Source organism: Monodelphis domestica, chromosome 1, assembly GCF_027887165.1.
Source record: "Monodelphis domestica isolate mMonDom1 chromosome 1, mMonDom1.pri, whole genome shotgun sequence".
NCBI classification, from domain to species: Eukaryota; Metazoa; Chordata; class Mammalia; order Didelphimorphia; family Didelphidae; genus Monodelphis; species Monodelphis domestica.
The window spans coordinates 369,196,895-369,485,252 of NC_077227.1; positions in this window are offsets into that span (position 1 = coordinate 369,196,895).

The following is a 288,358-nucleotide window of genomic DNA, read 5'->3' on the forward strand; positions in this document are numbered from 1 at the left end:
AAATTATAGCATTAGCTGTTATTACAAAAATAGAATGTAGAAGAAATTTCTATGTATAATACTTTTTAAAAAATGTTGTTTGAGCCATGAAATCCTGTAAATGTGTTATATGACACTATCCACATGAATTATTCATTACCAAAGGAATTCTGAATCATTTATTGAACTCAGCAGTGGAGCATCTCTGGTGTGCTGAATGAACAATTGTTGTAAGTTTTGGCCAGAAAAGTAAATATATGAGAGTGATTATTTTTCTTTGTCTGTTCCTCTGCATTTATTTAACTATTAAATTAGTGAAATAACTACCTACTATCCAAACTAATGATACAGATGTAAAGAAGGAGAAAGTGGTGCTATTTTATTCAGTTTCACAAATCATTGGCAGATCTAAATGTCATTCCTAAAAAAACAAGAAGTCTTGTTGTAAACGATAGAAAATTCAGAGCTTTACTTGGCTTTCTGGCATAAAACTTTTATGGTAAAATAATAATTGATCCATATACTGTTTTTTCCCATCACTATTCTAAATGCTCCTAAAATGGGGGAAAATATAAAAAGAAATGTAAAAATGGGTCAGTAAAAAGTCTACCTTTTTTTTCCACTAAGCACTTTTCAGAAAGGCTAGAGAATAGACCTGTAATTTCACTGATATAGATAAATTCACTGTGAAAAAAGTTCCTTCAGCAATAAAAGTGTCTTCTCTACAATTTTAGAGCTGTACCTAGAGCACTAATGGGTTACATGACTTGTCCACAGAGTCAAAACAAGTATCTATTAAAGACAAACCGTGAACCAGGATCTTTTTGGTTTCAAGAATCATCTTCTAGCCACTACACCATGCTGCTTAAGAAAGAAATCACCATAACAGAAACATATGATTCAAGTTGGAAAAGAACCCATTTCAATTATGTTGATGTTTTCTCACTTTTGTTTTAGAAGTATTACAGAGTAATTGAATAGTTTTTCTTAAACTAAGTTCCATGAAATGCTAATAATTGTTAAAATGAGAATCCATGAAAAATTTGTTATTATCATTTAGTCATTCTAGTTGTGTCTGACTCTTCATGACCCCATTTGTAGTTTTCTTGGCAAAGACAGTAGAGCAATTTTCCATTTCTTTCTCCAATTCATTTTACAGATGAGGAACTGAAGCAAATTAAAGTTAAGTGACTTGTCCAGGGTCATATATATAGCTGGTAAGTGTCTGAGGTCAGATCTGAATTGAGGAAGAAAAGTCTTTCTGATTTCAAGCCAGATACTCTACTTCATCACCTATCTGCCTGATGAAAAAAATAGAATACTTTAAATATTTTACATAATCTGTTACATGTAAAGATAAAATATGGCTAAAGACAGAACATATTTCTTTCTGCTTTATCAAAAGCATTTTTAGATATTTTATGAAATTTTCTGGAAATGCTGTTAAAATTTAATCCTGTGATTAACAACATATTTTCTAGAGGAAGCATTTGAGATCAAATTTCTTTTGCCCATAATTCAAAGACCTGGGTAAATAGAAGATGGCCTGGGAATTCTTTTCACTTAAACAATGTTAAAAACTCATAAATATACCAATACTTTGAAAGTTTTAAAAATATTTTATTATGATCCTTTAACAAGAAGTTGATTTCATCCATTCTTTCCCTATCTATTTTGTCACTTCAATTGTTCAATCTTTTAACCTAGTCATAAAGAGGGAAAAAATAATAATCTTGAACTAAAAGTTGAACTTGTCATGTGATAATACCAAATTTGAAAAACTCACAATTACATTGTGCTTTACTGTTTATAAAGTATTTGTCCTTTATGAATAACATAGAAATAAGTTTTGAACAATTATACATGTATAACCCAGTTGGAATTGCTTCTCAGCTCCAGGAGGGGGAAGGGAAGAGGGGTGGGAAAAATCATGGGTCACATAACCATGGAAAAATATTCTAAATTAATAAATAATAAAGTATTTGCCTTTCCCCGTATAGTCAGACAGACAGAATGGCATAGGGAATACTGAGACCTAATCATGAGTATCAGCAAGACTTGGGTTCGAACGCAGATTCTCACTAACTATATAACCCTGAGCTACTTACTTAAAATCATAGACCTTCACTTTCTTCATTTACAAAATGGGAATAATCTTAGAACCTATCTCAGAGGGTTGTTGTGAGGAGATGATGATATAAATAAAATATTTTGTGGATCCTAGAGCACTATATAAGAGCAAGTTCTTATCATGAGATAAAAAAGTATTATTTCCATTTTAAAGAGAAATAAACTGAGGTTTTGGTACTTTCAATAATGACAGCTAGAAATTATTAGATCCAGGACCTGAATGCTTATCTCCTGACTCCAGGTTCATTAATTATTGGAAAAGTACTATAACAATCAGACTTCATTATTAGGGCATTATTCAAGGACTTGGAATCAGGAGATCCGAATGTAATTCTAGGACCATGCACCAGGCATGCCACTTAACTTCTGATTTTCCCTTATTGCACTTCATAACTTTTTATTTTGAGCCTTCCTTTAGAGACAGCTCAGAATCCCAGCTATCACTTCACTTACTCCCAGCTGCTCTATTTGTTTTCAACTCCAACATCATTCTAGTGCCCCAGCCCTGTGTTCACTCTGGCACTCCTTCCCTCTTTCAACTCCCTTTTGTGTATTGTCTTCATTTTTTTGAGGATAAGGACTGGCTTCTCTCTTTTTTTTTCTTAACTGTTAACCCAATGCCTGGACCATAGTCAATGCTTAATAAATATTTATCACATTATAGCCTGTCTTGGAAGGAAATTTATTTTATATTGTGTGCTATAGGAGTTTGAGATCATTATAAATTTTACTAATCAATATGTGTCAAAAAAGAGCAATTTTTGATTAATTCATGTTCTTAATAATGTTAGTAGAATTTAATTCAATTTGTTGAAATAGCTTAGAAGAAATGTATCTACCAATTCCTTCTCAGTTGCATGCACTGCACAGTGGCACAGTCTTTATATACTATCCATTTCCCTCCCATAAATTCCATTTTTCCTAATGTGGCTAAAAATAATATTTTCTAAGTTGTTTTTTACATATGTCAACCACTGGGTCAGACTTTCCTTTAACTTCTATCTTTTACCTTAATCATTCTATGAAGCTTTTCTTTTACATCAATATCTTACATTCTCTAGCCTGGAATGCCTTGATGAAGAATAGGTTTCATAAAGAATGTAACATGTGTGAAACATGATGATAATATACAAAATGCCACTGACTCTTGAAATCACATTTAGAATTGTGAGTTACCACCGAACATTGTGGCATAAGTTCCAATAATATAAATTGGAGAAGAATTTCCCTTCACCCTTATCTTCTTCATTTTCTCTCTATGTTTTGAAATTCATTCTCCCAAAGAAAAAGTAACATTGTGATGAAAGGCTAGTCGACTTTAAAACAATATATTTATTAAAATAAGGCACCCTGAAGTAAGTTATGAAGCTTCTAAAAATGTTTTACATTCTACCAAAAGAGAGTTTGTTCACTTTCTTGGTCAAGTTGACACAATATATTTTAGTATATTATTCTGTGTTGTTCAATCATTTCAGGGCCTATAATATGTTGTGCATTTTATTAAGTTTTCATCTTAGTCAAATTAGCTAAAAAGTAATTTGTCCCTGTAAATCATTTTACAAAGCATGGTACTTCGGGCTGTCAGAAGTCAATACAGATGTTTGATATACCAGACTTGCAATCTCCCATTGCTCAGCGTGTTCATTTTTTTCTCTAATGAATTAGGCCCCAATCTTAATTGACATATTGACCTTGAAAACTCAAGAAAATGATCTCTTCTGCCAGCTTCATTATCTATGGCTTTATTAGCCAAGAATTTTGAAAGCAGTCATAATTAATCTGCACACTCATGACATAAATCATACTTCTATCAAATAAATGTAATCAGCAAAATACCTCACACCATACTCAAAAAATATTTTGCTCTCTCTGTTCATAAACCAAAATCAATATCTGTGTATTATAGGTATGTAGGGAATTTAGTAGAAATGTTGAATTCAATGAATAACTGGATTTATATGTATCTTTTTGTTCAGCTCTCTCTATAGGAGGTCATTTTTTCATGAATGCTTGGAATCATCACTATTAGCTAAGAATTTGTCTACATATAATCAATAACCCCTTTTAAAACACAGATGAGGTGATGTCTTCTAGGTGACATATTATTTGAAACCTCAAATGCTAATGCCCTCTGCTTAAACTTCCTTGTATTTAACTTTTTTTGTATTTAATTCTTTTCTTTCACTATGTATTTCTGCTGCTTTTAAAACATAAAAAAACTTTAAAAATCCATATACCTGCATATGTCTATATAAAATGGATATATATATATACATGTTTTATATGCATGTGTATGTTTACATATGTCTCCCTAATTACAGTGTGAATTATTTTGTGTAGGTATTATTTCATTCTTTATATTTGCCTCCCTAAGACTTAGCACAGCAATGACCCCACAATAGATACTCAATCAATGCTTGTTCATTGACTGATAGATTAATTTGAATTGTACTGTTCTCTTTATTAGAGCAGCATAACCATGAATCATCAGTATTTTTCTTATCACTTAGCTCTTTCATTTTTTTTACCCCCCAAAACACTCACTTATATATGTAATAGGGCCCAGCTAGGAGGTCTGTAGTGGATGAAATGTTGGCGTCAGGAAGAACTGATATCAAATTTGATCTCAGACATTTTTTAACTGTGTGACCCTAGACAAGTCAGTTATCCCTATTTATCTCAGTTTGATCATCTTTAAAATGAGTTCAAGGAGGAAATGGCAAACCACTCCATTATCTTTGCCCAGAAAACCCCAAACAACAAACAAACAAATATGCATATATAACCTTGGTACATAAAAATAGAACATGTTTTGTAGAGGTTATAAATAGTATTTCTATTCTAAAATATGTGTCTTTCCTAGTATTTCTTAGCAACATATAGAAATGATGTTGGATTTTGTTTATTTTGTATCCTGATTTTCTGCTGAAGCTATTTCTCTTCTCCATTTTACTGGTTAATTAAATCTCATGTGTGAGCTAGTATGTGTGTGTGTGTGTGTGTGTGTGTGTGTGTGTGTGTGTAAAAACTTGTTACAGATGATGTTGTTATGGTGGTGTTTATCTGGAATTGTGATTTCATACATGAACTCTGACACATTCACCATTGATCTGATTCAGGCAAGAAATTATATGTAACTTGTCAAACACTTGCCCAGAATATTAACAGAATAAAATGCTGTTTTTAGGCAATAAACATATAGGAAAAGAAAGACTTGAACTTTTGTCTTTCTGACTCCCAAAAGTAGTCTTTAGTCACCATACAGCATATTACTTCAATATCTATCAATATTTATTTTGTTGTTTCTAGCTGGCTAGTTTCTAGACATTGCTAGGGCTTGTATTTTTAGAAACATGTTGAGTATTAATAGTGATAACAGGAACTCCTGTTTCATCCCACCCTTTCTTATTAAGATTGATATTTCTCTTTGTATCACAAATACTATGTGTTTACTTTTAGATAAGACGTTTGAAATGGATGTTTCGTGTTACTGAAGGCATTTTGCTTCACCTCTAATAGTTTTGCTTATTAATATTGTATAATTCTAATTGTCCACCTAATGTTGACTGTCTCTTACATTCCTGGGATAAATCTAGCTCAGGAAATGTGTTTCAATAATGGACTTGCCTAGGCAAATCCTTAAATATTACATATATTTTCCTACATTACATATACTATACATATACATTACATATATACATATACATATACATACTTAAATATTACATATATTTCCTATATATTCCTATATAAATATTACATATATATGGTCATATATACATACATGTATATTACTTTCTAGATAGCCCTATACAAAGTTTTCTAACATTTTTTCTCTTTTGATTTCCCATTTCTCAGTTTTAAATTAGGTTTTATCTCTCTAAAAATAAATTAGCTAGTGGTTTAGAAATTTTTGATCTTTAAAAAAAACTTTCCTACTGTAATAAATAATAAGGTACTATATTGATTGGTAATTGATAACTAAAGATCAGGCAGTTATCTTCTAGCATAAAGTTCCTCCAATGGTATACAACTTGTTCTGTGCCCAAATTTCACCTCATCATCATCAAATTGATAAGATTTATGCATTCACCCACTCATGAAGATGATCATATGTAAAGCTTACTTCCACACAGGAAGAACAACTAATGAATTCTGACAAGCGCTCATGAAGAATTCATAGCTTACTTCCATGCACAATGAAAAATTTCAATCTTACATACATGCACATGTAAAAACCTTACACACATGCGTGTTCCTGATTGTTTCAGTATGTTCCTGATTGTTTTAGTATGTTCCTGAATTAAAGAACACAGGACTACAATCAAAATAGACAACAGACAAAATGTGGCATGCAGCACAAATGAAGAGAGACCAAGACACACAGTTTTCTACAATCAACATTAAAAGAAAGGACCATGAAATTTTGGACTTGTGATCATGAGGTTATATAAGAATGTGACATACATGTTAACATCACATATATACATACATATGCTGCACAGAAATATGATGTAGGAAGGAATATGTAATGGGTAAGTATGTAACACATACATAATTGCAAAACACAAAATTCACACTGACATATATACTTTTTTGTGGAAAATTCAAACAGACAAAGAAATTTCTTATCTGCATGAGTTTTCACAGTAATCAAGAACAATGTATTATATTTGTACATATGTGAATCTGTATGCATACATGTCAGGTTTTTTTTTTTCCTGACCTTGTCTTATCAATGAATTGGTGATGCTCATGGGGGCTAAAAAGTTCTGCCAAGAGAAATTCCACATCCTGAAAATTGGGTTAAAAAATCCAGAAAGCACACTTCAGTTTCATCTGAGTTTAATAGGGATCGTCGATAAACTTTGGGAACCTTTTCTTCAGGGAATTTAACTCCTGGGTAATAAATTGCCCATGAACCTTTGAATGCAACATACCAGCAGTGTTTGAAGTCTTGGAAATGTCTTTGAGTGGAGAAATTTTCTCAGCTTCACCATTTGCCTTAGTGTCCTTGTCATTGTCATTGCCCTGTGCAAAAATTGGATTTTGCTTTCTTGGCCTTTCTATCTTTTTCCTTGGGTGCAGTATCTGCCTGACCATTTCCCTTATCCTTAATCTGATCTAGCCCTTTTGCCTTCAGAAATTCTTCAAACATGTTCTTAACAAGAGTCTTCAAGTTTGTATCCACTACCATGATCTGTGCTGTTGTTTTAGGGATCACAAATCTGTAAATGCTTCTAAGGTAGGTCAGTGTCTGTGTTGCAGCCATGGAAATGATGTAGATCTGTGTCAAAATTTTCAGAGAATGGTTTCTTTTTGAAATGGCAACTGGAGTATGAATATAGTGGTATTACTATTGAATCTACTATCATGTTAGTAATTCTGCTGTATAAGATATTATAAATCTAATAGCCTGTAATAGCTGCCAGCACAACTACCCCACAGATCACTTGTTTGAACCTTTGCTTCTAGGAATTGTGAAGTTCAGTCAGTCTGGGTGCCTCCCTTCCTCCCTTTTCCTCCCTCTTCCAGCCTCCCTCTTGCCACTCCCCAACCTTTGGTGATTCTCCTTCTGGTTTCCCTAAATCAACTTAGGGTTGAGTTTATGATGTTTCAAACTAAAATACTGTTTTCTCTTCTTTATCTTAAGTAGGGGGATGATTTGGGGAAGACATGAAAGGATAAGGAATGGAGGTAAGAGGGTTGAGGATGTCCCTAATACTACAATGAGTCTTAGTTTGGAGAATGTTGGAATATAGTTCAAATTGAGAGAAATGACTGATAGGTCTAGAAGTTCAGTCACTATCCTCAACAGAGCAGGTCAGAGAGGTGTCTGGACTTTTGTCCTTCTTTCTTCTGCTTTCAAAGTCACCAGACTTCCTTCAGCTTGAGTCTCCAAAGTCCAAGACAGGAAAAACTAGCCTTTTTCCCTAATACAAGCCACATAGGATCCAGCCAGCAGTTGGTTTTGCCTCCAACTATTTCTCCCGGTAAATTCCAAAGAGAACCCTCTCATTTGACTGACAGGTCATCACTTAGCTACTGCTTCTGCCTTTTTGCATGCTTCCCAATTTCTCACTTCCACACTATTAATTTGTACGTTTTCTTACTTTTATTTTCCAAATGCTTTCCCCCTTCATTTTAAAATATTTTTATCCAGATTACATGTAGATGTAATTTTGATAATTGCTTTATGAAAAATTTGAGATACACATTCTCTCCCTCCCTCTCTCCCTGCCCCCAAGAGATGATAGATAGTATGATTTGGTTGTACATGTTATCATGCAATGAACATTTCTGTGTTTGTCATACTGAGAAACAGGATATATCATTTATACTAGAAAAAAAATTCATGAAGGAAATAAAGTGAAGAATTAATGCTTTAATCTACTTTCAGACCCTATCAGTTCCTTCTTTAGTAGAGGATAACCTTTTTCATCACGAGTCCCTCTAAGTTGTCTTGGTTCTTTACATTGCAGATAATGGTTGTCATTCACAATTCAGATATTTCTCCTATTCTCTATAGTATTCTCCTGGTTCTCCTCATTTCACTTTGCATCATTTCACCTAAGTCTTTTCAGGTTTTTAAAAATTATTATCCTGTTCATCATTTCTTAAGGCACAATATTATTCCATTACAATTATGTACTATAATTTGTTCAACTATTCTTCATCAAAATGCTCTCTTGCACTATTAATAGTCACCTGTTTTAAGTCAGTTGAGGGGAAGAAGAATCCTACCCATCTCTTTTTAAAAATTTTCCTCATTATTACTCTCTTGCTGTTATTGTCTCTAATAATCTTACATGAAAATTCTTTTTTTCTATATGTTTTTTAACAAAATTAGTTTTATTTTTTCATATGATAGCCATTTTCAGGTAAAATATGTTAATTTTGTTTTAATTTTATTACCTGTCATTATAATTTTTAATAATTGTTTTCTGACATTGTACAATCCATGTTCTCTTCCTCACTTGCAACCTTCTCTCCTTCCCTGGACAAAAAGTAATGACACAGGTTGTATCTGTGTTATCATACAATAAATACATATATTCATGTTTGTCATATGAAAAAATATGCATATCTGTTAAACTAGACTAAAATTATTTGAGAAAATAAAGAATGGCTTGTTATAATCTATATTCAGACTCTGTCAGTTCCTTCTGTGGTGGTGTAAAGGCTTTTTCATCAGGAGTCCTTTGAAGTCCTGCTGGATCCTGGCATTGCTGATAATAGTTAAACCAGACACCATTAATTATCATGCATTATTGCTGTTTCTGTGTACAAGATTCTACAGGTTCTGTTCACTTCACTTAGCATCACATCATATATGTTTTTTTCCAGATCTTTTATGACTGTCTTATTTGTGATTTCTTATGGTGTGATAATATCCCCTTATAATCATATACCAATATTTGTTCAACAATTCCCCAATTTATAGAGAACCCTTCTATTTCTAGTTCTTTGCCACTACAAAAAGAGATCCTATAAATGTTTTTGAACACATAGTTTCTTTTCCTCTATCTTTGATTTCTTTGGGATATAGATTTTAAAAAGTGGTATTGCAAGGCCTATCCCTTGTTAATGAAAAATGCTAGTTAAATCAACAACATCTGACAGTGCATACAATACCAAGAAGTGTAAGCCCCTACCAACAGAAAAGAGTGGATTCCTAATTTCTTCCCTAGGCCTAAAATTAGTCAAGGAAATTTACACACTTTCTGTTTCATTCAATTTTTAAAAAGAAATTTCATTATTATTGTCAATGCATATATTGTATGTTGTTTTGTTACATGATTTCACATTGTGTTCCCCTAGTTCTCTGAGAATCATTTCTATAAAAATGAATTAGGTAAAGCAATTATATGACATGTCCATCATATGAAACAAAGATCACATTACTATTCAATTGGCATTTCGATTTATAAGTTCCATTGTTTCTGTAGCTAACTTTTGCTGAGACGTGTTCACTATCTGGACAACTACCTACTTCATTCTCTTAGTTTTAGTTTCCTGCAAGTACAAATATTTGTAGGAAGCAAATTTTTTTTAACTCATCCTCTGAATAGCAAAGTCATAAATTTAGAATTGTAAGGAAACTTAGAAATTATTATACACATGAGGTAATTAAGGCCCAGAGATGTTAAGCAATTGTCCAAGGTCATGATGTTTGTAAAATTCAAATAACTGAGCCAGCTTTTCAACCTAGGCCCACTAACCCCTAACTAACCTCTTACTGTGTTATGTTGTATGTCTCTTTTTTGAAAACTCACTGAAGAATGTTCTTTGTAAGGAAATTTCATTGTCTTAGAAATACACATAAATGCTTTCTTATTACATCTTTTATCTACTACAGAATGTTAGTAAAGAAATGAAAATGAAAATGTCTTCAGTCAGTGCAAGGCAGCCATGTACTTGAATTTAATCTATGGAGGAAAGTGATAACAAATATTAAAAATAAATAAACAAACAAACAAACAAACAAATAAATAAGATAATGTGTTTAGAGGTATTCACTGAAATCATCCTTCATCAAAAAGACCAAGTTTCAGAACAAATTTAGGACAAAATCCATGCAATACTTCAACTCTGGATATTTGTGTCATCTTTCTATTGGATCATTTCTGATAGCAAAGTTATGATAAAATTTTTAAAGCTTTTTTAAGGCTTGAAGATAAACAAAAAATAGGAAAAATATAATTTATTATGTAAGCAGGACATTAGATACTACATAGATGGTCTCATTGTTTTCCAACAGAGTTCTGCCATTTTTTTTCTTTTCTTTTTGAATATATCTTACAATTAAGAAGGAAAAGGTCTATATCTACCAAGTCAGTTCTCTCATTGTTATTCATTGGTCCAAGGAAGCTGAGATGGGCATCTCAGTTTATTTAATCAGTGGTTCTCTGCAAAGAAGGTTAGGAATCATCTCTGTGTATCAGAACTGATATGTAGCAATGCCCGTCAGAAGAGATTAGTAGACCTATGTCAAGGTGGAAGCAGCAGGATAGAATGAAACCTGAAGCTAGGTTAAGTAATTGGGTTCTTGTTCAATGAAAGTGCTTATTTGTGTTGTGTAATGAAAGATCTTTGGTGCAATGGATGTCTGAATCCAAATACCCTCCGGATTTTCTGATGGATAAAGAGATAAGAGTGAAAGGGATTTAATTTAGAACTATTGAAAAACTTTAAAGAGATTAGAGAAATTCGTAAATGTACTTTCTTTTTTTTTATCAGGATGCTTTGTTACTTATCAAGCCTGGGTATTAAAAAATTGACAATGAAAGGTTTGAGGGTTTGGTTTTTTGGCTTCTTTCCATCATTAACTGTCCTCTAAGGCTCAGGTGAAGAGGAGATAATAGAGAAACTTATCTTCCTGCTCATGTACCCTAACCTGAATTTAGGAAGTAGCATTGCCATTGGGAGTCTTTGGAGTGTCTCATCAAACCCCCAGGAAGGAGATTGGCAAGTAGAACAAACTGCATGTCTTGCTTCAAGTGATAAGCTCTTTCTCTAATAATCACTAGTCTATTTCCAAGCTTCATTGAAAAGAGTTCAGTTTTGAAAGAAATTTTCTTGTCACTGTTCTGTGGGGAGAAAAAAGAAAAAAAAAACTTCTGGTATAGGAATGATTCACTCAGGTCAACTAGAGGGGAACATATAAATTAAATGAAAAAATTTCAGGAATAAAATAATTATTTAAATATTTTTTTACATTTTCATCTGTGCTGTTACTTCTACATTTTTTTCAGTATTACCCTACCTAATTTGTTAAGTGTTCAAGTGAACTAAAATTTTATTTTATATCAGAAAGAAGTTTCATAACACTGTTTAAAATATAGAATTAAACTAGCATGAGCTCTTTCCCTTTTCTAATCCTACTGAAGTTATTTCACAAATGTGGTGTGTAAGGGGGAAAAGGGAGTTTATATAAAAAGATTGGACTGGATTATTTTAAAATGGGGTCACCAGGAATTTAATTAATTCCAAAGAGATTTATTTATAATTTATTTACAAAATATAGAAAGAGTGAAGTTAGAAAATCAGAGAGAGGATAGGGTAAAATATCTAGCTTAAGCACTAAGTATTTTGCTTCAACCCCTGGCTCAAAAACAGACAGGGAAGTTTAGTCCTTAACCAGAGAGGCCTCAGCCCCTGTAGCTGAGGACCAGGGAATTCATGGAGCCTCTCTCAAGAGGATAGGTCTCTCCTGAGGCGAGTCTCTTCAAGAAAATCCAGGAAAAAGAGTCAGCTCTTTTCATTCACCATGTGTCAGTCCAAAGGGGAGAGATTCAAGGACAGTCTCACCATGTACAGGATATCAGATCCAGTCAGCAGATTCTTCACCAGCCTCCAACTCGAACTCAGAACTCCAGAAGAAGACTAACTCTCTGAATCTCTCACAGGAAGTTGTAACTCCCTTTTGAAGATACTTTCTTTTGCACCACTTCCTGTGCCTTCCTCCACTTTCACATCTACCAGTTACTGTTGAGGCTTTGCTTTAGGACCGCCCAGGGAGAAGTCAGTTTGATTCTGATTCTTCACCCACTATTGCACACATGGGTCACAAATCTTCCCCACTCAAGTGTAAATGAGGTGTTTACACTTCTGGTGATTAAATCTAGAAATGAGAAGGGGAGTTAATTTCATTTTTACATACAGGGGAGAGATTTAATTTAATCTTCATAGATGAATGTGGAACCAAAGATAGTAATATGCTCTTAGGATTTAGAAGCATCATCATCATTATCATCATCTTTGGCTTTCAGATGTATTCAATTTCTTAATGAAGTCTAGTAGAAAATGGTAAAGAAGTTCCCTACCCACTTCATTTTAAATTTCCTTTTTATTCATTGTGTGGTTGTGTATCTAATGGCCTAACATGAAAAATTCTTTCTTTCATATTACTTACTTCTTCACTCGTCTCTTATCATCATGACTCAGTGTTCATAAAAAAATAAAAAACAAAACTAGGTGCCTGCTAAAATCAGATGTTCTATAGAAATATATGTGTAATATAAAATATGTACTATTATATATATATATATATATATATATATCCATATTATCCCCTTTATGATATGTGACTTGAGAATTTGTTTTCTGTTTAGAAGGTACTCAATAAACCCTTGAATAGAATTGATTGTAGATAAAGAAGTCAGGTTAAGGGAAGGTGAAGTATGATTGGGTTTTAAGAATCTGTGGCACAGTGAAATAGCACTGAGCATAGGACCTGAGTTGAAATCTCATCTCTGCCACTTCCATCTGTGACTTCAGACAAATCATTTCACATCTGAGGGCCTGGGATTCTTCATGAAAAACATTTAGGTTTAGGTTGGATGACCTATCTCTATGGTTCCTCCCAACACTAATTCCTAAAATTTTTAATTATGGAACCTCTGATTGATTTAGAGGATTATTTTTTCAGTAAAGGATTTGCAGGCATCTAATAATGCATAACATTTTGAGTTTAGGAATAAATATATTATATATATATATATACATATATATACATATATATATATATGCACCTATACACATATATACTCTCCTCTCTCTTCCCCCCTTCCTCCTTTCCTCTCCCTTCCTTCCTCCTTCTCTCTCCCACTTCTCTCTCCCCATATATACGATGATCTCTCTCTCTCTCTCTCTCTCTCTCTCTCTCTCTCTCTCTCTCTCTCTCTCTCTCTCTCTCTCTTTCTTTCTCTCTCTCTCCATATATATATATATATATAAATATAAATATATATATATATATATATATATATATATATATATATATATATATACATATCCAATAAACAAAATAGGCTGGCCACAAGGACCTCTTGCTACAATGGTTACACTCTAATAAAATCATTAAATAAAACATTTATTATAGAATGTGAACTCTTATTTTCCTTTCAAAGAACCTTCCATTGTATAGAATAGAAAATGGTAGCAAAGTAATGTTGCCCCTTAGGTTGGCAGAATAATAGATCTAAATAGAATTCAGTAACATAAGAAACATTAAGGACAAATAAAAATATAACAAAACAGGAAGAATATGATTAATCTATAAAATAAACAAAAAATGTAGAGAGTAATGTGTTGTCTGAACCTGTACTGACTTCATGTTATTTGTAATTATGGTAGGATGTGGTGTGCTTGTTCATATACTCATGATTTTGGTCCTGAAAGGGACTTGAGGAAAAAGCCAAGCTGCTATTACAAAAACTATTCTCATCTACTTTTATTGGCCTTATTTTTGTTGCCCCATTACTGCAATCATCCTTTTGGGATTTAGAAAGGGTCTTCTCTCTTCCTTTCTTTTCTTTTGCTCTGCCCTACTCCCATTAGATTGACAATTTCCTTGCCTTAATATTGCTGGAGGCAATGTTTAGGAAAAGAAAAGATACTCAACTGACCTAGAAAATAAGGTTCTGAGAGATAATGTCAGAATCATTGGCTTCCTAGATATAAAATATCTGTGTGTTTAATACTCATAAGAGCATTTGTATTAGTACTGAGGTGAGTTTTCAAGTCCTGAACTATTAGCTCAAGTAACTTCAGTCTTGACAAAGCCAGAATTCTGGACTCTTTTCATACACCTTTTCATATGCATGGGAATAATTTTCATTGTCCCCTCCTTTCAATTAAGGTGATTTGGGCAGGAAGGGTCTAGACCTTTGATTTCTTTAATTTCTTCTCTGTCTCTTTGCATATTCATGTATTGCAGGGACTAATTCTAATTCCCTTTCTGATCCATTCTTCTTATTCTTTCTCTTTTTTTTAAAACCTCTGCTTTGTTCTAATCTAAGGGAGGGATTTATTTATTTTATTTGTTTGGGTGTAACAATTTTGGGGAAGAGGACAAATTTAGATTTGTGATTTTACCAGTTCATTACCTCTTGAAGAAACTCTGCCAAGTAGATGAGATATTGAACTACAACTTATAGTTTAGTAGAATTGTCTCAGGAACTAAAAGTTCAATGTTCATGATTACAAAGATATTATATATCAAATAGTATGATTTAATACCATTAAAGTTCATGATTCATTTCACTCATTTTACCTTCATTTCTACAGAATTTTAATCTCCTTCCCAATTTCAAGTGAACTAATAGAGCATCTACTTATATGTAGATAAAAGTGCACTTACCAAATGAAGTTGGAAAAGTGTTACATTAAAATTAAAAAAACATTAAAATTTTGCAGTTGCTTCAACAAGCAAAAAATGCTGACATTAAAGCAAATTAAACAAGCATTTATTAAAATCTTACTATGTTGCAGATGTTGTGTTAACCCATAGAGATACAAAGAAAAGCAAAAGTATCTATCTATATATCTATAAATACATACATACATATATATATGTATATATATATATGTATATATATATATATATATATATATATAATCCCTGCTTTCAAAGAGCTCATGGTCAAATGAAAGAGTGTGTAAATAAGTACCTGTATGCAAGATATAAGTAGGACATGATGAAAATATACCAGCAAAACATCATGAGCCTTAAGAAAGATGAGAAAAGACTGAAAAACATATTTCACATAAATAAAAGATCTAAATACAGAGTGAATCTAAATGCGTGACTGGATTAGAAAAATATAATTTTAATGACAATATTTTTCTAATTTAATGTAGCATCAATCAAATTACCATAGGAAACATTATAGAATTAAATTTACATAGAATTCATTTGTAAAATAAAATAATGAATATTAAGGGATATACAACTTTCTATTAGGCACCTAATAAATATTTGTTGAATTAAATTAAATAGAATTTTAATAAAGGAGAAAAAATGAAAGCTTGAAACTACAAAAGCCGTAAATATAATTTATTAATAATAAAGGCTGTGTACAGGGTTAAAAAAGGAAAGACAGAAAATTATATCATTTTTGTAAATCATATAAGCAAGTCTTAGAAATGAATGTGCAGTAGTATGTTGTTTGATAAACAAGATAAAAATCTAATAGAAAAAATTAATAAGAATGACTACAAAATTGCAAAGTAAATTTACAAAATAATTATATTTCACCTTATCTCATCAATATTCCTAATAGATAAGTTATTAAAATATAAATAGGATTAACATTGAAAAAAGAAAATAATGGAAGATTATACATTTGACAGTTATGAACAAGAGGAAAATTCAAAGTCAAATGCAAGCTTCTCAGGACATATTGGAGTCAATTATACAAGTTAAATAAACAATTTTTGTCAACTCTAAATTCTGTAATCTTAATGAGTGGAATACACTCTTCAGTGATGGAGATCTCAGCCTCTTTAAAGCTGGCAATCCTGAGTGTCCTATTTCTTGTTGATTTCTTCCCTCAAATTTACCACAGAATAAATCCTCAATGGAAAGGAGAATAGAAAACATCATAATCTCTTAAATTTTTTATTGTATGGATCACTCAAATTGTCCATCTTTTATGCCTACTCTTGCTGAATGAATGATTACCCTTTTTCCCAGTAATAAATTTATTTTATAAAATGTTTTATAATACTTTTGCTCAATTCCTTATTTATTATGTGTTATAGCTAGTTCATGCCCACTATGTACCTCTCCTTTAGCCATTGACTAATACTCAATTTGAATTCTATAAAACCTAAACAACTTTCATAATTTAGGGTCATATAACATCACTGAAAGAAAAATAATGTTTGAAAAAATGGAATTTTGTTTCAAGTAAAAGCTTAATATGAATAAGAAAATGCAGTCATTTAAAAAAAAGAAAGTCAGCCAATTCTCTTCTTTTTTATAAAATCTCACTCACTGTAAATTTCAAATATCTGTCCAAGATTCTATCTATGTATCTGCCTATGTATCTATGAATTATAGTATAAGTATATTTTTATCTATCTAATGTACACATGCACTTACAAATTAGGCAATTGATATCACTGACACAACTATTTTTTCTTTTTATAAAATTAAGCAGAATTCAATGTTGTGGAATTTAATGCAATCACTAGGTATTACCTACGTGTGTGTGTGTGTGTATGAGAGAAAGAGAGAGAGAGAGAGAGTCTCACCATCTATAATGAATCCTTCTTTTATTGGGAATCTAATCCAGATATCTTATATCACAGAAGTAAACACAAACATCTTGATTTATTTAAGAAAAAAATGATAAATAGAAATAAGTAAGATATAGATTTATATAAACATATATTTGTTAAATACTACCTTTTCTAATGGGGGATGAAAAGGGAGGGAATTAACCTGGTATTTAAAAGAAACAAATAAATAAATTTTAAAATCAAAACAAAGAATTCACTTGATGCTTACAATCAGGACATCATTGAATGGACTGAGGTGTTGCACCTTTTTGGATAACATTTACGTAAAAGATATTTCATTGGAAGAGAACATTTAAAAATGATTCTATATTTTTCTTTTCAAAATGATATGTAAATACAATTTTTAATCATTTTCTGATGATATGCAATCCATGTTCTCTCCCTCCCTCTCCTCCCCTCTTCTTGAGATGACAGGGAATATGATATAGGTTATACATGTGTTATCCTGCAATATGTATTTCCTTGTTTGTCATATTGTGAAAGAAGATATATTTTTTCAACCAGAAAAAATAAATGTGAAGGACATACAGTGAAAAATGGTATACTTCCATGTGCATTAAGACTCCATTATTTTATTCTGTGGTGTTGCATAGTCTTTTTAATTATGAGACTTTTAGATTTACCTTGGATTCTTGCATTGCTGATACTGGTTATCATTCACAGTTGATCATCATACATTATTTCTGTTCCAGTGTACAATATCCTTCTTGTTCTGCTCGCTTTTCTTTGCATCATGGAGGAGAGCTTTTAAATAAACCTTGTGTTCTACCAATTTAAAGCTGATAAGCAATAAACATCTACATCTTTCAGTCAACTGAGTAATTTTAAAGATTTTATCTTCTGTAGAATATCATTTACAAAAGTCTATCTACTACCTTCTAATATCTTCAGGAAGGATTTCCTTGGTAACTGTGTAGATTCTGCTTATAAAAATAAAAATGTTTATAAATATAGGAAAACAAGTTCATAAATAAGTAATTATCAATATTTTTGACCATCTCATTAACATGTGAAAAATACTCTCAATCACTATTAATTAGAGAAATGCAAACTTCACAACTATCAGAGATTGGTGATTTTGACAAAAAAGTAAAATGACAAAACTTGGAGGGGATGTTGGAAAATTGAAACATTAAAGCATTGTTGGTGAAATTGTGAACTGATTCAATCATTACTAAGAACAATTTAGAACTATTCCAAAAGGGCTATACTATACCCTTTGTTCCAGCAACACCATCATTAGATTTGAATTGCAAAGAGATAAAATAAAAGGGGTGGAGAGAAGCTTTTTTTTCAAAAATATTTAAAATAACTCTTTTTGTGTGGGTAAAGAATTGGAAACTGAAGTGATAACCATCAACTAGAGAACAGTTGAGTGAATGATAGTATATGATTGAAATGAAATACTATTTTATTGTAAGAAATGACAACCAGGAAAAACTCAGAAAAACCTTGAAAGTTTTACATGAACTGAAACAGAATGAAATAAATATAACCAGAAGAACATTGTGCACAATAATAAGAATGTTGCATAAGAAATACCTGTGAATATAGGTTAGCTATTCTCAGCAATATGACTATCTAAATAAATCCCAAAGATCTCATGATAAAAATGCCATTTGCTTCAGGAGAAAATTGATAATGTCTAAATCCAAACCAAAGCAAACTTTTCTTCACATTTTTTCCTATTTTTTTTTGTTTCCTTCCACAAAAGGATTACAAGAGAAAATGTTTTCCATGATGGTATATATAAAATCTATATGAGATTGTTTACCATCTCAAATAGAGGATAGGAATGGTACTCAGAAAAGAGACTCAATATAGTTTAAAAAAATGCTAGAAGCTATTTTTACATGCAATTGGGGAAAACTAAAATAAAATAAAAACAAATGGCCATGCCTTTTAAAATTAATTTTTTTTCATTTAGCTTCTTTACTGGTACTCAGAAATCAAGTCATTATAAATTGATAATGGATGGATAGGTAGGTAGATAGGCAACTATGTAGCAAAATGTACTAGATTACCAAACTTAGAAGCTAAAAAATCTGAGTTAAAATCTAGCTTGAAAAAAACTTTTTTAGCTATTTTTCCAAAGCAAGTCACAAAACCTCTTTCAATCTCAGTTATCTCATGGTAAATTAGGGATAATGAAAAAGTCTGCTTCACAATATCATTGTGAGGAGCATATATATTTATGTATTTAAAACCCTTTGCAAGTCTTAATGTATTATATAAACCATAGGTATTTTTTTATTTTTAGAAATATAATTATGCTACATAAATAAACATATTTTATAATTTCAAACTTCCATTTCCCAAATATAAAATAATTAAATTTTAAAATTTCAATAATAGATTCTGTGATAAGAAAGAATTCATGAGTATGATTGCTTCATAAGACGATGAATATTAGTAGAATAGAAAAGAAATGGTTTTAGAAAGAATATAGAGAAAGAACAACACAGACAGAAGAAAAGCTATGGTTCTACTTTAATTGATTTCTAAATTACATATGTCCCAGGTCTAGGGATTTGTAGGACAGTGAAAAAAAGAACGTCATCCTGGGCTTGTTTTCTCTTTTTCTTCTATATACAACCATATTTTCTTTCTGCAATACATTTCCCATGCCCCACTCTTTCTCATTGTTTTAAAAATTATATGATTTCTTCATGCCCTTTGATCCAGCAATACCACTACTGGGTTTATATCCCCAAAAGATAAAAAAACAAAACAAAAACAATTGGGCAAAGACATGTTTGTACAAAAATATGTATAGCTATGAGGATGTCCCTTGATTGGGGAGTGGTTAAATAAATTGTGCTATCTGATGGTGATGGAATTCTATTGTGCTACAAGAAATGATAAATTGATAACAATTCCTAGGGACTTATGAGAAAGAATGTCATTCACATCTAGAGAAAGAACTGTGGGAGTAGAAATCCAAAAGAAAACATGTAATTTATCATTTGTTTATATGGGTACATGATTTAGAGTTTTGGTTTTAATGGATTATTCTACAAAAATAAATAAAATGAAAATGGGTTTGAATGATTATATATATCTACACATATATGTATAAATGTATAAATGTATTACCCATTGAAATTGCTTTTCAGCTCTAGGAGTGGGGTAGGAATGAGGGAAGTGAGAAAAAATGAATCATGTAACCATGGAAAATTTTTAAATTTAAATTTTAAAAATTAAATTTATATGATTCTTAAATTTTATTTTATATGTAAATATGCTCATCATTTTTGAAATTATGAAATTTAACTGCTACAAATTTGAAGTTTGAGTGTAGTTTTTGTTGAAGTTATTGTTTATTTTTAAAATTTCTTTTCTGGTTGGTAGTAATCTTTCATTTTAGTTGATGAATGCTTTATGTACCAGTAGTTAGATGATCTGGGAGGTTTTTTTGTAGATTTTCTATGATGTATATACATCAAGTGATATATAGAAATGGATAGATAGATAGATAGATAGATGATAGATACATAAAGATAGATCAACCTTTGTATGTGCAAAATAGTAATAATAACTAATAGATAACTTTAAAAGATTTTTAAGGTTAAGAAAATGTTCTCTATATTTTACATATGCATTATAAATATTGTATACATATACAATATTTATGTATTGTATATATATACATACATATATGCATATGTATACATATATATATAATTTTAATTTTTCAATCATGTGAGCTAGGAGCCATTATTATCTCAGTTCTGCATTTGAGTAAAGGAAGGTATGGAGTTAACAATTTTTTATTAAGTACCTGTTATAGACCAGGCACTGTAATGAACACCAGGGATAAGGTTCCCTTCCCAATCCCCAAATAAATAAAAACTAGTTGACATTCTTAAGGAATTAATGGTTGGAGAAGAAGACTATGTTAAAGAACTATAAATAAAACATCGGAGAATAAAGAAATAATGGATGGAGGATAATTGAATGGTTAAGAGTCATATAATTCAGAACCAAATCTTTCTTAATTCTAATTGCTTCAGGATATCATATTCTGGTAAGATCAAATTAACTCTGAAACTCACACCTACTTAGTATTCCTTTCAATTGGGGGTTCTACTTCACTCTGTTTGGAGAAAGCATGGGTTGAACATCAGAGAGTTTCTCCAAGATCTTCTAAGGAGAGATCCAAAAGCAGATACATCAGAATTTCCCTCCTGGTTAAAGAACTTAGTGGTACTCCCACACCAATAACTTTCTCTTACTCTTCTGCCCCAACATTTTACTATTTTCTTTTCAAAGTATTACCTTCTCCTCTTGAAACCTGATTTCCTTGAGTACAGGGAATATAATTCACCTTTCTTTCTATACCCAGCACTAAGCAGAAGTGAACAGCACATAGTAGGCCTTTGATAAAAGTGTATTGTCTAATTCTGTTTAGTACATGACCTTGCAACGTTGATGATTCTAGGTATTGCCTGATGATTTCTAAGGAAAAAATAAAGTGATCTCACTTTCAAGAGAAACATATTTCTTAAGAATGTATTTTTTTTTCCTTTTCCCTATGGAAATATCCTTTTGAAATATACACCTTTTCCCACTTACTAAATGTATACTTCCCTTAGTGAATTATTCTAATAGCCTCCATCTGCAACTCTTAACAGACCTAACTAACTTAAGTCTAGCTGTAAATAACTCAAACACCTTGGTGAGTTTAAAGACAACAAATCAATGCATGATAAACAACAAAGCTGTACTTTTCAACTAAGAAATCAGAAGTTTAAAGGGCATTTCATCATTACAAGAAATGGAAAAGGGAAAGGAAAAGAAAATCTCCATTTTAAAGTATCTATTGAATTCTTGACAATATATATTTTTTATTTTCCTAAAGAAGCAATAAAATTATTTTTAAATAACATGCTTATTTTCTAGCTTTATAATGAAATCAACTTTTAGTCTAGTTATTCCATTTTTATTACCATTTTGTTTTCAATATATTAAAGGACAGTTTTTTCTTCTAAATATTTTTTGAAATAATAGTCTCTGTTTTATTTTTATTTATCAGGCAATTTTTTGAGAATGTTAAATGTTATATAGTATATTACAGTACTATTAAACATTAATCAAATGTAGTGATGTTTAGGCACTAGGTGTACGGAAACAAGAATAATCTATTTAGTATAAAGACTGCTTTCTGTTGAGATTTAGATATTCACTAAACTTATAATGATACTCAAGCATATATGCTCTTTAATTTTTCACTGATGATCAGACTTAACTCTTCTTTTTATTTCTGATTTATTTCTTGTATTTTTATAACTTATTTAGCTCCCCTACCTCCATTATGGCTTCAACATTTTTTCTTCTTCCTTTATTTCACTGTATAATGACCTCTTAGATTCTAATAATTATATAGCAGGTATTCAACATTGATAATCATAGAGCTGAAATAATTTCTTTTATCCATAAGCAAATACATTCATATTTTATGTGATTAAAGACTTTTAAATGTCATCATCAAAGGGAATCCTTGCCCACACCTTTATATATATTTTAAAGTTCTATCTCCCCAAACTCCTTGAAGGGAGTTATCATATCTTCTAATTATTTTCAGTTTCTAATCATGGCATGTAATATAATGCTATTCCTATAGTAAATAATCATTTTTTAAAAATTAATTTAAAAATTAATGATTCCAGTGAGGAAAATCTGTCTTTTATTTAGATATTAGTTATTATAAATTTTGGAAGGGGAGGAAGGAAGGTTATATACAAAGAGTAAAATCACATATAAATAAATTGAATTTATTAACAATGAAATGAAGAATAAGAAAGGAATGAGGGAGATATTTTCAACTAACTATAAGCCCAAGATATTTACTCACTATAATTATTTTCCTAAGCTAACCTGTCTAAATAACTAAACTACAGGTTACTAAGGGGTAAATCCAACAGGGAACCCCAAATCTCACAAACAGAGTCCTTGGCAGGTAGGTAGCAGGAATCTAGTTGTTGAGTCCTCAGATGTCCCAGGGAATAGAGAGAAGGCTCCTCCAACACACTCTGTCCACCAGAGTGTATGGGAAGTCTTCTTAGCCTTGTTGTTTTATTCAGAGGCAGTTGGCTTCCAAGATAATCTTGTCTAGGTAGAGTCCAGGCACACACATCTTTCAGGTTTCACCCTCAGCTCCAGACAGACCATTGGAAAACTGTGTCTTCAACAGCTTAGACCTTTTCCCCTGCCAGCTCTTAGAGAATTTTGAGTCTTGAGGCCCACCAACCAAACTACTGTGCAACTTCTTACACTTTATAACTTCACTCTCTACAATATCCAGTAGCCTAACTGTAACAAGTTAAGTTTGGTCTTGTTATTCAGTCATTTTCAGTCATATCTTATTCTTCATGCCCCCATTTGGTACGTTCTTGTCAAAGAGAGTAGAGTGGTTTGTCATTTCCTTCTCTGGCTCATTTTACCAATGAGGAAACTGAGACAAACAGGGTTACGTGACTTGTCAAGAGTCATAGAGCTAGATAGTATCTAAATTCAGACTTGAACTCAGGGGTTCTTGACTCTAAACCTGGCACTTTATCCATTGTACCACCTAGCTTCCCCTGCCTATATTTATATTCCTATCTATGTTAAAAGCAGGATTTGAATTTTGTCTTCATAATTCCAAGACAACCTGACTCCCCATTATGGCCTACTGGCTCTCAATAAATATTTCTTGAATGAGCGAAAATAGTGAAAAAAAATCTAATACTTCTCAGCAAGTAAAAACACTTACCTGAAACTGTTGTTGTTCAATATTCAACTCTTTGTTACCCCATTTTGGGATTTTCTTGCAAAGATTTCAGAGTGGTTTGCCATTTACTTTTGCAGCTCATTTTATGAATGAGAAACTGAGGCAAACTGCTGGAATGTATATGAGACCAGATCTGAACTATTATCTTCCTCACTCTAGACCTAGTACTCTATCCACTGTGCTATCTAATTACCACCCCCCACTTGGAGTAGGAAAATGATCGGAAAAAAAGAAAAGTTTACATTGCAGTATTTGAATAATAGGAAAAGAAAAAAAGTGGGAAACAAAAAGCTCTATCCTTAATTCTACCAACATAAGATAACATATTTTTCTAATACTGTTCAAAGAAAATTTCAATTTGTGTAATGCCTTAGCTAATAGTAGGCAACAGAGCCTTATAAAATGAATAATAGCAGTTCCATAGATTACAAATCATGCATCAGCAGCTTTACATGGCATTTGGGAAAATGATAGATGAATTATTGGGGAAAAGAAGAATGTATATTTTTTAAACTTTATATATAGAAAATGATTTTTTATGTTTTTGCTTTACTAGAGTAATTTCTGTTCTTTTTAAAAACATTTTTTCTATGAGTTTCTTCTGATTTGTAACTCAATTAATTAAGCAGGAAAAATTGGACTGTATAAAAACTAACCAGGTATATAATGATAGGAGAAAAGTAGGGACATCAGATGAAATTCTCAGCCCACAGGGAAGAATTGGACCAGACTTGCATGTAAACAAAATAAGCCATTCCATTTATGATATATTTTGTGGAATGTCAGCAAGACTCATGGCTCCATCAGCCCTTGAGTGATGACTGAAATTCATTTTTTCATTTAGCAAATGCATGGTATTTTCCCCAAGTACCAAAGAAGGAAAAGGAAAGGAAGAAGGGAGAGAGGGAGGGAAGGAGGAAGGAAAGAAGAAGAGAAGAAGAGAAGGAAGAAAAGGAAGGAAGGAAGGAAGGAAGGAAGGAAGGAAGGAAGGAAGGAAGGAAGGAAGGAAGGAAGGAAGGAAGGAAGGAAGGAAGGAAGGAAGGAAGGAAGGAAGGAGGAGAAAAAAAGTGATACCTTTTCTCTAGGACTTTATAATCTAGCTGAGTAAATAAAATACATTCTTCATATATGCAGAACTTATAAGCATGTCAGAAAATTGAGGTTCATATTTTTAAATTATTTTATATTTGGAAAATACTATAATAGTTAAGACAAGAGGGTACCAATGGAGGCTGAGACTCATGGAATAGATGAGACTTATAATGGACCTTGGAAGAAGAATAAGATTTGAATAGTTCAAAAGAAAAAATGGTACTTTCCACAAGGGGAGAAGGGGAAATGGGATAAACAAAAAATGCTGAAAAGAGAATGAGCATATTTTCTTCAAAGGCTTTCTGAATACTGATTTTGAGGAGTATAGAATTTGTTTTGAAATTTGTTAGACTGTTAAAATGTGGCATACACCTAGAGGCATAAAATATTACTCAGACATTCTGTTAATCACTTATGAACAAGTTTATATATCATTTCCCATATCCACATATAGTAAGAAGAGAAGAGAAACAGGATAAGAGGAATAAAGGGGAAATAAAAAAAGATGATGATGAAGTTTATCCTACACTGGATTAAAGAAGAGTAAGTCTGGAAATAAGAAAGAAAAATGAAATGCCTACTTCAAAATGTTGCTGAGAACTCCTGAACTATTCTATAGTATTTAAGATATATATCTTTTGAATTTTCAATTGATATTGTTTTAGATCCTTGAGGGCAGGATCTCTTTTGCTTTTGCTTTTGGATCATTAGAAGGCATCATAATAACTTACACACTAGGGGGCACTAAATAAATGCTTGGTGATTAATTGATTGATAACATATCTTGTTACTGATTTTACTTTAAAGGATAAGATAATCTAACTGATAAATGTTCCAAGTTGCTGAGGGCAGGGGGATGAAGCAATTCAAACTATCTCTAATCATATAAAAATGTTTTGGATTGTTAACAGCTAAAAAAATGCAAGTTAAAGCAACTCTGAGTTTCTCCTTCATATCCATCAGATTGAAAACTTTTTTAAAATAAAAAAAATTTATTGGTGGCTGATAGAAAACAGGCATATCAATGTACTCTTGTATAACTAAATTCGTGCAGACATTCTTTTGTTGTTGTTCTTTGTTTGTTTTTTTTTGAAAATTTTATTTAATTAGTTAATTTAGAACTTTATTCTTTGGTTACAAGAATCATATTGTTTCCCTCAATTCCCCCACCCCTTCCCGTAGCCAACGTGCATTTTCACTGGGTTTTACATTTGTTCTTGATCAGAACTTATTTCCACGTTGTTGATGTTTGCACTAGGATGATCATTTTCTCTACATCCCCAATCATATCCCCCTCAACCCATGTAATTAAGCAATTGTTTTTCTTCGGTTTCTACTCCCACAATTTTTCCTTTGAATGTGGATAGTGTTCTTTCTGGTAAATCACTCTGAGTTTTTCAGGATCACTGCATTGGTACTAATGGAGAAATCTATTACATCTAATTGTATCACAGTGTATCAGTCTATGTGAACAATGTTCTCCTGGTTCTGCTCCTCTCACTCTGTATCAATTCCTGGAGGTCATTCCAGTTCACATGGAATTCCTCCAGTTCATTGTTACTTTGATCATAAAAGTATTCCATCACCAACATATAGCACAATTTGTTCAGCCATTCCCCAATGGGACGGCATCCCCTCATTTTCCAAGTTTTGCTACCACAAAGAGCACAGCTATGAATATTGTTGTAGGAGACTTTTTATTTATCTCTTTGGGGTATAAACCTGGCAGTGCTATGACTGGATCAACAGGGAGAAAGTATTTTAGCACCCTTTGGGCATAGTTCCAAATTGCCCTCCAGAATGGTTGTATCAATTCACAACTCCACCAGCAATGCATTAATTTCCCAACTTTGCCACATCCCCTCCAGCATTCATTACTTTCCATTGCTGTCATGTTAGTCAATCTGCTAGGTTTGAGGTGATACCTCAGAGTTGTTTGATTTGTATCTCTCTGATTATAAGAGACTTAAAACACTTTTTTCATGTGCTTAATAATAGTTTTGACTTCTTTATCTGAAAATTGCCTATTCATGTCCCTTACCCATTTAACATTTGGAGAATGTTTTTATTTTTTGTACAATTGATTTATTTCTTTCTAAATTTGAGTAATTAGACATTTGTAAGAGGTTTTTGTTCTGAAGATTTTTTCCCTATTTGTTGTTTCCCTTCTAATTTTGGTTGCACTGGTTTTGTATGTACAATTTTTTTTAATTTAATGTAATCAGAATTATTTATCTTACATTTTGTGATTTTTCCTAACTTTTGCTTGGTCTTAAAATCTTTCCTTTCCCAAATATCTGACATGTATACTATTCTGTGTTTACCTAATTTACTTATAGTTCCCTTCTTTATATTCAAGTCATGCACCCATTCTGAGTTTATCTTGGTGTACGGTGTGAGGTGTGGATCCAAACATAATCTCTCCCACACTGTCTTCCAATTTTCCCAGCAGTTTTTATCAAATAGTGGATTTTTTTCCCCAAAAGGTGGGATACTTGGGCTTGTCATAGACTGTCTTGCTGAGGTCACTTACCCCAAGTCTATTCCACTGATACTCCTTTCTATTTCTTAGCCAGTACCATATTGTTCTGATGACCACTGCTTTATAGTATAGTTTGAGATCTGGCTTTGCAAGGTCACCTTCTTTGCATTTTTTTCATTGTTTCCTTGATCTTTTGTTCTTCCAAATGAACTTTGTTATGGTTTTTTTTTTTCTAATTCAATAAAAAAGTTTTTGGTAATTCGATTGGTATGGCACTAAATAAGTAAATAAGTTTGGGTAGGATGGTCATTTTTATTATGTTAGCTCATCCTACCCATGAGCAGTTAATGTTTTTCTAATTGCTTAGATCTAGTTTTAATTGTGTTGAAAGTGTTTTGTAGTTGTGTTCATATAGTTCCTATGTTTGTCATGGCAGATAGATTCCTAAGTATTTTATATTGTCTAGGGTGATTTTAAATGGTATTTCTCTTTCTATTTCTTCCTGCTGAGATGTTTTGTCATTATATAGAAATGCTGAAGACTTATGTGGGTTTATTTTGTATCCTGAAACTTTTCTGAAGTTGTTGATTATTTCAACTAGCCTTTTAGTTGGTTCTCTTGGATTCTTTAAGTAGACCATCATATCATCTGCTTGGTCTCCTCATTGCCTATTTTAATACCTTCAATTTATTTTTCTCCTCTAATTGCTACAGCTAGTGTTTCTAGTACAATGTTAAATAATAGAGGTGATAATGGGCATCTTTGTTTCACTCCTGATCTTATTGGAAATGCATCTAGTTGTTCATCTCCATTGCAGTTGATGTTGGCTGATGGTTTTAGATAAATATTCTTCATTATTTTTAGGAAAGGAATCTTTTATTCCTATAATTTCTAGTGTTTTCAATAGGAATGAGTGTTGAATTTTGTCAAAGACTTTTTCTTCCCATATTGAGATAATCATGTGATTTTTTGTTTGTTTGCTTGTTGATATGGTCAATTATGTGAATGGTCTTCCTAATATTGAACCATCCTTGAATTCCTGGTATAAATACCACCTGATCATAATGAATAACCCTAGTGATCTCTTGCTGCAATCTTTTTAAGATTTTTGCATCTATGATCATTAAGGAGATTGGTCTGTAGTTTTCTTTCTCTGTTTTTGACCTGCCTGGCTTTGGAATCAGTATCATATTTCTGTCATAAAAGTAATTTGGTAGAACTCTTCCTTTGCTTATTCTGTCAAAGAGTTTGTATATCTTTGTGATTAGTTATTTGAATGTTTGATAGACTTCACTTGTGAATCCATCAAGGAGTGGGGATTTTTTCTTAGGGAGTTCTTTGATGGCTTTTTCAATTTCTCTTTCTGATATCAGATTATTTAAAAATTCTATTTCTTCTTCTGTTAATTTAGGCAATTTATATTTTTTTAAATATTCATCCACACCACCTAGATTGTCATATTTATTGCCATATAAATGGGCAAAATAGTTTTTAATGATTGCCTTAATTTCATCTACTTTAGAGGTGAAGTCTCCTTTTTCATCTATGATACTGTTAATTTGGTTTTCTTCTTTCCTTTTTTTATTAGATTGACCAGTACTTTTGTCTATTTTGTTTGCTTTTTTTTCAAAATGCCAGTTTCTAGCTTATTTATTAATTCAATACTTCTTTCACTTTTTATTTTATTTTATGAATTTCTCCCTTAAATTTTAGGATCTCTAATTTAATTTTCATCTGGGGATTTTTAATTTGTTCACAGTGCTATGGCTGGACTAAAGGGCAGTCTTTTATCACCCTTTGGGCATAGTTCCAAATTGCCCTCCAGAATGATTGGATCAGTTCACAAACCCAAAGGCAATGAATTAATGTCCCTACTTTGCCACATCCCCTCCAGCATTCATTACTTTCCTTTGCTATCATGTTAGCCAATCTGCTAGATGTGAGGTGATACCTCAGAGTTGTTTTGATTTGCATCTCTCTGATTATAAGAGATTTAGAACACTTTTTCATCTGCTTATTAATAGTTTTGATTTCTTTATCTGAAAACTGACTATTCATTTCCCTTGCCCATTTATCAATTGGATAATGGCTTGATTTTTTGTACAATAGATTTAGCTCTTTGTAAATTTGAGTAATTAAACCTTTGTCAGAGGTTTTTATGAAGATTGTTTCTAAATTTGTTGCTACCCTGTTGATTTTAGTTACATTAGTTTTGTTTGTACAAAAGCTTTTTAATTTGACATAGTCAAAATTATTTATTTCACATTTTGTGACTCTTTCTAAGTCTTGCTTGGTTTTAAAGCCTTTCCCTTCCCAAATGTCTGACTTGTATACTATTCTGTTTGCCTAATTTACTTATGGTTTCCTTCTTTATGTTCAAGTCATTCACCCATTTTGAATTTATCTTGGTATAGGGTGTGAAGTGTTGATCCAGACCTCATCTCTCCCACACTGTCTTCTAATTTTCCCAGCAGTTTTTATCAAATAATGGATTTTTGTCCCAAAAGCTGGGATTTTTGGGTTTATCATATAATGTCTGGCTGAGGTCACTTGCCCCAAGTCTAATCCACTGATCCTCCTTTCTGTCTCTTGGCCAGTACCAAATAGTTTTGAAAACCACTGCTTTATAATATAGTTTAAGATCTGGGACTGCAAGGGCCCCTTCCTTTGTATTTTTTCCCATTATTTTCATGGATATTCTTGATCCTTTGTCCTTCCAAATGAACTTTGTTATGGTTTTTTTCTAAATCAATAAAGAAATTTTTTGGAATTTCAATGGGTATGGCACTAAATAGATGAATAAGTTTGGGTAGGATATTCATTTGTATTATATTGGCTCGTCCTACCCATGAGCAATTAATGTTTTTCCATTTGCTCAAGTCTAGTTTTAGTTGTGTAGAGAGTGTTTTGTAGTTGTGTTCATATAGTTCCTTTGTTTGTCTCGGGAGATAGATTCCTAGGTATTTTATTTTGTCTAAGGTGATTTTGAATGGGATTTCTCTTTCTAGTTCTTGCTACTGAGCTGTGTTGGAAATATATAGAAATGTTGATGACTTATGCAGGTTTATTTTGTATCCTGCAACTTTGCTATAGTTGTTGATTATTTCAAATAGCTTTTTGGTTGATTCTCTAGGATTCTTTAAGTAGACCATCATGTCATCCGCAAAGAGCAATAACTTGGTCTCCTCCTTGCCTATTTTGATGCCTTCAATTTCTTTTTCTTCTCTAATTGCTACTGCTGGTGTCTCTAGTACAATGTCAAATAATAGAGGTGATAATGGGCATCCTTGTTTCACTCCTGATATTATTGGGAATGCATCTAGTTTATCTCCATTGCAGATGATATTTGCTGATGGTTTTAGATATATACTATTAATTATTTGTAGGAACAGCCCTTCTATTCTTATGTTTTCCAGTGTTTTTAATAGGAATGGGTGTTGTATTTTATCAAAGGCTTTTTCTGCATCTATTGAAATAATCACGTAATTTTTGTTGGTTTGCTTGTTGATATTATGTGGATGGTTTTCCTATTGAACCAGCTCTGCATCCCTGGTATAAATCCTACTTGATCATGGTGAAGGACCCTTCAGATCACTTGCTGGTGTCTTTTTACTGGTATCCTATTTAAGATTTTTACATTTATATACATTAGGCAGTTTGGTCTATAATTTTCTTTCTCTGTTTTTGACCTGCCTGGTTTTGCAATCAGTACCATGTTTGGGTCATAAAAGGAATTTGGTAGAATTCCCTCTTTGCTTATTATGTCAAATAGTTTTTATAGTATTGGGATTAGCTGTTCTTTGAATGTTTGATAGAATTCACTTGTGAATCCATCAGGCACTGGGGATTTTTTCTTAGGGAGTTCTTTGATGGCCTGTTGGATTTTATTTTCTGATATGGGATTATTTAAGAAATCTATTTCTTCTTCTGTTCGTCTAGGCAGTTTGTATTTTTGTATGTATTCATCAATGTCACCTAGATTGGTGTATTTATTGCCATATAATTGGGCAAAGTAATTTTTAATGATTGCCTTAATTTCCTCTTTGTTGGAGGTGATGTCCCCCTTTTCGTCTTTGATGCCCTTAATTTGCTTTTCTTCTTTCCTTTTTTTAATTAGATTGACCAGTATTTTGTCTATTTTGTTTGTTTTTTCAAAGTACCACCTTCTAATCTTATTTATCAGTTCAATAGTTCTATAACTTTTGATTTTATTAATTTCTCCCTTAATTTGTAGGATCTCTAGTTTGGTTATCTTCTGGGGGTTTTTTTAATTTGTTCTCTTTCAAGTTTTTTTATTTGCATTTCCAATTTATTGATCTCTGCCCTCCCTAGTTTGTTAATATATGCACTCAGGGATATGAATTTTCCTCTAAGTACTGCCTTGACTGCATCCCATAAGGTTTGATAGGATGTCTCACCATTGTCATTTTCCTCGATGAAATTATAAATTGTTTCTATGATTTGTTCTCTATCTGATTTTGGAGTATCATATTATTTCATTTCCAATTAATTTTTGATTTGGTTCTCCATGTACCCTTACTGATCATTATTTTTATTGCCTTATTATCTGAAAAGGCTGCATTTATTATTTCTGCTTTTCTGCATTTGTATGACATGTTTCTGTGACCTAGAGTATGGTCAATCTTTGTGAATGTGCCATGTGTTGCTGAGAGGAAGGTTTTTTCCTTTTTGTCCCTATGTATTTTTCTCTATATGTCTATAAACTCTAATTTTTCTAAGATTTCATTCACTTCTTTTACATCTTTCTTATTTATTTTTTGATTTGATTCATCTAAATTTGATAGTGGTTGGTTCAAATCTCCCACTAATATGGTTTTACTGTCTATTCCCTTCTTCCAATTCTCCTAGTTTCTCCATTAGAAATTTGGGTGCTATACTATTTGGTTCATACATGTTGATTAGTGATATTTCCTCATTGTCTATATTCCCTTTTATCAGGATGTATTTACCTTCCCTATCCCTTTTAATCAGGTCTATTTTTGCTTTGGGTTTGTCAGATATCATGATTGCAAGTCCTGCCTTCTTTCTATCAGTTGAGGCCCAGAAGGTCTTACTCCATCCTTTAATTCTGACTTCATGGGTGTCTACCCGCCTCATGTGTGTTTCTTGAAGACAACATATGGTAGGGTTTTGGATTCTAATCCATTCTGCTATTTGTCTACATTTTATGGATGAATTCATCCCATTGATGTTCAAAGTTATGATTGTCACTTGTGGACTCCATGGCATTTTTATATCCTCCCCTAATTCTGACCTTTCTTCTTTAGCTATAACCTTTTTTTTTTTAAAATATATTTTATTTGATCATTTCCAAGCATTATTCGTTAAAGACATAGATCATTTTCTTTTCCTCCCCCCCACCCCCCATAGCCGACGCGTAAGTCCACTGGGCATTAGATGTTTTCTTGATTTGAACCCATTGCTTTGTTGATAGTATTTGCATTAGAGTGTTCATTTAAAGTCTATCCTCTGTCATGTCCCCTCAACCTCTGTATTCAGGCAGTTGCTTTTTCTCGGTGTTTCCACTCCCATAGTTTATCCTTTGCTTATGAATGGTGTTTTTTTTTCTCCTGGATCCCTGAAAGTTGTTCAGGGACATTACACCGCCCCTAATGGAGAAGTCCATTACGTTCGATTATACCACAGTGTATTAGTCTCTGTGTACAATGTTCTCCTGGTTCTGCTCCTCTCGCTCTGCATCACTTCCTGGAGGTTGTTCCAGTCTCCATGGAACTTCTCCACTTTATTATTCCTTTGAGCACAATAGTATTCCATCACCAACATATACCACAGTTTGTTCAGCCATTCCCCAATTGATGGGCATCCCCTCGTTTTCCAGTTTTGGGCCACCACAAAGAGCGCAGCTATGAATATTTTTGTACAAGTCTTTGTGTCCATTATCTCTTTGGGGTACAGACCCAGCAGTGCTATGGCTGGGTCAAAGGGTAGATATTCTTTTGTCGCCCTTTGGGCATAGTTCCAAATTGCCCTCCAGAATGGTTGGATCAGTTCACAACTCCACCAGCAATGAATTAATGTCCCTACTTTGCCACATCCCCTCCAGCATTCATTACTTTCCTTTGCTGTTATGTTAGCCAATCTGCTAGGTGTGAGGTGATACCTCAGAGTTGTTTTGATTTGCATCTCTCTGATTATAAGAGATGTAGAACACTTCTTCATGTGCTTGTTAATAGTTTTGATTTCTTTATCTGAGAACTGCCTATCCATTTCCCTTGCCCATTTAAGCTATAACCTTTTAAGGCAGTGATTTACTTTAAATCAGTCCCCCTTGTCCCCTCCCTTGATATTTTTCCCTTTCTAGCCCCTCACATTTTGTTTCCTTCCCCTCCCCCCTATCTTTCCCTCCCTTTTTGTGTTCCTCCCCCCATCCCCCTTGGTTTTCACTTCTCCCTTACCCTGTTTGATAAGATACAATTCAAGATCCCACTGGATCTAGATGTTCTTCCCTCTCAGAGTTGATTTCACTGAGAGTAAGGTTTAAGTAAAAAATTCTCTTCCTCTCCTTCTTATAGGAGAATTCTTCCCCTCCCCTTCCCATGTGTATCTTTGTGGGAGAAAGATTATTCTATTTAGTTTTTTTTCTATTTCTTGAAGTATATCTTAGTACCATCAATGATTCCCCCCTCCCTCTTTCTTTCTATCTCCCCCCTTTCTCCATATCATCTTGATGCCCCAAACTTTCCCTATGTGTGATTCTTCTTACTACTCTAATGATACATAAACTTTTTGAGAGTTACACATTACATTTCCCCACATATTAATATATATAAATTGATATAAATGTAGTCCTTATAGAAGAGAGTTTGAATTAAAGAAAAAGATAACATTTTTCTCCTTTTCCCTTTCCTTCATATTTACTTTTTCATGTTTCTCTTGCACTTCATGTTTTCTTTTGCTTGAAAGTTTTGGAATTTGGCAATTACGTTCCTGGGAGTTGTATTTTGGGGATTTAGTGTAGAGGGTATTCTGTGAACTCTTTCAATGCCTGTATTGTCCTCTTGTTCTAGAATCTCTGGGCAGTTTTCTTTAATGTTATCATGTATTATGTTATCAAGATTACTGTTTATTTCTGGCTTTTATGGTAGACCAATGATTCTCAGATTGTCTCTCCTTCCTCTGTTTTCCAGGTCTGTCACCTTGTCAGGGAGATAGTTTGTATTGTCTTCTAATTCTTTAGTTTTTTGACTTTGCTTCATTAATTCTTGCTTTTTTGCAAGATCATTGTCTTCCAGTTGCCTGATTCTGAACTTTAAAGCCTGGTTTCCCTTTTCAGTTTGGTCTGACCTGTTTTTTGAGGCTTGAGCTGTTTCTGCATTTGCATATTTTGGTTTCTCAGATTGCTGAGTTCCTTTTGCATTGTTTCCCATTTTTCCTGACACAAGGCTTCCATCTTTTTGATAATTTCCAATTTAAATTCTTCAATAGTTTGTGGAGAATTTCCATTTCCTTTGGAAGGTTTTGGAACATTTTTTTTTGTTTCCTCTTCTATCTCCTCTGCATTTTGTATTTTTGCTCCATTAAATGTGTCCAAAGTCACCCCTTTCTTCTTTCTTTTCTTGGTGTTTGGAGGCTTTTGCACTTCTGTAGTGTTTGCCATCTCTATCTGAGTGTGGAGGCCTGAATCTTAGTGTATCTGTCTGATGGTCTGAGGCTTTAGCCCCTGGCAAATTTTCCATTCTCCACAGCTGTGCTGTCTTCCCAAGGAAGCCCAGGGTCTGCCCTCCCCTGCCTGCCTGTGTTTCGGGTGTTACTGCTCTCAGTTCCCTCCAGTTGCTTCTCTGCTGCCTTACTTCCATGCTCTGAGCCTGGCACAGCACTGTCCACAAGGTATCTCAGTGCCTTTGTTGGCCCTGAGGTTTCTGTCCTTTCAGAGGGCCCTGTACTCTAAGGGGGGGAGGGGTCCTGTCCTCCTTGAGCTTTGAGGGCTCCTGATGGGATTAGGTTCTTAGCTTCCGATGGGTTTTTCTGGATATGCCCCAAAGTGAAAACCTCTGGTGAGACTCTGATGGAAGGACCCAGCCAGGGGGCTACAGGCTTCCCCCATCTCACTCTGCCTCCCTGCCATCTGTGTTGGATATCCCCGAGACTGGCCCAGGTTGCTTTGAAGGTGCACCCTTCAGAACAGCTGGCCCTGAGTTTCCCCCTGCTTCCTTGGGCTCAGCGCTCTTGGTTGGGGGGGGGGAGGGGTATTGGGACCTTCCTTCTGCCTTCCCCTTAGACCCGAGTGATCTAGGATTCTGGCTTTTGGGGGGGGGCATACCTTTTAATCCGAGTCCAGAAGGAGGGTTCCCCAGCACTGTCCTATTGTTAAGTTTGAATTTCAGTCCTCTAGGAGCATTCAGTTTGTGATTGGTAAGGAAGAGTTTTCAGAGGTCTGAACTTTTGCTGCCTTTATGCCGCCATCTTGACCTGAAGCTTGGTTTATTTTCTTTATAAAACTTATGAAATGTTGTGCTTATTGTAATTTTTCAAAAATTTTCTCTAGGTTTGATGTTAATGAATTACAATAGTAGTAGAAAGTTCTGTATTAATTGGTAAGAGTAATATTTATGAGTTTAATGTTTTTCATGAATATTGTTTGTCTTTTGCTTTTGATGTTATTTGTTATGCTTTTGCATATGTTTGATTAGTGTTTGAAATGTGTAATTGTTCATTATCTAAATCCATTTTTCTTTCCTTGATTAAATCCCTAGAATAGGATCATTTTAGATAGGTTAATGTAATTGAGTTTAGGTTGTTTATTATTTTGGGTAGATATTTTAGTTTAAGTAATATATTAGTAAGTTAGTGCACAAATGACAAAATAGTGTTTACAACATTTGGCTTTGTGTAAAGGGAGGACCTTAGCAAGGAAAGGTTCAAAGTAGAGAGCAAGGATTGATTGAAAGCCCTCAAGCCTGGACTCTGTAAAAGAGTTGGCTGGGTCAAGATTCTAAGCTATTGGAGGAACAGCTTTCAAGTGTCTGTCTGAAGCTAGATTTCAACACTGAAGTTGTGAATCTGGGACTCTCCCTGGAAAACCCATCTTTCAAGTTGCCTGTCTTAGATTATCATCAAGAAGAAGTTGAGAGGAAATCTTCATTCATTCTGGTGGACAGAGTGATTTTGGAAGAGAATTTCTCCCTTTCCTGGATCTTCTGAGGATGCTACAACTGGATTACTGCAGTCTGCCCCACCAAGGACTCTGGAGAGAGTGAGATTCTGGTACTCCTGTTTAGACTTTAACTATTATTTAACCGTTAGTTTAGTTTAGTTTAGACAGGTTAAGCTTAGTATATAAGCCATATTGGGTAAAGTATCTGGGTTTTTAATAGTCAGATGTTCCATTAACCCCTTTCTTCCCCATAATTCCCTTCCTTTATTAAAAACATTATTTATATATTTGTGTTTTCCCTTTCCTACACTCTTCCCTCTTCCTTAAATTCCCTATAACAATTGGAACTCCAAACCTATTTTTTTTTGTCTATCACACGTAGACACCTCATATAATCACAAAACAAAATATTTAATTTTATATTATCATTTGAGAAGTGTATATTGAATAAAGGATTTAAAATATATTTTACATTTACATTTAATTTATTTGTAAAATATAAATAAATTGCATTTTCAAAATAAAATTTAAATGCAAATTTAAAAATTATATTATTTGATTTTAAACTCTAGTGAATACGACTTAGACAAATGTGGTTACACATAAACAAATATTTTGTCCTTCAAAACTACCATTTTTTTGGTTTATGAATATCTAAGAATATTAAAATGCTATTAGCATTTAAAAATGGAAATGATGTATCAGTTTAACTATTAAAATGCATAAAGGTTTCCTTTTATACTGGGATTTTAAAAGTTTTTTTTTTTTTAATGGGACTTAGTAAAATATAAACTCATCACTAATATGTTATTATGTCATCAATAGTATTGGATATTTATTTGTGTGTGTGTGTGTGTGTGTGTGTGTGTGTGTGAGTTTGTAAAGAGTAGGAGGAAGCCAGCATTTGTGAAGTGCCCACTAGATGCCATACTCTTCTAACTACTTTACAAAAAAAAAAAAAATCTAATTTGATCCATTGGGAAAACTTTGCGAAGGTAGATTTAATTATTATATTTCCTCCCTCCCATTACAGTTCAGGAAAATGAGGAAGACAGCAATTAATGAATCATCTAGAGTCACATATTTTAGTTTATGTTTCCTCCTCAAAGAGGATCAATGACATCACTATGTTGGTGTCCATGTAGAGTGTATTTGCCTGTACCTAATCAGTCCAACACATGTTTAGAAGGCTTGATCTATCATCCTTACAACATTCAGGAGACAGTGTCTCTAACTTTGACATTTGACATTTCCTTTATGGTCTTATGAATCTGCTTTCTTTATGCATTACAGTGAAATACAGCTCTTTGATGCTGGAGATTCTGAATCTTGAGGCACACAACTAAGGTTTTGAACTCAAGTTTTCTTGAGTCCAGGCATATTACTCCATCCATTGTGTCACTTAGTTACCTCTGATCATTCTTCTCTTTATATTTCTCTTTTAGTAAGGGACTCCCATTTGTCAGCTAGGTATTTTGGGCAGCTAAGTTGCATTGTAGATAGAGTATCTGACCTATAGTCAGGAAGATTAATCTTCTTGAGTTCAAATTTAGGCTCAGACACTAGGCAAGTCACTAAATTCTCTTTGCTTCAGTTTCTTCATCAGTAAATGATCTGGAGAAGACATTGGCAAACCACCCCAGTATTTCTGCCCAGGAAACCCCAATAGTATTCTGAAAAGTCAGACATACTGAAAATGACTTAATAACATGAGGATAAGATGGCAGAAAAACAACTAAAAAAATTAACAATAATGAAGCAGAGAAGGAAACAGCTTGCATACTAATATATTTGTCAAGAAATGCCCAAAAGGGTTATGAAGAGTTGTACAAAACTAAACAACAAAAATGTATAAAACACTTTGCAAAATAATTATATTTCAAATTTTAAGGAAAAAGATAATTTTTCTTCTTAAGGAATGTACATTCTAATGAGAAAAACAACATAAATGATGAGAGGGGTGGTTCTCTAGGAAAATCAAATCACTCTTCCCATTCTCCCTAGATATATGAAGGGATGTTGAGAGAGCTTGATACTCACATAGGAACAATGGTAATGGTGATTTGATTGTGGTTCATGGTTGGGCAGAGAGGAAGTGGCTAGAAGAGGAGGTGCCTATAGAGTAGTGAGACAGTTTGTTAGAATAGATCAGTAAGCATTTTTAAGTGCTTACTCTGTAGCAAGTACTGCTCCCAGGGCTGTCTTCTATCATATTTCATTTTGAGAAAGTAGAGTGACTGTTACTAAACTGATCGCACAACTGCTTCTAATATCAGTGAAGAAATATTTTTGTCTTTGTAACCACAGTCACTTTGGAATCATGGAATAATTAGAACAATTTTTAAAGGCTTAACTGACAATTGGTTACCTTAGTACTTGCCTTGGATTTAAAAAAGTCTTGCTTTTTGTTTATGAATACATTAGATATAAATTACATTGTTGCCTTTAAAAAACAATCTGGGTCTAGTTGTAGAATATAATTAGTTTGTTCAATCAATGATTGTGATAAAATTTTTCTACTCATAAATAATAGCCATCCATGCTATGAAAAATGTAGTAAAAGTGTCCTATGTGTTTTCCTTTTTAACCTTTTTTATTTAAGATTTTCTTCTCAAATAAATGACTGCTTCTGGAGACAGAATTGGATGTATTGTTTTAACCTTTTCTGGTTTCTTTTCTCTCAGTTTATCTTGTGTTTTCCCTGTCAAAAGGAGAGATATAGCAAAGTCCTAGTTGTATTTCTACTCTAACATTTTTGATTTGACAAAGTAAAAGAGGTTAACTGAGGTCAACTGAGGGAAACATGTAGCTGACTGGAGAGTTGAACAGATAACTATTTGGGCTAGCCACTGCACAGATTTTGTGAGATAACCATCAGCACCGATCAATACAGCAAAGCAATACCACAAGAGTTAAGAAATCATACTGAAGCAGCTTAAAAAAAATCAATCATTCTCCCTCCTTCTAACAAACTACTTGCAAGATTATATTTGGGTCCATGTCACTCAGACTTTTTAAATCACTAAGGTTCCTTAAACCTTATATCATAACCATCTATTTCCTCTTTTTTCTCTCTCTTTTGCACACATGAAAGCTAACAATAAATCCTCACAACATTAAGCTCAAGTAGAAGCTAGCAGTTCCTAGAAAATTTTAATTCAAAATGTATATCATTTGGAAAATGAGAGTGGTGAACTTAGATTTCTAAATTTAAAAATATATATTTTGAAGCACACAGGAATACATATATGTACATATTATATTGGACTTGAGATTCCATTGGTATGGAAAACTGTTAGGAAAGATTTCCATCAATGAAAATAGGCAATTGCTTCCCAATTTTGAGTCTTGTGAAGAGTCTTTCGGTAGCACTGAAAGTTTAAGTGACTTATTCTAGGTCACAGACCTTGTACACAAACACATTGGAAGCAATATTTGAACCTAAATTTTCCTGAACTTGAGGCTAGGTTTCAATCTACTAAGGTATATTGTATTTCATGCAAATTATACAGGTGAGGCTTTTCTAGCTCTTGTCTAAATTTCATTTAAACAAATAAGTTTACACATACTAATTAAGACAGTGTGGTATAGCCAACAAAGAGATGATATAGGAATCAACAAAACTTGGGCTGAAGTCTAGCTTCTAACTAACTAACACTTGATGCATGAATCTGAGCAAGTTAGCTAAATTTTCAATGTTCTCAATTATTCATTTCTCTAAAACTGTAAGTTAGCAAAGTGTTAATATGCATTGATAGAGGAATTTTCCTCATCTGGGATTTATTATCTCCATTCCATTCAAACCACAGTTCCATTGCCTCTCTATAATTATAAAGTAAATAATGGTCATTCATGAAAACTTTTATTGGGCTAGGTAACAAGCATAGGAAATATTTTAATAGCATCTTCATGTAGTACTAAGTTAAATTTAACACAAAGTATGCTTGAAAGAAGTAATAGGTATAGACTGTTAGAGAATAGAAAAAGATAATTCATCTTGAATGAAATGATAACATGATCATGAAAAATGAGTAATTTACAGATAATAGCAAACATTATTTTGGCCAATACACAGAATTTATAAATTGATGATACATTTCCTTCTTGCCAAATGCACAGATCTTTTCTCAGCCCTCATTCTCATATGATTTTAATAATTCTCTTTACATAGGTGATTCCAAAACTCATATAAGTCTAAAAAATTTATCCTGAATTCATTACATATTATCAATTATATGTAGAACATTTCCATACAGATATATAATACTTATCTTAAAAATTAAAAATGGAGAAAATGCAACTCATTTTAATCCTCTCTTGAACCCAAATCCCTTTCTAAGCTTCTTTACTGCAGCTGAAAACATCATTTTGTCATAATCTAAGTTCATAACATAGAAATAACTTATAATTTATGCTTTTTAATAAAATATTACAGCCAATTGATTGCTAAATTTTGTGAGTTCTATGCCCACAGTCATCTCTAAACATTTCTTTTGATTATCTACACATGAATAAACTCCATTCATAGTCTGACTATTCATTTCAGTTCTTTTGATGTATTATAATAGTCTTATAGGTAATTGCCTTGATTCTAGTCTTTTTTCTCACTAATGTACTATTCACATTATTCCAAGATTATTATTCCAAAATCATGAGTATGGTCATCTAACATAAAAGTCTTTTGTGGCTCCCTATTGACATTAGGGTAAAATGTCAATTCCCCAGTCAGATATTTAAGGCACTCTGTAATCTTGTTCCCATTTAATGTTTTGGCCACATATAATGTTTTCACATAATTTGATATATTACACATTCCTTTTGAAATGACATATTAACTAAATACATACACATACAACACACATGCACACACAAATTCATATGTTCAGTTCTTTTTTTTTCTGTCACAAGTACCCATAACTGAAATCTACTTTATTGCCACCATATGGAATGTCTTGCTTTTATAAAAGCTCACATCATAGGTTGCCTGTCTTTCTTAGTTATTAGTATTCTTTGCTTTTTAAATTACTTTGTTTATTTAGCACTGTGCATGTGTTATTTCTCCAGGAGAGTTTAATGTCTTTGAGGGAAAGAGACTTTCCAGCAACCAAAACAATGCCTTGTACACATTTAGTTTTTAATAAGTGTTTGGTAATTTGTTGATCATCTTTTCCTTTTTCAAAATAGTTGTTTCTTTTGCCTTAATGCAGTTTCCATATTTTCTTCTCTCTCTTTGACTATATCATTTCTGTTTCTCTTATTAACTTTCCTTCTATGCATTAAATCTGTACATGTTATAAACTTTGTTCTCTGATCCAGTAATTTTCTTCATGTAGTCTTTTCTTAAGAAAACTAATCTATCAGAGTGTGAATAATGTATGACCAAATAAGACATAGAAAACATTACAAGATGTAAAAGAGATAACTTTGACTATAATAAATTTAAAATATTTTGCACAAACAAAACCAATGCAACCAAGATTAGAAGGGAAACAATAAACTGAGGAAAAATTTATAGGAAATATCTCTGACAAAATCCTCATTTCTCAAATATTTAAAAAAAAAAAAACCTTAGTCAAATTCATGAGAATACAAGTCATTGCCCAATTGATAAATAGTAAAAGCATCTGAAAGGACAATTCTTAGATGAAGAAATTAAAACTATCTTTAGTCATATAAAATTCTTAAAATCATTATTACTCAGATAAATGCAAATTAAAATAACTCTGAAATACCACCTCATACTTATAGGATTGACATGACAAAAAAGGAAAATAATAAATGTTGAAAAGCATTTGAGAATATTAGGACACTAATATATTATTGGTAGAGTTGTGAACTGATACAAGAAATCTGGATATCAAATGGAACCATACCCAAAGGGCCCTAAAATCTGTATACCCTTTATCCAGCAATACAACTAGCAATGCTTTATCTCAAAGAGATCAAAGATAGGATTAAAAAACATATCTGTACCAAAATATTTATAGCAGTTCTGTTTGTGCTGGCAAAGAATTGGAAATTTAAAGAATATCCAACAATTAGGGAATGACTGAACAAGTTGTGGCATATAATTGTAATGGAATACTATTGTGCCATAAGAAATGAACAGTATAATCACAGAAAAAGTTGGAAAGTCCTATATGAAATAATGGGATAGCGAGATGAACAGAACCAAGAGAATATTGTGCACACTAACATCAGCATTGTAAGCTGATCAACTGAGAATGACTCGACTATTATCAGCAATGCAAGGGTCTATGCTAAGTACAAGGGATTTAGAAAAAGATTATCCATTGCCATGGAAGGAACTGATAGACTGTGGCTGTAGATTGAAGGATAATATTTTTCACTTGGTTTCCTTCATGAGATTTCCCCTTCTAATATAAATGTGTCTTCTTTCACAATATAAAAAACATGAAAAAATGTATTGCATGATAACATATATAGTATAACCTATATCACTATTTTCCATTATTACACAATCATTAGAATTTTCTACTAATTTTATATTAGAATAGTTTTTTCCTTAAAATTATTAACACTAATTACATTTTCCTTTGATTTAATCACATCATCTATAAATTTTATAACCTTATCATCATTACAATCATTTTAATTTATTCTCAATTCATTATCCTTTGATTCAAAGACAGAACAACTCTGGGTAAACCTTCATAAGGAGCAAGCCCCTTTGTTCTGATCACCCTTAACAACTTGACTGTACTTGAGCCTTGCTCCAGATTTAACCCAGTCCTGCATGGTGTTGAGATCCAGTGCTTGAGCTCCCTGACAACAAGCATTGTGACATGTGTTAACATTATTCCTCCTTTGGTAGTTATTCCAGTTATTATTGTTATAGTTATTTTGTCTATTGAACTCTTCATTTCTATTCAATTGCCTTGAAAATTGACCTCTATATCTGTAGTCCCTGACAAAATGCCCAAATACAATTGCACAAGTAACATTGTTGGGGATCAGATCTTCTTTCCCTAGACTTATAGTGATTATTAGATTGCATGGATTTTAGTGCTGCCACTGCCTTAACTTCTTTAATTTCACTGTTCTTAGCTTTGTTTTCTGCTTCCCTTAGTTTTCTTTTTAGATCTTCTCTATAATAGTATCCCTGTCCTCATACTTGTCCTCATTATCAGTACATAGGTATGTTGCCTTCCTTCCTATATCCTCTAATTCCATTTCCTCCCTATCTGGGTAATTATTATTAAAAATAATTTTATTTTAGGGATAGTATTCCTTATAAAAATTCTTTTCATATGTGCAATTGTTCCCTTTTCTATAACATCCATGTTTAAATATGTTTCAGCAGCTTCTATAATGCAATCAAGGAAGGTAGTAGGTATTTCATTTGCCTTTTGTTTAATTCCCTCAAATTTAAACCATGCATTTGTCCTTTTTGTATATTTTTTTCATAACATCCATTATTGATTGTCTAGCTTCTTTCATTAATTTATATTGTGCTTTGTTGTTCATATCTGAGTCTTGGCAATCTTCTGACCATGGTGTTAATAAGAGGTAACTCCTTGTCTCCTCTCTAAACTTATTCCTTTCCCTCTTACTTAAAATTTCTTTTATTAATAAAGAGAAATCATTATAGTCTGGATCAAAAATATCAATGGCTCTCTGATTTCCCTGATCACCTTGTTTGGTTCTTCCACAAAGGAAGGTATTCTCCTTTTTAATTGACTCTAAGTTCTCTGGGGTAATTCTCTATGGGTTTTCACTTTAAATATCTCATCCTGAGAAACCACTGGGAATTCTCTTAGAGGGAATAAGTTTATCTTTCCTGCAGCCTCTTCTTTTTGCAGCCTATTTAAATTCTTAGGTGTATAATCTTTCTCCTTTAAATAAAAATCATAATCATGATTAATAAACCTTTTTTCCCTCATGCATGTTTCCATTTGATCTAGTTGTTGTTTCATTAAAACATTAATCTGTTTCAGTTCAGAGTCTTTGTTATCCATACTATTATAGCCTTACCTACATGTCCAGTATTAAACACCACAAATCTACACTAATATACAATAAACAGACAAATACACAGTAATGGAACATAGGATAAAACAATTTGTACAGATAAAGACATACAGGGCTTTATCCATTGATAATTTAACAGCACATAACAACATTTGGGAAACAAGGGGAAAAAAAACAATGTAAGGCATGTGTACAACATAATCCTAAAACAGGTATAATAAATTATTTAATATGTCCCCAGACATGTTTACATTCAACATTAGAATGGTATATACAACAGAATCAGTACTATTATACTCCACTGTGAACACTATTTATCCACACACAATTAAAGAACAAGAAAAAATAATGAAGAAAAATTCAACAGCAACAAAATCCAATATGGCTGCCTAGTCCATGTGCCAAGGAGATTTAAAAGTTTAAATGTCTCTTAGAGTTTGGTCAGAGTTCCAGAATTCCGTTGTCCCCATCTTTGGAGTGTACCAACTGCTGAGAGTAAAATGGAACCTTCCCAGCCTCTAACTGCCTTTCCTATACTAGAGCCTATTTTCCTAAGTCCTAACCTATCTAGCTCTGCCAAAACTGTTATATGGAATTTAAGTAAGGGGAAAGAGTGTAGGAAAGGGAAAACACTCAATTATATAAATAAATTTATTAATAAAGGAAGGGAATTATGGGGAAGAAAGGGGTTAATGGAACACCTGACTATAAAAAACCCAAATACTTAACCCAATATAGTTTATATACTAAGCTTAACCTGTCTAAACTAAACTAATGGTTAACTAATTAGTTAAAGTTTAAACAAGAATACCAGAATCTCACTCTTTCCAGAGTCCTTGGTGGGGGCAGACTGCAGTAATCCAGTTGTAGTGTCCTCAGAAGATCCAGGAAAGGGAGAAATTCTCTTCCAAAATCACTCTGTCCACCAGAATGAATGGATATTTCCTTCAGTATTGAAATCTAGCTTCAGACAGACACTTGAAAGCTGTTCCTCCAACAGCTTAGAATGTTGACCCAGCCAACTCTCTTACAGAGCCCAGGTTTGAATGGCTGTCAGTTAATCCTTGCACTCTACTCTGCACCTTCCCTTGCTACACAATATTGACGACATATATTGCTACATTCACCTCAGTCAATCTGAAACTCTTGGTCTTCATATAGAAAATAATGGTGATATCATTTGGACAATCACCCTTACTGGATTTCTATAAAAATTGTTTAAAGAGATGGAACATTCTATAAATATGAGTAATTGTCATTAAAACATGTTACCCCTTTTTAATGTATTTGTGCTATTAAATTATTAACATAATGTCACATTGACATAAATCACACTTTATCTTCAAATCAATGAACTAGAAATATTTTTTACAAAGTATATTTAGCATAATGGACATACTTAATATTTTTCTCCAATTTGTGCAAAGGTAATAAAAAAAGATCCTCTTGTATATATATATATATATGTATATATGTATACATATATATATATATATATATACATATATATATTCAAATACTATTCTGGATTCAAGTGCCATCAAACTCCTTTTAGCCCCTATAGTTGAAATCCCTTAGGAATCATTCATCACAGAAATAGCATTAAATCTTTGTATATGATATCATTTGAGAATAAAAATCATTGGTGACTTTACAGGTGTTGATTTTGGTGCAAAACACAGCCTTTATATACAAATGCTTGAACACATGCATATATGTGCTGCTTTTGTCTGCTGTTTTAAATATTGTCGCAAAAGTACCACATAATGCAAGTCCTATGAAATCAGAAGCAGTTCCAGAAACCACTTACATTTTTATTTCTATCATCCTTACACATTTCTGCAGATTTAGATAATTCTGCAGATATTTCAGATCCAGGAACAAAATAGTATAAGGGTGAAATACTTAATGAACTGAAGTTTTTGGTTTAGGTTATAAGAAAAAGTAAAAGAGAATTGAGTAGGTAATTTTCTACTAAATGCATGTGGAACAATTTTTGTATTCAAGCAGAATTGTAAGACTTTTCAAAAAGATGTAGAAAACAAAATGGAGAGAATTTATAACACATTTTAATCATATGTAGCTTTTGGAGATCATTTTTGATGTGCTATTTAATTGTGTAATTTTTTTGTGCTGTTACCTTTCTAGTTTCCTTAGTTTCCATTAGCCTTTCTTTATCTTTCTTCTATCCCTTTTCTTTTTGACTCAAACTTATGTAATTAAGTAAAGTTTTACTACAAAACCTTCTTTGTGTTTTATTCCAGGTGTTAAACAAAGATCTCATTATTCTCCTACTAAAAAGTGAACTCCTTGAAGGCAATGACAGAGCTTTCTTATATTTTTATTCCCAACACTAGCAATTTGCCCCACACAAAGTTAAGTGCTAATGAATACTTAATAGATTCATGATCTTATTTATATGGATATTCCTTAAACTGATTCAGATTTTTGAACATTGTTGATGCCTCTTTATGGGTGTTGTATTCTTCCATAAATATTCCTTAAAGATTATACCCAACACACTGCAGAAAATTCTCTGGATCTTGTAATATTTTCTGTATATGACCAAAATTTAATCTATTTGGTCCTTTAGTTAATCCACACTTTCATTACATGATTCACCTAACTCCTCCACATACTTTTTTACTTAATGCTTGATTTTTTTAAACTGCAGCTCACATCAAAATATTCTTTCTGATACGCTAGCACCTACAAAAAATACTAATCATAACTAACATTTACATGGCATTTAAAAGTTTATAAAACAATTTACATACATTATCTCATTTGATCTTCAACCTAAACCCTGTGAGATAAATTCTACTATTATTTCCATTTCATCAATGAAGATATAGACTGTAAAAAGTCTTAAGTAACCTTAACACGGGGTTAAATATGGAGAAAATGCATGAAGTAGGAATGATTTCTTGACTTCCTGATTTCAAGGGCAGGACTTTAATCTTTATTCCATGAAGCTCTCACCACTTATGTTTTTCATGTCTGAATCACCTACAATGAGATTCTGCTGAAGTCAGAGTATTTTATGATTTGCCAAAATAAAAAGCTCACCAGAAAAAAAAAATTATTAAACTAAAGTTTTTCTTTAAAAGATTGAGTTCTTTTGAGTACAGGTCCCATCCTGTAAATTGAGTAAAATCATATATAAATAGATGATAATTAACATATAAATCTAATAAAATTATCTCCAGTTATATAATTTAGATTTCAATGTAATGTTGACTCATAACCCAGGAAAAAGTGTATCATTATTGAGAGTCAGGCTTTTAGATAATAAGGTTTCTTTTCCTCTAATGATTTAATATTAAAAACTGGTGAGCTCATTGCAATTAATTGCTTTCAAAAAGCATTGGGAATGTACTATTATTATACTAGTAACTCATGGAGGGATGTTATTGTTAAGAAAACTTAAAAATCTAATTGTCCTATGCTATATACTTCTCTACATCAAAATCATTCTTGCTCCCTATTTCTTTACATTTTACATATAAATTATTATCACCTTATTTATCTCATCAGAACTTTGTACTCTATTTCTGAGCTGCTGGATTGTGATGGATAAGCTTTTCTTGAAAGTTGCTAAGCTTCTACATCATTGTGTAACTATACTGCTTCCTCACTCGCTTTCTAGCTCCTCTTTTTCTGATCTCTTCCTCCATTAGAAGGTAAGCTCCTTAAAGGCAAGAGCTTTCTTGATTGCTAAAAGTTCATTAGCAGAGTGCTAAGCAAATAATAAAAATGTAATATATTCTTTGTAATTTGATATACATTATAATTTTGAAAAAATTATTATGCATTAAAATTAAGTTAAGCCAGATTAGACAAATGGATGAATTTTTAGATAAATAATTTATGTAGGTAAAATGAGTATATTTTTCCAGGTTGTAGAGATATTTCTCTCAAGGGGATACAGAAGGATTCACAGCCATTTGGCTATTACATTAAGTTGCCAAAGAAATGAACAGCATGAGATATCTAGAGAACACTTTTTAACAAGTGACAAATCATTATTGCTTTTTTAGCACTGTGATAACATTCCTCATAATGAGCTATTTTATTATTCAAGTGTATGCTATACCTTATGTCCATAGGTTTTCTCTTGTACTTTAGCAAGATTTATTGTCCACTTAAAATAAGTGTTAATAATTACAAAAGCTATTGAAACAGGACATTTAAAATCATTTTATTGCATCTTGCGTATGGAATTTTTATTTTTTTGTAAAGGAAAACTGAATCTCAAAAAAATGTTCCTGATATTGTTCATTTGGAAAGAAATTAAGATTGTAAAGGTTAAGAAATATAGAAATGACCTTTCTACAAATAATGTCACACCACTGAAAAATGATACCCCCCAAAATGCACTCTATTTTGCTATAGTGTTTTCTGACATATAGAGCAAAGGGTAAAATCAATAAAGGAAGTCAATTGTTTTGTAATATCCTTCCTTTTCCTCAACAGAGAAGAATAAGGCATGCCAACATCAATATTATAAGAATCACCCCACTATTATAAGTATCTTAAGGGATTAATTAGGTTCATATATCTCCAATAACACTAATTTATTTTTAATTTGGAATACAATAGGATATGAGAGCATTAACATAAAATAAAATATTATTGGTTCCATTTTCACAATATAATGGAAACATAGATATTTTTCAGATAAAAGTATAATATGTAAAATTAATGTTATATTTTAAAGCATAAAATTCATAAAATGTCCTTGGAAAAAGTAGAATAAACTTTTAACTTACATATATCAATATTTCTTAAGAATTAGAATCAAGCATAATACCTTTGGTTCCCATCTCAATGTCATTGAAAATATACAACTTAGTCATTATAATTGTAAGAAAACAATTTATTTGAGTTTCATAAAGTAGAAAATAGAGAGTTTTTTAAATTAAATATGTCCAGATATTTTATGTTGATCCTCTAAGTAGGGTATTGTCCTTCGTGAGTGAACTTTAAATATAGTCTTAAAAATCAGTTTTTCCCAAGTTGTATTAATATTATGTGTTAAATAGTTCTTTAATGGTGATAGATACAAAATAAATCAACATAAACCACCATTTCTATATATTATCAACAAAGTCCAAAAGCAAGATTTAGAAAGAGAAATTCCATTTATAATCACCTTAAATAATATAAAATACCTAGAATCTTTTCTTGCCAAGACAAACCCAATAATTATATGAACACAATTAGAAAAGACTTTTTCTCATAAATGAAGTCAGATCTAATCAATTGGAAAAAAATATTAATTGTTAATGGGTAGGCCAAGCTAATATAATAAAAATTATAATTTTCTATCTAGTAACATACCAATTAAACAACCAAATAATTATTTTAAAGATTAAATAAAAAAATTATTTAAAGAACTATAACAAAAGGTCAAGAATATCAAGGGAATTACTGAAATAGATTGGATACACAATAAACAGGGATAAATTACCTTAACAACCTAGTTTTTGAGAAACTGAAAGATCCCAACTCTTGGAATAAGAACTCACTCTTTAAGAAAAATTGTTGGGAAAATTGGAAAACAGTATGGCAGAAGCTAGGTATAGACCAATATCTCACACCCTATATCAGGATACCCGACATATAAATAGAAGAACTATTTCACAATAAAAACTTGATATACAAAGGCCATTCAATAACTAAATCAGATCACCCAAAGTACCACAGTCATATATTTCACTAAGACAAGTCTATCAAAGTAGGAGGTGCCAGGATTCCAATACCAACGTTTCAACATGGGGAGGAATTAGTGATACATTTTATTTCATGTTCAATAAAAAAGATATTGGGTGTTATAGAAATCTATGTAAAGGGGGCAGCTGGGTGGCTCAGTGGATTGAGATTCAGGCCTACAGATGGGAAATCCTGGGTTCAAATCTGGCCTCAGACATCTCCCAGCTGTGTGACCCTGGGCATGTCACTTAACCCCCATTGCCTAGCCCTTACCACTCTTCTGCCTTGGAGCCAATACACAGTATTGACTTCAAGATGGAAGGTAAGGGTTAAAAAAAAAAGAAATCTATGTAAAATGAAATACAAATAAATAAAAGTAGAATGGTGATGGAAGTAGGGTGAATTCAACAGAAAAAAAGAAAGTTAAGTCAACAAATACTTATTTTTAAATTATATTTTTCCCCAATTACATGTAGAAAAAAAATTTTGACATATGTATGCTGACATTTTGTTATCCAAATTCTCTCTCTCTCACTTTTCCTTCTCCCCTCCCCAAGAGAGCAAGTAATCTTGTAGGTTACTCATGTGCTATCATTCAATATATATTTCCATTCTAATCACATTTTAACATGAATTTTATTAAATATCTCCTATGTGTCAGGCATTTTTGAGGAAAGATTAATATAGGGGGAAATATAATTAATTCATTGTTATATATATTGAATGTAAGAACTCAATGTCAATGCAGATAGCACTGGCCAGTAGGCACTTACAGGAATAAAATGATACTTAGAAGAGATATAAGGACTGAATATGGAGACTTGAGAGTCATCCACAAAATAGAAGGTTTCAGAGACTATTATAAGATATGGTAATTCTATGAAGAAAATAACTTGCCAAAGTATTTCTTGAGATACTTTGCTTTATATTTCCAGATATCACCTTTCTCATGTGTATTCCACAGAATCTTTAGATAATTACTCTTTTTTAAATGACTATCTTTACTTTTGTTTCCTTTCTTTTCTTCTATGAGATATACAGTAGATATTTTAAGTATTTAAACAGAAGTCATTTTGTATATTTCAAAAAAAAGTTTTATTGATATATTTTGTCTACAGACAAGCAACATTTCCCATTAAATGGGAAAATCATTCTTTATATAATAAGTGTTCTGCAAAGCTTACCAATATTGGGATAAGAGCATAAAAGATTTTTTTTTTTTCCAAACAGGTACTCCATTGTCTCTACATTAGAGCAGAGGGAATATTTACCTTTCTTATGACTTTTTTTTGAAGGCACACTTGGTCATTATGTTTTTGACTCATCTACTTTATTTTGTTCTTCTTGTGATTCCTTACATTTACAGAGTTGTAGTCCTTGTGTGCATTGTATTCCTATTTCTATTTGCTTCATATTGCATCGATTTATATGTTAAGTATTTTCATGTATCTCATATTCATCATGTTCATTATTTTTCATAGAACATAATATTCCATTATATGCATCTATCACAATTTGTTTATCCATTCTCCATTTGACAGGAAACTACTTCATTTTCAGTTTTTCCTACAAAAAGTGCTGCTAAAAATATTTTGATGTATATTATTTCTCTAATAATATTCAGCTGAGCTACCAATTCAAAAAATTTACAGACCACAGATAAGACTCTTTCTCCTTCCTTGTAATGTTTAACAAGCACTTCACATTTCCCCCAATAATTCAGACTGACATGAATGATTTCCTCAATAGCTCTGTCTATAGTGCCAGTTGGCATTCCTCATATAAAAAATTCATTTAGTTTCAGTTTAAATACTTCACACAAGCACTACAAAGACTTGATATCCATACTCTTCATTTTAGCTTGTTTTGGTAGATATAAAAGAATGCAACAGATATGAATAGTTAAGCACATAAAAGCAAATAAAAGTGCAGAGGCAACAAGAAATTATAATATTAGCATAAAATTAATAGCACCGTGGAACCTCATTCTATTCTTCTCTGCATAAAGAAATTCTCATTAGAGCTAATGAAAACAAGCTGAAATGAGAAAAAGTCTCAAAATTATTAAGAATAAGAATTTCTTGGGAAATTCACAGAATTACAAGAATGTCAATAAATTAGGGAATGGCTGGATAAGTTGTGTATATGATTATGGTGGGATATTACTGTGCCATAAGAAATGACAAGAAGATTAAAAAATCCCTGAAAATATTTACATGAAGTGAGGCAAAGTGATGTAATCAGAACCAGGATAACAATATATAAAATAACAACAATAAAGTATGATGATAAACAGGGAATGACTTACCTATTATTAACAAAGCATGGATTTAGGACAGCTGCCAGGGATTCATGATGACAAAGACTGTCCACTGTCATAGAAAGAGCATGGGGTCTGAATGCAGATGGAAACTGTTTAATCCTTCCTTTATTTCTTCCATGAATTTTTCTCATATGTAAGCAATATGTGTCTTGTTTTACAATATGACAAATAGGGAAATAAGTATTATATAATATGTGTATAATCTGTATCATATTACTGGTCTACTTGGGGAGGGGAATGGGTAGCAGGCAGTAAAAAAGGAATGAAATGATGATTTTTGGATATGGCTAATGAGAGAATTTGTTTTTCTTGGATAAATATATTTATTATGCTTGATTATATATTTATAGCAAATCATTAATGATAATATTATCTTACATATTATTTTATATATAAAAGAAAAAAAATCAAATCATTACATGATATGAAAGCCATGAGAAGAGAGTCAAGAGACAGAAAAAAGAAAAAGATAAAGATGTGGGGGTGGGGGGCAATGATCATTGCCTGAAAGAAACTATGCAATGAAAACTCCAAGAAACAAGAAAGACAAAGTCCAAATATTCTAATTCAAAGAAACTAATACTTCAAGTAGGAAGAAAGAAAAAAGTCACGTATTGGAGAATCATAATCAGACTTAACCAAGATTTGGTATTCACCACTTTAAAGGTTCAGAGATCTTGAAGTATGAAATTTCAAAATGCAAAGAGAGAAAATTACTACAAAGAATAGTTCAGCTAGCAAAACTGAGCATAAACATACAGGGGAAATGGATTTTTAATAGAATAGAGTATTACTAAGCATTACTGATGAGAAGACTGGAATTGGGAAAAAAAAACTATGAAATAAAAGAATTTGTGTCTAGAGAAAAAATAAAAAGGTAAATGGGATCAAGCTACCAGAAGGAACAAAATAAGGATGGTTTGCCTTTTAATAGTGGCAGTGGGTGGGAGGGGGTCATCTCCATCATCAAGTATTCCTTCAGAACCTTAATTTTATCAGATATCATAGAAGAAATGGAATAAGATAGAATTTCTGGGAAAATTTTGTTACATTTTAATAACATTAAAAGAAGAAAGGAAAGAAAAACTAGGGAGGGAAGGGGGAAAGAAAAGGTAGGAGAAATGATTACATACATAAATAACAAACTATTCAGAAAATGATCAAGGAGTAAAGAGGAGGAAGGAAAATGCTTGCTTTCATCTCACCTGGTCAAATGAGTAAAGAATATACATGAATACAAACACAATACTAAAAGAATTAGGCACATAAGTGAAATTGATTTTACTGTTATAGGAGAAAAAGGGATGTGGGGATAAGGGAGATAATAGGGAGGACAAATTCAATTCAATTCAATTCAATTCAATTGCATGTTAATCATGTCCCAATTACTCTGCTAAATGTAAGAGACATTTACATGACCTATAAATATATGCATGGGAGAAAATGGAAGAGGATCATGAAGAGTGGTTTAACAGGGAAGAAAAAAAAAAGGTAATTGTCCCTTCAATCCACATTTAATTGCTAGGCACTATTGATATAGAGTTGATTGATCCTAATCAAAGTTAAATCCTTAAACAAATGTTATAAAGATTGTATGCTTCTAAATATATTCAATTAGACTCTACTACCACTGGAAAGTTCTACTCACCTTTCCTATCACACTTCAGTGACATTTTAACTAGATAGGCATGAACTCACCATATATAGTTTCTTGGTAGAAGATAACAAGCTCAGTTTGAATAAGGAATTTATGACTCTTTTCCAAAATGAGAGATGAATTCATTTTTCTCTGTAGAAAAATCACTATTTAGGAGACTTAGACTCAAATTTCACCATACCCCTAAACAGGCAGGTCCCCAAACCCAAGAGATAAAAGAAACACAATTTGGGTGCCTAAATTAAAATCTTGTGGACAGCAGCTTGGATCCCTCCACAAGGTATATGAATAGGAAGTTGATTCATTCCCCCAATAAACATGCCTATTGGGGGCAGCTGGGTGGCTCAGTAGATTGAGATCCAGGCCTAGAGACAGGAGGTCCTGGGCTCAAATCTGGCCTCAGACACTTCCTAGCTGTGTGAACCTGGGCAAGTCACTTGACCCCCATTGCCTAGCCCTTACCACTCTTCTGCCTTGGAGCCAATACACAGTATTGACTCCAAGATGGAAGATAAGGGTTTTAAAAAAAATAAACATGCCTATTGATGGCTTACATTTGTCCATGGCTTCATCTTTTTACATCATGGATCTACTTTGTGCCAATTCTGCTCAGAAAACATGGTCTTACTATAAGAAAAAGCTGAAGGGAAAAGGAATGGCTTCCAATGGCTATTTTTTCTTCCCTATAAGCCTTTCTTATTTTTTTGTTACTTCCCAATTTTGGATGTTCTAACTCCTTCCTCTTTCCCAGTTTCTTCATGTTTATAAATCCATTAACTCAAATCCAGTTCTACTTTGAAGAATTGTTAGATTTAAATGAATAACACCAGGATCTTATTTTCCATAGAGTTCATTAATTATCACTTGCAATAAAGAAAGCAGATAGGTATAGGTTTAAAATCTATTTTTCTACTCTAATCTGACCATGTGTTGATCCTCCCACACAATTCTCCATCCTCCTCTCATGCTGTGTTCAGGTACTTAGAGAGCCCTAGGGTCACACCCACACCCTTTTATTCATTCATGGACTCAGCACCAGCATGCAAAATATAATGAACCCTGCTGAAGAATCCAGGATGGGAAGGAATGAAATTCCCTTTATACAATCCCCCTGTGATTCTGTTGGGAGATAAGCATGTTAAAATCTTCCAGATTTACATGTCTAGTCTCCCCAATGAATCAATTCACATAACCAGCTTATACCTCTAAAGATTGCTCTGACTAGATGTGCATAATATATTGCAAGTTACAAAGAGGAAATTGCAACAATTTTGGGATAAAAGGGAAATGGAAGGCGAGATTTTTTAACACAAAGTGGAAATGGAACATTGCAAGAAGAAAGAGTAACAGGGGAAAGCAATTGGAATCTTGAGAAGAGAGGCTTCTGGGAAATCACCAACAGACAGAGATTTGCTTCGGAGTCTTGCACTTGAAGCTGCATTTACCCTGATCTCAGGATTTGAGTCCCACTAGTCTCCCTAAACATCTTCCATTTGAACTCAATGCCCAATTTGTCTGTGAACAATTCCTGATTCTTGTCATATCAAGATCTAAGTGGACTGACTGGACATTTCAGCTTGGTCCAAGAGGGATTTTCCCTGGAGGGCGGACTGTGTGTCAGTCCTGAAGACAAGATCATCTTCCTCTGTGTCAGCTTATTTTAAAGACTTATGCTACTACTTTAACATTAGTTCAGGATAGTCAGCATAAGAGATAAGGAAGAATAGGTTTCCGGACTGGTCCTAGATGTTGGCCAAAGCCAGGGGACTCACTTTCATACTAGACTTTTAGCATAGGGACTCCTGTTTAACCACTTACCTAACCCTATCATAATTTCCTATGCCAAATAAAAGGAGTTTGTTTATTCAAAAGCAGTCAGATCTTTTAAGAGAAGAAGGGAGGTTGAAGGGAGGAGGTTTGGGTTTTTTGGGAGTGGGAGATCCCTATTAGAATCAGGTAATGAAAGACCCTGATTTAGTATATTATTGATCTCTCTCCATCTGGAGTTTTAATCAGAGTGGTATTCCCAGAGATTAGGTTTTGCAAAACTTCCTAATCACTAGATATTCTCCATTCCTGTCATATGCCCATCTCTGGTAAAGCCCTCAGCTTACCTTGGTCATCTACATAGTTGAAAGGGAACAGAAGGCATATTTACCACCAGTATAATTAAACTAACCTTAAACCATAATCCCAGGAGTTCTCCTCATTTCCCTTTTAACAGCTGGCTAAACCATCCAGGTTTCTAACCTATTTAATAAATATTTGTGAAGGAAAAGAGAGTGAGTGGTCACAGGAAGGTTAAGGCCTATTCACAACTGAAAAGCCCAGTGTGACAGTGGGAGGTAGCCATTTTTAAACAGTGATTCAAGTCAGAGCTACTCTGCCCAGCAACAACAACAGCCAATAAGAACACACTGCTCTTCTGGAGGGGAGGGGAGGGGGGGTACAGCACTCCGAGCTCTTAAAGGCATAGACTTAAAGACACTTTTTTTTTCCCTTTGGAAAGAGGCTTTTTGAAATCAGTATGTCAAACAAACTAGTAGTAGCCATGGGTTATTTGGCACTTATGGGAAACTTCATATACATGTGGTATTCATTTTTGTTATGATTCCAGAATATCTATCTATCTATCTATCTATCTATCTATCTATCTATCTATCTATCTATCTATATTTAAATCTATGACAGCTTACAATGGTTAAAGACTGGGATGGACAGAGTGATTTTTTACTTGCCTGTGACAATAGGAATACTTATTGCAATGATCAAACTGTACTATTTTCTAAAAAGAGGAGTAGCAATGGTGGTTGGGAAACTAGGCAAGGAAAATGAAATTAAAATAATAATATTAGCCATGGGGGAGGAGCTCACTCAATTAAAACAAATGATTAAAAACTTGAAGAGAGAAAGTAAATAAAAAAGTAAAAAAAAATCGATAGACACATTAACAAAACACCAATTAGGGGGCATTCCCCTTTGGCATAAGAGTTTACATTCAGAATAAGTAAGTTCCCACCACTTCAATTCAATTCATTATATCCCAAAGTTCATTCTGGATCTTTTGATGCAGTATGTGGTTTCCCCAAGCATCCTTATGGCACCTTCTCCAAAAAGATCTGCTTTCTTAATTCAGTTTCTTTTAAAGGCAAGTTTCTTTTCCTGAAATTTCTACAAAAGATTTAACACCTTGGATTTAAGGATAATTATACAATCCCCCCTGAGGAGAGTGTTAACCAATGCCATAATCACTCTGGGATTCATGGCTGACTTATAAGGTATATAAATCAATTGTCAAAAGAAAATCAATAGTCCCCCGAAAAATCCCAAATAAAAGATCAAAAATTAAATTCTGGATAAAAAGTAAAACATCAAATCTTATATATATACAATTATGAATAAAAAAGAATAAAATAAGTAATTTATGTCCCACAAGCCTGTAGGACAATTACAGCAATTTTGTACTTTATTAAATATCACTTAGGGCTACAGAAAAGTGCCATACTATAAAATATAAGGGACTAGATTCTGAGGTAAAAGGGAAGTCTGATTCCGTGGTCCATTTTTATCTTCACTTTCAGGGACTGGGGAGCCAAAATGAAAGCCAAACTAAGGTACTTGCCAGAATCTGGCACAAAGGAGTCCTGTGTCTGAAGTTATCAAACAGCCACCTCCTTGAACCTCAAAACAAGTCCTCTTTCTTGGCACAGATTTTTATCATTCCTACAGAGATTGTTGGTCTCCTTGACCTTTTGCTTCTTGGAACTGTGCAGTGGCTCTTTTTTTGTGATCCTTTCTTCTGAAATCAGACATAATTATTAGTAAAAGTCCCATAATGCTTAACAATCAATGACAGGTTTCCAGAGTCTTAAAGCTATTGGATATGTATTTGTATTGGGGCTAATAGATATTGTAAAAATATCCTTCAAAATTAAAAAAAAAAACATTAATACTGATTCCGTGTACTTCAAGTACAAAAAAAGAAAAAAGAAAAAAGGGAAAAAATAAAATATCCTATTACAAATAAAAAGAAAAACAATAATAATAATAAAATTATAAATTCATAGTTCACATTCCATGTGACAATGTATTAGCTAAGCAGAGGCACAACACAAAGGTTTCTCACTCAAAAATGTGATCTATTTCCCTTTAATCTTGTTCATGATCCACAGTGTGAGTGTACATGATTTTTTCACCAGGTAACAGCTTTTTAAAACAGTAGTACAACAACTAATGCATATTCTAAGACGTACCAAATCCCTCAAATCATGAGAGCCCATTTGATGATGAATGCAAACAAAACATTCCCTGCAGCCATGAGAACTTCCACCAGCTATCATTTGAATTCACATGAGTCTCTATAGACACTTGCTATGTGTCATTTAAAAGCCTTTGAAGCTCATGGATATTTGTCAAAAGTTCTCCAGATCTATTTACATATGAAAAACAAGACTGATTAATAAAGGCACATTTTCCCTATAGCTGTGAGCATGTCAAGGGCCAGCCGACTTTGTAAAACTTTTTGCTAAAAAGTCAATCTGCTGCAATAGGTAAGAGATGGCCTTAGTAGTTTGGGAGATGACTGGAGCTATATCTTGAGTCAATATTTCCACCTCAGCTGAGATATTTCTAATAGAGTCTATTATTGCCATCATTCCAAAATTTGTCAGGAAACCCCAGAAAAATCTCTGAACTGCTGATGAAGATGCTACTGAATTTGTTCTCAATCTCTTGAGTCTAGAATGCCACCAAGAGCCTAGGTTTCTGGCTGTGAATTTGTCCATCCAGTCAATATAGTGATCATGCACAGTGTAGGGGTTAAAATCAGGAGCTTGACAAAAATAGGAGAGCAGTTTACCAAATTTTTGTTTTAATTGAGAAAAAGTAGTAAACTTTGAAAGATAGGAACAAGAGTGAGAGACATTTAACTACTCTAGAACTACCTAAAAACTACCTAAATCTTCTTATATCAACCTATAAACTACCTAAAAACTATTATTTGAGAAAGTCTCACTAATAACTCTTCAGTCTAGCTAATCAGGTCACACCTACACTATATCTATCTATCTATGTATATAAATAGATATTATGTATATATGTATCTATTCTAACTCACTAAACAATAGACAGTTACCAACCCACACACTCTCCTTCAACCAGATTCTACAGCAGCCAACTGTCACCAGGAACTGCCAGAAGAAGCACCCTGCCCTCAGGAAACCTTAGTGCAAAGGACCCTCCTCACACTTCATGCTTGCTTTTATCTCTCACTGTCCAACTCTCATTCTTACATCACTTACTCTCTGAGAGCAGTTTCTATTTCCTTTTAACTGTGGGCTGCACTTCGTGGTAACAGAACCTCTTATCTTTAGGCCTGGCTCTCTGTCCACTGAGCAAGCCAGCTCTTTCCCCTGTTAAATTAGAGCAAGGGATTAAAAATTCCCTTTTATGATGGATACCAGTGGAATAACATAGGCTAAACCACAAGTACCATATCATACTGGTGGAAGGGCAGAGTAAGCTGAAGTGTTATAAATATAGAACTGTCCAATGATCACCAAGCCCCATGGGAAATCTTCCCTCCTCTGGGATGAGATTATAAAATCCTTAAAATGTATGTATTGATATGTTCCATTCATTGCATTTTAAAGCTATAGTCTAGCACAGATAAATGTGGAGATGGGGAATGCAATAGTGCTGTTGCACTTCACTTTGTCTCCCATGTACTTACTACTACTCAATGGACCCTTATCTTTTCTTATACACAAGTCAAAGGTAGGTGAATGATCAGTCAGAGATAGTGGTACTCCTAGATATCTGAAAATCACTTCCAAAGACCCATTAAAATCAATTGAGATTTTTAGCTCATTAAATTCTTTAAAAGTCACTGATACAGGTTGTAGCCATTTTGATGGAGTCCACCCATCTTCATCAATGTGACAATTAACAAAGGCAAAAGGAGCAAAAGGTCATTTAAGCAATATGTGACTTCCTTTTGTTGTAAGCTATGGTAATGTCTCATTCCTGTGGACTGGAATTGTTGCCCATGACAAGACAGATTTCTGATGGATCTGGTGACACACCCAGCATACATAAGGACCTATGACTTTGCCATAGAGAAGAATTTTCCCAACTTGTCTATGGACTTTTATAATAATATTTTCTCCAGTCCAGTCAGAGGGGGGGTACAAATAAAGACAATGTAACAGAACATATAGCTAATAGCCAAAACACAGTAATGGAAAGTGACAGAGTATAATGGAATATTTTGATTTAGATGAATGTGTGGACTCAAAAACACAGTTAAATCTTAAAACAATCAGCAAATACAATGTGACAAGATGTAGTCTCTCAGTGTCAATAGATGGTATCTGTTTTACATGTGAACAATGAATACAAGAGTCCTTTTCTCCAATTTTGATAACTGTTGGAGTGGTGAATAGTACTTGAAACAGGCCTTCCCAAGCTGACTGAGGCCCTCCAGTGTGCTGGAAGGTTTTAATATACACCTTATTTCCTGGGTGTAGGTCATGAACTGAGAAATCAAGAGGTCCCACTTGTATTGGAGCTCTAGATTCATGGAGTTCTCACAATTTGACCTGCAAATTCTGTATATAAGAAGCAATAGAAGTGTCGCATCCTAGTGACAATGTGTATGCAGGAGAAAAAGGCTTAGCCTGAAAGAGGGGAAGTCCAAAAAGCATCTCAAATGGTAATGTGTAGATCTCTCCTAGGTATGCTATGAAGATAAAACAAAGCTAAGCATAGAACCTTAGGCCATTTCAAGTGAGTCTCAGTGCACAACTTTCCACTCATATTTTAAAGATCTTGTTAGAATGGAATTCATATTTCTACCCCGATATATATTTTATAAAGTTTATTAGAAAGGTTAAACAATCATTCCTCTCAATAACCTGATCACAAGGTGCCTAGCCTGCAAGTCTCTTCTTCCTTCCCTCTTACCTGCCTGATCTCTCCCCACTATTGTTCCAAAAAATCCAGAAGACCTGGTCAGTCCCTGCCCCCTCTCTTTTACAGACGTTCACAGATGCTGCATTAGCATTTTAAGAATGTTGACAGAACAGGTCAGCAATCTAGGAGGGGGAGGGTATGAACTTCCTTGACACAATCCCCCTGTGATCCTTTGGGGGCCCAGTCTCCCCAATGGATCATTTAAATATAACTATCTTATTATTCTAAATACCTTCTAGCTAAAAGTACATGCAATATTGCATTTTTCTAAGAAGTTACAATAGAGATGAGAGTAAAATACAAAAAAAAACTGATTGATGTACACATTGACAAAATGCCAATTAGGGGGCAGTCCCCTTTGGCATAAAAGTTTACATTCAGAATAAGTATGTTCAACCCCCTTCAATTCAGTTCATTATATACCAAGGTTCATTCTGGATCTTTTGATGTGGTGCATGGCTTCTTCAGGCATCTTTATAGCACCTTCTCCAAGGATCCACTTTCTTGATTTTGGGTGTTGGCATGTTTTTTTTTCCTGAAATTTCTCCAAAAAATTTTAAACCTTGGATTTTTGGATAATTGCACAACCCCCCACCCCCAACAAAATAAAAGAAAGAGAAAAAATCAAATATTCTATTACAAACATAAAGAAAAAAATAATTTATAAAATCAAATTTCATAGTTCATATTTCATGTGACAATGAGTTAGCCAAGCAGAGGCACAACCCAAAAGGTACTCACTCAGAAATGAAATTTATATCCCTCTTAACTTGGCCAGGATCTACAGTGTGAGTGTACATAATTTTTCACCAGGTAAAAATTGTTTAAAAACAATAGTACAACAAACTATAGGTAAATTAGGCAAACACAGAATAGTATACATGTCAGACCTTTGGGAAGGGAAAGACTTTAAAACCAAGCAAGACTTAGAAAGAGTCATAAAATGTAAAATAAATAATTTTGATTACATCAAATTAAAAAGCTTCTGTAGAAACAAAACCAATGTAACTAAAATCAGAAGGGAAGCAACAAATTGGGAAACAATCTTCATAAAAACCTCTGACAAAGGTTTAATTACTCAAATTTGCAAAGAGCTAAATCAATTGTAAAACAAATCAAGCCATTCTCCAATTGATAAATGGGCAAGGGACATGAATGGGTAGTTTTTAGATAAAGAAATCAAAACTATTAATAAGCACATGAAAAAGTGCTCTAAATCTCTTATAATCAGAAAGATGTAATCAAAACAACTCTGAGGTATCACCTCACACCTAGCAGATTGGCTAGCATGACAGCAAAGGAAAGTAATGAATGCTAGAGGGGATGTGGCAAAGTAGGGACATTAATTCATTGCTGGTGGGGTTGTGAATTGATCCAACCATTCTGGAGGGCAATTTGGAACTATGCCCAAAGGGCGAAAGAAGACTGTCTGCCCTTTGATCCAGCCATAGCATGCTGGGTTTGTACCCCAAAGAGATAATAAGGAAAAAGACTTATACAAGAATATTCATCACTGCACTCTTTTTGGTGGCCAAAAATTGGAAAATGAGGGAATGCCCTTCAATTGGAGAATGGCTGAACAAATTGTGGTATAATTTGGTGATGGAATACTATTGTGCTAAAAGGAATAATAAAGTGGAGGAATTCCATGGAGACTGGAACAACCTCCAGGAAGTGATGCAGAGCGAAAGGAGCAGAACCAGGAACAGAGACTGATACACTGTGGTACAATCGAACGTAATGGACTTCTCCATTAGTGTCAGTGCAATGTCCCTGAACAATCTGCAGGGATCTAGGAGAAAAAACACAATCCACAAGCAGAGGACAAACTGTGGGAGTAAAAACACTGAGGAAAAGCAAGTGCTTGACTATAGGGGTTAAGGGGACATGTTTGAGGAGAGACTCTAAATGAACACTCTAATGCAAATACCAACAACATGGAAATGGGTTGGAATCAAGAACACATGTGAAAGCCAGTGGAATCGTGCATCAGCTATGGGGGGGGGGGGAGGAAAAGAAAATGATCTTTGTCTTCAATGAATAATGTTTTGAAATGACCTAATAAAATATTGTTTAAAAAAACAATAGTACAACAACTAATTCAGATTCTAAAAAGTAGCCAAATCCCCAAAATTATAAGAGTCCATTTAAGTATAATTGCGAACAGACCCTGTATTATTAGGATTCACATGAGTTGCTGTGTAACATCCAAAAGCTTTGAACACATGAATACTTGTCACAAGTTCTATAGACTTAGCCAATTTTTCAACCTTGGATAGGTATTTTTAATAAAGTCTATTATTACCATCATTGCAAAATTTTGTAGGAGAGAAACCCAGAAAAACCTCTGTACAGTTGATGAAGAGTTACAAATATAAGAAATCCATTTCAAAGCTACAAGGCTTCACAGGAAAAATCATTCCCATCTACTGGATGAGATTGTAACACATCACAGGTTAACTAAGCCACTTGGTCACCTCCCTTCCTCTTGGTATGAGACTGTAACAGTGTAACAGAACTGTCTTCAATATATCCTACCCATTTTCATGTGGATCCAAGGACTAAAAAGTGAAAATCACTGCATATATGTCATCTATTACATTTACAATAAATGCAGAGATGAGAAAATACAATGCCATTGTACTCTACTTCATTTTCAAATGGACCCTTACCTCTTGTTACAAACAACTCAGAGGCAAGCAAATAAATGATCAGTCAGATGTAGGGATGCTCCCAGATATCTGAAAATCACTTCTGAAGACTCATGAAAATAAAATTAAGTTATTAGATTATTAAATTTCCAAAACATGTATACAGATTGAAACCAATGTGAATGAGTCCATCCATCAGCTCTGTGTGACAATTAACCAAAACAAAAACAAAAAAAAAATGAACAAAAGACTGTTAATGGGATTATTACAATGATATTCTTCTACAGTACAATCATAATCATAGGGGAGGTACAAATTAAGACTGTAACAGAAAATTCAATTTTGATAACTCATGAAGTGGTTAACATTAAATTACATACATGTTGTATTTAGAATTGTGTTACAGAGACTTCTTCATTCTGGGCAGGGGAACAAACTGAAACAGTTAACATCAATAAGGCAATGAGGTCTGAAAAGGCTTAAAATTTACTCCCAGACTCTTTAAGTCTTTCCTTCCCCTCCCAAGTACCATGATTCATCACAATATCTTTGTCCACATCTATGAGGTCCCCCATACTGAGAGGAATTACCACATTGAGTACAGATGTTTGGGTGTGAGTCTTGATTTGTCTCATTCGAATAACTATTCCTCCTATCAATATTACTATTCTTGAAACTTCTATTCCTATTTTCCTGATTTCTCTTCTTACAATTCATAATTACATGATCCACTTTTCCACAAAAATAGCTTGTTAGTGGTTGTTTATGTATTCATGTAAGGGAGCTATGATCTCTCCTTGCTTTACTTTTCCAACTGTTTCAGTTAATTCTCTTATTTCCTTGAGTTTCTTTATTTTGGGGAGGGGAATGGCCTGACATTAAAACATCAGGATGTGGGAAATCAAAAGTTTCACCCTCTGACTCCAGAGCCCTTTCCCTACCCTTACACCATCAGAATGATACTTGGCTACTTCTCTGGGGTCTCCCACACTGAAGGGAGATTCCCTCAATGAGCACAGATATTTTGGTATGAGTTATGATTTGCTTTAATCAAATTACCATTCCTCCTATTATTGTTATTATACCTCAGGTATCTATTTCTATTTTCCTGATTCCTCTTCTTACCATTCAAACTTACATGACCAGTCTTTCCCCCAAAATAACATGTTTGGTTGCTTAGTGGATTCCTATAAGGGAACTATAACCTCTCACCATTTTACTTTTCCAAATGTTTCCATTAATACTTTTATTTCATTCCTTAATTTTGCCATTAAATCAGTGTTCTCTTTATCTTTCTCTGACTTTTTTCTTTTTCCAACTTTTTCAGTTAAATTCTTTTATTTCCTTCCTTAATGTCTCCATTAAATTAGTGTTCTCTTTTTTCTTTTGTTCATGTCCATCAACAGCATAAACTGCCACTCTTTTTTAATTGTTCCAGGTCCATATTCGGCTAGTTTGAACAGCTAGTCATGAAATACTTCTTAACCAACTTATAACTGTTTTTTTGTTTTGTTTTGTTTTGATTTGTTTTTACAAATTGTATCCTGATTTGTCTAACATCTCTTTTTCTGGAAAGATCCAAGTCTATATATCTGTCTCCCTGTTCAATGAGCCTATCCATAAAATGAGAAGGGTTTTCATTAACTTCCTGCTTTAGATTTTCAAATTTAGTCCATCTACAAAGCCTATCAGAACAATCTCTCATTGCTTTTAGTAATACATCCCTAACCTGGTATAGTTGTAAGTAATGCTCCTCTGAATTGTGGTCCCATTTGGGATCTTCAGTTGGTCAACAAATTGTTCCCTCTCCTGGGCCTGATTAACAATAGTAAGAATCTTATTTCTTTCCCTTTCTGTTAGCAAGACTGGGAGCAAATCTTCCATGTCAATCAATGTGGGATTATAAATGTGGAAATATTTTCAACCTTATTTATAACTACTATAGGTTCATTTTCAAAGGAAGGAGCCTTTTTCTCTGAATCTTTCAATGTCTGTTTGATGTCTAATGTTTACTAAGTCCCCTCGTTTATTATAAGTTGGGAAATTGCTTAGAGAGAATAAGCCTTTGTTTGAATTGTTTGTGATTACAGCTGTTTGCCTTGTAGTGGAGCAGGTGGGAGAAGAGAAATGAGTGAATGATCTGGGAGGGAGGAATTCATCAGGAGGAAAGGGTTTTGGAGGAGAGAAGGAAGGAGATTTGGGTTTGGGCCTGGGAGGAGAGGAGGAGACATGGTCAGGTTGAGGAGGGACTGAGTGGGACAGGGCTGGGGGCAGGGAGGGGATTGACCTCAGGGGCTAGGAGGAGAAGAATAGCAAGGATAGACTGTGTGCGGCTGGGCCAGGAATGGGACCAGGGGTGGGAAGGAGAGGAGGGAACATAGTAAGATGGGTGGAGATGGTAAGGGGAAGGATGGAAGGGAAAGGAATGGCCAAGAGAAGGAGGAGAAAAAAGGTTGGGGTAGGAATAGGGAAGGTGGGTAGGGACAGGGCTGCTGGGAGGAAGAAACTGTCCAGGGTAAGGTAGTGGGATTGAGAGTCAGATGGTAAATGAGGGTAGATGGGTGGGTTGGGAGGAAAAGAGATAGTAGGAAAGGGGGATGAGTGGGGTCTGACAGAAGAAGGGGTCAAAGGGGTCAAGTCCTGGTTTGGATCAGTAGGAAGAGAAACTTCCTGAGAGGCCAGGTGGGAGGATGATAAGGTATTTTTCTTCTTAGATATAATCAAGGATTCAGAAGGAAGAACTGAAGGAGATAAGCCAGGATGCTCTAGATCCAATGAAAGAATTCTCTCCTCACTGAAGGGCAATCAGGGCTTGGTTAATTTATTAAAATGATATGCACACAAGAGCCAATACTTATAGTATTCAGAATTCTTGTTATTAATGGCTAATTTTAAATTTTTTAAGATCTTGAATTCAAAAGAGTCATACTTTGACCAGCTAAAGGACTTATCTGTTCAGGCTTTGTAAAGATTTTTAACTTCTTTTTTTTTTGTCATCCAATCCTCCTTAGGGAGATTAGGATCATTCCAAGAATTCAATAGTTTATGCAGGGTTGAACCTGGAGAAATTTTCTCTGATTTTTTTGAATTTGTTGAAATATTTTACATAGTGTCTAGTCTTTTTGTCTTCATCTGCCTATTTAATCTGGTCTGATTATTATTGAATGGTTAATTTAAACAATTAATGGTTCCTAAAACATAAATAAAAAATTCAAGACACAACTAGAGTGAGGTTAAAAAAGAAGCTAATTCAAGGTATTAAGTAATTGTTACCAGGCAATAGTACCAATAATAAATATATGTTCATCATTATTATTATCACCATTATTATCATTGTTAAATTATTATTCTTGTAATGATGTTTGAAATCAATCACTGAATTAACATATTTAATTAATTATGCATTACATTAGTTTTTTTAATTTATTTTTCTTCAATTTTATCAAATATGTTTTAATTATTTTAATTCAATATTATTGATTTTAATTAATATTTTTATTTTAATTTATTCAATTTGATTCAATTTGGTTTGATGTATTTAATTTAATTTTATTATTAAATTGTTTTTAATTGCCTATAGGTTTTACTTCTTGGCTGTTGGTGCTACACCTGTGTGTAGAGGCTAGGGTCTCTCTGAGGGCTAGAGGGTGATGTGTCCTAAAGATTATGAGGAGAGGAAAAGAAAAAAAAATGGTTTGTGTACAGACACACCCTAGGTTGTTAGCATTTGAATAGAGAGCAAGAGAAGTCTTTGAGGAATATCTGGAGAAAGAAAAAAAAAATTCCTTATAAGAGTTCAGTCCCTTCTGCACTCCATGTGTAAAAAGCCAATGGGTTGGGGGATGGGGGCACTAGCTCTGATGGGTGGTTGGCAGGGAAAGACCTAACTGCCAGTGCCTTGCTCAGGATCACACAACCAGGAAGTGTCTGAGGTCAAATTTGAACCCAGGACCTCCTGTCTCTAGGCCTGGCTTTCAATCCACTGAGCCACAGAGCAGTCCCTACTGGCTGCTATGTTAGGTGGGGTCAGGGTCTAGAGGGTGGCACAGGGGATCCCCATGTGGGCTAATACCTCAGTCCCCACCCTCACAGCCAGGGGCTTGGAAGCTCCTCTGGGTTAGTTTAGGGTCAACTTGGAAGCCAGACAGGAATGGCACCACACTGCACATCCATACTGTGCAGAGGGAGCACTGGTCCTGGGTCCAGAGTCAGCCCTAAACTGGAAATCTATAGCTCCCAGCAACAGGAAGGAGTGTTGGGGGGACTTGAAAGAGGTTAGAGCAGGTAGGAATCAGAACTTCCTTCTGGATTCCAGAGCCAGCTTGAGACCCACCTGGACTGTTGGTGAGGCTGCTGCAGGAGTGCCCAGCAAACCTCACAGCTTGGGGAACAATTTGTACATTTTTCCAATACATCACTGTCATCTAAGCTAAGAGGGGACCAAGTGGGGGAAAGTTCTTACTGAAAATCATCAGAGCAGTAGATTCCAGGGTGGAGGAAGGCTCAGCAAGGACCCCAAGGTAGTGTCTGGCCAAAGGGAGGAGGGATGGATGGGTGGGTGGATGGGTGGACAGCAGTTTCAGCTTATCAACAGAAGCAAGTGGTGGGCAGTTTTGAGGCAGCAAAAAACAAACAAAATATCAAAACAACAACAAAAAATTTAGCTTTGCAAAATTCATCTACTCCCTATTCTATACTCAAAGTCTTGCTTTCTTAAAATTATTTTTTGTCTTAGAATCCTCTTCCCAAAATGGTTGCCATGATATTAGATTTAAATTAATAATGGCAGGTTCTTATTTTCCATAGAGTTTATTAATTACCACTTGCAAAAAAGAAAGCAGACAGGTATAGGTTTAAAATCTATTTTTCTACTCCAAGTCTGACCATGTCTTAATCCTTCTCGATGATTTTCCATCTGCCTCTCATGCCCCATTCAGGGAAATAGAGAGCCCTGGGATCACACCCACACACTTTTGTCCATGTTCCTGGATGTACCACTGGCATGCAAAATGGGATGAACCCTGTGGACAATTGAGGAGGGGGAAGGGATAAAATTCACTCTATGCAGGTTTTTAGGCAGAATAAGGGGGGCATTACATATTGTAGGTATTTAATAATTCTCTATTAAATTGATTTGAACATTCAATTTTAGTCAGGGCAAGATGAGGAGGGAAATAATTTTATTTTGGTAGAAAACAATTAAATAAGTTACTGCTATACACTGTCTTTATAATCTTAATGAAGAATCTAGTCAAAATGACCCTTATAAACCAGAAATAATATAAGAAATAGCTGAAATCTATTTGATCTTAATTTTGGCCTAGTTACAAAATGAACATTCAAAGAACATTGAAAATTATCGCAATTAAAAATTATTTATTTATTTTTCACTAATTGGTAAGAATATATGGAATTGCTGCAAATACTGTCAGCAATAAACAACAAACAAATAAATAAATGAATCAATCAATCAATCAATCAATCAATAAAATAAACTATTTCCAAGAACAAATAAAAATAAGTCATTGGAAAAGAATTTGTTGTTACAGTCATTTCTGGAGGGATTAACTTTTGTGCCGCTATTTGGAGTTTTCTTAGAAAAGATAGTGGAAGTGGTTGGCCATTTTCTTCTCTAATTCAATTTACAAATGAGGATCTGAGGCAAACAGGATTAAATTATTTGCCTATAGTCACACAGATAATGAGTTCTATTTTAACTCATATCTTTCTAACTCCAAGCACTGAACTTTATCCACTGGGCCACCTACCTGCCTCCAAATAATGAGGCAGACAATTTTTGCAAGCAGAAGATGTGTTTTGTTTCTGTAGTAGTAAAATGCATTTTAGTACATGTGTACTCTATTGCTTCCATCTTAGGATGGATCTCGTGAAGTATTTCTTAGTCTGTCTTGGTCTTTTCCTACATGAGTGCATATTCTACATTTTTTCTACTGAAGTATACTTAAGCAATCTAGATGGTCTATATTTCCCTAAAGAAAGAAATTCCAGTTCATAATAACTCATGCCTTTTTTGGATCCAAGATAAATACATGATTCTTATTTATGGTTTATTTTTTCCCATGTCGGGTAAAATAGGTTGAGGGTTAAATAATTATAATTATGTGAAAATTAAAAGAAGTTTTAGTAGTTAAATTGCTCCTTTACAAAAATGTAAACAAAATCTAGATTCTGATCTTACTTGTATTTCTTTTCTTCATTGGATCTATTATCTTCTATTATTCCTAGAATCAGTTTTGTCTCAGTTTTATCTGTGCTAGATGAAAGATCGAGCTCTCCAGCTTTTCTCCTAAATTAGTTTCAGTTCATTTCAGAAAGTTCAGAAAGATTGCTCATGTTTCCATTGCTTTCCAAAATATCCTCCTTAGGCTGTCAGTTGTTAAGCTGTTGTTTAACAGAAACACATCTCTGACTATCCAAGATTTCTTTAATAGATTTTAAAATGGTTACTTCAATTTTAGAGGCAGTTATATGGTTCAGTGGATAAAAGTGCTGTGCTTGGAGAAAGAAAGATGTGAGTTCAAATATGACCTCAGACATGTACTAGCTGTGCAACCCTGGGCAAATCACTTAACCTCTGTTTTCCTTAATCCACTGGAGAAACAAATGGGAAATCAATCCTGTATCTTTGCCAATAAGAGTTCCATGAACAGTATTAGCAAGCTATGGTCCATGGCATTATAAAGAGTCAAACACTACTGAATAACACTGATTTTGAAGTCATTGATGATAGCGTGGCCAGGCTACTTCTCATCTCTTCCATCTTCTGGAAAAAGCATAAAATTTAAATAAACTATGAATTGACAATAAATTTTTGTTTTGGAGTTGATTCACATTCTGACCTTCATCATTAAGCAGTATCAGTGATTTCTCTCCTTTGAAAGGCACAAAAATTCAGATACAGGTAACACATGAACCTGTTATGTTGAGATATTTTTCTTTTACTTTTATTTGGTATTATTATATCATACTTCCTGGAAAATCTGGCTAACTGAAGCCTATTTCCTACTACTAATAACCTTTCCTGGTTAAAACCTGACTCATGGAATGATAGTATTAAGGGAAGAATTGGGAAGTGAATATGGTATCTAATTTTTTAAGGTTTCTAAAATGATTTATCCAACTGTTTGTGGAAGGATTTCTTTGTCTCAAGAAACTTTGACTGTATTTTTGACATATAGATCCTTTACTTTCCATTGACCCATTGTGACATCTTTAAACTATAGCCTTATATTTAAATAGGTAACAATCTGTGTGTTAATTTGTCCTAACTTAGTTTGTTTATTCTTAATTGAAGGTAGCATGAGGTAATGAATCTTTTTGTCAAGTCCTGGATGACCTTTAGGACCTAGGAGGTAATAAAGACTTTTATATATTAATTTTTAAAATCTCTATAACAATTTTTCCCCCTATATAAGTGGCTTGGTTCAAATCCCAACCATAGGTCAAAATTAATTTTCTGAATCCTGAACCTGTGCATAAGCACATTAAACCTAGGTTTTTTCCTCTTAATTTTTGCATTCTTATAGATTTCAGCATTTTCATCAGCAGTTGCCTATCACATGATTTCAATAGAGAAAATAATTTCTCCTATAATAATGATAAGAGGAATGTACAGGGGCACATTTATAAGAAGGTACATATATACAAAGCAACATGCATATAATTTTAATAAAAGAAGTTTAGAAAAAAGACAATAAAGTAATTCAGAATTCAGTGTTGTCAAGGTGGATGATTTCTTTCTTTTTTCTCTCTAATTTCCAGATTACACATAGATAAACATTTCTGACATTTTGTAATCCATGTTATCTCCCTTTCTCCTACCCCTTCATCCTCCCACGAGATGGTGAGGGAGGCCAGAGCAGGAAATGCCCAGCCTTGGAAGATCAGGAAGGCCTGAACAGGGAGCTGCCTAACCTTGGGAGTGTCAGAACCATAAATATGCCAAAGACCCCAGCTGCAGTGGGTACCAGATAAAGGCCAAGAAGACCCCAATAACATAAAATTGTCAAGGTCCCAAGAATAGTATGTAGCAGATAAGGGCTGAGGGGAGCCATACATGCTGGAGAGTTCTTAAGGCCCAGCCTCTCAGAAGCAACTTGGAACTCTGATGGCAGAGGTTCCCACTGGTGAGCTTACCAGTTCCATAATAAACGACCTTTTTTCTTGCCTGATTACATTGTCCTTGGTCTTCCTTAGTGGTGGGTGAAATCCTGGGCCTTAACAATGGAAGGTAATATTATGTAGGTTATACATGTACTATCATGTAATACATATTTCCATGTTCATCCTGTTGTGAAAAAAGACACAAATCACTCACACCAGAAAAAAAATTTATGAAGGAAATAAACTGAAGAATAATATATTTCAATTTTCATTCAGATACCTTCAGTTCCTTTTATGGCAGTGGATAGCATTTATTGTTATGAGTTCCTGTGATGATTTCTTGACTGTAATGACATATTTTCAACACTCATCTTTCTAAATCTTTCTGCTTTATTTGACTTCTTCCTCCTTCAGAATAATCTCTCTCTCCCTCCCCTTCCTCTCTCTCTCTCTCTCTCTGTCTCTCTCTCTCTGTCTCTCTGTCTCTCTCTCTCTCTCTCTGTCTTTCTCTCTCTCATCTCTCTCTCTCTCTCTCTCTCTCTCTCTCTCTCTCTATATATATATATATATATATATATATATGTCTCATCTCTCTCTCATCTATCTCTCTCTCATTTTGATGATATGGTTTTCTCTTAGTTTTCTTCCTCTCTATCTCACTATTCCTTCTCAGTTTCCTTTGTTATACTTCTTGCAAATCAGGCTGACCAATTGTTTGGTCAGACCTATTTATTGTTCCACATTCTTCTCTGCTTTTCAATCAATACCATATCAAATTTATTGCATCAATTCCCATGGGATTATGTTTCTTCATGCAAATAATTATCAAAATAATATATACAAATCTAGACTCAACTCACCACTCACCTCTTGCATATCTAGAACTATATATTCAGTAGATATTTCAAGTTCAATATGTTCAAAACAGAATACATTCCCCCAACATTATCTACTCTTTTAAATTCTTTGTTCCTATTGCCCAGTCACCCAAATTCTCTTCCTAGAGATTATCCTCAACTTTTCATTGACATGAATTCCTATAACCAGTCTTTTACCATATTTTACCCTTTCTGTCTTCAGAACATCTGTCATAGTTAGTCTTTTCTCTATTCATTGAGTGACCACTTTAGTTCAAGCTCTTTTCACCTCTCTTTCAGGTGATTACAATAATGTTCTAATGGGTCTTCCTACCACACTCCATTTAAATCCATCCTCCAGTCAGCAGCCAAGGTAATTTTTCTAAAATGGAAGCTCTAATAACTCCTACATACCACTGTCTTTAAGTAGAAATGTATCTCTTTGACATTTACAGTTCTACATAGCACCCTTTTCACCTGTTTCATGAATCTTAAACTTTACTCTGAAATATGTATTCTATGATCCAGGTATATTGATCTGATTGCTTCTTTTGCCAAACAACAGTCCATATCCATTTTCTGAGCCTTTGTAGTACATTCCATTCCTGAAGTATTCTTCTATACCTCTCATTTTCAGAATGCTGGGCTTTCTTCAAGATTAAATTCAAAACCAATATTTTGCAAGGTCAATTTCCCATTCTTCTCTGTGACTATTGCTGAGATTCCCTTCTGCAATAAATTTGTCTATCAGTCTATCTCAACTCTCTCTTATATATCTACTTACCTGTCATTTAATCATGTATCTATTCATCTATCTCTTATATGTAACTAATTATTTACATGTTGAAAATTAGAACATAATTCCCTTTGGGACAGATAATATTTTCCACTTGCCTTATATATCCTCTGCTTAGCATGGTCCCAGGCTAAATGTTTGTTGACTCACAGTCTCTTAGACAATGAGAGAGGACTTCATGCCATACTCATAAAACTCAAAGAAGAAAGAATGACATGTTAGAGAATAATGTGTGCCACTGATATGTCTTAATCCCATCTCCCTTTGTTGACATTGAAACAAACTCTGAGTGAAAATTGGACCCAAGGTCGTTTGCTTGACAATTGAAAGATGAAGAGGATTTTTTAAGGATGAGAGGCTTTATTGTTTTACATTTCCTTTCAAATAAGATAACATTGGTTTCATATTTTTTATTATATTACCCTGAGTTTATGCAGGAAGGCTGAGACTTTTTTTAAGAGCCAGATTCTGACAGTAGTAGATCATTATGAAGATAAGGGTGTGATTCAGAGATTGGTGAATGAAACCTATCTCTCAAATTGTGTCAGTTTATAGTATCAGAGGATAGGTAGAGCCTAGTTGTCACACTTGAATTTTATTCATCTAAGACATTACTATGATATGAGAGATTCTTGAAATTTGAACCTTTGTCCATAGTGCCCTTAATTTACATTTAGTTAGTGAAAATGTTTTCTAAAGTATTTTTCTTAATAGACAGAAACATAAACAGAAGTCATCATAGACAGATGACAAGAAATAAAATTGGGTCAGTCACTATGATAGAAAGCAGTAAATGTTGGACCATCCACTATTGCCCACTGGAATTGGCCAGGGTCATATTGCTAGGAAACACAAAGTTGTTTTCATGTTGTCTTCCATATAAATCTAGGAACATAATTCTTAGTCTGTGAAACTCTTCCTTCTGTCCTTTAAATTCTATAGAAGGGTTCTCTCTAATGATTTGCATGGTTTTCTTTAAATCCCCTAACATTACATGAGTAATACATACAAACACAATCATACTCACATGGGAAAGCCTTCAAGGCTTTGATAAAACTAACAAGAAATTCCAGGTGAGATACTTAAAATATTCAGGCAAGTTTACTAAAGTGCCTTGAATTCAGAGATCATTCCTTTCTTGGTTCACAGTAATAGTTCCAATGAGTTTCCAAAGTTTTTTTTTATTCAATTTTTTTAAATTTTCAGTTCTTATTTTCACCCACTTAATCTATTCCATCACCCATTGAGAATTCAACAAAACAAATATGTACAGTTTCAAATTATAAATAGGTATATATATATATATGGAAACAAATTACTGCATTAGCAAAGAATGAAAGAGAGGGTGGAGTCAAGATGACAGTTTACAAGTAGAAAATCCTAAACCTCTATGACTATCCTTCCATACCAATCTTTAAAAAACACTTTAAAAACATAGGAGTTCAAACCCATCTAAAAGATGGTTTCATGGGGCTCTTCTGCTGAATACAACTTGAAAGGTAGGCAGAAAGAGTTATTTCCATATGATAACAAGGGTACTGGAAACAAGACTGCTGGCCAAACAAACCCCTACCTACCTACCATGCTGGAATACTTCATTAGAGGTAATCTGACTTTGGGATCCTGCGGCAAGGACTGTAATCATAAAGGAGTACCTCAGACCCTTAGGCTGTGAAACTCTTCCTTCTGTCCTTTAAATTCTACAGAAGGGTTCTCTCTAATGAGTTGCATGGTTTTCTTTAAATCCCCTCACATTACATGAGTAATACATACAAACACAATCATACTCACATGAGGTCCCAGGCTCTGACAACAGCAGACAGGAAGGAATAGGGAGCTATCTAACTGGGCACCTTTGCCTCCCTGGCTGAAGAAAGCAGCAATCAAAAGCTCCTATGGTGATGAAGACCAAAGAACAAAAACAACAGAGGATGACAAGATTCAAAGAACTTCAAGCAAAACCTAAACAAAACAAAAACCTGGAAATTGGACTCATGCACTGGAAGAGCTCAAAAACGAATTAAAAAATAAAATATAACAGGTTGAAGAAAATAGGAAAAAGAAAACTAAAAAAACATAAAAAAAAAACAAAATAGGTCTATTAGAAAAAGAGACATATGAATCAAAGGAAGTAGTAGTAGTGGTAGTTGCTCGGTGACCAAGAATGACAATTGTCTTTGTGCAGTTTCATCTCCGGTGTACCCTCATGTGGCTTTGGAGTCCAAAGACTGAGACACAAAGTTTGTGGCACATGGGGCATGGGACACCAGTTGTTAAGGGAGGTGTGGTTGTGGCCTGGTGTCGGCATTCATGCGCAGCGGCAAGACGTCGAAGTCGCTCATCTTCAAAGGTGGCGGCGGCATGATTAATGTGGGTTCGCCAGCTGCTTCTGACAGAGGCAGCAAGTTCTAGTTGCTTTGGTATCATGCCAGCCCACTTCAAGTTGGACTTTAGCTGATCCTTGAATCTTTTCTTTGGCCGGCCTTGTTTCCTGAGTCCAGCTGACAGTTCACCATAGAATACCTGTCTTGGTATTCGCTGTGGGTCCATGCGGATGACGTGTCCAGACCATCGTAGCTGGATGTTGAGGACCAGGACTTCGATGCTGGTGGAGTTGGCTCTGTCGAGAACTTCCTGGTTGGTGATTTGGTCCTGCCATCGGATCCTCATGATTGACTGGAGAGAGCGTTGGTGGAATTGCTCCAGCTGCTTCATGTGCTTCCAGTACAGTGTCCATGTCTCACAGCCGTACAGGAGCGAGCTGAGGACCTCTGCGTTATACACTTTGAGCTTCTTCACAGTGCTTACACCTCTGTGTTGGAGGACTTTGGAGCGCAGCCGCCCGAGTGCCTGGCTGGCCTTTTGGATCCTGGCTTTGATCTCGTGGTCTAGGGACCCGTCGTTGGCGATGGTGCTGCCCAGGTACTTGAAAGTGTTGACCTTAGAAAGCTGCGTGCTGTCGATTGTAATGCATGGCTGGTTCGTTGGCCTCCCTGATGTAGGTTGAAACAGCACCTCTGTTTTGCTGAGGCTGATAGTCAGGCCAAACAGTTTTGTTGCGGTGGAGAACCTGTCCACAATGGTTTGGAGATGATTTTCTTGGTGGGCCATGAGAGCACAGTCATCTGCGAAGAGAGCTTCCAGGATGAGTCTCTCTGTTGTCTTTGTTTTTGCAGTCATGTGTCAAAGGTTGAATAGTGAGGCATCCAGTCGGTATTTGATGTAGACGCCCAGGTCTAGATCCATCACATCATGTCGTAATACTTGAGTGTAAAATAGGTTGAATAGCACCGGAGCAAGGACACAGCCTTGTTTCACGCCATTGGAGATGTTGAAGCGATCAGAAGTCTCTCCACCAGATAGGACTTCCCCTGTCATGTCGACATGAAAGAGCTGGATCAGTTTGACGAATTTTGCTGGGCAACCGAGCTTGCTGAGGATCACCTACAATGCATCCCTGTTCATTGTGTCAAATGCCTTTGTCAGGTCTATGAAGACAATGTAGAGACTCAGGTTCTGCTCAAGGCATTTTTCCTGCATTTGCCTCACCGTAAAGACCATGTCGATGGTGCTGAGATCTGGTCGGAAGCCACATTGTGATTTAGGCAGGTTCTGCTCTGAAACAGATGACAGGAGTCTGTTGAGTATAACACGGGCGAGGATCTTTCCAGCAGTGGAGAGTAGTGAGATGCCTCTGTAGTTGTCATGGCTGCTCGTGAGCCTTTGTTCTTGTATAGGGCTACGATGGAGGCATCTCTGAGTTCTGGGGGCAAGTCTTCCTCTTCCCATATGCTGGTCAGCACTATGTGGAATGCCTGTAGCGCCTTTCCATTTAAGGCCTTGTACACCTTGGTTGGGATCCCATTGTTACAGGGTGCCTTGCCTGCACTCATTTGTTTAATGGCTTTTTGGATTTCCTCTATTGAAGGAGGGACGTCCAGTTGTTTTCGTCTCAGTTGATTTCGTCCAGGCTCAACAGGATAAGAGCAGAAACCAATGCAATACAGACAAGGATGGAAAAGGCCAGGCCTGTTTAGTCTAATGACAACAGAAGCTAGACATGGACTAGCATAGGAAAAGGTGGGAGAAACTTAGGCCAACATGGTTCAGCTTTGGTGGGATTGGACAAAACCCAACTTGAACCAGGTAAAATGAACATTTACAAATACCCACAAAGCAGAACATCCAAGTAGCCATTTCAAAATGTTCAATCTGAAACCTAAGAACTGAGATGAACCCAGACACAGTACAATCACAGGGAAGTACTCCCTCCATCCCAAGAATGGAGCTAATTTTCAGCATATAGATAAAATCTAAGGAAAAATTAACCCCCAAATAAGCAAAAAACATAGAAAAAGACTAACACTAGAAAAATATTTCAACAAGAGATGATCAAAATACAAGTTCAGAAGAAGACAAAAATGAATATATGTGAAGCCTTAAATGAAAATGTGAAAAGGGGTCAAATGCAAAATTAATTCCTAGAAGAACTCCATCAAAGGATAGAAAAATAAATAACAAGAAACTTAGAAGAAAAATTAAAAGAGAAAATGAGAGGAAAAAATCAACAGCTTAGAACAGAAAATTACTAAAGAAAACAGTTCTCTATAAAAGGAAACACGAATACCTCAAACAGGAAAATAACTGCCTGAGAAAGGAAATACAAAAGCATAAAGAAGAAAGTATCTACCTAAAAATTAAAATTGAACAAATAAATGCAAAGACTTCATGAGGCAAAAAGAAACAATAAAACAATAAAAATAAATTCAAAAGAATGAAAAAAATGGAAGAAATTTTGAAATCTCCCACTGGAAAAAATAACTGACCTGAAATAGATGCAGGAGAGAGAATCTAAGAATCATTGTGTTCTCTGAAACCCATGATAAAAAAAAAAGACCCTGGGCACCCTATATTGCAAGAAATTATCAGGGGGAACTATTCTGATGTTCTTCAAAAGGAGGGGAAAGTAGAAATTGAAAGACTCCATTGATCATCTCCTCAGAGATATACCAAATTTTCAAATCCCAGGACTATTCTAGCCAATTCCAGAACTCCCAAGCTATGGGGAGAATAATAAAAGCATCTAGAAGAAAAATAAAATATTGTAGAACCACAATCAGGATGACAGAGAATATAACAGCTTCTGCATTAAAAGATCAGAAGGCATGAATATGATATTCTACAAGGCAAAGGATCTATGACTACAACCAAAAACCACATGCCCGGTGTTATATTTATTGGGAAAGGAAATTGGATTGGGAAAAATGGGGATAAATGGGAGGTTTCTATGGGGTAAGGAGGAGTTAAAGGGAGAGAGGGAATATTGCTTGGTGGGGCAAGAGAGGGAAATGCTTAGCATCTATGAATAAATATAACAGTTTTTGGCAGAGCCAGCTAGGTTTTCCAACCTATTTTTGTTAAGAATTTGGGAAAAGGAAGCAACTGGAGGTTTCAGAGAAGTTGGGCCTGCATACATTTCAAAAGCCTGTGTGACTGTGAAAAGTAACCATTTTGAGAGCAGTGCTGAGTGCAACTAATCTGCCTAGTGATACCACGCCCAAAAGTAACCACTCCTCCTGAAGGCAGGAGGCAACTCTTAAAGGGCCAGACGTAAAAACATTTTTTTCTGTTGCAAAAGGCTTTTCAAGATACAAGACGGCAAAGAAATTATTACTTGCCATGGGTACTCTAGCCTGGATTACATATTTCTTTTATATGTTTTTTGACTTATTGTTTGTCATGATTCCAGATTTTATTTATTTTCTGCTTAGCATCTATGAAACTTTGCAATGGCTGAATATAAGTATATATCGCTTGATTTCATTCATTCCCACATATGCTGGAGCATTATTCGTAGTAACCAAATTATACTATGCCCTAAAAAAAGGTGTGCATCTAAATTTTGGGAAAAAAGCAAAAGATAATGAAATGGCTGTGACGATTTTAGCCATAAAAGAGGAGATGATGCAACTAAAGGAAATTATTAAGTAACTGAGTGAAGAGAAACAATGTGGCAAAGGTATTAACACACAACAAGACATACCTAAAAATAACAATGTAGTTCAACAAGAAAATACAGATGGGGCTGAAGGTGGAATACCAATATTGCCTCTAAGAGATCAAACAAGCCTACAACCAGATAGCAGCATAATTCATATTAAAACACATAAACCATTTACAACAGCTGACCTTGAAAGTCTGAAAAGACAGATGCCTTCCTGGTTTTCAGAACCAATGAGATGTTTAAAAGAATTTAAAAGAGCAATTAGGCTTTATGATCCAGATTTCCAGGACACTGAAATTCTTCTCTCAGAATTATTTTCAAAAAGGGAAAAACAACAATTCATTGATGAAACTAGAAAAAATCCAAATTTAACATCATGGCCAGAGGAAGGAACAGACTTAGAGTTATCTAATAACGAAAATCTACGTTACCTAAGAAAGGCCAGAGAAGACTTATTAGAGGCAATGAAAAGTTTTTCAAAAAGAACAGATACTTGGGGAAAATATGAGAGATTGAGACAGGAAAGTGGGGAACATCCATCAAAGTTCCTCGATAGAGTTATTGAAGTAGCAGAGGATGTGCTTGGATTTGAAAATTTAACTGAACAAAATCTCCAACACATAAGGAGACAATTTGTGAAAGGCAGTAACACACCTATTAGATCATATTTTAAACTTCAGTGCCCAGATTGGGAAACACTAAGTCTGGAAGATTTAAGAAAAACTGTTATATTTATTGGGAAAGGAAATAGGATTGGGAAAAATGGGGATAAATGGGAGGTTTCTATGGGGTAAGGAGGAGATAAAGGGAGAGAGGGAATATTGCTTGGTGATGTAAGGGAGGGAGATGCCCCCTGCTGAGAGGAAACAGCAGGGGTCCAATAAGGAGGGGTTTGTCTTTGAATGACTGAGACTGAAGTTCAGCTCCCTCTATGACCAGAAAAGATAGTCCACTTATCTGACTGCAAATTCAAATAACATAAAGTTTAATAACTAGTTGGGATTGGAGTTTTTCTCAGCTTCAGACCTGAGGCCAGGCCCCAGAGGCTGGCTGAGAGTTTGTCCCACTCCCGTCTACTCTTGTTGTCAGAATCTTAGCAGTACACAGAAAGCAAACAAGAACAATTCTAACCTTTAGAAGCCTGTGTCTTTGGGCTGAACCAAGAAGAGCATGCCACTCCAGACTGGGCTGAACAAGCTCCACTTTCCTCCAACACCCGGAAGCCTGACTTCACCGGGCCTGAAGCAAGTGCTAGTCCCAAGACCCCACTGCCACTCCCAGTTGGCCCCTTCCCCCACAAACTGTCAGTCTTGTTTCCTTTCCACACCAGTGAAACAGCATAATATACCTAGGGAATAAATGGATATTTAATGAAAAAGAGTAATTCCATGCACTCCTAAGGAAATGGCCAGAGATAAAAAGACAATTTTATGATGACAATCAAAACTAAAAAAAAAAAAAGCATATAAAGGTAAACAGAAAAAAAAAAACTCAAGGGAATTAGTGGGGTTAAATTAATCAAATATGTGCATTGGAAAGTGGTAACTAGAATATTCAAGATTCCTACAGTACAAGAGATATATAAAGTAGTTAATATACTTAAAGCAATCAAGGGAATCAATGGTAATAGACTAATTACATTTCTTGCAAGGGAAAGTGATAACTAGAATACTTAAGATAGTTATGGTATATAAGATATTTAAGATAATTTAAACTAATCAAAGGAAATAATGGAATTTAATAATTACTAGTAAGAAGGGGATAATGAAAGATGTTTTAGATATTTTTATATTTGAAATAGTTAAAATTTCTTAAGTAATTAGGTTACTTAAGGCACTAAAGAATACTTAACTTTATCACTATTAGGGCAATGAACAGGAGTATATTTAGACAGAGAACAGGGAGTAAGTTGGGTATGATGTTTTGATATTCAAAAATAATCAAGGGAAAAGAAAAGTTAGTACACTGAGAGAAAGTTGAGCATAAAATACTTCACACAAGGATGCATTTAAGAATCAATACAGTAGAAGGGAGGATGGAGGGGTAGAGAACAATGCTTGAACCTTACTCTCACTGGAATTGGCATAAAGTGGAACTGACATCCACAATCATGTATAGAAATCTATCTTACTCAATAGGGAAGCAAGAATGGAAGGAGAAAGGAAAAATGGGTAGGTATAGATAAAAATAAAAGGAACTCAGGGAGGTGGATAAACAGAAGCAAAAACAAACAAACAAACCCAACATCAACAAAAAAGCCTAGAAATCATATTACAAGAAATTATCAAAGAAAACTGCCCTGGTATTCCTATATGCCTATATTCTTGAACCAGAGTATAAAATAGAAATTGAAAAAAATCTACTGATCACCTCAAAGTGTTCCTCAAAGGAAAACTCCCATGAATATTATAGCCAGAATTCCCAGTGGAAGGGAAAATACTGTAAACATCCTGAAAGAAACAGTTCAAATATCATGGAGCCAGTCAGTATTAGATAGGATTTAGCAACTTTTACACTTTAAAGAAATAGAAGTCCCAGAATATGATACTCCAGAGAGCAATGGAGCTATGGCTACAGAGCAGTAAGCATGGGGGGAAAGGGCATTTAAAGAAACAGAGGATTTCAAAGCATTCCTGATTGAAAAAAAAAAAACAAACAAATCTGAACAGAAAATTTGATTTTCAAATACAGGCCTCAGGAGAAACATAAAAAGGTTAAAATGAAAGAGGACACTTGAGAAATTCAATGAGGTCAATACTTATAAATTTAAAGAATTTTATCTTTAGAGTAGTTAGAAGGAATATACATGGACAGAGGATTTGGGAATGAATTGACCATGATAACATGTTATCCAAAAAGCAAAATCAAAGGGTGAAAAAGAAGACTGCACCAAGAGAAGAGGAAAAGGAAGAGGCACAACAAGGCTATTAAAGTGAATCAGGGCAGGAGGGGAGGGGAAGGATGAGGGTGATGATGGGCAACTCTTATACCACTCTCATTAGAATTGATTTAAAAAGGGAATGACATCCATACTCAATTGGGTATAGAAATATAATTTTACCCTATAGGGAAAGAGGAAGGAAATAAGAAAAGAATGGTGTGCTAATAGAAAGGAGCATGAATTGAAGGATGCAGTGGTAAGAAGTAAACACTTATGAGGAAAGAAAGATGGAAAAGACTGAGAAAGAGCATGAACAAAAGAAGGAAATAGGAAAGAGAGGAATATACAGTACAAGATATGAAAGAAATAATTTTTATTATATTTCTTTTAAAAATTTTGTGAAAAAAAATGCAACCAAGATTAGAAGGGAAACAGAAAACTAGAAAAAATACAACAAATTTTTCTGATGAAGCCCTCATTTCTCAAACATATAGAGAAATAAATCAAATTTACAAGAATGAAAGTCAATCCCCAATTGAGAAATGATCAGAAGACATGAACAGACAGTTTTCAGTTGAACAAATCAAAGCTAACTATAGTTATATGAAAAGAAAAATTCTAAATCACTCTGACTAAAGAAATGCAAATTATAACAATTCTAAGATACCACCTAATATCTATCAGATTGACTAATGTGACAATGAAGAAAAATGAAGAATATTGTAGGGTATGGGGAAAATTGGGATAATAATGCATTGATGGTGGAGTTGAGAATTGATCTAATCAATCTGGAGGGCAATTTGGAATTATGTCCAAAGAACTATACAAGAATGCATACCTTTTGTTCCAGTAATATCACTACTAGGTCTGATTCCCAAAGAGTTTTTTTTTAAATGAAAAGGCATTATCTGTACAAAAATTTTATAGCATATCCTTTTGTGGCGTCAAAGAATTAGAAATTGAGGGGATAGCCACCAATTGTAAGAACAGCTGGGCAAATTGTGGCATATGATTATGATGGAATACTATGAGGAATTTTGAACCAAATGATGTCAGAAAAACCTGGAAAGACCTGCATGAACTGATGTAAAGAGAAATAAAGAGAAGTAGGAAAACATTGAACATAATAACAGCAGTATTATACAATGATCAACTGTGAAAGATAAGTATTCTGAGCAATAAAATGATCTAAGATAATTCTGAAGGGCTTTTGAATTTGCTATTCACTTCTAGAGAAAGAACTGATAGAGCTTAAATATAGATTCAAGTGTAAAATTTTTCATTTTATTTTTCTGTTTTTTATTTTTATTTTTTATATGAACATTCTCTCACAACAGGACCAATATGAAAATATGTTTTGTAGTATCATACATGTATAACACATACTAAAATGGTTACCATCTCATGGAGAGAGGGAGATCATGCATATATTATAATTTCAGAAAACATATATAAAATATTTTTACATTTAATTGGGAAAATAAAAATATTTTAAAATATATTAGTCATACTTATCTACTAAAGTTTACCATCCCCTCAAATTGATCATGGGTCTTTTCTGCAACTTATGACATTTTTATCATAATTTCTTACAACTTTACATCTATGTGTAATGGATACTTTCTTTCATACACAAAGAAGTCAGTGATCACAGTATATGGCATTCATCAAATAATAAAATAATTTAATTAAAAATCTGAATTGACTTGTTTACCACTAGGTTAATACTTTTATAGGAGAAGTAGCTCTTTTTTTTATAGATGCAGAAATTTGACTTAAGCAAAACAAATTGAAAGAAATAATAAAAAGAAGAAAAAATGATACACAAACAAGACAACTTCACCTTGGCTTATTTTTTTTTAATTGTTGTTGCTTAAAAGACATAAATGCATAAAACAATAAAGAGTAATTCAGATTATCCCTGTCATCATAGTAGTTTAACCAATATAAAATAATCACCAGGATATAAAATTCAAAAAGAACTTTAACTGCCTCTGGCAAAATAAATAAATGTTTAAATGAATAAACAGTATTCTCTTGTGAAGCAAAGTGATATGGCATTTAAGGACAACATTGCTTTAGAAAAAATTGGTGAAATATTACGGAAAAGAATAGCTAGAATTTAGAAAAAAAATGTTCAAATAGAGAAAAAGTAGAAATAAAAATATTATAAAAAAATTTAAGACAAAACAGATCTATATGTCTCAGCCATGTAATAGTATAGACTCTGCAGAATTAGTTTCATTTAAATGAAAAGGTAGTGAAGAAGCAGTAGTCATACAGAAGTAGATTGTACTATTTTGATGATAAAGGAAAAATAATTTAAATGCTTTTTTCAAAGAGATGACAATTAGAAATGAAATTGTCTGGTTATGTCTCAAAAGTGATGGAAAACAGATAAAAATATCAGTAATTCAATATATTCTTGAAAAAAAAACAGCATCCATTTGTCTATGGATTATTATCTCCAATTCTTATGATAAGATAGAGTCACAATTCATATGATAGGATAGAGTCAATCAGTCTCAGCAGAAGATGCTTTCTTCACATGTGAGCAGTGAATCCAAGAGTCTCTTTCTCCAATCTTTATAGATGTTGGAGTAGTTAATAATATTTGGAATGGTCCTTCCCATGAAGGTTGAGTTGCTCCAGTTCGCTTGAAATTCTTGATATAAACTTTATCTCCTGGGTTCAGGTCATGCGGAGAAAAGTCTAATGGTCCAGCTTGTACTGCAGCTCCAGATTCATGAAGTTCACGTAGTTTGTGCTGTAACTCCTGTATATAGGAAGCAATAGTAATATCTCCCCCTAATAGCGATGTATAAGCCGGGGAGAAAGGCTTAGCCTGTATAGGCGGATGTCCAAAAAGCATCTCAAATGGTGAAATATGTAAATCTCCTCTAGGCCTGCTTCTAAGATAAAATAGGGCCAGAGGGAGAATTTCAGGCCATTTTAAATGGGTCTCAGTGCATAATTTGCCAATCATAGTCTTAAGTTCTTTATTCATCCTCTCCACTTGGCCTGAGCTCTGGGGGTGATATGGAACATGGAATTTTGGAGTTATCCCCAAGCAAGAATATATTTGATTTAAGACAGAATCGGTAAAATGACTCCCTGTATCGGAGTCAATATGTGCTGGTAGGCCAAAACGAGGAATAATTTCTTTTAAAAGTATCTTTGCAACAAAATCTGCTGTGGCTCGGGTCGTAGGAAATGCTTCCGGCCATCTGGTTAGTTGATCTACAATTACTAGACAAAATTTATAACGTCCAGCCTTTGGCATTGTTATGAAATCTATCTGTAGATGTTCAAAAGGTGTGTAAGCCAGAGGACGTCCCCCAAAGGCTTTCCCACGATATGCATGTTGGTTATATGCCTGGCAGATAGGACAGGCTGAACATACTTTAGAGGCTATGGTAGTTATCCCAGGGGCTATCCATACTCTCTTGACAGAGTCCACGATGCCCTGGGTGCCAAAATTACCATTTTTATGAATAGATTGGCAAATTTGGTTATAGAAACTTCTAGGGAGCAGGGGTTTTCCTTCAGATGACACCCATACTCCATTAATTTGTTTTGCTTTAAATTTTTGTTTCCATTTTTCCACTTCCTTTTCATTATAGGAAAGTGATAAATTTAAATTATCAGTGGTTGTTAATGTTAAAATTAATCCAGGTCCTTCTATGGCTGCTAGTTTTGCAGCGGCATCTGCTCAGTCATTTCCTCTAGAGACAGGGTCAGAGCCACCTGTATGGGCAGAGCAATGAACTACAGCTAGGGCTTTAGGCAGTTTGAGAGCAGAAAGAACTTCATTAATAATTTCTGCATTAGCTATGGATTTTCCAGCTGAGGTTAAAAATCCTCTTTGGAGCCATAACATCCCGACTGAGTGACAAATGCCGAAAGCATATCTAGAATCCGTATAAATTGTTGCCTTTTTATCCTTGGCAATTATACAAGCTTGTTTTAGAGCTATGAGTTCTGCTCCTTGAGCGCTAATGTTAGAAGGTAGTGAAGCTGACCATTCAGTGGCAAATTCTGAGACTACGGCAGCTCCAGTGTAACATATGCCATCCCTCATAAAAGAGGAACCATCGGTAAATAAAATCAGATCTGCATTGTCTAAGGGAGTGTCCAAGAGATTATCTCGAGGCTTTTCTGCCATGGACACTAATGTTTCACAGTTATGTAATGGTTCTCCTGAAGTAGGTAAATCTGGAAGCAAGGTGGCAGGGTTAAGAGTTGAACAGCGTTTCAAGGTAATATTTTCACTATTTAATAAGGTTATTTCATACCTTGTAATTCTCTGATCCGAGAATGCCTGTGTTCTATGTTTTATCAATAATGCTTCAATCTCATGTGGGCACATTATTGTTAATGGACATCCCAATACTAAATCAATGGTTTTTGTTACTAGTAAGGCTGTAGCAGCTACTCCTCTAAGGCATGGTGGTGCTCCTGCTGCTACTGGGTCTAGTTGGGCAGAATAATAAGCAATTGGGTGCTGAGAAGGTCCCAAAGTCTGAGTTAACACACCAGAGGCTACTCCTCTTCACTCATGCACATATAAAGTAAATGGCTTGTTGTAATCTGGGATGCCTAGAGCAGGGGCAGACATGATAGCCTTTTTTAGATCTGATAGAGCTGACAAGTGTTCAGGCTCTAATTTGAGGGGTTCAGGAACCGAATCCTTTGTTAATGCTATAAGGGGTTTAGTGATTTCCCCATAGAAAGGAATCCATTGTCTACAAAACCCTGTTGCTCCTAAAATTGCTCTCAGCTGTTTCTTAGTGGTAGGAGCACTCAATTTTTGAATGTTCTCAATTCGTTTTGGAGAAATATAACGAGCACCCGCAGTCAAGATGAATCCCAAATATTCTACTTTTTGGAGACACCATTGAACTTTATCCTTAGAGATTTTATGTCCTCTTTTGTGCAATTCCAAAAGAAGGTGTTTGCTATCTTCTTGACATGTTTTTGCACCTGTTGAAGCCAAGAGTAGATCATCTACATATTTGATTAATTTGCTATTTTTAAATGTTATATTGTCTGTGTCTTGGCTCAAAATTTGCTCAAATAAGCTCGGACTTTCGACATAACCCTGTGGCAGCCGACACCAGGTATATTGTGATCCCTTCCAGGTGAAAGCAAAAATATGCCTGGAGTTTTCATGTATTGGTATTATAAAATGTCAAGATAAAAAAAGGTTGATGTCCTTCCATCCATGTGTTGGATGGATTCATTACGGAGGATTGATAGAACATAAACAAGAGAGTAAGGAGATGAAAAAGGCCTTATTAAGTTTCAATCTTTAAAATTTGAAGAAATGTACATAGTGTTAAAGTAATAGTAGCATCATTATTACACTTCTTAAATGTACAAATGACATCAATTAGAGGAAAGTAGTTAATATATTTATTGACAGAATTAGAATCACAAATGTTTGTATAAAGGTGGAATCATCACCTCAACTAACAATGTAATGGTTATTAATAAGAATAATTGTGAAGGTAAATATTTGTGTTCAAAAAATCTATAGAATATTATTTTATAATAGAATGCATAAAAGGAACACAGCAGTATGAACAGAATTAATAAGGAACAGGGAAAGAAAAAGAATAGTCTGGTTATTCTTTTCAACTTTGCTGTATATTTTCTTGTCTGTTGCTAGTTTTTCTCTTATTGTAGTTTTTTTTTTTGATACTTTGAAAATGGCAAATCAATTATTATCAATTTTCTATCATGGTCTTAAACTTTATTTGGGCCTGAAGAGTTTTGAAAGTCCATTGATGAACAATGTAAAGTGTCATATTTAACACTATTTGATTTTTAATATTTAGAATTCAGTTTCAGAATACAAGTACCATTGTAAAGAGACTCCCATGAAGGAGAAAATAAATTGAACTATTTTCATTATGTTATTTACTTCCACGTAGATAAATAAAAACACCTCCCCATATATGCTATTTAGCCTTATTGCCTCAATCATGACAATTTCTTTCCTATTGTTGTCTGCCCTTTTTGCATTAACATGTACTGTACTACAGTATGTACTCTTCATTCAAAATTATCACATTAATAATAGAAATTAGAGATAGATATGATCTGCTCTTTAGGTCATCTACTTCCTGCTTCAAGGACCAGTTCTTTTTGTATATTCTCCAATGTTCCTTTTTTCCCCAGGCTATTTAAAATGACTCAAGGAATGCAGATTCCCCTTCTCTTCTCCCTGTTATGCAACAATTTTCCCTATAGTATTCACTCAATTTTTGATACTTTAACCAGTTGCTAACAAGCAAACCACTTCTTGACAGATGTAAAATTGCACAGGCTTGTAATACCTCAGGCACATTGTGCTCTTTAACACTGTTATTAATATGTTAACAGGTGGAAACTTATTATCGTCTGACTGCTTCAAGTGTGAAATATCTTATACTCATTTCATTTTCAATTCTATGTAGTTTATAGTTACACTTGATTAAAGTTGGTGCTGTGAACATTTTAAGTTGCTTCAATTCGAGACAAAAAATGCCTAGGAACCATTTTAAAAAATGCATTAGCTATTGATTCTGTTGTTTCTTTAGCAATAGTTTAATCTGCATTTAAATTTAAAAAATGTGAAACAGTCTGTAAACAAGGTAGTGCATAACCAAAAAGTAGTAACAATTAGTGAAACTAAGGTGCTTCTTAGGTCCAAAACAGAAAACTATAGATTCAGTCAAGGAAAATATATTAAAAAGAAAATAAAGATAGATCTCTAAAGTAACTTCATAAAAAAATGCCTCATGTTGAAGAGTTTGAACAATTGTATAATGTTTCACGTTATGGTACTCCTATCTTATTCTGATTTTTGCAATCCATCTATTCACAGCAAAATAATTATAGTGAACTACATCAAGAAACCATTTTATTTATGATTTATATTTTTATATTTACTCTTCCAAGGGAGAATAATTCTGTGTCTATTCCTCTCCTTCCCTATTTTGTACAGCTCTTTTTTTCTTACCTTTTCCCTCCTTCTTACTTACCTTTTATTATTCCTCACTCTGCCCTTCTCTCTACCTTTTTTTTTCCTTCCATTTCCCTGGTCCCTCCCACTTCTATCCTTTTTCCTATAACTCCTTCATTTATTTCCTTCCCCCTTTCCATGTCTTTTTCACTTGCTCTCATAAATATTTTGAAATCGTACTAGATTGAGGTATGTTTCCTATGTGGTGTAAAACTATTAGACAAAAGCTCTTAGTTGACAGGATCTGTTACTGTTTTCCTCATTGATTCATGATGGCATTATTTATGACATCTGAATTATGGGTTTCTATTTAGATCCACTGCTTCTTGGTAAATGAGAGAAACTAATGACAGGTATTTTTATGACAGAAGTATATATAGTTTGAATCTGATTTCCTCAATTCTGTGACTAAGACTGCAAGAAAGAATCAAAACAATTGTCATAGTGTTTCTCAAGATATGGGAAATTGTTCTGTCTCTGTGAAAGCATGGAAGTTCTTTGGGATGGTAATCTTGTAGTTTCTTTCATATTCTATCTGATTTTGTTATTGCATAGGCTGGAAGACATGGAGATGAATTCCATCACTTGGCGGAGGATGTACTGCATTATAGTCTGATCATAAACTAGGCTCACAGCAGTACCCCTTTAAGATCTAATAAAGGCAATATCCAGTAAAATTCTTCCAAGCATGACCCTTCTTAAAAGTGAATGCCAGCTCTAAATAAAATACCAATGCTACTAGATCATTGCTTGAAGAATAAAAGATAATTAGTCCTAGAGCTATTCTTGCTATGTGCTATCCTTTATTAGAATGTCCTTGCTTTATCTCTTTGAAATGTTTATATATATATATAAATATTATTATTTTATATTTTTTCCATTAAAATCCTTTTCTGTAATATATTGCTTTCCATATTTGGGCACATATTGACTAGATATAACAAGTTTTTTATTTGTTTGTTTCTTTTGGTTTTTGTTTTTTATAACTCCCTGGTTTTACCTTCTTATAGGAAGAATTTACATATCTTTGTTTTATTCTCAAATTAAGCCTTTGAATACCTATTAGAGATCTTGTAGCCATCAAGTGAGATAAATAGGTGCAAAATAGAAACAGTAAAAAAAAAACATAAAGTAATTTATTACATTCTGTGTCAAAAATTGTATTAAATGACACATGAGTTAAGAACAGAAGGGAAATAAGGTTTTTTATCTAAACATATTATATATAATATTATAAGGACTGTAAATTACAATTTTTTAAAATTGTTCAGTCTCGTGAGACTGTCTTTAAACCTTTATATAGGATTAAAACTGGATTTTCCCCCTCCATTTCTATCTCCTAATTCATATCAGAATCTAAGAGCTGAAAGGTATATCAGCAACCATCCAGGCTATTCTGGAATAGATTAAGATTTGTTTTATAATACTAATGGCAAATAGTCACTGAGTCCTGATTTGAATACTGAAGAACTATGAATTTCCCATGTTACAAGACAACATATTCCACCTGGAAACAAACCAAAATCTTAACAATGTTTTCTTATATCCTACAAAAATATCCCTTTCTGTAACTTCTACACATTGATCTTAGTTCTTCTTATAAATAACAATAGAATCACTTTTTTATTTTAAACATTTGAAGTTCCTGGCTACCCTTTATACATTTATATCCATATATATATGTATATATATATAAATTTAGCAATAATCACATAGTTATCACAAATATGTAGTTATAATCCAATGCAGTGTTTTCCTATTTCCCTCTCTTTTCATTATTCTTTTAAAATCACATATGCATATATCTGTATCTTTATGTGAATATAGATAAATCTATATTATAGAGATAGACATAACATGATTTCCTTTGTTTCCCTAGTACCATCTTTTTAACTAAGAAAGGAAGAAAAAATGCAATACTCCTTTTACAAACATATCTAATCAAGGAAAACAAAATTTTACTTTGTTCATATCCAAAAACATGGCTCATTCTGAAATCTGAGTCCCTCACCTTTCTGTCAGAAAGTAGTTAGCATAATTTATCATGAGACTTGTGGTATCTGAAATTGTGATTGATCTTCAGAGTATTCAAAATTCCCAAGTGCTTTACACTTGTTTGTTTTTAAATTATTGTCATTAAAAATTGTTTTTCTAGTTATGCTCATTTCACTCTATTTTAGTTCATTCAAGTCTTCTCAAGTTTTTTTTTCTCTAAAAACATTTACATTATTTCTTATAGTAAAAATTATTCCATGATACTTAAATATCATAACTTCTTCAGACACTACCTTTAATTTATGAATATTCCATAATTTTCTAAATCTTTGACACCAGAAAAAGAATGGTTATAAATATTTTGTTCATCATTAGAATTCATTTTGCTTAAGAATAATTATTACAAATAATTTATCTTCCCTGTTATGATCTTGTCTCCCTATTTCTCTGTTGATTGAAATGTACTTCTATACCTGACTGTGTGTGTATATTCTTCCCTTTTTCAACTAGTTCGGATGATAAGGTTCATATCAACATCTCTATCTTCTTCCTTATTTGTATAGATTTTATTTTTGCACCCTGATTTTATAAAATATTTTCCCTAAACTTCTTCTACCCCACCTACTCCCAAATCTTTTTATATTTCCTTCTTTTTTATTCTCTTCTATATTTCATTCTTTTTAAATAATCAGTTCATAAAGGCTACTCACAAACCTTCTGTAATTCAACTGCCTCTATGACATATGATTATAATAATAGTGTTCATAAGGGATATATATCCATTTCCTATATTAGAATGTAAGCAATATCTCTTTATTTAGTCCTTACTTGTTATTCATTCATGTTTACCTTTTATATTAACTGATTTCAGCATTTGTACTTCATAGTCTCTAAGAAACTCTAGTCTTTTCATCAGTAGTGCTGGAAAGTCATCTAATTAAAAGTGTATTTTTCCCTAAAATCCCAGAAGAATTATGTTTAGCTGTACTGGGTAAATTATCCTTGATTTTCAGCCAATATCCTTTGCATTCTAGAATATTATGATCAGTTTCAATCTCTGCACTCCTTTATGATGTTGGCTGCTAAAATATTTGAGATTCTATTTCTCCTTGGTACTTTCATTTATTCTGAATTTTTAACAAGAATTTTAATTTGATAGCAAGAATCTAGATTTTAGAATTTTCTTCTACTTTGGAAGTGTTCATTTTAGTGTTTCTTTAATTTTTAATTATCTTTAGTTGTGTTTTTGTGTGTGTGTATTTATTATTGCTAGATCAGGAAACCTAAACTCATCTTCCTGTCCTTTATTCTCTAATTAATTTAATTCATTAATTTCCATTTGCATTTCTTCTTCTATATCTATAGCCTTTGCTTGTATATCCTTGTTATCATCATTATCACCTATTCCACTTCCCCAGGAAAATGTTCATAATGCTCAGTTCTCACCATGCTCTCCCTTCTGTGAGTCCTGCTTCTGGATATTGCTACTGACTACCTGGGAGTATTTGGAATATTTGGGACAATCTCCACTCTTAATGTGATTTTGCATTTTCTTCATGTCTTTTGCTTGGGCAGAGTCCTGGTAATACTTTTTTTTTTCATTCTCATTTAAATAGCGTGGCCTCCTCTTCTGAAATCCAAACTGAAACTTGTCAGGGAACCTACTTCCTCTAAATCCTTGATAGTAGTTGTTGTACCCCTTATCATAACATCTGTTACCACAATAGTAGTTTCCATTTCCCCTGTAAACATCTTCATTTTGTCTTCCCCAGGATCTACATTGCCTCATGAAATGATCAAAGTCATCACAAATGTAGCAATGTAGAGCTTGCTTGCTATAATATTTGTGCTGGTTAAAAAACTGCCTTGGCTGCTTGTTTTCCTTCACTGGTACTATTCTTGCTTGTCATTTTTTTTAGGTTTCATTTCTAAATCTCTAATTTCTTTTCTTAGGTCCTCCTTTAAATCAATTGTATTCTCCTGTTTGTCTTGGTCCACTTGAAAAAATATATGTTGCAACCCACCTGATGTCATCTAGGGTCATTTCTGGCCAGTCTGGATAATTTTGCTGAAAATATTTGCTGAAAAACCTTGCTAAATTTGCTAAAAACCCTTGCATGAGTTTTTCATGGATTGTCTCCTCAATTGCTTAATGTCTTTATCCTTCAAGATGTCCATGGATAAATAACATGCATGAGTTTTTCATGGATTGTCTCCTCAATTGCTTAATGTCTTTATCCTTCAAGATGTCCATGGATAAATAACATCCCCCCATGTCAATTAACTTATCCATGAATTTGGAGGGTGTTTCTCATTCCTGTTTTATCCTTTCAAATTTGGTCTAAGTCCCAGGTCTATTCCAATGTTGTCTCATTGTATTAATAAGTGCCTCTATTACTCTAATTCCTCATGATGTTTGGGAATATTTATGTCCCAATCTGGGGAAAATTATGGCCATTCCTCTGTCTATGAGACAATTTTGCCTTTCTCACATTTGGTAAGTAGTTTGTCCAACAAAATGCCCTTATCATTGTATGTAGAGTAATCCTGTTTTATGATTTTTTTTTTTTTTGGATTGCAGTGATAGGCTCTTCCTCAAATGAAGGTGTGTTTTTTCTTAAAATTATTGAGGTCTGTTCATTTAAAGCTCTCCCTTTGTTTGAGAGTGACCATTTTTTGTTGTTGTTTGTAAGCATGGATACTTCACACAGTGGCAACCCTCCCCCCCCCCCCCCCCGCCCCCAGCATGCTCTAACTCTGCTGTTTCCTCTTCAAGTTTTGTGGCTACTGCTATTGCCTGTTCTACCTCATTGCTCATATTTAACTTCTTTCTCATGTCTTCAATCAATTTGCCTTGGCCTTGTATGACTCCCTCCAAATATTGTACCTTTAGATCTCTCTCATAGTCCCTTATCTGATTTAATTTTATAGAGGTAAATATATTTAGGATGTAATAAATAAATATCCTAAATAAGATCAGTACCCAAAGTCCAAAACTCCCTAATTGAAACCATTGTAACCCATCCAAAAGGGTCAAACTTAGAATTTGGCATATTGGGTCAGATAAAGGTATTCCCCTGATATTACTGGGTATTGCTTGTTCATAATCTGAGTGATATTACCCATGTTCAAATTTTCCAAGCCAAACAACATTTTTCAATTTTTTTTAAACCCTTACCTTCTGTCTTGGAGTCAATACTGTGTATTGACTCCAAGGCAGAAGAGTGGTAAGGGCTAGGCAATGGGGGTCAAGTGACTTGCCCAGGGTCACACAGCTAGGAAGTGGCTGAGGCTGGATTTGAACCTAGAACCTCCCGTCTCTAGGCCTGGTTCTCAATCCACTGAGCTACCCAGCTGCCCCCTACATTTTTCAATTTTTGTAGTCACTGCAGACCCTGCTTCTGTGACAATTGGCACTGGCAGTAGTAGAAACCCTTTGGAACTCTCTCTGGTGCTGAAGGGGAACAGCACCTGAAAATTCTGACAACTGAGGATCCTGTCTGTATCTGACTTTTAAAAAATATAAACAATAATTTTCTTGTTGTTATTAGTTTATTTTTCTTCCCAAAATTGGCTCACCAACCATTGTAAGGGGTTATTATTGATATTGTTATTATCAATGGTTGTTATTTGTGTAGACAGGCTCTTAAGGTTGATCATTGAAGAAAATGGCTGCTCAAGTAACTGAAGGAACCTCCTAGTCAGGCCAGTTATATAAAACTATTTATTTTAACTATAAATAGTTGTATAAAAGGGAAAGTAAAAGGATAATGAGTATTGCTAAGACATTTCCTATTAACTAATAAATCTACATAAATTTCCCACCAACCTTTCCCTCATGGAATTCCCTCATGGGAATGCTTCACAATTACCAACAGGTGATCCTCCTTTTACTATACTATATACCCAAAATATAATTTCTAACTTACTGAATCTAGATCCAAAATTTATAAACTTAACTTATAAAGATTTTCCAAACTTCCTTTCCCTTCAGCCAAAGATCAGTTCTCTTAGTTTGAGACATAAGCTGATCCAGCAGCTTCTATCTGGTGGCCCCTAGAGAAGCTCTAAGGAGCTATTCAGTAGCTCTCCTACTCTCTACTCCAAACAGTTTTCTAACTCTTTCAAATTCAAGATGTTGTAAATCTTTCATGAATCTTCAAGGCTGATCATCAGGAAAGCCAGGAACCACCTGGCTCCAAGGCTCCAACCTCCAAGTCTCTCTCAGAAGAAGAAGTAGGGTGTGGGTTTCTTAACTGCCACCCCCAAGACCTCATCAAGGTTCTATGGCCAATCTTAAAGTACCCCAGGAAGTCTCGATTCACTTTTATAAATTCTTTCATTTAACTACACTCCATTCTTAACTAAGCTACTTACTTCTACATTACAATGATCATTACAGTTTTGGGAGGTGATTACTAGATTCTTTATTCATATGTTTTCCCCTGTTTCTTGTCATTTTTGTTTTCATTATTTGGTATTTAGTGTGTCTTTTTTATTTCCATTATGGTTTTCAAGTAATTCAATGATTCTGATTTTTCCATTATTGCTTTCAAGTAATTAAATGATTCTGATGCTTTCTGAGTTCTATGGTATAAGTCAATTATTTTTTTGTTTGTTTGTTTGTTTATTTGTTTTTTTCAGTGATACCTTTCACTTGATCCTATTTTTTAATACTTTAATTTTTTATTATTGTTTCATGGAGTCATTAGTTTCTATTTGGTTCTTTCTGTTTTTATTGAGCTTATTCCTTAGGTAAGATTTTGTTTTCCTTATCCCTTTCAAAGTCATCTATAGTTTTTACTTCTTAAATAAAAATTTTATTTGTCCTCATTTCCTTCATTAAAATACATTTGAACTCTTTTAGAACATTTTAATCCTTTCTAAAGCTTCTAGCTGAATGTTTACCGAGCTATATTTTTCTTTCAGTCTTTTTTATGTTTAAATTATTCTCTTTTTGTGTTTGTATCTTGAACTTCCTTCTCACTATAATAGCTTTTATTTTTGTATTTTTTGGATAATGAAATTTTTTTATATTTCCCAGATAATGTGTAGATATAATTTTAATAATCTCTTTCTGATATTTTACCCTCCATGTTCTCTCTTCCCTCCCAAAGATGGCAAGGAATATGATATAGATTATACACGTGCTATTATGCAATACATAACTCCATGTTTGTTATGCTGTTAAAGAAGATATATATATATATGTATATCTTTTACTAGAGAAAAATTGGTGGAGGAAATAAAGTGAAGAATAGTATGCTTCAATATGCAAACTCCATCAATTCCTTTTCTGGTGGTAGATAACTCTTTTTATCATGAGTCTTTTGGAGTTGTCCTGAATACTTGCACTGCTGATAATAGTTTACTCAGTCACATTTGATCATCATAAACTGTTGCTATCACACTGAACAATATTCTTCTGATTATGCTTACTTCACTTTACATCATTTCATTTAAGTCTTTCCAACATTTTTGTGATCATCTCTTTTTATCATTTCTTATACCACCATAGTGTTTCATTATAATCCTATCATAAGAACTTTTAATTATGGAATTCTTTTTCCCCAATTCCTAATATTGAAAAATATATTAGGCCACGAACTATGTTATTCTAGGGAGAATATCTGGGTGCTTCTGCTGTTCTCTTGAGATATTAAAGTTTGCTTTATTTTAGATTCTCCATTCCAGTTTAGACCACAGACCTATAAGTTTTTAGTGCTCACAAATCATTTGATCTAGTTTGAGCTCTGTAATTTCTTGATCTGGGTTTGTGTATGGAAGTCAGGCTTGAGGATGTGACTCATCTAGGTTATCAATAGACTGCTACTAGAAAACAATTATGAGCCATTTGGAAAGATTTTCAGATTCAGAATGTATGGTTTAATATTCTTGTTCTAGTTATTTTTCTGCAGACTTCAGACTCGGCTGGAAGCTTTTCCTGAGTCCCTGTTCAATTCCTCCTGTCTGAGTGGTACAGTGTATTTCTACAATGTAATTCTAGATTTGCCCCTAACACATTTCCAAGTTAGCTATTTCTCACCCTGAGAAGTTATCCTTAGGTATATGTCTCTTTCTTAGTATATCTTTACTCTGTGACCTTGAACAAAGCTGTTATATACACCTCTTCTGTAATTTTATATAAGTTGAGACTTCTCTATGATAAAACTGGGTTCTTTCCATGATGTTTAGCTTTTCTTATGCTACTGGACTCCTGGCCAGACCTCACTGCATTTTTTCTGTTTATTCCAATTGTGCTATTAAAAATGATTCTCTGGGTTTATTTTTCCCAGATTTTATATTCAGAAATTGGTCTGTTGTATGTGTGTGTGTGTATGTATATATATATATGTATATATATATATATATTCATACATTAATGTGAATATGAATATGTATTCATGCATGAATATATTTATATATAAACATATATATGCATACATACCTATATCACATGCATACACCCCTTTGATGTTTATATTTGTCTAATAAACAGATTTAGGCATCAGATATAACAGTCATCCTTCACATCTTTGGCTATTGCCAATTATCTTGACTTTTGCCTTGCCACTGCATTTGATAACTGAAGAAAAATGATCTTTACAACTTTTTGCAATTGCCTCACTTAGATAATATCATGGATATTAAAAATATTTTATATATAAGAAGTCATGTGATCAATCAAATTATAGATGTTTTCCTCTCAAAATAACTTAAAAATCAAATATGAAATTTTTAAGGTATTGTGAAAGACAAAGATGCCAGAGGCATAGCAGCTATAGAGAAATGTAAAGATAAGCAAATCTCTTAAAAATAAGTTGGTAGAGAAAATTAGGTAGTGAGCCCTTTATTAAAGGTTAATTCCACCTCTGTTTGCTTCACCTACATTAGTATGTATCAAGAATCTACTAATTATAAATTTAAAAAAATTCAAGTGGATTATGAAAAAGTAGACAAATTACTAGCCTTTCAAAGAAAAAAAAATCAGTCCCAGAAAACAGATAGTTAAAAAAAAACACAACAACAAAACTCTTTCCATTCCATCTTAGTTGTTTTTTTTTTAAACCCTTACCTTCCGTCTTGGAGTCAATACTGTGTATTGGCTCCAAGGCAGAAGAGTGGTAAGGGTAGGCAATGGGGGTCAAGTGACTTGCCCAGGGTCACACAGCTGGGAAGTGTCTGAGACCAGATTTGAACCTAGAACCTCCCGTCTCTAGGACTGGCTCTCAATCCACTGAGCTACCCAGCTGCCCCCTCCATTCCATCTTAGAATCAGTATTAAATCAGAAGAGTAATCATAGCTAGGAAGTGTCCAAGGTCATATTTGAACTCAGGTTCTTCCAACTCTAGACTTGGTACTTGATATAGTAATAAATAACTAACATAAGTATATAGAGGGTAAAGGGAAGACTAATACCTCTGGTGTGGGTTGGTTGAACTCTTTTCAGGCATGAACAGTAGCCAGACTCTGATAAAACTATGTTGACATTCTGGATAATCTAGATCAAAGGTAACTCATCGATCTCAGGCTCATTGATGAGTTAAAGAAATGTCTATCACAAACTAATGAAGACCAGCCCCACTCCTTTCCTCCATGGGTCAGGAAGAGAACTAAGCATAGGTTATGGAGTAATTAGAGCTTTGTCAGACATCAAAGATAAGGTCATCCACTACATTCTGGACTTTTGCCAATTATCTTGACTCTTGTCTTAAACTACATTTTATGAATGGAAGAAAGAATGATGTTTACAACTTTTTGCAACTCTGCCTCATTAAATCCAATGCACGTACAAGTCAAGACAACATCTTTTGATATGATTGGCCATCTATTAGAAAAGGAAGAATGAACAAGTCTGTCCCAGGCACTGTGCTAGACATTATACAATAATTATTTCATGTGATCCACACAACAATCCTAGTAGATAGGTTCTATTATTATTTCTATTGTACAAATGAAGAAACCCAGGCAAACAAGGTTTTAGTGACTTCCCAAAGTTCATACAATTTGTTAGTATCTGAGATAGGTTTTGAACTCAGGTCTTTCTGACTTTATTCCTAGAATTCTGTAAATGGAAACGTATAATATATGCAGATATATGATCATCTGTGGCAATGCACACATATACATGTTGATTTCATTGGTATAGGCAATTGCCTACATTTTAGAATCTTTTTAATTTAAGATAATCAAAAAGATTCATTTTAAAACCTGTAAAATTAACTATTTCCTGTTTAGTTGTAAGTTTTTAACTTCTCTAAAGATCTGTCAGGTAAACTATTCTATGTTCCCCTAATTTATAGTATTATTCTTTATATTTAAATCCTATGCTGTAAACCTCAAAATTTCTCAGACTTATGAATGTTAGGGGTTTCCCCCATTGGGGAATCTTCTACTTAAAAAAATTCCCTAGCAGATGGTGAGAACTCTACTTGAGTGTGGGGGCTCCTTGCCTTGGGAATATCCCTACTCCACCCTACTTAGGACTGCTTTAGGACAGAGAGCTCCATGAGAACAATGAAAAGTACTTTGATCCATGCTTATGGAAGGGACAGGAAGTTCTTTGAGTCATGACTGTTTTAGAATTGATACAATGGGATACTAAGTACCTATAAAGGTGGGGCAACTTGTAAACTACTTAAACCTAAAAGGGTGATAACTTATTCAGAGGTTTTTTTCTAATGAAATTTGTCGACACAGCAGCATTTTTTCCTGACTTACTAAAGAGATTAAAACTACTCAGCTGTGAATTCAAAATGGGTGGTCCTTTAGAAACATCTACAGTGATTGGTAGATGTAAGGACTATGGGGAGGTGACAGAGATTTTCCCCTTAAAAATAAGAGCTCAGGGAAGAGCTGGGAAGTCATTCTGAAACATTCAGATTGGAGAGACTCATTCTGAGGAGACTGATTCTGAAACATTCAGATGGATGTTGCTGGCCTGGTGTCATTAGAAATCCTTACTTAGACAGATCTTATGGTGAGTTATAAAAAACTGACTGATTTCTCTTTTAAGACTCAGGTCTAGGCCATATTGGCTTTGAGGCCCTTCATACTTATTCATTTCTTACTCTCTCTCTCTTTCTTTGATTTCTCATTGTATTGTTAATTAAAAATCTCTATAAAACCCAATTGACTTGGGTATTTGAATAATTGGGAATATTTCCCTGGCGACCACCTTATTTTTGATTTTAAAACCCAGGACACTGTAGTGAAACATATTTCTGAGGTCAAATTTGCTCACCCTCTCTTATATCTATCACAATTTATATCTTCCACTTTTTTAATCACTACATTTTAAGACCTCTACCATTTTAAATCTCACAATGCCCATTTTGATCTTTATATAGGGTATGAAATATTAGTTTCTGCCATATTGCTTTCCAATTTTTGAAGCAGTTTTTGTTAAACAGTGAGTCCTTATTCTAAAAGTTGAAGTCTTTGGATTTATCAAACACTAAGTTACTAAGGTCATTTATCCCTCAATATTACATATCTAACTTATTCCAGTGATCTACCATTTTATTACTTAGCCAGTACCAAACTGTTTTAATGATTAGTGCTTTAGCAGTTTGAGATCTGATACTGCTAGGCCACCATACTTCTTTTTTTTTTAATAAATCCCCACAATATCTTTGATCTTTTGTTCTTCCAAAACTTTATTATTATTGTTTTTAGTTCTAGAAAATAGTTATTTATTTGGTAGCTTGAATGGTATGGCACTGAATAAGTAAATTAATTTAGGTAGAATTGTCATTTTATTATATAAGCTCAACCAATCCATGAGAGATGAATATTTTTTCCAATTATTTCATCTGACCATTTGTATGAAGAATGTTTTATAGTTGTTTTCATATAATTCCTGGGTTTGTCTTGGCAAGTAGATTCTCATGTTTTTTATATTGTCTAGAATTATTTGAAATATAATTTCTCTTACTATTCCTTGTGGCTGAACTATTTCAGAAATGTTAATGATTTATTTGGATTAATTTTGTTTTATGCACCTTTATTAAAGTTATCAATTATTTCAGTTAAATTTTAGTTGATTCTCTAGGATTCTCTAAATATATTCTCATGTAATCTGCAAAAAGTGATAGTTTAGTTTCTTCATTAAGTGCTTTAATTCCTTCAATTTCTTTTTCTTATTCTTTTTCTATATTGCTAAAGCTAGCATTTCTTATATAATTCAACAATAGCAGTGTTCATTAGCATCCTTGTTTTTATTCCTCATTTTACTGGGAAGGCTTCTAATTTATCACTATTATAGATTATACTTGCTAATTATTTTAGATAGATATCACTGATAATTTTGAGGAATGATCCATATATTCCTTTGCTCTCTAGTGTTTTTAATAGGAACTGGTGGTGTATTTTATTGAGGCTTTTCTTCATCTTTTGAGATAATCATTTGATTTCTGTTAGTTTGGTTACTGATATGGTCAATCATGCTGCTAGTTTTCTTAATATTAAACCAGCTACCCATTCCTGATATAAATACCACCTGGTCATAGTGAATTATATTTGGGATATATTGCTGTAGTCGATTGCTAGTATTTTATTTAAAAAATTTTGCATCTATATTCATTAATTAAATTGGCCTATAATTTTCTTTGTTTTCTTTGTTTTTTTTTTGTTTTTTTGTTTGTTCTTTTGTTCTTCCTGGCTCAAGTAACAGTACCATATTTGTGTCATAAAAACAATTTGGTAAGATTCTTGCTCTGATAATTTTTCCAGATAGTTTATCTAGTAGTGGGACTAATTGTTTTTTAAATGTTTGATAGAATTCATTTGTAAATCCATCTGACACTGATGATTTTTTCCTTAGGGAGTTCACTGATGGTTTGTTCAATTCATTTTTCTGAGATGAGATTATTTTAAGTGTTCTGTTTCCTCCTTGTTAATCTGGGAAATTTATTTTTTTAAATAATCATTCATTTCACTTATGTTATCGGATTTATTGGGATATAGTTGGGCAAAATATCTCCTAATGATTGCTTTAATTTCCTTTTTATTTGTGTAGAATTCACTCAATTATTGATGCTGATTATTTAATTTTCTTTCCTTTTTTATATCAAATCAATCAAGGTCTGTCTATTTTATTTGTTTTATTATTTTTCATAAAACCAACTCCTAGTCTTCTTTATCAATTAAATTATTTTCTTACTGTCAATTTTATTTTCTCCCTTAATTTCTATGATTCCTAGTTTCGTCTTTTTTTGGGAATTTTTAATTTGTTCTTTTTCTAGGTTTTTGTTGCATGCCCAATTCATTGATCTGCTTTTCTGCTATTTTATTGATTTAAAGGTTTAGAGATATGTGAACTTTATATTACTCCACCCTACTTAGTCTAACAAATACAGGAATGTCTTCACCCATCCTTAAGGATTAAGTATTTAGGAGGATGGCCCATGACAGACATGTGCTAGCAAATGACAAATTAGAAACAACTGACAGACCCCTGGGCTGTCCTAAGTCAAACTTAAGCTACCATCATTACACGTGAGATGCAGAAAAGTGATGTAAAAACCGTCTATATATTTTACATCACTTCCTTTCTCTGGCCTCTTTGGTGGAGGAGAGGTGGCTGGAGGAGCATCCTGAGGGTTTTGGCATCTTGGGTAGTGACTGCTATTGTCCTGGTTTAGCAGTGAGTTTTCCTTGATACCATATTGGAGGAAGTTTAGTAGCCTAGTTCAGGTGAGTCATTTTTACTGAGCCATCTTGGAGTTTAGGCTGATTCTTTCTCCTTTACCTTCCAAACACTATTCTCTTAGAAAGCCACTAATCTTCTTCAGAGACCTTGTGGCAAAGGACTTTGAACTCCCCCTGGCACAGGCCAGGCAAGAGAAATCCTACACCTTTTCCCTCCCCCTTCTCCTTAATTCCTTCCCTCTATATTAATTAAACCACCATAAATTTGCAAACTGACTAGGGGATTTTATTTGGGATATTCCCTAGTGACCAAAAATTAGATTAGGTCTCAACCCTAAAATTATCAATACAGATATCAATTTTCCCCTAAGAGCTGATTTGGTTATATTCCATGAATTTTGATATGTTGTCTCCAAATTGTAATTCTCATTAATGAAATTATTGTTTCCATAATTTCTTCTTTGACCCACCCCATTTTTAGCATTACATTACTTAGTTTCCAATTATTTTTCTTTTTCTTTCCACGTACCCATATTATTAATAATTTCTTATTGTGTTATAATATGAAAAGAATGCATTTATAATTTCTGATTTTCTATGTTTGGTTGTGAAGTTTTTTCACCCTAAATTTTTGTGTACAAGGCACATGCTGCTTACAAGAAGCAATTTTCCTTTATATTCTCATTCAATTTTTTCCCAGAGATCTATTAGTTCCAACTTCTCTAAAATTTAATTTACTTCTTTACTTCTTTCTTATTTATTTTTTGGTTTGGTTTATCTAGATCTGAAAGGGAAAGTTTGAGGTCTCCCTGTAACTTAGTTTTACTCTCTCTTTCCTCTGAAAATAATTTAATTTCTCCTTTAAAAATGTAGAGGTTAAATCATTTGGTGCATATATATTTAGTATTTATATTACTTCATTGTTTATAATTTTAGAAAGATGTAATGTCCTTCTGTATCTCTTTTATTTATGCAGATCTATTTTTGTTTTAGCTTTTTCTGAAATTGTGATCGCTACTTCGGCCTTATTTTTACTTCAGATGATGCACAATAAATGCTGCTCCATCCCCTTACCTTTACTTTCTGTGTCTCCCTGCTTCAAATATGATTCTTATAAACAAGGTATTATGGGATTCCTTTTTATCTACTCTGCTGTCCTCTTTTGCTTTATGGATGAGTTCATCATATTCACATTCATAGTTAGGATAACCCAGTGTGTATTCCCATACATCTTATTTTCCCCTTTGGAACCTGCTCATTCACTTTTCTCTCTGTCCCTCCTCACAGATGTTTTGCTTTTAATCACCATCCCCTACTTTCTCCTCCCTTCTAGCATTAGCATTGTCTCACTGTTTTATTCCCCTCTTACTTCTCTATAATGTAAGATAGGATTCTATATCCCACTGAGTTTGCTTTTATTCTCTTTCTGAGCTAGTTAAAATAAGATTAAGGTTTAAGCATTGCCCATCACCAACCTCGTCCTCCCCTCTTATTGAATAGTTTTTCATATTTTGTGAAATCATTTACCCCATTCCATCTCTACTTTCCCTTTTTCTTTCTAAGTTCAATCTTCTTTTTCACCCCTTGATTTTATTCTTGCATATCATATCATTCTACTCAGCTTATTCTCAAACCTTCTGTCTATGTATACTCCTTTTTATTGTTCTAATACTGATAAAATATTTTAAGAATTACAAATATCTTTCTACATAGGAATACAAACAGATTGATCTTATTGAATCCCTTAAATTTTCTCTCTTTTTTATCTTTTTAGACTTTTCTTAAGTCCTGTGTTTAGGCACCAAATTTCCTGTAAAGATCTCATCTTTTCATCAGGAATTCTTGGAAAGCTTAAAAAAAAATAAATTCCTGAATGAATATACTCATTTTTACTGTAGAGGTGATTCTTCATTGTAAACCTTGGTCTTTTGCCTTCCAGAATATCGTATTATAAGCTCTTCTGATCCCTTAATGTGGAGGCTGCTAAATCCTGTGTAATCTTAACTCTAGTTCCACAATACTTGAATTTTTCTTTCTGGCTGCTTGCAGTATTTTCTCCTTGGATCACCTCTTGAATTTAACTATGATATTCCTAGGAGTTGTCATTTGGGGATATTTTTTAGATTTGTGGATTTTTTCAATTTCTATTTTATTCTCTTGTTCAAGAATATCAGGGTACTTTTCTTGGATAATTTCTTGTATTGTGATGTCTAGACTTTTTTTTTTTTTGGATCATGGCTTTTGGGTAGTACAATAATTCTTAAAATGACTCTCCTGGATCAATTTTCCAGGACATTTTTTTTCAATGAGCTATTTCACATTTCCTTTGTTTCTTTCTATTCATTTTGTTTTGTTTTGTTTCTTGATTCTTTATAGTCATCAGCTTCTAGTTGCCCAATTCTAAATTTAAAGGCATATTTTTTTTTTTAATTTTTAAGGGATCATTTTCTTCTTTGAGCTTTTGAACTTCCTTTTCATTTGACCAATTCTGTGTTTTTATTTTCTTTTTGCATTGATTTAACTTCTCTTTCCCATTTTTCCTTTGCCTCTGTTAACTATTTAAAAAAAAAAATCCTTTGTGAGTTCTTCCAGAGTCTGAGACTGTGTCATATTTTTCTTTGAAGATTTGCATGTGTTTGCTTTGCTTTCACTGTCTCTTTCTTTCTGTGCCTTCCTCTTTTGTCTCCATAAAAAAAATTTTTATATAGTATTTGTCCTTTTTAAGTTTGCTCATTTTGCCAACCTTTTTTCTTAACTTTCACTTTTATCTTAAAGTTGGACTCTGATCTTAGAGTAGAGAGAGCACTCTCTTAAACTTCGTTTTCTGTGATACTATACCTTAGTTTTATTTCTGGGTTTCTGCAAATTTCAATTCTTCTAATGTAGTAGGATGGCCTGAGAGCTGGAAACTCTGAAAGTCACTTCCCCACTACTTATTCAATCATCCCCTGAAATTGTGGAGAGCTTGAAGAGAGCAGAGCACTGTGAGTTTCCCTCTTCTAAGCTCAGAGTCAAAGTTCCAGCTTTAGCAGGAGCTTTTTGAATCACCCTGGGATTGATAAGGTCTGGAACACTGTGGACTGCCTTGCCCTGGGGATTATGGTTTTCCTTGAGCTTTTATAGTATCTATCTCTGGGGATCACTCTGGGCTTCCACAGACCAGGTGTATGGTGCAGAATATCTTGTGCTATGTTTCAAGTCCTCAAATCAAATTTGTACTGGGGCTTGGAACTTTACAGGGTTGATTGGTATGCATGGGGTTGCATTGCTATTGACTGAGGCAGGATATCAGAGTCTGGAAATTGTCTTGGGCCCAAGAGGTCTTAATGTTGGTATTACCTCTTGTGGGCTATGCCCTCCTCTCATTCCAGTGAACCAGATTTTATCTGCCTACCTTCCAAGTAGTTCTGAGCTTGAAAGTTGCTTCTCTCAGTTTCTTATTATTTCTTTTATTTTAGTATTCATTTTGAGACATTATTTTAAGGTTGATTGGAGGGAATTCTCATAGGGCCATTGAGTTGACTCTGCTTCTATTCTGCCATTCTGGCTTGCTACTGATTTTATAAGAATTATGGACTTGATTTATATCAATGAGAATTATAATTTCTATAATAATTCTATACAAATTTGTAAAAGTAATTAGCACAGTATTTGGCTCATCACAGGCACTATATAAATGCCAAAAGATGGCACTGTGGATAGCAAATTAGATCTGCAGACAAAAAGATGAAATCAAATAGGGCATTAAAAAATTCTCTCCTACCTTCAAAACTGTGAACCATCCTCCTGGGAAAATAGACATGTTTCTTATGTTTTGCTGTTCCATACCTTACGTCAGACTCATCTTCTTCCTCTTTATTCTGAGTTTAAGAAAGCTGATTACTTTATCTTTTACCTTGACCTATTCTCTTCATTTTCCAGGAATTTTCACTATTAATAGTTAAATCTTCTTGTCATAACAATGAGCTTTCCAGACAGCCTATGATCCAGGTTTATCTTCTCTGCAAAATAAAAAATAAATAATAAAAAAAAACTCTTCAAGTGGTCCTATCATCTTCTCAATATTTTGTTCTGCCTGTCTTTTACTGCTAAATTACTTGAAATAATCCTCTCTATTAATTGTTTTTAGTTCTTCTCTTCCTAATTACTTCTTATAGTGACTTCAGAGTCATTGAAAACCAACACTAAAATGACATTTTTTCCACCCAACTTTAGAAGTAATTTCTTACTCAATTTGATGACCTTTCTCCATCCTTTTTTTTCACAGCTCTCACTTTCCTCTCACATCCATACATTCTCTGCTCTTCTTTTCCAAGATATAATCTCCCCTTTATCCTACTTACTTTACCTAATATTTCTCAGTTTCCCTCAATGGATATTAGTTATCTCCTTTTCCTTTAGCAAAGTATAACCCAGGGCTTTGGTGAGAGATCTTAATGCTCCAGTTCTTATTTAGTTCATTTCAACATTTATTTTATTTTAGTTTTTACTAATTTTCCTTTTAAAAATCTCATTGATGCCTTCTTTAAAATTCCATTCATTTCAACATATTGCTCTATCTGCCAAGTATGATGAGTCTTCCTTTGTTTTTGTTTTTGTTTTTTTAATTTTTACTTAGTCAATTTAGAACATTTTTCTTTGGTTATGAGAATCATATCCTTTCCCTCCCTCCCCTACCCCTACCCTGTAGCTGACACAGTTCCACTGGGTATTACATGTGTCCTTGATCAGAACCTATTTCCATGTTGTTGATGTTTGCACTAGAATGTTCATTTAGTCTACATTCCCAGTCATATCCCCCTCAACCCATGTAATCAAACAGTTGTTTTTTCTTCTATGTTTCTACTCCCACAGTTTTTCCTCTGAATGTGGATAGTGTTCTTTCTCATAGATCCCTCCAGGTTGTTCAGGATCACTGCATTGCCACTAATGGAGAAGTTCATTACATTCGATTGTAACATAGAGTATCAATATCTGTATATAATGTTCTGGTTCTTCTCCTCTCATTCTGCATCAATTCCTGGAGGTTATTCCACTTCACATGGAATTCCTCCAGTTTATTATTTCTTTGAACACAATAGTATTTCATCACCAACATATACCACAATTTGTTCAACCATTCGCCAATCAGAGGACATCCCTTCATTTTCCAATTTTTTGCCACCGCAAAGAGCAGAGCTATGAATATTCTTGTACATATATTTTTTCTCATTATCTCTTTGGGGTACAAACCCAGCATGCTATGGCTGGATCAAAGGGCAGAGAGTCTTTTAGGACCCTTTGGGCATAGTTCCAAATTGCCCTCCAGAATGGTTGGGTCAATTCACAACTCCACCAGCAGGGTATAAATGTCCCAACTTTGCCACATCCCCTCCAGCATTCATTACTTTCCTTGGCTGTCATGTTAGACAATCTGCTAGGTGTGAGGTGATACCTCAGAGTGGTTTTGATTTGCATCTCTCTGATTATAAGAGGTTTAGAACACTTTTTTATGTGCTTAAAAGAGTTTTGATTTCTTTGACTGAAAATTGCCTATTCATGTCCCTTGCCCATTTATCAACTGGAGAATGGCTTGATTTGTTTTGTACAGTTGATTTAGCTCATTATAAATTTAAGTAATTAAACCTTTGTCAGAGGTTTTTATAATGAAGATTGTTTCCCAATTTGTTGCTTCCCTTCTAATTTTGGTTGCATTGGTTTTGCTTGTATAAAAACTTTTTAATTTGATGTAATCAAAATTATTGATTTTGCATTTTGTAATTTTTTTCTAATTCTTGCTTGGTTTTAAAATCTTTCCTTTCCCAAAGATCTGACATGTATACTATTCTGTGTTCACATAATTTACTTATTGTTTCCTTCTTTACATTCAAGTCATTCTCCCATTCTGATTTTATCTTGGTGTAGGGTGTCAGATGTTGATCCAAACCTAATCTCTCCCATACTGTCTTCTAATTTTCCCAGCAGTTTTTATCAAATACTGGATTTTGGTCCTGACAGCTGGGGATCTTTGGGCTTATCATAGACTGTCTTGTTGAGGTCATTTACCCCAAGTCTATTTCACTGATCCTCCCTTCTGTCTCTTAGCCAGTACCATATTGTTTTGATGATTATTGCTTTATAGTATAGTTTGAGATCTGGGACCTTTGCATTTTCTTTTCATTAGTTTCCTCGATATCCTTGATCCTTTGTTCTTCCAAATGAATGTAATAATTAAAATAGTGGAAGACTTAAATTGTGGCATATGAAAGAGTGGATGGAGTAAATTGTGACCACAGAAAATATGTTTTCACTACAGTGTCTTGTTTATAAATCAATATATAAGGTGGTTGCCAGGGAAAAATTCCCAATTATTCAATAAATCCAAGTCAGCTGGGTTTTATAGAGATTTTAATTAATACAATGAGGAATTAAAGAAAGAGAGAAAGAGAGAAAAAAGCAAATAATGAGAAAAGGGCTATACCAGCTAAGGCCAGCATGAGCTAGCCTAGAAAGAGAGAGAACAGTCAGTCTTTTATCATTCACCACAAGATCTGTCCAAGCAAGGATTCAGAGGGACAGAGTCTCCTCAGAGGGAGTTCCAGCCAGAGTCAGCCTCCCTCAGACTGTCTTCAAGAGACTGTCCCAAGAGACTGCTTTTTCACCGACTGTCTTCAACAGACCGATCCAAGAGCCTCCTTTAGGTGACTGTCAAGAGACTGTTTTTTTGCTCTCAGATTCTCATCTCCTTATAAAGGGAATTTTCTCCTATGTCAACTCCCCTAAGTTTTCCCATCTACCAATCACAGTAGACGTTTTTCAAAGGACAGACCATTCTTAGTTTACACCTAAGAAGACTAATCTTTTGAGTAATTCACACTTGAGTAGACTAGAATCTCTGAGTAAGTTCTCACCTCTTTGCTCCTTGTAAGTTTACAATTTGCCTGACCTTTATAGGTACTTAGCACCCTTTTGTATTAGTCCTAAAAATAGGCACAGCTTAAGAAATTTTTGCCTTATTATAAGTATGGGTTTAAGTACTTTCATTGTTCAGCAAAGAGTTTACAACTTTATCTTCCCCTAAGGCATGCTTAAGTATGGTGAAGTAGAGTTCTCATATTCCTGATCTAAGTTACTTCATTGTTTAAAGTGGGGAATGGTCTTAACCCAACCTATGAAGTAGGGTCTGAGAATTTTTAAGGTTCATATGAACTTTGTTATAATCTTTTCTAATTCAGTAACAAGAAAGTTTTTTGGTAGTTCAATGGGCATGGCACTGTATATGTAAATTAATTTGGGTAAGATTGTCATTTTTATTTGTTAGTTTGTTCCACCCATGAGCAATCAATGTTTTTCCAATTGTTCAGAACTAGTTTGAACTGTGTGGAGAGTGTTTTGTAGTTGTGTTCATATAGTTCCTGTGTTTGTCTTGGCAGATAGATTTCTAAGTATTTTATATTGTCTAGGGCGATTTTAAATGGAATTTCTTTTTCTAATTCTTGCTGCTGAGATGTGTTGGAAATATATAGAAATGCTGATAACTTATGTGGGTTTATTTTGCATCCTGCAACTTTGCTAAAGTTGTTGATTATTTCAACTAGCTTTTTAGTTGATTCTCTAGGATTCTTTAGACCATCATATCTGCAAAGAGTGATAGCTTGGTCTCCTCATTGCCTATTATAATACCTTCAATTTAATTTATTTTTCTTCCCTAATTGCTACTGCTACTGTTTCTAGTACAATGAAAAATAATAGAGGTGATAATGGGCATACTTGTTTCACTCCTGATGTTATTGGGAAGGTTTCTAGTTTACCTGCCTTACAGATGATGTTTGCTAATGGTTTTAGATATATACTGGTTATTATTTTTAGGAAAGGCCCTTCTATTCCTATGTTTTCTAGTGTTTTCAGTAGGAATGAATGTTGTATTTTGTCAAAGGATTTTTCTGCATCTATTGAGATAATCATATGGTTTTTGTTGGTTTGCTTGTTAATATGGTCAATTATGTGAATGATTTTCCTAATATTGAACCATCCTTGCATTCCTGGTATAATTCCTACCAGGTCTTAATGAATAAACCTCATGCTCACTTGCTTGAGTCTTTTTGTTAGTATTCTATTTAAGACTTTTGAATCTATGTTCATTAAGGAGTTTGGTCTGTAGTTTTCTTTCTGATTTTGACCTGCCTGGCTTTGGAATCCATAACATATTCATGTCATGAAAGGTATTTGGTAGAACTCCTTTGCTTATTCTGTCAAATAGTTTTTATAACATTGGGATTAGTTGTTCTTTGAATGTTTGATAGAATTCATTTGCAAATTCATCTGCTCCTGGGGATTTTTTCTCAGGAAGTTCTTTGATGGCTTGTTCAATCTTTTTTCTGACATAAGGTTGTTAAGGTATTCTATTTCTTCCTCTATTAGTCTGGGCAATTTACATTTTTGTTAATATTCATCCATATCACCTAGATTGCCATATTTATTGCCATATAATTGGGTATAATAATTTTTAATGATTGCTTTAATTCCCTCTTCATTAGAGGTGAGGTCTCCCTTTTTATCTTAGATACTATCAATTTGGTTTTCTTCTTTCCTTTTTTAGTTAGATTTACTAGTACTTTGTCTATTTTATTTGTTTTTTTTTCAAATTACCAGCTTCTAGTCTTATTTATTAAATAAATAATTCTTTAACTTTCAATTTTATTAATTTTTCCCTTTGATTTTTAGTATCTCTAATTTAGTCTTCATCTGAGGATTTTTAATTTGTTCACTTTCTACTTTTTTTAATTTGCTTCCATAATTCCTTGACCTCTGCCCTCCATAATTTGTTAATATATGAACTCAGGGATTTAAATTTCCCCCTGAGTACTTCTTTGGCTGCATCCCATAGGTTTTGAAAGGATGTCTCATCATTGTTATTTTCTTCAGTGAAATTATTAATTGTTTCGATGATTTGTTCTTTAACTGATTTTGGAAAATCGTATTGTTTAATTTCCAATTAATTTTTTATTTGCCTCTCCATGTACACTTACTAATTATTATATTCATTCCATCATGATCTGAGAATGTTGTATTTATTATTTCTTCCCTTTTGCACAAATTTGCAATGTCTTTATGCCCTACTACATGGTAAACCTTTATGAACATACCATGTGTTTGTATTTTAATTTAAAATCCAAGATTTTTTTTTTTGAGATTTTATTTTTAAAAAATCCAAGATTTTGATTTTGTTTGAGAAAAAGATCTTCAAGGAAGAAGCTTGCTAACTCCTAAATCCAGAGAATGAACTGTTGCAGAAAGATGCCAGAAAATCTACATTATATCAAGAAGATGAAGAATGAACGTTGGATATGGTTGATTGAACTGAAGTTTGATTGAATATTTATTGTAAATGTACACATTTATGCCAAAAGGGACTGCCCCTAATTTGGCTTTCTGTCAATGCATTTAGGAAAACATTGGTTTTGCTTTCTTTCTTTTCATTTCCTCCCTCACTACTCTAATTTCCTCTTAGAAAATTGAATATTGTATACATCTGTAGTTAGAAGTGCATTTAGGACTACAAGATGATTATATTTAATGATCAATGGGGAGACTAGTCTCCCAATGATCATCGGAGGAGATTGTGAATCTTAAAATTTCTCAGACTCTACCTTAGAACATTTGGTTAAGACCATTCCCCATTTTAAACAATGAAGGGACTTTGGTCAGGAATGTGGGAGCTCTAACTTTACTCCACCCATACTTAGGCATAATTTAGGGGAAGATAAAGTTGTAAACTCCTGATTGAACAATGAAAAGTCCCCAACCCTTACTTAAAGTGAAGCAAGAACCCTTAAGCTAGGTCTGTTTTAGATCTAATACAAAGGGGTGCTAAGTACCTATGAAGATCAAAATAATCAGGCAACTTGCAAAGGACAAGATTAGTCTACTAAGGTGTGAATTACTCAAAAGTTTTAGTCTACTCAGGTGTAAATTAAGAATGGTCAATCCTTTGGAAAATGTCTACTGTGATTGGCAGATGTAAAAATTTAGGGGAGGTGACACAAGAGAAAATTTTTCTTTAAAAGGGAGGAGCTGGAAGGCTCTGGAAGAAAATTCAGCTTTGGAGCTTTTTTTTTTTTTTTGGAGCAGCTGACTTGGGTATTTCATATTTGGGGATTTTTCCCATGGCAATTTTTAATATAAAATCAAGACACTAAAAATTATCTCACAATTTTGGCAATTCAAAGTTTTAAACCCATTTTTTTTCGTGGTCACAGTTTATGGCAACCACTCTTTTACCTGTAACAGTTGCTGAAAAGAAGGTGTATTCCTTTTTGTCCCTATTTATTTTTCTCCGCATATCTACTAACTATATATATTTTAAGTTTTCTTTTATTTTTCTTACCTTTTTCTTATTAATTTTTTGGTTTGATTTATTTAGCTCTGATAAAGGAAGGATCAGGTCTCCTGCTAATATAGATTTTTCCATCTATTTCATTCTTTAGCTCCACTGGTTTCTCCTTTAGAAATTTGGATTCTGTGCCATTTGCTACATACATGTTGAGTACTGATATTTCCTCATTGTCTATACTGTCTTTTATCAGAATGTAATTACCTTCCCTATCTCTTTTTACTTTGGCTTTGTCAGATATCATGACTGAGACTCCTGCCTTCTTTTTATCAGTTGATGACCAATAGATTTGGCTCCATCCTCTTACATTCACTGTATGCGTATCTACCTTCCTCTTGTGTGTTTCTTGTAGACAGCATATGATAGGATTTTGGTTTCTAATCCACTCTGCTATTTGCTTGTGTTTTATGGGTGAGTTCATTCCATTCACATTCAGAGTTATGATTACGAGCTGTGTATTTCACAGCACTTTGATTTCCACCCCTAGTCCTTCCCTTTCTTTTTTCACAATTTCCTTCTATATCAGTGTTATGTTTTTAATCATTCCCCCTATTTCCGATCCTTATTTTACTTCCCTTTCTACTCCTCTTCTTATTCCCACCTTATTTTCTTTACAGACTTTTTAAACTACCCCCACCCTCTCCCTCCATTGCATTGCTTCCCTCCCCACCAGTCTGTTACCTTTCTGCTTCCCTATAGGGCTCAAATCAATTCTCTGCCCCAATTTATTTGATTGTTCTTCCCTCTTTGAGTCAATTTCAATGCACATCATAATTTAACATTTCCTATCTCCAACCGCTTTACCCTTCCAGTGTATTGATATTCTTCACCATCCTGCCATGTGCTTCTTTGTGATATATAATGTATCCTATTTGTTTCTTTTCTCATTTCTTTTAGTATTAACCTCTTTTTTAAACTCTAATTGTATATATATATATATATACTTATATATATAAGTATATATATATATATACTTATGCATACATATATCTATACACATATTTGTGTCTTGGCATTTCATCCTATGCATTTTGTCACTGTTCCCTCTAAGTATAATCCTTCTAGCTAATCAGGTGATGATAACAATTTTAAAGAGTTACCAATATCCTCTTTTCTTGTATGGATATGTATCATTTTAACCTATTGGGTCTCTTAAAAAGCATGTGTTATTTGTTTGTTTGTTTTGTTCTTTTTTTCCCCCTCTTTCTTAATTATCTTTTGATGATTCTCTTGAGTTCTCCATTTGAGCATAACATTTTTTGTTCAGGTCTGGTCTTTTCTTTTCAAATGCTTGGAATTTTTCTATTTTAATAGATGACCACACTTTCCTCTGTAAGAATATAGTCTGTTTTTCTGGGCATTCTTGATTGTAGACCTAGTTCCCTTGCTTTCTGGAATATCATATCCCATGCCTTTGGTCCTTCAGTGTTGATGCAGCCAAATTCTGTGTTGTCCTCACTGTTGTTCCATGGCATCTGAATGACTTCTTTTTTTTTTATGGGACACTTCTTTTTTTTTTTTTTACTTTTTAAACATTATTTTATTTGGCTATTTACAAACATTATTCATTGGAAACAATGATCATTATTTTTTCCTCCCCCCAGCCTCCTCCCACCACTTCTCCCATAGGCAGCGCACAATTCCACTGGGTTTTACATGTGTTCTTGGTTGGAAGCCATTTCCATGTTGTTGGTATTTGCACTAGAGAGTTCATTTAGAGTCTCTCCTCAGTCATTTCCTCTACTCTGCTTGTGGATAGTATTTTTTAGATGCCTGCAGATTGTTCAGAGACATTGCATTGTCCCTAGTGGAGGAGTCCATTACCTTCGATTGTACCACAGTATATCAGTCTCTGTATACAATGTTTTCCTGGTTCTGCTCCTTTCACTCTGCATCGCTTCCTGGAGGTTGTTCCAGTCTCCGTGGAATTCCTCCACTTTATTATTCCTTTTAGCACAATAGTATTCCATCACCAACATATACCACAATTTGTTCAGCCATTCCCCAATTGATGGGCATCCCCTTGTTTTCCAATTTTTGGCCACCACAAAGAGTGCAGCTATGAATATTCTTGTACAAGTCTTTTTCCTTAATATCTCTTTGGGGTACAAACCCAGCAGTGCTATAGCTGGATCAAAGGGCAGACAGCCTTTTATCGCCCTTTGGGCATAGTTCCAAATTGCCCTCCAGAATGGTTGGATCAGTTCACAACTCCACCAGCAATGAATTAATGTCCCTACTTTGCCACATCCCCTCCAGCATTCATTACTTTCCATAGCTGTCATGTTAGCCAATCTGCTAGGTGTGAGGTGATACCTCAGAGTTGTTTTGATTTGCATCTCTCCTTTTATAAGAGATGTAGAGCACTTTTTCATGTGCTTATTAATAGTTTTGATTTCTTTGGCTGAGAACTGCCTTTTCATGTCCCTTGCCCCTTTATCAATTGGAGAATGGCTTGATTTTTTTGTACAATTGATATAGCTCTTTTTAAATTTGAGTAATTAAACCTTTGTCAGAGGTTTTTATGAAGATTGCTTCCAAATTTGTTGCTTTCCTTCCGATTTTAGTTATATTGGTTTTGTTTGTACAAAAGCTTTTTAATTTGATGTAGTCAAAATTATTTATTTTACATTTTGTGACTCTTCCTATGTCTTGCTTGGTTTTAAAGTCTTTCCCTTCCCAAAGGTCTGACATGTATACTATTCTGTGTTTACCTAATTTCTTATAGTTTCCATCTTCATGTTCATGTCAGTCACCCATTTTGAATTGATCTTGGTGTAGGGTGTGAGGTGTTGATCTAATCCTAATCTCTCCCACACTGTCTTCCAGTTTTCCCAGCACATTTTATCAAATAGTGGATTTTTGACCCAAAAGCTGGGATCTTTGGGTTTATCATATATTGTCTTGCTGAGGTCACTTGGCCCAAGTCTATTCCACTGATCCTCCTTTTTGTCTCTTAGCCAGTACCAAATTGTTTTGATGACTGCTGCTTTGTAATATATAGTTTGATATCTGGGACTGCAAGGCCCCCTTCCTTTGAATTTTTTTTATTATTTCCCTGAATATCCTTGATCCTTTGTTATCCCAAATGAACTTTGTTATGTTTTTTTCTAAATCAGTAAAGAAATTTTTTGGAAGTTCTATGGGTATGGCACTAAATAGATAAGTTTGGGTAGGATGGTCATTTTTACTATATTGGCTCATCATACCCATGAGCAGTTAATGTTTTTCCAATTGCTAAAGTCTAGTTTTAGTTGTGTGGAGAGGGTTTTGTAGTTGTGTTCATATAGTTCATGTGTTTGTCCAGGGAGATAGATTCCTAGGTATTTTATTTTGTCTAAGGTGATTTTGAATGGGATTTCTCTTTCTAGTTTTTGCTCCTGAACTATGTTGGAGATGTATAGAAATGCTGATGACTTATGTGGGTTTATTTTGTATCCTGCAACTTTGCTAAAGTTGTCGATTATTTCAATTGGCTTTTTGGTTGAATCTCTAGGATTCTTTAAGTAGACCATCATGTCATCTGCAAAGAGAGATAGCTTAGTCTCCTCCTTGCCTATTTTGATGCCTTCACTTTCTTTTTCTTCTTTAATTGCTACTGCTAGTGTTTCTAATACAATGTCAAATAGTAGAGGTGATAATGGGCCTCCTTGTTTTACTACTGATCTTATTGGGAATGCATTTAGTTTATACCCATTGCAGATGATATTGGCTGATGGTTTTATATATATATATATACTGTTTATTATTTTTAGGAACGATCCTCCTATTCCTATCCTTTCTAGTATTTTTTAATAGGAATGGATGTTGTATTTTATTAAAGGCTTTTTCTACGTCTATTGAAATAATCATGGGATTTTTGTTGGTTTGCTTGTTGATATAGTCGATTATGTGGATGGTTTTCCTAATATTGAACCAGCCCTGCATCCCTGATATAAATCCTACTTGATCATGGTGGATGACCCTTCTGATCACTTGCTGGAGTCTTTTTGCTCATATCCTGTTTAAGATTTTTGCATCTATATTCATTAGGGAGATTGGTCTATAGTTTTCTTTCTCTGTTTTTGACCTGCCTGGTTTTGGAATCAGTACCATGTTTGTGTCATAAAAGGAGTTTTGTAGAATTCCCTCTTTGCTTATTATGTCAAATAGTTTGTATAGTATTGGGATTAACTGTTCTCTGAATGTTTGATAGAATTCACTTTTGAATCCGTCGGGCCCTGGGGATTTGTTTTTAGGAAGTTCTTTGATGGCCTCATGGATTTCATTTTCTGATATGGGATTATTTAAGAATTCTATTTCTTCTTCTGTTAGTCTAGGCAGTTTGTATTTTTGTATATATTCATCCATATCACCTAAATTTCTGTATTTATTGCCATATAATTGGGCAAAGTAATTTTTAATGATTGCCTTGATTTCCTCTTCATTGGAGGTGATGTCCCCCTTTTCATCTTTGATGCTTTTAATTTGCTTTTCTTCTTTCCTTTTTTTAATTAGATTGACCAGTACTTTGTCTATTTTGTTTGTTTTTTCCAAGTTACAGCTTCTAGTCTTGTTTATTAAATCAATAGTTCTATCACTTTCTATTTTATTAATTTCTCCCTAAATTTTGGGGATTTCTAATTTGGTTTTCTGCTGGGTGGTTTTAATTTGATCACTTTTGAGTTTTTTTATTTGTATTTCCAATTGATTGATTTCTGCTCTCCCTAGTTTGTTAATATATGCACTCAGCGATATGAATTTACCTCTGATTACTGCTTTGGCTGCATCCCAAAAGGTTTGAAAGGATGTCTCGCTGTTGTCATTTTCCTTGATGAAATTATTAATTGTTTCTGTGATTTCTTCTGTAACTAAACAATTTTGGAGTATCATATTGTTTAATTTCCAATTAATTTTTGATTTGGTTTTCCACTTACCATTACTGATCATTATTTTTATTGCCTTGTGATCTGAAAAGGCTGCATTTATTATTTCTGCTTTTCTGCATTTGTTTGCCATGTTTCTGTGACCTGGTGTATAGCAATCTTTGTGAATGTGCCATGTGGTGCTGAGAAGAAGGTTTATTCCTTTTTGTCCCTATTCATTTTTCTCCATATGTCTATTAACTCTAATTTTTCTAATATTTCATTCACTTCTTTTACCTCTTTCTTATTTATTTTTTGATTTGATTTATCTAAATTTGATAATGGTTGGTTCAAATCTCCCACTAATATTCTTTTACTGTCTTTTTCTTCCTTCATTTCTCCTAGTTTCTCCATTAGAAATTTGGGTGCTATATTATTTGGTGCATACATGTTGATTAGTGATATTTCCCCATTATCTAAAGTCCCTTTTAACAAAATATACTTACCTTCCCTATCCCTTTTAATCAGGTCTATTTTTGCTTTGGCTTTATCAGATATCATGATTGCCACTTCTGCCTTCTTTCTGTCAGTTGAGGCCCAGAAGGTCTTACTCCATCCTTTATTTCTGACCTTGTGGGTGTCTACCCACCTCATGTGTGTTTCCTGAAGACAGCATATGGTAGGGTTTTGGATTCTAACCCATTCTGCAATTTGTCTACGTTTTATGGGTGAGTTCATCCCATTCACGTTCTAAGTTATGATTGTGACTTGTGAATTCTCTGGCATTTTGCTATCTTTCCCTAATTCTAACCTTTCTTCTTTAGCTCTAAACTTTTAATCCAGTGATTTACTTTAAATCAGTCCCCTTGCCCCCTCCCTTGATATGTTTCCCTTTGTAGCCACTCCCTTTTTGTTCCCTCCCCCTCCCCCCTCTCTTTCCCTCCCTTTTTGTTCTCCCTCTCCCCCTCCCCCCCTTGGTTTTCCCTTCTCCCTACCCTTGTTGGGTAAGATAGAATTCAAGATCCCAATGGATCTGGATCTTTTTCCCTCTCAGAGTTGATTTCCCTGAGATTAAGGTTTAAGTAAAAAACCATCTCTTCCTCTTCTTCTTATAGGAGTTTTCTTCCCCTTCCCTTCCCATGTGAATCTTTGTGTGAGAAAGATTATTCTATTTGAGTTTTCTTTTCCCCATATTTACACAATACATTTTCCATATATTAATATATATATAGATTGATATAAATGTAGTCCTTATAGAAGAGAGTTTGAATAAATGAAAAGATAACTATTTTCTCCTTTTCTGTTTCCATCATATTTACCTTTTCAGGTATTCCATGCTCTTTGTTTTTCGAAATCGAACTTTCCACAGAGCTCTGGTCTTTTCTTTGCAAAAACTTGGAAACCTTCTATTTTGTTGAATGCCCATACTTTCCCTTGGATGTATATAATCAGTTTTGCTGGGTAGCTGATTCTTGGTTGAAGACCCAGCTCTCTTGCCTTTCTGAAGATCATGTTCCATGCCTTACGATCATTCAGAGTGGAACTTGCAAGATCTTGTGTGACCCTGATTGGCATTCCTTTATATCTAAATTATCTTTTTCTGGCTTCTTGTAGGATTTTTTCTTTTGCTTGAAAGCTTTGGAATTTGGCAATTACATTCCTGGGAGTTGTCTTTTGGGGATTTAGTGTAGAGGGTTTTCTGTGAGCTGATTCAGTGGCTGTATTGCCCCCTTGTTCTAGAATCTCTGGGCAATTTTCTTTGATTATATCTTGTATTATGATGTCGAGTTTGCTGTTTATTTCTGGATTTTCTGGTAGTCCAATTATTCTAAATTTATCTCTTCTTCTATTTTCCAAGTCTGTCACCTTGTCAGTAAGATATTTTAATTTCTCTTCTAATTTCTTGATCTTTTGGCTTTGCGTTATTGATTCTTGCTCTTTTACCTGCTCATTATCTTCCAGTTGCCTAATTCTGACCTTTAAAGCCTGGTTTTCCTTTTCAGTTTGGTCAAACCAGTTTTGTAGTTGCGTGAAATTCTTTTGCATTAATTCCTACTTTTCCTGCCAGAAGGCTTCCATCTTTTTGATCATTTTCAATTCAAATTCTTCAAAAGTTTGTGGAGAGTTTCCATTTCCTATGGAAGGGTTCGGCACATTTGCTTGTGTTTCCTCTTCTATCTCATCTGTATTTTGTATTTTTGCTTCATAAAATGTGTCCAAAGTTGCCCCCTTCTTGTTTTTCCTGTCGTTTTGAGGTGTTTTTGCTTCTGTGCTGTTTGCCATCTCTATCTGAGTGAGGGGGGCTGGCTCTTTTGTTATCAGTCTGGTGTTCAGTGGCTTTAGCCCCAGGGAAATTGTCTGTCTTCCCCAGGAAGACCGGAATTGCTGGTGTTTCAGTGTTTAGGTGTTACTACCCTCCTCAGTTCCCTCCCCATGCTTCTCTGTTGCCTTACTTCTATGCTCTGAGACTAGCTTGACACTCTCAGATGTATTTCAATGCCTTTGCTGGCCAGAGGAGCCTGTACTCTGAGGGGGAGGGGCCGTGGCTTCCTGGAGCTCCAAGGGCTGGTGATAGGATTAACCTCAGACTGAGTATGCCCTGAGGCAGGGACCTTTGGTGAGACTCAGATGGAAGGATCTGGTCAAGGGGATACAGGCTCCTCCTGTCTTTCTCTGTTTCCCTGCTGTCTGGGTGCCCAAACAACTGGGTCAGGTTGTTTTCAGGGTGCGGCCTTCAGAATAGCAGGCTCCCAAGGCCTTTTGCCTGCCCTGAGGTTTTTGCTGCTGCCTCGGATTCAGAGCTCTGGGTTGTGGGGGGTGGGTCCTGGGACCTTCCTTTTGCCTACCCCTTAGATCTGAGTGATCTCGGGTTCTGACTTTTGGGGGGGCCATACCTTTTGATCCAGGTCCAGGAGGAGTGTTCCCAGGGTCTATTCTGTTTTTTGCTTTGAATTTCTGTGCCCTAGGAGCATTCAGTTTGAGATCGATAAGGAAGGGTTTCTGGAGCTCTGAACTTTAGCTTTCTCTAAGCTGCCATCTTGACCGGAAGTCCTGAATAACTTCTTCTTGGCAGCTTATAATATTTTTTCCTTGGTCTGATAGTTCATGAATTCAGCTATAACATTCCTGGTTATTGTCAGTTAGGGATTAAGTATAGGTGGTGATCTGTGGATTCTGTCAATCTGCACTTTTCCCTTCTATTCTAGAATGTTGGGGTATTTTTCTTGGATAATTTTCTGTAGGATGATGTCCAGGTTTTTTCTTTTGCCATAGTCTTATTGTAGACCAATTATTCTTAAGTTGGCATCCCTGGAACAATTTTCTAAATCTTTTGCTTTCTGAATATGGTGTTTCATGTTATCCTGAATTTTTTCATTCTTTTGATTTTTGTTTTATTATGTCCTTCTGCCTTGTGAAGTTTCTTGCTTCTAATTGTTGTATTCTGTTTTTTAAAGACTGAATTTCATCCCTGTTTTTTTGGTCATCCTTCTCCTTCTTGTCTGATTTTCTTTGGAGGTGATCTTACTTTTTTTGCCTCATCTTTTATCTCCTTTGCTTCATTTTCAAGCTGATTCATTTTGACTTTCAAGACACTGTTTTCTGTTTCCAGATGACTTATCTTACTTTTAAAGTTCTTTTCCCAATTGTTTTTAGCTTCTCTTAATTGTGTTTTGAATTGTATTTTGAGTTCATCCAAAGCCTGTGTCCAATTTGTTGGTGTTTCTCTGTTTTTTGCTAGGTGGTCATTAATCCTCCTTTGTTACATTTGCTCTTTCTTCATTGCCTGGATAGAAGCTGTGGATTGGGATTTCTTTTTTCTTTTTCTGTTGTTTGCTCATATTTGCCCCTCCCTCCCCCATAGTTTCCTGTTCTCTTGCTCCTCTCATTTTCTGCTGGTTCTGTGGTTTTGAGCTTTTCTCTCAACATGTTCACTTGAAGCTTAGCAAAGCTCTCAGAGCAGAGAAGGGGAGGGGTATTGGAGCTTGACCTTCCCTGCCCTCTGAAGGCTTGATAAGATGTCACCCAGTGGAGTTGAACTTGCAGAGATGGATCTGCCCTGAGGCCAAAACCTCAGGAAGGGGGGTAGGCAATATCAAATTATCTCTTCTGTGACTATGTTGGCTGCTTTGCATTTCTTCTCCAGCTGCTTCCCCACCACCTGTGTTCAAAGCCTTGAGCCTGGCACAGCTTTGCCTGCAAGGTACTCCTTCCAGACTAGTGCCCTTTCCCACCCAGAGATTACAGTCACTGCTGGAAGCTCAGTAATGTAGGTGGGGGAGGGGTCCTGGGACCTTCCTTCTTCCTTCCCCTTACAATCAAGTGTCCTTGAATTCAGGCTTTTGGGGGGCATACCTTTTAAATTGAGTCCAGCAGGAGGTTTCCTTGGCTCTGTCCTATTGTTAGGTTTGGTTTTCAGTCCCTAGGAGCATTTGTTTTTTAATTGGTAAGGACAGGTTTTCAGAGGTCTGAACTTTTGCTGCCTCTATGCTGCCATCTTAACTCCACCCTGAGTCTTCCTTTGTGAAAAAGAATATTTTTTTTAAAAACAGGCAAAAATCAGTCTGAAAAAGGAGACTTTCTACTTCCTTAGACCCCAACTTTATGCATGAAAATTGGAGGAAATTGAGATTCAGAGATATTAAGTGGTTTTTCTGTTTATATTTAGCTAATAAATATCAGAGGTGAAAATAGTAGCCAGAGAAGAAATTGTAAAGATGACATAAATGGTTGGCTGGGTTTTTACTTGACCCATGCAGGCAAGATGATCTTCTTAGGGTCAGAGAGTGAAAATGGCTTCTTTCTCCCTGACTCAGGCCAGTAAGCAATCACTTTGACTCCACTTTCCAGGTAACAGGTTTATTGTAAGTCCTTGTTTAGGATGAGGAAAGTTGTGTGGGCTGAGTATTTTCCCTAAACACTAATAAAAGCTATCTTAATCTCACCAACTGACTTTTCACAAAGTCTCTTTAGCCCTCAGCAGAGCTGATACTATACTCCCTTCCTGGCTATCTCAGTGTCTCCCCTTTTATTCTGATTTAATCTAGGCTAAATTCATAAAGGAATGGTCTCTAGAGTAAGAACAGATAGTAATGGAGTCAGGTTTTAAGTGTGACCTTGTCTACCTGGTGAGGTCAAAGTCCCCCAAGGCAAATTGAAAAGTTCAGTCACCCTTGACTGAGATTTCTTCTTCAGACTAGTAACAGTATAAAGGACTAATTAGATCTTCAGGAATTAGCTGTTTTATACATAGGAACAAGTAGAAAGGTCCACAGGAGTTCAGAGCTGGGTCCTGGAGATGTTTCCTTCTCCAGAGTCTTTACACAACTCTTTGATGGCAATTATGTTCTTCAGAATTCCAATTTCAGATTGTCAGGGTTTTCTGCATTCCTTCCATCTCTGCCTGTTTACTCTGTTACATTATTTCCCTAAATTTCCCTTAATAAAATGCAACCAACACTACCTACCTACTATATTCTCTTTGTCTAAATAAACCTCTTCTTGTTATTATTAAATGAAATGTGATTAGAAATTTAAAAAAAAATTGAGAAGTATAGAAAATACTCTCTATTCTTTTTATTCTTTCAGAATTATCACTTTATATGCTTTCAAGTATTATCTCTCTAGTCCTATATCTGTTAAATGCCTTACCAAGCTATATGTTAAACTGTTATCTTAATCTTCTGCACCATCAACTGCCTATTCGGTGCCTTCTCCTAAAAACACCATAGGCATCTCAAATTCAATCATTTTTACCCTAAACCTACTTCTTTACCAATTTTCCCTATTTTTGTTAAGGCTACCACCAATCTTTCAGTGGCCCAGGCTTTAAATCTCAGATTCTACTGTTTCCTTCTTTTCCTTTACTTCCAATATCTGAAAAGTTGCCAAGTACTGTTGGTTTTATCTTGATAGCATCTCTTTGACTAAGTTACTTTTCTGCCTTCAAACTACTGGCCTTGTTCAGGACTTCATCACCACTCCCCTGGTCAAGTATACTAGTCTCAAATTGGTCTCTCTTTTCCATTTTCTCTTTTAATTTATCATCCAAACAAGTGCCAAAATAATCTTTGTTAATATCCTTAAAGTGACACCCTATTACCTTTAGAATAAAATGCAAAATCCTTGTCCTGACATTAAAGGCTCTCCATCATCTGTCTCCCAGAAATATTGTCACCTTATTTCATGCTAATCTCCTTCACAAATCTGTGCTTCAGGCATTCTGGTCCACTACCTCTTTTCCCAAATCAGTAATCTATCCCTTAGATCAGTGCACTTATGCAAAACATTTCCCAACACTGGAATATACTCTTTCCTTATCTCTGCCTCTCAGAATTATCTTCCTTCAGCCTAGATGCCACCTCCTTTGGGAAGCTTTCCTTGCTTACCTCATTGTCAGGGAAATTCTGTGAACTTTCATCATATTTCTGATTTTTTTTTAGTGAAAAATAGTCACTGTAATGGATAGTATCTTTTTATGTTTGACTCTTACAAAGTAAAATTATAATTGCCTCTAGCCATAAGTAAATCAAAAAGGTTAAATTCCCATATTACATAAATCTACACTTGTACCCTAAGTCTAATCCCTCATGCCGATGTTCCTATCCAGGTTCCTTCATCAGGTTACAGTCTCTTGAGCATGTTAGTAATTCCATACTATAGGTAAGAATAGAACTATACTATTATGAAATGGAAATGGCACATTTTCAAGAATATTTCAATTCATATCAAAATGTTAGATGAGCAAGTGAATGCAAGTAGGGAGTGAGATTCTTATATTATTGAGAGATTAGAGCTAATATGCTAGAAAGAATAGGGTTTTTTTTTCCTAACAGATTTAACTATTTTAATATCTAGTCTGAGTAATTTTTTACACACAAATCAGTGATATATCATTTGAAAGTAATGTCAGTGAATATATTGTTTAGGAATTATGAGCCAGATATTTATTAACCACAAGAAATAGTATGAGTCCACATAAGATAACTTTTGTAAATAAGACTTAGGTCAGTAAAAAACTCATGAACATTATTTTAGCAAATAACAATCATCTACCTTAAGGAACAGTTAATATATGTTCATATAAGAATATTCTTTAGAGAATGTCACCTGCTTGTTAAAGAGGGGGATGGTAGCCTTATTTAGTAAAAACATTTTTTTATAATATAAAGGGAATAATTATTTATATTATGAAATGATGTTTTTTGCAATATCAGAGTATACTATATTTAGGCTGTTTAAGAAAAGAAAGAGAAGTATCTACTACTATATTCCAATTCCTTTTTTATGTATCAGAAATATTTACAAAGAAATTAAATAATAAAGCCTTGTGCTGTGGGTACAGACATTTTTTCTACAATAATGTAGCATGAATTAGAGCTGTGAAACATACAGTGCAATACCAACACTCCTGTAAGACCGAATCAGATAGAAATGTAATTGGGAATTTTTTTAGATAAATAAAAATATGATAGAATATAAATAATATTAAGAATTATTTTCTAAGTCAATATGCAGCTGCAGGAATTCTTATGTTTGTGAAACCCTTAGTGGCTTCCTATTTTAACTTGAGTCTGACAACATGCTATGATGAAAATTATTTTTAATCACATGGAAAATTGCTCCAAATGTCTATTAATTAAGGAAAAAGAAATTTAAGTCACTCTGAATTATTATATCAAGCCTATTACACTGGATAACATAACAAAAAAAGAAAAACATAAATGTTATAGAGGATATAGAACAATTAGGATATCAATATGTTTCTGGTGGTATGCATGGATGCATTCTAGAGAGAAGTCTGGAACCATGCCCAAGGGTTCATCAAACTGTGCATAACCTTCAACCCAGCAATACTGATACTAGGTCTGTATCTGGAAGAGATTAAAGATGGGGGAAAGACATGATTGTATTAAAATTTTATAGTAGTTTTGTTTTTTTGTAAATCCTTTCATTCCATCTTGGAATCAGTACTGTGAATTGGTTCCAAGGTAGAAGAGTGGTAAGGGCTAGGCAATGGGGATTAAATGACTTGCCCAGGGTCACACAGCTGGGAAATGTCTGAGGTCAGATTTGAACATAGAACCTCCTGTCTCTAGGCCTAGCTTTCAATCCACTGAGCTACCCAGATGCCCCCTATAGTAGCTTTTTTTTTTTTGTGGTGATAAGGAACTGGAAACTGAAGGGATGCCCATCAGTTGTGGAATTGCTGAACAAAATGTGGTATATGATTGCAAAGGAATACTATAGTGACATAAGAAATGGCAAACAAAATGATTGTGAAAAACTATTATCTATTATCAACAAGGCAAAGATTCAGGACAATTCCAAGATCAAACAACAACAACAACATTAAAACCGATCTATCATAGGAAAAAAAAACCAGACTCAGTCCAAATGCAGATTAAAACATACCATTCTTTATTTCCTCTATGAATTTTTCTCTGGTGTTAGCAATATGTGTCTTGTTTCGCAGCATGATGAATATGGAAATATGCATTGTATGATAACATATGTACATTCTATATATTATCAGTACTCTTGGGAAGGAGAGTGAGGAGAGAAGGAGAGAACATTGATCACAAAATGTCAGAAAACAATTATTAAAAATTTTATCAACCTGTAATCTGGAAAAATTTTAAATATAAAAAAACTGTAATTACTGGGATAATGGGCTTGTTGTTGAGGCATATGGGTTCGATTCATGCCTCAGACCCTAACCTCCTGTTGATGGACATGTTATTTAGACTCACACAGCTTTGATGTCTTCTATTTTAAAATAAATATATGAATTATTAATGAAAACATTTTATTAAATACTTAATGTTTCTAAGCAATGAAGGAATTAAAAAAAATACAAAATATATTTCCTACCTTCAAGAAGTTTATCTAAATGGGTAAGATACATACATACATAGATGCATTATATGTGAATGAATATCAATATTTATATCTATCTCTGTATAGGTGAATATATATGAAACACAAACAGAACTGATGAAATATAATGTTAGAGTAGAAGGTATTAGCAACTTGGGTTTGGGAAGGCTAGGCTAGGAAAAGCTTCTGTAAGAAGATGGGATTTGAGCTCTCTTTAAAAAAAATTCTAGATTACTCATCCCTTTGTTTTATCAGTTGGCCCTTGGTTGTATCAATAGGTCTATCAACAATATTTTTTTTTAATTTTTCCACATCTCTTTCAATATTTACTATGTTGATTTTTGTCATATTAGTCAGTCTGATAGGTATGAAGTGGCACATCAGAATTTTTTTTAATTTTAATTTTTCTAATTAACAGTGATTTTGGAGCATTTTTATGACTAAAGAATTTATTTATCCTAGAATTGATTATTCATATACTTTGACTTTGTCAATTGGGGAATACTTTGTATCCTTATAAAGCTAACTCAATTATCAATTATTGGAGAAATGAGGCCTTTTTCTGAGATACTTGCTATAATGTTTTCCCCAGTTTATAATTTGCCTTCTAATTTGGGTTGCAAAATACTTTTAATTAACTGTAATCAAAATTACCCACTTTATATCTCATAATATTCTCTGTCTTGTTTGGACAAAAATGCTTCCATTATCCATAGATCTGACAGATAAACTATTTTGTGCTTCTCTGGCTTTATGGTTTCACCCTTTATTTCCAAACCAAGGGTCCATTTTGACTTAATGTGGTATTTGGTATGAGTTGTGGTTCCACGATTAATTTCTGCCATATTTGAGTGGAGTCTTCTAAAAAGCCAGGAATCTCTAATGCAAATACCAACAACATGGAAATGGGTTTGAATCAAGAACACATGTGATACCCAGTGGAATTGCGCATAGGCTGTAGGAGAGGTGGTGGGAGGGGTGGGGAGGGAAGAAAAGAAAATGATCTTTGTTTCCAATGAATAATGTTTGGAAATGACCAAATAAAAATAAAAATAAATAAATAAAAAGCCAGGAATAATTAAAACGGAGATGAGGAGAATTAACCTTTTAGATATAGAGACCCAAACATATAGAATCTGAACTAATTTGTTAGAATACAAGAGTAATCTAGTTATGTTGTATATTAACTCTTTATTCATTTGTATTTTGTGACATCCTGGGAAAAGGTCATTACCCTTTAACAGAGAAAACTGTATCCAGGCAAGAATTAAGGAGTGCTATCTCCTATCTTTTATCATTTGTCATTGGCTTTATTCACCAAGCTGTTCTTTGTTCCTTGTTTTTCTAGTTCTTTGGCTTTACTGAATCTCTTCTTTCTTCTACTTAAGGTAAAAAAATTCTATTTTTATTACTGATGTCATTGTTCATCAATCACATCTTTTTATGACCCTATTCCCTTTTACTTGTCTTTTCTGTAAACTTCTGCACATGTCTGTGAAATCTAAGTTGGTTGCCAATTTCCTTGTTCATTCACTTTGGCTTACTCCATAATTGAAGATGCTCATCAGTGGAATTATTTTGCTTTCGACTTCAGAATTTCATTCTTATATTTTGCATTGTTTCTATTTTTATTTGTAAATAATTTATGAACAATTTCCTGCTCAACTCCTGTTTAAAAAGGCTTTACTCTATCTCTTACCTCCATGTCTCTGATTTAAATATTTTTAGTTTATCTCTGAGTGCTAGGTTAATAATCAACCTTTCTCTCTTATCTTTGTCTTTCAGTGGTAGCTTATCTGTGGGTTACTTCATGAGTCTTGCTTCCTTCCCTATTTACTACTGTGGAATTGAACTTGGATATGGAATTCTCTAACTCAAAAGCCAGCTTTGCAATGTCTAGTTTCCTTCTCCATCCTTTCTTTATACTTATTTTCCTTCTTGTAGCTGTACCAAATTGATGATTTTTTATCTCTTGGTCAAAAGGAGAGAGGATGGAAAAGTTGCCAGAAGAAAAGTCAACTGAATTATAAATGCAGAAGGAAAAGACACATATTAATAAACTTGACTCAGAGATACAAATGTATGAGATTTCTTGTAATGCTTGTTGGCCTCAAGAGGAACAGATGATAGGAACAGTAAATATGAATTTTCTGATGCCATTTCTTTGGCCTTTTTCTTTTTGTTGTGTTATATGTTTCATTTTATTTTCTAAGATTTGGCAAACACTTCTTTCTTCTGGGGGTTTTCTTAAAGGAAGAAGAAAGATGTTTTCTAATCGTGAAATTCCAAACTTGTTTCTTTTCTCTCAGCATTTTGAGAAACATAGCTTAAGTCCTTTTCCTTCTCCCATTATTCTTGTTCCCTCAGTTTATTTTACTTATTTGCTCATCTTAAAATTTTTAAAACTCATATTTTCTTGATGATTCCTTCTCTAATAGTACTACTTTCTTAATCCTTTTTTCTCCATTTAAGATAGAATCATTAGTCTCCTTCACCTCATTGTAGTTCCAATTTTTCTTATCTATAAGAACTATCAATTTATTTTCCCTAAAATGTAATCACTTTCCTTCATATGCCATAAATCCTTTAAATTACTTTCCAAATTTCCTTCTTTGTTTCTATAGTACTAAGAAGTTTTGACAACCAGGAGGTTTGACATCTTTAGTAAGAAGTCCAGGCATTACTAAGTCTAGGAATTGGTTTGGCTCCCAAGTATATTGTTTCCTTGCATGTGTGCCTCATTCCAGTTGCCCTATAAAATAATATAGATAATGTTCATTTGTAATTTTCTAAAATGCCTCTCGGGGATTAATTTTTACTTGAGTTTAACACTACTGCTTCTTTACTCTTCCCTCAATCTCTTTAAATTCCTAGTTGTCTTCAATGCTCTATCATAAGCCTTCTCTAATGTAAGGACTTTCTTGATGACCCTATCATTTGTAAGCACAACTGTAAAGGGTGACATTATGGTTGAGACTGAAAAAAATCTAAATTTAAGTGGCCACCAAGGGAAATCCCAAATAATAAAACACCCAAGTTAGCTGCCAAATTTTATGGTGATTTAATTGATAGTGGAGAAGAGGAAGAAGAAGAAGAAGAAGAAGAAGAAGAAGAAGAAGAAGAAGAAGAAGAAGAAGAAGAAGAAGAAGAAGAAGAAGAAGAAGAAGAAGAAGAAGAAGAAGAAGAAGAAGAAGAAGAAGAAGAAGAAGAAGAAGAAGAAGAAGAAGAAGAAGAAGAAGAAGAAGAAGAAAAGAAGAAGAGGAAGAAGAAGAGGAAGAGGAAGAGGAAGAAGAAGAGGAAGGCCATCTGCTCAGATAATTAAATCTTGAATTTGATGCAAACCTTCAGAATCTTGTTAAACTGAGTAGGATGAAGAATGTAGAGTTTCCAAGACCTGATTCTGTTATTCCAAGTATCTGCATTATTATTACTGATCAGGAAATAGCTAAATCAGATCTTCTAAAGAATGGTGTGATTAGGGTAGAATAGTTTTGAAATTCACACTCCCCATCAAAAACAAACAAACAAATTACACACACTGTATTTATTCACCTATGAACATATTATCCCTCTCATTTGAATGTACTTTCATTGAGGGTAGAGACAGTCTTTATTTTACCAAGCACCTTTGTTTAATAACTGCTTGTTGAATGGGATTGTAGACAAAGTTAGAATCCTTGCTATAAAAAATATCATTCTAAGGTTTTAGAAATGCTTGTATTTGCTTTCTGTTTTTCTCCCATTCAGTTCCCCATAGTTAAATAAAAAGAAACACAAATTTACCATTATTACTATTATGTTCCCTAGTTACTTTTTTCTTTCAAATTCATATTACTTTTTAATTATGCTTTTATGTTACTGATTCTTTGTTGCTTCTCTGACTGTTGCTGACTCCTGGAATACTTGGCAACTACTTTCTACCACTGACTAACTTCTGAGACTCCATCAATTTTATGACAGTCTTGCTAAAAATTCCCAGATCTCATATTTTGGGTTCAAAATTTATATAAAGTGCCATTTATCTTACTCAATTAGGTAAGAGAGATAGCTAACAAGAAAAATTTTAAATGAAGTTGTAGAACCTAATTAGATATGCAAACACACCCTGATGCCTTTAACTTCTTACACAATTTTTTAAATCATCTTCAAAATTTCTGCATTTTAAATGAGTAAATAGCTGGTTAATCTACAAATAGTTTCATTTTTTCAATTATTTTCATTTTGATGATAAATTCAGATAAGGATAACATTAAAATAGTTACCTTAATTAGAAAACTGTTTGGCATTTTTACATCTTTTTCAGTGTTGACAATACAAATATTTCTGTAGTGTCTGCCTTGTGACTCAGTCTGGAACAGGGCCAGTGTCATCAAAGAGATAGCAAGTGCCAATTCAACATCTCCTTTTAGAAGTAGTTAATGGATTATAGGAGTGCAGATGAGTCAGGAAAACTGCATTGAAGCCAGAGCTCTGGTCAAGGTTATTTCTAAGAGTGGCACCAAAGTGCAAAATGGTAAATTATTAGAATCAAGAATTGTCAATCAGGTGTGCATTTCTGCAGAAGCAAGCATTCACAGCAGTCAATCTCCCTAACACTGCCTCTTTGGAATTCACTAACAAAACTTAATATGTGAAGGCAGTTTTATGCTTCACCTGTTGTGAAGATATGTCTTTCTACAGGTATATGTATAAATCAGATTCCTGACCACTAGGCATTATAGGCAATGGAGTGACAAATCCTCAAGAAGAACATGGATTAATTGACTTCACTGAGTTCTGTTTACATGATAGCTGAGAGAGATTCAAGGATTATTAAATTTTAGTAAAAGTTGAAAAATTGTGTTTCTTTTTAAAATTAGTTATAATAAATTCCCTGTTGGGAACAAGGAATAAAATGTTAATTAAGCTTCTAAAGGGTAAGGAAATATCATTGATTTCCCTATCTATGTGCTTTGCACAAAATTAGTAGGCACTAAATTGATGCCTATCTGATAGGACTAAATATTTGTTTACACTTTTATAATTTGCATTGACTAAGATAGAGAAAACAATAATTAGGCCCTTTGGCATTGACCAGAGTTCACAATTTTCCAAGGTAGAGTAATATACCTACTCTTTAAACATTCTAGGGATATAAATTCTGAAATATTGCTGAAGATTTAAATTATCTTTGTAGTAGAGAAAGCAATTAATGTGCAAGTTCTATTTCAATTGAACCTAACCTTCTCTGATTTTGTCTACTCATTTGATAGAATCTCAAATACTATCTTATTTCTGAATCTGGAAATGATCCTTTCCTTCTTGCCCACTAACTGGAAGCAAGTTTGCATCTATATTTTATGTAAGAATAGAATGAAAGACGATGACAAAGTGGAAATACTACTCACCCTGAATTGAAATAGCCAAAATTTGAATCTTCGATACTACTTGTGTCACATTGGACAAATTACTTTGTGTCTCTAGGCTTTAGTTTCCTTTTCTATAAAATGAATTGCTTGTAAAGTTCCTTCCAACACTTTGATCTTATATTCTACAAATAGTTGAGCTAACTATATTTCTTTTCCTTGACAGGCCAAATAGACTAAGTTTAAAAAAAAAAAAAGGTTTTTTTCCTACAATGACATAATAATGATGAAATCATGTTGATATTGTGTGATCATTTCTTCCTTTTCTAAATAGTATATAAATTTATTTTTAATAATTCTAGAATTTTGCCAGGAATTGATATCATTCAAAGGACAGTGACCTATGCAAATTCCATTCTCATTTCTTTCTTATTGGAATTTTTGATCTCATTAAATATTTGCACATATATCTTGTTAAACATGATTTAAAAAAAATATCATAGACAATGTTACAATAGGCACGTCTGCCATTCCCTTCATTACCCACTGATATATTTCTTCTGTGTCTAGTGATTTAATAGATGCCCTTTTATTACTCCTTTATTAACCCAAGATATCAAATTTCTATTGGGCAATTTTGTTTTGTCATTTCCAGTTCAAAGGTCATTCTCCTTGGTAGGGAAAACAGAATCAAAATAAGAATTAAGTAACTGTTCCTTATTTGTCATCAGCTATTATCTCATCCATCTGAGCAGCATTACTTATCTTTGCATTGAGTCTCCTTCCTCCTGTTAGAGCTAAAATGAAAAAAGAAAAGCTCTTGTATTTACCTTTCCTATCAACCTTAATTTTGTACTTATTTCTCCTAATGTTGAATACAGTCAAATTACATACTTATTAATTCATTCTTTATTATTTCCCCTATTTACATTTGCCTGTACATATTTAAAAAAATATTAGCAAGTTCCCAGATTACAGTTACAGGGCTCATTTCATTATTTATCAATGATACCTTTTTTCCCCTAATCTATAAGTGAAATTTCATCAATATGGAAAGATAATAGTATAGAAACTCTCTCCATCCATGCAGAACAATGATTAGTACATGACATTGTATTAAAAGATTTCTTGGTACATTGCAAGGTGCACAGATTTGTTCTTGATCACCAAGTCAGTGTATATCAGAAGCAATACTTAAACTCAGCTCTTCCTGTCTTTAAGTCTGGTTAAGTCTGGTTCCTTCCCTGTGTTGTATCAGTGAAACTTGTGAGGACACATTTGTCTCCTTGCATTATGTCCTCCTATTCATGTTTTAATTACTTAAACTTTGTGCATTTATAAGTGGACATTTGCACTCATGAATTTTACTACTTGCCTTTTGTTTGGATTTTGCCTCCTAAGAAATTTCAGTATGTTAACTGTTATTTGTCTTCTTACAATGTGGCCACCCTCAATGGTCCTTAGCTTGGTATATAAGTGCATATATGTTCATATGTGTTTTTGAACATATATAGACATGCATTTATATGTCTTTACATATTGATGTGCATATATGTATGTGGCTTGAGTATGCATGTATATGTGTATCTGTATATGCATATTATGTATAATTGCTTAAGTGCATATATATACTTTATTATATGTATATATGTGTATATGTGTTTATGTATATGTAGCTATAGATATGAAATATAGACAAACAGATGTCTCCTTTCCTCTTCCTTTTCTGATAAAAAGCAATAAAATTAATATTTGCAAGATTCTATATCAAATTAGATAATATATAAAATGTTTTATAAACTTTAAATCAAAATAGAGATGATGATAATAAATTTATTAGCTAATATCATCTTTGTAATATATATTTATATTTATTGTACTGACTATGCCATTAATTTCACATCCTCACACACTGTATTTTTTATTGGATTTTCACTCCCCAAATATGCTCCTCTCTCTTCTATGTCTTTCCTTCTATGAAATACAGTGATGAAAACACCACCTATGCTCCACATTCTTTGCTTTCTTTCTCATTGACAACTGCCGTATTTCCTTTGCCTATTAGAAAACGAGTTTAAAATTTGATTCTCTACATCTCACAAGTTAATATTCTCTTAATGTGTCATAGAAATTATCTTCAAGATTATGGGGCTTTATGTGTATTTACCAATCACTTTTATCTGAAGAAAGAGAAGAAGGAAGTTGAGAAAGTTAATTGGGAGGAATTTTGAAAGGTAAAGATGATAAGAGATCAAAATAAAGGAATACTTACCTGATAGAGAAAAATATTGAGTAAAAGGGCATGAAAAGATGAAGAAGAAATCAAAAAGTTAAAAACATATTTGGTAATGCAAGATAAATAAAATAAATTGATGGTAGTGAGTGACAAAGTTGAAAGGTTTGGAGATTTATCTACTAAACTCTTCCCCATTAAATTAAGTGAAAAAGTCAGATAACCAAACTCCTTGGAGAGAAGATGAGTAATATAGAGCGCAAAGATTAAATGTCCTATTACTATTAAGGAATGTCCATTTTGGATGCCATATGTCTGCAACAGAAGAATAATTTAAGTGACATATCAATTTGTTTTACTTTTTTTCTAATTTAATCACTTTTTTACTTCAGTTTGAATTGTGACTTGGAAGCCTTTCCATTCCTTGTTCATAGTTAATCACAATTTTATTTTTTTTAAATTAGTCTAAGCTTTAGATATAAAATAATGTGACTCTTTGACAACCCAAGGCACAAATTATTCCATTTCTTTGTAAAATTATTATTTTTTTCTTCTGAGAGGAAAAGTTTATTTTTTCTTTGCTTCCCTTGCTATTCCATCCCTCCCAAATGCAGAAACAGAAAGATTAGAATAAGTTTAAAATTTTCACATCCATATTTTTTCTTTAACTTGACCCCATTCTTTTCACAAACAATGATATCCTTATTTCAGAAGAATTCCATGACATATTTAGCACCATGAAAGAATGAAAAATGTATTCACTAAATCATGTATTATGAAACTCACATGCACCTGTCTTTCCACTAATTTTTCTCAAATTGTACATGTCTAGAGTTATAGCTTATTAAACCTAAGTTTATTTGTTTAGAAAATGCAGGGAGAAAATGCAGATAAAAGTTTATTGAAGGGGAATTAAAGTTATGAGATGAATATTAAAAAAATTAAAATACTAAAATTCTGTCATAACTGTGACCTGTGGGACAATAATATATACAAGGTATGTTTCATATTTCTCTCCCTTGATATTCTATGCACATTTTATTTTGCAACATAGAATAATAGATTTAGAATAGGTAAAGACAAATCATCTAGTCCAAATTCCTCCTTTTATAAATGAGAAAATCAAGACCCAGATAGAACAGGGTGACTTGCCTAAGGTACATAGGATGCAAGTGACTAAGTTGAGATTTGATCCTTGACATCCTATGATTCCAAAACCAGTATTCCTTCTACTATGCTATGCTGGTGCTCTATTCACAGCATAAACTAGCTAGTCTCCTTGTTCCAAAGAAGATAAATACCTATTATCCTTACAGACACAGAATTTTTCTCTATGACTTTTTTCTCTTTAGTGAGTTAACCGATTTCTGATTATATAACAATTTAAAATAATATAACAATATAATCTTTACTGAAATCTAACTTACAATGCATCACATTCAAGCCTCCCATTTTACCATGAATTTGAGAGAAAGTAAGGCTAACTGTAACTTGTTCAAGGTTACACCTCCAGTAAATGTCTGACGAAGTATGATGTCTTTCCAACTCTGTACTGTCTCCATTGTGCCAATGTGACTGCCTTGGAGTCTCCTGAATCAAATTCCTGTGCTTCATCCAGTTTTCTACACTGCCTCCCACATTGAAGGTTCTGTTGAATTTAAAATTGGATCATGATTTAGTTCATGTTTTGCATTGTATAACTTCTTTCACAAATGCCTCATTAAAACTTTGATCATGGCATTCAGCAAATTTGAGTTTATCACTGAAATAAAAATGTGGGGGCATATTCTCCTGTGACATCTTACAAAACTCTGTGCCTTCCTCAATAGCAGGAAGTACTCAGTCTCCTTCCTTGGAAGCAGCACTTTTTAAAAGACAACTTGTTTTGAAGACTATTTCAGTGAGAACTCCTACATTTTGAGTGATTATTATGCACAGCAGGTGTAAATGAATTATTTATCAAATATGTTTTCATTATTTCTCAGTGAAAACATTGCTGATCTTCTTTTCCAAGTGCTCAGTTTCAACAATCATTTGCACACAGAGCAGGTCTTTCCTTAGACAAATATTTATGGATATGCTTTCATATGAAAAATGAAAGAGCTATTGCAAACACAAACACTGTTCCATATTTTGAAAGCATAAAGTGAAAAATTAGTAAATAATTATGCTATTTGATGAACAATTTTCTTCATCACTCACTTAACTTCATTTTATTTTATTTTTATAGCATTTGGCACTTTTAGAAAAAAAAAGTTTATTATGTATCCTTGTCTCAAAAAAAGATTGAAACATCACAAGCTGTCTGACAAACAATGTCATAGGCATTGAAATGATGAGCTCAGAAGTTTCCAAGCAGATGCCAAATGGAGAAACATGTTCAGAAAAAAATATTAAAACCTAAAGCAACCTTCAGCACTATTACAATGCCATCTATTTATTTGAATTTCTCATTCAAAATGTGACTATACAATGTCAAAATTATTTTTCTTGATAGTCTTTTCAAATAATGTCATATCAGTGCTTATGTAGGCAGTGGATTAGGAGTAGGATGTCTATCAAATTGATGATTAGATGAGATTTACTTGCCAATTAAGTTAAAATACAAATTTTAGTAGTTCCATGTAAATGGTCTCAGTGATTCTGGAAAAAAAAATTATCCATTTATTTAAGGCAATAACACTGTTGTCTCTTCCAACCTATCCCACCCTTTCAGGCCTTTTGGTACCTAAAGACTTTTTCATGCTACTCTTTCCTAATTCTTTATTCACCATCCTTCCCATATTTAATAAGTATTGGTCTTCTTAAGGTTTTGCTTTTAGCACATTTATTTGCCTTTTCCCTGAGAGATAGTGCCTTGTTAATTTTATCTGATCTCTTGAGTCCAGTGATTACAAAGATGACATCCAAACATTTATTTACATATAATATATATATACATATATATATATATATATAATCTGCCATTTTTTGCCAAGACCTTTAGACTCACACCTATAATTGACTACTGACATTTCTTAGTTGCTTTCTAATGGCAACTCAAAATCAATGCAACTAAACACCACTCCCCCAAACATGAAACATGCCTTTTCTTATCAATTTCCTTTTTTGTAGTAATGCCACTCCCAAACAACCAACTTTGCAAATTTGTTGCTCTCAGGAGACTAGCTTTTCCTCGTGCAGCTTCATTTTCCAGATATTTGCCAAGTTCTGAAGATTTCTACATCATATTTTTTGCCTGTGTCCCATTCTGCATCTTCACAGTCACCCCTCCCACTTAGATATTTATTGCTTCTAATTTGAATTATTTTAATGGCCTCCTCAGTAATGCCCTTGTTTTCTACTTTACTTTCTATAATCTATCCTTCCTCCAGAAAAAACAAAACAAAACATTTTTTTCATGATTAAGTCTTACCTTATAACTATCCTGCTTAAAAAATTTCAGTGGCTTCCTATTTCTTCTAGGATAGAACACAAATTCATTTTCAACATTTTTAAATAAAAATTTGTTAACAAATGTTCACTTAGACACTATACTAACATAGGTCATGGAAAATTATAATCTCCTTTTCCTTGATATTCATCACATGACATATAACTTAGGGTTCAAAATTTTGAATAAGGAAAAAATGGGAACCTGGGACAGACCCAAGCGTATAAGTCGTGCATAGAGGTGCAGCAGTCCACAGACCAGAAGGGTCAGAGCAGAAATTGGAGCTTGGTAGGGGAGGACAATGACAACAAGAAGGGCAAAAAGCAGTCTCCTTCTCCCCAGGCCCGTCCAAGTGTCCCTGGGGCCTGGAGTGTGGCCAGGGTCCTGAGGAGGTAGCTCAGTCTCTGGATCAGGATAAGCAGCTACAGCTCCTAGAGCTGGACTGGTGTGTAGAATAGCTAGAGTTGGGCCTGAGGACTTGAAATCCACCCCAAAACAGGTCAAACAGGCAGCTTGATCTGGAAAGACACTTTGGAGTAATCAAGCTAAGTTGCCCAAGAAACATCAAGTGATGCTGTCACTGTTTGGGTACTATGGGGCACACATATCAGAAGATCAAAAAGCAGCACTGAAAGCCATGGAAACTGCTGCTCATTCTGCCTGGTTCTGCCTGATGAAGAGGCTGTGGGAAGGAAAAGTAGTCCCATCTGCAGGCATCACTCAAGTGGAAGAATGATTTCTGTTTCTTCTCCAAAGGAAGAAATTAGGTTTAACTTCTTTTAGCCCCTACCTACCAGGGAATCCTCATTTTTACCTGTAATACTTCTATTACTACCTGCAACTCATTCTGGATGCTTAGGGGATTTGTCAGAAAGATTTGGGAAAATCATCTAAGCACAGTGATGGTGAACCTTTTAGAGACAAGTACAGTGCTGTGCCCTGCCCCACTACCTAGACTATGTGCCATGTCACTCCTTCTCCATTGCCTTTCCCCAGCCAGGGCTGGGAGAAAGGGAGGGAAGCGGCCCCAGCACTTTGTTCAGGGGAGGGAGTAAGGGCTTCCATTGGGCTGCTGGGAAGAAGGGAAGGGAGGCTGGATGGCCCTCTACCTTTCTAGTACCTAATTCTGGAGGGCAATGGCAGAGGTGCCCACAGAGACGTCTCTGAGTGCCATCTTTGGCACACGTGCTATAGGTTCAACATCATGGATCTAATAGTTATGATCAGGATGTCCCAGATCTCTTTTTCAGGTGTGTTGTCATTGTCACTGAAGCTCCTGCTTGAAATGTAGGGGCACCATGCCTCAAACTCCTTCTAGGACAGAAGTGTAATTGCCATGTTATGAATTCCTTGAAGATAGAGTAGATTAGTCTATATCATGCTCTGGATGGAGGGTGAAAATGGAGGCAGTTGAAGCTGCTTAAAAAAGACTGATTTGGCTTTTACTTCTTGGCTACCTTGGAGCCTTTATTTCTTAGTGGGAGAGAAGTTTTTGTTCAGCAAAATCCTCCTTCACCTTTCTCATGAATATCTCTGAGACTACAGGATGGGCCATGACAGGGTACATAAAGAATGACTTAAGAAATCAGTCTGGGCAGGAGCAACTTTGTGGCTAGCAGGCATTGTGTGCCCCTAAAGGATGGTACAATCCTACCTTCTCCATCTCAATGTCTTCATACCCTCACCCAAAGAAAAATACAGTGCTGTCCTCCTTGGATCAGGAGTTGGGGCAAAGCTCATCTCATGGGAGTCCTACACTCATTGGTTTCCTCATTGGGCTGCTTTTCTTTTTTTTCCTTTTTATTTATTTATTTATTTATTTATTTATTTATTTATTTATTTATTTATTTATTTATTTATTTATTTTTAATTTTATTTGGTCAATTTCAAACATTATTCCTTGATTACAAAAATCATATTCTATTCCTCCCTCCCCTCCCCCCTGACTTTCCCGTTGCCGACACGCAATTGCACTGAATACTACATATGTCTTTGGTCAGAGCCTATTTCCATGTTGTTGATGTTTGCACTAGGATGCTCCTTTAGTGTCTATATCCCCAATCATATCCCCTTCGACCCATGTACTCAAGCAGTTGTTTTTCTTCTGTGTTTCTACTCCCACAGTTTTTCCTCTGGATGTGGATAGTGTTCTTTCTCATAGATCCCTCCAGGTTGTTCAAGATCACTGTATTGCCACTAATGCAGAAGTCTATTACATTTGATTGTACCACAGTGTATCAGTCTCTGTGTACAATGTTCTCCTGGTTCTGCTCCTTTCACTCTGCATCACTTCCTAGAGGTTGTTCCAGTTCCCATGGAATTCCTCCACTTTATTATTCCTTTTTTTAAAAAATTTTTAAACATTATTTTATTTGGTCGTTTTCATACATTATTCACAGGAAACAAAGATCATTTTCTTTTCCTCCCCTTCCCCCCATCCCCGCCTTTCCCTCTCCCATAGCCGGCACATGATTCCACTGGTTATCACATGTGTTCTTGACTCGAACCCATTTCCCTGTTGTTGGAATTTGCATTGTAGTGTTCATTTAGAGTCTCTCCTCAGTCTTATCTCCTCCAACCCTGTAGTCAAGCAGTTGCTTTTCATAGGTGTTTTTACTCCCACAGTTTATCCTCTGCTTGTGGGTAGTATTTTTTAGATCCCTGCAGATTGTTCAGGGACATTGCATTGATACTAATGGAGAAGTCCATCACCTTCGATTGTACCACAATGTATCAGTCTCTGTGTACAATGTTTTCCTGGTTCTGCTCCTTTCGCTCTGCATCACTTCCTGGAGGTTGTTCCAGTCTCCATGGAATTCCTCCACTTTATTATTCCTTTTGGCACAATAGTATTCCATCACCAACATATACCACAATTTGTTCAGCCATTCTCCAATTAAAGGGCATCCCCTCATTTTCCAATTTTTGGCCACCACAAAGAGCGCAGCTATGAATATTTTTGTACGAATCTTTTTGTCCATTATCTCTTTGGGGTACAAACCCAGCAGTGCTATGGCTGGATCAAAGGGCAGACATTCTTTTATCGCCCTTTGGGCATAGTTCCAAATTGCCCTCCAGAATGGTTGGATCAATTCACAACTCCACCAGCAATGCATTTATGTCCCCACTTTGCCACATTCCCTCCAGCATTCATTACTTTCCATGGATGTCATGTTAGCCAATCTGCTAGGTGTGAGGTGATACCTCAGAGTTGTTTTGATTTGCATCTCTCTGATTATAAGAGATGTAAAGCACTTTTTCATGTGCTTATTAATAGTTTTGATTTCTTTGGCTGCGAACTGCCTGTTCATGTCCCTTGCCCATTTGTCAATTGGAGAATGGCTTGATTTTTTTGTAAAATTGATTTAGTTCTTTATAAATTTGAGTAATTAAACCTTTGTCAGAGGTTTTTATGAAGATTGTTTCCTAATTTGTTGCTACCCTTCTGATTTTGGTTACATTGGTTTTGTTTGTACAAAAACTTTTTAATTTGATGTAATCCAAATTATTTATTTTGCATTTTGTAACTCTTTCTAATTCTTGCTTGGTTTTGAAGTATTTCCCTTCCCAAAGGTCTGACATGTATACTATTCTGTGTTCGCCTAATTTTCTTATAATTTCCTTCTTTATGTTCAAGTCATTCACCCATTTTGAATTTATCTTGGTGTAGGGTGTGAAGTGTTGATCTAAGCCTAATCTTTCCCAAACTGTCCTCCAATTTTCCCAGCAGTTTTTATGAAATAGTGGATTTTTGTCCCAAAAGCTGGGATCTTTGGGTTTGTCATATACTGTCTTGCTGAGGTTGCTTTCCCCCAGTCTATTCCACTGATCCTCCTTTCTGTCTCTTAGCCAGTACCAAATTGTTTTGATGACCGCTGCTTTGTAATATATTCAGAGATCTGGGACTGCAAGGTCCCCTTCCTTTGTATTTTTTTTTCATTATTTCCCTGGATATCCTTGATCTTTTGTTCTTCCAAATGAACTTTGTTATGGTTTTTTCTAAATCAGTAAAAAAAAATTTTGGAAGTTCCATGGGTATGGCACTAAATAGATAGATGAGTTTGGGTAGGATGGTCATTTTTATTATATTGGCTCGTCCTACCCATGAGCAGTTAATGTTCTTCCAATTGTTCAAGTCTATTTTTAGTTGTGTGGAAAGTTTTTTGTAGTTGTGTTCATATAGATCCTGTGTTTGTCTCTGGAGATAGATTCCTAAGTATTTTATTTTGTCTAAGGTAATTTTGAATGGGATTTCTCTTTCTAGATCTTGCTGCTGAGCTATGTTGGAATTATATAGAAATGCTGATGACTTATGTGGGTTTATTTTGTATCCTGCAACTTTGCTAAAGTTGTTGATTATTTCGATTAGCTTTTTGGTTGAATCTCTAGGATTCTTTAAGTAGACCATCATGTATTGTTGGTGGAGTTGTCAATTGATCCAACAATTCTGGAGGGCAATTTGCAACTATGCCAAAAGGGTGTTGAAAGACTGTTTGTCCTTTGATGCAGTGATAGCACTGCTGGTTTTGTACACCAAAGAGTTAATAAGGAAAAAGACATGAAGAAGAATATTCATAGCTGCACTCTTTGTGGTGGCCAAAAATTGGAAAATAAGGGGATGCCCTTAATTGGGAAATGGCTGAACAAATTGTGGTATCTGTTGGTGATGGAATGCTATTGTGCTCAAAGGAATAATAAAGTGGAGGAATTCCATGGGAAACTGGAACAACCTCCAGGAAGTGATGCAGAGTGAAAGGAGCAGAACCAGGAGAACATTGTACACAGAGACTGATTCACTGTGATACAATCAAATGTAATGGACTTCTCCATTAGTGGCAATGCAGTGATCCTGAGCAACCAGGAGAGATCTATGAGAAAGAACTCTATCCACATTCAGAGGAAAAACTGTGGGAGTAGAAACACAGAAGAAAAACAACTACTTGATTACATGTGTCGAGGAGATGTGGTTGGGGATGTAGACTCCAAATGATCATCCTAATGACAACATAAACAACATGGAAATAGATTCTGATCAAGGTCACATGTAATACCCAGTGGAATTGTGCTTCTGCTACGGGAGGAGTGGGGATAGGGGAGGGAGGGATAGAATATGATTCTTGTAACCTTGGAATAATGTTTGAAATTGATCAAATTAAAAAAATAAATAAATCTTCTAAAAAAAACAGAAAAGGAAAAAAAATAGTGGAATTGTGCATTGGCTGTGGGAGGGAGTTAGGGGGAGGGAAAGAAAAGAAAATGAATCTTGTAACCATGAAAAAATATTCCAAATTACTTAATTAAATGAAATTTTAAAAAAAGAATGGTATGCTTTGATAATTCAGTCTTTCATTTCCGTGTATGGTGTTGAATAACCTTTTTCGATCCTTGCATCATTGATAACAGTTAAGTTTTTTTCTTTTATAGATGAACATCTTCCATTATTATTTTTACTGTGTACAACATTCTACTGGTTCTGCTCACTTCACTTTGCATCATTACATATAAGTTTTTCCAGGATTTTGGCGATTTTCTCATTTGCCATTTCTTAAGGTCAAATGAAATTAATTTTGTGAACTTTAATTACATGTCAACTATGTATGCTATATGCTAAACAAAAAGGATGAAAAAACAAAAATGTAAATAGTCCCTACTTGAGGGAGCTTATACTCTCTTCTTTTTTTTTTACACTGTCTGCTCCTTGAGACCCCCCTTTTTTAAAATTATGACCACTAACTCTCCCTAAGTGTCACCCTCTACTCTTTCTTTTAACTCTTTCTCATATGTCCATTTTGCGTAAGATGAATTTATGTACTCAGTTTTGGATATGTATACTTTCTTCAATTTAGATGAGAGTGAGGTTCAAATGCTGTCTGTTCCTCTCTCATTGTATAAACAATTCCTTGTACACCCCAATTATGTCAAATAATTTCCCCAATTCATTCTTCTTTTAACCTCAACCAATACATCACCCTTTAATATTCTAAGCCCTCTGATTCTTTACACTGGTAGCCGCTAAATCTCGTTTCATCCTGACTGTGGCGCCACAATATTTGAGTTACTTCATTTTGGTTGCTTACAATTTTTTTCCTCTTAAATTCAAAGTTCTGGATTTTTCCCTTAATATTTCTGTGAGCTTTCATTTGAGAATTTCTTTAAGGACGTGACTCATCAATTCTTTTCATTTTTCTTTTTTTTTTTTACTGTGTTCTGGTTCTATAATTTGCCTTCATATTTTCTTCATATATTAAATCTGGGCTATTTTTGTTGCTTGTGATTTTCAGGTAGTCTATCTCAGCCAACTTTTTACAGTTTATATGTTTTTTTACTGTGAGATATTTTATTTTTTTATTTTTTTTAATCTTTTAGTCTTTTCTTCTCTCTCTCCTCTCTCTCTATGTCTCTGTCTCTGTCTCTGTCTCTTGTTTCTTTTAATTTTGATGGTAAATGGGTCAATAGCGGGAAAAAGACTCCATTTATTTTAGAAAAGTGAGAAAATGCTTCCTTTCTTCTAAGAGAGCATTTGAACAGCTATAAGAGAATTATATTTGATATTTTGAAATTAATTATGATCTTTAGAGATTTAGGGATTGAACTGTTGATAATAGTTGTCATTTATAGTTGATCATTATACATTATTGTTGCTGTGTAAAATGTTCTTTTGGTTCAGCTCATTTCAATTTGCATAATTTAATATGTCTTTCCATATTTGTTGTTGTTGTTGTTGTTGTTGTTGGCATTTTGTATGGCACAATAGTATTCCACTACAAGCTTATACCATAACTTGTACAGCCATTTCCCAATTGATGGACATCACTTCAGTTTTGAATTCTTTGTCATGTAGACCCAACAGTGGTATTTCTGAGTCAAAGGGTTTGCACAATTTGATGACACTTTGTGCATGATTCCAGACTGTTCTCCAGAATAGTTATATTAGTTCAAAGATCCACCAACGGCATGTTACAATTTTTCCACATACTCTCCAACATCCAATATTTATAATTTTCCCTTTTTTTTTTTGGTTAGCTAAACTGATAGGTATACATTGGTAACTCACAATTGTTTTCATTTGCATTCTCTAATTAATATTTATTTGGAACATTTTTTTCTTACTATAAAGAACAATGGCTTCCGGTTCTTTGTGCAGCTGCTTTCAGAACCAGCTCTGGGAATTTATCAGGTTTCATTCTTCCAAGGTGGTATGCTGTAAAAAGAGATGTGTTTAGTACTTTTCTGGTCTGTGCTGTGGTCCATGAGGAACTCCAAGCATTCACTCTTTCCCCCTTGGAACTGTGACTACTGCTTCCCCTGTGACCACAAATGCTTTTTATCTGCTAGTATTCTTCCTCACTCTGGGATTGCACCCCTAGATTGCAACATGGTTCTGTGTATGGGAAATGGAAAAAAAAATTCTTGCACGTAACACCAGCAAAGGGACCCCTATAATCTCTTAGTGAGCAATTTTCTTATCCTACCCCCTACTTAACATTTGTGGCCCAAAGCTCCAGAAGTCTTTGCTGCTGCTTCAGTTGTGCTCAAGTCTTCCTGTTTTTGTTCCACCTGCCCTGGTGCACTGTGCTTCATGTCCATCCCAGGTGACTAAATTCATTGGACCAGTCTTCTAAGTTGTTTTGTGCTTCAAAATTACTTCATCTTGTCTGTGGGTTATGCTGCTCCAAAAATTTGTTCTAAGGCAAAATGTCATAATATTTTTGGAGAGTAATTTTGTAGAGATCTGATGATGATCTGTACATTCTCTGCCATCTTTGTCATGCCTTCTCTTGTTAAAATTTTTGCAACAATATTCATTAGGATTATTAATCTATAGTTTAATTCTCTTTTTTAAATCCTGGTTATGTATTAACATCATATTTGGGTCACGAAAGGAAATTGGTAGAATTCCTTCACCAACTATTTTTCCACATTTGTTTTTTTCTAGTATAGAAACAAGTGGTTTTTTAATATTTTATACAATTCACTTGTGAATCCAACTGGCTCTGGGACTTTTTCCTTACCAAATTCATTGATGGCTTATTCAGTTTTGTTTTCTGAAATGAGCCTGATTGAATTTTCATTTCCTCTTCTGTTAATCTTGGCAATTTATATTTTAAGTATCTATTTCATTTAGATTATCAGATTTAATTGGCATGTAATAGAGCATAATAACTCATAATAATTGCAATAATTTTATCTTCAATGGTTGTAATTTTGCAGTTTTCATTTTTAATTTTAGTAATTAGGTTTTATTCTTTCTTTTTTATCAATTAGTCAGTGCTTTATCTCTTTTACTGATTTTTTCATAAAATCAGCTCTTTGTGCTCCTTGTCTTATTTAGTAGCCCAATTTTTTTTTACTTTCACTTTTATTAATCTCTCCTTTGATTTTCAGGATTTCTAATTTGGTGCTTAATTAGAGTTTTTTTTTCTTCTCATTTTTAGGTGCACTCCCAATGAATTTATCTGTTGTTTCTCTGTTTTATTAAAGCAAGAATCTAAAAATATAAATGTTCCCCTAAGTAATGCTTGGCAGCATTCCAAAAATGTTAGCATGTTGCCATCTGTTTATCATTCTTTCTAATGAAATTATTGATTATTCCCCTGATTTGTTCTTTGACACACTCATTTCTCAATGTAAGGTAATTTTCCATTTACTTTTTTCTCCAGTGAGAGGGCTGTAATTGTTACAGCATTGTAGTTTGAAAAGTATGCTTTTAATATTTATTTTCTTTTCTGAATTTGGTTGTGAGGCTTTTATTTCCTATTAGGTCATCAATATTTACAGAAATCGAATCAGTATTTAAAAGACTGAATTTAGTCCATGACCTTTTGATCTTCCTTTTCCATTTGATTCATTCTACTTTTTAGGAAACTCTTTTCTTCATTGGATCTTTGTGCCTTTTTTTCTAGTAGACTAATTTGTATTTTTAAGCTGTTTTTTTTTGCATTTTTTTCATTTCTTTTTTCCATTTTTCTTCAATCTCTCTTATTTGATATTTGAATTCATTTTGGACCTCTTCCAGAGTTTGAGAACAATTCCCATTTCATTTTATTTTGAAGTTTTGTGTGTGGTTGCTTAGATCACACCATCCTTTTTTGGTTCTGTACTTTGTTGTTTGTCCCCATAGAACTTTTTGAGGGCTAAATGTTTCTGTTGCTGTTTGCTCATTTTCCCAGCTTATTTTTGCCTGTGGACTGGGAAATCTGAAAGCTGCTAGCTTATTCTGTCTCCTCTGCTGGCTTGTAGGATTGTCACTGTGAACTATTTTGCCCTGGGGCTGGGTCTTCACCATAGCAGGACAGACTTCAAAGGGACCAATGATATGGAATTCTCGGCCTATGTTTGCTGGTGCTAGGGTCTGAGACTTAAAGGAGTAGATATGAGGTGGTTTTTTGTTGATGTAGTCTGTGTCCCAAGATCCTGAAGTTAGCCTAAAACCAGTTGTGGAATCTGGCCCAGTGGGGGGTGAGGGGTCAGCCAGCATTCTTATGTGTGCACTTTTGCTTCTGGTTCCCTCTCATATGGTGAAAATCAATTCTCTCTGCTGCCTTTTAAGCTTTGTTCAGCAGGAGAGGCCTCTCATTCCATTTTACTGTTGTTTTGTGTTCCTTTCATTTTGAGGTAATTTTTAAAGAATGGTTTGGAAGAATTGTTGGAGCAGTTTGGGCTTTTGCGGCTACTAAGACACCAACTAGATGAAGTTTTAATACTGATAATGTTTCATTGTTGATGGTATTTTAACATTATATAAATTCCCTATTTATCTCTTTTGATTACATCTATTTTAGATTTAACTTTGTGAGAGATCATGATTGCTACCCCTGTTTTCTTTGTATCACTAGAGGTATAGAATATTCTGTTCCAGGTCTTTATTTAACTCTATGTCTGTCTGTCATTTTTAAGTGTTACTTGTTAACATATTTTGAAGTTTTGGTTTTTAATTCATTCTGCTATCCATTTGTATTTTATGGATTAATTCATTTCATTCACTTTCAAAGCCATATTACAAATTGTGTATTTCTCTTCATTCTGTTTTTTCCTCATTGTTTTTCCTTAAATTCCTTTCTTGTTGTTATATCCTTCTTCAGACTTTCAATTTCTTCTGTCCACTACATATCCAATTTGCATTCCTTCTTTGTACCCTTCCTTTATTCTTTCTATTTGCCCTCCTAGTTCTAAATTAGCACATTCCTCTAAACATCCCTTCTTTGTCCCTTCCCCCTAAACTTTTAGTTCTTGTCCTATACACCTTTCTAAAAGTCCCTTATCACCCCAAACTTTCCCTTCTAATTCTTGTTTTGAGTTTGATTCTAAAAATCCATCCCTTATTTTGTGTTAATACCCTCCCTTATCCCATCACATTATCCCCCTACTCTATACATTCAGATGAATTTTACTCTTCTAGTTGTATGTGCTCTCCACTCTTTAACCCAAAACTGGTAAGAGTAGGGTTCTAATATTAATAGAACTTCAACCCCTCCTCACCTTCTCTGTTACAGGTCTTCCACTCATTCCTCTTTTATATGAAATAATTGTTCCATTTTACCTTTTCCTGCTCTGTTTTATTATGAACTCATTCCATTATTTTCAACTAAACCTTATCTTCTACTTATATATTCTCTTTCAAATTACCCAGATAATGATTTAATCCTTAAGGGTTATAGGTGACATATTTACATATAAGAAGTAAACAATTTGACTTTTTGGGTTGTATATAATTGGTCTTTCATAGTTACCTTCTTATTTTTCCCATAGATGAAATTTTCTACTCTATTCTGAGTTTCTCTCAAAAATAGTTGAAACCACTTTAATTTGTAAAATGTCCATTTACTCTTTGTGTAATTAGACTCAGCTTTGCAAGCTTGTTATACTTGGTAATTGACCCAATTGCTTTGCTCTAAAAAATATTTTATCCCATGATGTTCAAACATTTTTTTTAACATTTAAACTGCTATGTTTGAAGTTATTATGCTTGAAGATACAGAGTATTTTTTGAACCCTGTAATATTTTCTTCTTAATTGGGGAGTTAAAGAATTTAGCAAAGTGGTTCCTGTGCATTTTCATCTTGTGATGCTTTTGGGGTATTGATTGGTGAACTTTTCAACTTTTCTATTTCTAGGATTTCTGGATAATTTCCCTTAATCATTTCTTAGAGTAGCTTTTTTATGGTAAAATATTCTATACTGTCTTCTATTATTTCATTCTTTTGATGTTGCTTTGTTATTTCTTGTTGGCTTCCACTTGTCCAGCTGTAGTTTTCAGTGAATTATTTTCTTCCCTGAGTTTCTAAATCTCTTTCTATTTGAGAGATATTTCATAATTTTCACGATTTTATTCTATTTCTCTTCTTTTTATTTTTTCCATAATAATTCATTTTTTTTCTTTAAAGAGACCATCATATCATCTGCAAAGAGTGATAGCTTGGTCTCTTCGCTGTCTATTTTAATACATTCAATTTCTTTTTCTTCTCTAATTGCTACAGCTAATGTCTCTAGTACAATGTTAAATAATCTAGGTGATAATGGTCATCCTTGTTTCAGTTCTGATCTTATTGGAAAAGTTACTAGTTTATCCCCATTACAGATTACTTTTGCTGATGGTTTTAGATAAACTAAAATTAGATAAATACTGTTTATTATTTTTAGGAAAGGCCCTTCTATCCCTATACTTTCTATTGTTTTCAATAGGAATGAGTGTTGTATTTTGTCAAAGGCCCTTTCTGTCTCTATTGAGATAACCATGTGATTTTTGCCAGTTTTCTTATTAATATGGTCAATTATGTGGATGGTTTTCCTAATATTGAACCATCCTTCCTTTCCTAGCATAGATCCTACCAGGTCACAATGAATAACCCTCCTGTTCATTTGCTGAAGTCTTTTTTGCTGTTATCCTATTTAAGATTTCTGCATCTATGTTCATTAAGGAGATTGGTCTATAGTTTTCTTTCTCTGTTTTGGACTTGCCTGGTTTTGGGATCAGTACAATATTTGTGTTGTAAAATGAATTTGGTAGAATTCATTCTTTGCTTATTCTGTCAAATAGTTTGTATAATATTGTGATTAGTTGTTCTTTGAATGTTTGATAGAATTAATTTGTGAATCAATCTGGACCTGGGGATTTTTTCTTAGAGAGTTCTTTGATGGCTTGTTCAATTTCTTTTTCTGATATGGGGTTGTTTAAGTAATCTATTTCTTCCTCTGTTAGTCTAGGCAATTTATATTTTTGTAAATATTCATTCATATCACCTAGGTTGCCATATTTATTGCCATATAATTAGGCATAATTGTTTTTAATGATTGCCTTGATTTCCTCTTCATTAGAGGTGATGTCTCCCTTTCACCTTAGATACTGTCAATTTGGTTTTCTTCTTTCCTTTTTTAAATTAGATTGAACAGTACTTTGTCTATATTATTTGTTGGGGTTTTTTTTTTCAAAGTACCAGCTTCTAGTCTTATTTATTAAATCAACAATTCTTTGGCTTTCAATTTTATTAATTTCTTCTTTGATTTTTAGGATCTCTAATTTAGTCTTCACCTGAGGATTTTTAATTTGTTCACTTCTAGTTTTTTTTTAAATTTGCATGCCCAATTAATTAACCTCTTCCCTCCCTAATTTGTTAATGTATGAACTCAAAGATATGAATTTCCCCCTGAGTACTGCTTTGGTTGTATCCCATAGATTTTGATAGGATGTCTCATCATTGTCATTTTCTTCACTGAAATTATTAATTGTTTCTATGATTTCTTCTTTAACTAAATGATTCTGGAGAACTATATTGTTTAATTTCCAATTAATTTTTTTTTATTTACCTCTCCATGTACCCTTACTAATTATTATTTTCATTGCATTGTGTTCTAAGAATTTTGCATTTATTATTTCTGTTCTTTTGCACTTGTTTACAATGTTTTTAGGCCCTATTACATGGTCAATCTTTGTGAATGTACCATGTGCTTCTGAAAAGAAGGTGTGTTCCTTTTTGTCCCTATTTATTTTTCTTCATATATCTATTAACTCTAATTTTTCCATAATTTCATTCACTTCTCTTACATCTTTCTTATTTATTTTTTGGCTTGATTTATCTTGTTCTGATAGAGGAAAGAAAGTTCAGGTCTCCCATTAGTATAGTTTTTCTATCTGTTTCATCCTTGAGATCCACTAGTTTCTCCTTTAGAAATTTGGATGCCATGCCATTTGATGCATACGTATTGAATACTGATATTTCCTCATTGTCTATATTGCATTTTATCAGGATGTAATTACCTTCCCTATCTCTTTTTACTTTGTCTTTTTCATATATCATGATTGTGACTCCTACCTTCTTTTTATCAGTTGATAGTCAATATATTTGGCTCCATCTGCTTACTTTTACTTCCTAATGTGTGTTTCTTATAGAAAGCATTTGGTAGGGTTTTGGTTTCTAATCCACTCTGATATATGCTTGACTTTTATTGGTGAGTTCATTCCATTCTCATTCAGAGTTATGATTACCAGCTGTGTATTTCACAGCATTTTGATTTCCACTTCTAGTCCTGCCCTTCTTTCACTATTTTGTTCTACACCAGTGTTTTGTTTTTAACTCGTCCCCCTAATTCCCACCCTTATTTTACTTCCCTTCTTCTTCCTCTCTTATTTTCTTTACTGTGTTTTTAAACTACCCCCACCCTCTCCCTCAATTGTATTGCTTCCCTCCCCACCAGTCCATTTTTTACCCTTCTACTTTCCTATAGGGTGCAAATCAATTCCCATGCCCCAATTTATTTGATTGTTTTTCCCTCTTTGAGTCAATTTCAATGAACATAAGAATTTAGCATTTCCTATCTCCAACCGCTTTACTCTTCCAGTGTATTGATGTTCTTCCTCATCCCTCCATGTGCTGCTTTGTGACATATAATTTATCCTATTTTGTTTCTTTTCTCATTTCTCTTAGTATTAACCTCTTTTTTAAACTCCAGTGTATACAAATATATATGTGTATATATATATATATATATATATATATATTTATGCATACATATATCTATATACATATTTATGTCGAGGGATTTCATCCTATACAGTTTGTCACTGTTCCCTCTAAGTATAATTCTTCTAGCTAGCCAGGTGATAATGACAATTATTAAGAGTTACCAATATCCTCTTTTCTAATAGGGATACATATGATTTTAACTCATTGGGTATGTTAAAAAAAAGGGTTTTTTTGTTTTGTTTTTCTTTTTCCCTGCCTTTATTAATTACCTTTTGATGATTCTCTTGGGTTCTGTGTTTGGCCATCAAATTTTCTATTCAGATCTGGTCTTTTCTTTAAAAATGCTTGGGATTCTTCAATTTTATTAAATCAGCATACTTTCCCTTCTAAGAATGTAGTCATTTTTGCTGGGTAGTTGATTCTTGGTTGTAGTCCTAGTTCCCTTGATTTTTGGAATATCATATTCCATGCATTTCAGTCCTTCAGGCTGGATGCAGCCAAATCTTGTGTTATCCTCACTGTGGTTCCATGGCATCTGAAATACTTCTTTGTAGCTTGTAATATTTTTTGCCTTATTCTGGTAGTTCTTTAATTTGGCTATAACATTCTTAGGTGTTATCAGTCGGGGATCAAGTACAGGAAGTGATCTGTGGATTCTATCAATCTCCACTTTTCCCTCTTGTTCTAGAATGTCAGTTTTCTTGGATAATTTCCTGTAGGATGATGTCCAGGCTTTTTCTTTTGTCGTGATCTTCTGGGAGACCAATGATTCTTAAGTTGTCTCTCCTGGAACAGTTTTCTAAATCTTCTGTTTTGTGAATGAGATATTTCATATTTTCCTCAATTTTTCATTCCTTTGATTTTGTTTTATAGTTTCCTCCTGTCTTGTGAAGTAGCTTGCTTCTAATTGTTGCATTCTGATTTTTAAAGACCAAATTTCATCCCTAGCTTTTGGTCATCCTTCTCCTTCTGATCTTTCATCTCCTCTGCCTCCTTGTCAAGCTGATTTATTTTGGATTTTAAGACACTATTTTCTGTTTCCAGATGACCTATCTTGCTTTTTTAAGGTCTTTCCCCAATTGTTTTCAGCTTCTCTTAATTGTGTTTTGAATTGTATTTTGATTTCTTCCAAAGTCTGTGTCCAATTCAGTGTAATTTCTGTGTTTTTGCTTGGTGTTCCTTGATTCTCCTCTGTTACATTTGCTCTTTGTTCATTGCCTTAATAGAAATTGTTGATTATAATTTATTTTTTTCTTTTTTTGTAGTTTGCTCATATTTGCCCGCTCTTTTCCCCTGTAGTTGCCTGTACTCTTGCTCTTCTCGTTCTGTGTTGGATCTGTGGGTTTGGGCTTTTTTGTCAACCTTCACCCTTGGAGCTTAGCAAGGCTCTCAGAGCAGTCTTTGGGGGAGGGTGATTGGAGCTTGTGCTTTCTTGAAGTCTTGATAAGTTTACACCCAGAGGAGTTGATCTTGTAGAGCTGGATGTGCCCTGAGGCCAAAAACTCTGTAAGGCCGAGAAGCAATATAGAGTGTCTACGTTGTAACTAGGCTGCCTGCTCTGCATTTCTTCTCCAACTGTTTCTCTACCGTCTGTGTTCAGAGCCCTGAGCCTAGCACAACTTTGTCTACAAGGTATTCCCTCCAGATTAGTGCCATTGCCTGGTGAGAGATTCCAGCCACTGCTGGAGGCTCAGTGGTTTAGGTGGGGGAGAGGTCCTGGACCTTCCTTCTTCCTTCCCCTTAAACTGGAGTTTTCTCAAATTCAGGTTTTTTGGGGGCATTTCTTTAAGTTGAATCCAGCACAAGGGTTCCTTGGCTTTGTCCTGTTGTTAGGTTAGGTTTTCAGTCCCCTATGAGCATTTGGTTTATAATTGGTGAGGAAGGGTTTTCAGAGGTCTGAACTTTCGCTACCTCTATGCCACCATCTTGACTCCATCTCTCTCAATAATTCTAACTTGGGTTTTGAAGTACTTTAAGCTCTTCTAAAAGTTCTATTTGAGCTCGTAACAATTTATTATTTTTTTTAATTTTAGAAGTAAGTATTTTTACTTCAGTATGCTCTGAGTTTGAACCCAGATCTTATCTTTCCCTATAATAGCTATCAATAGTTGGGTTCTTTCTCTGTGTGACCCTGGGTAAGTTACCTGTGTGACTGTTTCACAGTCTGTGAGTGGGGATTTCTGGAGTTGTTTCTATATCTGGCAAAGCTGTTCCCAGGTCTTTATCCTTGATGACTCCACTGGTATCTCCACCCTAATGTAGCAAGAAAATTGTGGTTGCTAGTCATATTGCCATGGCTTTCAACCTCATTAATTCTGTACTCAGGGGTGGGATTTTGCACTATCTAAAGAATCCAAGTCTTGAGAAGCCAGTTATCATCTTCCCTAGTGGTCCTTCACTGTTTAGCTTCAATCTTGACTTATCTGTTTTTGCTACTTTTAGCACTGCTTTTCTGGATTCTTTTGTATTGTTTGGGGGTTTGGAGAGAGTGAAAGCATTACATTCTTCTCTGCCATCTTCTCACAATCCAAGCTTGCTCTTGGATACAGATACATACTACTTAAGATTTCTGCCAGTGAGGGTAGCTAGGTGGTAGAGTATATTGAAAGCTATGTCCAAAGTCAAGAAAACTCATCTTCCTAAGGTCAAATCTGACCTCATACACTTAATTGCTGTATGACCCTGGGTAAGTTACTTAATCTTGTTTGCCTCAGTTTCCTCATCTGTAAAATGAAATAGAGAAGAAAACGACAAACTATTCCAGTGTCTTTGCAAAAAACTTCGGATGAGGTTAAGTCTGAAATTACTCAGCAACAACTTACCATTTTGAGATAAGTTCCATTTATTCCAATTGTTTTCTCATGTTTTTAAAAGAAACAGTCATTTTATTTTGACAAAAGGTTTTTTGGACATGTATTGATTAAAGCATATAATTCCAATTGTTTACATTGTTGTTATTAAAGTTATGTTTCTAGTGTTCTGAATTCTGAAATAGTGTTGAACTTCTGGCATAAAACAACTTGGTCTGAGTATATGATCTTTCTGATATGTTGCAGTCATATCCTTCTTTATATTTCATTAAAGTTTTCCATCAGTATTCATGAGGGGAATTGGCATATAATTTTCTTTCTGTGTTTTGTTCCTACAAATTTAGATATTTAAGTCATATTTCCATAACTGAAGGAATTTGGAAGGGTTACTTTGAAATCATCATTTCCCATTGTTTGTATAATATTAGAATTAGTTTTTCTTTAAATGTTTGATACAATTCATTTTTAAATCCATTGTTTTCCTAGTCCCATTGATTTTCTCATTTTGAGGATACCTCATTTATAACTTTTTCCATTTATTTTTCTAAGATAAGGCTATTTAAATATAATATTTAATCTTATTTTAGTTTGGGCAATTTATATGTTTGTAAATATTCATATTTAATTTATATTGTCAGTTTTATTGGCACATGGTTGAGTAAAGTGGCTCTTAAAATTTCTTTAATATCATTTTTGTAGGATTTGCATTTACTCTGAATTTTTGAAATATGTAGTTTATTTTTTACTTATTATTTTTAATCAAATTAGTCAATTTAAAATATATTTAATTTAAACAATTGCTATTAGTTTAATTTATTAATTCATTTAAAAAAATTAATTTGCCCCTTTATTTTACTGGGTTTCAAATTTGGTGTTTAAGTGGGAGGCTTTTTTTCTTTTCCTGGTTTTTGAAGCTGTATGATTATGTATTCATCTATAGTTCCCCTATTTTATTGATATAAGTATTCAGGGAAATAAATTTCACCTTTGCTGTGACTACATCAAATAAATTTCAATGTCATTATCATTAATGAAATGAGTCTTTCTTTGATTTGTTTTTTGACTCATTTCTTCTATAGGATTAAATTATTTATTTTCCTATTGATTTTAATCTTTGCTTGAGAACCCTTTTATTAACTGAAACTTTTATTACATAATGATTCTGAAAAGTGTGAATTTAACATTTTTTTAATTTTCTTCATTTGTTCATATTATTGTATGCTATAATATATGGTGAGTTTTTGTATAAGTGCCATAAACATATGAAAAAAAATGTTTGTTCCCTACTATTTCCATTCAGTGTCTTCCAGATGTCTATTATATCTTAATTTTTTCTAAAATTATAATGATCCCATTAATGTCTTTTTTGTTTTGTGGTTAGACTTTTTTAGGTCTTTAAGGGATAAATTGATATTCCTGACTAGTATGCTTTTGATATTTACTAATATAGTTCACTTAATTTATCCTTCAAGAATTTGGATGTTGTGACATTTGGTGAATATTTTTTCAGAATTGGCATTAATTCTGTCTTTAACCCTAAGACCCTCACCTTCTGTCTTAGAATAATTATCATTTATTAATTCCAAGGAAGAAGAGTGGTAAGAGCTAAGCACTGGAGGGTTAGATAACTTCCCTAGCATCACACAGCAAGGAAATATCTGAGACCAGATTCAAACCCAATACCCATTTCTTAGGCCTGGCTCTTGATTCATTGCGACACCTAGCTGCTTCTTATAATAACTCATTTTTATGGGACATTTTAAAATATTTCCCTGAATATTTCTTTTAATGAGGCCTATTTTTACTCTTTCCTTGTCTGGGTAATGGACAAAAGATATATTAAATGGCATCTGGTCCTATTTCCAGTACTAGTGCATGGATATCCTTTAATTTCTTTCTGACCAGATGTTCAGTCCCCTTACTGTCCCTGTAAACTGGTCATTCCACTATTCCTTATATCAATGCTGTTGTGCCACTTCACTGCTGCTACTGCTGCATCCAAGGCCCACTCTTGGCTAGTGTGGTAGGTGACAGATAAAATGACTGGGAAACAAAGGTTCAAGCTTCTGAGCATTTTGATTTATTGAGCAATGCATGCCAGTTACCTAAAAAATTGTGACCAGGCTCCTTATACATTGCTGCACATTGAACAGAAAAGACTGCCTTTTATACAATAAAAATGATTACTCAGAAGAGGCAATTAATTAAAAGGAAACAATACAGTATTAATTAATCTTATTTCTAATTGGAGGAAAAGTTAACTGCTCAAGTTAGAAGGATGAGAGCAAACATGTAATTGTGTGAAATAAAAAAAAATAGATGTCAAAATAACATGGAAACAATAACTGGTAAGTGAGAGACCAGTTTTCAGATAAGACATATAGATTTCTTGAGAGGTTTGAGAAAATTAATACCATCATTCTGAGAATCTAACTGGCATCAACATGTATTAGTTTTTCAATTAAGTTTCTATAAGCAGCAGATAGATGTGCTCCAGATCCCCCTAGCCATACAGGGCTAGATTCAAAAATCACAGTAAGTTTTCTCCCAAATACAAGAATTCAGTAAAAATTTCCTCACAAGATAGAAGTTGGACTAGGTTAATAATTTAATAGAAAAAGAACTGATGTAGTAATTGTGGTTCACTCAACTACACATCACTCCCCAAGTCAGTGTCTAAAGATCTCTCTCTTTCTCCTCTCTGTCTCTCTCTCTCTCTCTATCTTTGTCTTTCGGTCTCTGTCTGTCTCTCTTTCCTTTCCTTCCTACTCTTAAGCTATCTTTGGCTAGAAAAATAACTCTTGATTTTTTTTTGTTTACTAATCCACTCAGAAATCAGTCTGATAATGCCTTAAAAATGTTTGGAGGACAATGTTGGAAACAATCATGAAAAAAAAAATCTCCATCCTCATTTTTAACTCTTCTTCCTTTTCACTGTCAATATTAATGAAATGTCATCTGTGCTCACAATTACAAAGCACTTTTTCACACAAATAAAATAAAGTTTAAGCAATTGGGGGGAAATAATTATCCACAGGCAGACAGAATCAAAATAATAAAAATGACAATTCTTCAAAATTAACTTGCTTCAGTGCTATACCAATCATATGATACAAAAATTATATCATATAACTGGAAAAAATAACAACAAAATTCATCTGGAAGAATAAAGTACCTAGAATATCAAGAGAATTAATGAAAAAAATGTGAAGGAAAGTGGCTTAGCTATACCTGATCTTAAACTGTATTATAAAACATTAACCATCCGAACAATCTAATACCGGAAAAGAAATGGAGTGGAGTACTAATGACTATATCCCCAACACATAATGCTAAATGAACATTGTAAGCTATGTTTGACAAAACCAGATATCCATGCTTCTAGAAGAACTCAATATTCAACTACAACTACTGGGAAAAATATAAAATAGTAACACAGAATTAGGCATATACCAACACCTCACTCTATATATAAATACAAAGCCAAAATATATACATGATTTAAAAATAAATGGAGAAACCATAAATAAAAATTTACCTGTCAGTCATATTGACAAGAGTATTTGGTTTAAAATAAGACATAAACAACATTATGAAATGTGAAAAAGATAATTTTGGCATAATAAATTTAAAAAGTTTATGCACAAACAAAAGCAAAGAAACCAACATTAAAAGGCAAACAACAAATTGAGGTGAAAATCTTTATAGCAAGACTCCAACAAAGGATGTATTTTGCAAATATATTGAGAACTCAGTGAAATTTATAAAAGTGCAAAGCATTTCCTGATTGACAAATGATCAAAGGGTACAAATAGAAAATTTTTATATGAAGAAATTAAAGCTATCTTTATCCATATGAAAAATGCTCCAAATCATTAGTGAAAAGCTTGTTAAAATACTTCTGAGGCACCACGTCATACCCATCAAACTATCTAATATGACAAAAAAGGAACATGAAAAATAAAGGAGGGGATGTGGAAAAATGGGCATACTAGTACACTAGAGTAACTATCAGCTAATAGAACCATTCTGGAGAGCAATAAAGCCCTATTATTGGAACTGTTGAATGATTTGTTCATTCTGGAAAGCAATTTGAAAAAAAAAACATTCCTTAAAGACCCCCCCAAAAAAATACTATCTTGCACACAAGGGAATTATATCAGAATTACTTATTGTGGAAGAGGCATGGAGGAAGAGAGAATTTCAAGCATGCAAGAAACAAAGCTGGGGACCTGATCTGCCAATCAAGGTGAATATTCCAAAATAGAATGTTCCCAGGAAAGGCAGTTAGAGCCTGGCCAGAGGAGATGAACTGAGAGACTTCTTCTCTGAGGTTTCTGACCAGGGTAGACTGACTGTCTGTTCTAGACTGAAGGACCTTTGGGGGGGGGTGGGAGGCTTCTGGAATTAATCTGAGAAGAAATTAACTTTTTTTGGTGGCTTTGTGTAATTAGAAGAAGAAAGAAGATTTAACAGTTGTCCTCCATTTCTCTGTCTCTGAGTCACAGTTGTGACAGGACTGAAATTTTCCATAATCCTCCTAATTCTCCTTATAGATTAGGGACACCCCTATCCCTTTCATCTCAATCCTCATCCTGTTGTTCTCAATAAACCCCTTTACTGGAGAAAGGAAAAGGAAGGAGTTTACCTCATAAATCTCACAGTCCACTCATGGGGGAGGTGCGAAGCCAAAAAGCTTCAAGAAGAGGGTAGTTAAGGGAGGTGAAGGGAGGAGGAGGGTAGGAAATATGTTGATCTATTAGCCATCAATAGTGATCAATAGGCAACCCCGGAGTAAACCCTCTAGCAGCATCTCTATCTCTGAAGAAATATTTCTATCTCCATTATAACAAGGCACAGTCAGGGTTCCCTTAGTTTCTCTCTAGTCAGCCAGAGTATACCCTTTACCACAACTAGAAATATAGTTCCACAGATTATCCTATCTTTAATACAATTGGCACCCCAGATGGTATCTTATTTTATTTTATCTTCAACTATTAGGAATAATGACTTTATGTTACCTATTTTAATCTATCTACCTATCTATCTACCTACCTATCTATCTATCTATCTATCTATCTATCTATCTATCTATCCATCTATCCATCCATCCATCCATTTATCTATTTACCTACCTAATTTTGCCCATGATTATGACTTTAGTATGTACTATCTAAATTTCTAAAATTTCTTCTGGTGGTATCAATTGTTACTAAGTAATTTCCAAAATTGAACTTTATATGAATTTTTCTGGTAAATTCTAGGCATCATAGATTAATATGGACATTACTGTCCTAGAGACTATCTTGAAGAGAATGGTCAGGATGGTGGTGGGATTAAAATTCAGAGCCTAAAAAGATTGTCTGAAGGAACAAATCATATTGAGCCTGGGGAAAAGAAGACTCAGGAGGAACAGTATAACTATGCTCAAGAATTAAAAGACAGAAGTATTAAATTTGATTTATTTGGCTCCAGGGGAGAGAGACAGAATTCATTGAGAAGTAGAAAGAGACATATTTAGTTTTGACATCATGAAAAACTTCCTAACAGTCTTCCAAAAATGGATTGGGCTGAATGAAGATGTATTTGGTTTCCTTTTCTTTGAGAAGTTCATGCCCTACATGACCACTGACTGATCATTTTGGGGTATGTTCTGGTGGGGGTTTCTTTGGAAAATAAATTAGATTTGCTGGCTGCTGATATCCCTTCCAAAGGCTAGAGTTGAACTATGATTCGTTGAAAATGTATGAGATGGTCTCCATAATATGCAGGATATATATCAAAGTCAGTCTGAAAATTTCTTTCTCAGTGTTCTTAAAACAACAAATAGCTATCTCAGTACATTTTGGCAAAGAATGATAATTAACCACAACTTTCTTCTTTATTAAATACCTGAGGGCACCTGTGCATCCACAGCAGCTTTCTTTGGGGAAGAGGAAGTTGATTTTCAAATGTAGTTCCCTGTTTAATTATTTTTTGGGGGGGGTGGCAGATAATAAGGAAATCCCTACTCTCAGAATCACTTATTGAGACCTTATTTCTTATGCAGATAAGGAAATACTGATTGACCTATTGAAAAATTCCTATATGTTGTAATGGAGTCTCCTTTGTACTAGGACGTTAAGGGTATATAATATTTTTTTTTCTGAATTTTCAACTGGTTAATGTGAGTAAATTCTTTTTTTCTTTTTATTTCTTCCGTTGGAACTATTTCATATATTTCTTTAAGTTATACAACCCTTTTTTCTTCATAATATAGAACTAGAGTCCTCATATTTAAATATATAAACATTTAAAAATATCTTCATCAAAATAATTGATTCCTTTTATAATCCTTTGTAAATCTATTCAATAAAAGTAAGATTCTGAGCAGGGGTTCATAAAACATAATATTAACAATCCCTTAACTTTCTCATCAAAGACAGAAAGTAACTTTCATTTCATGTATTGATAGATTGGTACTGGCAGAAACACAAACATAACTCATTATACGTATTATTGACAAATTTTCCATTTCTTCCCATCTTTGCTCAAAATATATACCGTAGCTGTCTATTCTCTTTGTGTGTGTGTGTGTGTACAAAAATAACAAAAGGATGGATAGGAAATGGATGCTTTGAAACGTCTACCAGAATAAGGATTATCTAAATTAATAAAAACTTATATCTATCAAAATGCTTAATTAAATTTTGAAGGAAATATTTTCATTGTCAGATTTTCCTTAGCTTTGTAGGAATAGATCTTTTAGATGATATAATATTACAACTAACTTTTATAGTGTTTTAAGATTCACAATAGATTTTAAAATGTAAATCATGTGACACAATTTACTACACATTTAGAGTCATATCTGTATAAGATAATCGAATATTATTATAGGAACTCTATCCTCAAAAAACAGCAATAACCATTTTATTGCCAGCTAGCTTTTATTATAATATTTTATAATATTTAAGAGTAATGAACAACCATCATTTGGCTACCTACACATTAAGAGAGATAAGGAACATATATAGATTATTAAGAAAAATATACTTGCAGTATTGAGTAACTGTTACTATGCAAAGTGACAAAATAAAAATTTCTTTTGTTTGAGAAACTCATAAACTTGATAACAAACACTGAACTGACTTGTAGAAAGTATAAGCATAATTGCTCAAAGTAAGGAGAGATTATTGTTAGCTAGAGATTTAAGAGTTTTCACAAAATTTCAATTACATCTTGAAGAATAAATTATATTTCTTAAAATGGAAAGAAGAGAGGAGAAAATTCTGAGTAATCAAATAGAACATGATTATCAATATCCTTATTGATATGGCATTTTCTTGCCATGTAACCTATACATCTTAAGATATATGTGACTAACAGTTTAAGGAAATTCTTTAGTTCAATAATGGAGACTAAAGTGCAGTTCTTTATTTCTGCCAAGTAGGGAACATTTCATAACCCCGAGGATACAGTTTTGACCAGAGGTCAAAAATGCTAATGGACTTTTTTTCTCTAAGAAATCTTTTGACTTAACATAGATACAAAGGCCTGGAAAGTTTCCCAGAAAGGTCTCTGAGGGATCACACAAAATTATCTGTTGCAGTTAAAGGAAGAGGGGTATCTATTTTTTAAATTCAGCTAAATTTAGAATTAATGGAATGGAGCAGGGAATTAGCCCATGGCAATAGGTAGTATTCATGGTAAGATGCTAACTGAAGAAGAAAACTAGTTCAAGGCCAAGATAAAGAATTTAATGATGCTAAACCCTGAGTGCTATAAATATCTAATAATAGCTTTGGAACAAACTAACCTTAAAACCTCTCATGATCTTCAAGATTTGAACTAATTGTAGAACACAGGGAAACTATAAGTATGAAAAATAAGAAGATTTTATGCATAAATTCTGATTAAAATATAAATATCAGTTATCGATAAGTCATTATTTACATAAATAGATGATAGAATGTTATCTAAAAGTATGGGCACTTAGTAACTTTGTTAATATAAAGACAGCCCAAATATGATATGAAAATGACAATCTCCAAAATTAAAATGAAGTAATGTATATTTTAAAAAATTTCCTAATGAAATTAATCTTAAATAGTTTGGAAAAAGTCTAGGTGAAAAATGAAGGGATATATATATATATATATATATATATATATATATATATATATTCTTCCAGGGGAAATACACACATATATATATATATATATACATAACCATATATTCACATGCATAATGTATTTGTGCAAGTATTTATACATGCACACAAACATTGTGTATATATTTGTCATATATAGTGTCTATATGTATACACATATATAAAGTTTGGGTGTGTTTTTGTGTGCATATATATATGTATGTATATTTATATAACCTCTATGACACATCCATCAATTCATTCTTATGCTAACACAAAAACATTAAAAATATAGTCAGTTAAGGCTGTTTTATTTTTTTGGGGGGGGCGCTTTTCTTCTGAATTGGAATATTAATTTTCTCATTGCACAGATTAATGATATAGGAAAAACCTTTACAAGTGAAAGACTCATCTTCTGTCTTGCAATATGTACTTTATGGTGACATAAGAATGGATATTGTTGGAGTGTGAAATTTCCACACTAAAAATAAATTAGAATCATTGATTGATTCTTTAACTAGCTCAACATGGTGACGATTGTTTTAAGAAGTCCAAAATTATTCTTCTTTTGATATTACACAACTGTTTAATCATGGTTCACAAACACATAATTAAAAAAAAAAGAAATTGAACAAGAATGGGGGGGGGTGTTAAGTGCCTATCTAGAAAATACCACCCCACCTGCCCTTCAAGAAACAAAATATTTCTAGGATAATCTTTCAAATGAGCTTAAGAGTACATATTTTTTAAATGATGTATCTTGATATAGAGTATGCTTTGCAGATAGGAAAAGTAAAGAACATGAATATCAAGCTATTGTCATTGCTATTTCTATCTGGCTTAGTAACTATTATTTTCTGCCAAAAAGACTCAAGAAATCTACACCCTAGTCTTTACTTTGCTTTTAGACCTTTTCAATAACAAGTTAAAACTGTCTTTTCAGGAAAGCTTAGATTCAATAATATCCTTGGAAATACTAACAGAATGCAATCTGGTTTTGTTTGCACCTGCTGGTGTACTGTGCTGCCTTCATTTAAACCTTTTCCCATGCTGAGTTTTGCTATTACAATCCCCATTCTCTTCAGACTACTCTTGTCTAAAAGACAGAGGTGCTCTCCTCTTTCTTCTTTCATTTCATTTCCATTGTATGTCAACACAAACAATGATCTGACAGTACATTGCTACCTGTTATGCTGCTTCAAGAACTTGTCTTCTCCGAATTAGTATTGATTTTACAATGGAATGCATTGTTAGCTGAAGAAACCCTTTAGTTTAACATATACCAAGCTGTGTTCAGCAGGAGAAGTGTCTACTAAAATGTTGCTATACAAATTTAAGAAACTGAAATAATTGCTGTAGGTGACTTGAAACTTTAAAGATCCAATGTGCCGCCTTTTTTTTTTTTGCCATCCTATATTTTACTATTTTATTTTCTGGATAATGAATGAGTGCACAGTAATACTTTTGCATGCTTCACACAGTTTAATACAGTTGTTATCCATGACACATTTCTTTGCTTCAATTTCTAATAGACTGTAAGTAACCAAAGGGAAACTGGGGTGTTTTCATGTATAAATTCTCAGGGCTAGCATGTCACTCATGGAATAATAATCTGGAGTGGATGACAGGTCGCACACCAGCTACTTGACATCTGAACATGTGCCAGTGCCCTAGGAAATGTCACACTATCAGACGCCGGCTCTGAGTGTGTGACTAGCAAAAATGTATCTCATAGAGGCTAACACCCTAGGCCATGGCTAACACCCCAGGCCACATCATCCCGTAAGCTTGAAGCCAGGGTTGAGCTGTCAGTTTAATAAAGAATAGCCACTTTGTTTTGATCAGCATTGTCAGTGCCTATTTCAAAAAGAGATTCTGATGCCTTCTCACAGTCCAGCCCAGCCAAAGTCAATTGGTACAATTTCAAGGTGAATTTATTCATTCTTTTTAAAGTTCTGTGTGCGAATATATCAAGACAGTTGAATAAATTGAAATAAATAGACTTGGAGTTACATATTCTCTCAGTAATTGAAATAGTTTTCCCCCAATATATTTATAGTAATAATGCTATCTTTATGAAGCCTAGTCTTGCTACAGAAAGGAAAGCATAGAATTACCATTTTGATAACATATTTGGAAAATGCAATTGGGACTAATATGTTGATAAGGGCACTGAAAGTTGTTCATGCTTTAACTATTCAATGGTAAAGTAAAGCAGACTTTTGCCACAAGATAATGATGCATGATTAGGTCACAATTGATATGCAAATATTTCCCTGGATTCTGCATTTTCTAAACAGCAATACCAAAACATTTTCTGTATTTGATCATCAGTGAATCTGTGTAGATTTAGATTTTTTTTCCTAAATAGGGCATGTTTATAACTTATTCTATTCTTTAAAGTCAGAAAATGGTAGTTCATTTTGATTGCTATTTCTAAAGAAAAATACACTTTTCTTCAACATGTGCATCTTTTAATTTCATTTTTTTACTTTCTCTAAAACATATAGGTATTTAAAACTATTACTTCAGCTCTATGTATTTATTTATGAATGAGTGATAACTAGCTAAAATCATAATCCTATTTCAATAAGAATTTTCTACAAAGAAGCCCTGAATTATCAGCAAAGGGAAAATGTGCGTGCATGTGTGTGTGTGGGGGGGGGGGTATGTGCATAAGATGCAGGGAGAATTAATCTAGCAAACCTACAGTATACTGTTCTTGAAAGAATTTTGAAAAACAGAAAATCCCCTACCTAGAAAGGCTGATGACTCTTTAAAATACAAGTAACCCTTGGGAAATGGATAAATCAAAGATTTGAAAGAAAGGGGGTAGGGAAAGGAGATACTTTGATTTGAAAATGAAGAACACCTGGGACTGATTGGTGTTTGCTAACAAAAATGTTAGATAATTGAGGTATAATGTAAGAAGGGACTTAGGGAACAATCTGTTTCTTTTTTCTTACTGACAGTATATCTATAGAAGTGGTCAAACTGATCAGTAGAAAATATTTCTGCTTTCCATTTATCTCTCTTTAAAACTCTAAATCTCACTTTGTTAAAGCAAATAGAGGCCTTTTGACCTTTCTATTAATATTCAGCATGCTTATGACATGTGTTTGACCTGGGGGGCATATAAGGATTTGTTAGAAATTATATAGATAAGTGTAATTGTACAAAATAGAGGCAATAATTATATAAAGAATATCCAAGTGAAAAGATTACATGCCTTGGGAAATTCAAATATCAAAAGAATACTTTTGCCTGTGGGTATTGTTTTTCTTTAATACATCAAAGCTGTTATTGACCAAAAGGTGTCTCTTCACACAAATTTTGTAACAACCTTTTTTATTAAGATTGATGTATTAGAAAAATTTCTTCCCTCTTAAATGCAATATCAATATTAGCTCCTTGGTTAGAAAAGAACAAAGGTAGTTTCAACTCTTACTTAGAGGTCAGCTTAAAAGAAGTGGAATTCTAGGGTCATGCCTTAGGATTGCTATCACTCTGTTTTCTTCAAATTTTAACCTTCTCTCTCAATATTAATGCTCTGATTGTTAAAGAAGAAATGGCTCAATATACAATTAATTAAAAATATAACATTTTCTTAACCACCAAAGAAGTTTTTTAAATAGTATTATTTTCTTTTATGTGAACTTTTAATGGTAAAATAGAACTCTGGCTTGGAAATGTCATAATGGTTATATGCTTACTTTTGTCACCAAATGGTAGTGTGTGGTGATCAAATTAAGGGATTAGATGAGATTAGGAGTCTGTACATTTCCATTTAATGCAAACAAGCTTCAGGAGAAAAAATTGTGAATCTCTTTTAGTTAAAATAAATAAATGAATCCATATTTATCACATCAATAGACAGTTTTGGAATTGCATTCTATTGATTCTAAATGGTGTTATAGTTCTAGACCTAAAATCAGGAAAGCTTGAGTCAGAAATGTGGTTGGGAGAATGAAAGAGAACAAAACAGTGATCCTGTACTAGTGGACAATGATAAGAACCTGGGTCTAGGAAGTACTAGGGATTATCATGTCATTTTCATACAATGTTTATTTAATTTGATCAATGTTACTTGAACAAAAGTTGAAACTCAGATAGCAAAGAAGTAATGTGGGCAGAGGCAGGTTGATAGGAAGATGCAGATTGAACCTAGGTTAAGTCCCAAATGCCATAAAGATAGGATTAATTCTTCCCTTGCAGATTTTTAGCTAATCAGATCAAGAATTTAAAGTATCCCTACTTAACACTAAGTAAGAGAATTCAAGAGTCACTTACTAGAGTAAGCACATACCTCCAAAGACTACTGCCCCACCCCCTTGGGCAGTGCTAGGCAAATTGAAAGACTGCCATTGGTTTCTGTGAAAAAAGGAGGAATGATAGGAAGTGACAGGAAGTGATGTGGAAAAAAGGAACATAAAAAGAAGAGACCAGCATGGCCTAGGGGCATTCCTTTCCTGGCTTCTGGAGAGATTGGTTCTGGAGATTCATTCCTTCCTGGTATTTGGAGTGAGTGGCAAAGATCCCTGCCTTGGCTTAGAGGGAGACCTTTCCCCTAGATCCTGTGTTGGCTTGCTGAGTGAGTGGCTGAGATTCCTGACTTGGCTTTGGAGGAGATTGTATTTGTAGAAATCTGGCTAAAGACACCACTGGGACATCTGGCTGAGGATTACCAGAAAATCCATGTGGAGACAAGTGATTCAGAGAAGCCCCTGCCACAGCTGAGCCTGGCTTCTCAGGAGAAGGGCTGGTATGATCATTAGAATTTGTCTCTTTATCTATATTTTTCCACTTTCACTCTTGTTACCTTTTTTGTAAATAAAGCTGCTAAAAGTCATTTTTACTTAAGATATAAGATTTTTAAATCAGCAACCGCAATATTACTTTAGAATTCTCATATTTAACATAAAACCTAAATTTAAAATCTAATACTTCATTTACTTTTTGTTGTTTATGTGTTCTTGTATATTGAATATTTTCTATACTTCTATGAAAGTTGTGGATTGGAGGCTGGAGGACAAAGATTGTGTAGTAATAACCATAGAGGTTATAATGCCTTATGTCCCATGTAGATACATATCTTCCTGGATTTTATCATTCTCTCTCTGAAACCTCATCATCCTGCAAGATAACAGCAACTCTGAAATTAACATTTTATGAATACATTAATAATGTCTGTGAGGTTTTTCCTTTTCTTTGATTGGAGATGGGAGGTACTCCAACCCCCAGCTTTAGAGCTTCTTTTAGGTTGTCTTTCTCAATGAGATTTTGAGTTCCTTGAAGGCAAGGATTGTTTTCTGTCATTGTTTGTTCATCCAGTGTTTAACATATTTTATGCACTTCATAAATCTATAGTGAAAGACAATTTAGAAGGACTCATGATGATATGATGAAAAATACTATCCTTCTCCAAAGAAAGAACTAATAGTCTGAAGACAGATAAAATCATGATTATTTTTCTCTGTTTTTTGTTCTTTTTTCTGTTTTCTTTCATAATTTGACTAATATGAAAATAAGTTTTGCCTGATTGCACATACTCATCTGATATCAAATTTCTTGCCTACTCAATGAAAGCGAGGAGAGAGTGAGAGATGGAGACAATTTGGAACTCAAAAAAAGTTAAATCTTTAAATGTAATTGAAAAACATTTTAAAAAGCAAAAAAAAATTAATGTTTTACTAAGGTATGATCAATATAATTGTGAAATATTTGAATGGTTTTCCTGTGGATGGTTATTATGTATAATCTAGAAGGCAGAACTTGGGTCAGTAGTTAGAGTCAAATGCATTTTAGATTAACCAAAAGAAATGTTTCCTTTCAATTAGAGCAGCCTAAGTGTAGAATGATATCTTTCCAAAGAGGTTAATGAATTCTTCCTCACTGTAGATCTTCAGAGGATGAATCATCCCTCATTGGAAATATTAAAGATAAATAGAAAATGGATTATTTGATAATCAAGATTGCTTCTAAAAATGTATATTTCTATGATTGTTGATTAAACTCATTTACTGTCTCTTAAAACAAGCAAATCTTTTTTCTTTTCTTTTTTTTTAAACCCTTACCTTCCACCTTAGAATCAATACTATGTTTTGGTTCCAAGGCAGAAGAGTAGTAATGGCTAGGTAATGGGGGTTAGGGTGACTTGCCTGGGATTACACAGCTAAGAAGTATCTGAGGACAGATCTGAACCTAGGACCTCTTGTCTCTAGGCCTGGCTTTCAATTCTCTGAGCTACCCAGCTGCTCTTCCCCACTGCCCTTTTTTTCTTAACTATTTTAAATATGTGTTCACCATATATAGGTTGACCATATCTACCAAACCTACCTTGACTCTTTAGAAATAACAATGATTTATGTTCTTCCTCTTAAAGTTCCTATCTTTTTCATTTCACCAACTAGTTTTTTCCTTTCTGGTCAGAGTTAGGTTTGGAATAATCATTCCCTTAATTTCTTCTTCAATATTTTAAGAGAAGAATGATAAAATTTATAATATATGGGGTATATGTTTATGTCCTCCTATTATACTTAATATGCCATAAGAGTTCTGAAAAGAGTTTAAGTTCATGGAATATATTTGGGCAATCATAAAAGAAAGTGCTACCAAACTGGTAAGCTGAAAAGATGATTAGAAGTCTCTCTCTCCCTCTCACTATATATATATATATATATATATATATATATATATATATATATATGTGTGTGTATGTATGTATGTTTATATAATCACAATTGATTAGAGAAATGATAATCATATTTCTTATTTAATTAAAATGGGTGCTCCTAATTATTTCTTAAAATATTTGAAGCAACTTGAATACTAAAATACAGGACAAAAGGAATCATTTAGAGTAATGTGAACACAGTATGTTTCACCAAAAGAATGAATACTTTCTAGAACTAGAATTCTCTCTGTTTTGACCCTGGGCAATAAATTTCATTCTTCATCTTCTGGAAAAAAAGAAAAAAACGGACCTCTCAATTCTTAATTCCCCCCTCTCCAAAGTCCCATGCTATATAATTCAAGCTTTCCTAAGGATTTAAAATATCTTTGAAAACAGAATATATTCTGTGAATCTGATCTTATTACTAATTGTCCCCCTCATGATCCTTTCCCCCAATAGTAGTCTTCTAACTCCAAAATGCATGTATCTTACTTAATTGACATTTGTTTTTTCTTTCCTTACCTATAATGTCTTCTTCTTTCAACTCTCACATATCTCAAATAACAACAATAATTCATCCCAGGTTCTTGGTAAGGCCATTCTTTTTTTTTTTTTAACTATCTTCCCTAACTCCTTTTAACAATGAACATTTATCAGTTGCCTTTGCACTACTATAAAATGCTGTTGTTTTCTCACAGGATGGGGAAATATTAAGATCATACACTAGAAAGAACATTTTAAAGAAGTAAAGAATTTTGAGTGAGAACTGGGGGAGAAGGAAAGACAGTATTCAAATATTTGAAAGATTGTCAGAAGAGGTAGACTCATTAGAATTAATTAGAAATATACATTTTATAATTAGAGCTTTCCCAAAATGGAATGGATTGATTCATAAAGTAGCAAGTTTCTTGATCGTGGAGGTCTTTATATGAGAGAATGGATGATCACTTGTCACAACTATTGTAGAGAACATCTCTATTTCCTCTATGGTTTCGTTATATTAGGCAACATCTTGAGAGCCTTCTAAATCTAAGATTCACTGGAACTTTAAAGAACAATCAGAAGCCAATGTAAGTTCTTGGATATTATATTATTTTAAAAAATTCAGAATTTTACAAAGATTATTCCAGTATTGATTATATAGGATAACTTGGAAGGGAGAATACTAGATCAAATGGACATAAGTGTTAGCAAATGTGAAAAAACCCAGTTTTAGCAAAAAAAAAAGGCTGACTCCTCTAGACCTCATTGATTTCTCCCTTCTTTGGATTCCTAAACTACTTAGAATTTATAGCCTTCAATTTAACACAATTGTAGTTTCTATCTTCCATTTTCAATAGTTTGTATCTTCAATTTAGATTATAAGTACTTGGAAGGCAAAAACACTTACCCTTCAGAGAGAAATACCCAACACATAACAGGATTATTGAACTATAGCATTTGTAGCTGGAAAATATTTTGGAAATAATCTAGAGTAACTTCTTCATTTTTCAGGTAAAGAAATTGAAACTCAGATTAAACAACTTGCCCAAAGTCATGTAGGTTGTAAGTTGTAGAATTGGGCCTTGAAACGATATCTTCTGACTGACTCCAAAAGCAATATTCTTTCTGTTGCATAATGCTATTTTTCATATTTATTTAATTGAATTTTAACAATGATGTGCTAATTGCCATAATTGTGAAACTAATAAGATATGAAAATTTTTAAATGAAAATGAAAAAAATAAGCTGATCACTTATAACAAAATGTGAAAGCAAGAACATGTGGACTTACTTCTGGGTAAACAAGGTGGCAGTCTAGACACAGAACGCTTCCTCTCCACAGCACCTACCGATATAGACTACTTTAAAAGGCCAAAAAACCCAAATTTATGTGAACAAAGGGACTCTATAGTAGGGCAAAGCATTGAAGAACATGTAGACTAAAAGTTCCTAGAGTAATAATATATTTAAAGTACTTCTAAACATTCTGTATGTGACAAATTTCATCCCAAAGCAAACTTTCATGACAACTTATATAACCCTTGAAATCAGGAGTTTATAATGGAAATATTGATGCAACCTTAAAATACACTGGAGTGAACTGTGCTGTTCTGATAAGAAGAAAATGTATGTTTGACTTGGAAGATTCATCATCTTTCCAAATCATGATTAGTTTGTGGCAGGACAATATAACATTGAATTGTATGCAAAGATAACCAAGATTTGAAATATGAATCTTTTGCCAGTGTAAGAGATGGAGATGACAGTTGTAATCTCTTCAGATTCATAATTTACTGAGTTTGAGGCAGTTTAGAAGTGATTGATAGTCTCTAGGTAAGGCTTTAGTGATTTGAAAATCATTTTATTGCATTACGCAAATGGGAAACCTAAAAGTTTTAGTCAGGCCTTATCTCCAACTTATACAGCTTTTGGAAATAGTCTTGCCTCTGGAAACTAATATGTGTATGTTTTTGTAAAGTCATTGTGAGCTATTTTGCGTACCACCTATTTATAGGTGGCATATATATAGGTGTATAGATAGATAGATAGATAGGCTATATTTATATATGACCTATTTTACAGTGAGTGCTGTATCTGACAAAACAAACAAATCCCTACTACTGTGACTCTTTAGAGATAAATTCTCTAATAATGAAATGAAGGGTGAAATCTTAGTGCTGTCTTAAGAAAAGCCATTAACCATATTGAAACATAATAAATAGAAAATGAATATTGGCCATAAATGACATGCCATGCAAATGAATAGCTATCCACTAAAGTTATTTTCTATCTTTAGCTCTTTCTGTGTGTATCTCAGACACATTCTGAGAAAGAGTCCATATATACAAATGCACATTCACATAGAGTTTTTCCCTTATACTAGATAAATTGCTTGAAAAAACTTCCTCTATATTTACTCTATTTTAAAGTTATTTAATAATAAAGGTCAAGATTTAGTCTGAGAACCAGGTTCTGAATTTAAGAAGTAAATTGGAAAGATGAGATATTGAATGCCACAATGTATATAAAATCAAGAATGAGAAATAGAAAAATTTGTTCATTTAAAAACAATTATAAGTCATGAAAGGAAATAAAACAGATAACCTAGTTATACAGTTATAGTTATATAGTTATAGTTAGTATAATCATTCATTGAATGTTACAAATATAAATGGTATCCCATTGGACCCATGTCCTCTGATTTCTTTCTTATTTTTCTGTCTGAGCTCCGCAAGTTCCTGACCTGGATATGAGTCTAAGCAAGAATCAACTGCTATTGCATTCAGCCCCTATTAGTGGGCTAGAAAGCTCATTGTGTCCAGTGTCGCCAAATTGTAGGATCTTTGGTCTGGTGTTTGTGTCCTAGTAATTCCTCTGTAGGCCAGGTAGATGCTGGAAATGAAATCCTTTTCTGAGCTGGGAATCTGAGCTAAACCATTTACTTGTGTTGCTTGCTTCTGAGCAGAATTTCCTTCTTTCTTATTACATTATCCAGGACCTCTATTGCAGAAATATCCCCAAGAGAAAACTGGGTCCGTGATATAAAATTAGGCACTGGGCAGCAAAATTTCCTGTTTATATCTGTCTGGGAGGGAGGAGAAATATTATCTGGAAGAGGAGTTTCCTTCCATAATATCTCAGATCAACTGCCCTTCTGATGTTCTTTCTTTCTTTTTTCTTTTTCTTTTTTTTTGCTTTTCTCTCCCTTATCACCACTGATGCCTGCTATAAATTCACCAGGTATAATCTTCACAAAAAATCTATCCTATGATGAATTTTTTTGTCTACTTTTCAAAATTCCTCTAAAGGGGGAAATGGTCTGGTCATTTAACACATTTAAAATTCTGCTTGTTAAAGCTTTATCAGGGTGATATTTTCCAACAAAATTTTTCACTTCCATCCATTTTACACACATTTCCTTGATTAATGAAGTGGGGATCTCCTCCTTTACCTTCTTGAAGCTAACTCCCCCCACTCCACTATCAGTTGCTCTTCCCTTTGAAGCTTCAGTTCTTCTTTATGCTCCTGAACTAACTCTTCAACATCATTGTTGACTTCCAGACCCATGAATTGTCCCAGAGACACAAACCCCTCCACAATTGGTGTAGGTTTAATTTCAAAACCTTCAAAGTCCCTCTGAGTTACAGCTTATGGCCATAACTTCCTTCAGGCAGAGTTCAAGATCCTGTAAGAGATTTCTCCCCAGATTTTATCAATAAGATGTAGGTAGTGGAGGATAGTGAAATGATCCTTCCAGAATTCATAAAGAGTCAAATCTGAGATAAAAAATATCTCAGATTGTCACAAAATCCACAAAAAGTGAACACAAGATCAAATGGTTTTTTTTTGCACTGAGAGAGCTATGCCCTGGCTACTATGTTATCCTTAATTTTGGCTAGAGTGGGCATATGCTTAACACAAATAAGTGGTAAAATCAATTTTGTATAACTGAGGTAGAATATTCACAAGGTAAGGTTTCCTAATTACTGACAGATATTAATCTGATTGATTATGAGAAATGAGAAAACTGATTTCTTAGGAATTCTCCAAAAGTTGTTCTATTTTTTCTCTCAATATGTTTTTTTTTAGTTACATGTAAAAACTATTTTATTTTTGACAATTGTTTTCTGACATTTTAGTATTTTCTCCCTCTCCTCCCTGTTGCTCCCTGAGGTGAGAAATAGTTTGATACAGGTCATACCTATACTTTCATATACTACAATTTTCCATGGTAGAAAACACACAGAAGATAAAAATCTCATGAAGGAAATAAAGTAGAAGATGTACAATTCCAGTACATATTAAGAGACTTTGCCACAGCTTGCCCACCAGGAAAGTCATATGATGCCAAAAAAAAAAAAAAAACCTTTTGTTCCTTTTGCTTTTTGTTATATGCCACATAAATAATGACATATGGATTCCATCTAATTGGTCACAATCTCTATCATTGGTCTTTGAGTAATTCAAAGAGTTAAAAATCTCCATTGATTTTAACAGGTCTTCTAATGTGATTTTCAGATATTTGGCTGCCCCACTACCTCTGATTGATCATGTTCCTATCTTTGACTTGTGTGTGAAGAGACATAGGGTTCCATTAAGTGGTCCATTGACTATGGCCAAATGGGCCTTAATAATCCTGGGGATTTTTGTCCTTTTTCAGAATTTGCTGTAATTGTGGCAAAGCTTTTACCAGGATAAAAAAATTACACACTCAAACTGTGGATCACAGCCAGGTTAGACAGACAATAAATTTCACTTTTAAGTGATCAATCTTTTTTTTTTTTTAATGCTCATGTTTTACTGTCCCATTAAATAATGGGGTTTTGCAATGATTTTCTTTTTTTTTCTCTTTCTTCCTAATACAAATTTTTTTTAAACTTGAGGTTATGGAATTATGATTGATATTTTAAACTGAAAGATCAGTTTACAATGCCTATCAGCCCAAAAGGTTTAGATTATTAAAACCTGCCATTGAATACTAAATATTACGAGACTATAAGTTTATGTTTGATTACAGAAAAAGGGACTGCTAATAAACCACTATTCAGTGCTGAGGAGCATAGGATCAAGGAGCACAGAAACAATGCCAAGGTAGAAGACCTGGCTTGACGACTCAGAGAAGTAGCTGTTCAGTAAGTCCTAAGGTCAGATTATCCTTTTTTTCTGCCTTTAAGATATGAGAGTAAAACATATCTCTATTTGAATTTAACTCTGGCTTGATATCCCTATTATTTGGATTAGAAATTAGACTAGGATTAGTGATGGCAAAACTTTTAGAGATATAATGCCAATTCCTACCCCCATCCCACCCCCTAGACGAAGAGCCATGTCATACCCCTCTACCCTTACTACAGACAGGATGCTAGGCAGAGGGAAGGGGGATGAAAAACATGTATGGAGAGGGGAGGGGAGTGACCTGAGTGCTCTGCTCCCCTCTAGCTCTGCTGCCTGTGAGCTGCTCAACTTCCTCTCTGTGGGCATGCAGGAAACTTTGCATGGGTGCCATCTTTGGCACCCATGCCATAGGTTCACTTTTACTGGAGCAGGGGATCCTATCTCCTTGTTTGTCAGATTTCTGTCCTTTCCTTCTTTTTTCTTTAGTATGGCAATTTTCTGAATTTATGACTGATGGTGGATAACTGCAATATTGCTGCATCTGTCCTACATTCTTGTAGGATATAAACTACTTCCAATAGACCTTGAATATGTGAATCAAGGAAGTGTTATGATTTTAAGTTATACTAACATATATATATATATGATTTTAATATTTTTATACTTTAATTTTGTCTCTTCTTTTGGGAGGAATTGATCCATATATATATATATATATATATATATATATATATATATATATATATATATATGTTAGATTAATAACCTACCTAATAGCTTAGCCATACATTCTGTGTAAAGTATATTAGTGATGTGCTAGATTTAGGCTGGCCTGAGAATTCAGGAATTTGGGCCCTTTGGTTCTTGTCTCTTCCTAAATTCAAGCCCATTCCTTGGCTGATCTTAATTTGTCTGGCCTGACCATGAAGTTAGCTGGGTCCTCTTTCTACCCTCTGTGAAATGAACTAAGGACCCTTGAGAATCTTAGATCTGATGAAGCAGCAGCAACTCAGCTGGATAATTTAGGTAGTTAGACTGGCAATACAGTCTTCTTTCTCTCTTTCTTTACATTTACTAATAAATACTTATGCATTTACTTTAAAGTATCATTTTTATTTATTATACATACTTTAATCTCTAATCTGTTCCCAACAGTTCCTTCTTTGGCTATGGATAGCTTTTTCATCATGAGTCCTTTGTGGTTGTCTTAGAAACTGATCTATTTGATTCTGGATTAGTTCCTCACAGTTGATCATTATAGAATATTTCTGTTACTGTATCTTTTATTCTCCTGATTCTGCCCACTTCACTTTGCATCAGTTCCTAAAAATTTTCCAGGTTTTTAAAACTCATCCTGCTTATTGTTTCTTATGATATAATAGTATTTGATTACAACCATATGCCACATTGTGTTTATCCATTCCCCAAATAATGGACAATACCCCACACCCATTTTCCAGTTCTTTGCCACTACAAAAAGAGATGCTAAAAATATTTTTTGTTGGTACAGTTACATTCTTTTTCCTTATCTCTGATCTCTTGGACATATAGACTCAGTAGTGTTATTTCAGGAACAAAGAGAATGTAAACTTTTTTGACCCTTTCAATTGGGCTCCATACCAATACTGTATTAGTATCCAAATTTTCCCACATCCCCTACAACTTTTATTGTTTTCTTTCTGGTCATGTTAGCCAATCTCATAGATATAAAATGGTATTTCAGAGTTGCTTTAATTTTAGTTTTTCTAATCAATAATTATCTGGAGCATATTTTCATATGATTGTGCATTGTTTTAATTTAGCCTTCTGATAACTGCTTGTTAATATTTTTTACCATTTTTTCAATTAGGGAATGCTTTATATTGTTATAAATTTGAATCAGTTCTCTATATATTTGAGAAATGATGCTGTTGTCAGACATTAGCTATATTTTTTTCCTGAAAATTTGTTGTTTCTCTTGGTTGCATTAGTTTTGTTTTTACAAAACCCTTTTAATTTAATGCAATTAAAATTATCTATTTTATTTTTCAAATGTTCTTTATATTTTGTTTGAACACACATTCTTCCTTTAATCATTAATAAGTAGACTTTTCCATTTTCCCTTAATTTGTTTATGACTTCACTCTTTATTTCTAGATAAAGTATCCATTTTAAATTATTCTTGATGTTACATTTTAAGTAGTGATTATAATAATAAACAGTGAATAATTTTCCTATGATAAAGGTATGCTAAAAGTTTCAGAGACTTTCTATAAAAATATAAGAATTTCATCATTTATTGTTTTTATGTACCAACACACTGTGACGTAGGTATTGAGAGTGTCAATAAACTTCAGTCATCAATTATGAGAGAAGGGTCTATAGATGAAATATTATGATTCAAGTAGTACCTCATGAAGTTATGTCTGGAAGGTCACTGAAACCAGGATCTGCAGAAGGATGAAATAATTTGGAGCTCAAAACAACCCAAAATGACAAATGATATGAATAAAAAGGGGAGTTTGGTATTTGTTCTTAGGAACCAGAAATGGGCTAATAAGAAAATGAAAAAAAAAAGGAATTTGCTAAGAGAAGATAGTACAATGATATTGTAGTGGGGTAAAAGAGTATTGGGGAAGCAAAAGAAGGTTTACATGAATGCAAGAAGAATAAATGTATAAGAAACGAAGAGGTTGTGGATGAAGAAAAGTTTTGTTTTGATAGAAATATTTCAGAAAGCATAATTACAAGAGAAAACAAATAAAGACAGACACTCAAGATGCCTCTGTGGCTAAGGTAATCTTTATGGATGTGACAGGAGAGAACTGGTGTTTTCTGACTATATATCCTGGAATTCAAAACCACAAGGTTTAGGAGATGGGATGTAATCTGGACCAGTACTGACTAAAATTGTTTAGCTTCAAGAATGGAATGAAGTGAGACACTAGTATACCATATTACATTAAATAAAGTATTTAATACATGTAAAAAAAGGATATTTACAAAGGATACAGCATTGAATCAGCTATTCAGGATTCCATAGTTTCATATTTGTCATGGTGGCTTGCTTGTCAATCATGTATATTGTCAAACCTGATGAACTCCCATTGCCTCATTCCCTTAAGTGATCAGAAAGCTATAGTTTGAGCCTAATTACTTTTAAAATATTTGATCCTTATGAATCATAGCAGAGACTGTTAGGGAAATGCATATGTACACACACAAGTCTACTTTGCATGGCATATCTATTTCTATAACTATTTCCCTACCTTGGTAAAAAGATTCTAAATATTTTCTAGGGGACCTTCTACCACTTAAATGGATTTTCAACCATTTCTCAACAACATTGGCCTTGAGGATTCAATAAGTAATTATAATATTTAAGAAAAAATCACTAAAGTACAAATGAAAAAAATTAAAACTAAAATAATAAGTAAATAATGTAAAAAGAAAAAGAAAAGTAATGCAGATTGAAGGGATACAGTTGATATAGTATCTGTGGTAGACAAGAGTGATTTTGTGGACAATTCACACTGGAACTCCTATTTTAAAGTGTTGACAGTAATCAGGAACAAGTGTCAAGAACATCTAAGTAGATGCTTCCTGCTGCCCATTACCAATAAGACTTTGGGCAAGTTAAGTCCTATTTCTGACCTCAAGTTCAGGTCTTTATTAGCACTGTACCTGGCACTTAGTAAGCCCTAAATAAAATGTTTTCATTTAAAAATCCAAATTCAGTATTCTTTCTAATGTATCATGCTGCCTCTTCACTTCTCCAAGCCTTTTGCTTCAAAGGAAACAACACTTTCCTCAATTATGTTGATTTAAAACCCAAGTTGCCTGTCTTGTGGTACCCTACCTTGTACTTTAATAGCCCTCCTTTAACTTCAGTCATTTGCTCTGTCTCAGTGAAAGATACTTTACAGTTGTCGAAAGAGGCCTAACTAAATGATCTTCAGGACTCTATCTGGTCCATGCAAGACTCAAACCAATTATGTGATCAGTTCTTCTCTTCTTGGAAAATGTCAAGAATTCTGGTAAAAAATGAAGCATTTTCCTACTTTCATCTTCTGGTGGGTAGTCATAAGACTGTGGCTGCTGAATTTTATTCTGGTAATTATTTGAATAAAAATTGGATCATTATTATGAAAATAATTTTATCAAGGGAAAAATTTATAGTAAATTAGCCTATCCCTCTCCCCTCCCCAATAATATCTTTATCATCTTGTATACTGCCTGTCCCAGATCAATACTATAATTCATCTCCTCCAACTATTCACTCAGTGTTCACTTACCCACCAGTCAGGAGATCTCTATCTCCTGGAAGACTCATTAGGGGAGAATGCCATATCTTTGTCCCTTAATCAGCTTCTGCTAAAGGATTGTCCATTTTTTTTTGAGATATACTGAGCAGTCATATACATTTTAACTTATTGATTATCATTAGGAAGCAAGGAACCACTCAAAAATTCTATCTTTGGTCTTTGAGCAAAGGAAAATTATAGAGCTGACTTAATGGCTATATTGATGGCAGCAATGTAAAGTGGCCTTGTTGTGAATTTTTCCTTTATTCTAATCCCTATGCTTAATGTGCACACTAACCTGAATAGTACCTGACCCAGAACAATGAGCATGTTTGGCAGCATGAGTAAAACCTGAGGAATACAATTGGAAACTATGGCTAGGAGACGAGAAAGTTGTCAAAAATGCCAACCTTAGTCCTTTTAATTACTAATAACTCTTTAAAAATTTCTTCCGGACTTCCAGGTAAGCATGGCAGCAGTTTAGATGTAGGATACATCCGTTCCCCAATACCCAATGAAATAGACTACCTCAAAAGAACATAAAAACTATTTTCAGAAGAATGGAGGGACTCAACAGTAGGCCGCAGTATTGAAGGTACATGGGGTTTGAGGATTTCCACACTATAAGAGGGTGAAAAAGATCCCAATCAAATGTGAGCCAAAACTACCCTCCCCCATCCTACCTACAGAGCCAGAATCAGAGCCAGCACATGGCAGGAACAGCGAGTGAGTGAGGGAAACCTCTAGAGTGAGCAAGGGGCACATCTCGATCTTTGGGAGCTAAATAGGACCGCCAAGGATGTACCCCTGAGGGCAGTTACACCAGAAACCCCTGTGCACTGGGGAGCACAGACCGTGGGCACTCTCATGAACAGTGGGAGCTGCTGAGATTCAAGAGCTTGCCTCAGGCAAAAACCTTGCTCCTCAACTCCATAAACAGAGAACCTGCCCATCTCACTCAGATTTCTGAATAAAAAGGGAAAGAAAAATGATCATAGTGATGGCAAATGGTGCCCAGGACAAACAAACATCCTCCAAGAAAAACAGGAAGAAGGCATTGACCCTGGAAAATTTTTATGGAGGGAAAACCCAGGCTACAGAGGAAAATGAGGAAGAAATTCAAACAAAATCAAAAGTTTCCCCCCAAAATGGAAATTGTCCACAAGCTCTTGAAGAATTTAAATTGGAGATTATCAAAAAGATGGAAGCCTTCTGGCATAACAAATGGGAAATTAAAGCAAAGAGTATACAACAATTTGAGGGATAAGAACGTCCAATTGGAGAAATAGCTGGAAGCCTCAAAAAGCAGGATAGACCAAACTGAAAAGGAAAACCTGTTTTTAAAGACCAGAATTAGACAACTGGAATACAATGATCTTGAAAAACAGCAAGAATTAATAAAGCAAAGTCAAAAGACTGACAAATTAGAAGAAAACATAAAATATCTCACTGACAAGGTGACAGATCAGGAAAACAGAGGAAGGAGAGACAATTTGAGAACCATTGGTCTACCTGAAAAGCCAGAAATAAACAAAAATCTTGACACCATAATACAAGAAACCATCCAAGAAAAATGTCTTGGTGTCATACAACAAAATAGACATTGAAAGGGTTCATAGAACATCCTCTACAATAAATCCCAAAAAGACAACTCCCAGGAATGTAATTGTGAAACTCCAAAGCTTTCATGCTAAGGAGAAAATTCTACAAGAAGCCCAAAAGAGACAATTCAGATACCAAGAACACTAATCAGGATCACACAAGACCTGGCAGCTTCCACACTAAAGGACCGCAAGGCCTGGAACATGATATTCAGAAAGGTAAGAGAACTGGATCTTCAAGCAAGAATCACCTATCCAACAAAACTGACTATATACTTCCAGGGGAAAGTATGAGCCTTCAACAAACTAGAAGATTTCCAAGTATTTGTAAAGAAAAGACCAGAACTAAGTGGAAAGTTTGATATCCAAACACAAAGATCAAGAGAAACATGAAAAGTTAAATATGAAAGAGAGGGAAAAGGAGAAAAATGTTTTTTTAACTTAAAACTCTCTTCTTTAAGGGCTACAATTAGATCAAATTATATACATATATATATTAATATATGGGGGATATGTTATTTGTAACTCTAAAAAATTGTCTTCATTATTATAGTAATTAGAAGAATCACTCATAGGAAAAGATTGGGGCATTAGGGGCTATAAGATGATATGCAAAAAAAAAAAGTAAAACGGTAGGTGGGAATTGATGGTACCAAGAGATACTTGAAGAAATAAAATAAATAGAATAATCTTTTTCACATAAAGATACACATGGGAAGGGGAGGAGAAGAATACTCTTATATGAAGGAAAGGAAGATAGTGCTAATAAGTAATACTTAAACCTCACTCTCAGTAAAATCAACTCTAAGAGGGAAGAGCATCTAGATCCATTGGGATCCTGAATTTTATCTTATCCTATAGGGTAAGGGAGTAGGGGAGACTAAGGTGGTTAGGGGGAGGGAGTACAAAAAGGGAGGGAAGGAGAGGGGGGAGAGAAGTTAACAGACTCTTAAAAAAAAACAAGAAGGGAACAAAAAGGGAGGAACCAGAAAAGGAAGCAAATCAAGGGAAGAGATTAGGGGGATTGATGAAAAGTAAACCACTGGTTGAAAAGGATATAGCAAAAGAAGAAGAGACAGAATGAGGAGAGGATATCAAAAAGCTAGGGAATTCATGAGTAACAATCATAACTTTGAACGTGAATGGGATGAACTCACCCATAAAACATAGACAAATAGGATAGTGGATTAGAATCCAAAAGCCTACCATATGTTCCCTACAAGAAACACACCTGAGGCGGGTAGATACTCACAAGGTCAGAATTAAAGGTTGGAACAAGACCTATTGGGCCTCAACTAATAGAAAGAAGGCAGGAGTTGCATTTATGACATTTGACAAAACCAAAGTAAAAATAGACCTAATCAAAAGGGATAGGGAAGATAAATCCATCCTGATAAAAGGGAGTATAAACAATGAGGAAATATCACTAATCAACATGTATGCACCAAATGATATAGCACCCAAATTTCTAATGGAGAAACCAGTAGTAGTGAAGGAGGAAATAGTAAAACTATACTAGTGGGAGACCTGAACCTACCACTATCAAATTTAGATAAATCAAATCAAAAAATAAATCAGAAAAAGGTAAAAGATGTGAATAAAACCTTAGAAAAATTAGACTTAATATGGAGAAAAATAAATAGAGACAAAATGGAATAAATGTTCTTTTCAGCAGCACATGGTACATTCACAAAGATTGACCATATACTAGATCATAAAAACATGTCATACAAATGTAGAAAAGCAGAAATAATAAATGCAACCTCTTTAAATCATAAGGCAATAAAAACAATGATCGGAAAGTGTACATGGAGAGCCAAATCAAAAATTAATGGGAAATTAAATAATATTATTCTCCAAAATTGATTAGTTACAGAATAAATCTTAGAAAAATTAATAATTTCATTGAAGAAAATGACAATGATGAGACATCTTTTCAAACTTTATTGGATGCAGCCAAACCAAACTCAGGGGAAAATTTATATCCTTGAATTCATATATTAATAAATTAGGGAGGGCAGAGGTCAATCACTTGGACATGCAAATCAAAACACTCAAAGCAAACACATTTAAAAAACCCAAAAGAAAACCATACTAGAGATCCTAAAAATTAAGGGAGAAATTAATAAAATCAAAAGTGATAGAACTATTAAACTAATAAATAAGACTAGAAGTTGGTATTTTGAAAAAATAAACAAAATAGACAAAGTACTATTCAATCTAATTTTAAAAAGGAAAGAAGAAAATCAAATTAACATTATCATAGACAAAAAGGGAGAACTCACCTCCAATGAAGAGGAAATTAAGGCAATCATTAAAAATATTTTACCCATTTATATGGCAATAAATATGCCAAAATAGATGATATGGAAGAATATTTACAAAAATATAAATTGCCTAGATTAACAGAAGAAGAAATAGAATTTTTAAATAATCCTATATCAGAAAAAGAAATCCAACAGGCCATCAAAGAACTCCCTAATCAAAAATCTCCAGGGCCTGATGGATTCACAAGTGAATTCTATCAAACATTCAAAGAATAGCTAAGCCCAATACTATATAAACTAATTGACATAATAAGCAAAGAGGGAGTTCTACTAAATTCCTTTTATGACACAAATATAGTGCTGAGTCCAAAGCCAGGCAGGTCAAAAATGGAGAATGAAAACTACAGACCAATCTCCTTAATGAACATAGATGCAAAAATCTTAAATAGGATACTAGCAAAAAGACTCCAGCAAGTGATCAGGAGGCTTATTCACTATGATCAGGTAGGATTTATACCAGGAATGCAAGGATGGTTCAATATCAGGAAAACCATCCACGTAATTGACCATATCAATAAGTAAAACAAAAAAAATCACATGATTATCTCAATAGATGCAGATAAAGCCTTTGACAAAATACAACACCCATTCCTATTGAAGGGTCTTTCCTAAAAATAATAAATAGTATCTCTCTAAAAACCATCAGTCAACATCATCTGCAATGGGGATAAACTAGATGCATTCCCAATAAGGTCAGGAGTAAAACAAATATGCCCATTATCACCTCTATTATTTAACATTGTACTAGAAACACTAGCAGTAGCAAATAGAGAAGAAAAAGAAATTGAAGGTATTAAAATTTTCAATGAGGTGACCAAGCTATCACTCTTTGCAGATGATATGATGGTCTACTTAAAGAATCCTAGAGAATCAACTAAAAAGTTTGTAGAAATAATCAAAACTTTAGCAAAGTTTCAGGATACAAAATAAACCCACATAAGTCATCAGCTTTTCTATATATCTCCAACACATCTCAGCATCAGGAATTAGAAAGAGAAATTCCATTCAAAATCACCTTAGACAATATAGAATATTTAGGAATCTATCTGATGAGACAAACACAGGAACATATGAACACAATTACAAAGCGCTTTCCACACAAATAAAACTAGATCTAAGCAATTGGAAAAACATTAACTGCTCATGGGTAGGACAAGCTAATATGTTAAAAATGACCATCCTACCCAAATTTATCAATTTATTTAGTGCCATACCCATCGAACTTCCAAAAAATTTTTTTACTGAATTAGAAAAAATATAACAAATTTCATTTGGAAGAACAAAATATCAAGGATAACCGGGGAAATTATGAAAAAAAATATGAAGGAAGGTGGCCTTGTAGCACCAGATCTCAAACTATGCTATGAAGCAGTAGTCATCAAAACAATTTGGTACTGGCTAATAGACAGAAAGGAAGATCAGTGGAATAGACTTGGGGTAAGTGACCTCAGCAGAACAGTCTATGACAAGCCCCCAAATCCCAACTTTTGGGACAAAAATCCACTATTTGGGAAAATTGGAAGACAGTGTGGGAGAGATTAGGTTTGGATCAATACCTCACACCCTACACAAAGATAAACTCAGAATGGGTGAATGACTGGAACATAAAGAAGGAAACTATAAGTAAATTCTGTGAACACAGAATAGTATATACATGTCAAACCTTTGGCAAGGGAAAGATTTTAAAACCAAGCAAGAGTTAGAAAGAGTCATAAAATGTAAAATAAATAATTTTGACTACATCAAATTAAAAAAATTTGTGTACAAACAAAACCAATGTAATCAAAATTAGAAGGGAAATAATAAACTAGGAAACAATCTTCATAACAAAAGCCTCTGACAAAGATCTAATTACTCAAATTTACAAAGAGCTAAATCAATTGTACAAAAAATCAAGCCACTCTACAACTGATAAGTGGGGAAAGGACATGAATAGGCAATTTTCAGTCAAAGAAATCAAAACTATTAATAAGCACATGAAAAAGTATTCTAAATCTCTGATAATCAGAGAGATGCAAATCAAAACTACTCTGAGGTACCACCTTACACCTAGCAGATTGGCTAACATGACAGTTATGGAAAGAAATGAATACTGGAGGGGATGTGGCAAAGTCAAGACATTAATGCATTGCTGGTGGAGTTGTGAATTGATCCAACCATTTTGGAGGGCAATTTGGAACTATGGACAAAGGGCTATAACAAATTGCCTGCCTTTTGATCCAGCCATAGCACTGCTGGGTCTGTACCCCAAAGAGATAATAAGGAAAAAGACACGTACAAAAATATTCATAGCTGTGCTCTTTGTGATGGCAAAAAAACTGTAAAATGAGGAGGTGTCCATTAATTGGGGCATGGCTGAACAAATTGTGGTATTTGTTGGTGGTGGAATACTATTGTGCTCAAAGGAATAATAAAGTGGAGGAATTCCATGGGAACTGGAATAACCTCCAGGAAGTGATGCAGAGCGAAAGGAGCAGAACCAGGAGAAGAATGTACACAGAGTCTTATTTATACACTGTGGTACAGTCAAATGTAATGGACTCCTACATTAGTGGTATTGCACTGATCCTGAACAGCCCAGAGGGATATAGGAGAAAAAACACTATCCACATTCAGAGAAAAACTGTGGGAGTAAAAATACCAAAGAAAAACAACTGCTTAATGATATCGGTCAAAGGGGATACGGCTGTGGAGGTAGACTCTAAATGAACATCCTAGTGCAAACACCAACAACATGGAAATGGGTTCTGATCAAGGATACATGCAATACTCAGTGGAATTGTGCATTACCTATAGGAGAGGTGGGGGAAGGGAAGGGAGGACTAGAAAATTATTTTTGTCACCAAGGAATAATGTTTGAAATTGACCAAATAAAAATAATAATGTCAAAATGTAAAAAAAAAAAAGTTTCTTCCTTCTCCTCCTTCTCCTCCTTCTTTCTTCTCCTATTTCTTCCTTCTTTCCCCTTTCCTTTTTCCTTCTTCTCCTTCTCTGCTTCTTCCTCCTCTTTCTCTTGCTTCTTCTTCTTCACTGAAGGGAGGAAACCTAAATGATTTTGTATGTAAAATAAATTTTCCTACCACCAGATGAGAACTTGAAAGCCAATAGACAGAAGAGTAGTAGTATTTCAAATGATACCAGGTATCATAAGACCTACCACAAAGACATATGTACTTAATAAATGCTCACTAATTGACGTGTTGTTGACAGTGGCCCATCTTCAAGGGTTCAACTGCAATTATAGTTATTCTAGTACTGAGAATCAGGGAATATGGGAGACTGCATTAGGCATTTGGATATTTAAATAGATAGCACTTAATTCTTATGTTATCCTATCCTTCTCCCTAGATTTACTGAAATAAGTAAATCCAATGCTATTCACATATTCTTTATCATTTTAATTTAATCAAATGAATCAGCATTTAGTCCTATATAAATGATGATAATCATTGATATTTTTATTATTGTCCACATTAGCAGTACTACTATTTTTAATGTTCCTTTTGAATAGAGTATACCCTTCCCTCAGTTGAATTTTAGTAATAAGAAATCCCTCCTACTGTGAGTGATAGAGTTTGAAGTTAAATTTTTCTCATATGAAATTGTCAGTTTTAGCTTTCAGAGCACTTTAAATGACCATGATCACATCATTTTTTGAATATGGTTTTATAAATATCTGTTTTATGCTCTTCTGGATTAGTTAATATGAATTTGTAAAGTAAATTAACCTGTAGAATATAGAAGGTAAACTCTTTAACTAGAAAGTTCAAGGAACTTTCATGTTAAATCACTATTATGGGTAAAGGCAAAAATGAAAAAAAAACCCTATGAAACCAACAAAAAAAATTGGAACCAAGTAATATGTTTGTAGTCTATCATTAAAAATTGAATTTGGGGGAAAGAGAGTCAAAATTCATGGCTTTGATTTTCTAGACCTGTTTTAGCCTAGTGTTGTCACTGGAAAAATTTTCAGTGAACAGAATAACCAGGAATGGAATATATTCGAAAACAAAGAGTATTCAATTTACTTTCTGAATTGTTATAACAATCATAAAAATTAATTTCTAAAACCATCCAAATAAAAAAATAATAGATGAATGCAATCAAGTAATACTATTACATTTTCTATGTCCATAGGGGTGTTAGGCCTGACATGCTAACAAAAAAAGATGGGGAAAAATTCAAGTTTGAAAAGTGAGTGAAATAACATTAATAATGTAATTACTTGTTCCAATTTTTAGCTTTTTGCCCTCCTCCTGACATACCTAAGCAAACTGTATTTTTTAACAGGTCAACCAAAATATAGCATTTTACAATTTAACAAGATTATATGTTTGTATAATCATAACCATAGGAATATTTCCCAGCTGGTTCTTTTAATAAGTAATATTGTTTCTTTAAACATATAGTGTGTCTTTGTTTCATTAATTATATGTCAAATTAATGTAGCATGGATAAATGAATGTACTGGCATGTATTTGAAGTGAATAAAAATATAAAGACAAGAGTAGTAAATGTGTATGTATTATTTTAGAATGAAAATAGAAAGAATATTATTAATTTTAATAGTTTGACAATATATTCAAATTTTCAAAGCCCATTAAAACTATTGATCCAAAATTAGTGTTTCACTCAAGTATGTCAGAAATGTTCATACTTTGACTTGGTAAGAGTAAAGACTTAAGAAAGAAATGACTTTATTAAATTAAAATTGAGGAAGTTAACATAATATTGGCATAAGAAAAGAAGAACTTCACTGGAAGATTCATATAACAGATCATAACAGATTCATATGCACAATTTTGCTTTTAGATACCTGGACGTGAATTTCCATCTTTTGAAATGACACCACAAATAGATTTATTAGATTAATCTTACCCTTCCTTTGAGCTGCTACCTGTTGCAGTATATAGAGTGCTGGGCCTGAAGTCAGAAAGACTCATCTAGGTGAGTTCCAATCTGGCCAGTACTAACAGTGTGACCCTGGACAAGTTAATTAACTCTGCTAGCCTCAATTTTCTCATTTGTAAAATAATCTAGAGAAGGAAATGGCAAACCAGTTCAATATCTTTTCCAAGAAAAAATCTCCAAATGAGACCAGAAAGAGTTGGACACAACTGAAAACAATTGAATAAAAATAACCTCCCCCTCTTAAGAATCTACAGTGGAAACTATTGCTTTGGCTGATTTAGTAAAAATAGATGTAATAATTGACATTTATGCAGCAATTTCAGGTTTTTGAAATGCCATTCCTACACTGATTTGATCTTCATAATTCTGAAAATATTATCATTGTCCTGATTTTCTAGATAAGAAAGCTCAGACTGAAAGTGGCTAAATAGTTTGCCAGAGGTTACATGGTTATAATTGGGTGAGGTAGGAAGTAAAGTCAGATCTTCCTGAATTCATGTCAATCACTCTTTAAACACCTTTAATTAGCCACTTTAACTGATTGTCTATTGCTGATCTTAGACTTTGATACTTTAAAAGAATCATAATATTGTTAATTTGTATATATATTTTTTAAACCCTTACCTTCCATCTTGGAATCAATACTGTGTTTTGGTTCCAAGGCAGAAGAGTGGTAAGGGCTAGGCAATGGGGATCAAATGACTTGCCCAGGGTCACACAGCTGGGTAGTGTCTGAGGCCAGATTTGAACCTAGGACCTCCCGTCTCTAAGCCAGGCTCTCAATCCACTGAGCTACCCAGCTGCCCCCTAGTTTGTATATTCTATGACCCGTGGAGATCAAAAATTTCCATCTCTACTGTCTTCACCTATTTAATTACTGACCATATAATTCTGCAAAATCGATTACAGAAAATATGATGATTTGGAAATCTTTCTGCCATTTGTTGAATACCCCAGGGGTAACTATATTTTTCAAAATCCATTATAAATGGTATCACCATTTATTTATATTTTGCTCACACATGTTCATAGCAAATTTTTATGATACTTCTGACATATCATTGTTTGTAACATGCTACTATCTTGTACATATACATTGTCCCTTGTGAGGATAATGTTCTATGATTCTCAACTAAGTAGTATCATTGAAATAATGGAGTTAAAGGCACAGCCTTTTGTGAAGGAAATAGCTTTTAAATTATTAAAAGCATAGCATATTTTATGAATACAATTTAGTTTACTATTCTAGATTATGGACTCAGCTAATTGTCAGGCTATAGTACCCATACAAAATATATGTGTCTATCTATGAATATATCTGCATTCTCTCAATAGACCGATTTAAATGAATGTCCAAAAATATCTCTATCATTGTCTAGGAAAATGTGCGTTGTCATCAACTTTTTCTCAAATGACATAAATTAGGTAATTATCCTCTGAAATGCTACAAAATCAAACTATTATGAAAGAAGATATAATTATTACAGCTTCATGTACAAATAGGATAATTTGAAAACTACTCCAGCAATAGAATCTTATTTTTGTTTTGTTTTGTTTAGACTCCATACAAAAGCTTTACCATGATTCTGACAAATGACTTGGGTGATTATATCTCCTGGCTTTACTTTTTCTTGATATTTTATTGTATCAGATCATCTGATATTAATGATAGCAAAACTTATGTGACATATTAAGATATGCAAAGTCCTGTGGATTTTTCTGATCTGAGACTTAAATTTACTCTGAAAAGTATTTCAGGTATCCCCATTTTGTAATGGGGAATTTGTAATGAGAAAACCAAGTCTCAAATTAAGTGATTTGGAAGTAGAAAACATTGGGTAGTGTAAGAGTTAAAATTATGAGACTGGCCTTAAATTAATAAAGTTTATTAGAATTACTTGGATAGGAAAAAATTGAAAAAGAGATTTAAAGGATACTTTCCTTATTGCTCCATTTAGCTCGCGGCCACCTTGAGGACCCCTAACCACACTCACAGGGAAGACCAGTCAGCTCAAAAACACAGAAGCAGAGGCTGAAACTCCCTCTTGTCTTTTCTCTGCCCCATAACTCTCACCTGGTAGCTCACCATGGCTTCTGATTCCACCTGGGCTGCTCAGGGGCACAGTGCAGTGAAGATGGCCCTACCCTCTGTCATGCAATATCTTGGACTCCAGTGCTCCATTTGTCTGACCACTGTTCTACTCTTATGACTCAGTTTACCCAATAACTCCCCTTATCCAGTCCTTGATTCCATAAAAATATTATATTGATATGTAATCAGTTTTTAATGCTTTTAAAATGAATTAAGTATATGTTATAAATCATCAGTTTTAATTTCTAATGTAGTATATAACAACAGATATAATAATCTACATAAAAGCTGTGAGGGAGTTCATTAATATTTTTAAGAATGTAAAGGTGCCTTAAAACAAAGAAAAAAAGTTTAATAACTGTTCCTCCAGTTGTGTAGCTAGAAAAAATAAAAATATTTCTTCTGAAAATAAACTTTTTTTAAGCTGAAAATCCAATTTAAAATAGTCAAATAAAAGACAAAATTAATGAATTTTTTGTATATTCATTTGGAACTGTTTTCAGAAGCTAAAATTTAAGACTATTTAGTTAGTTGTTCATAAAAGATTTTAAAACTTCAGTGGTTAAGTTTACTTCTTTTGCTTAGATGAATCTTAGCGGTTGGAAAGGTTAGCTGCCTGGAAGCTAGGGGAATTGTTTGTTATAAATTGATACCTTTTGTTATTTTGGTGTTAGTAGTTTGTTTCTGAGTCTTGAAAAAAATGTTAGAGGACTAAAAACAAATAAAAAGCTCCCAAACCTGATCTCAACTATGACCTTGTTTAGCTGAGGATTGAAAACACAGATAATAGTTGTTTATGACTTCAGCTTTATTTTATTGTTAAACCCTTAGAGATTTGTATTTCAAAGTTTTTTTTTTAATATTTGAAATTTTAGTATAGATTGTAGGAAGAAAAAGAACTGATTCAATAATTTTATAGTTGTCCTTTTTAAACTCTGTCAGCTTTAGAAATATAATACAGGTTAATCAATTTTAAATTACAGAAAGGAAAGAAACATTATTTTTCATATTAGGTTAGGATCCATTAGAGTATTTCCTCTTGAACTTTTTTCTGTCAATAAAAAATTTCAACAGGGAAAAAAAAGGGTTTCAGTAAATCACTCAACCATATGCATTTCCTACTCCTGCCTGCCTTACCACAAACACTTGACAAATTTGAAATGTATATCCAGAATTTACTTAGGTAAAATGTGAATTAATAATTTCACAAATCTAGATACTTATTGTTATAAGCATTCTACTTACCACACTTATAGAACATAGACTGTATTCAAGAATATTAATATTTACATATGCTAAATAAATGTAAAATGTATTTGATTTAATTAGCTTTGAAACTATTTCTCTAATCTTTTAAGTTTATATAAATAAGTGCCTGAAATTATGAGAAAAGTATGATATTATGTTTTTTTTCCCCAAAAACATTATGCAGTAATGCCCACAAAATATCAGCTACAAAGGAGAACATTCTAGCTTATTTGTGAGATACTTTGTTGGGTATCTTTGTCAGAACTTGGAAAAAAAGGCATACAGAAAAAGAAGGTATGGCTGGATTCTAAATGTATGGTATATTTATTTCTTTAAAAGACACTTGTAAGAAACATTCTGCAGCAGTGACTTTCCAGTCCCGGTTCACAGAGACTAGTTGAACCCTCAAAGTGTAGCTTTTATATTAATCTCAGAGACACGGGAGTGATTTTTCTATTATTGTGACACACCATACCCCACAGATGTACTTCTTTCCCCCATTATAATAATTACTCAGTTTCAATTAGTTAACCAGACCTAATTAGTGGGTATTATTTTAGTTATTATTATTATTATTATTTTATTAGTGTGTATTAAGTAACTGTTAATGTAAGAACATGGATAAAATATTCCCTCCAGCAGTTTGTGATATTCCATGTAAAAGTACATGCAGAACTTGGAAGAAAGTGGGATCAATCTTAGGGCACATGTGGCCAAAAAAATATCTCACAACTTTTTGCAATTCCTTTCTGCAATGCTTCTATTAAGTATGACAAACCTTTTCTGTTGGTTTACTTGTAGAGTCCTTGAATCTTTCCTTCCTTAGTGTATCTAATTTGTCCTTACCCTTCAGTACAGATATTGCCACCAAATACTGCCTTCCTGAGTTTTTTGTTTATTTGTTTGTTTTTCAAGGAAATTAATTCTTCTTATTCTTTTAAATTCATAGTCTTCTTTTGACTTGGGCAGATAGGACGCAGAAATTCCTGGACTCTTCTCACTTCCCTTTCCTCAAGTAGTTCCCTCTCATGTATTTAACTGGAACCATGTACTCTTCCATGCTCATACTTACTTGAATGCCCAATTTTATTTTATTTTTTAATTAATTCATTTAGTCAATTTAGAACATTATTCCTTGGTACAAGAATCACATTATTTCCCTTCTTCCCTTCCCCCACCCATACAGAAGCTGACACTCAATTTAATTGAGTATTACATGTGTCCTTGATCAGAACCTATTTCCATGTTGTTGGTGTTTGCATTAGAATGATCATTTAGAATCTACATCCCCAGCCATATCCCCTGGACCCATGTATTCCAGAACTTGTTTTTCTTCTGTGTTTCTACTCCCACTGTTTTTCCTCTGAATTTGGATAATGTTTTTTTTTTCCTTGTATATTCCTCCAAATTGTTCAGGATTACTGCATTGCCACTAATGGAGAAGTCCATTACATTAGATTGTACCACAGTGTATCAGTCTCTGTGTATAATGTTCTCCTGGTTCTGCTCCTCTCAGTATGCATCAATTCCTGGAGATTGTTCCAGTTCCCATGGAATTCCTCCACTTTATTATTCCTTTGAGCACAATAGTATTCCATCACCAACATATACCACAATTTGTTCAGCCATGCCCCAATTAATGGACACCTCCTTTGCCATCACAAAGAGCACAGCTATGAATATTTTTGTACATGTCTTTTTCCTTATTATCTCTTTGGGGTACAGACCCAGCAGTGCTATGGCTGGATCAAAGGACAGACAGTCTTTTAGCGCCCTTTGGGCATAGTTCCAAATTGCGCTCCAGAATGGTTGGATCAATTCACAACTCCACCAGCAGTGCATTAATGTCTTGACTTTGCCACATCTCCTCCAGCATTGAATGCCTAGTTTTAGAAATGACATTTCATAGAATCCCTGCAGTGTGCAACCAAGTTTAATTAGTCAATATTGTATACTTCCTGTGCAATATTATCCCAATCCATATGATGGGTTTCAAAGGCTTCTTTTCCAATTTCTGTTGATTTGGTAGTGATCTCTAGGTCTTATTCATACCAAGTTCACACTTCTGTAATTATTTTGTTATAATTGATGTAGAAATACAAAAATACCTCTCCTTTGTATGTAATGTGCTGGCTGGGGATATGAATAGGTCGCAAGTAAAAATATACATAGAAAATTAAAATAAAGTGCATACAAAATAGATACAAAGTAATTTCAGATGAGAACAGAAGTAACTCTTAGGTGTGAAACTAGGATGATCTATCTATTGGTGAGGCAGTTCAGTTGAACATTGAGTATTAAAGGAAGTATACAAAGAGGGAACCTTTCCAGGGAATGGAAACAGCCTGTATAAGGTACAGACATGGTTGATAAAGTATAATGTATAAGCAACTTAAAGTAGACTTAAAATAGAAAACAGATTATGGATTAAGGAAAATAATGTGAAATAACCCTAGAAAAGTTCAAAAAGGGAATCAGATTGTGAAAGGTTTTACACTCTAAGCAGAGAATACGCAGGCAATAAACATATAATTTCATTTAAGCATCAAAATACAGCTAAGTTTTTAGAAATGGGTTTGTGGTACAGTATGTAAAAGGAACCAGAGGAATTCTTTTAGTCCCTAAAACAGCTTAATTTAAGGAGAAAAAAAGGTTTTTTACTCACCCGTTCTTGCAGCTGTAAATTTGAAGTCAAGTTAAAAAAAGAAAACAAAAACTGACTGATATGCAAGTAATAAAGCAAAAAAATAAAGGAAAGAGATTTCACAGAAATATTTTGAGGGTTTTCTCACCAAATTCGTGGTCAGCCATAAACTGTTAGATTTAAAATAGTTTTGAGCGTCAAATAGTTGTAGATAAGAGAGTGGAAGTCATAAACTGATAATTAAAATGTTTGGGAGCAAGGGAATTATATAACAATTATGACCGCTGAAATATGTTTTCTACTGTGTCTTGGTTTTATATATATATAAGATGGTCTCCAGGGAATATATTCCCAATTTATGAATATGCCCAAGCCAACTGGGTTTTATAGAGAAATTTAATTTATAATACACTGATTAATCAATAGAAAAAGAGAGAAAGTAAGAAAGGAATAAGAATGAAGGGCGTCAAGCCAATAAGGCCTAGACCTCAGTCCTAAGAGATAAATCAGTCAGTTGGTTTTATCACTCACCCAAGATCTCTCTAGGTAAGGTTTCTCATGCCAACCTCAGGCTCCACCTTCAAGAGAGCCTCCTTTCAAGAAATGTTTCCAGAGAATTCTCCTCCTGACTCCTCCTGAGTTCTCCTTCCACAGACTCCTTCAAGACCTCTCCAGGAGCTATCCCTCCAGGACCTCTCTCCTCTCAGACCTCCTCCAGAGCATCCCCCTCTTTCCTCTCCAACCTCCTTCAGAGCATCAACCTCCTCCCTCTGTCCTCAGACCCCCGCTATCTTTAAGCAAACAATCTAAGTTCCCTCCCCTCAGTTCTCACATCTACCAATCACTGTCGATTTCTCCCCTGTTGCAATGGTGGCTCTAGCTTAACCCAGGACCGCCCAGAGGTCTGCCCCCTTTGCACATGTCTGTCGAAGGTCATATTCTTAAATAATTAAATCTTGATCTTTGCTGCAGCCCTTCCTAAATCCTGTTACTCTGAGTAGGGTGGAGATTGTAGTGTCCAAGACCTGGTTCTGTCATTCCAAGTATATCTATTGTATCAATTCTAAAATCAATCATGACTCAAAGAACTTCCTGTTCTATGTTTAAGCATAGGTCAAAGCCCTTTCCATTGTTCAGCAAAAGGTTTCTGTCCTAAAGTAGTCTTAAGTAGGGAGTAGAAGGATCCTCCCATGCCAAGGGGTTTCACATTCCAATAGAGTTCTTACTATCAGTAGGAAATATTTTCCAGTATAAAATTTCCCAATGGGGAAATTTCCAACATTCATAAATCTAAGAAATTTTAAGGTTTACACCCCCTCTCTTTTAATCACTCCCTCCCCATGACAATATATATTAATTTTTTTCTTTCTTTTTCTTTTTGTCTTATTACTCTAGCTAGCACTTGTAGTACTAAGTCAAATAATAGTAATGACATTGATCATTTTTAATTTAGTTCTAATTTTATTAGAAAAGAATTTTGTGTATCTTTATTACAGATAATGTTTTCTTATGGCATTAGATACTATAGATGCTACTTTCCATTCTAGGGAAAGGTCTTTTTTAGCCAAATGCTGTGTGTGTGTGTGTGTGTGTGTGTGTGTGTGTGTGTGTGTGTGTGTGTGTTTAATTTATGTGGTTGTTATGATTTGTCAAAGTTTCTTTCATTATTCCCATCTTAATTCACTCATCTTACTTTTTCTTTCCAAGGCCAACCTAACAAATCAGCACTCATGATTGATAAGTGATTCACACTTTTACATTAGTGAGCAATGCTTCTAAAATTACAGGACAGACCTTATGCACACTTACGAATTGTGCTTAATCCTTGTCTGTGACTTCTATGGACATATAACCAATAAGTTAGATGCTTTCTTCTGGTTCTTTTTATATTTAGAGGATAAAGGGATATCATTACTTGGGCTGTCCATGGGTTAACCCTAATCCTTAGTGGTTAAGCAGTAATATCTATTTTTTTCTGATTCTTTGTGAATTTATTTATGCTAATTTTCATGTCCAAGACATAAATGATAACACTAGAGATTGAAAAAATGTAGACTCCATTGATTTTTTTATTCTTTTAAGCATATAATGCTTCATGACATCACCGAAATGCATCATAGAAAAATATTTCCACCAAAAAAATGGCTTTTTGTAATAGGGAATCACTTTAGATCTTTTAAATTACTGTAAAATGTCTCAAACATAATATAGTCCTGTCTCCTCTTCATCAGTACACTACTCAATTTGTTACCTATCTGTAATATTGAATTATATATCATCATCTGGTAGGATGTATTTTTATCCCCTTCCATTAGTTTCCTCAGACCACTGGCCTGGAATGCAGCTCAAGCCCTATAATCATCACTGAAGAGAGCAATTACTATAGAGAATGGTACCACCTTCCTCACCAACACCAAATGCTGAGTCACTGACTCTCATGGAGCAAGTCTTGCTAGGCTAGCTGAAGAAGCAGGGCACACACTCCCATGAAGAGAAATGAGAAAACAGGTGCCTAATAAGTCAAACCACTAACAATACCACTTAGACACCCCATCTCCCATTCAGACTAAAATGGAGATAGATCGTGAACCTGAGTTGAAGAAATGTGGATATCACAGTATTCCCCAGGCTACTGGTCTTTCTTCCCTGGCATGATGTCCTGCAGTCATCACTGAGGTAACAATGGTGGTAGAGAAGAGGACCACATTTCTCACTACAACTTATACAAACTGCTGAATAACTACTGCCAATTAGCAGATAATCCCTTATGAGAATTGTGAGAGTTGAAAACCCCCCTCATAACAGGCCCCTGGACTCCATAGACAACTAAGGTTGCTACTGGTTCAATCCCATAGCAAGGTGAGCAACATTCCCTTTCAAGTAGAAATCTAAGCAACTATTTTTGTATGTATAGCAGCCATAGCTAGTGAAGTGTTAGTAAATAAAATACTTGCTGCCAAAGTTCTTGGCACTATCAAATAGTTAAACTTCCTAACCAAAATATTATCAGTGGAAAGGAAATCAAAGATGTATCACTATGTCTGTCACTATACCATAAGAATCACTGAAGTATTATATCTTACTTGTATCAATAACCTTTGATAGTCTTTGACTAATGCTTTAAAATGTGACACCCTTGAAAATATTTTTGTCATCATTTCTTAAAAATAGTGCTTAAAAACAGTAGACACATAATAAATACTTTTTTGGCCCTTTGTTTATTCTGATTTTTTTCCCAAAATGGCCAGAGATAAACCATGGTCACTGAGATAACTTTTTCATTTATTTATTTATTTATTATTCTAGAACTTACTGCAAACAAGAATAGAATATCTCATTTTTTTTTAAACCCTTGCCTTCTGTCTTGGAGTCAATACTGTATATTGGCTCCAAGGCAGAAGAGTGGTAAGGGCTAGGCAATGGGGGTCAAGTGACTTGCCCAGGGTCACACAGCTGGGAAGTGTCTGAGGTCAGATTTGAACCTAGGACCTCCAATCTCTAGGCCTGACTCTCAATCCACTGAGCTACCCAGCTGCCCCCAAATATCTCATTTTTTAAAATAACTTACCCGACCCTTAGAAAATTTTGGCATGCTAAATGTACATAAACATTATGCTTTTTTAGATATCATACCTCCCTTAAATGTTCAATTCTCTGTGTGTGAAAGAGGGTAAAACCCATTACTTTTATTCAGGACTTCAGTGAACCATTGTTTATACCAAAATTACTCCACATGGATTAATAATGCTAATTTCAAAACCCAATAATTTATGCATTTATATTTTGTCCCTGTCACATCTTTAATTTTTACAATTAATTGCTTTAATAATGGAATTGTTAATTGCACTATTCATCAGAATTGCTTCTGTGAGATTGTAGAAAAATAAGAACCTTATAGATAAAAAGCAGAGTGACTAATCAATGCTGTCATTCCTTCTGAAAAGTGCATTTGTTGAAATGACCTAATAGCTTTATTTAATTTACCTAATTGTGGGGTACAAAGTAGCTATTGTTAAAGGAGATGGATTTGTAATTAGTATAAAAATTTGCATGTGTATACTTATATATAATCAGTTTTGATTTCTAAGATTTAGCAAACTAAATTCAAAAGATTTAGAACTGGAAATTATAGGATTTTAGATTGCACTTAGTCCAGTTCCTTTATATAGTAGATCTAATCTGAGGCTCAGAGAAATTTAAAAAAAAAAAACTTTCTCAGTTACATAAGTAGTGAATAATTTTGCAGAACTTATATGGAATTGAGGCTCTTTTATTCTATTATTGTTTATAAATAAGCCATCCTCTTTATATGTAATATTAATTGATCATATACATGCAAGACTTATTAACTGAGACTTAGAGTTGGGCATAATATCAGATATAAGCTTATATACAAACTTCATTGGGCAGAAAAAGAAACTTGGCCTCAACAATAAAAATTATTTTCCCAAGACTGGTAACATATTTGAAAGTATCAGAGATGGGCTTTGAAGTTGGATCTTCTGAACCCAAATCCAGAATTCTTTCCAACTGATTTTAAGGCACGTGAGTGTGCATCTGAGCATATACACACCCACTTTTATTACACACAAGTCATGTGTGTAATAAATACTACACAAATAATGCTCTTATAACAGATATATTATATTTGGCACATGTATTAGATACATGTGTTACATACATCCCATCTTTGGTATATTTAAAAAGCTATATATATAGTGGGATATATAATAATATACTATGCCATATATTCCACACATGTTTTTATTGACATATCTAAAATTATACATATATGTTTATGATTGTGATATATATGAATGTAAACATATCTAGATTTTCTATTATAAACTGTGTGTCTTGAAATTGGACCTGTGATGTTTTTTGGTTTAGGAGATTCACTAGAGATTTCTAGTGAACTTTCTCCCACTTGAAATCAGATGTTTACTTTTTTCGCAGATCTGTACTGATCTGAGAGACTTGTCTCTGTTGCCAAAAGGTTAAGTAATTTTTTTCAGGGCCACATTTAGCCAATGTTTGCAAATATATGGGTTCCTTACCTTCCCAATGTAGATTAAACTTATACTTTTTCTAAGAGTCAAGGAAGATATCACTAAGACATATTTTGACCAAAGGGCTAAACAAACAGACTAGCTATCCAGATAACTCTCTGGTGGTTTCACCCCGAATTGCCATGGTTTTCTATTCATCTAAGTGTATAAGGACACCTACCCACAGAGAGCCGATTCTCCTTCATGCTTAACCTAAAGAGTCACTACACTCTAGCTGATGACCATAAGCCTTGAAATAACATTTTTTAAGCAAAACTGAGACTATACTAATCTCCTGATAAAGTAGCTTCTGTAATTCTATTGCCTGGAGGGGGAAATACCAATTCCTTAGTGAAAATCCTTCACAATCAGCCTCTACTTTATCTCTCTAGATTTATCATATATTTCTCTTTATTGCTTAACCTATATGGAGCCCAGTTGACCTATTTTCTTTTTTGTATACATGATAATCTTTTCTGTGTCTTAGAATATTCCCTCTCAACTCAATTTTGTAGAATACTTGTATTCCTTGAAATCTCAGTTCAAGGACAATGTCCTCCTACACAAGATCTCTTCTGTTACATTCAACTATTAGTCTTCAAATTATTTTATATTTCTTTTGGACTTTTGTATTACCTCAAGTGTTTTTCTTGTAGAAAGCATATGGTAGGATTCTGTTTTTTAATCCATTCTGCTATCCACTTCCTTTTTATGGGTGAATTCATCCTATTCACATTCACAGTTATGATTACTATCTGTGTATTCCCCTCCATTTTTACTTCCTTCTTTGATTCTGCCTTTTCTCTTATCCTTTTTACTTTCCCCTCTAACTTTTCACTTTTACTCAGTCTTCCCTCTTTCCCCTCCCTAATGTTACTCACCTCCCCTCAAACTCATTTCTTACCCTTCTAATTCTCTATAGGGCTTGATTCAATTCTCTGCCTCAATGGATATGACTGTTCTTACTTCCCTGAGCCAATTCCAATGAGTATAAGATTTAATTATTACCTGTCACCCACCTCTTCCCCCTTTTCATTGTATTGGTCTTCTCCCTCTCCCCATGCACTTCTTTATGAAATATAGATTTACCACATTTTATCTCTTGTACCACTTTTCTTAATATTAGCCTCTTTTTCACCCCTGTTTTTTTTTTAATTTTTTGTCATATCATCCTATAGAGTTTATCACCATAATCTCTAGGTGTGCTTCTTCTAGCTACCCTGATGAAAACAATTTTAAGATGTAAACCTCAAAATTTCTTAGACTTATAAATGTTGGAAATTTCACCATTGGGAAATTTCATACTTGAAAAATTTCCTATTGATAGTGGGTCTTGACTATTGGAATGTGAATCCCATTGGCATGGGAGGTTCCTTCTCCTTCCCTTCTTAAGATTACTTTAGGACAGAAACCCTTTGCTGAACAATGGAAAGGACTTTGACCTATGCTTAAGCATAGAACAGGAATTTCTTTGAGTCCTGATTGATTTTAGAATTGATACAATGGAGATACTTGGAATCAATCTCCACCCTATTCAGTCCTAACAGGATTGAGTAAGGGCTGCAGCCTAGATCAAAATTTAATTATTCCAATCTCTACCCTACTCAGGTTAACAGGATTTAGAAAGGGCTGTAGCAAAGGAGCAAAGATTTAATCATTTGAAAATATGACCTTCAACAGACATGTGCAAAGCCTCTGGGCGGTCCTGGGTTAAGCTAGAGCCTCCATTGGCACAGGGAAATTGATGGACAGTGATTGGTAGATGTAAGAACTGAGGGGAGGCAACTTGGATGGTTTCCTTAAAGATCAGGGGGGTCTGAAGACTCGGGGGTGGTTGAGGAGTTGGTTGGAGTGGTGGCAGTGTACTCTGAGAAGCTTGCTCTGAAGGAAGCTGAAGGTGGGGGCCCCTGAGACTGTTTCTCCATTTTGGTCATGTGAGTAATAGGGACTGATCTCTTTTCTTTGCCCCAGCTATCTAAGGGCTTGGGTCTTTTGGCCCAGCCTAAACAGAAGGGGTATTTAAGCCTTATTCCCTTCTCTCCCTTTTTCTCTCTCTCTATCTCTAATTCCTTTCTTCCTCCTATTGTAATTAAACTCTATAAAAAATTGACTGTTGGCTTGAGTTTTCATTTAGGAATTACATAGCTGAATTCCTTGGTGACCTTAAATTAATATATATCAGTCTTTTAAAGTGATTTCCTTGTAACAAAGGGTAACCAATTTCATCTTTTCATATAGGATGGTAAATCATTTGAACTTATTGTATCCCTTATTTTTTTTTCCTTTCTTAATTAGTTGTTGATGATTCTCTTGAGTTCTGTATTTGGGCATCCAATATTCTGTTTAAGTCTTGTCTTTTCTTCAGGAATGCTTAGAAATCTTCTATTTTATTAAATGACCATATTTTCCCCTGCAAGGATATAGTCAATTTTGCTGGATAGCTGATTCTTGATTGTAGACACAGTTCCCTTGCTTTCTAGAATGTTATCTTCCATGCCTTCTGGTCCTTCAGTGTGAATGCAGCCAGTTCCTTTGTAATTATGACTGTGGCTCCATGAAACCTGAATTGCTTCTTTTTAGTAGGTTATAATATCTTTTCCTTGGTCTGGAAGTTCTTGAACTTATCTATAACATCCCTGGCTGTTGTCAATTGTATATTTAAACAGGAGGTAATTTGTGAATTCTTTCAATCTCTACTTTACCCTCTTGTTCGTGAAAATCAGGGCAGTTTTTTTGTTTGTTTGTTTGATAATTTCCTGTGGGATGATGTCCTGACTTTTTCTTTGGTTATGATTTTCAGGTAGTTCAAAAGTTCTTAAATTTTCTCTCCTGGATCTATTTTCCAGGTTTGTTATCTTATCAATGAAGTATCTGTTAATTTTTTCATTCTTTTGATTTTGTTTTATAGATTCTTCCTGCCTTGAAAAGTCATTTGTTTCTAATTGTTAGATTCTATTTTTTTAATTTGGTCAATTTCAAACACTATTACTTGGTTACAAAAATCATTGTCTATTCCTCCCTCCCATAGCCGACATGCAATTCCACTGAGTATTGCATGTGTCTTTGCTCAGAACCCATTTCCATGTTGTTGGTATTTGCACTAGGATGTTCATTTAGAGTCTATATTCCTAATCATATCCCCTTTGACCCATGTCATTGAGCAATTGTTTTTCTTTGGTGTTTTCACTCACACAGTTTTTCCTCTGAATGTGGATAGTGTTTTTTCTCCTATATCCCTCTGGGTTGTTCAAGATCAATACATTACCATTAATGGAAGAGTCCATTACATTAGATTGTACCACAGTGTATCAGTCTCTGTGTATAATGTTCTCCTGGTTCTGCTCCTTTCTCTCTGCATCACTTCCTGGAGATTGTTCCAGTTCCCATGGAATTCCTCCACTTTATTATTCCTTTGAGCACAATAGTATTCCATCACCAACATATACCACAATTTGTTCAGCCATTCTCCAATTGAAGGGCATCCCCTAATTTTCCAATTTTTTGCCACCACAAAGAGCACAGTTATGAATATTTTTGTACATTTCTTTTTTCCTTATTATCTCTTTGGGGTACAATCCCAGCAGTGCTATGGCTGGATCAAAGGGCAGACATTCTTTTATCGCCCTTTGGGCATAGTTCCAAATTGCCCTCCAGAATTGTTGGATCAATTCACAACTCCACCAGCAATGCATTAATGTCTTGACTTTGCCACATCCCTTCCAGCATTCATTACTTTCCATAGCTGTCAGGTTAGCCAATCTGCTAGATGTGAGGTGATACCTCAGAGTTGTTTTGATTTACATCTTTCTGATTATAAGAGATTTAGAACACTTTTTCATGTGCTTAGTAATGGTTTTAATATCTTTGACTAAGAATTTCCTGTTCATGTCCCTTGCCCTTTTATCAATTGGAGAATGGCTTGATTTTTTGTACATTTGGTTTACTTCTTTGTGAATTTGAGTAATTAAACCTTTGTCAGAGGCTTTTGTTAATGAAGATTGTTTCCCAATTTGTTATTTCCCTTCTAGTTTTGGTTATATTGGTTTTGTTTGTACAAAACTTTTTAATTTGATGTAGTTGAAATTATTTATTTTACATTTTGTGGCTCTTTCTAAGTCTTGCTTGGTTTTAAAGTCTTTCCCTTCCCAAAGGTCTGACATGTCTACCATTCTGGGTTCACATAATATACTTATAGTTTCTTTCTTTATGTTCAAGTCACTCACCTATTCTGAGTTTATCTTGGTATAGGGTGTTAGGTGTTGATCCAAACCTAATCTCTCCCACACTGTCTTCCAATTTTCCCAGCAGTTTTTGTTGAATAGTGGATTTTTGTCCCCAAAGCTCGGCTCCTTGGATTTGTCATAGACTGTTTTGCTGAGGTCCCTTACCCCAAGTCTATTCCATTCATCATCCTTTCTGTCTCTTAGCCAGTAACAAATTGTTTTGATGACCACTGCTTTATAGTATAGTTTGAGATCTGGGACTGCAAAGCCACCTTCCTTTGTATTTTTTTTTCATTATTTCCTGGGTATTCTTGATTGTTCAATTCTAATTTTAAAAACTTAATTTTATCTCTGACTGTTTGATACTTCTTTTCCTTTAGATCTATTTTTCTTTGTAGTTCATTGTGTTTATCTTTTATTTTTGCCTTGTTTTTGATCTGGTCAATTCTGGCTTTTAAAAAATTGTTTTCTTTTTTAATTCATGTGCCTCTGTTTCCATATGACCTATTTTGCTTCATAAGTTCTTTTCCCAATTTTCTTCAACCTCTCTTAGTTATTTTTTGAATTGTGTCTTGAGTTCTTCCAGAGCCTGAATCCAATTTGCTGGAGTTCCTGAGTTTTTTTCTTGGTGTTCTTTCGTCCTCCTCTGTTCCAATTGTTCTTTGTTCATTACCTGAATAGAAATTATCTATTATAATTTCCTTTTTCTGTTGTTTACTCATATTTTTTTCCTTCTTCCCCCTTCTTATTGGCTGTATTCTTGCTTCTCTGTTTAATTTCTGTATCTGTGATTTTGGGTTTTTCTACCCTGAAGGGGCTTCTTCTCTGTTATTCTGATTAACTGGATTAAACTGGTGGAGCTGACCTGTTGTATTAATGTGTCCTGAGGACAGATCTTCCACAGATGCAAGAAGAGGCTGAAGGTGAAAGTGAAGGTGTGTAGGCTAAAGATAGTTACCCTTGGTCTTTTTCTATACTCCTTTCTGCTTGCCACCGAGTCAGAGTCCTGAGGCTCTCTTGGTGGTACCAAGGTACTCAGTCACAGTTGCAACCTTCATTCTGGTATCCCAGTCAGTCAGATTGCTACCGTGGGTCTCAGTGCAGTAGTTGGAGGAGTGGTGTTGGATCTTTCCCTTATATCAGAGAATTTTACATTATCTGCATACCTCCCAGGTTGGATCAAGTAAGAGAGACCTGTGGCTCTTTCTTGTTGTTGAGTTTGGCTTTCTGCTTATTTTGTACCCTTGATCTTTTGATTTTTTAACTCTGTGAGATTGAGCTTTTATGTCCTCTGGAGGCTTCTTCTCTAGAGGCCCAAACCTCCAGAGGTGGAGGCCTAAAATGGATGTGTGGTTTCTAAATGTTACAACCAGCCTGTCCTCTCATTCTTTCCTCCAGCTGCCTCCTTTTCAGTTGTGGTTAAAGTCCTGAGCTTCACATACTTGTGGTAGCAAGGTACTCTTTCCTAGTTGGAGCCCTTGCCCTGAGATCACACTGACTTCCAGAGTCTCAGTACAGGAAGTGGAGGAGGGGAATTGGGACTTTCCTTCTCTGCATACCTTTTATATTGAATTAAGCTCTGTCTTGTTGTTGGATTTGGTTTTCTGCCCCCTTTGAAGCACTTTGTTTTTGATTGGTGTGGAAGGATTCTCACAGAGGAATTGACTTTTTTTGCTTGTAACCTACCTTTATGACTCCACCCCTGCCCTGATATTCTTGAACAAGAGGTTAAAATAGAAATTGAAAGAATCCACAGATCACTTCTTGCACTAAATCCAAAAATGACAACTCCCATCCATGTTATAGCTAACTTCAAGAGAAAATACTGTAAGCAACCAGAAAGAAACAATTTAAATATCATGGAGTCCCAGTCAGGATTACACAGTATATGGCAACTTCTATATTCAAGGATGAGGAGGCTTATGTTAGAATATTCCTAAACTTTTTATGATGTTACCTTTTATTTCATGATCAAGTATCTATATTGATTTTTGTCCTGGTACATTGTATGAGATGTTGGTCCATGCCTAGTCTCTGCTGTACTGATTTCCAGTTTTCACAGAGTTTTTTTGTCAAATAGAGTTATTTCCCCTACAGCTTCGATATATGAATTTATCAAACACTAAGTTTCTATGAATATTAACTTCCACCTCTTTATTAGCTAATCTATTCCATCAATAGAATACACTAATTCTTTGCCAGTATTGGATTATTTTATTACTTCTTTATAGTATAATTTGCACTCTGGCATGGTGATACCTCCTTCCTTCATATTTTCTTTTCATTAATTCCATTTCTTTATAGTTAGTAATTCATCATTATTTCATTTCTTTTCAATTGGGAAATGAATAAATTGTAAGATTTTTTTTAAAGTAGAAAAAGATAATTTTCTATTGAAAGATGAACTTTCGTAATGTATTTGTTTCTAAAATAAGTAAAATAGCACAATTGTCTTCTTTTTCTGTCTCATTCTTCAGAATAATTTTAATATACTTTGCATAAGCCAAATATGAACTCATTGTTTAACTACATATTTGATTTATTAAATAGATAATAGAAGTTATACAGGGAATGCAAAAAATCTTAATATTTTAATAGGTAAAAACTGCACTAAGATTTTTGGAAGACATTGTATCTTGCCTTGTAGTTTTTAAATTAGATACCAACTGATAGTATTTTACTTAAATTTAAAACAATATGAACATCACAGAAGTTCATTTTTGTTTAGAAAATTTTTTTCAACTTTTAAATTGCTAAATATAATGAAAATTTCTCCCCCACTTAAAATATTTCCAAAGTATTTCTAGTGTACTTGATGAAAATCAATGAAAATTAACATATCATTTAATTTTTTCTGCAGTATTACTAATTAGATTTTCAATATAATGCTGCTAATTATTCTTCCTCTTCCCTTACCAATATTATGTATTTACATTTCTTATGGTTAAGTTGGAACTTCCTGACATTTACTAATATTTTAAAGTGATAAACTGAAAATTACACTTTGTAAAGCATAATTGCTAGAAATGTATAAAAAAACACTCTCTTCTACAAAGATAGTCTTGAATCACTGAACAGACAGTTTTATCTGGTAACTGTGCTGGTGCTGAAGGCATCAGTTAAATTAGAAGGCTTTGATATGTTAATTATTTATCATTTTAAATTATGCATCCTCTAAAATCAAAGAAACATGTAACCTATAATTTATTATTCATTTAGCATGAAAACTTGTCTTTATGTAGCTATTTCACTGCTCAATACAGAATTTCTGTTTTGATGTAAAACCTATAAACATATGGCCACAAATGTAACACGAATAAATTCAGCTTGTTGTTTTTTTAAGAGCTGATCATCTGTTACATAATACAAGTTTACCATTTTACATATCTTAATAATGTTCAAAAGATGAGGAAGCCTAGTATCACAAGGAATACATAAAATACTGGTTGATTTCTGAATATTTAGGCCACTGAGCTTGACTTTGATTGCTGGGAAAATTCTAGGACAGATTATTAAAAAAGTGGTCATGGTTATCTGGGATTGGGGGGTGGTGATTACAGAGACTTTGTAGCTCAACTAGAAGAGTTCATTCCAGAATAAACTTATTTCCTTTTGATAGAACTACTAACCTGATCAGATTGAAGTTTGCCTTTATTATAGCAAAATTCTTAATTAACTCTCTTTTACTATTCTGGTAGAAAAGACACAGGAATAAAGATTAGATTGTAACAAAGTTATATGAATATTCTAAAAGATTAAAATGATCAGTTTCAACAGTTTCAATTCATTCCCAATAGTTCAGTCTTAATATGTATGGGAAACATTCTCCAAAGGTTCTTCTCAGGCATCTGTGTTTGATGTTATCATACTGGATGTTTTTGTTAATGGCTCAATAGGAATACTGATGCTATGCTCATCAAATTTTTCAGAAGACAACATACTGAAAGGGATAACTAAAACCTTGAAAAACTGCCATGCCATAGATATATAGACACAGATCTATAGATAGATCTTGACCACTTCTTAAAAAAGTCTTCCCAAATTTTCACTAATGTAAGTGTTAAAAATTAAAGGTTAGACAAAATGTATGAAAATGTGGTCACCAAAAATATATTTCTAAAGTCAGGATGACTTTTTATGATAGTTTATTTACAAAAGGAGAAAGTGAAAATAAGGAAATGAGAGAGAGAATAGATAATTACTCCAACCTGGTCCAAACCAGGCAGAGCTTCAGAGGCCCCAGCAAAGGGGGTCCAAAGGGAAGATTAAACAAGGATTCTAGTCTTGAAGCCTCCTACAAGACGAGGGTCCTCTTCAGAGGCTAGTACCTCCAGGAAAAAAAAAAAACAGAAAAAGGAGTGAGCTCTTTTCACTCACCCACATGGTAGTTCAAAGGGATATATTCAAGAACAGTCTCACCAAATTTCAGAGTCTCAGGTCCACAAGGGAGATCTTTCACCAGGCTCCAACTCCAACTCCAACTCCAACTTGCTGAACTCCAAAGAACTGCTTTCCCAGGAAGTTGCCACTACTTTTAAAGATGTTTATTTGCATCACTTCCTATGCATTCCTTCCACTTTACCGGGACTAATTGTAGCTTTAGTTTTACTTAGGACTGCCCAGGAACAGTCAGTTATTTCTGATTCATCACTCACTATAGCAAATGTGAGTCATAGGCCTCCCCATACTTAAAGATAAGTGGGGTGTAAATATATCTGGTGATTAAAACTAAAAGTTGATGAGGGGAGAGTTAATCCCATCTTCACACTAATCAGAGGCAAACTCACTGACCCAACTACTGGAAAATCTACTTATATTTGTATCTATCTCTTTGTGATGAAACTATACTTCTGATATGGATGGGTGAATAGATAAATCAAAGAGATTTGATAACAGATTTCTGTGAAGAGTGGAAATTGTGGTTTTGTTGGTCCTCAAGCTCAATATGAGGTAGAAGTGGTTTATATATGCCAAGAAATTTTATGTAGTTTTAAGCTGTTTCAAGAGGCATAGCATTATGTAATGAGGAGGAGATAGTTTCTCTGTAGGGTGACCAAACAAGTTCATACCTGGAATATTGTACTGAATCTAAGGTACAACAATTTAGGAATATTATTAATATACTCTTAGCTAATCATATGAATATATACTTAGATAATTCTAGAGAATCAACTAAAATTATTTGGAATCAGTAAAGTTGCAGGATACAAAATTATCCAACATAAAATATCATCTTTTCTATATATTATCAACAAAATCCCAGTATAAGAAGCAGAAAGATCAGTTACATTTAAATTAACTGCAGACAACATAAAATACTTGGGATTTACCTGCTAAGACAAACCCAGGAGCTATATGAATAACATTGCAACATATTTTTCACACACATAAAATCATATCGAGACAATTGGAGAAATATTAATTGCTTGTGGTCAGACTAAGCCAATATAATAAAAAAGGATAAGCCTGTCTAAATTCATCTACTAATTCAATTTCTTATCAATCAAAGGACCATAATTTTGTTTAGAGATAGAAAAATGAGAATATTCATTTGGAAAAACAAAACTAAAAATATCAAAAGCACATTGGTACCTTGACACTTGAGTTTAATTCATTTCATGGCCAAGCTCATAACTCAATTTGCTAATGTGTCAAATCAAATTTCCCTATTTAAATGAATGGAAATGAAATTAATCCATTTCTGTCCCCCCAAAACACGTTTTTTTGCTTTATATGCTTTTAGATAAAAAATGTACTTTATAAATAACAAATGAACATACAAATACATAAGTAGAAAGAATGTAAAGAAATAAACTTGCTTATGAAATGTTATTTACCTTCAAGGTCAGGTGAAGATGCTGGTGCAGAAGGTTTTCATTATGTGCATTATCATTTAACATAACTTACCCTCTACATGCATAATGTAATGCTACATTAAATTGCAAATTTGACCTTACACATTACTTATGATATATAACTTTATTGCTAAACTTAATTGCTACTGTTTTTACTTTACTTAATTATCATCATGTTCTTCATTGAATTTTGGCTTTTTTGCCACACTTTCCTTGACTTCACCAGTACAACAAAAACCTTTCCAAGGAAGTTTGTTTCTTCCTCTCTTTCAGAATGTTTTGATGTGTGAAACAAATGTTATTGCACAATACCAACACATGTCCTATTGCAACTTTTTCTGGGTATATCTTTCCAATAAACTGTTTAAGTTTTGCCCAAATCTTCAACATTTCCTTAATCTTATTTGTACTGACTACCTCATTCACCTCAGGCTCCTCCCATGGGCAGAAACTCATTATTCAAATATCCACTTGTGATTTAAAGCAAAAATTCCCAATTGGTGCTGCTCATATCTCAAATTGCTCATGACTTAAGGTGCTCATGTATCTCCATACCAATCTATCAATAAAAAAGATATGAAGGAAAATAGTCTTTCCATACCAATTATCAAACTATTACAAAGCTAATTATTAAGACAATTTGAATAGATTAAGTGCATAATACCATTATAATCACCAGATCATCATTATTTTGGTATAACAAACCCAAAGATCTAACTTTGTGGACAATGATTCACTTTTTGTCAAAGTTTGCTGGAAAAAATACTAGATATAAACCAATGTCACAATGTATATAAAGATAAAGTCAAAATGTGTACATGATTTAGACATAAAGGGTGATATAAGAAAATAGGAGAGCATGTGATGTTATTTGTCAGATCTATCGATAAAGGGAGAATTTATGACCAAAAAAGATATAGAGAGAAGAAGGCAATAGTGATTTAGAGAATTTTTTCATATGAGTAGAGATAGTTTTGATTCCTTCTTTTGAAAACTGCTATCTCTAGTAATATGAAAAGATGCTCTAAATCACTATTGACTATGTATGGAGTGGAAATTTAGATGACCTTGGAAATTTCAAAGTTCATCCTTTTTAACCACTTATTAAAATATATGACCAGGAAAATTAAATATTTAGAATATAATGCTTTATTGAGAGAGAGAGAGAGAGAGAGAGAGATAGGGGGAGAGGCACTGTCTCAAGTCATCAACCCAAGATAGATGCCTTCAAGGAATTACAGTGAAAATGCTGGACACTGCCTTAAGTTATTGACCCAAGACAAATGTCTAAAAATTCACAGAAAATTTCCTTACTTATATGGAGAATCCTGATGCAATCAAGTCTCCCAGAAGGGATTATAACATTTTTACAATACTTGGAAATAGAGTGTTGAATAGTTTTACAATGGCTTTACAATGAATGTGTATTCAAGCTAATTAAGTAGCTTCACAATGGATACATTCAAGCAAATCAATATTGTAATGAAATGATCAGGAAGTTGGAGACAAATACAAAGAGGGAAGTAGTTGGAGACTGATTTATGTAGGAGAGACTGAAGAGAGGATCAGGCAAGCCTTTGGTCTTGACCTCCTGTAAGAAACTTTAATAATCCAAATGCAAAACTACTGTAAGAGAGTCTTCTAAGACAAAAGAGTACTCAAGATTGGTACTTAAATTTTGAATAGGGGTACTTCAGGATCTAAGACCATCCTGCCTAGGGTAATTCCCAGAGAGACTCACTTAAAGTTCTAGTGTAAGAATATGAGGGGAAGGTGCACTGGGGGTGAGGGGATAGCAGCTTTTAGATATTAATAACTATGAATAAACTTGAAAGTAAAACACTGATTTCTCACTCCACACAACTACAACATGCCAACTAAAACAACTTTCAAGTACTACCTCACACCAAGCAGATTGGCTAATAAAATACAAGAGGAAAAATGACAAATATTGGAAGGGATATGGGAAAATTGGGACACAGGCTCACTGTTGGTAAAATTGTGAGCTGATTCATCTGTTCTGAAGAGTAACTTGGGACTATGTCCAAAGGTCCTTAAACTCTGTATTATCTTTGATCCAGCACTATGACTTGTAGGTCTGTATCCCAAAAAGTTTTTTTTAAGGGAAAACCTATATATACAAAAAATATTTACAGCAGTTCTTTTTCTGGTGGTAAATTATTGAAAAATGAGGAAATGTCTATCAATTGGGGAATGGCTGAACAAGTTGTGGTAAACCATTGTGATGGAATAGTATTGGGCTATAAGAAATGAGTAGGAGTCATAGTAACTTTTGTAAGGCTGATCAATTGTGAATGGCAGCTACTCTCAGTATTAAAATGATCCAAGTAAATTCTGAAGGTCATATGATGAAAAATGCTATACATCTCCATTTTCAGAGAAAGAATTTATGTATTTTGAATATATATCAAAGCATACTTATTTTACTTTCTTTTCTTTCCTCCTTATTTATGTATTAGTTATGGTCTGTTTTCTTTGTAGCATTGTCAATATGGAAATATATTTTGAATTGCTTACCTTCTGAAGAAGATGGAAGAGGAGGAAGGAAGAGAATTTGGTACTCAAAATGTTTTTAAAATAAAAACCTGTTACATGTAATTAAGAACAATAAAAATTAAAATAATATAATTAAATAAATAGTGAATGAATATAATTTAAAAATTAAGAGAATATAATTAATTTATTTAACATGTGGATGAACACAACCAGGATTATAAAGAGTCAGAAATCCATGACTGTAGGGATAAATTAAAATATATAAGGGTATTATTTCTAGAGAAGTGAAAACTCACTAGATAAGAAGGGAGGATGAGAACTACAAATATTCAAAACACTATCATGTGAAAAATGGATTAGATTTGTATAGTTTGAACTCTTGGCAGAACCAGGATTGTCAAGAAGATGTTCCAAAGGGGTAGACATAGATCTAAAGTTATTCAATACTTTCTTATAGTTGGAGCTATCCAAATGAAAATGACCTACACAGGACATAGTGAGTTCTCTTTCATTAGAGATTTTCAAGGAAAAACTGGAAGACCACTTTTATGTATTTTATAGTGAGAAATTTTTTAGACATGAGTTAAAAAAATGTCCTCTACAGTTCCTGCCAACTGTCAAATCTCTTTCTGTGTCTGAAGAAAATATTTTTAAAAGACCAAAGATGTTCCTTAAAAATTAAGTAGTAAATAAAAATAATTCATCAGGCACTCCTAATCATTATTTTTCTAAGAGGAGAGATAAGTTTTTCATTCTTTGTCTTTTAAAACATTGATTTAATCTGAGATAAACTATTGTTAGTGTTCTTTCATTCCCATTAGTGTAGTTCCTGTTTTCTTATTTCTGCTTCCTTTCTTTTGTTTCATTTGCCCTACTCTATCTCTCCCCCAAAAAGATATGAGGTAATTAAACCAAAGGAATGTAGATTTTAGACAATGGGGAGACAGGATTTTATTATGCTTCACAGAATAATTTTGGTCACTTCTACTGAGAAATTCAAAATCTTGCTTTCCTTTGGCTAGAATTTTTTCAGTTGCTTAATACTTCAGTATACCTGATTTCACATGATCTCACAGATTTCTATCTATTTGCTTCACTGGTAAAAATTGCAATTCATGTATGCCTTTTGTTCCTATGCATGTACTTTCCAAAACTCCTAGGTCTTGTCCTACTGAGTCCTTACTGAGTACCTGTACCACTAGAAGTTTCATAATTTTGAGTGTACTAGTACAACTACTGAGCTTTCCATCTTTTATCTTTTATTCTCTTTGCATGACTGACCCACCTTTCTATTTAATTATACTTTATACTTTTCCCTTGAGAATGTATTTTACAATACTTTTTGCCCCTAGTAATAGCAAATTATATCTGAAATACTAGTAGAAGTGGTCCTGTTAACAATTGAAAAAAATTTCCAGACTAAACAATTTATCAAATTATCACTCTTGTTTTCTCTATCTCCCTTTCTCCCTTTGGATGAGATTTTTTTTACCCTGTAAGTTCCCAGAGAATAAAATGCCACAATAACTATTTAAAGTAAAGTTCAAATGGCATAAAGAAAAAATTAATTGTCTTGAATCATGTAAAACAGAAGAGAGATCTTATGGAATGCATTTTGGCTTCATAAGGTTCATCTCTTGTTAAAAGTCATCAATAACTAGGAGCCTGTAGTCACACATGCCTTCAGCAAGAGAACAGTTCATATGTGTCATAGGAAGTAAATGCATCCTACTCTCTCATTCCCTAGATTCCTCTGCCTCTGGAATTAGATGCTCTTTAACAAGAGACTAAAGCAAGTACCAGTCCCCATGGAGCCAGAATAAATGTTCCATGTATTATTGCCATTTACCAAAATAGCTATTTCTTGGGTATGACCATCAGTGAAGGAAATTATTAAGTGAAGCCTCTGCTCTACCTAGGGGGCAATGTACATTTGTAAAATTCTCCAGTCTTTGGAACTGTTTTCTTCATAGCAGCTTTGTGAGATATGTGGTATATTCAACATCATCCCTATATTTGGCAATGACAAACCATGTTTCTGTGTTGTGTGGGACCTGGAGTTGAAGCACAGGTTCAGGACAAGAACCCTTTGCAAGATTGCAAGACTACAAAACTTACCTTAAAAATAAAAAATAGAGAAATTTATTAACTTGGAATTTATGTTGATATGGATGGGAGATAGTGTGTAAAGGGCTCAATACTGTCTTCCCAGGAGGTGGGGTATGTGGATTATATGTCCCTTCCAAGGCAAGGGTTATAGGATAAGAAAAAAAGTGAGTTAGGAATGAAGTAATTTCATTGATGCTGGGTTTACAGAGGATGGTATACAAAATTCAAAGGATGATTAGATTAGGTACTATCTGGTGTTTTATCTGAGTAGAATAGGGCAGCACATATCTATGTTAATTGAAGGTCTAGGTAATGTCCATCACAAGTTGGATGCTTCTTTTGAAAGCAGAAAGGAGTTTTGAAAGTCCTCTTTGACCTAGAACATTTCTGGAGTTTTGGGGTGTCTTAGGGGAAGCCTGTACCCCCCATATCTTATGTATTACTATTATAGAACTTAAAATAAAATCAGACATGATCAAACATCTTTTTCTGTTAGATGCTAAGCTGGAACAACTAGTATAAAGTTGACTTTTTCTACCTTTAATTCTCACATGTAACATTTATAAAATTAAATGTTTTTACTATGAAATTTGTGGGTGCATTGTTTATTTGAACTCCTAGACAAATTTCTAGTGGGGAAAAATATTCTTTAATGTAAATACTGCTGAATTGAGAGATTCTGTGTATATTATGTTTAGCTCCTAAAAAGATAAATTGAAAAATGTAAGAATTCAAATTTAGCTTTTATGCTAAATAAGAAAATTCTAAAGTAATATTGTGGTCACCAATTTAAAAATATCACAACTTAAGCCAAAATGATTTTTAGCAGCTTTATTTACAAATAGGTAGAAAGAGTGAAAGTGGGAAATGTAGCTAAAAAGACAGAAAGTACTGCCTAGCTACAAAATACCCTAAATTTAATCCTAATGTCTCCAGATTACAAATGCTAATCAGGATGCAAATCTCACCAGAATCCAAAGTCCTAATTAGGAAGTCAAAATCCAAAGAGCCAGGAAATGCTGTAAAATCTATCTAGAACCCTCAGTGCACACGAAGCTAAGACTGCCAAGAATCTCACCAAAACTCAAGTTGAAGGGAATGTCCCACTGAAGCACCAAAGAGCAGAGAAGGTCTCTTCATAGAAAAACCAAGGAAGGAATCATTCCACTCACCACCACAAGGGGACACAGGATACAGGAAAAGAATCTTTTCCTCCAATCTGGCTCACCAAATCAGAGAGAGATTGAACTTTCAAGGTGGCCTTTTTAAAGCAGTTTTCTTAAGGTCACTTCTATCACTCCTCCATTTTACAGGAACCAATTGTAGTCTTTTAATTTGCCTAGCACTGCCCAGGGGATGGGCAGTGGCCTCTGGAGTTATTACCCACTCTAGAAACTAACTTGTGAACTCTCATACTTAGTGACTGGTAAGTTACTAAGTAGAGGTACTTATGTTTTGGATTGATTAACTTAGAAGTTGTTGATTGATAGACAAAGAGAGTTTGATTTACTCTTCATACAAAGAAAAATAGGAAAAAATAATTATGAATGATTGCTTTTAAAGATATGAAACATAAAAAAGTATTATAGCATCAAGGAAAATAAATATAAACTTCCCAATTATAAAGGAATACTAAAGATTTATCAGTAATCATAGAACTATAAGACATTCAGGCTTACTTAAAGGAGAGTTTCTGAACTGTGACTCTCTTACAATATGTTTCTTCTAATAAGTCAGACCTCCATGAAAAGGAAACTTAAGATGTTACATTTGCCAATAAGCTATTTCTCTCATCGTTCCTTATTATGAAGGATAATCATATCTCATAATCTAGGATGATTTGCCCCACAGCATAAATCAATGTAACATTAAACCTTAATATTTATTGCATATTCCATCTTGTGGCTGACAGTCCTATTAATGTTTCACTTAGCAAGTAAAAAATATATACCTCAATATTAAATAGCACTAGAAAAGATTGAGAAAACTCTGTACACAAATCAGGCAAAAACATAACTTATCTGCTATAGCTTAGATAGATTAAATACATGGTCATACAAATTCTCACAATCATGTTAACTGGAGTAGGGGTTCTCTATTACTTTAATAAATCCTATAAGTATGCTTTCAATCTCTCAACAATTCCTGACAAAGCTCATGCAGTGTTGTGAATCCTCCAAGCTAAAGTTCTGGAGTTGAATATTTTAAGTGGCTTATCACTGTAGTTGTGACACTGGCTCAGATGAAGCTAGGGCACTCTTTGTTAATACTTATTAATTCCTTATTAGGCAAAGATCGATATGCACTTTCAGCTATCTAATTTCCTGTTACAGAATATCAAAATTATATTTGGGGAAATGATTAATGAGGTGATTATGTTTCACAAATTCTTAGCCTATGCACCATTAACTGAATCAGTTTTAGTTCTTGTCATTTGTTCCATATGTATGCAATTTTTAAAGGACAATTTGACTTATATTAGACTACCTTAGTAATAAAACTGTATTCCTTATCTAGAGGATTAAAAAAAAGAAAAGCAATGGGTTAAGAATTGAAAGATGAGCCAAGACCATTCAGTTCTAAAAATGGGAGAATCATGGTACTTTAGAAATAAGATTGGAAGAGACCTTTGTGTTCATCTAGTTTAACCCTTTCATTCACAAATGAGATAACTGAAGTCCAGGTAAATAAAATAGACTTGCTCAAGGTTACAGAGATCACATTAAGGCTAATATTCCTCACACCCAACCCCACAGTTCTTCTTATTACACTTTATCTACCTGGACCCCATTTTCTTTGAAAATTCAATGGTTTTAGTCTAACATCTACCACTTAAAAGTATATGATATCAGGAAAGTCATTTAAGTTCTCTGATGTTTAGCATCCTCATTGATCACATAAAGATATTATTTTCCTTAATAGATACGTTAGGGTCAGGGACTACATTTTTCACTTCCATTGTTAGAGGGAAACTGAGGAAAATAAACCCTATCTACCAATGAAGGTCAGCAATTTCTCTGAAATTTTAACTTTAAAAATTACCTAAAGCACTGAAAACTCTGACTTATCTGGAGTCATACAGATAGCCTGTCAGTGGCAGAAAGTTTACCCTGGTCTTGTTGGCATTGAGGTTGGTTCTCCATATACAGAATTGTTATGAGAATGAATTTTCCTGATGTGTCCAAAGAACTTTAAATTTTATAAGGTGCTATATAACCACAATCATTCTTTATTTCATCAAAAAACTTTGTAACACATGTTTTAGGAGAGATAAAAGGAGAAATTCATTTGGGTGAGTAATTTTGCTATTGATAGTTGTCCATTTCACTTGCATAATATTGTTATATTTCTGTAAGTTATATATATATATATGTCTCCAAAGAATTAAAAAGTGAGAAGTGGCAATATGGTAGATACATAGTAGATGTCCATAGGCTGTGATACAGTACAAAGAAGATATTCCATCAGAAAAGTAGTGTGAAGGATGTCATGAGAGAAATGTATTATTTGGGGGAAAGAAGAAGATAAAGAGGGAGAAGGGCAAATTATATGAAATGAGTGAAAGAAAACTGATAGATAATATACATTTTTCAATTTTTTTGTAAGATCTAGAAAAAGACCTTGACTTTATGGATGAGTCAACTGTGGTAGCTGGATTCAATCTTCTCCTATAATAAACTAGGTAGAAAGGGAAGGACAAGCATAGATCATAACTGATAGAAGCTTGGGACTCACAACCTCAGGAATTTCTTAGGAAAAGAAATGGGAGGGAACTAGAAGAGAGGACAAAATCAAAGTTATATCAATAAGAACACATACAGTTGAAAGGCATGCCTTCTGAGAGAGATTCTCTATATGGTAAATCTAGCCCCTAAGAAGATAAATAGATAAAGAAAAATATAAAGATGGAAACATAAATGATTTCTTTTAAAGCTATAAATCACTGAAAAAATATTGTACTGTGTTAAGAATAATTTTAGCACTATGACCTAAATTATATTAATTATTGTTTGCCATGGATATTCCAAATAATACAATAAAAATACCCATATCAGTCTAAAATTTTATGGTGATTTAATTAATATAGTGGAAAGAAATTAAGAAGAAGGGAGAAGGAAAGGGTGAAGGATTTTCTCCCACCTGGCTTGTGCCAGGTGGGAAAATTAGGGGATCTAGAAAGTAAGGATTTGAAGTGTGAAGGAGGAAGGAATCCGCCTGAACTCCAAGAGGGCTCAGCCAAGATGCCTGAACCTGAATTAGCTCAAGGGCAAACTCACCACCAAAACTGAGACAAATAGCTGCCACCACACCAAGATCTCGAAACATTTAGCACGCTGACAGCCAGAGCTGCCTCTCCAGGAAAAGAGACCAAGAGAGGAAGTGATGTGCCCTATATAGATGGTTTTACATCACTTTCTTGTGTCTCATATGTACCCATGTTAGCTTAGCTTGACTTAGGACAGCCCAGGGGTCTGTCTGCTATTTCTGCACATGTCTGTTGCAGGCCATCTTCTTATGTAATTAAATCTTTGAGTATGGTGCAGACATTCCTGACCTTCTTAAATTAAGTGGGGTGGAGAAATGTAGAGTTCCCAAGACTTGATTCTGTTAGACCAAGTAACTCCATTGTTACTAATCAGGAAATAGCTAAATCAGATCTTCTAAAGTACAGTCTGAGTAGGGTGGAGTAGTTTTAAAATTCACAACTGTCAAGGAAATAAATTGATAAATCCCAATAAAAAAGAAAGAATAAAGATTCATCAGTAATCATAAAACTATAAGACATCACACATTACTTAAAGAAGTTTCTTGATTGAATTTGTAGAAGGTATTTCCCCAGTTAGAAATTTCCTATGCCATTGAAACCTCAGGTCTAGTCTCCATCTTATTAGGATGACAATGAAGTCATAGATCATATTTCTCAAATCAGAATTAACAAATATAAACAAAGGAATAGAAAACATAGAACCCACAATGAGGAATCTATCAGAATTAATACAAATTCTAAAAAGAAAAGAAAATGCTAGATTTGATCATTCAAAAATAGAGACAGAAGAAAAATTAGTAGAAGGGTACTAAAAGATAATTTTGTAATTATGTATCATTTATCTTAGTGAAATTGACTATTGAGACAGGTTGAACAGAGATAACTTAATGATCATGAGTCTCCCTAAGAAGCAAAATAAATGTAAAAACCTAGCTATCACAGTATAGGATATAAGAAGATAACCCTAAAAATTTGAAAATAAATAATGAACTGCAGATTAATTGAATTAGTAAATTGTCCTCAGAACAAAACATTATTTGAAACTCTAGCAGCTATATTGGTTAAATTTCATTGTTTTATTACCAAAAAAAACCCTAATTTTACAAGTTGGAAAAAGTCTTCACTTAGAAAGGTAGACCACAATGAATAACCCAAGATTTCTCCACATAATTAAAAAATCAGAAAAAAAAGATTAGCATAGAAATATTCTGAAACACAAAATTCTAAAACAAAAATATAAACTGCTACCTTTTTGCAAATAAAACAAAAACAAAAAAATAATAATAAATAGTACATTTAATTCCAAATGCCACAAACAAGATAACTCCCTCCAAAAGTATATAACTGTATCAAGAAAAGAGTAAACAATGAAATCAAGTTCTTATGATGTATAGCAGAAATGTGAAAACATGTAGTTCATACTACATGTAGCTTAAAATCTTCCTGACTGTGTTCCAAACCAGAATAACTTGTGATTGTAAATTATTTAACAAAATAAATAAAAATTCAATAAAACATAGAAAATATTACATTCTAAAACTGTGGCTCACAGAGATCCCTCTGTATAGCTTAGGAAACCCTATTTCTGTTTAAGTTTTTCACCACAGATCCATAGCATTAATGCATTTTTTAAACTCAACAAAGAACAGAGTGGGATGTTGTATTCCACCCAACTCTCGGTTAAATAAATGGAATTAAAGATCTCATATTCTGTAGAATAGTATTTGTTTAATCCAACTGATTCCTTAGCAAAACCACATTTGAGAGTATAATTAATTTGCATGCAGATGATTCTCATTAAAAATAAAATAAATGAGAAATTAATCTTTAGGTTAATAGTTTCAGGTGACATGTTTTCCTAATCACCTTCATGGTACAAATAAGTTCTTTTCCCCTCCTAGGTCTGTAATATCTCCCCATTTTTCCATCCAAATACTAAAAACTATCAATGAGTCCATATCATAATTTTCAAAAAATCCATATTAATAATAATATACATGTGATAATCTTGTTTTCTACAAATCTAAATCTAGCCATTGTCATTCTTTGTACCTGATTAAATTTTCCAACATAATTCTTATTTTTATGTAGTCCTAACTATACAAATGTTGAGTAAATTTATATATAAAAACTTTGCAGCAAAATTCAAATTATTTTGATGATGACTTTTTTAGTAAGTACTTTCATGAAAACTACTATATAAGATAAGCAAATAATCTCATATATATACATATACACACATATATATGTATTTATTACTTCTTTGTACTTGATTAAAAAAAACTGGCTAACTCATTTGCCTCTTTAAGAGGACCTTTGAGTAATACTTAAATTAAGCTACAACTAACTTCTTAAACTTTTCTCATTTACAATAAATGAGAAATATAATATAATATAATTGAGATATAAATGAGAAATAAATAAAATATAATAAAATAAATGATATACTTCAGTTATTACATTCACTAATAGGTAATATTACAAAATATATTACATATATACACAATAGGTAATATACAAAATATATTACAATTAGAGTACTAATACCTAAGTTAAAAATTTCAAGATGAAGGGTGAATTTGTGATTAGGAGGTCTAGTTTCCTAATATTCAGGTTTGAGTATGTGAAAAAGTGATATAGTAGTCAGCAACCATGAGAAGCTGAACATAATCAAAGAAGAAAAATATGTTATTTGCACTAGCAGAAATTATCTGGTCTTTCATTGATGGTAATATCATTATTTTAGGTATTTGACACTGAGTTATAATCTGTCTAATAGGAATGAGAATCATAGCTTTTAGATGTGGAATAGATTAATAAGTCTTTTGCTTTTGCAGATGAGGAAACTGAAACCTGGGGAGGGTAAGTGATTTATTCATGTTCAAAAAACCAGTATTTAAGCCCTGAATGCCTGATTTTAAATCAAATACTTTTAATTATATCATAACCTCTTCATTTTCTTTACTCTCCTGTCTTATCCAAAGCTATATATTTCAGCAAGTCATAGTACCCAATAAGTCTTATTTACTCTAGTTGGCAGGTTACTTGTCAAGCACAAAAACAATAGGATTTACTTTGATTCAAATATCACTCTTCACGTTAAAAAGTAGGGGAAGAAGTATCTTCACTAACCTAGAAATGCGGCAGGCTTGTACTATGGGTAAGATATTGCCTCTGATCCTTGTGGAGAAGGAACTGGAAATATGGAATAAAGAACATAATTAGTTTATGATTTGTTTAGAATGGAAGTATAAAGTAAGACTGCTTCTAAGTATAATTATTGGGGATAGAAAAATCTACTTTCTTTCCTTCCAGTGGGCTAAGAAATCACAGATATCTTTCTCATACTTGTCTTCTCTTTCAGTGAGTAGAATGTCAGCCTTCAGCTTGATTCAATCTTGCTTTTTGGGTCTTCATGGCAAACCTCAGTTAATTCAGAGGAAATATCATTTGGTGATCCATTGTCATTCTCTCCTATGAGGCAATATATGGATATCAATTTGTAAACCATAAAGTAATATATAAATGCTATATCTTTTTAAGGAATACTTGAATATCTCATATTTTTGGAGTTACTTTTAAGAGATGTATTTATTTAATAGTTTTGCTAGATTTATTTATTTGTCTTGAGCTTGGAACTTCCCCTGATAATGCAATATGTCTGTTAATTATCCAAGATTATTAATTCCCAGTAAATACTTTTTATTCTCTCTTCAGTAAAATATTTTTTTCATAAAGTTTAAACTTTGAGATATTCTAGAGACCACTACAACAAATATTTCTTCAAAGATTTGAAATGCTTCAAATTGTATAAAAGTATATTTGTGTAGTGTTATAGATAGATAACTAATAGAGAAAAAAGTCATCTTATTAATGGCATTTGGGATTACTGGGGACTTTTTTAGTATAGTCTTATCATGTATTGGAATGTCCCTTGAAGAGTAATTCTGAGTCCAGAATGAACTTATGAGTCTTATTCTTTAATTCCATATAACAATGGCTATTACATTAAATAAAAACAGGAATAAGAGGAAAAAACTCTTCAAATTACATTGAAAAATATTAAAATATATATGGTGATCCAAAACTATGTATTTCCCAAAAAAGCAAGGAGTATGGATGGCTTATCTAATCTCTATTTTCCAACTTTACTTATTCTTTATAATTGTTCAAAGCTCCTTTTTTATTCTTTGTAGTTATTGTTATTGCTATTCATTTTGTTGAAATCTCTAAGATTTCCAAATTGCTTTCTAAAATGATGATAATAATGCACACCTCCATTAAGAATAATGTATCTATCCTCCCATATTCCCTAAAATGTCAATGTTTCCATTATTTTTTTCTCTTTTCCAACATTGAGTGCTGGAAGAAACATCAGCATAATTTTTATTTACATTTCTATTATTGTTAGAGTCCTTATGGTTGACAATAATATGCAATTCTTTTTATAACTACTCATATATATGAACATATACATATATGAATATGCATTTACATATTTTATACATATATCTTGGGGAAAGGGTTTTGGTCACAATCATATCTATATCTCTATTTACATCTAAGTGATCTATTTATCTAAATTTCTTTCTATAGCATGTATATCTACATCTATCTCTTTTAGTTATAACAATCTATATCTTAATCCTCCTTAACATTAGAGACTTCCTTCTGAAATTATCCTTTATGTATTTAGTTAATCCATATTTATTTGAATGCTATCTTCCATATTAGACTATGAGCTCCTTAAAATGAGACAATGTTTTCCTCATTGATAAGCACAGTGCCTATCATATAGGTACTTAATAAATACTTGTTCACTTGTTAACTATATCTGTATCTTGATATACATTGTTAATATACTGGATATCAGAAGATACAGATCTGAGAAATAAGATATAATTTTTTCCCCAATGTAACTGCTTCTAATCTCCTAAGTGCCTTGGTTTAGTATATGCATAAGTTTTTCAAGTTCAGATGATCAAAATAATTTTCCTTTTGTTCTTGAACCTATATCTAATTTGTTCAAGAATGTATCTCCTACCCAGAGCTGTGTGTGTATCCATGTACTTATAAAATCCACATCACCTGTGATTTATTTTTTAATAGCATGAACATTAATATTCAGATTGCATATCTATTTTTGATATTGTGGAAAATTAACATTGAATTGGGATATTTTTCCTGTGAAGTAATTTAATGCTTCCTGAAAAACCTTCTTATTCTAAACTGGAGCTCAAACTATTCCCTCTCCAGTTAATTGAAATAGGTTTGGTTCCCCTTGCCTTAATTAAGGTCTTTGTAAAAAGATGATGTGTTTAATGGAAAACTGAGTAGTTACTTAACACTCTTGAGAGAGTAAGGTAACAAAATCCAGGCCACTGGTTTGTAGTTATAACTATGGTCTGAAAAACCCAAACCCACCAATTGTCCTGACTGAGATATGAATCTTTCAATCAGAGAGGATCAGGAAAGGGACTTCATGAAAAGCATAAATTGGTGGGAGGAGATAGAAATTATCTTTTTTCTTGCATTCACAGCTTTTGCATGTGGTCGGACTTTGGATTGACTTTTAGGCAACTGTAGTCTACAAAACCTGGCTATCTAGTCCCAGACTCACTCCCTCCCAGCTAGCCAACCAAGCAACTTGTGCTTCTCTCTCTTTCTTTCTCTGGCCTGCTTTTTACTATTTAGTAAATAATTTTAAAATTAAGATATGATTTACAAGGAATTTTAATCATAAGAATTTAGGGTGTAATATCATGTAAGATGTCCTCATTTCTCTGTAGTTCTTACAGATAGGTACTTATTTCCTTAATAATTTATGTTTCAGAGTTGGTTAAACACTCTTTTTATTTAACTATTTATGATTCTCCAATGGCTGTTCCTTTCATCTCTTTTATAACCAACACCAAATGGTTTTGATGACAGTTGTTTTAAGGTCTAGTTTTATAGTTATATACGAGAAGTGGTATTTGTCCTCATTCTTACCCTTTTCATGATTCCCCTTGATATACTGTAGCTCTTGTTTTTCTAAATGAATTTTTATTATTTTTTGAGTTATAGAAATAGTCCCTTTCATACTTTGATCAGCATAACATTAAAGCCATGAATAAATGTTTGTAGTATTGCTATTTTTAACACATTGGCATAGCTCAGAGATTAGCAATGAATATTCCTACAGATATTTAATTTCTTTTTTTATTTAAGAAGCACTTTGTTATTAAATCTATATAAGTATGTTATGTGATTGGGTAGATTGACCCCAAAATATTTAGTGCATTTTATAATTATTTTGAATGGCCTTTACCATTTATGTCTCTTGGGAATGATGATATTGATTAGTTGATTGATTGATGATGGTGAATAAATTATTTTGAATATTTTGGGATTTACTTAAAAACCAGTAACTTTCCATGCCTATTTCTAAATTAACACTTTTGCTAATTAGAGGATTTACAATGTAATCTATATTACCACCAAATATGAATAATTTTATCTTCTCTTTATCATTCCTTGTCTTTTGTTTTATTGCTCTTCATGGCTTTTCTATAATTATATGAAATAATATTAAGGAGAATAATCATCCCTGATTTACTGCTGAATTCATTGGGAAAGTTTCTAGCACATCACCAATGCATATGGTATTTTCTTTCAGTATTTTATACTTTTTTAATGTATAAATATACTTTAAAATATATTTTATATTGTTATATATATATATATATAAATATACTTTTAAAAGGAAGATATTTTACATCTATATAGTGTAAGGCTGTTAAGGATAAATGAGTGCACCTTATTAAAGGCTTTTTTCCTCCTTCCATTCATTATGATAATGATGTGGCTCTAGATATTTTTGTTTTTATTATAATTAATTCTTTTGATTGTTTTCCTATTGTTAAACAGTGCTTTCATATTTGGCATATAATTTCAATATTGGCTTAATATGAGTGATTTCTCATGTGGATTACTATAGTTTGTTAGCATGGTTTTTATATTTATAAATGATATTCACTAAAATTAGTGGTATAAAATTATTTTTTGCTTCATTCTTTCCAAGTTTAGCTATTAGGAATAAGTTTGTCTCATAAAAGTACTCTGCTAAACATTTTATTTTGTTTAGATAATTAATTATTAACTGTATTTTATCTAATGTTATAAAGCATTCTTTAAATATTTTAAGGAATTCCACTATATTTCCATTATGATAAGGATCCTACACATACTCTTTACTAAAAAATATAGGCAATGTGCCTCGTTCTAGGGTTACAATAGATGTAAAATCATTCAGTCCATTAAGGAGCCCACATTATAATATAGGAGATAATTTTCAAATTATTATACACATATCTACTAAATTCAAGATTAATGTAGGTAAAAAATGCTGCATATGCTATCAAATATGGTTGATACTTTGAAAAGTTTTGTTGATTTTTCCTTCAAAACATCTTTGTTATCCATGAAGTATAACTTATTAGGTAAATGAAAAGATATGTAAATATAGAACTAAAAGACATTAAAGAAACTTTAGAATCAATTACCAAAATATAAAATAAAATAAAGGAAATACATCAACTGCCCCCAATTTTCTTATCTTATTATTATAATTACCACAGGAGATATCTGCTTAAAAATAGAATCAGAGATGAAAATGTCTTCCTCACTATCTTAATATATTATAATGACATTATTTTGTGATGTTAACATGAGCTAATCCTTTATTATGTATACTACATTAGGTACTCTTTCTGTTCTATAGCTAATCCTCTATTTTTTTATTCTTCATATTTCTTATCTACAGAAGTACTAATATTCTTTATAAATCTTGAAACTCTAGTGAATGTTAGATTTTTCTTATTAAAATTATAATTCAGTTTCAGCTGGATATTAAATTAGTGAGAAGAGACCACTTGTGGAAGGTGCAGTTACATATTATGACATTTAATTTCTCATTTTGGGAAAACAAGCATGTACCAATTATATTTTCCCAAAATAGTATGATCTTTCAATTATTTTTTAAGAAAAATTATTAATAGCTTAGTTTTATCATGTATTTTTTACATTCACCTTGACATATCATTCTTGTTGTGTCATTTTTCAGATTTGGCTTACTCTTTGTGGCCCCATTTGGTATTTTCTTTGCAAAAATCCTGGAGTGGTTTATCATTTCCTTCTCCAGATCATTTTACAAATGAGGAAACTGAAGCAAGCATGGTTAAGTGATTTGATCAGGATAACCTAGCTCATAAGAATCTGAGGCCATATTTGAACACAGTATGATGCATCTTCCTAAGGATCAGCACTCCATACACTGAAACCTACAGCTGCCCCTTTCTATGTTATTATTTCCATTTACAGTATAATAATTTATATTTATTTTTTTATATTGTGCTGATTGTTATATATGTATTCTGTATTCCAAAAAATGATCATCTCTTTGAAGTCAGCTTCTATATATATTTTAATTTTTACTCATTTTCTCCCCAGTAAGATTTTTATAAGTGTAAATTACTATTTCATTATAATGCTGTTTGGACCAATATTTTATTAAAACTGTTTTATGACATTTACTTTATTAATGTTCTCTAGTAGAAGTATTAAATGATTATTTAGTAACAATTCAGTCATTTAAAAAATAATGTAATCTATTCTACCTGAAATTTGGGGGGGGAAGGAAAACAAATCTAATGATATAAACATTTTTTAATGTTTACTTCTTTGAAGCTTGGAAAAATATTTTAATGTCCTGATTAGGATACATACTGAACTTGTGACCCTAGACAAATCATATTACCTCTCAATATTTTGGGAATTTATCTACTAAATTTCAGTGAACTGTCAAATAGCATTATTGGAGGAAATTCCCCTTATCCAAAAGTATGTGAATGAAATCACAAGTTCAGATTTTCATTGTCTAATCTTTTCCCAGATATATTAAAATGCTTTGATACCTTCCCTTCTTCAGGTTTCTGTATAATATTATTGAATAGTTAAAATATTTTTCTTCTATTCAATAAAGCATTTCTCTTATATCAAAATATTGCATTTCCCCCATGAAACTAACTTTGTGTTGAGAGTGAGTTGGTAACACATCAATAAGACTTGATAGAACTGAAGGATATTTAATCAAATTTCTTTGTAATATTTGGTTCTGAGAACTGAATTTTTTCCTCACAGGATCTAAAACAATAAATAAAATAATATGAATACCATATAAAAAGTGAAATAGAGTGTCCTAATGAAACCTGATTTCCTATTATTGTTGTTGATGAACTTATGATAGTGTTTAAAAACTTAAAAGCAACTTTCAAACTGGAAGGGACCCAATAATACATTTTTTATTACAACCATATTGTAGGTGATAGAAAGTAAGGATAATTTACTTTTGCCTTCAAGGAATTTGCAATTCAGTAAGAAATACCTCTAATAAATAATTAATGAATTAATTAATGCTGACCTAATGAACTAACTGATTGACCTAATAAACATAATGCAAGGTAAGATTTGGTTAGGCACTAAGACTGGATTTTAGAGAGTTGAAGACCATTATATTATTTTTTAGAGTAAAGGGAAATTCCTTATCATGGATTTATCTGGAATAATATCTTGGAGGACATCTAATTCAAAAATCTTGTTAAAATAATTTTAATTATATTCTTCAAATTATATGTAGATATATATTTTCATAATTATTCACTAACATATTATGATCCCTCCCAACCTTCTTACTTTCCCAGAAAAGGTTAATAAGATGATATGGATTATACATGCGGTATCATGCAATATATATTTCTATATTCATCATGTTGTGAAAGGAGACATATTGATTATATAAGAAAAAATTAACTCACGAAGGAAACAAAATGAAAATAGCATGCTTCAATCTCCATTAAGTCTTCCTCAGTGGATTGAGAGCCAGGCCTAAAGATGGAAGGTCCTGGGTTCAAATCTGACCTCAGATACTTCCCAGCTGTATGACTCTGGGCAAGTCACTTGACCCCCATTGCCTAGCCCTTACCACTCTTCTGCTTTGGAACCAATACACACTATTGATTCCAAGATGGTAGGTAAGGATTTAAAAAAAATAGTATATTCTATTGAGAACTTTGGCATTTCTGTTATAAGAGTTAGTGATAAAAGGGACCATTGAATTCAGCCTAAATTAACAATTAATACAAAATAAGGTTATTTGGAACCTTTGAATCGCCACTTTAAAAATTAATGAAGAATATTTCTAGTTCAATTAATGCACTTACAAATTCATTCCATTTAATCCTGAATTTCTTACTTATGTCAGTGATATATGTCTTTGCGAAATCTTAGTAGACATTATTCAGACTCCTACTTACCAGGTTTAATGTTTAAAAAATCAAAGTTGCTCTCCCAAATGACAAAGTGCTTTTATTTCCTATTTATATAAATCAATATATTTAGAAAAGATTAGAAAGTAATTAACATAAATATTACTAGTATAAAAAGTTTCATCTAAAAATACCACATTGTGTTTATAGCTAAACACAGATAAACATTTATACAAATAAAGTATTCAAAACAGTATGGAAAAGATGCCCATTCTATTTCTGTTTCTAAACACTGAATAATAAAATCATGTAAAATAATCTTGCTAATGGCAAGAAGTACTTAATGATTGAATGACTGATAGATACACACATATATATGCATATATATACATATACACATTTATATATTATAGATAATGTGATTTTATGCATTATATTTCCTATATATAGGACTAGAATAGAAGGCAGCAGCTCTTAGAATTTTAGGACCATAGAAAGTCCCTCCTGAAAATCTCCTTGCTAAAGTGTCTGAAATTTTTACTGCTCTAGCTTCTTTGTATTTTTTGTCTGTTAAAATACAAATGTTAGCACATTAAGTCAATATTTGGGAATTACATTTTAGCTCAAATTAGTTTAACAGATTAGGTAAGCAGTCAGACGTTATTTTAAAAGAATTGTCTATGGAATGGATAGTTGGATAATAGTGGGTTAGCAATAATTTTTTGATTATCATGTGCCATGAACTCTGAGAATACAAATAAAGGCACAAAAGTAGGAGTGCCTGATGAAAGGTAGAAGTATTGGAATGTAGAATCCTCGGTCTTTAGAGTTAGAAGAAGCCAAAGATGTTTCTCTTACACTGTATTTAATCCTTTGATATTACATAACAATAAAGGAGGATACAACAGTTCAAAATAAGAAGAGATAAAAGAAAATGTGATTTTTTTAGATTTTATTTTATTAATTATAATGTTTTTAATTTTTCCAGATTATATGCCAATATAAATTTTTATTATTTGTTTTCTGATATTTTGCAATATATGTTCTCTATGTCACTCTTGCCTATCTTCTCTTCCTAAGAGGTTAGGTAATATCAGATAGTTTGTATATAATCATATAGTATATATTTCCATCTTTGTCATGATGTAAAACAAGACATACATTGCTCACACTAGAGAAAAGTTCATGGAGGAAATAATGTAAAGAATGGTATATTTCATATTGAATTTGAGTGGTGTATATCATTTTTTGTAACAAATCTATGGGATTTGTCCTGAGTCATTACCTTCTTTATTGTAGTTAAGTTGCTCACAGTTGATCATCATACATTATTGGTATTACTGCGTACAATACTCTCCTTGTTCTACTCATTACATTTCACATCAATTCATATAAATCTTTCCAGGATTTTTTTTGGTCATCTTGTCATTTTTTTATGGCCCAATAATATTTTACTAAAAGCATATACCACCACTTGTGCAACCATTCCCCAATCAACAGATACCACTTCAGATTCCACTTCTTTATCACTATAAAAAGTTTTCATATCTATATTTTTATACCAGTATATATTGTTCGGTTAAAGTATATGCATAGTTTTATGGCCTGTGAGCATGGTTCCAAATTGCTCCTCAAAATGGTTGTATCATTGCACAGATACAACAGCAATGTCTTAGTTTCTCGACTTTTCAACATACTTACTCTCCAGTATTTTGCTATTTTCCATTTTTGTCCTGTTCGCTAATCTGATATGTGTGAGATGGTACTTCAGAGTTTTTTATTTTAATTTCTCTATTTAATAGTGATTTATAAATTTTATGTGACTAAAGATAGTTTTAGTTTCTTAACCAGGAAGTATCTGTTCATATGCTTTGACCATTTGTAAATTTGTAAATGCTTTGTATTATAAATTTCACTCACTTCACTATATATTTTGGAAATTAAACCTTTGCCAGAGAGACTTGTTAATAATATTTTATCCCACTTTGTTATTTGCCTTTTCATCTTGGTTCCATTGCTTTTGTCTGTGCAGGAATTTTTTAAATTAATATAGCAAAAGTTATCTATTTTACATCTAATAATGTTCTCTATCTCTTGTTTTGAATTAAAAATCTTCCTTCATCCATAGTTTTGACAGGTAAACTATTTTATGCTCCCTTAATTTGTTTATGGTATCAGTCTTTATTTCTAAGTCATGTATCCATTTTGATTTTACCTTAGTATATGACATGAGGTGTTGGTCTATACCTAATTTCTGCCATACTCTTTTCTAGTTTTCCCAGAATTTTTCATCACACTGAGTTATTCCAAATGCTTATATCTTTGGCTTTACCAAAAGCTAGGTTATTATAGTCATTTACCATTGTGATGAGTGCCTAATCTAGTCTTCCTTAGATACTTCATTCTGTTCTTTAACCAGAATCTCATTATTCTGGTAGTTGCTGCTTTCTAACTTAGTATGAGAAGTAGTAAACTAAGCCACATCCCTTTATGTATTTTTTTCCATTAATTCCTTTGATATTTGAGATTTTTTTGTTCTTCCAGATGAATTTCATTATAATTTTGTGTAGTTCTATGACATAATTTTGGAGTAGTTTGATTGGTGTGACACTGAATAAGTAAATTGATTTAGAAAATATTGTCCTTCTTATGCTGGCTCAGTCTACCCAATGGCAATTAATCTTTCTTTTCCCCAATTGTTTAGCCCTGACTTTATATATTGTGTGAAAAGTATTTTATAGTAGTGATCATATATTTCCTTAATTTGTCTTGGATGGTAGACCTGGGTATTTTATATTATCTACACTAATTTTAAATGGGATTTCTCTCCATATTTCACTGTTGGGCTTTATTGATATTAGATAGAAATGCTCAATATTTTGAGGGTGAATGAATAATATTGAAAATAACTTTTCTATTTCTTTTTGTCTAAGTCATACTTTTATGTATCCCCTATTGAAGGTACAACCTTCTAATTTTATTTTAGTTTTTATATAACTGGAAAACTTTATCTTGACCAGACCTTAGTGATCATGTTCTTCAATATCCTTTTTAAAAAAATAAATCAATAAACAGGACCAGGGTATAAAAGGTGGCTTACTGGAGATCAGGCATATTGTCAATGTTTTCATCTACATAACTGAATTGAACCTCAAGTTGTTATATCTTCTCTTCTTTATCATAGTTTCATGTTTTTTTTTTTGTTGTTGTTAAAGTAATTGGATGTGAATAATTATAGTTTTAGAAAGAATAGAAATGGATGATTACCAGCATTTGTTAACAAGAGAAAATGAATTCCATGTAATTATATGGATATATTTGCTTTTAAATATCAGACATTTATAGTCATAGACACAGGCATAGTCAGGGCTATCCTTAATTCATGAAATTAAGTATAAAGATGAAAAAAGACAATACTTTATTATATATAGAATGTGACCCATGCAAATTGAACTCTTCTGAATATTTGGCAATTTTACTGTGTGGACAGCACTTAATAAATGTTTATTGAATTTAATAAATATATATGTTGTTAATCATTATCCATAAATCATTTACATTCTGATTATTAAATTGACTTCAAGGGATATAATCACTTTGGCTTGTGTGGCTTTCCATAACCTCAGTAGCACATTTTTTCCTCGTGAAATTTTGATTTGGATTCAGAAAATGATCCTATATTTGGTATCACACAGAGGGTGTGAGCAGGCAGCTATATATAAAAAATAAGGAACTTGGAAGAACTAGAGAAATATATATATCAGGGAAACATGACTAAAAATTGTATATGGTGTCACATGATACTGGTAAGTTCCAGTGTTCTACTTCAGTCTTGTATTCCTAATTGAGAGAAAGGATCTTCATATATTCAATGGATCTCATATTAGCAACTTATTGAAACATAACAAGAATCATACAATTTAGGTAAACATGTATAAGTTGTAACATATATCAAAAAAGAATATTCAAATCAATGAAATCAGAGATCTCAGTATTTTTGTGTTTTAGGTTTGCATATGTATAGATACACATATATGTATAAAGGCATATAATATGTTAATTTGAACCTATGTGTTATATATACACATATAACAGATGTTGGTATGAATGTATATATCTGAATATCTATCTACCTATATAATATACACATACATATATATGTAATGTTTAAATAAGCAAAATTTCAACAAAAGGGAATTAAAGACAACATTGTTTTTTGAATATTGGTACAGTGGCAATGGAATCAAAAGACATTAATTAGAATGGAGGCTCCTAACTTTGTTCCAGTAACTTAATCTTTAGTAACTATGATTTATTTGCATGATGAAGATAATAATTTTTGTACCATATACACAGAAACCTGTAACTTGCTATAGAGAAGTAGAAAAATATCATTTATGTCATCTCTTACTAGCACTAATTCCTACTAATGCTTCTGTCTTATTATTACTATTATTACCACCACTATTAATAATAAATATTGACTCTGGATAATCTTTTTTGATACAATATGTTAAAGGTTTAGTTACATTTAACAGTTATGAAAGCCATATATAAGTGGTAAATTTGAAAGTTAGGTTGTGCTCACTTTTAATCATATGTAAACAAAGTCAAGAAAAGAATGAGGTTGGGGCAGGAGAAAACCTGTACAACTTTAAAGGATTAATAAATGCACATCATAGTATATTTAAAACATCCTAATCATGTGCTTTAGTATTAAAATACGTTGTAGACATTGGTGTGCAATTCTTACAAAAATTAGAAAAAAATAACCTTATCACCAGCTAACTTATCAAGTGTCTAACTAAATTTAGCAAAGACTTGTTCTATTCTATAAGTTCCCACTTATCCAAGTTGACTCTTATTAGCCACTGTGCCATAATGGCTTGTGGGAAGATTGAACAGAAAATTGAATTAATGGAAGCCATTTCTCAATCATTTTTCATTCTTATAAAATGATTAAAGCTGATGTAAGAGGGCTCATTAAAACTGAAAACATTAGGCTCATTAAAAAGCCATTAAACCATCTCACTTCTCTGATTCATTTTATCCTAACCTTATTTGTCCATTGTTTAAAAGTCACTGAATCCTCTATTTCCTCTCATTATTGGGAAGGGAGAAGAGGACTGGCAAAAGTACAGTTATATCATAACCTCTTGTTCATGTGAAATTTCTCACTACATCAACTGTTGATTTATTTGCAATTTTTTTCTACCTAGTATATAACTAATCCAAATTACAATTCATCTAACTATACCAAATTTCAAAAGATTTAATATCCAATATTTGCTCTTGATATTACTTCTTAATCTGCACTTATTATTAATCTTTAAAACCTAGTATTGTCTGATGCTAAGTTGAATCACTGAAATGTAAGTGGGGGGAATATAAATCAGTGTTTTATAGGGAGCTATGGTTTTGTTAAATAATAATTTCTATTATACAGGAATAAAAAGAATTCATCTCATGGAAAAGTCAGTGTTTATGACAGACCTCAACTGAGTGCCACATAATCTTTAAAGAAAGTAGATGCAGGAGGCAAGTTTTTAAATTAAAATGTGTTTATTGTATTTGTAAGCAATTATAGAAGTAAATTGGCATTTATTTTTAAGTGAACAGCTTGACATAGTCTAGTAAGATGTAAGAAGAAAAATCTATATTTGTGTATGTTTATATATAAGATATATACATACATATACATATATATATATATATATATATATATATATATTTACACTTTAAGTTTCATTGAAGTAAGGAATTGTGAGTTCTCCCAATCACCAATTCAGAAGAGAAAATACTGGACAGTAAGAGTTTTAAAGAGATGTTTAAAAGCAGTGAAAGTATTTGACTTCCCCAGAATTACATAACCAATAATGGGATAAGAGGTATTTGAACTCTGACTTCCTGAAATTCTGACATTGACTCTCTGTAAATTATTTCACACTGCTCCTCAGTTATATGTATAGACAATAATTAAAATAACTTTAAGGCCCAGTGAAAGCTAGATTGAAATCTTAATAGATTGCATTTAAAAAAATCTAATCATAGCTGGTGTCTTGGACTTTCTTTTATGTAAAGGAAATTTCCATTTCTCCTGTAATGATTTAATGCTTACTTTTTTTGTTGATGTATATGGTAGTGTGACTGTTACACACATAAGAAAAGGAGAAGATAATAAATAATTCTACTTTACCACTCAAATTTTAAGCTTAGGTCTATTGGATTAGTTGTTTTGACTAAATTATATGGTCATTACACAGAATTCCTTTGATTGATTTAACAGTCATGACATAACAGTATGAAATACCTCTTATCATCTCTGCACCCATTATTTTCCATTAGCCTTAGAATAAAAAAGGAAATAGACTAACCAAGAAATCCTAACTAGTTCATCACTTAGCATTTTCCTGAAGAAAAATAAAAAAATTTTCTTTCTGACATAGAGAAGTTGCCTGGATAAGATTTGCTGCAACTTAGAGCTAATCTTGGTCCAATTCAATGACTATTTGCTGCCTTTCTGACAAGTCCTTTTGTCATCAGAAATCTAGTTGCCTCATTCCTCAAGTTGGAGGATAGACCTAGATTATCTCTAAGATTTTCTTCAGTTTTATGATCATTTGTCATAAGAGGCCAGGAGATTGGGCCAGTCTGGAGGCAGACAGGTAGTAGACTGTGTTAATTTCTTGATAAAAAAGGACCATTTCCTTTTTCTGTTTTTGTATCCCTAATAATATCTATTGTACATGGCACAAAATAGGTACTTAAAGAGTGAGTCCAAAATACTTTAGATTATGAATTGACCATTTATGTGTGTGAAGATATCCTGAGCTATTGAATAACTTTGCATTTTTCAGAATTTTTCTTCTAATTAAACAAATGTGTGTATATTAGTTGTAATATAAAATTGTGAATGTATCTGAAGCAAGGTCCTTCAATAACCTCATCATGCTGGTTTCTCAATAGACCTTTCTCTAACCATCAGTAATATGTTTGGTCTTAACTGTCAATAGTTAGGATGCTCTCCTTTCTCCATTTGCATTCTCCTTGTCTCCCCAATTCTGATGCTGATGTTGTAACAGTTAAATTAGTTTCTCTACTAAAAGTATTATATTTTTAGAGGTTTATTAAAGATTATTAGAAATAAAGGATAAAGAAATAGAAAAATAGAAAAAACCTAGGGCTGGTAAGCCCTTTCAATTTCACTTACTACGTCTTGAGAGACTGCTTAGAAGCAAAGCAGCGAGACCCAAGTAGAGATTACAGTCAGTTTAACTACATATGCTGATCTCACACTCAGGTGAGGACTCAGGTGAGATTATAGGGAATTCTGGGATGTGCCAAGGACTTCTGGGGATTGAAGACTGGGGTTCAAATCTCCATTTTAAATCTCCCCTTTGATCATTATTGGGAAAAGTTTCCCCAAAAAGGATCATGAAAATATAATCAATTTAAAGATTACAAAAATTTGAGGATAAGAGAGAAAAAAAAAGAACAAAACCAATAATTGCTAGACGCATTGACAAAAAGCCAGTTAGGGGGAAGTCCCCTTTGTCATGAAAGTATACATACAAATAAATGTTCAATCAACCACACCCAAAGTTCATTCTTGATCTTCTTGTGCAGCTTGTGGTCTGGAGGCATCTTCATGGTGTCTTCTCCAAAAAGTTCAGGAGAGGTATCATGTTTCTTAACCTAAAATTCTTCTCAAAAGGAATTTAAACTTTGCAATTTAAAATAATAATATTTTTACATTCCCCTGTTAAGTGGGTGATTGAAAAACACAGGAATCATTTAGAGATGCATGACTGAGTTATGAGGTATATGAATCAATTGGCAAGAGAAATTAAAAAGACATCAGAAAAATCCAAATAAAAAAGATAATTTCTGGATGAAAATATAGACTACCAAAGTCTTATATGTAAAAATTCTAAGTAAAGGAAAAAAAATAAACCCATAACTGGTCCTTGAATCAGGGCCAAATCAAAATAATATAAGCAAGTAAGCATTTACCCCGTCAGTAGCCAGGACTACAGAAAGTTTGCCACACTATGAAAGATGGAAAAGGACCTATATTATAGGAGCCATGTTAGGAGCAAAGTTTGGGATACTCCTTTGTAAGTATTTTCCCAAAAAGTGTGGATACAAAGAAGGCCTACATCTTAACATATGTTAAGCTTAGAACTTTGAGTCTTCACACTAGTTTCAAGTCCTTTGTATTGGCATAGAAGTATATCAATCCTTCCTGGACTGGTTTCTTTGGCCATATGCAATGACTCTTTTGTATATCTTGTCCTGGAATAAGATAGACTCATTAAGCAAAGTCCCATAATTTTTTTAAACAATTAGTGGGATCATTTTTATAGTCTCAAGCTTTTGGGGGCATGCATTGACATTATAGCAAATGTATTTTAAATTTATATTACTGCTAAATCAAAAAAGTTAAAGAAAATCTTAATTCTGGTGACATGTGCTCTAAATATAAAAAGGAGAGAAAAAACTGAAATAGTATATTGCATATGCAAGAAAAATATAATAAAAGAGTTTTCAAAGTAAAAATATAGCTCAAAATCATTGACACACTGTATCAGCTAAGGAAATATAGAATACAAGGCTTTCTCACCAAAAATGAGATCCATTTCCTCTTCATATCTGACCATGATTCACTGTGAGTACAAGCAAATGAATTTTACAAGGTAACAGTTTTTTTTATAAAGAACATTAGTACAAATATGTAGGTATCAATATCACCAAAATTCTCAATAGCCTGATTAATTACAATAACAAACAAACCCACTATCATATTTCACATAAGTTGCTGTATGGCATTTTTAAAAGCCTATGAACTGATGGATATTTGTCACAATTTTTACAAATGTAGCAAATATTTCAACCTTGGTAAACATATTTTTAAACAAAGTAAAACATATTTGGGGTTTTGAACACCATCAAGAATTCTAGATATCATTCTGGTGGAATTAAAGTGAGCTGAAGAGTTAAAAATGAGAGATGCTCCTCTTTTGGGAGTGCTCCATGGGTACTATATGCCCTGGGATTAACTTCGCAGCTTCCATTCACATTTTTATAAATGTGGGAGATGGAGATTAAATGTGTATTTCACTTCAGCTACTAAAATGGGCCTTACCTCCTGTTAGGGGCAGGCAAAATGAGCAGAGATTGTTAAGAAAAATTGTAAAAATCATGTCTAAAAACCCCTTAAAATCAATTTGAGATATTTAGCTCATTAAATTTTCCAAAGGTTGTTATACAATTGTAGCAATGTTCTGATGGACATTGTGACAATTTACAAAGTCAAAAATAGAAAAGCTGCTTTTATATGGGCTTATTCAATAATGTTTGTTCAGTGTAGTTATAGGGGGAAAGGCAACAGAATATAATAATAGTTAAAACCCAGTATAATAAAATGATTCAGTGTAACAGAATAGTAGTGTATACATTAATATATGAATTTAAAACCACAAAATTAAATCTTAAGCAAAACAATGCAAAATGCAATAAAATACAGAGATTTTTTATAAAACACTGGAGTTTGAAAAGCCTTAAAAATATAACCTCCAGTCTCTTTAGAGTTCCTTGGTTTTTTTATCCATTTATATGCCTATTGTCAGAAGGCAGAAGAGTGGTAAGGGGTAGGCAATGGGGGTTAAACACCCTGCCTAGGGCCACACCACCAGGAAGTGTCTGAGGCCAGATTTTAACCCAGTTCCTCCCATCTCTAGGCCTGGTTCTCAATCCACTGAGCTGCCCCCCCCCACCCCCCAGCAAGAATGGATTTTAGGAATTTCAAATTTGGCTAAAGAGTTGCAGGGAGCTGAAGTTTTCCCCTGAAGTAACAGAATCTGTGCACTAAAAATATATCCTTTTAAAGCAGCCATGCCCTGCACCCAGCCATGTGGAGGCTAATGGTAGCCTAAAGAAAGAACAGCCCCGTTTTTACCAGCTGGTTTTTGATCCTGAAGAAATTGGGTCTGCTACCAGCAGCCTTCTGGGTCAGAGGCCAGAGCTTCTGGGGCCAGGGATCAGCTGGGCCTGGTGAGCGAGAGAGAGACCAGGAGCAGGAGCCCAATCTGGGTCTAGATGGCAGGAGTGCAGAAGCAGGCAGGTAGGAGCCAGGCATAGTCTGGCTGAGTTGGGCTAGGCCGGATCAGGAGGGAAGGGCTGGGACCAGGTGAGTGATAATGAATCAAGAAAGCCCAAAGCAGATGGCTGCAGGCAGGAGCACAGGCAAGCAGGCTCAAGCTGATCAAGATGGTCTTCTAAAAAGCCTTGGAGAAACGTGGCTTAGAAATTATTATCTAGGCTATCTTTTTTTTTTTAATTTGAGAAGTTCTCATCCAATCTAGTACTCATAAAGTACTCATACAAGTACCAAAATTTAACTATCATGCTGGCTCCCTATATCCCTGAGAATGACTAAAAATCAGAGCAGGGAATGACACTTCCCTATCAAAATAGAATTCTAGTTCCTTTCCTTCTTATAGTATGACAACTTCCTGTAGTCTTGGCTGCAAATGTTACTTCATTCTGTCCTACAGACTTGTGTAATAGAAAATTACTTTAAATTGGACCTGTACAAGGGCCTGTTATGAATTTATTCTTGCTTACTCAGCATTTTATATACATAAATTTTGGTATTTTGATTCTGATTTTGAATTTTATTTTTTCTTTCTCCCAAAAGTTTAACTTTCTTCCACATTTTTCCTTTATACAATTTTTGCTTTGTTTTTATTGTTTTTGAATTCTTTTAATAACTGACTCATACACCCCCACAACTCAACAATGCATCCTGAGCTATACTGGATATTTTTTTTTAACACACACTTCGGAGAGGGTTGTATTTTAATAAAAATCCAAGATTTTGAAATTTTTTTTTTGTTCGAGAAAAATCTTCAAGGAAGAAGCTTGCTAACTCCTAAATCCAGAGAATGAATTATTGCAGAAAGATGCCAGAAAACCTAATTGGCTTTTGTCAATGCGCCCAGCAAAACATTGGTTTTGTTGTCTCTCTCTATCTCTCCTATTTTCTCCTTCTTTCTATTGTAATTTTATAGCTGATATGTTTACAAGACCCATTGGAGAGACTAATCTTCCTTGGGGCTCAGGGGGGTATTGTGAATTTTAAAACTATTCCATCCTAATCAGACCATTCTTTAGAAGATCTGATTTAGCTATTTCCTGATCAGTAACAATGGAGATACTTAGAATAACAGAATCAGGTCTTGGAAACTCTACATTTCTCTTCCCTTCTTAGTTTAAAAAGATTTGGAAGGACTGTATCAAACTCAAGATTTAATTATCTGAGGAGATGGCCTCCAACAGACATGTGCAAAAAAAAGGACAGACCTCTGGGCTGTCCTAAGTCAAACTAAGCCATTATTGTTACAGATGAGATGCAGGAAAATGATATAAAAATGTCCATATAAGACACCGCACTTCCTGGCCCATCCTTTTTCCTTGGAGAGATGACTCTGGCTGGCAGCATGCTAAGCATTCTGACATCTTGGAGTGTTGGGTGGTAAGTTTTAGCCTGGAGTTTATTTCAGGTTTGGGCATCTTAGCTGATCCCCTTTGGAGATCAGGCTGATTCCTTCCTACTTCCTACTCCAAACCCTTATTCCCTTATCTCCTGATCTCCCTGCCTGAAACTAATCAGGTGGGGGTCGAGAGACAGAAAAAAACCTACTCCTTCTTCTTAATCTTCTCCACTATTAATTAAATCACCATAAAATTTGGCAGGTGACTTGGGTATTTTATTATTTGGCATTTCCCTTGGCGACCACTTGAATTTAGTTTTTTTCAGTCTCAACCATAATTTCACCCTTTATAATGTACAAACCCTATTCCCTATCTTTACTGTTCATTCCTTTATTTAGATCTAGGTCAACATTTTTCTGTCCATGTCCTACTCCTGATCTTCATGTTTATTCTATTTTGCTTTCTAGAATGCCAAGACCATGATTAACAAACATCCTTTCATTAACAAACATACCTCATTCTTTCTCACTTTATCTTTATCTATTCACCAAGAACTGACACCCTCTGATGACATTGTTCCCTTGCTGTTCTTTCTAATATTTTCCTTTTACTTGCTATTACCACTTCTAGACTTCCTCTCTCTCACATTGTCATTTAGTGATATCTTTTCTTTTTGAGATTTGTACTTTTGAAATTTATGACCAAATTTAGATTCTGTGGAGCATTGTCTTCAGTGCTTGGTTCATGATGTTTCAATTAAGGCCTTTAACAAATTTTTATCTCCTTCAAATATCTGAACTTCCTAATTCCTCAATCAACTTATTTCATATATTTCTCCTTTCTAATTCAGCTATACAAAGAGATTGTCATACTCCTTTTTTTTCAAACTTTTACTTTTCATCTTAGAATCAATACCATTGGTTCTAAGGCAAAAGCACAGTAAGGGATAGGCAATAAGGGTTAAGTAGCTTGCCCAGAATCACCTAGCTAGGAAGTGTCATTTGAATGCAGGACCTCCCATCTCCAGACCTAGCTCACCATGCACTGAGCCACCTAGCTGTCTTTGATGGTCTTGCTCTTCCCTTTATCCCACCCCTTTTTTATCCCCCTCTTATTTTTCTTTAGGGTATTTCTAAACTACCCCACACTCTCTCCCTCCCTTGGATTGATTCCCTCCCTACCAATTCATTTCTTACCCTTCTTCTTCTGTATAGGGAACAAATCAATTCTCTTGTTGTTCTTATTCTTGATAATGACATAACTTAGAAAGGTTCCACTTCCATGTTTATGACCTTTTTTAAAAAAAATCATACAATTTATTCTTGTGCCTTATAAATATAATCCTGTTCTATGGCTTATTATGACATTGTTTCTCATTTACCCTCGGTTCTTTGCTAAGTCATCACCCTCACACTAGTTTCTTTTTTTCTCCTTCCCTGTTCCACATCTCTCTTGCCAAATACCTTGTCCACTACAGAACATGATGATGGGGTTCATACCAAATAGGTCTCATCCAAAGAATTGATTGCTGACTTAAACTGATTACATTTGAAGGAAATAAGGTTTATTATAGGTGAATATAGTAACAGAGTAGCTAGAATAGTAAGTAATAAAAATGAGGAGGTAAGGACATGTGGTAAATAAAGGTAGAATAAAAGAGAGTGAAGGTGTAAGGTAATAGTAAAAGATAAACAGTAAGCGAGTGTGTCTAGGGGTTCTCAGGAATATTTTTTTATCTTGCTTAATTACTAAGGAAGGGGTCACTTGTTTAGGCAGTTGTTGTCTTGCATCCAAGCAATTGATGCCATTTTAACCATTGTTCATTTTGGTCAGCTTGGTTTTACCTATGGTTCACTCTGCTCCCTAAGGGAGAGTAAACTGAAATTGAAAAGGAATGCTTATGATATGCTTAATATCCTAGGTGCAACATTAGATCAAGTTTTGTTCTTTTCTGTGCAGACTCTAAGAAGGGCAGTGGGTGCAAATTGAGCATTATTTGAACCCAGTTCTATGTGATTGATAAAATGAACCACCTGTATTTGTTGTCCAAAGACCCTAATCCAAAAGCCTCAATCAGTAATGGCAAACCTTTTAGAGACCATGTGCTGTTCCCCCCCCCTCCATATAGTGTGCAGTGCCCTGCTTCCCCCAGAGACAGATTGCTTCCCCTGTCACCTTCCTCTAGTCAGGGGAGGGAGAAATGGAGGGGAGTGGCCCTTTTAGCCATCTGCTCAGGGGAAAGATTAAGTGCAGAGAGGTGGGGAAGAGGAAAGGGGGAAGGGAGCAGCTCCACCAGAATCCATCTGCTTTTCTAGTAACTAACTCTGCCATAATGGCATGAGTGCCCACAGAGAGATCATTGTGTGCCATCTTTGGCACCTGTGCCATAGGTTCTCCATCATTGGCCTAGCATATGTCTAAAAATAGACTTGATAAGCTTTTCCATAATTGTGAATCTAAGCAACTCATATGTCTTAAATGAAAGGTAGCCCCATTCTTATCAAATAGTTATTGTTTCTGTTATATTTATATGGGAAAGGAAAGGGAGGATTGAAAAATGGGGGATAATGGGAGGTTTGTATGGGGATATGGAGGAGTTGAGGGAAGAGGGAATATTGGTTGGCTGAGGCAAAGGATAGAGAGGAAGCAGCAGGGGTCTGATAAGGACTGTTTGTCCTGGAATGACTGAACTGAAGTTCAGCTCCCTCAATGACCAGAAAAGATAGTCTACTTATCTGACTGCGAATTCAAATAATATAAAGTTTAATAACCAGTTGGGATTGGAGTTTTTTTCTCAGTTTCAGAGTTGAGGCCAGGCCCCAAGGCTGGTGGAGGGTTCTCCCACTCCCCTCTACTCTATATCAGTCCTGCTTAGTCTAATTCAGAATCTTAGCAGTAGATAGGAAGTAAACAAGAACATTTCTGACCTTTGGAAGCGATTGGGCCAAAATCTTCAGGCTGAACCAAGAAGAGGCATGCCACTCCAGACTGGCTGAACAAGTTCCTCTCTCCTCTAACACCAGGAAGTTCAACCCCAGCAGGAAAGAAGTGCTAATCACAAGACCCAACTGCCACTTCTGGCAGGAAGGAAGTGTTAGTCACAAGACCCAACTGCCACTCCCACTTTCCCCTTCCCCCACAAACTGTCAGTCTTGTTTCCTTTCCACATTTCTATGTTCTTTTGATTATGTATATCTACTTGGCAAGGTTTGTGGGACAGTACAACCTACATCATTTGTGCCAAGATTGAAATCCATGTTATTTCTAGTGTTGGTGTCCTATTTATATATAGCTGAACCAAGCTACAACAAATAACACTGAGATTCTTGAGTCTACTAAAAATTTATGCTATCCTGTTTTGACTAGAACCTTGCAGAAACAAAGCAAATTTGCCTAATCATTTCACTATCTTATTCTGTAACACAGTGGTTAAAAATCTAATCTCTCCTCAAACTTCTAAATTCTACCCTGTTTAATGGGACATTCACTCCATATGTCACTGATGTTGCAAAATTTCTAAGCAGAGGAACACAAATAAGAGAATCAAAGTCTCCAAGCCAAAAAGAAATTATTACAAGAGGGGTCAGTCTCACAATAAAGCCAAACTTCAAGACCAAAAGACCCCAACCACTGTGAGAGATCTTTCTATATACCCCAAGAAATATAACATCTTATATATCAAGTTAAAAATAATTTAGGATCATGTTAAAAAGAGTAGGACATTCTTCTCATTGGTAGAAGAAGTTACTTGATGATGACTTGAAAGTCACTTGATAGACAAGGGGGAAGCAGTGGAGCCTGGACTAGTGTCACAAATAATAAGAGTGAGTGGTTTGTTGGGTGGTACAGACTTTGAAGCCAGGGTTAGGCCTAGTGATGTATGCTGGATCAGAAGTTCAAGATCATAATTATTGCTAATCGTACATGATATAGCAAATTTGAAGGCTAAGGCTGACACTGAGTCTGATAATAAGACCTATGCTAACAATAATTAAATAAATATATCTTAATTCAGTCATTTTACTTAATTCAACCTGTAAAGATTAAAATTAATGCTCTATATTCCAAGTATTATTTTAATACTACTTATTAAAAATCAACTTAGATCAAAGAAAAATTATAAAAAAAAAGAGAAACCTAGCCAGCAACTTCATTCCTCCATGCTAGTCCAGCCAAAGAGGACACTTCCTGGAGAGAGCACCAGAGTGGATGAAGTTTAAATTGAATACCAAATTAACCAATGAAGCATGACAGGAAAAGGGGATTGTGGTAAATGTAGTCTCTAGGGTTCAAGATCCTAAATCAATACATTCCCTCCATGATCCTTTAGGAGACCAGTCTTCTCAATGGATCATGAAAACATAACTAATTTATAATTTGAACTAGAGGCATATATAAATATTACAGTTTTTAAAGGGAAATTATAATAATTCAGGAAAGAGAGGAAAATAAAAGAGAAAAAGGAACAAAATCAAAAATAGATGTATGACACATGTAGGAAGAAAACGAAATATTAAAATGTGTATATTTCACAATTACAGAGATAAAGTATAGAGACTAGTTTAAAAAATAAGATTCATTTCCTCTTACTTCTGTAAGGGTTAAAATTATGGCTGAGACTGAATGTAATAATACTTTTTTGTCGACAAGGATTTTATTTATGAAATCCTAATGAACACCCAAGTCAGCTGGAAACTTTATGTTGATTTAATTGATAGTGGAGGAGATTAAGGAGAAGGAAAAAGGAAAGGAGCAGGTTTTCTTCCCCACTTCCAACCCCCTACTCTGGCTGGTATACCAAGGGGGGAGATTAGGAGATAAGGTTTTGAAGTATGACGGAGGAAGGAGTCAGGCTTGAACTCCAAAAGGGAAAGGGCGAAGCCAAGATGCCCAAACCTGAAATTGGCTCCAGGACAAAACTCACCACCAAACCCAGACAATAGCTGCCACCATGCCAAGATCTATGAATGCTTAGCACACTGCCAGCCAAAGTCGTCTCTCCAGGGAAAGAGGAGGAGAGAGGAAGTGACCTGCCTTATATTGACAGTTTTTCATCACTTTCCTGCATCTCATCTGTACCAATGATGGTTTAGTTTGACTTAGGACAGCCCAGACCAGGGGTCTCTCCTTTTTCCTGCACATGTCTGTTGAAGGCCTTTTCCTCAGATAATTAAATCTTGAGTTTGATACAGACCTTCCAAATCTTGTTAAACTAAGAAGGGAGGAGAAATGTAGAGTTTCCAAGACCTGATTCTGTTATTCCAAGTATCTCCATTGTTACTTATCAGGAAATAACTAAATCAGATCTTCTAAAGAATAGTCTGATTATGGTGGAATAGTTTTAAAATTCACACTTCCCATGATCCACAGTGTGAGTGCAAATAAGGTAGATAAAACAATGTGAGTGCAAATGAGGTAGATAAAGCAATAATACAATCCAGAAAATACAAAAAAAATTAGAAAAGGCACAAAATGTTACAAAAGGCACATCAGGTCAATATAGATCACTAATACAGATTTTCTTCTTTGAGGTAGAATATGTGTTGCCCTACAAGGCAATTTGTACAAATACAAGGATCAACCAAATAAAGTGCAACAAAATAGTACAAATTCAGCAATAAATAAGTCTTGTAACATTCAATGGTAAAATATAATCAGTACAAGAAATTATTCATCATCAACAAAAATACTCATTTCACATGGCTACAATGAATCCATGAGTCCCTCTCTCCAATTTTTATGGCTATTGATGTAGTTAATAGGATCTGGAATGGTCCGTCATAAGGAGTCTCAGTTGACCAGGTATGTTTGAAATTCTTATTGTACACACTGTCACCTGGGTCTAAATCATAAAGTGAGATGTCTGTTGGGCCTGCTTGAACAACAGTTCCAGAGTTGTGGAGTTCTCACAATTCTGTTGAAGTTGTATGATATATGTAGCAATGGTTGTATCCCCTCCTAAAAATGAGGTATAGATGGAGGTAAATTGTTGTTCCTGAATAGGTGGATGTCCAAATAGTATCTCAGATTGTGAGATGTATAAATCACCTCTGGGTCTGTTCCTGAGATAAAATAAGGCCAGAGGTATAATTTCAGGCCACTTTAAATGAGTCTCTGTGTACAATTTGCCAGTCATGGTTTTAAGTTCTTTATTCATTTGTTAAACTTATCTGGAGCTCTGGGAATGATGTTTGTGTATGAAATTTAGAAGTTATCCCCAAACATGAATAAATTTGAGATAAGACCAAATCAATACAATGAATTCCTTCTATCCAAATCAATATGTGTTGGCAGGCCAAAATGAGGAATAATTTCTTTGAAAAGGATTTTAGCAACAAAAGCCAATGTAGCATGAGAAATAGGAAATACTTCAGGCTACGTGGTCAATTGATCAACTATGACCAGACAAAATTTATACTGTCCAGCTTTTGGCATAGAGATAAAGCCAATTTGTAGATGCTCCAATGATGTGTAAGCAAGGAGAAGTCCACCAAAGACTTTTTCTCAAAAGGCATGTTGATTAAAGGCCTGGAATGTAGGACAAGCTGTACATACTTTGGAGGCAATTGTAGTTATTCCAGGTGTTATGCGTACTCTTTTAACAGACTACAATGCCTAGAGTGCCAAAATGACTATGTTTATGAATGGAATGTCAAATCTGATTATAGAAAGCTCTAGGGAGCAAGGATTTGCCATTTGATGATACCCATACTCCATTAATCTGTTTTGCTTTAAATCTCTGCTTCTATTTTTCTACTACCTTGTCATAAGATAGGGATAGATCCAAATTATCAGTAATTGTTAGTGGCATAATTAATTCAGGTCCTTCTAAAGCTACTAGCTTCAATGCCATATCTACTTGCGTATTTCCCCTGGAGATAGGATCAGTGCCACCTGTATGTGCAGAGTAGTGAACAATGTGAGATTTAAAATGGTTGAGGTCTTAAACTATAGTGATTAAAATAGTGGAAAATATAAATTGTGATAGATATAAGAGAGGGTGAGTAAATTTGACCACAGAAAATATGTTTCACTACAGTGTCTTGGTTTTAAATCAAATATAAGGTGGTTGCCAGGGAAATATTCCCAATTATTCAAATACCCAAATCAACTGGGTTTTATAGAGAATTTTAATTAATAATATAATGAGGAATTAGAGAAAGAGTAGGAAAGGAATAATTATGAAGGGCCTCAAGCCAATATGGCCTAGAACTGAGTCTTAAGAGAGAGAGAATCAGTCAGTCAGTCTTTTAACACTCACCACAAGGTCTGCCTAAACAAGGATTCTAGTGATACCAGGCCAGCTCCATCTCAGCTGACTTCACCAGAGAGCCTTCCAGCCAGAGACTGTTCCAAAGGGCCTTTCTCCAGAGCCTCTCTCAAGAGATTCTTCCCAAGGGATCCTCATCAGAGTTCCTCCAAAAGGATTTCTCCAAAAGGATATATCCTCAAGAGATTCTGCTTTTTCTTATATAGGGGTTTTTCTCCCATGTCACCTCCCCTAAGTCCCTACATCTACCAATCACTGTAGATGCTTTCCAAAGGACTGCCCATCTAAATTCCTGCTAAGTCGACCAGTCTCCTCAGTAAGTCTGAATCAGAAAAAATGCTGCTGTGTTGACCAAATCTCCTCAGTAAGTCTGAATGAGAGAAAACACAGCTGAGTCAACTAATCTCATCAAGAGAAAACTTGCCTGGCCCTTTTAGGTACCTAGCATCCCATTGTATCAATTCTAAAAACAGGCCTGGCTCAAAGAACTCCTTGCCCCACCATAAGCATGGATCCAAGTACTTTCTTTGTTTAGCAAGGAGTTGTTTTTTTTTTTTCCCTTAAAGCAGTCTTAAGTACGGTTGGAGTAGACATCCTCCCATTTCTGATCCTGGCGAGTTCTCACATCAAAATGGGGAATGTTTCTCAGTAGGGAATTTGTTCCAATTAAGAATTCCCTGATGGGAAAATTTTTAACATTCACAAGTCTGAGAGATTTCAAGATTTACAACAACCACTATTGCTTCAGGGAGCTGGATTGCAGAAAGAAGTTCAGTAATAGGGTTTGCATTGGAAAACATTTTCCAGCTGATGTTAAGAATCCCCTCTGAAGTCATAGCATGCCAATGGCATGACATGTGCCAAAGGCATAGTAAGAGTTTGTATAAATTGTGACTCTTTTATTCTTTGCAATGATATAGGAATGTTTCAATTATGTGAGTTCAGTACCTTGTGTACTTACATTTGAAGGTAAGGAAGCTGACCAGAGTATCAAATTTGGTAATTACTGGAGTTCCTGTATAGTACACATCATCCCTCATGAATGGAGAATCATCTCTAAATAACATTAAATCCAAATTATCCAAAGGCGTATCCAGTAAATCATGATGAAGTTTATCAACAGTAGACACTAAAGATGTACAATCATGTCAAGTTTCTCTGGAAATTGGTAAATAAGGGAGCAAGGTTGCAGGATTAAGAACTCCACAGCATTTTAGTGTGATATATTCATTATTTAATAGGGTTATCTCATACCTAGTAATACTTTGGTAAGTAAATGTATGTGTCCTATGTGTTAATAACAATGCCTCTACCTTGTAAGGGCACATTATGGTGAAAGGGCATCCCAATACCAGATTGGCAGATTTGGTTATCAGTAAAGCTGTGGCAGCTACTCCTCTAAGGCATGGTGGTACTCTGGCAGCTATGGGTCAATCTGGGCTGAATAATAAGTCACTGGTAATTGAATAGGTCCCAAAATTTGAATTAGAACACCTGAAGCTACCCCTTTGTGTTCATAGACATCTAAGGAAAATGGATTATCAGGTTTTGGGATGCCTAGAACAGGGGAAGACAAGGTAGATTGTTTTAAAATTGAAAGAGCTGTTAGGTATTCTGTTTCCAATTTAAGTGGTCCAGGGACCAAGTTATTTGTGAGTGCTACAAATGGTTTAGTGATTTCCCCATAGCAAGGGATCCACTGCTGACCAAATCCTGAAGCTCCAAGAATTGCCCTCAGTTGCTTTTTACTGGTTGGAACTCTTAACTTTTGCATATTTTCAATATGTTCAGGAGAAATTAAATGGGACCCAGCAGTTAGAATGAAGCTTAAATATTGTACCTTGGGGAGACACCACAGAACTTTGTATTTTCAGACCTTGTGGCCTCTCTTATAAAGCTCTAAAAGGAGTTGCTTTCTATCCTCATGGCACATTTCAGTGTTTGCTGAAGTCAATAGCAAATTATCCATATACTGAATTAAACTACTGTATTTAAATTTTATGGCATCTGTATTAGCAGTTAAGATTTGGGTGAACAGGGTGGGGCTGTGCACGAATTCTTGGAGTAAATAAGTCCAGGTCCACTGTGAGCCTTTCTGGTTGAAGGCAAAGATGTGCCTGGAGTGCTCATGTATAGGTATAGAAAAGAAAGTTGAGCACAAGTCTACTACTGTAAAGGAATAGAAGAAATAACCGTATTTATGTTAGGAACGAAAGGATGTATCTTTATAATTTGATTTTCAAAGCTCTTAGAGCCTGGACATATCAATAGAGATGCTTGGCATTGAGTTCCAGTTTTGTTTTTTAATAGGCAGGATAAGCATATTGTATTCCAATGTACAGGGCATTATGATGCCTTGGTCAATCAGGGAATTTATTATAGGTGTAATGCCATCAATTGCCTCCTTTGAAAGAGGTTATTGAGGAATGGAAGAAAGTGGGCTAGATTTTGTTTCAATTTGGATAGGGACAGACAATATAAGTAGGCTGACATCAGAAGATCATGTGGCCCAGAGAGACTCAGGTATATCCTTTGGCATCTCAAAAATAGGAGTCTCCTTCATTTCATGAATATCTGAAAGAAGTACACAATATAAAGTTAAGGATTCCTCAGGCAGTTCCAGTGTCTTAGAGTCATCTGGAGAACAAGTTATTGTGGCCCTAAGCTTGCATAACAGATCTGGCCCCAGCAAATTCATGGGGGAGCCAGGCATTAAGAGGAAAGAGTAATCCACACTAAGGGGTACTATAGACATAAAAGCTTGGAAACCTTTAGGGGTGTCCCTGATAACCCCATGACATTTATTGAGTCAATGCAACTACAATCTGAATCAAGTATACACTTCAATAAAGATTGGGAAGCTCCAGGGTCCAAAAGACAATCATAATAGATGTTATCAACTTTTAATGATACATGAGGCTCATCGGTATGGGGGAGAAGTGGTTAGGGACAATGGGCAGTAAGACATCAAGGTCTGGAAAATCAAAGGTTGTATCTTCTGATTCCTGTGCCTCACCACCCCCCTCCACCTCATACACCTTTATAGTCTTTGGATAGTACCTTGGACCCTCTGAGGGACAGTAGCACCCTGAGTGGTTTGGGGATGAGCTCCACTCAAAATATACTGCTGTGGGGTCATTTGGTATGGGTTGTTAGGTGCCTGATTTATGTCCCTAGAATTATTATTATCATTAATTTTAAAGTTATGATTTCTGAAATCACCATTATTATTATTATTTCTATAATTATTTCTTTGATAATTTTACCTATGGATATTATTTCTTACTGCATGGAAGAAAGTCGTACATTCCATAATTATGTGGCCCTTCCTCTGACAGAAGCTGCAGGTAGGGGACTGATAGTTAGATTTTTGTAGAGGGGCTAGTGCCATTGGTTGAGGATCATGTCCTTTGTCTTGTTTATCAAACCTATCCTTTAAAGATTTGATTTCTTTTTTTCAAAGTTTCTATGACATTATTAGCATCTTCCTGGTTTTCTTTTTGGCCTTTAAAGACATAAGCAGCAGTTTTTCTCAACTCTTCAAGGTCCATCTGAGGACACCATGGGGAGTGTATCTTAAAATAATCACGGACCACCCTGTAAGAGTTGTTGACAAAATGTCTATTTATTTGCTTAATATCTTTATCTTTAGAAATATCAAGGTCTAGGTATCAACCCTCAAGCTCAATGAGCTTATCCATGAATTGTGAGGCTGCTTCATCATCGAATTGTCTAAGGCTTTCAAATTTGATCTATGCTTCTGTATCTTTGGAGCATTCTCATATTGCTGTTATAATGGCCTCCCTATCACAATTTAATTGCAACTGATCCTCAGGACACCCCCTCTACCCTGTAAACATGAGAGATGATCTTATTTTTCTCACCTTCCTTTAGAAAAGCATTGAGGAAATTCTCAACATCCTTATAGGATGGGTCATATAGATAAAAAAAAAATCAGCCATTTTCTTGGTTACCACAATAAGTTTGCATTCAAAATGAAGTATATTATATTTCAATTCTCTAATTTATTGAGAAGTTAAAGGTATATAGTGTCTTAGGGTAAGCACATCCCCATTGTATTCTATTTTAGGCACTTTCTTGAGGGTAAAAGGATTAGGCACTTTCATGAGGGTAAAAGGAATTCATAGGAATCATTTGATGTCTGTGGTCCCTCAGAAGTTCACTGTGGGTATACCAAGTCAGCATGGGTAGGAACAAGTATAGTAAGAGCATGAGATTTTTGGGGAGCTGGGACTAGTCATGGGGTATGAGAAGGAACAGGAAAATATGGAGGATTAGATGAAGGATCAGGGAAGGTAAGATTAGCCAGGAGTTGCAAAGCATGAGAGAGATATTGCAGAGTATGGGAGAGAAAGGTCTATACATGGTATATATTAGAGGGATGTTTCATCTCTATTTCGGGAGAAATAGGATTGCACTCTATTTGTAGTTAAGGAACAGACTCACAAAATTCAGAATTGTTTTTGATGGGATTAGTATTTTTCACTAGATCATATAAAGAGTATTTGAAATTTTCTGGTTGAATTTGCCTGTTGGCCTGCATTTCTACTTTAATGTTTAATATAGTAGCATTATTTTTTGTTAATATTGAAGATCAGAAAACTAAAATGTCCTAGGAGTATAAGGAGAAGGAGGCAATTTGGAATCTTAACTGTCTCTAATTGGGCAAGAAGCAAAAGACTTTGAAGCAAAGTAGCATTCATGTTGCTTAGCATTTTGATGAAAATAAATAATGTATATATTATTTATTTATTTTTAAAATTATTATTATTATTATTATAAAGGGTGGGGTAGAGTAAGATGAGGGTATTTAGCTTATATTATTTTTTATGATTTTATTGTATTTTCATCCATAAAAAGCAAAAAAAAATTATTTTTTTATTTGTTGCTGCCCTCTAGTGGCAGCAAACAGCTACAACAGTTAAGCAAGGAAGGGGGGGGGGAGGAAAAAAAAGAAATTGAAAACAAAGAGTGCTCAATATTGACCTCTAGTAGACAAGAGGCAGCACTACAATTGGGAGGGGTTAGGGGTATGTTTTTGGGTAAGGGGTAAGGTTAGGGACCGCCAGAAACCAAAATGCCAGATATGACTACAAAATCAGGCAGAGATGGAGAGAGACAGAAGTAAGGCAGGATGGGGTGGAGGACAGAGAGTCACGCACCCCTTCCCAAGGCAAAGATCCTTAGAGGATAGGCTGCAACCAGCTACTGGGCAGATAAAGGGATTACGGGTGTATACTCACAAACTGGAAGAGAAGCAGGGGTTGACAGAAGGGGCAGAAAGTAAGGGGGTGTGATAGCTGCAAGAGTGGCCACATCTGGCATAACAAGGCTTCAGCAGCCACAGGAGGTAGTGGCTGAGGCAGCAGTAGCACGAGGGTGGACCTGGGGTGCCTAGACTGAGGTAGCAGCTTGATGCAGTAGGGGAGGAGTAAGCTTGCCTTTTAGCTGGGGTTTGGCCAAGCTGCAGGCAGGAATGTTCAATCAGACTGATCCGGCTGCTCTCCAGGCCATGGGCAGGGAGCAGATTCTCCACCAAATCCCCCAAACTAAAGCAGCTGGGTCAGTGGGAGAGTACTTAGCAGTCCAGGGTGGAAAATATTCACAGCTGCTGGAGTTCCTGCATTGAGGCAGGGAACAAGCCACAGCTAGGGTGACTCAAACAGTAGCCTGGTTTTGAAAACTCCCAACAGAAGAGTCCTTAAAAAATTCTTAGTTCAGATCCCTTTGTATTATTTTAATACTATTTATTAAAATCAACTTAGACAAAGAGAATTTTTAAAAAACAGAGAAACCTAGTCAGCAACTCCCTTCCTCCACACTGGTCCAGCCAAAGAGGAAGCTTCCTGGGAGGGAGCATCATTGTGGAAGAAGTAAAAAATGCATAACAAATTAACACATGACACAGGACAGGAAAAGGAAAAGGGGATTATGGAGAATGTAGTCTCTAGAGTTCAAGATCCTAATCAATACAAACCTTAATACTTATACCAAAACCATCTCAAAGGACTACTAAAATCATTGCTTATGCTAACATTAGTTACCTATTTTAGAATTAAAATTTATAATTAACTTAATACTGCTGCTAACATTAAAATCTAATCCTCATATGTAGGGGAATTTTCACTCACCATGAGAAAAAAAATGAAGACTTTTTGGAGAGTTTCCTCTTTCTTCTCTTCCTAATTTTTCAGTATTCAATTATTTCCTCCCCTTGTATCCTTTAAATAAAAAAAAAAAAACCCTTACGTTCAGTCTTAAAATCAATACTTTGAACAGTGGTAAGGACTAGGCAATGGGAGTTAAGTGACGTGCCCAGGGTTACACAGCTAGGAAGTGTCTGAATCCAGATTTAAACCCAGTACCTCCTGTCTCTGGACTTGGACCTCAATCCACTCAGTCACACAGCTGCCTCCACTGTGTCCTTTTTTTCACTCTTCTATCATATGAAAGGGTGTCCTTTCTTCTTACCATGGCAAAAACTTCTATAAATAACATTGATTCTTTTCTCTCAACTCAAAAGTGCATCACTCACTTATTTTCAGGCTTTCCATATTTGCTCTTCTATAAATGTACCTTACCCATCCTGAAAAGAAACAAAAATAATTAGTTAATCTTATTCCTACAAGTTATCTTTTCATATTTCTCCTTCTTGAATAAATATGATTCTACAAAATTGCTTAAAGAACAAATTATAGAAACAATTAATAATTTCATTGAAAAAAATGACAATGATGAGATATCCTTTCAAACTTTATGGGATGCAGCCAAAGCAGTACTCAGGGGGAAATTCATATCTTTGAGTTTATATATTAATAAATTAAGGAGGGCAGAGGTCAAAGAAATGGACATGCAAATCAAAAAACTTGAAAGTGAACAAATTAAAAATCTGCAGATAAAAACTAGAGATCCTAAAAATTAAAGGAGAAATTAATAAAATCAAATAAAATCAAAAGTGAAAGAACTATTGAATTAATAAATAAGACTAGAAGCTGGTACTTTGAAAAAACATATAAAATATACAAAGTACTGGTCAATCTAATTAATAAAAGGAAAGAAGAAAACCAAATTAATAGTACCCAAGATGAAAAGGAGAGCTTACCTCTAATGAAGAGAAAATTAAGGCAATCATTAAAAACTATTTTGCCCAATTATATGGTAATAAATATGGCAATCTAGGTGATATGGATGGCTCCTTACAACAAAATAAATTGCCTAGATTAACAGAAGAAGAAATAGAATACTTAAATAAAGCCATATCAGAAAAAGAAATTGAACATGCCATCAAAGAACTCCCTAAGAAAAAATCCCCAGGCCCTGATGGATTCACAAGTAAATTCTATCAAATATTCAAAGAACAACTAATCTCCATACTATATGAACTATTTGACATAATTTGGAAAAAAGGAGTTCTACCAAATTCCTCTTATGACACAAATATGGTACTGATTCCAAATCCAGGCAGGTCAAAAACAGAGAAAGAAAACTATAGACCAATCTCCTTAATGAACATAGATGCAAAAATTTTAAATAGAATATTAGCAAGAAGACTCCAGCAGGTAATCATGAGAGTCTTTCATTATGATCAGGTGGGATTCATACCAGGAATGCAAGGATGATTTAATATTAGAAAACCATACATATAATTGACCATATCAACAAGCAAACCAAAATAAAAATCACATGATTATCTCAATATATGTAAAAAATACCTTTGATAAAATACAACACTCATTCCTATCACTAGAAATTATAGGAATAGAAGGACCTTTCCTAAGAATAATAAACAGTATATATCAAAAACCATCAGTAAATTTCATCTGCAATGGGGATAAATTAGAAGCATTCCCCAAAAGATCAAGAGTGAAACAAGGATGCCCATTATCACCTCCATTATTTTACATTGTACTAGAAACACTAGTAGTAGATATTAGAGAAGAAAAAGAAATTGAATGAAGTAATGAGGAGACCAAGCTATCATTCTTTGCAGATGATATGATGATCTGCTTAAAGAATTCTAGAGAATCCACCAAAAAGCCAGTGGAAATAATCAACAAATTTAGCAAAGTTGCAGGTTACAAAATAAAGCCTACATAAATCATCAGCATTTCTATATATTTCCAAAACATCTCAGCAGCAAGAGTTAGAACGAGAAATTTCATTTGAAATTGCCCTAGACAATATAAAATACTTAGGAATCTATCTGCCAAGACAAACACAGGAACTATTTGAACACAATTTAAAAACACTATCCACACAATTAAAACTAGATCTAAATAAATGAAAAAAAAAAACATTAATTACTCATGGGTTGGATGAACTAACATAATAAAAATAACCATCCTACTCAAACTTATTTACTTTAGTGCCATACCCATTGAACTACCAAAACGCTTTAGTACTGAATTAGAAAAAAAAAATAACAAAGTTTATTTGGAAGAACAAAAGATCAAGAATATCCAGGGAAATCATGAAAAAAAATGCTAAGGAAGGTGGTCTTGCAGTCCCAGATCTCAAACTATACTATAAAGCAGTGGTCATCAAAACAATATGGAACTGGCTAAGAAACAGAAGGGAGGATGAGTGGAATAGACTTGGAGTAAGTGACCTAAGCACAACAGTCTATGATAAATCCAAATATCCCAGCTTTGAGGACAAAAATCCACTATTTGACAAAAACTGCTGGGGAAATTAGAAAACAGTGTAAGAGAGTCTAGATTTAGATCAATATCTTACACCCTACACCAAGATAAACTCAGAATGGATGAATGACTTGAATATAAAGAAGAAAACTATAAGTAAATTAGGTGAACACAGAATAATATACTTGTCAGATCATTGGGAAAGAAAAGATTTTAAGACCAAGCAAGAGTTAGAAAAAATTACAAAATGTAAAATCAATAATTTTGATTACATTAAATTAAAAAGGTTTTATACAAACAAAACCAATGCAACTAAAATTAGAAGCAAAATAACACATCGGGAAAATATACATAACAAAAAACTCTGACAAATATCTAATTTCTCAAACTTAAAAAGAGCTAAATCAATTGGACAAAAAAATCAAGTCATTCCCCTATTGATAAATGGGCAAGGGACATGAATAGGAAATTTTTGGATAAAGAAATCAAAACTATCAATAAAGACATGAAAAAATGTTGCAAATCTCTTTTAATCAGAGAAATGCAAATCAAAACAACTCTGAGGTACCACCTCATGCCTAGCAGATTGGCTTAAATGATAACAAAGGAAAATAATAAATGTTGGAGGGGATGTGGCAAAATTGGGACATTAATGCATTGCTTGTGGAGTTGTGAATTGATCCAACCATTCTGGAAGTAAATTTGGAACTATGCCCAATGGGCACCAAAAGACTGCCTACCCTTTGATCTACACATAGCACTGCTGTGTTTGTACCCCAAAGAGATAATAAGGAAAAAGACTTATACAAGAATATTCATAGGTGTGCTCTTTGTGGTGGCAAAAAATTGGAAAATGAGGGGATGCCCTTCAATTGGAGAATGGCTGAACAAATTGTGGTATCTGTTGGTTATGGAATACTATTGTGCTCAAAGAAACAATGAACTGGAGGAATTCCATGTGAACTAGAACGACCTCCAGGAATTGATGCAGAATGAAAGAAGCCAAACCAAGAGAACATTGTACACAGAGACTGATATACTGTGGTACAATCCAACGTATTGGAATTCTCTACTAGCAGCAATGCAATGATCTGGGGACATTTCTAAAGGACTTATGAGAATGAACACTATCCACATTCTGAAGAAAATTTGTGAGTAGAAACACACATACACACACACATAAACACACAAACAACTGCTTGATCACATGGGTCAATGATTGGGGTTATAAACGCTAAATGATCACCCTGGTCCAAATATCAATAATATGGAAATAGATCTTGACCAAAGACACATGTAAAACCCAGTGGAATTGTGCATTGAATATGGGAGGGGGCTGGGAGAGGGGAAGGAAAGAACATGATTTTGATAATCCTGGAAAAGTGCTCTAAATTAATCAATTAAATAAAGTTTTTTTTTAAAAGAAGGTTCACCTTAACAGTAGTAATAGATTTGATATTAGAATTAAAATTTCTTAATTTCCAGTTCAGTGAATTTTATATTATACTTTGTTGCTACTTCAATTAGTACTTTGCAAATTTGGCCATATAACTGGCTTTCAATAAACTCTCACATTCTAATATAAAGGAAAAGGGCAAAACCATGTAATAGTTAATTTTCATACTATTCTTCCTTCAAATGGTAGATACTTTTCATCCCCTGTTTAACAGTTAAGCCAAGATTATTATAACAAATGTCTAATACCCTAGTTAGTAAATATCATTATGATGATATTAGAAATAATCATGACATCTTTTGACTTCGTTAGTATAGGATTGTATATTTACTGACCTAAGATACTTTACTTCATATGTCATTTCAATTAAGCTAAGGTATTTTCAATTCATATTCTTCTCTAATAGTATCTTACATTTTAAATGTTATTCAATTAGCTTATATTTTAGAATTTAAACAATATTGTAAACTGTGTTAGTTCAATTTACTTGATTTGCCTGCTGGTATCATGATAAATTAAGTAACTAGGTCCTTTTCAGCAGTCACAGAAGCATACAAAAATTAATAATCACAGTATTAAATAAATGTTGCTCTGTGCCATTTTAATATTCAGCATAAATTTCATGAATATATAAATTTGATTAATTACAGTTTGTTGCTTTTATTGCTATTAAAACCCAGCAAAATCATATTCTAAATATTTCACTTGGATATTAATCTTTCTACTTTAAAACATCAGGTAAATGGCATGATTATTTTCTTTTACTGGTTCTTTCCTTTCAGTTTCTCTGCAAAATGAATTCCAAAGCAGTACTCTGAAGGGCAATAAATTCTTTGAGTGTCAAAAATGTCCAACTCCTATTATGTACTCCAAATGCAAGCAATATAATATAGGGAACTGAAGGAGGAGAAAAGGAAGAAAAATTAGGGGATAAAAGACCTGTGAATTCCAAGCTAAGGATTTCTAGAATGTATATTCACACCATATTTATAGAAGTGAACTCCTCACATCTTACTCCTCTCTCCCAAAGCCAGTTTATAGAATATGAATAGAAATGACTGTAATGATAGAATGTTACATGGAAAAGGAGGTAGTCTTTGTTGATGGCAATCTTCATGTTGGCTGTCCATTAGCCTAGATATAGGATATCTGAACTCTGTATATTGTATTTTTCTTTTTACTAAAAAGAAGAGAAACTTGCCCAGAGATATCCTGATTAGTTTCTAAATGCATTATTGGACAAAGCTATCAGTGGTGCATTAGACATATAAAACACATATATAAATATACACATATATCAAAATTGATTCCACATCAATATTATAAAATATTTGCTGTGCAATTATTCATCATAAGGATGAAGGAATTAATACTAATTGCTACATAACTAATGATCTTAATACATCAGATATCAATCTATTTAAATTTTAGGTAGCACTTGAACACAAATTTCCTTTGATCCAATAGCATAGAAACTCTTCATAAAATAAATTGGGCAGAGAAGGGTAGAAACAATGATATGATAAAGTACAGAATCATGCTTCATTTTTTATCATCATACTAATACTACCTGTCATGTATTTCTTGAGACTTATCTTTTGGAGTTCTATGGAAGAAAGTACATTGGTTTTCATTGATTCTGGTAACTCAATAAAATCTACTTTAATTCTTCTTCTTTGCTAGCTAGATAAACTTACTGTTAAGAGCCTCTCATCAAAAGTAAATACTGCCCAGATTTCTTTTTTTTCTCATTTTCTTTGTGTTGTCTTAGTCCTTTACATGTTAAGTCTTTCTTTATCTTTTTTTACTCAGGGCAACCTAAAGTGACACATTTCACCAGATGAGAACAGGTATCACTTTAAATAGTAAAGTCTTGCAGTATTTATATTTTTTGTTAACCAGTTATTTTCCTTATAATGAGTCAGAAGTTTTTCTTTTAAAAATCTGATGAATATACCTTCAAAAACTTATTTCTAATGTTTCTTATAAATAAACCTGGAGAGGGCAACCATTACTAAATTTTATGGAAATGAATTGAGAAAGGATGAAAAATAATGATAGGATTCTTTGATGAATACATAGAGATAGTTGCATATGTAAATAAGTAATATTGTATTAGTAAAAAGAAAACAGACATGAAGTTTCATACAGATTATGCCAATTGACTTTTATTCTTTTCATAGCATTTTAATGTTTGGACTAATGATATATACTGTAAATAATGAACTTAAAGCATATATTTATTTTGTTGTTCTGATTGAAGTAACCATCATATTATCAAAAGTATTACTTGTTAATTCTACAAGCATTTATTAAGCACATACTCTGTACTAAGTTTAGTTCAAAGTGATGAGAATAAAATTCAAGCAGAGAGATCGATCGATAGTCCCCTTTCTCAAGATACCTATATTCATTTGGGGAATAGAACTCATAAAGCATTTGGGGGATATAATGAGGGATTGTAAGAGAAAGTCTGGAGAGTTGAGTAAAGCCTGTAGAAGAATGAAGACATAGCTAAATTCTGGAGGAAACTAGTCATTTAGAGGACAATATTGAAGAGACAGAATACATTGATGGTGTGAGAAATCCAGGAGCAAATTAAATCTCCAGGATGAAGAGTTCCTGTAGCAGTTATACAAGAGAAAGTCTAGAGTCAGAAATGCATTGTGGAGAAGAATGAAAACATTGCTGGCCCTGTTATCTGCCTTAAAATATTCTAATATCAAATGAAATAATTTATTACTTATTTATTTTTGTGATTTGTTAATTCCCTTTGCATAATTTCTTCCATTTTAGTTAATAGTCAAATATTTACTAGTGCATAGTATGTGCCAGACTTATCTTATCACTAATCTGCTACCTCTCTGTAGGGCGAGGCCATGGACTAGAAACATCCATTTAAGGAGAGAGCTTAACTGAGACTTCTCATTTCTCAATCAGCTGTATTACTTTAGGATTCCTTTTACTAACTTCTCTATCAGGACCCCTACTTCTCACTTTTCAGAATACTTTTATGTTTTGTTTTCCTCTATTAGATTTTAAGCTGTTTGAGTGTAGAAACCTTTTTTTCCCCCAAATTTTCATTTCCAGTGGTTTTCATGATAAGATAGAGTACCAGGGAGGATGAGATTTATTTTTTTAAAATTAATTAATTTGTTTCTTTGTTTTAGAATATTTTTCCATGGTTAAATGATTCATTCTCCTTTTCCCCACACTATAGCCAATGAGCAATTCAATCCACATGCAGTGGATGAGATTTAAAGGATGATGATGGTATAGCAAAAATAAAGCAGAAAACTTTATCAGACAAGTTGGAATGCAGTATAGCCAAGTAGGAAATGAGGAGATTCTCCAGGTTCCCACAGTTTCCAACTTTCTTTTGAATATTTTCTTCCCCTATTCACCTATAAGCTCAGGATCTTCTTTCTTCTTGTTCTTGTTCTTGTTCTTGTTCTTGTTTTTGTTCCTGTTGTTCCTGTTGTTGTTGTTGTTCTTCTCCTCCTCCTCCTCCTCCTCCTCCTCCTCCTCCTCCTCCTCCTCCTCCTCCTCCTCCTCCTCCTTATTGGATTTCTTGTGTTAAAAACTTGGGAAAATTCATGACTTAGATAATTGTCTTGTAAGTCGCTATATCCCTCTAGTTATGGTCCAATGCTTGAGATCACTCACAGCCTTGTGAACATAAGAGACTAGACATCTGGATAAGAAAAAAATATATAAGCTTCTGAGAATCAGTAACAGTTGAATGTGTATTCATTTTTCTCTGGGATTTTCAAAGATCTTTACAAGGTAAATAGAAGAGTAAAGAGGGAAAAAAAGGAACAAGACAGTAATAGAAGCTTCAGTGTTAAAGTACACAAAAGTCCCAGAATAGCAATGTCCAGATGACTGAAAATAGCAGCATTGACAACTATTTATCAACTTTCACCTTAACAGCCAATTTGATTCACCACAGAGATCTAATTGAATATGGCACAATCAATGGGAGAGAAGAAAAGTGTCACAGAAGAAATATTGTACTGAGAGTCAGAGACCTGAACTATGGTTTTGACTCTTCTACCTGACTTTGAAATCTTATATAAATCACTTAACCTAATTAGTTCTCATTTTCTTCATCTATAAAATGAAAAAGTTAGCAAGTTTTCTATGATCTAACATTCTATGGTTTTGACTCTTGTTTGCATACTCCCAATTCCCAGTCAAGTGGGTAACTTGTGCTCAGGGTGGAGCTATGTTAATTTAACAAATATATATATATATATATATATGTGTGTGTGTGTGTGTGTGTACATATATAAAGATTGCTTTAAATGCATACATATATATTTAAAGATTGCTTTTATTAAATAAATTAGGGAGGCAGAAGATATATTTTTCATTTTTTCACTAAAGAGAAAAATACATACATGTTTAATACACACACATTCTTCATACTTCCTTAAACATTGCATGGAGAAATATCTAAACTCTACAGTTTCATATTGGAAAACATTACTATACACATGGAAAATCCATGAAAAATTGACTTAAAGTAATAATAATCAAGTAATGGTATCCAAAATACTCTATACCCTTTGTTATTAGCACTGGAAGTTTTAGGGGTTCAAAAACTTTTTAGCACAACTTTTATTTATTTTTTAATTTTTTCAATATTTATTTTATTGCCTAATTAAGAGAAATTTTCCATGGTTACATGATTCATGTTCTTTCCCTCCCCTCCTTCCACCTCTATCCCATAGCCAACACACAATTCCATTGGGTTTTACATGTGTCATTGATCAAGACCTATTTCCATATTATTGATATTTGCACTAAGGTGATCATTTAGAGTTCTAGCACCACTTTTAGAGAAAAGGGAAAGGGGGAAAGGGATAAAATGTTTAAAGAACAAGCACCCAACAGATGGCTGAGCTTGAAATGTTCTGATAACTTGTCTACCAAGTTTAGAGATATTGCAGCTTTAGAAACACAAGACCCCAGAATGAGACAGTGTGTAAATCATGAAGATTCTGAATAAGGTGATATTTACTAAAGTAGTAACTTTTCTTATATTATCCCCTTAAACAAGAAGATAATCCCATAATCTATTCTGGAAAATAGTTCTAGTCCTTTTCCTCTCTTCCCCACACTTTTCTTTTACTGGTACTTGTCCAATTTACTTGATCGATTTGTATGCCACTTAATGTGACAGCTTTGGTGCTGCTAGGTTATAGAACTGACCAACTGCTGTGGGGGAAGGGTGGTAAGGAGTGTGTTGTTCTACTTCTACGATTAGTTTTTTTTTTTTTATTTTATATCAGAGTGAACATGTATGAGTTTTCATTTTTAATACAAATAATACAGCCCTCTGGATTTTTCAGAGGAATAAAGACTTTCATATAAGCCATAAACACATTCAGAATGCATTTTCCAATTGTTTAATTGTATCAAATTCTTAATTGTTATAATATATATTAATGGGTTGTAGAGAAGGAAGAACCTAATAACTGGAAGCATATATATTCTTAATTCATCAGAGTTTGTTGAGCAGGTATCATAAAAGTAAAAGATTTAATTATCATTGTTCTAAATGAAGTAGGAGATTGCTTCATATTCCAACTTGGTATATTGACGGATAATATCAGGTCCCCAATTTTGTAAATATATTATGTAAATAAATAATGTACACTTTAATGAATGTATATATTTAGGTCCATTTAGAAAATTTGGGTGAAGTTGGGCCAGGCAAAATATAAAATGAAGACATCAAGAAATTTATTATTTTCCTAACGTTTACAGAAGTGCTGAAGGAAGAGATTCAGGATCATAAAACGAATAGTCATAAAGGTGAGGTCCTAATTTACTTCCTAGTTTTTCATTGCCACAAGGCATAAAAGTTATTGAATTTTACTACACTCACCTCATGCTGATTTCCTCTCAAACAGAATATCAGTGGAATACCTCTGCTGAGTTCCCTACATGAAATTGTCCTTTTGTATGTCTCATAATCAGCTGCGATGTGGCCAAGCATCTGGTAGTGACAAGCAGACGTCTTTGATTTATTGGCTAATATCACTACTTGTTAGTGGATGGTTGAGCAGGAGACTAAAAGAGCATAAAATCAGAGAGAATAAATTATGAAGGCGCCGAACTGTGCCATTATAAACCCCTCCTTGTCACAGCTGTGACATCTCATAGGAAATGGAGGATGACAGAGATGCTCACTCTTCAAAGGGCCAGTACCCTCTACTTGTGATTCTGACCATAAATAAATAAATAAATAAATAATCAGATAGATAAATAAATAAATAAATAAATGAAGTAAACAAACTATAGAAACAAGGCTGGAGCCATGGGAAGCACCCCCATCACTGGTTTACCTTGCTTACATTTTCTTACTTTTTTGAGGAATTGAGTAAAGTAGCCTGGAATTTAATTTGTATCATCTACTAGAATTGTGTATTAATTTTGGTTGTCCAGCATCCAAAGGCAAACAATGATCTGAGCCATAAACAAGGCACCCAAGAGATTAAAGGCTTTAAAACCTCCCCCATTGTTTCCATTCTGCGACTTTGGGAAGGTCAATGAGATTTTTTCAAGATCAAGGTGTACATCATGGTATCAATGCTTCATTGATTTAACACAGAAGACAGTACCTCCACAGTGGAAAACAAATAAAATCTATCTTATTGAAGTATTTTTAAGTTCCAAATATCCTTATTTTAAATAATATTTTATATAACAAAATTTCAAAGAAAAAAAGGTTGTCTTTTTGACATTCACTCTACAGTTAACATAATTTTAAAGAACTTAAAAATTAAATTCAATACAATGATGATTAACAAAGATAATTTTGAAAGTATATGTATAGTTATTGAAGATATCTTGTATTTTTCTCAAAATTTATATCTTGGAAAGATAATAATTTCATCTCTTCCAAAGGGAAGACTCTTTTCAAAAATTTCCAGTTCCAAGACATAGTCAATTTGTGTATGTAATTCTGATGCATTTTCCTAAATCTTATTTTTTACCCAAATTAAGTATAACTTTATTATAATACTTCTTTAAATATTCATCTTTCTTGACAGTATTAAGTAAACATATTATTTGAAATAGATGACTTTTAAATAAATAAAGTATAAGGTAAATGGAAAGTAAATGTTTATTTCCCTAAATCTTATAATAAATGAACTTTGCAAGTATTCACAGCCATGACTGAAATGAAGAAAATCATAAAATATATATGTACTGTTCTTTCCAGAAAAATTGGAATTGGAAAATAGATCTAGACAGCCTTTAAGAATGCAGAATTAGCAACAAATGTAGGTATTTCTCAACATTTTCTCAAATGCTTTAAGTGTGTTTTGCCCATTGTCAAATTTAGTAAATATCACATAATCTTACTCTTCTTGACAGTATGATTATCACTCTCTACTAGAAATAATATTATGGTATTGTTTTATTAAAATAAAATGAATCTCAAAAACAATTCAAGGAACTATGGTTTCAATTAAATATATGTCAATGATTGATTATTTCTTTGGCATAGGTATTTGTTCCAATTGACATAGATCCAATACCTCACCTTGGAAACAATTTTTGAGAGTTGTAATGCTTGAAAAATTCATTTCTAGGGCCCCAATTTAATGATAGATATAGTATAGCTTATTTTATCTTAGAATTTTGTACAAGAAAAGGTTCTTCAAAATCATATTGAGAACTCAAAATTAATTCATGAATGGGGCATACAGAATGATGTTGAATCAGAGTTTCAGAATTAGACCAGACTCTCAAATTGTATTTGTCCTAATGCCATTCCTATTCAAGAATTCTTTCAATAATTTGGAAATGTTTATTAAGATTTTTTGTTGGAAAACTTTAGTGAAAAAGGACAAATCAGGATCTAAAAAAATCTAATATTCTATTTGCATAGCTTTAATTGTTAGGAAATATTTTCCTTATATCAAACCTATATTTTCCCATCTTGACATCTTCCAATTGTTACTAATTCTGTTTCCTACAGCTGAGTAACATTATCAAATCCCCTTTCTATTTGAACAGTCCTTTGAGTCTTGTTAACAATATAATGTCCCAATGATGGCTTCTCTATTCTACTTCAAATAACCCCAATTCCTTTAATCAAACTTCATATACAGCATTTTTCTAAAATTTTTTCATCATCTTTATGTTTTGTCCTCTCTATCAGGTATGCCTCTAATAATGCAGAATGTTCCTTTATGACTTTGCTTCTATTCCAGAGAAAGTCTCTAAACAATTTTTATCTATTTTAAATTGGTAAATTAATGAAGGCCATAGTAACCCAAGACCTGCGATTGTTTCATTTTGGATCTTATCCCCATGCTCTCCTACTGATAGTTAAAAGACAAAGACACTTGACTTTTCTTTTAAATATATCACTTAAAGAAAAGTGATCACAGTTATGTAATACAATAATTCTTAGTCACTAAGGATTACTTAATTTTAATATTCCTGAAAAAAGGAATGTGCTGACATTAATAATTCTAATATTATGCTCTATGTGTTCTATTTTTCAAAACATGACATCAACTTGAATGAAATCAGCATATATGATTTTTAAAATTTTTATTAATTTTTTTTACTTGCTGACACAGTTTTTATTTTATTTTTTTTGTAATTGGGAATTCATGTTTTTTTCCTTTTTTCCCTCTTTGAAGCCCCCTCCCTGACATGACAGGTAATATGATAAAGGTTATATATTTGCTTTTATGCAATGTATGATTCCATGTTCATCATATTGTGAAATAAAATGCATCATATATGCTAGGAAAATCACATGAAAGAAATAAAGTGTAAATAGTATGCTTAAATCTGCATTCAGACTTTTTTACTTCCTTGTATGGCAGTGATAGATTTTTTTCATCATGAGTTTCGAATAGTTATCTTGGATCTTTGCATTGGTGATAATATTTGTTAATCACCGTTGATCATGGATTATTGCTGTACTATGTACAAATTTTCCTGGTTCTACTCATTTCAGTTTTTATTACTTTATGTATGTATGTGTATAAACATACACACACACACACACACACACACACACACACATATATATATACATATACATATATAGGTCTTTCTGAATTTGTTTGTTTGCTTGTTTTGTGCATGTGTATGTAAATAATTATTTCTTTTGATTTTGTATTCATTATTTCTTATGGTATAATATTTTTCCATTACAAGTATATAGCATAACCTCTTCAGCCCTTTCCCAATTGATCAATATCCATTTAGATTCCAAGTCTTTTACACCCAAAAGAGTGACTAATTTTTACAAACAGGTCCTTTTCCCCTATCTTTGATCTCCTTGGAATACAAACCTAGTAGTGGTATTGCTAGCTAAATGGGCACACAGTTTTGTGGCCCTTTTGGCACATTTCAAAATTTTTTCTGTAGAATGGTTGTATCAATTCACAGCTCCACTAACAGTATATTAATGTCCCAATTTTCTCACATGTCCAGTATTCATCACTTTCTATTTCTATCATAGTAGCCAATCTTATACATATTAGCAATGATTTGGGACATTTTTTCTCATGACTTAGGATCATTTTTAATTCTTCATCTGAGAACTATTAATATCTTCTGACAATTGGTCAATTGGGGAATGACTTGTATTCTTATAAAATTGACCCAGTTCTCTATAAATTTGAGAAATAAGGTCATTGTCAGTGACACTACAATTTATATCTTAGTTGTTTCCCTTTTAATCTTGTTGCTTTGTTTGGGCAATGGGTTTACATTTAACAAGGGCCCATTTATACATGTATATCCTCATCAGATTCCAGTTGCTAGTCTAATTTGTCTTCATTCTGAGGTGATAGGATCTTTAATATCTGATTTTAAAGATATCTTTGAGATATCTTACTATAAGTTATGTATAAAGATAGGCCAGATATATTAACTTAAGTCCTTTAGATAAACTCAATATGTCTAGTAAAATATCTCATACTGAAGTGTTTTGCATATTTCTTATGATATCATAGATTTAGAGCTTCAAGGGAACTCAGAGGCCATGTAATCTTATTCCTTAGGTTTACAGATGAGAAAACTAGGTCCAAAGGAGTTTACTAAATTGCCCAATATTATATAAGTAGTAAATAAAGGAGGTGTTATATAAACCTAGATTTTCTTACTTCAGATTCTTATTTCTGAAAAAATGGTGATTCTGAGTATGTTTTAATCTCATGAAGAAACATGGGTCATATCTGTGGATTGGGATAACCAGGACCAAAAGTGTTTTTCTAAACCCTTAGCTTCTTTGCTAGTATCAACTCTCAAATAGAAGAGCAGCAGGGGCTAACCAATTGAGTTTAAGTGGCTTGCCAAGGGTCACACAACTAGAAAATTTATGAGTCTATATTTGAACCCAGTCTTGATGCTTTATCCAATGTGCTACCTATCTGCTCATTTGTTTATTGATTTATTTTGAATGAAAGAATGTCACTCTTCTTTATTTTCCATAACAATCCTTTGTAGATATTTTCCTTAATGTTATTATTTTTTATATATATGGAAAATGTACATGATTATTTTTACAAATTGGATGAAATTACCAATATCTTTTGAAATGTATATGTCAGTAACACCTTTATTTACAAGAGGATAAACATCAATCTTTGATGAAGCTCAGAAATCTAAAAAGCCTTCTAAAACTTTGATTTATAATAAACCATTAAACAGTGAAGTATCCATGCAGGTTATGTACTCAATTACCTTGCACAAGGCAGCAAAAACTATAAGAATACCTTGCTGATCCATCTTAGGCAACTCTTATGTATGAGGTACAATAGCAATTAAAACATTACAAGAGCAAACTCTCAATGGCTCAGCACTAGACACTTCTCACACACTCGAGTGAATACAAGTGTAACCATGTGCAACCATGTGTGGTAAATCTGTCAGAACTAACAGCAGGGGCTATGATAAGAGTTCTCCATCAGTAAACCTGTTTGATAGCTCAAGGTCTTTGGACTCTTATTATAAGCGGCACCCAGTAGTGCAGTTGACGTTAAAGGGTCTGTCAGCATAGTGAGTGTATGTGTGTGTGTATGCATGTGTGTATGTGTGTGTCATTGCCCTGTGTGTCTGTATTTATGTTCCTTTCCCCTCCCCATTTCAGGATTTTATTATATCTAAGCCATTTCAAATCATTTTGGAGCTAAAGCCTGGGTATATCTGTATATCAGCTATCAGAAAAAGATGAAATTTTGATACATTCTCAAATGGTATGAAAGATTGATAGAGAAATGTTATTTTGTTAGCAGGGGGAACATAAAAAGAAATTCTCCAAATAAATGAGGAAAACTAAAAGCAATTAAAAGAGAACAATTAAAAAAAGAATAAATTTTAAGTATGGTGATTTTTTTTCATTTTTTCTACATTTCTATAGGAATGGATGTTAGGTGTAATATGAACATGAAACTATTTTGTAGAGGAAATATTAAGTTGAAATGTACGAATCGGGATGGTGGGATTTGTTGGAAGTCATTTATGAACACAAAATTGTCAAGCTTATAATGCTGTTGAATTTTAAAGAATATATTCTTTCTACTCATCAATCCAGCCTCCATTTAGCTGTCAAAGTGAACTTCCTAATGCACACATCTGTTCACACTTAATACAGTCCAGTAATTACCTATTATATCCAGGATCAACCAAAATCTTCCCTTTGGATTAACAATATGATCCCTTCCTGTCATTACTACCAGATGTTTTAGACTTTACTCCCCTTTGTATACTATGATCTAGAACATTCATCTTCTTGCTATTCCTCAATCACAACACTCACTGTACTGACTTACTGCTGTTTTGCTGGGTGCCTCTTCCCCATCCTTATAGTGCCTTCAATATTCTTCATGTGGATGTCTTGCCTTCCCTTGTCTCCCTCAGAACTCAGCTTAAATTTTACCTTGATTTGAATTCTTTCCAAATTCTACTTCATCCTCCCAACCTCACTGCTTTCCCTCTAAAATAACATTTCATTTCAACATATAGAATTATAAGGTATGTAAATCTTCATATAATTATTTTCATTCTGGCTACCTCATTAATATGCAAGTTCCTTCAGAGAAAAGACTATATATTTCTTGTAATTTCTTTGATTTCTCAGTCCTTAGAACAGTGTCTGACAGAGTGAACTCTTAATGTATGCCTGTTATTAATAATGAAAATAAAAAATATTTGCAAGCTAGTGACTGATATGCAATGTAACTAAATAAAGTCCTAATTAACTATCACATTTGTCACATATTTTTAAATAAACAATAAATAATTTCAAGGAAGAAATTTTTAAAGTAATCTACATGTACATAAGTACAAGGAAAGTAAAATAATGTGCTACCACAGAGGAAGATATTTACCTCTTCATTTTTTTCTGTAAGTCCCTTTTTATTTTGTGTATTGCCTTTAATCCGTTGTTTTTTTTACAACTTTTTCTTGTTAACATTCAAACATTTCTATTTTAGAAAACTTTAATATGATATAATTGTCCCTGTTAGTTTCCACCCTATTTTTATAAATTAATTTATAACCAAATATTTAAGATGTTGGCTCTATATCCATTCTTTCAATTTCTTTAACATTCACTTATATGTAAATTCTCTGATATCTGACTTTTATGAATAAATTCTTGAATTTTACTTATGACATGTTTTAGTTGCTAAAGCTAATAACTTTCTTTAGCCTTTTTGATCTCTTTAATTCATTTAGAATTTAACAAAAGTTTGTTGGATTCATCTTCTTGAAACACTCTTTTTTTAAAATAAAAACTAGGTAGGTCACTTTTGTACTGCTCTGACCACTCATTTTTTTGGTTGTTGTTGATCTATCCTCCTTCAGAAACCAAACATGATCATCTCCCAAACATTAGTCTTTGATTCTGTTCTTCTTTCAATACAATTTAGAACCCAAATTTCTCTTATCATTTCAATTATCAGTTTTATCCAAATTTTGTCCAATCTGTCTTCACCTCTGGTCACTTTTCAGCAATGAAAATCTGACTGAATGATTGATATTTTGTGGATAGCCTATTGTCACTACAGAGTCCACAAGTCTAACCACAACTCCTCTTCTTTTTCAAACTTTCCTTTTTCTACTTATATAGACTTAAAACTTTGATTATTGTAAAAACCCCTATGTTCTTTACCAATTTTGTATAATAAATGCCAATTTTGTTATTACATAATAAATACCAAGAAATAAAAAGTAAACACCAATTAAGTTTTTAGCATCCCTTTCATGGATTGTAGTTTACCTCACCATGATTTCATGTACAAAACTTTTTTTTTGTATTTTGATATTTAATTATTTATTTGTTGCTGTCAAAGTCATTATAATAGTAAAATACTGTGCAACTTTCTGCTAATGAAATTCTCCATAATCTATGCTGATTTTTTGAGAGTAGAAACCATGTTGACTGAATTTGAAGCATCTCTATTTTTGTTAAAATATGATATCTAGAGCTTAAGTCCTTCTAGCCTAGTTTCCAAGAACTCATAAAAAGGTGATCCCTTGCCATGAAATAAGATAAGAGTAGGACCTGAATAGTACTTTATTATTTCCTTTCCATTCATACTTTACTCTTAGATTATTGTATTAACACCCTAATTTATCTGTTGTACACAATTCCTTTCCCTTTCAAAACCATTTTATTATTTTCTACTGATACCATTTCATTTTTAGGTCATATTCATTCTGAAATATTTCTTTTTGTAACAAAAAAGGCTGCAAAACCAGCCAACTCATTAACCACTTCTGACAACATATACACATTCTTCATATATGAAGTCTCCTTCCCTACTCCACAGAGAAGAGAATGAGTGTGTCCTCATCTATATTTAGGGTCAATCTTTGTCATTACACTATTTTATTGTTTTTTTGTTTAGATTTTTTTAGATAGTTCATAAGATTTTCTTTATTCTGCCTTCTTCCCAACTCATTTAACAAACATAACTGCCAGATTTACTTTCCTTATTCAGGAATGTTCATTGATTTTTTTAAGTACAATGTCCAAACTTCCTAGTCACTTTTTCAGGTCCCTCAGACTTGAACCTTGCAGCTACCTATTCAAAACTATAATTTACTCATTTAAATATCCAGTATAGGTTACTCTATTCCTTGTCCCTTTAATATTCTCTCATTTCAGTTCAAGTGCCTCTGTTTCCAGATGACTTTTCTTTGTTTTTAAGTTCTTTCCCCAATTGTCTTCAGCCTCTCTTAATTGTGTTTTGAATTGTATTTTGAGTTCTTCCAAAGCCTGTCCAATTTGCTGTGATTTCTGTTTTATTGTTTGGTGTTTACTCCTACTCTGTTCCACATGCTCTTTATTCATTGCCTGTATAGAAGCTGTTGATTGTAATTTCTTTTTTTGTCTTTTTCTGTTGTTTGCTTATATTTGCCCCTTCTTTCCTCCCTGTAGTTGCCTGCACTCTTGCTCCTCTCATTATGTGTTGGATCTCTGGGTTTGGGCTTTTCTGTTAGTCTTCCCTCTTTGAGTTTTGTCAGCAAGTATCTCAGTGCAGTCTGGGTGGGGGGATATTGGAGCTTTTGCTTCCCTGTGCTCTGGAGGCTTTGATTGGATTAAAGTCCAGCAGTCTGTGAGGGAGGGATGATGGAACTTGAGCTTCCAGGACCTCTGAATACTGTTGATGGGATTAAGTCCTCCTGGTTTAGGCTGGATGTGCCCTGAGGCCACAACATCCTGGAAGGGGGGAGCAATATGGATGGTCTCTGCTGCTGCAACCAGGCTGCCCACTCTGCACTCCCTCTCCAGTTCCTTCCCCACTGCCTGTGTTCGATGCTCTGAGACTGGCACAGCCCTGCCCACAAGGTACTCCCTCCAGACCAGTGCTTTTGCCCGCCCAGAGGTTTCAGCTGACACTGGAGACTTAGTGCTCTAGGTGGGGGTGGGGGGTCCTGGGACCTTTTTCTCCCTTTCTCTTCAACCTGAGTGTTCTAGAATTCCAACTTTTGGGGGTGTACCTTTTAAATTGAGTCTAGCAGAAGGGTTCCTTGGCTCTATCTTGTTGTTATGTTTGATTTTTAGTCCCCTGGGAGCATTTAGTTTGTAATTGGTAAGGAAGGGTTTTTAAGAGGTCTGAACTTTCACTGCCTCTACACCACAATCTTGACCAGGAGAGCCCCTTTAATATTCTCTGTATGATATGGTCCCTCTACATATGCTAATACTCTTTTCCTCTCCATTTCCTCTGTAATTTTCCTTATGTTTTAAAGATCAACTCAAATACCCTATACTTTACTTCACTACTCTATCTGGAAATGTTCTTTCCCTCCTCTGCATTTCTACATTACTAGTCTCAACTAGTATTTATATTACTCACTTGAATCATGAAGTAAAACTTAAGTCTCTTTTTATATATGTGTATATATACATATATGTAACTATTACTTTATGTATTTGAGAAAAATATATATATATACACAAATGCACATATATCTTGTTCCACCAAGTAGATTTAAGAAATTTGGAAATATAATGTATAACAACTATTTTATGTGTAATTATGACTCCCTAGGATGCATAATTACTGATTCTCTATTTTATAGTATATTTAAACTTTTATCATGAAATCAGAAGATCAAAAATATAGAGGAAGAAGGGAACTTGGGACTCTCTAGTCCAGTCCCACATTTAACAAATTGGTGAATTCATGGCTGAGGGAAATTTAATGCTGTGCTCAAAGTCTCAAATAGACCAAGGGTAAAAGATGATGTGACAATATGGACTAATGTTTTAGCCTTATGAGTAGAAAGAAGAGTAAAAGAAATGGACATAGAAAGATCAGCAGTTGGCAATCAATGATATATGTAAAATAAGGCAGTATAAAGAGTCAAGGGTTTTGTCAGAGGTATAAAGCAGAGAGACTGGAAGAATAGTGGTACCCTCAAAAGAAATATGGAAGTTTTGAAAAAGGGATTCTTTGGGGAAAAACATAATGAGTTATATCATGGCAATTTTTCAGTTAAGATGTCTCCTGCACATCCCATTGGAAATATTCAATAGGATAATTATGAGGCTGGTGTTCAATCTCAGAACAGAGAGAGAGATATCGATTTGGTTGTCTTTGGTATAAAATTGATAACTAAATTCATTGGAGCTGAGGAAATCAATAAGAAATGATAGGGAGATCTATGATACTCACAAAGTAAGGGAATGATATTAATAATAAAGGAGCAAAGAAAATTGCAAAGTCCTTAGATAACTAGGAGGAAAATTAGGACAGATTAACTTCATGGGGACCTAGAAAAGGGAATCAAGAAGAAAAAATAATCAGCAGTTTTAATCAGAAGTAACATCCAGATAGAAAATGATAAAAGTGCACAACCTATATAATTTTATTTGCCATTTTTGTGAGAGGGGAAGAAGAGGACTGGGGGGAGGGAAGATGGATCATGAAATGTCAGGAAATGATTATTAAAAATTATATCAATATGAAATCTGGAAAAATGAGTTCATTAGTAACTTTGGTAGAAAAAAATTAAATAGGAGATTAGTGGTCAAGTCAAGGATGGGTGATTTACTTTAAAAATTTACAGAGATAGTGAGTGGAATCATAGGACAATTGGTTTATTAAACTTTTATTATTGATTAGAGTGTTTTGTTTTTTTTTTGTGCAGAGCGAGAAATGAAAGAGGTGGAGGGAGAAATGAGGCATAGTGACAGGAAGATTATAAATGAGTTGAATGGTGGGTATGTGGTGAACTACATGTGGCAACATCCTAGGAATAGGAAATAGTAGAGATCAGACAATAATGTGACATGGTAGGCTTATGTTATTGGTAAAGCTTCAAAGAAGAGATAGAATTTTGCCCCCATTTTAAAGGAAAAGTATGGATAAAAAATAACATATTTCTGTGGCATTTAATAATTTAGAAACAAAAGTTTAGAATAGGATAATATCCAAAAGTTTGCACAGGATATTTGGCAGTAAGGTTATTTCAGTTTTAAAGGTTTGTTAAATAAGGTTGCTATATTGTGAAGTCCTTTGAGCAGGATTTCACAGTATAGTTTTAAAGCTAGAATTTGAACACAGGTAGGTAGATTTATATAAGAGGAAAAGAGTATTGTAAACCTTAAAATTTCTTAGATTTATAAATGTTGGAAATTTCACCATTGGGATATTTCATACTTGGAAAATTTCTTACTGATAGTCTATTGGAATGGGAACCCCATTGGCATGGGAGGTTCCTTCTCTTCCCTTCTTAAGATTACTTTAGGACAGAAACCTTTTGCTGAACAATGGAAAGGACTTTGACCTATGCTTAAGCATAGAACAGGAATTTCTTTGAGTCATGTTCTTATATTATGGCAACTTCCTGTAGTCTTGGCTACAAATGGCTAAGTGAAATATTACTGCATTCTGTCCTACATACTTGTGGGATAGAAATTACTTTAAACTGGACCTATACAAGGCCTATTTTGAATTTTTCTTATGTTTTTTCTATTCTTTTGATAATTGACACATGCACCCCCATAACTGAACATTGCATTCTGAGCTAAACTTGATACTTTTTAAATACTTACTTCAGGGGGGATTGTATTTTAATTTAAAATCTAAGAATTTTTTTTTATTTTTGAATTTTTTTGTTTGAGATTTTGAGATTTATTTGAGATTTTGTTTGAGATTTACAAAAATCCAAGAATTTTGAATTTTACTGTTATAAAAAAATCAAAGATTTTGATTTTGTTCGAGAAAAGATCTTCAAGAAAGAAGCTTGAAACTTTTATATCCAGAGAATGAACTGTTGCAGAAAGATGCCGAAAACCTACACTTCATCAAGATCAAGAATGAACTTTGGATGTGATTGATTGGACTGAACTTTTGATTGAACATTTATTGTAACTGTACACATTTATGCCAAAAGGGACTGCCCCTAATTTGGCTTTCTGCTTTCTTTTCTTTTCTATTTCCTCTCTCTCTCTTGGCTCTTTTTGGACTTCCGTTTTGGAGCAGGCGGTCTCTTGCGTGATGTGAGGTTATTTTGTCTAGGCCTCTGGCCTAGGCACATGTTTCTTACTTGTATATTCTTTAATCTTTAACCTTTAATAAACCTCTAAAAAATATAATACTCCTTGCAGAGAGAAACTAATTTCTACCTGCCTCAGTCTCCCCATCTCCCCTAAATTTTAATCTTTACAGTATGGAGACATAGATTCAGAAATATATGTTTCAACATAGAAAAATTCAATACCTTTCATTAGTAAGATCTTAGATTTAGAACCAAAAATTATTTTAGAAGTCATGTAGTCTAACTTCCCATTTTAAAGATTGAAGTCAAGTGAGATTTTTTTTTCAGTTTACCTATGATTACACAAATAACAAGTGGCAGTCAAGACTTGAACTCAGATCCTCTGACTCCAAATCTATGAGTATCTTCATTGTGTCATGTGAGTCTGTTTCCATATATAAATAATAGGGATAACCACACCTAAGATAAATATATTTATTTTAGGGCTGTTTTGAAGGAAGCTATTAATATTAAAAGAATGAAGAATTTGAACCTATTGTTATTATTCTGAATCTGAGTTTTTTCTGTTATATGATGATATAAGTAAGTAAGTAAGGTAAGGTAAGTAATGTAAGTAAGGTAAGGAGGATGTTATATTTTGGGGAAGAGGCAATAAGGAAAGCATAATTAAAGACAATAGATACAATTGGAGCAATTAGATGGCACTGGATAGATTGCCAGACCCAGAGTTAGGAGGACCTGGGTTCAAATATGGCCTCAAACACTTCCAAGCTGTGCGATCATGAGCAAAACACAACTCCATTTGCCTAATCCTTGACCTTCTGTCTTAGAATTGTTATTAAGATAGAAAGTAGGAGTTTATTTTTTTTATTAAAAGGCAATAAGTATAAAAGATTTATCTGGAGTGGCGAGTTTTAGAAAAGTTAGAGGAGATAGAGTCAGAGGCAAGATGGAAGAGGGTTTGGATTTATAAACCTAAGTCATTTTATTTATTCCACAGATAATTAGGGTGGTATTAAATAACATGATAGGTATGGGAAATGGACGTGTATAAAGCATTATTTTAAGTCTAATTTTGCAAAAGTATTTTAAGATAGATTGGAGGAAGAGGTAACAAGAGGCAGGGAGATAAGCTTGAAGACAGTTGTGATATTTCATGTATGAGAATAACAAAGGAATATACTTGCTTGATGCCAGAGGAAAAGAAGACACATGTAAGAGACATTAATTAAGAAAAAAAAACCTAAGAGGATTTTGTATTTTTAGAAGTATTTTTGGGGACAGAGATAAAGAGACAGAGAAGTTAAAGATAATGCCAAGATTTTGCTCCCGGAAAAAATAGGATATTAGATAACTGAACAGAATTAGAGAAATTTGAAGCTATTTCAGGGGGAAAGAAAAGGGTTCATTTTTAGGCACATTAAATCTCAGATGACAGAATGTCTAAGATGTACTGTATCTAGCGAGGAGGAATAAATGCAAAGCAAGAGCTCAGTAAGAAATCAGGCCTGAGGATATAGATTAGCAATCATTTTCATATAAGTGATAGTAAAATCTATGAGTGAATAAAGTCTCTGAAAATGAAAAAAAAAAGAGATGAGGACAAAGGTATAAGGAAAGAATCTTGTTAAACAAGGGAATAGGGAGGTAAGATTTGTAATTTGTTAAGGACATAATAAAAAGCTTTGGAATTTAGTAATATCAAAGAAGTAAAGAGTTTGCTTTATGGAGGAGGGGGTGGCCTAAAGCATCATAGATTTTTGAGACATCAAGGAAGAAGAATTCTGAGTAGAGACCATTAGCTTTAGCAATTAGAGGCACACTGATGACCTTCAAAAGGTCAGTTTTAGTGAAGTGTTAAAGAAGAAAGTCAGGTTGTCAGATTGACTTGCTATCAGGAGAGTTTGAATGAAAGTGACAAATTTTTTTTCTACTCACTAAAAATAAAAGGCTATATGGTCACAAAATGACTTCTCTATTTAAAATGTTTTTTTTTATTAAGGAATTTTCTGTATATTTACCAAAAATCAATACCAATATTTTCAAAAATACAATAAGAAAAAAAAAAGATTCTATAGGATGCCTTACAGGCAATGATAGATTTAATGTTTGTTGAACTGAAAAAAGGTCATTTCACTTTTTAGATGAAATAAGAAATGATACAAAAGGATAACAAAGTGGTATTATAATACATTTGAGGCATTTGTATTTGAAAATTTTCTATGGAGATTGACCAGATAGCTAATTTTGCTGTGTACAGATATTCAGGACTCCAGGGAAAGCAAAACATGCTATGTGAGATATGATATGAAAAGGTGATGACAAATATGAAAGTAAGCATGCAGTTGAGTCTCTGTAAGAGTATATGATCAAAGACAAATAATTTAGAATTTATGCCTTAGTTGATATTTCCCTTATTGAACAAAGCCCTTTTCAGCTCTTACTCTTATTAGTAGATTTTTATGAAGCAAGTATGTTTTTTTGCAACAAAATATTTTTTTCCTTAACCCAGGTGTTTTTCTCAACTAAGAAAACAACCTGAATTGTGAAAATAACTGAGAGAAGAAGAAATTACATGCAGCCAGTCTGTTAATGCTATATTAAGCAATGTCCTACAGACTTGGCCAGGCCATTTTCTCCCCATTATCCCTTCATTAAACTGTCAAAGCACAGGTAGTTTAACTAAGGGATAATGAAATGAAAGTACTCTTCTTTCTAAAGCTCTTCTACATCTCCTTATGCAGTAGCTTAATGGCTTCAGATATAAATGCTTTACAATTATGAAGGAAAAATAAACATGCACTCATCAAAATGTATTTTGATGGATGGAAAGAAGGAAGAATTTAAAAAAGGGAAGAACATTTTATAATTAAGAAAAATAAGCTCAGAATTTATAACCAAAGAGATCATTTTTAAAATGGTGCACATTTTTAGAATGATTATTGTTGAAAAATAAGCATAGCATATGGATAAAGAGTTGTTTATTTACCCAGAAAGACCTGTTCTCACATCCCTCCTACATACTGGCTGTATGACTCTGGACAAATGACTTAACCTTCCAGATGGCACATAGACATATAAATACACATATAAAAGCATATGCACAAATGCATTCAGTGTAAATGCATTCAGTGTATATATGTCTGGGTATGAGAGTGTATGAAAGAGACACACAGAACCCCAAAAAGATTTGGGTTGGGAGAAAGAAAGAGAAACATCTTCATGAACATGTATCAAACACTACTTATGTGCCAGACATCATTCAAAGCTCTAGGGGGTTGAAGAGAGCACTAAGTGAGGTAAAGGAAAGAGAAGAGGACATTGTATAGAAGCCTGAGGGACTCCCAGAGGTTTCTATAATATTGCTTATTATCCAGCAAATGAGATTGACAAGAATCAGCCAGATAGGTAAAAGAGGAACATAAAAGATCAGTGTTAAAAAAACCAAGAGAAGAAAGTATACAGGAGAAATAGTTGATATAGTCAGAGAACATTCCACAAGCATGCAAAATACCAACCTTTAAAAGTAACGGAGAAGACTTCAGTATCGAAAGATATTCTATGCCTACTTTTTTTATTTCTACAAGTTTCTTTTGAGAAAATGAAAAGCATCAAGTAATAATGGTGCAGAACACTGAAACTAGGGATATAAATATAAAGACAAAGCAGCACCTTAGATAAAAGATATGAGGGAATGGTGACCAGTGAAGGAAGGGGCCAGTTGACATTCCTCCTGCAGAAGCAAGAACAGTATTAATTTGTTTCTGTTCCCAGGGCAAGAGATGGAATGCAGATGGAAGGGGTCACAGTGCAGGTACACTGGTAGAGAAAATGCCAAGGATATGGTTAAGGTGGACTATTAGATGAGATATGAAGCATCCTAGTGAAAATGATTTATGTATATATCAAACGTATCCCTGATGAAACTATCATGAGGAAATTAGTAAGTTTTCCCCAACATTCTGCTACTATAGTTAACAAATACCCACATTATCATTATATAGCATTTTGAAGTAAAAAAAAACAACCTTTATTCTTATAGCAGCCATGAGTGATGAGTAGGTATTAATATTTTAATAACCAGAATACTGAGAACTTTTGAGATATGAAAAAAAATATCACAACTGCCAGAGTTTGTCAGTGCCCAGATGTTAATGTAGGCTTTTTAAACTTTTTACACTTGTGATTTTTTCAAACATGAAAATAATTTTAAGGAGGGAAGGGAAAAGTTTTTTCAAAAACCATTTATTTTAGGTCTTCCCCTTTCTTCCTCCAAACACAAACACACCCAAATACACACACACACACACACACACACACACACACACACACACACACACAGAAAAAAGACATCTAAGTTTTTCTTAATCACTCCCTAGTCTTTACTTCAATAATATCTTCTCTAAAACTTTGCCATATGGGACATATAATATCTCTTTAGAAGAAACAAATTAGTGCCTCCCTGAAACAAAATCCAATTCATCCTTCAGAGACTACTAATATTTTAACAAAATAATGGGGGATGATCTTATTCTACTTTTCCTTGTATTTTTTTTTTCCTTCAGACTTTTGATTTTCATGTTGTCAGGTAATTTAATACCTTTCTAGATTTCAAAGCTCTAAAAGTAAAGAAAATTTTCAGTAGGCTCTATTCAAAAGTTAAAGTTTATAAGATAAAACTACCATTAGACTTGATTTAAAAAATAAACAACAAGGAGCAACTGGGTGTCTCAGTGGATTGAGAGTCAGGCCCAGATACAGGAGGTGCTGGGTTCAAACTTGGCCTCAGATGCTTCCTAGCTGTGTGATCCTGGGCAAGTCACTTAAACCCCCTTGCCTAGCCTTTATTACTCTTCTGCCTTAGAACCAATACCCAGTATTGATTCTAAGATGGAAGGTAAGGGTTTGAAAAAATAAACAGCATAATTAAGATAATATTGCTAAAATACTTTCAAAATTTCTGAATACCAAATATCTTAATATGCTTTCTTAATAGGAAAATTGAAATGTATTCTCTTAAGAGAATTTCCTATGGGACATAACTAAGACTTATATAATATATATCATCTTACTCCTTTTGTGTTTTGCCTCCATTGTATCTCTCCATTTTCTGAGGCACATAAAATAGTTAATTAGATTATCAAATGTTTAAACAAAATCCAACCAAATAAGTAACAAAATATATTACTAAAGTTGAGAGAAAATGATTGCTCAGTCTTGTCAAAATTTAAGGAGCTAAAAACATGTTGAGATGGTATCTTTTTAAATTTTTTTTTATCATAATCCTTCTATCATTTGATGGTAGAGAGGATCTCTGAAAAGGAACATAATAGTTTGTTTTAGTAACCTCCTGACTCATTGCCATGCAAAGAGGACATTATTTCATACTTACCACATGTTCTCAACAATCATTACTAGGTTTTCAATTACTAAGAATTCAACTTTATTTTAGTCATTATTTCATTTATATTGTAGTTGTAGTGGAATTTGTTCTTTTGGGACTGTTCATCTTAGCAGAAACTTATGTTTCTTTGAAATCATTTCATTCTTATTTTTAATTGCAAAACATCATTTCATTACATTCATATAGCATATGTTTTGTTTGGCAATAATATTTTCTCCCTCTGTATTATTTTAGTTATTACTTTGTACATATGACAATATAAAATATGTAACATAACAATAATGTAAAAGATATTATTTGTTACAAATATGTAATAAATTATAATAAATCTGCTCAACCAAAAGAAACCAATTCTCACATTAGGTATGTCTAAAAATATGTCACATTTTTTACTTCCCTTCTAATCCTCCCCCCTCACCAAAAAAGCAAGTATTATATATGTATATATATTGTACATATATTATCACATAATATATATATATATATATATTCACGTTCATCATGTTATGAAACAAGATACATATTATACTACAGAAAAATTTAAGGAGGAAATAAAGTGAAGAATAGTACATTTCAATCTGCATTCAGACTCTGTTAGTGCCTTCTATGGCAATGGATATCCTTTTTCTTCATGAGTTCCTTTGATTTATCCTGGATCCTTGCTTTGCTGATAATAGTTAATTTATTCATAGCTGATGATCATACGTTATTGTTACTGTGAACAATGTTCTCCTGGTTCTACTTACTTGACTTTTCATCACTTCATGTAATTCCAAGTTTTGCAGGGTTTTTTGAATGTGTGATCATCATTTTGTCATTTCTTATTGCCTAAATGCTATTATTCCATTGCAAGCATAAACCGCAATTTGTTCAGCCATTCATCGGTTGACATTGTATCAGTTTCCATTTCTTTGCTAACAAAAAAAAGCAGCAAAAATATTTTAGAGGATATGGTTTCTTTTCCTTTTTCCTGGATCACTTTAGAAAATAAACCTAAAAGTGCTGTTAGTGGGTCAAAAGGTATACACAGTTTTATAGTTCTTTAAATATAATTCCAGATAGCTCTACAAAATTATTGGATCTGTTCACAGTACCACCAAAAATGTATATGTCCCTATTTTTCTACATCCCTTCCTACATTTGTCATTTTTAAATTTTATAATTTTAGCTAATTTGATAGGTATGAGATGATACCTCATTGTTGTTTTGATTCACAACTCTATAATCAATAATGATTTAAAGTATTTTTCATATATACATATATGCATCTTTCTATTTATTTAGATAGATGGAGCTTTGATTTCATCAAAAACTGTTTGTTCATATGTTTTAGCCAACTATCAATTATGGAATGACTATTCTTCTTATCTATTTAGCAAAGTTCTTTATATATTTTAGATTTGAGACCTCTTTCTGAGAAACTGTCTATAAAATGTTTTCCCTAGTCATTTCTTTCCTTCTAATCTCAGCTATATTAGTTTTATTTCTACAAATAGTTTTAAATTTAATCTATACAAAATATTAATTTTATATTTCATAATTATTTCTATTTCTAAAATTGTTCTATTGTCTATAAATCTGATGGGTAATATGTTCCCTACTTTTCTCATTTGTTTTTATTTCCCTTTATGCCTAACCTTATACTTATTTTGATCTTATCTCAGTACCTAGTGTATCATATTAGTAATCTAGTTCCTGCCAAACTGTTTTCCAGTTTTCCCAACAATTTTATCAAATAATGAATTCTTCTTCCACTTTAATTTTTTTATGTGTATGTATGTGTTTATTTATATTATTTAATTTTTAATTTTTTTCTAGTATCAGTTCTGTGAATGTGTATAATGTTCTTCTGGTTGTACTCATTTTACTATTCCTTATCTCATACCATCATCAGCTTTTCATTATTTCTGAAGGACCAGTAGTATTTCATCACAATAATATATCATATTTGGTTTCCCAAATTTATTCCCCTTCATGTGCATTTCTTTAGTTTCTAATTCTTTGCCATGATAAAGAGAGCTTCTATAAAGATTATGAAACATATGGGTTCTTTTCTTCTTTCCCTATTCTCCTTGGGAAACAGATGTAACGATGGTATTGATGGGTCTAAGGATATATACAGTTTTATAATTGTCTGATTATAATGCCAAATTGCTGCCCAGAATGGTTAGATCAATTCACAGTTCCACCAATCATGCAATAGTGTCCCCATTTTTCCACATCCCCTCCAAAATTTGTCATTTTGCCAAGTAATTTTAACCAATTTAGGAGATGTGAGGTGTTATTTCAGAATTGTTTTGGTTTGTATTTCTCTAATTAGTAGTGATTTTGAGCATTTTTCATATAACTAAATGGCTTCAATTTCTTAATCTGAAAATTGTTCATATCTTTTGATCATTTATCAATTGGGGGATGGTTTTTATTCTTAAAATTTTGATAAAGTTCTATATAAACAGATATGAGACCTCTATCTGAGAAGCTGCCTATATGTTTTCCACTAATTTTTTCCTTTGTTCTAATCTTTATAATATTTATTTTATTAACATGAAAACCTTACAATTTAATGTATTTAAAATTATCCATTTTACATTTCACAATCTTTTCCATCTCGTTTTGACTTGGCCTTTTCTATCTATAAATCCAATAGGTAGTATGTTCCCTGTTCTACATTACCTATACTAACTTCTTTTATACCTAGATTATTTATTCGTTTTGATTTTATCTTTGATAATTGTGTAAGATATTGGTCTAAACCTAGTTTCTGCTAAACTAGTTTTCAGTTATGGTAGAATTTTTTCCAAACATTAAATTATTATCCCCAAATCCTGGATTTATGGTTTTATTTCATCCCAGATAACTGTAATCTTTTATTGATTTTTTTTTTTGTATTACTGTTCTGTTCCACTGGGAGTACATTAGTGTTAATGTCTTCTAATACATCTTCCAATATCAACTTATCTTGAAGTTTCAGTAATTTTTAATAATTTTCAGGTTCAAGGTTAAACAAATTTTGAGTTGCTTTAATTTGCATTTAAGTTATTAGAAATTTTTAACATATCTCCAGGACTTATTTAAATTTTATAAATATTCTTTTGAAAATTGTTCACACATTTGACAAGTTTTATTGTGAAATTGTTCTTGAATTACATATTTCTGTTCATTCCCTATTTGTCAATGAGAGTTGATGAAATTTTTTTTCCAATTTCAACATTTTTGTATTTTTCTACCATCATTAATTTTATTCATGCTAGTCCTTTTAAATATTTTTGTAATCACACTCTTTATTTTATCTTTTATAATCCTCATTTGTTTATAAATTAAAATTGTGTAAATTCATAAGAAAATAATCAATCATTTAAAAAATTTTATATATGACTTTTTATTATCAGTTATCTACATATTTTGACTTTATTGTGGTAATTACAAACTTTTTTCCTAATTCTAATTTCTGCTAAACTACTTTGCATTTTTCTAACTAGTGGCTTAAGATATAGTCTCTTCTCCAATGATCTATGTTATCATATTGGTAATAAGATCGTACGATTTAAAATCTGTTAATTCAAGATGAAGCCATTTTAATATTTTGGCAAGATAAATCTGTGAGAATTTACTATAATTTTAGTTATTTTCACTTTTATTTTTGATAAAATTATTTCATAGTTGTAATTATATAAATCTTATGTGTAACTTAATTATTTGGCATGAGAAATTTTCTGAATTTTTTATTCATAGAGATTTTTCTTACCACTTCTTGGTTTTATGTTAATGCTACATCATAATTCTAATGAGTAATTTTTGTATCAATAGAAATGCTAATACATCATGCAAATATCCTATTCATCTTTCTCACTATTGTAACTTTTTAAAACTACATGAATTTTGATGTTTGCTTAATGCCCTAAAAGTAACCTAACTTTGCAATATTAATTTCAAGAATAGTAGACTGTCATCTATCTGTCTCCAAATCCTACTGCTACATTATGAAATAAATGAGACCCAAATATTCTCTGAAACAACTGTCTCTGGATAGTTCCCCAAATATTTTACCCATCATTCTACATCATAATATTTACTTATCAGAGGTCATCAAATACTACCTTCAGTAAGTGAAACAGATCACATGCCAATCCCAATAGTATGAAGGAAGTACTATTAGAGTGATTAGAGTCTTCATTTATCCAAATATATGCTGGAGTTCTCCTTAGACAAAAACAGACAAAAAACTAATAACTACTTGTTTTGCCTTTATAATAATTTAATTATTTTAAACCTAGAAGACTATGAAGGAAATTCTATTCTATATCTGAATGTTATTAATAGAGTGAAACTGGTTAGTGAGATAAACATGATGGGAAATTCAGGGGGAGAAAGTGAGCATATGGTACTAAAATTTATGAACAGAGTGAAATTGGAGAATATCTGACATAGACTTAATGTTTGAGGGGATATTTTCATAGTTCTGAAGAATGATATACATGATCCAATGGAATAAAATGTTTTTGAATAAATAGAATAAAAAGATTTCATTTGGAGTAGAAAAGGGCAGAGGAACAGAAGGATTGAGAGAGGAAGAAAGGGAGTGGGGGAGATGGAAAGAAAGAAGAGTACAAACCCTGGTATAAAACTAGAAAGGAAGGGAAAGATCTGGGAATGTGTAATTTGGAAATGCACTAAAAAAGTGTAAAAATAAAGATGATTTATACTACTCTCAATTGAAGGGTCAGATAGCATAGGAGCTTAATATTTAATATGCTATCCATAAATGGGTTCTTTGTAAAAATTATTCATGTGATAAGTAAGAATTTCAATGGTAGAGGTAAAATATCTGAAAATATCTGTGTTATTAGAGATAAATGGTATACAACAGTGAGGGGGAAAGGAGAGAAGAAAAGAACAATACATAAAGAGAGAGAAAGCAGAGAAAAAGCCATGTGAGCAGCTTCCCTATATCTTTCCACTAATGAAAGTGTCATCTTTATCTTCTCTAGACTCTTCTCATTAATACTACAGATGAGAAATCCTGTATCCATCTTCCATATACTCTTTCTATTACTTTTGTCTAGTCAATTAATGGCCTTCTTTCTGTAGGCTCAATATCTGAATTTTAAGCACTCTCAGGATTAACTGCCAAAATAACACCTACATTCTCTTATCCATGCAAAATTTGGCAATCTTTTCAGCCACTTTCTATCTTCAAGGAACAAGTAACTTTTGACCTAAGAATGTTCAACCCTGAGAGCAACAGATGGCCATCTCCCCAATTTTGTTCATGGGTCCTTTACAGCTGCCTTTCCCAAACCTAGGTTTCTTGCTAGAGGTAAAGGAAAGATAAGAATATTATATCCCTTTCAAAAGAACTAGAAAGTGTCAGCCAATGGTTCTGATATTACAACTCTTAACCAGTGAACTAAATAAAGGATTATATTATTTTGATTTCAAAATATAGCATATGAAATGTGTAGTGGATAAAGTATCTTCGCTTTCATTTAATCACTTCACTTTTCATTTGAAAAGTAATTCATCATGGAAAGTCAGTGGGGTATAGAGAGCACTAATTGCAGCAAAATATCAAGGACAGTTTTCCTCTGTCTTAATTAAACATTAATGAGTAAAGTTATTTGTAAATGCATGCTGCAGGGATGGACTTGTCTATCCACGTTTGGTAAATACTGACACTAGGTGTCAAAATAAAACACCTTAATTGATTTATACAGGAATAGTTTAAAAAGATCGCACCTGGCTTGACATTTCCCTAGGTTTTTATAGAGTAGTTTCCTGATGAATTATTTATAGAGAAACTTTTCCTGACCTATCTTAATTACACAAGTGATTGTTTCTAAACTAATCAATTTTGTTCAAAATGTGGTTTCTCTTTGACTGCTTTGATTTTCAATATAAAGAAATTTATTGTAGTTGAAAAGTTCCTATAATATTTTGTTGAAGAATTATGCATAAATGTTAGAAATAGCATATGATCTGATTATCTGAAATGCATCAGTCAAGATTTTTAGTTTATTTGGGTTATTTCCCCTTCTTACCATTTTCCCAATGTAAATTCATATAACTCTCCTTATAATACTAGCATGCTTTTAACCCACTTCATTTTTTCCTTTACATTATGGAAACTTTTAGCAAATTAATAAACGTTAAAAAGGCTATTGTCTAAGTTATTAAACTGATAAATGAAGTTAGTAAAAATAAAAGAGAGTGGTAAAGGTACTATGAAAATGTAAAAGAATACTTAATTTCTGTTTGTAAGTTCTTTGAACATAGTAAAAGAAAATTGTGATAAACTTTTCTGTTCTTACATTATCTTGCTTTGCAAAGTTATTGGCATCTCTTTGCAATTTAAGGGGAATGAAGAAGTAATGATCAGTAAGAGCAAATACATAACTATTTATTCATAAATTGTACTATTGTGTATAAGTCCAGTGGAAGAATCACTGAACTGTATTTTCAGAGAAAAATAAATGAAAATATATAGAATAAAGTAACTGTGCTTTAAATTATGATGAAAATGATCTATATTTTAAAGAATCAAATAGTTAACAGATTAATGCAGTTATCACTTGCATGCTTTAAAATTAATATAGAAAAAAACAAAAAAGTTCAAGTGGAAATAATGTTGAAAATCCTCCCTAATATCAAATGTATAATGCTATATGTTTGACTTTTCTTCTTGGAAAAAACAATAACAAATAAAATAAGTATTTTTTAAATTTTAATAGTATTAAAGATTATAACTAGGTATAAATGTTAAATGTGTTGTTCTCTTTTAAAAGACCCAACCATTATATATATATGTATATATATTTGTATTTCAAATATATTCATAATTAATATGATCACTCAAACCTTATATAATAAATATATTAAAGGAAAGCTGTTCAGGATTGTGTAAGATTTCCATTTTGTTTTACAGAATGGGTTTACAAACTCTTTGGGGGGGTATCTATTTACATATGCACATGTGTATGGGTGTGTGTGTGTTTGTGTGTGTGTGTATGTGGTTCTTTCTATATGGTACTTAAACATTTTATTTTGCTT